The 281,631-nt window shown below is 45.4% G+C and overlaps 1 protein-coding gene across 1 annotated transcript; it reads right to left on the bottom strand.

Annotated features, from left to right (window-relative positions):
* Window positions 1-43,140: 43,140 nt before the first annotated feature.
* On the bottom strand, window positions 43,141-233,695 carry LOC144495277 (trans-2,3-enoyl-CoA reductase-like). The gene is made up of 12 exons (XM_078215349.1): window positions 233,483-233,695; window positions 182,184-182,235; window positions 168,981-169,025; window positions 129,735-129,838; window positions 124,476-124,591; window positions 113,051-113,156; window positions 102,132-102,204; window positions 76,457-76,500; window positions 58,627-58,684; window positions 44,369-44,454; window positions 43,373-43,418; window positions 43,141-43,268 (listed from the first exon to the last, which is right to left on the bottom strand). The coding sequence occupies exons 1-12, from the start codon at window positions 233,693-233,695 to the stop codon at window positions 43,141-43,143; spliced, it is 1,071 nt and encodes a 356-aa protein (XP_078071475.1).
* Window positions 233,696-281,631: the final 47,936 nt, after the last annotated feature.

The raw sequence follows: 281,631 nt of genomic DNA, 5'->3' as shown, positions 1-281,631 counted from the left end.
TTTCTAAGTATTGTCGAAGCAGTGTGATCCCCAGCAGGTGAGTCAATATGAGCCAGATTGTAATCTAATCACGTTTAGCCTTTTGTTTTGAACTTGGGGTGATTGTCGCCGGGAAAGAGACGTGCGGGACTGGAAGATGCTGGCATGGCTGGCTTCTCAGAAACTGGGGTCCCCTTTTTAATGGTGCCCTGATCCCCAAGCAACCGTAGAGTACCCACCCATCCCTCTTGCCCCCTCCCACTTACTGGTGTCTCCCCCAATCGCTGTTACCAGCACATCCCCGCCCCGCCAATGAGCAAAACCCCACTGTGGGATCGTCAAAGGCCCCCCTCATGTACCCACTTCATGTCCCCCCACCTCATGCTGCCCTTCAGACCCCACCTCTTAACAGGACCAAAAACTGCCAGGGTGTTGGTGGGGCAGTAGCCGGGCACAGCCCAGCCATGTCCCTAAGTACCTCAGGGCTCCAATGATCTCCAGGCCCCAGCATGGTCATCACGCCTGGACCAGAATTCTCTGACCTCGCCCACAGCTGGGATTCTCCAGTCTCGCTGCAGTGAATGAAGATTTGTCTAAGCGCCAAATTCTCCTGTTCTCACTGGCAGCAGTAGCGGGGCATGCGAGATCAGAGGTTTTTGGCCCCATTCTCTGTTGTGGAGACCAGTACAGATTACTGCTCTGGCGAGTGGGTGAATCCCGGGTGTTGGGTGAATCCAGCTTAAAGCTAAGGGTGTACATTTAAATTTGGATTTAAATATGCTAATCTAGTTCACGTCCTCACTGGGAGTGAAGCAGATTATATCAGTGGCTGGGGCTGGGGAGAACCTCAGAATGAGTTCTCCCCAGCGCAATCCCATTTGACCCCCCTCGCAAGAGTTTCGTCCTGCCTCCACTATCACCCCATAGACAGTAGATAAAACTTATAAACACTTGTCACATATATTAGTTTTAAATAGTTTTATCTATTCCTCAGACAAATTTAGACCAGGTATTAATCGCCTCTCCAAAACTGGGTTTTTGCAGCATTTTCTGGAAAGGTTGAGTAGGTGGTCCCTCTCTGGAAGTAATGGGTGATAGGTTCCCTGAGAATCTAGTAACACTGGAGAAGGAAGCTCTGTCATTAATGGTGCAGGTCCTGTGATTTTGGCTCATTGTGGAGAGATCTTGGAATTTGGAATATTTAGTGAGGGAGTGCTTATGGACACTGATAAAGTGAAGTAAGCATTCACTAGATTCTTGATTCCTTTGATGTACTGCTAGTGCATTTTATGACCTTTTTCATGGCCTTACTCTCCCTAATACTGAACCCTCTGCCAGCCCTACCTCCAACTTGTGTATCCTCTACCATCTCCCCGACTAGCAACAACTACACCATCAGCTACCAGGGCTCTAAGTTCTTAAATTTCTACTTTAAGCACCTCCATCTGAATCCACTTCACTCTCCCCTATCAAGACCCTTGTAAAAGTCTACATCTTTGCCCAAGCTTTTGATCCTTGTTCCTAGCACCTCATTTATGCAAATTTTTTCCTTTTTAAAAAACAATTGTTGTTTCCTGGGATGTGGGCATCACTGGCAAGGCCAACATTTGTTGCTCACGCCTAATTGCCCTGGAAGTGAATGGCTTGCGAGGTCGTTTTTAGAGGTTATAGAACATAGAACATAGAACAGTACAGCACAGAACAGGCCCTTCGGCCCACGATGTTGTGCTGAGCTTTATCTGAAACCAATGAAGGAGGAAATTTTCCAGAAAACCATATTTTGTATCATCAAACATATTTACTTATTGGACTAATTGGCACCACTCATAACGGGCCAACAATGCAGAGGGGCACCCCCGGATGGATATTCGATCGGGTCCCCCCCTGCACAGCTGAGAGACTCGCGAATTTCAAAGACTACGGAAGATCCCTAATCTGCCTAGCAACAGCGCGCAGCTGCATTTTAAACTGGCCAAGGACGATCAAGATCTCTACGAAACGAGACATAGAGTGGGTTATCAAAACCAAGCTATCACTGAAATATTACAAATTCGGCCAAGGCAGACATAAAAATCTGATAAACCAAGATATAAAAATAAAAGATTAGAATGAAATACTCCAGACATCCAACAGGACAGGATGACATTAACACTCAATCTCACAAGCAGGAAACACAGACACGAAACAATAAGATCAATTCAGATAAGAGGACACATAGAGAAGATAATGGGAAACGTATAGAGACACACCGGGGCAGGACCAAGTAATCCCATTAACACGAACACACACCATACAAATGCTAATCGATGAAACTTCCTGGGGACTTTTTAAACTGATAGACCATTTTAATACATAAGATAACACACATATAGCCAATGTTCCCGCTCAAATTAAATGTTCCCGCTCGAATTTGAAACTCTATAAAGATACACCGCTGATGTGATTTGATTGAGATCGAGCTGACCAGCCCACTGTTACAGAGCGGGTTATGTTGGATCTCCCTAGGATCCTAGCAATTGTACAATAAAGACACGCTTTGAACCTTGATTTGCGACTCAACTTCTATTCTGCACTGGTAAAGGGATATTTCCCTACAACAAAATGGCGTAGTCACGGCAGGATTTGATATCTGACTTCTGACTGATGGCCACAGTTTGAAAGTCGGGATCAAATTTAAACGAATCTGATACAAATCCAGAGCAGTCAAAGGCGAGTGCAGGTCTCCGTTCAAAGTGAGGTACCTTTAAGGGTTAGGGTTTGTCTGTTTTAAGTATTGTTGTCTTGTAGAACTGTATAATCTTGCCTAAGTTTTTAAATTGAAACAGAAGTCCGCACTAAAGAGGTACAGGTCAGAACGACCGCGTGGAAGAAGGTAAGTAACTTTTAACTTTAATAGGAGTAAAGGACCAGAGGTAAAGATAACAGGTTTTGGGCTATTTGATAACAGGAATTAAGACTAATATAAAGATAAGTACCGCATGCAGAACTAATTGGTGTAACTAACCCAGGATTGTAAATGAAACCGCTGTCTGTGCCAAGGCAATAGGACAAGGGAGTGCTTGACTCAAGGTGCCCTACCCTAAACTGGACGTTAAGAGGAGAAATCTCCCACGCTAAGGTTGGGTTTTGAAGCGGGCGCTAAGAGGCACAGGCACTCAGAGTGCAAGGCACGGACAGTGTAAATCGGGTAACAACACTGACTCTGAAGGGACGAACAACCTCAGAGTTGATATAGTTACTAACTATAACAGGGGCTTTGATAACAGATACATATGTGTAATTGTTGAGGAAAAGGGGACCCGATCCATCCTGACCAAGAGACACGACGACGGAGGATCCATTAGGGACCCGGGCGGAGTTTGATAACCTTGTTCGTCTGTAGGGAACACCACAGCCCATAGCAGGATACCCGGTTTTGGGGTAACGGATCAACCCTGCTAGTGGGGGTGGTGGCCAAGCGGGAGGCGTTGTACTTAGAGGGGCTGGGAACAGGGGCCGACAAACCCACTAAACAACCAGCACACTTCCCAATAAGACAACACAAAATAGACCAAGCGTGAGGTGTCAGGAATAGTTGGGGGAGCCCGGGGGAAAGAGACCCACTGGGACCCCACTACGAGGCCCTACAGCAATACAGACGGTGCTGGGGCAGTATCAGTGACAGGAGATAAGGGAGAGAGTTGAGGCACTTTTACTGTTGGAGCCAGCATACGGGGGTTGCAGGACTGCTAGACAGAAAAATGGCAGACCACGTTGTTAAGGGAGAAACTGCAGTAGCTCTCATTTTGAAGTATCTGTTAGCCAGAGAAGCGATTGTTGCAAAGATGAAACGGAACGGGTGGAACGCATCACAAACTTTAGAAGATCAAAGAAAGTGGGTAGACGGAGTTAAACGGGACAAAACAAAAGTAATGGGAGTAATATTAGTGACCCAGTTAGCTGGACTAATTGAGGAAGTAAATGCCTCAATGGAGGAGAGACACAAAGAGACAGGACAAATTAAAGTATTACAGGAGAGAGTGAGGGAATTAGAACACAGAAGCCACACTGCGGAGATAACGCAGAGATCAGAGGAAACGGACCCTCGGCGCCCTTACGAGTCAGTGCAGAAACATACAGCCACTCCAGCATCAGAAGAAAACATAGAAAATTATAATCTAGCGCCAGTCACGAGAGGAGGGACGTTAGCACAACCAAAGGCAACCTATAAGCCTTTTACGCCAGGGGAAAGGCAGCAGATTATGGCATCCCTGGGGAAGTTAAAACCCAGAAGCGCAAACCTGGAATTTTGGGGCGAATTAGATTCGCTCTGGGTAGGACACCAGTTACATTTAAGGGACATACACCAGCTGGTCAGGGCAGCCTGTCCAGCGGATAAATGGAGGTTGGTGGCAGGAGGGCCAGCGACCCAAGCAGCACAGGACTATAATGGAGGAAGGTGGACACATGCCGTTCCTACAACGGCTGAGATAGATGACCAACAGGCACCCTTCTTACAGTTTAAAGAAGAAATTCAGAGGGTCTTAGGGAATGCTCCCACTAACTGGAGCAGAATTACCACCACAAAGCAGCTAAAAGGAGAAGGAGCCTCTGAGTATGGGGAACGATTGTTCCGAATATACCAAGAGTGCTCAGGACATGGGAATCCAGGGCGAGGAGATCGAGCGTTCATCCAGGCTTTTAAGGATGGACTCTCTAGTTCTCACCAGGTCATCCTAAAAATGGGAGTGATTATGTCCCAAGATTACGATGAATTGGTAGAATGGGCTAGTGGCATACCTGCAGATGGATAGGAGAGACCTTAGTTTTTGTATTTCAGTGTGTTTGTGAGATCTGGTAGCTTGTCGAATGTAGGTGGTTGTTGTTGTAATTAGATTGAGAGCAGGGAGCTCTTTGTTCCTGTGGAATGTTTGCTACAGGCAGTGGGTGCAGTACATTGCACCTTGGTTTAGCCTCAGGGGGCTGGGAGAGTGTTAAAACTGTTAAAGATTAAAGTGATAGGATTTCTTGAATTTACTTCTGTTTTGAGTTAATTACAGTTTGGAAGAAAGAAGAATAAAAGCGATTGTCTTAATCAATGTTCTGTATTCTCTTTGAATGTTTTACACTCATCCCAGTCTGAAATGATAAGTTTGAATGAAAAAGGATGTACTGTGGAATGACTTTTGGAAGCTTCCATGTGTGTGTGTGTGTTTAAACAAAGTGGTTGCGTGGATGCTTTGTTGTTGTTTGTTTTAATGTTAAGAAAGGATTTAAACCTTGGAAGGAAGCATGTGCTCTTTCCTTTGTCTTGAAGTAGAAATTATAAGAGTTAGTTGAGGAGTTAAGAGAAGAAAATAAGTTATTTTGTGGAAAGGTAGAAAAGCAGGAACAAAAGACTGAGGTCTATGAATTAGTTTAAAGTATATCAAGTCAGTGAAATACAGTATTAATCGCAGAATATCGCGATTTGCGAACGTCAGATAGTTTAGTATTCTGAACTAGTTAAAATTATGTACTGCCGTCGGAATTTCATGAGCCATCAAGGTTCAAGGTTTGCCAAATATAAAAGCACTGCAAAGCTTAAAACCTAGCCAGTTAAGAAACCAAATGTTCCTAATCAAATAACTGGTATGTATTGTACCTGCTTTGATTTTGATTCGGCGCCTGTTACTTTTCCTAGAGTGCGGGGGTTTCGATCTGGAGCTCAGTTTAAAAATAGAAACGGCTTAAATTAAAAGGGTTTGGATATCACGGTTACGATGTGTAAAGTGGTATGATACAACTGCCGCTTGATTATTTTTATTATACAGTATAGCACTGCCATATAGACACAAGAATAACATCAAATCCTGAAAAGCCTTAACCAACTTTGTATGATATATTCATATACTATATTGGGTATTGATAAAGACATAATTATTTTGTGAAGTACTGTGGTGTAGCGCTTGCACGCAAACAAATGATCAAATTAGAGATAGTGTAAGAGTACTCATATAAAGATCGGAACTGTATGGCATGTGATTTTAATGGGGAAAGCGATGTCTTTTGATAAGATTACATACAAATGAATGGATGTCCAATTGCAGCCAAAAAAGGCCAGTACAAAGTGTTATTTAATTCACACTAAGCTTGCTATGGAAGGGGGATATATAGTTAAAATGTATAATGCACTAGCTAAAGACATATGAACATCAGGGAGAAGGTGGACAGAGGTATTGCCCACTAGTTTAAAGAAATTAAGAGCTACCACAAACCGGACAACCAGATTAACCCCTTATGAACTAATGACAGGACAGGCGATGCAGTTACCAGAAAGCATCATAACAGGTGGGACCGATGTCGGTCCACTAAAAGATAAAATCAAGAGATACGTTCTGGACCTTAGCACCCAATTGAAGGGGATGCGCCGGTCCGTAATTTCTAATCAGGCACAGGTCGACGCAGAGGGGGACTCAGAAATATTACCAGAAGTCCCAAAAGCCGGGAGCCGGGTATTAACAAAAGTGCTTCCTGCAAAACCAGGATTTGCCCCAAGATGGCACGGACCTTACGAGGTCATTATTAGCGGAGATACCTGTGCCTGTATAGATATAAGGGGACAGGGGGTCTGGAAACACTGGACCCAATTAAAACTATATGAGGACAAATGAACTAAAAAATACCGTTTTGCTCATTCAACTTCCACAGGAACCAGGACCAGATCTACTATCAAGACGTCGGAACCAACTACTTTTAATTTGATTGCCTGTTTATTTTCTGTATATACTGTAATTGTAAAATACTGTTGAAAAAAAAGGAGCGATATGGGAACAGGGACATATCTGATAATAACCCTGACCATTGTAAATACACTCCAACATATGGGGGTTAGGGGAGCAGAACCACCAATCATGGAAGGAAACCTATTCCTGAAAACACACATCCAGATCTATGGGAATAGGACCGCTTGTTACCCCTCAGCGCGATCAGTAAACTCCCTATTCATCGCAACACCAGGGTGGCTCCCACAAGAGTTATTCACTATTGACACATCGGGGGCACCCTGCAAAGAACATATTGGGTACTTTAAGCAAGGGATACAAGGAAGGTGTGTAGAGCTCACTGAGCCGGGAATTCTAAGGGGGACGGGACCCCAACCGGAGGAGACACATGGGAACTACCCACAATGTTTTAAGGGAGAGGGATGGGGGTGCGTGCATGCCTTTGTCCCTAAAAATGATTCGTGCGCTGAGGCACATTGTGCTCTCCAGGAGTGCCAGGTCCGGGAAGGACACTTCACTTGTGACTGCAAGCAACAAAAATGCATTGCAGTCACCGTGGGTAGGCAGCTTATGTGTGGCAAGTGCAACGGCACCCACGTAAGCTCAGCCTCAGGGACATACCCATTTGATTCTCACCAAGAGGTACAATCAAGTGGACAGTCCCGGGAGAGGGAAGGTCCCACAAGATGGGGCCATGCGGTCAAACGACCCCGGGGTAATGCATGTTATCGGGTTAAAGACGGGTACGTGTTTTTATTTAAAAATGTATATATGACGGCCACAGACAGGCCTCCAAGGTTCTTTTCCGTAGGGACAATCAGACCTCTCACGGTTCCATGCCCAAGCGAAGGGCATGTCCAGAAACGCATAGTGACCAGGGCCATCAGCGCAGAATTCTGCGCCGACTGGCAGGCCCCTGTCACACTAGGGTCTTATTTAGGATATGGATTTCTGGGGACACTATCCCTGGGAGGCACCGCAGGGGTGATCAGTGCCAGTAATAGGAATTTCTTCATATGTGGACTGACCATTTTAGGAAACAACACCCTACAAGCATTAGGCGCAATTGACCAAGAACTCGCAGAACTCAGACTATACACACAGCGAACGAGATATGCGGTGGACTATCAGCTAGCCAGACAAGGGGGGGTATGCACCATCATCAAGGAAAAATGCATCACATACGTACACGATGAGACACTAAACATAACAGCAGCCATGTCCGGGATACAAAAGCAATTGGATAGCTTTAAACAGGGGTTAACAGGGACTGATGGGTGGTTAGGATGGCTGTTTAACACAGTTTGGGGAGCATATATTATGAAGGGATTAATCCTAGTAGTAGCCATCCTGTTCACACTCTGCCTTGGCCTAACCTGTATTAAAGTGATATGTGCAAATATTACATCAAGAATGCTACCCACTGCCAGTATCCAGATGCAAGAACTTAACAACGACACAGAAGAAGAGGAACAACGGCAAGGACAACAGCTGTACAAATCACTGTTCCTCTGAAGGTCGTCCATGGGGGGTCAGCCATGAATGGGACCCCCTGGACGAGAGGAGGGACTGAAGGAGGAAATTTTCCAGAAAACCATATTTTGTATCATCAAACATATTTACTTATTGGACTAATTGGCACCACTCATAACGGGCCAACAATGCAGAGGGGCACCCCCGGATGGATATTCGATCGGGTCCCCCCCTGCACAGCTGAGAGACTCGCGAATTTCAAAGACTACGGAAGATCCCTAATCTGCCTAGCAACAGCGCGCAGCTGCATTTTAAACTGGCCAAGGACGATCAAGATCTCTACGAAACGAGACATAGAGTGGGTTATCAAAACCAAGCTATCACTGAAATATTACAAATTCGGCCAAGGCAGACATAAAAATCTGATAAACTAAGATATAAAAATAAAAGATTAGAATGAAATACTCCAGACATCCAACAGGACAGGATGACATTAACACTCAATCTCACAAGCAGGAAACACAGACACGAAACAATAAGATCAATTCAGATAAGAGGACACATAGAGAAGATAATGGGAAACGTATAGAGACACACCGGGGCAGGACCAAGTAATCCCATTAACACGAACACACACCATACAAATGCTAATCGATGAAACTTCCTGGGGACTTTTTAAACTGATAGACCATTTTAATACATAAGATAACACACATATAGCCAATGTTCCCGCTCAAATTAAATGTTCCCGCTCGAATTTGAAACTCTATAAAGATACACCGCTGATGTGATTTGATTGAGATCGAGCTGACCAGCCCACTGTTACGGAGCGGGTTATGTTGGATCTCCCTAGGATCCTAGCAATTGTACAATAAAGACACGCTTTGAACCTTGATTTGTGACTCAACTTCTATTCTGCACTGGTAAAGGGATATTTCCCTACAACAACAAGATCAAGCTATCCCACTCCCTATCATCTGGTGTGCTCCAGGTGCCTATCCAATAACCGCTTAAATGTTCCTAAAGTGTCTGACTCCACTATCACTGCAGGCAGTCCATTCCACACCCCAACCACTCTCTGCGTCAAGAACCTACCTCTGATATCCTTCCTGTATCTCCCACCACGAACCCTATAGTTATGCCCCCTTGTAATAGCTCCATCCACCCGAGGAAATAGTCTTTGAACGTTCACTCTATCTATCCCCTTCATCATTTTATAAACCTCTATTAAGTCTCCCCTCAGCCTCCTCCGCTCCAGAGAGAACAGCCCTAGCTCCCTCAACCTTTCCTCATAAGACCTACCCTCCAAACCAGGCAGCATCCTGGTAAATCTCCTCTGCACCCTTTCCAGCGCTTCCACATCCTTCTTATAGTGAGGTGACCAGAACTGCACACAATATTCCAAATGTGGTCTCACCAAGGTCCTGTACAGTTGCAGCATAACCCCACGGCTCTTAAACTCCAACCCCCTGTTAATAAATGCTAACACACTATAGGCCTTCTTCACAGCTCTATCCACTTGAGTGGCAACCTTTAGAGATCTGTGGATATGAACCCCAAGATCTCTCTGTTCCTCCACAGTCTTCAGAACCCTACCTTTGACCCTGTAATCCACATTTAAGTTAGTCCTACCAAAATGAATCACCTCACATCTATCAGGGTTAAACTCCATTTGCCATTTTTCAGCCCAGCTTTGCATCCTATCTATGTCTCTTTGCAGCCTACAACAGCCCTCCACCTCATCCACTACTCCACCAATCTTGGTGTCATCAGCAAATTTACTGATCCACCCTTCAGCCCCCTCCTCTAAGTCATTAATAAAAATCACAAAGAGCAGAGGACCAAGCACTGATCCCTGCGGCACTCCGCTAGCAACCTGCCTCCAATCCGAAAATTTTCCATCGACCACCACCCTCTGTCTTCGATCAGACAGCCAGTTACCTATCCAATCGGCCAACTTTCCCTCTATCCCACACCTCCTCAATTTTATCATAAGCCGACCCTGTGGGACCTTATCAAACGCATTACTAAAATCCATGTATATGACATCAACTGCCCTACCTTCATCAACACACTTAGTTACCTCCTCAAAAAATTCTATCAAATTTGTGAGGCACAACTTGCCCTTCACGAATCCCTGCTGACTATCCCGGATTAATCCGCACCTTACTAAATGGTCGTAAATCCCATCTCTAAGGACCTTTTCCATCAATTTACCAACCACCGAAGTAAGACTAACCGGTCTATAATTACCAGGGTCATTTCTATTCCCTTTCTTAAACAGTGGAACAACATTCGCCATTCTCCAGTCCTCTGGCACCATCCCCGTGGACAGTGAGGACCCAAAGACCAAAGCCAAAGGCTCTGCAATCTCATCCCTTGCCTCCCAAAGAATCCTAGGATACATTTCATCAGGCCCAGGGGACTTATCGACCTTCCGTTTATTCAAAACTGCCAAGACATCCTCCCTCCGAACATCTATTTCCTCTAGCCTATTAGCCTGTAACACCTTCTCTTCCTCAAAAACATGGCCCCTCTCCTTGGTGAACACTGAAGAAAAGTATTCATTCATCACCTCGCCTATCTCTACTGACTCCATACACAAGTTCCCACTACTGTCCTTGACCGGCCCTAACGTCACCCTGGTCATTCTTTTATTCCTCACATAAGAGTAAAAAGCCTTGGGGTTTTCCTTGATCCGACCCGCCAAGGACTTCTCGTGTCCCCTCTTAGCTCTCCTAAGCCCCTTTTTCAGCTCATTCCTTGCTAACTTGTAACCCTCAATTGAGCCATCTGAACCTTGTTTCCTCATCCCTACATAAGCTTCCCTCTTCCTTTTCACAAGACATTCCACCTCTTTCGTGAACCATGGTTCCCTCACTCGGCCATTTCCTCCCTGCCTTACATGGACAGTTATTTTATTTTTCTTCAAACTTCCCAGGATAGCATTCTTTTTATCACATCACTTTCAGCTCTGGAGCCGAGCAAATGAATTCTCCTTTAACCTCAAATTCTACAGAGAATCTCCCAGTGAGAACTCCTTCCTTATGGTTTGAAATGGTGAAAGATGGAGAAAGAGAAGGGATGAGAAGGGAAGAAACAGTTTTTTAAGTTTTTAAGTTTATTTATTAGTGTCACAAGTGGGCTTACATTAACATTGCAATGAAGTTACTGTGAAAACCCCCTTGTCGCCACACACTGGGGCCTCTTCGGGCACACTGGGGGTGAATTTAGCATGGCCAATCCACCGAACCAGCACATCTTTCGGACTGCAGAGAGATATCACAGATGACGCTTGTCCCAAGTTGCCTCCAGAGGGTTCGCAGATCTCAAAGGTTCCATCTTGTTCTTTTTCACAGCATGCTTCCACATCAATGCTTCATCAACATTAGTGGACAAAATGGAATATTTATTCTGCCTTTTTCTTTTGTCTCAGCCTTTTATCTTTGGGAAAAATTATTAAAATTAAGAGATTTGTTCAAAGAATCAAAAAAGATGATACCTTGTTCAGATTGTCATGATTAATCAATTGCAATTATCAGCATTTCAAATCTCAAACCTTTTATCAAGCTCCGTAAGATAATCATAGCTTGATTTACGGCCAGCATACTTCAACAATATCCTTTATGTATGGCACAGGCACTTGTTAGTTTTGCTAAATATGAGCTTGATGGTGACAGAGATGAAGCGTTGTACATCAATACTGTCGCTGATATTGAGGATGAATCTAAGGTGGAAACACTCACATATTAAAAACTAAGAATATAAACATAAGGGGGGAGCATTCTCCCATCCCGCTGAGCTGCTGTTTTAGCGAAGCGGGACTGGAGACTCTAGTGGCGGCCGATTCGTGCGATCCACGCTGGCCGTCCAGGCCTGAGTGCGTCTCCCAGTGCCAGATTTCCAGCACTCTCAGTTACTAATGTATGCAGCCTCTCATCATCATGTATCTTGAATCTCATTAGCGGGTCCAGAACTGAAGTCTCCAGGTCCGCTAGCCTCTCCCCCGTTCTTCGACAGGAGTGGTTCACTCTAGCGGGGTAAACTATAACCTGGCGGCCCGACCCCACTGGGGTGAAGGGGGGGCAATCGAGGTCTCCCAGAGGGTCGAGCGCTGGGGCATGGGACCCCCTTGGCATCAGCACCTTGGCAGTGCCAGCCTGGGCCTGCTGGCATTGTCCAAAGGGCAAAATGCAAATGCCCAGGGGGCATCTTAGCACTGCCCATTGAGCATCAGGCAGTGCCAAGGGGGCAGGGCCTAATGGGGATGGGGCCTGATGGGGGCGCAGCCTTTGGGAAGACAATTGGTGGGGGTGGGAGGTGCCGCTGCCACTCTGCAGTCTGCATCAGTGAGTGAGGGAGGGAGCCCAGCGATCGGGGCTGGCTGTTAGGGTGGGGGAGGGGTTTGGGACTGTCGGTGTGGGGAAGAAGGGGGAGCAGGGGGGGGTGGTGAGAGATCGGTGTTGCCGGGGGCAAGAGGAGGCGGGAGATTGAGGTGGGCTGGGAGCGGGTGGAGAGGTCCGGGGCTGTGGGGGGTTCGCACTGACAGCGACATGGGGGGGTCGCAAGGCTGGCCAGTGATTGAGTTGGCAAACAATTGGGAGGCTGGTAGACAGGAGCCACTGCGCATGCACCAATCTTGGCGCTGACAGATTGGCGCATGCGCAGTGGCCCACTCAGCTCTATGCTGCCGGCCTCCCCAGCGGGCATAGGCCCCACCCACTGAATTTTAACATGATTCTCGCAAGTGCACTCTGCAATGCACAGAGCGTGGGAGATTTTATTTTTTAACTCCAGCAGTACTTACTGCAGATTTTACGCAAATTCGACACTTGGAATTTTTTTGGGAGAATTGCGGCCAAGTTCCTTGAATAATGTGTCTGTTCATGAAGAGAATATCTTTTCAAATACATTGATTATTTAAGAGAAAATCCTTTTACATATTTTTGGCATACAATTGATTTTTATTGTCAAATACTTTTGCATGAACTAATTTAATAAGGTGGGCATTACAAGGCTCAGTTTGAATTTAGAAGGCTTTATGTTTATTATACATATTCTCCAATTTAATTCGTGCAATTTATTAATATCTTTCCAGTCGTGAAATTTTGCTAATGGATTAATCGAAAGTGCTTAATATTACACTCTTGGAATTGTGAACATGAAGTTTTAAGTTTTAAATTTTACAACTAATTAATTCACTCAACAATTTTTAATTATTAAATTCCACATTTGCAATGGTAAAGGCAGTTGAATCTAAGGGATTAGCTTGTAGGTCCCAATACATTTCACCAATGTTTGAAGAAATTTATCATCAGTGCAAATGATAATTATAATATTATAAATTATAAAATGTAACTCAGTGCCATTTAGTAGAATTACATTGAAGTACTATTCATAGAATTTTATTGAATAAGATTCAACAGACAATGCTTATTAAAATAGTGAATCTAGTTTATTTAAATAAAACAGTCCAGCGAGACCCAACAAGATTCCTTGCTGGATTATTTGAATATCTCAGGCAGCACAAATTAAGAAATGGTCTGCACTGCTTCTAAAAGGTTCCAAATGCCTTTACTTGGAATTTAACCCATTTGGCATTGAGAAGTGCCAAAGGAGGAATTTAATCCAGAAGGCAGGGGTCTAACTGTTTGAGTGGAGTGCCAGCGAGGGTCCCACGGCACTTTCATTGGGCAAGTTCTGGCATATTATGTGCCTATCAGGCATTTAAATGGCAAGTCTTCCCTAGGATCAATGATCCCAGGATTGGAAATCCATAGAATCCCTACTTTGCACAAGGAGAGGGAGGAAATTCATCCCCCATAACCACATACCTATGCTCCCCCCACCCCGTCCTGCCCCTGCTGCCGCCTCCCCTGCTGAGAGCTGCCAGTCTGTTGGAGGCAGCTCTCCTTTGCAGGCACTGTCACTGGGAGCAGCGGGCAATAATTCAGCATAGGATCCAAGGTGGAAATTGAGTGAGAAGGCGGGGGTTTGCAGAAGAGGAGAGGGAGAGAATTCTGATTCTGAACAGGGGCCATGTTGGAAGAGGCCCACAAGCAATCCTGACAAAGACAAGGGTTTTTCGGGCTTCCTGCTTGTTGACAACTGCTATCCCCCACCGCCCCCACTCAATGTTGGTTCAATACCAGCAGTGGTGGGATGAGGCCCTGAGGTGGACAATAATTACTCTCAATTAGAGTCCAGATGGGAAGGCCTTCGATGAGCCTTCCCACCACAGAGTTAATCGGGTGGAGGCAGGACCCCTTCAGTAACCTCTCCTTTGATTAAATACCCTCAACCCCACCTCCGAAATCATTGCTGGGTGGCATTAAATTCTACCTTCTGTTTAAATATCATTTTTGCACTGCTCACTAATAATTTAAGGTCAGATTAAGTTGCTCGCCTAACTACATTTGAAAAGCTGTTCCTTGATAATTACTTACTCAACATAGCTTAGTTATCAGTTATTAATAAGAAAGCAATCTTACGATATGAGAATGACAATTAATTCATGGTAAAAGCTGCTCTTCCAGTCCATATCACACCTGAGGGAGTGTCCTTCCTTAGAGGGAGCTGGCAAGAGGGTGGCAGGGACATAGCACTGCCATTTTCACACTTCACAGGGCTAAGGTGCCATGTGAACATACTGGTACCCCCAAGCTTGCTGTCATAAGCAGACAGGCAGGGGGCTCTGTGGATGAACAAAGTGAAATTTAATAACATACAATCAGAATGGTGACCTTACTGTGATAGTGCCTATGTTCACCCGTGCTCACTAAATGCCATCTGTTTCTTAATCTTCCTCATCCTCCCTTAATGACTTTTAAGGGGCATCAGGACAAATACATGAATAGGATGGAATAGAAATCATAGAAACCCTACAGTGCAGAAGGAGGCCATTCGGCCCATCAAGTCTGCACCGACCACAATCCCACCCAGGCCCTACCCCCACATATTTTACCCGCTAATCCCTCTAGCCTACGCATCCCAGGACTCTAAGGGGCAATTTTTTTAAACCTGGCCAATCAACCTAACCCGCACATCTTTGGACTGTGGGAGGAAACCGGAGCACCCGGAGGAAACCCACGCAGACACGGGGAGAATGTGCAAACTCCACACAGACAGTGACCCGAGCCGGGAATCGAACCCAGGACCCTGGAGCTGTGAAGCAGCAGTGCTACCGTGCCGCCCCAATAGAGGGATATGGTCCACGGAAGGGTAGGGGGTTTTAGTTCAGATGGACAGCATAGTCGGTGCAGGCTTGGAGGGCCGAAGGGCCTGTTCCTGTGCTGTAATTTTCTTTGTTCCTTTTTCTCCCACTACATCTCGATATCTCCCCAGGCTCCACAGATGAAGTTGAGGTGGCCTGCTGACTTCCACACCCTTTTGTCTGAAATGACTTTGGTGGGTGTCCCGTGGACCCTGTAGCAGATGCTTTGCCCACAGGCACCATGGAAGTGAGTGCTGAGCAGTACTCATCTCCTTATTCCACCTCAGGGCTAACAAGGCCAGAGGATCATCCCCTTAGTCTCAAAGTAGGAGAATTCTGCCCTACATTCACATTTCTTTCTGTTGTTAATGTTTGCAATTAATTCAAAAAATGCTGGAGAATCATTCTGCATGAGAATTTGTGTATAGAACAAAGGTGTCGCCTCATAATACGAATGGTTTGTTACATAATTCACATTGAATGGCATAAATACACTTATTATAATATTAGGTGTTAGAAAGGTTCGAGTGTTAGACCTTGAATGAAATAGTACTTTGGCTTTACATTACTGGTTATAGCCCAGTGAATATGAATATCTGTAATCATTTCAACTGTGGTGTGATGCACATATGTAAAGGCCCCATGTTGCTTTTATGTAAGTGTAGAAGACATTAAACTATTGTATTTGTTAGTGTTGTTTATGCTACTTTCTGCTAATGATTATTGAAGCAAATTATTTACTTCATTTAAATTGAGCTTTTTATTTTTAGGAACAGAATGTAAACGGCTCCAATGACTGACGTATTTATTTTAATGAGTTACACAGAAAATGAAACTACATCAACAACAACAGATAATGCTGGAAAATCTCAGCAGGTCTGACAACATCTCTGGAGGGAGAATGGAGCCAACCTTTTGAGTCAGGATGGCGCTTCTCTCCACTGACGCTGTCAGATCTGCTGAGACTTTCCAGGATTTTCTGTTTTTGCTTCAGATTCCAGCATCCCCAGAACTTTGCCTTTATTTAAATGAAACTACACACCTTGGAGATGGGCCTGAGTCCAAGATGGAAATCAGCGGATCTCTGACTCCCATCCCTGCCTTTTAAACATGGCACATTATACATTTTCCAGCCAATTAACCGCTGGGCAGGTTGCTGGCCAATAGTGTCAAAGGTGGGCTGCTTGCCCAATGGGCTGAGCGGGGTGGGGTCGAGCAGCCGAATACTGAGCTGATAAGCCAAGACCCAGAAAGAGGTCAAGCCATTTACTGAAAGAAGGTTTGTCCAACTTGCTCATTCCGGGGGGCACATTTGCACCTTTCTCTTACTCATGAACTGATGAGCAAATTTCAGAAAGGTAAGGTTTGACAAAACAAGAAACTGAATTTCAGAAAAAGCTGAGGTTTTAAGGAAAGATACAACTGCTGAGCAAATGTAAAGCAATGTTGTAGCAATAAATTGTTGGATTAAGAAAGAATAAGCAATAAAAATTACCAGGATGTTGGAGGATCAGTGCATGTGTTGGCGTGTGGTGGTGAAACGGAGTGAGAAAACAGACTGGGCCTAAGGCAGTCTTAGGTAAGTAGGCAGTCTCACTGGCCTAAGACACTCACCCCCCACGCACTCAGTCACTCAGTCAGCCATTCACTTCCACATCCATTCACATAGTCACTCACCCCCATGTCCCACCAACTCGGTCACTCTCACTATCTCACACACACAGTCGCTCACTCACTCTCTTTCTCCCTCGCGCACACAGAGTCACTCTCTCTCTCTCACACGCACACCATACACCAGTCATTCACTCACTTTCTCACAGACACACACTCACTCTCTCTCTCTCACACACACACTCACAGTCATTCATTCACTCTCTGTCTCTCATGCACATACATGCACATGCACACAATCATTCACCCACTCTCTCTCACACACAATCATTCACCCACTCTCTCACATCCACACAGTCACTCACTCACTCTCACACTTTATATTCACTCAATCACTATCATCACCCCAGTCCCACCAAAATGACAAAACTCATTTATCACTGGGCTCAATGCGACTTTGCCCTCCATAGCCTGCCAAGACCTTACCTTCCCGAGTCCTAACATACATGTCTCCCTGGACTCTGGCCCTCTCCTTTGCTTGGGTCTCTGGGCTCTGGCCTCCTCATTGCATGGGTTCCAGCCCTGTCATTGGTTGGCTCCAGGGGACCCAGCCATGCCATTGGTTTTTTCCAGGAATTAAGGTCCCAACTTATCTTGGCTTCTATCACCCATCAACCCTCAGCACATTCTTCACTGCTCAACCATTCAGAGACTGTGGCCGCGATTTTACCAGCTCGCCCTGCTCGATGGGTGGGGTAAGCCGGAAAAATTGCACGAGAGCTGAGAAATTAGGTTCATGCCCGATTTGTCGTTTCTCGCAATCTTAACAGCACCAGATATCTGGGCAATCAGCCTCCCTGATTTATTTAAATAATTTATTTAAACAGATTTAAAACAGAATTAACATTGATTTAATGGGCCCGGAATGAAATTGTCTCAGCTCAATTGCCTTTGTGGCCTCGCTGGGAGAGGTTCTTATTGCCAAGGAAAATACCTGGTCCCCATGAACGGGGAACAGTCATAATGGCGTCACCAGCAGAACCGGAGGCCATTGAGGCACCCGGGGAGGTCAAGGACAATGGTGGGTTGCACCTTGGGCACTGCTAGCCTGGCAACTTGGCACTGCCCACCAGCAGCGGGGCATGAAGGGGGTGAGGCCTATGGAGGCAGGACCTGAAGAGAGTGGGGCCTGAAGGGGCAGGGCCAAGTCAGGGCAGTCCAATCAGGTATGATGGGGTGCCCCATTGCCACTCTGCAAGCGATTGGTGGGGGATGGAGTGGGTGACTCCACCACTCTACAGGAAATCGGTGGGGGAGGGAGGGAGGGGGGCCTGCCTCAACTCTGCATTTCGATCAGTGCAGGAGGAGTGAGGGAGGGGGCCTGCTGCCACTCTGCATCGCAATCGGTGGTGGGGAGGCGGGTGGGACAATCGGTCTGGACGGCTCGGTGGGTGTGATATTTCCAGGTGATATGGGGGCTCACGATCGGCCGCAAGCCCCTGGGATAACTTGGGGGAGGAGGGTAGTGCTGGATTGAGGCTGGTTTCAGCAGCAGAGGCCTGACAGGTGTCTCTCTCACTCCTGTCAGGCCTCTGCTATTGCAATGGCACATATGCAGCCACAGAAGTTTGCACATGCGCAATAGCGCCCTCTGCTGCTACAGCAGGCTGGTTGGCAATTCAAGCCCCACCCCTTCCTTGACAGGTGACGAATGGTTTAGCCCATTTTTTCTTGCACTAAGTGCATAACATTCGGGATTTGAACTTACCCAAGAAACTTTCTGGTTTTCCCACCCGTCCTGGACTTCGAATCCTTTTTGTAAGCTTGCCCCCTGTCTCTCTGCCTCATTTCTGCTGAAAGGCAGAAACAACCTGTGATTGGAGGAGCAGCTCCAAGCAAAACCTTGCATTGGAACTCAACAGTTGATAGGAATTCTGAAAATTGCTGTGTGGAGGGTCTTCACAGGTGACTTCTGCCCCGCAGGGCCATACCTTAGACCTGCCTGGTCGAGAGGTGGACATTCAATTGACTGGCAACATGGCGGGAAGAGGTTCTGCATCTATAAATTATAACTTTCTGCTTGATCATGTTTTGTGCAGTTTCATGAGTTGCATTCATGTTCCAATGGGATTCACCTGGTTGATGAATGAAAGTTATATATGTAGTATAAATTCTACACGTAGCATAAAATAATGAGGTTGTTGTGTTGAATTGGTCCCTTGGTCAATGAGATATAGTCATTATAGGCACACTGGCATCTGTACAGCCAAACACATCACACTGTCAGCAACATACTCAAATCTAATAGATAGTGGAAAACAACTGAGGATTAACACTTACAGAAATCAATCCTCAATTGTCTGATGTTGACAACTTACACAGAACTCCTCTACTTTCTCAGAAGACTAAGGAAATTTGGCATGTCCTCTACAATTCTCACCAACTTTTACCAATGCACCATAGAAAGCATTCTTTTTGGTTGTATCACAGCTTGGTATGGCTATTGCTCTGCCCAAGATCACAATAAACTACAAAGTGCCATGAATGAAGCCCACTCCATCACGCAAACCAGCCTCCCATCCATTGACTCTGTCTACACTTCCTGCTGCTTCAGAAAAGCAGCCAGCATAATTAAGGACCCCACGCACCCTGGATATATTCTCTTCCACCTTCTTCTTTCAGGAAAAAGAGACAAAAGTCTGACCTCACGTACCAACTGACTCAAGAACAGCTTCTTCCCTGCTGCCATCAGACGTTTGAATGGACCTTCCTCGCATTAAGTTGATCTTTCTCTATACCCTAGCTATGACTGTAACAGTACATTCTGCAGTCTCTCCTTTCCTTTTTTATGAATGGTATGCTTTGTCTATATAGCTCAAAAGAAACAATACTTTTCATTGTATACTAACACATATTACAATAAAAAATCAAATTAAATCAAATCAAATAATTGGCACAACTAGGAATTACTACATTATAATATTTAAACAGTCATTTGCAATGGACAATTCACAGTTATGTTTGGAGTTAACACTTGGGAAACCAAAGTCCTCTTCCATAAAACTCCCACAGCACAATATGTTCCCTTGTTGATTAAGGTCAGTAATAAGATGGCGGAGAATGTGGGCCATTTTCCATATCTTGGGAGCCTTTCTCGATGAAGGCAGACATAGATGACCAAATTCATAATTGCCTCCAAAGTGCCAGCTCAGCCTTTGATCAACGCAGGAAAGGAATATTTGAGGACCAGGACCTCAAAGCCCAGAATAAGGTCAAGGTTTACAGGCAACAGTGATCCCTGTGCTAAAGATATACCCAGTAAGAAGTTTAACAACACCAGGTTAAAGTCCAACAGGTTTATTTGGTAGCAAAAGCCACACAATCTTTTGGAGCTCCAAGCCCCTTCATCAGGTGAGTGGGAATTCTGTTCACAAACAGGGCATATAAAGACACAGACTCAATTTACATGAATAATGGTTGGAATGCGAATACCTACAGCTAATCAAGGCTTTAAGAAACAAACAATGTGAGTGGAGAGAGCATCAAGACAGGCTAAAAAGATGTGTATTGTCTCCAGACAAGACAGCCAGTTAAACTCTTCAGGTCCAGGCAAACTGTGGGGGTTACAAATAGTGTGACATGAACCCAATATCCCGGTTGAGGCCGTCCTCGTGTGTGCGAAACTTGGCTATCAGTTTCTGCTCAGCAACTCTGCGCCGTCGTGTGTCGCGAAGGCCACCTTGGAGAACGCTTACCTGAATATCAGAGGCCGAATGCCCGTGACAGCTGAAGTGCTCCCCAACAGGAAGAGAACAGTCTTGCCTGGTGATTGTCGAGCGGTGTTCATTCATCCGTTGTCGCAGCATCTGCATAGTTTCCCCAACGTACCATGCCGCAGAGAAATCCTTTCCTGCAGTGTATCAGGTAGACAACGTTGGCCGAGTTGCAAGAGTATGTACCGTGTACCTGGTGGATGGTGTTCTCACGTGAGATGATGGCATCTGTGTCGATGATCCGGCACGACTTGCAGAGATTGCTGTGGCAGGGTTGTGTGGTGTCGTGGTCACTGTTCCCCAGATATACCAACAGCGGTGCCTTCATAAGATCTTCCAAATCCAGTAGCAGAAATACAAGCCCACAGCAGCATTCAAGCTAACTTGTTCAGCATTGAGGCGCGAATCACTTAAAACCAGCTCTGCTGGGCAGGACACATAATTTAGATGCCCGACACCAGATTACCAGAGCAAACCCAATCAGAGCAGGAGATTCGAAGAAGGACATCAACAATATTTTAGGAATGTCCTTGAAGCATATTTGAAAAGATCACACATGGAAGTCCCTTTTTCAATCATTTACAAGATGTGGGCGCCGCTGGCTAAACTAGCATTGATTGTCCATCCCTAACTCTTTTCAGCTGCGTGGCTTGCTAGGCCATTTCAGTGTCAACTACATTGCTGTGTGTCTGGATTCACATACAGCCAGACCATGTAAGGATATAATTCCCAAAAGGGCATTAGGTTTTTTTAATGGCAATCAACAATGATTTCACAGGCACCATTAGAGTTATAATTCCAGATTTTTCAAATTCAAATTCCATCTGGTGGTTGGGATTTGAACCTGGGTCCACAGAGCATTATACTGGCTCTCTGGACTAATAGTCCAGTGACAATATCACCTTTCTACTGCCTCCCCTGTCTTTTGGCAGAGGGCTCATTCAAAAGGTACCAAGCACATTGAGGCACTTCACCAGGGATATGCAGATGCAAATGCAGCGGATTAGACAGAGCATATAAACATCCAAACAATCCCATCTATCCAATCTTTCAAACCCACCACCTGCTCTTAAGGTGGCAGAATCTACACATCATGCATTGGATTTAGCAGGCAACTTAGAACTCAACAAAACGGAATTGCAGCAAAAGAACAAAGGACAAAGAACAATACAGCACAGGAACAGGCCCTTCGGCCCTCCAAGCCCGCGCCACTCCCCGGTCCAGGATTGAGTCCTGAATCCAGGATCCCCGCCCAATTTTCCAGCCTATCTACATACCAATATCCTATCCACCGAGCTGTCCCTCACAGCTACGATGCTTTGTTCATTACAACCTATTAACTCACCCCCACCCCCCCATTCCAGACCATGTGATCTCCAGGGAGAGGCGAAAACCCAGAGTGAAAAACCCCAGGGCCAATATGGGGAAAAAAAATCTGGGAAATTCCTCTCCGACCCCCTGAGGCAATCGAAACGAGTCCAGGAGATCACAATGGCCCCGATCGGAAAATGCTTCCCAACCCTAGTCATTTCCACTTCCACGAACACCATATGAATTCCCTGCCCCCGAGACAGGTTCCCAACTATCCGCAGTCTCACTCTGTACTGGCACCAGCAAGATGATCATAGAATGAAGCCTTGAAACGAGAAACCAGGAACAATTAGCCCGCGCCGCTCCCTGGTCCAAACTAGACCACTCTTTTGTATCCCTCCATTCCCACTCCGTTCATATAGCTGCCTAGATAAGTCTTAAACGTTCCCAGTGTGTCCGCCTCCACCACCTTGCCCGGCAACACATTCCAGGCCCCCACGACCCTCTGTGTGAAATATGTCCTTCTGATATCTGTGTTAAACCTCCCCCCCTTCACCTTGAACCTATGACCCCTCGTGAACGTCACCACCGACCCGGGGAAAAGCTTCCCACCGTTCACCCTATCTATGCCTTTCATAATTTTATACACCTCTATTAAGTCTCCCCTCATCCTCCGTCTTTCCAAGGAGAACAACCCCAGTTTCCCCAATCTCTCCTCATAACCAAGCCCCTCCATACCAGGCAACATCCTGGTAAACCTCCTCTGTACTCTCTCCAAAGCCTCCACGTCCTTCTGGTAGTGTGGCGACCAGAACTGGACGCAGTATTCCAAATGCGGCCGAACCAACGTTCTATACATCTGCAACATCAGACCCCAACTTTTATACTCTATGCCCCGTCCTATAAAGGCAAGCATGCCATATGCCTTCTTCACCACCTTCTCCACCTGTGACGTCACCTTCAAAGATCTGTGGACTTGCACACCCAGGTCCCTCTGCGTCTCTACACCCTTTATGGTTCTTCCATTTATCGTGTAGCTCCTCCCTACATTATTCCCACCAAAATGCATCACTTCGCATTTATCAGGATTGAACTCCATCTGCCATTTCCTTGCCCAAATTTCCAGCCTATCTATATCCTTCTGTAGCCTCTGACAATGTTCCTCACTATCTGCAAGTCCTGCCAGTTTTGTGTCGTCCGCAAACTTACTGATCACCCCAGTTACTCCTTCTTCCAGATCATTTATATAAATCACAAACAGCAGAGGTCCCAATACAGAGCCCTGCGGTACACCACTAGTCACAGGCCTCCAGCCGGAAAAAGACCCTTCCACTACCACCAGGTGATCCTCGATCCTGAGAGACCGCGTAACTTATGGATGCTGCCCCATTGTACTTCAGGGTGGAAGATGTGTTGTTGTCTCGCCTTCCTTCTGCTTCATTTGTGATCATATTCCCTGGCTCTCTCCTTCTGGTCTTCAATCAGATTCTGTCCTCATTCATTTCCTGTATACCTTTTCATTTTCCCTTTCCCTCGCTGCCTTTATTTCAGAAATGTTCCACAAATCCCCAACTGTCCCCTTTACTCTCAATGTTCCCTGCACACCCACGTGCAAAGTTTCATGACACTTGTATGACTCTAGCCAATAATTATCTTCGCGGGACTTTCCGGTCGTGCTCGCCCCAAAACTGAAAATCATGCCCGAGGTCAACGCACATTTGCATGGTCCGCTCCCCCACCTGCTATGCTTCCCATGGTGGGCGGAATGGGAAAATTCCCCACCCCACCCCCCCCCCCCCCCCCCCCCCCCGCCGCTCCACATGTGTCTGCAGCATTTGGTCAAAAAGCAATTAATCTAATTGAACACAGGTTCTAACAGAATTCTGGATCATTTCACACTTTCAACACCGAATAACTCTAAATGCCCTATGAAACCTATATTTCCTTGTACTCATGCAATATGTCTTCAAACCTAACCAAATTGTCAGGCATAAGCAACACATTTCTTTTATTTTCTCAGTTCATATACAATTTAAAGTTAAAGTTTATTCATTAGTCGCAAGTAGGCTTACATTAACACTGCAATGAAGTTGCTGTGAAAATCCCCTAGTCGCCACACACCTACGCCTGTTCGGGTACACTGAGGGAGACTGTGTTATGGTTAATGCACCTAACCAGCACGCCTTTCAGACTGTGGGAGGAAACCAGAGCATCCGGAGGAAACCCATGCAGACACGGGGAGAACGTGCAGACTCCGCACAGACAGTGACCCAAGCCGGGAATCAAATCCGGGTCCCTGGCACTGTGAGGCAGCAGTGCAAACCACTATGCCACCATGCCACCCACATAGTTGTCTCAATGTTCAGTATCTTGTGATGAAATGATCTCATTAAGTTTGGATTTTTATCAAATCTGCTTCAATCACCAGACTTAAAAAATCTCAAATCAATAAGGAACAGAGCAAAACAGTTACCAGTTTACATCGAAGCTGTCATTGTTTTAAAAACCCAGCTGGTTCACAAATGTTCTTGAGAAGAGGAAAGCTATCTCCTTATCCAATCTGGTTGGAATGTAAATCCAGTCTGACGCCGATGTGGCTTTTCACTGCCTTCTGAATTGTCTCAGCAAATTGTTCAACTGAAAAAAACAAAATAAAACTGCAACGTAGGCATTGAATCACAATCTAAAAGACTGAAACTCTGTCCTCATCCTTTCTGTCTCACCTCTCACTCCCCCTCTTTAAAGCCTTCTTCTTTGCCCAAGCTTTGGATTACCTATCTTGTTCTTAGGCTTGCTCTCACCCTGTGGTTACACTCCTGTGAAGTGCACTGACACATTTTGCATTGTTAAATCATGCACAAATATAAATGTCAGTTACACGTATTATTATTGAGGCTGCACGGAAGGTTTCACAGCTCCTGGCCTATTAAATTGCCTCTCTTCTCTCAATATTCCACAATTTTGTTGCTGTTCATAGAATCCTTACAGTACAGAAGGAGGCCATTCGGCCCATTGAATCTGCACCGACTACAATCCCACCCAGGCCCTATTCCCACAACCCCACACATTTACCCTACTAATCCCCTGACACCAGAGGCAATTTTAGCATGGCCAATCAACCTAGCCCGCAGACCTTTGGAATGTGGGAGGAAACCGGAGTACCCGGAGGAAACCCATGCAGACACAGGGAGAATGTGCATACTCCACACAGACAGTGACCCGAGGATAGAATTGAACCCGGGTCCCTGGCGCTGTGAGGCGGGGTGCCACCTTGCCGTTATGTTAACTGTGCTTAGGTTTTTTTCAGTCTACTTAACTGAACTGACTCCTGCTGGCTGGTTTCAACCCTGCAAACCTGTTGGAAACTGGAGCTTATTAAAAATGAGTAACTTATGTCCTTACATGGAAATCTAGCACACATTTCACCCAAATATGTTCTAAGTGCTGATGCCAGCGGGAAACCCGAAGTGTTCCCTGCCTCTGTTGGCAGGGCTGAACAGGCCTCATTCAGCCTATTTAGCCAGCACTCTCCCCACATGAATCATACTGATTGACAGACTCTAACAGCACCTGATTCGCTTGAGTTGGGAATCAGCTGTTAGCTCTCTACAAGTGAGAGCAGCATATAAGTGCTTCCTTCAGCACCCGCTCTCATTCCAGGCAGCAACATGGCTGCAAGAAGAGCTACTCCAAGGTTCCTGGACACAGATGTGGACTGGATGCCATGGTGGAGAGAGGGTTGGCAGGAAATTACGTGTGATGTGAAGGTGCCAGCGTTGGACTGGGGTAAACACAGTAAGAAGTCTCACAACACCAGGTTAAAATCCAACAGGTTTATTTGGTAGCACAAGCCACTAGCTTTCGGAGCACTGCTCCTTCATCAGGTAAGTGGGATTTCAGTTCACAAACAGGGCATTTAAAGACACAAACTCAATTTACAAAATAATGGTTGGAATGCAAGTCTTTACAGGTAATCAAGTCTTAAAGGTGCAGACAATGTGAGTGGAGAGAGGGTTAAGCACAGGTTAAAGAGATGTGTATTGTCTCCAGCCAGGACAGCTAGTGAGAAAGTGGCTTGTGCTAACAAATAAACCTGTTGGACGTTAAGCTGGTGTTGTGAGAATTCTTACAAGGAAATTACCTGCCAATGTGGTGCCGGAGGCCTGGGATGTGGTGGCAATGGCAGACAACTCCATCAGTATCACCAGGACCACTGGACTTTAATGTTGCAAGAAGGCAAATGACCTTCTACGAGCCACGAGGGTGAGAACCCACCTGTCTGCCCCGGCATCAGCCCCATCCCTAACTTCGAGCATCTCACACTGAACCCTTACACCCAAACTACCAGCAGTACCCTCATTTCCCCCCCAACCACCCCCCACCCCCCCCACCCAACAATCCCGATCAGAACACTCATAAGATAGGCACAGTTCTCACATGTGCCATTTGCTGTGAACACCCCCCACCCTCCCCCAACAGGAGGGAGCATGGGAAGACGGATGGGGGCATACCCAAGCTGCATGTCCTCACCCCCTTTGATGAGAGGGCACTGCAAATGACAGGGCAAGCCCTGGAGCGAGCGTCATCACCCTCCTGCCTGCCATAGTAACTCGCTAACACAGCGTGCCCAGTGCCGCCACTCTGGTGTTACAATGTTGCAGGAGATTGTTGAACTCCAAGGGGAGAGTGGGGGGAATGGAACCCATGTGTGGCAACATAGGCCCCTAGTGAGCAAAGCACCTGGTGATTAGGGCCTCCCTTGCATGCCTGATCTTTGCTGCCGCCAGCTCTCCAGCACCTGGGTGGTGTTGCTCATCGCCCTCCTCCTACTCCTCCTCCTCTTTCTCCTCCTCTTCATCTTCCTCCTCCTTCTGAGCAGCCACCTCCCCAGTGACACCTGGCTGGTTGGCCTCCACATCCTCCTTCTCCTCCAAAAGGTCTCTGTGCTAAGCAAGGTTGTGTAGGGCACAGCACCACCACAATGCATGACGATATCAGGGGGCTATATTGGAGGGCCCCATCAAAGTGGTCCAGGCACCTTAACCGCATTTTGAGGAGCCCTATTCACTTCTCCACTATTGAATGGGTGGCAATGTGGCCTCATTGTATCGTGTCTCCGCATCACTCTCAGGCCTCTGCACAGGCGTCATCAGCCAAGTCCAAAGCGGGCACCCCATCTCCCCCATGAGCCATCCCTGCACCCTGGGCTCTTCCTCAAAGTCCTCCGGGATATCAGAACTCCTCAATATGAAGCTGTCATGCACGCTGCCAAGGTGTTTGATGCAGATGTGCATGATGTTCAGCTGATGGTCACACACCAACTGCACATATATTGAATGGAAGCCCTTTCTGTTCATGAATCTTCCTGGATTCTTCACCAGGGCCTTGATGGCAACGTGGGTGCAGTTTATAGCCCCCTGCGCATTTGGCATCACCGCGATGGCCGTGAATCCTGCAGCCCGGGTTTCCTGCTGGGCCTGGTCCAGGTCAAATTTAATATACTGGCCAGCCCGGGCATACAGGGCATCCGTGACCCCCTTGATACACTTGTGGGCGGATGGTTGGGAAATGCCACAAAGGTCTCCACTGGCAGTCTGGAAGGACCCAGTGGGCGTAAATGTTTAAGGCGGCCATCACTTTCACAGCCACCAGGAGTTGGTGCCCCCCTCTCCCCCCTTCCCCTGTGCCCTGAGGTGCCAGGTCCTGCAACAAATAGCACAGGTGTCACACTGTCTCCTTTCAGAGCCGGAGCCGTTGGCGGCATGTGATGTCCGATAGTTGTTTGAAGGAACTGTGCGGAACTGCCGGGGTCTCTGCTTCCTCCTCCTCCTGCCCCCCACCTCGGGATGAATGGTAGCCATGTCCTACCTCTAGCAGTCAGGTCTCCCACTACTCCTGCAAATGGTAAGGCTTGGGCATCCTCAGCCCGCAATTCTTCCTCCAGCTCCTCCTCCTCAGCTCCAGCAGCAACCAAAAGAACAACAAGATGAATGGGTTGCAACGCAAAAGCCATCTCATCAATCTGAAGGTAGTGGGGGGAGGGGGTGGAATTTGGGGAAGGAGAGAGACAGATGGAGAGGTTACAGAACTCTGCTCGCCCCTCGGCCCAGCAACACACATGGTGAGAATGTGCAGCCTCCACATACTCAGCGACCCAAGGTGGGAATCAAACCCGGATCCCTGGTGCTGTGAGGCAGCAAGAGTAACCAGTGTGCCATCATGCCGCCCCAATGACTGCAAGGCGACACCATGTCTGATGCCATGCTGAATCTAGATGGATGATGAGCACCACCGCACCCTTGCCATGGGGGGCATAGAGAACATAAGGGTGCTGTGCAGATCCCCATTGGGAAGCCTTGAAGAATCACATGAGTGCAGCCATCTGGATGTGTGGTGCAGTGCCTTGCAGGAATGGCTAGCAGTTCATACGGACGGGGAAGGAGCAACCTCATGACCATAATGGAATGGGTTCCCATAGAGGGCAGCACTGCAACGTCCTTGCTGTGTGAGGAACCATGTCAATATCTGTGCTCCCTTGCTTGGAACAGCAGCTCTGAGACCTGCTCGTTGTTTCTGTTAGTGGGGTTACTGGGATGCAATATCAGCACTCAGCCACTGAGCCTTTGTAGCTGACACATGTAAGGGTGATATGATTACTGCAGTGGGCTTGATGTGCACACAGACAAACAGAGTCCTCGGCCAATCCCTCATCAGCCATGAGAGACACGCTCTTCACTAGCCAGTGCCGAGCCCAGAACTCTACTCCCCCACTACCCCCAAGCTCTGCTCCCATTCTCCCCCGAGCTCTGCTCCCCCTACCCCCGAGCTCTGCTCCACTCCACCCCCAAGCTCTGCTCCACCCCACCCTCGAGCTCTGCTCCACCCCACCCCCGAGCTCTGCTCCCCCCTACCCCCGGGCTCTGCTCCCCCTACCCCCGAGCTCTGCTCCCCCCTACCCCCGAGCTCTGCTCCCCCCTACCCCCGAGCTGTGCTCCCCCCTACCCCCGAGCTCTGCTCTCTGCCACCCCCGAGCTCTGCTTCCCCCCACCCCCGAGCTCTGCTCCCCCTACTCCCGAGCTCTGCTCCCCCCTACCCCCGAGTTGTGCTCCCCCCTACCCCCGAGCTGTGCTCTCCCCTACCCCGAGCTCTGCTCCCCCCCACCCCCGAGCTCTGCTCCCCCTCTCCCCAAGCTCTGCTTCCTCCACCCCCTGAGCTCTGTTCCCCCCTCCCCTGAGCTCTGCTCCCTCCCACCCCTGAGCTCTGTTCCGCCCCACTCTGAGCTCTGTTTCCCACCACCCCCGAGCTCTGCTCCCATTCTCCCCCGAGATCTGCTCTCCCCCACCCCAAGCTCATGCCCCCATACCCCTGAGCTCTGCTCCCCACTTTCCCGATCTCTGCTCCCCACAAGTGCTGCTCCCCCCACCACTGAGCTCTGCTCCCTCCTACCCCCGAGCTCTGCTCCCCCCTGACCCCGGAGGTCTGTTTCCCCCTATACTCCCCCCTGACCCCCTTGAGCTCTGCTCCCCCCCCTTGAGCTCTGCTCCTCCCCAACACCGAGCATTACCCCCCCCATCCCGCAAGCTTTGAACCCACAGGCAGCTGCTGGTTGTCACCAGCTCAAACCTGTACCTCCTCACTCCCCTTCTTTACTGCTGCGCCTGCAGCAGACTTTTATGCAGCAGGTGTTAAATAGGCAGTGCCTGCTGCTTCTCCCCCTCAATTGCTTCACTCTCTGTTGCTGCTTCTGTCTGTGATGTCCAGCTGCATGTTCCACCACAGCAGAGTTTTGGTGCTGCCAATGGTCATCTTGCTCCTTGTCTAAAGTCCAACCTAGGACAGCCCAGTGGCATTTATCCTGAATCCCAGTATACCCAATGGGCACAAATAAACCTTACAACCTTACACTGAAGCAACCCATTTTCCATGGTAAAAAAGCAACTGCAAGCAAGCACTGAGTATCTGTTGCTCTGTTTGTTCAACTTTGTGTGCTTGCCTTGGTTTCACTGCAGAGTTTTGGGAAGCATAGGAAACCTACGGATACACCATAAAACGTTAATGCAAGTTAAAATATCAAAGCGGCTGAGCACTTAACAAACAAGTGTTTCCAGTAAGCTGCAAAATCAGCCAAATCAACATAAAAGATCAAAGTAATTCAAGCGCAAATTACGTCCAGGGCAGCATTTATTTCAAGTCTTTGAGCCTTCATAGAAAACTAATAGTCTTGGAAATATCTTCAAATTCTTTGAAATTGTTTGTTTCCATTCAATTTCAAACCAGTCCTTTTAACTCCTTTGATTGACAGTTTAATGGATTTTACTCATCCTGCAGTCAGCTTGTTTATTTACCTTTGCATTCATGTTTGAATGCATCTCAAGCGCCCCCATTGTTCCAAACGACAATGTTTACACAAAGGATGAACTGAAAAACATTTAGCTGCTTTGAGGTTGCCTGCAGTTATAGCCACAAACAACCCCCAGGACCCTTGGGAGACCCTCCCTCTGCAGCCTGGCAGCAGCAGAGGGGCACATGGGCACTGCACCGACTTCCTTGATCCTACTCAGGGTTCAAGCTGCCTTGCCAAGGTTGTGTGCCCAGGTGCAAAGGGATGTGCACCGTTGGCATTGCCTGAAGGGGGCCTGGGGGGCGGGGGGGGGGGGGGGGGGTGGGGAGGAAGGCTAAAGGGACCTCTGAGGATGGTGGGAGGCTGTGGAGGGTTTGAAGGGGTAGGTAGGGGGCTGAAGGAGGTCTGAGATGGGAGGGAGATAAGAAGGTCTGAGGGGGAGGAGATTCAGGGGGGCTGAGGAGGATCTGAGGGTGGAGGGGAGCTGAGGGAGTCGGGTCAGGCCATCCTCAGGTCTCTGTTGTGTGGTGGGATGTGACCTGTTATTTCTAAGTTGGGGGGAGGATGCCCTCTTTGCTGAGGGATTGGTGGTGCTCCCCTTGTCAACTGGGGACAGTGTCAGCAGTGCTGACTGGCATGTTTCCTGAGATGCATTAATTTGCATCTATCAGGTGCGTGAATGTTACCTGACAGGCACTGTTAGTGCCAACAGGAAACACTCCAGTTCTTACCACTGACCTGGGCACTTAGAGCCAATTTGGGTGAATCACACCCAATGTTTTATGTCAATGAATTTCAACAAAACATCAGAAGTTGTTCTGTTACATGGTTTCTCTGACTAGTCCCTTCCCTTTCTTGACTTCTCAGTCCCTACAACCCACAGACTCCAGCAGCTACCTTAACACTTCCTCATATTCTGCTTTCTGTAAGGACTTTCCCATGCTATGTACCTCAAATGAGGATTTCCACCCAGCGTGTTCAGATCATTTGCTGTCCCTCTAGTTTCCATTGGGCTTCAATTGAATGTTGCAAAAGGCCTAGGACGGACATGTGGACAAAAGAGCAGGGCGCTGTGTTGAAATGGCAAGTGACAGGAAGGTCTAGTTCCTGCTTGTGAACGGACCGAAGATGTTCTGCAAAGCAGTCACCCAGTCTGCGTTTGGTCTCTCTGATGTAGAGTAGACCACATTGGGAGCAGCGAATGCAATAGATCAGATTAAAGGAGGTGCACGTGAAGTGATGCTTCATCTGAAAAAGTGTTTGGGCCCTGGGATGGTAAAGGGGCTGGTGTTGCACCTTCTATGATGGCATGGGAAGGTGCCATGGGCAGTGGGTGAGGCATGGGGTGTGATGGAGGAGTGAACCAGGGTGCCCTGGAGGGAATGGTCCCTGTGGAATGCTGACAAAGGAGTGAGAGGAAGATGTGTTTGGTGGTGGCATCATGCTGGAGTTAGTGGAAATGGCAGAGGATGATCCTTTGAATGCGGTGGCTGGTGGGATGAAAAGTGAGGACAAGGGGGACCCTATCCTGGTTTTGGCAGGGAGGGAAGGAGGTCAGAGCAGTGGTCTGGGGGATGGGTCGGATACAATTGAGAGCTCAGTCAACCCCAATAGGTGGAAAACCACGACCAAGGAGGAAGGAGGACAAAGCAGCGCTATTTTGAAATGTGGCAGTGGCAAAGGAACTGAGAGAATGGGATGGAGTCCTTACAGGATGTGGAGTGTGAAAAGATGTAGGTAGCTATGAGAGTTTGTAATAAATACTGATAGACAGTTCATCACCAGAAATAGAGACAGAGATGTCAAGGAAGGGAAGAGAAGTGTCAAAGATGGACCATGTAAAGGTGATAGAGATGTGGAAATTGGAAGCAAAGTCAATACATTTTTCCAGGTCCAGATGAGTGCATGAAGTGGCCCCGAGATAGTCGTTGCTGTACCGATGAAGGAGTTGTGGGAGGGGGCCGGAGTAGGACTGGAATAAGGAATGTTCCACATACCCTATAAAGTGACAGGCATAATTAGAACCCATGCAGCTGCCCATAGCCACACCTTTTGGAGGAAGTGAGACTTGTTAAAGGAGAAATTGTTAAATAAGAAAACAAGTTCAGACGGAGGAGAGCATTGGTGAATGGGAATTGTTCAGGCCTCTGTTCAAGGAAGAAGCGAAGAGTTCGGAGGCCATGGTGGTGGGGAATGGATGTAGAGATGGATTGGACATCCATGTGAGGAGGAAGGGATTTGGGCCAGGGAACTGGAAGTTGTTGATATGGCGTAGGGCATTGGAGGAATCATGGATGTAGGTGGGAATGGACTGGACTAGAGAAGAGAGGATGGATCAAGGTAGGAGGAAATGAGTTCAGTGGGGCAGGAACTGACTGACATGGTGGGCCTACCAGGAAGTCCTGTTTGTGGATTTTGGGAAGGAGGTAGAAGTAGGCTGTCCAAGGTTGGAAGACTAAGAGATTGGAATCTGTGGAAGGAAGATCTCCCGGGAGATGAGGTCATTAACAGTCCTGGAAACAGTGGCTTGAAGTTCTGTGTTGGGGTTATGATCCGGGGGAGGGAGGAGGAAGCATCTGAGAGTTGGCGCTCAGCCTCTACGAGGTAGAGGTCAGTATGCCCAAATGACAACAGCACCACCCTTGTCGGTGGAGTTGAAGACAAGTTCAGAGTTGGTTCTGAGGGAGTGAAGTGCAGCAAGTTCACAAGGAGACAGGTTAGAGTGGGTAAGAAAGGCAGAGAAGTTAAGACAGCCGATGTCACACCAACAGTTCTCAATGAAAAGGTCAAGACCAGGTTAGAGGCCAGAGGAAGGGGTCCAGATGGAGGGATCAACTGTACGAAGGAGGACTCCTGCCAAAGGAGTGATCATGGAAACGATTTGATTTGATTTGATTTGATTTGACTTATTATTGTCACATGTATTGGGAAACAATGAAAACTATTGTTTCTTGTGCGCTAAACAGACAAAATCAAATATACTGTTGCAGTCACAGTTAGGGTGTAGAGAAGGATCAGCTTAATATATGGTAGGTCCATTCAAATATCTGATAGAAGCAGGGAAGAAGCTGTTCTTGAGTCAGTTGGTATGTGATCTCAGACTTTTCTATCTTCTTCCCGACAGAAGAAGGTAGAAGAGAGTATGTCTGGAGTGTGTGGGGTCCTTGATTATGCTGACTGTTTTTCTGAGGCAGCGGGAAGTGTAAACAGAGTCAATGAATGGGAAACTGGTTTGTCATAGTCATAGAATCCTACAATGCAGAAGGAGGCCATTCGGCCCATCAAGTCTGCACCAACCACAATCCCACCCAGGCCCCATCCCCACAACCGCATACATTTATCCTAGCTAGTCCCCCTGACACTAAAGGGCAATTTAGCATGGCCAATACACCTAACCCACACATCTTTGGACTGTAGGAGGAAACCGGAGCACCTGGAGGAAACCCAAGCAGATGCGGGGAGAATGTGCAAACTCCACACAGTGACCCAAGCCGGGAATTGAACCTGGGTCCCTGGCACTATGAGGCAGCAGTACTAACCATTGTGCTACTGTGCCACCGTTTGTATGATGGACTGGGCTGTGTTCACAACCTGTTGTAGTTTCTTGCAGTCTTGGTCAGAGCAGGAGTCAGACCGAGCTGTGATACATCCGGAAAGGATGTTTTCTATGGTACATCTGTAAACATTGGTGAGAGTCGTAGCGGACATGCCAAATTTGCTGGAGCCCTGGCAGTGCCCACCAGGCAACGGACAGTGCCAAGGGAGTGATGCCTCATGGGGGGGCCCCATGGGGGCAGAGCCAGCTGGAGGGATGTAGGGGGTGGCACGGTGGCACACTGCTGTCTCACAGCACCAGGGACCAGGGTTCGATTCCCGGCTTGGGTCACTGTCTGTGTGGAGGCTGCACATTCTCCATGCGTCTGCATGGGTTTCCTCTGGGTGCTCTAGTTTCCTCCCACAGTCCGAAAGAGGTGCTGGTTAGGTGGATTGGCCGTACCAAATTCTCCCTCAGTGTATCCAAAACAGGTACTCCTTTGACCTCGGGCAGGATTTTACAATCTCGCCTGTGCAAGGCTGTAAAATCCCGCCCAAGGTGCCTAATTGACCCATAATTTATTTTGCAGGCACGAGCGACTCAAGACTGCTCAGTATATTTCTGACTTCCTGGCACTCCGTTTTTTAATCTGGAGACCATTGACTTGTTTTTTCATAAAAAGACTCCAACCATACAGCAAAGCATTCACACTTTTTTAATATGCTAGATATTGCTTGGAATCTGAACCCCTCTTTTAAAATAACATGTAACTTTTTTTTCAACTTGAGTCTTCCTTCAACAGCAGTTAAATCTTTAATCCTGTCGTTGCTTCTCCCTAGCCTGTGAAGCCTCACAATTTTTTTCTTCTTGGGATCTTTTCTCAATGTTCTCAGTGAAACAAAAGTCCTGTCTCGCCACCAATTTTCTTTCTGTATTGTCCTAACTATGTTAGGGATTGTGGGATTTACACAGAAAGAAAAGACTTGGTTTGCACATGTAGATTCAAACAAACTCACAACACATTTTATTGAAGAGCTGCTCTCTGCACTGCATCAAATGCAAGTAAAACAGCAGCCTAAGTACAAACCCTAATGACATCATCATCAAATCATTTGATCAGCTCTTAAAGCAACCTGCACCTTTTTTCTAATATATAACAGTGGCAGAGAGAGTCGATGAGGGTAAAGTGATTGATGAACATCCATAGGATATTTGATAAAGTGCCTTAGAACAGGCAGGTCAGCAAACTCATCCCATGGAGTCATTCATGGATACAAAGTTGGCTGAGTGACAGGGAACAGAGAGTTGTGAGAAAAGCTTGTTTAATAGGCATAGGAATGTATAGAACATAGAACACAGAACATAGAACAGTACAGCACAGAACAGGCCCTTCGGCCCACGATGTTGTGCCGAGCTACTATGCTGTTCCCCAGGGATCAGTACCAGGACTACTACTTTTCTTGATATGTATATTAATGACTTAGACCTGAATGTACAAGGCAACATTTCAAAATTTGCAGGTGTCACAAAACTTGTTGGTATTGTGAACTGTGAGAAGAAATGTGATAGACCTCATGGGAACATAGACACCCTATTGGAATAGTCAGACACATGACAGCTGAAATTAAAGGAAGAGAAGTATGAAGTCATTTATTTTGGTAGGAAACATGAGGAGAGGCCATATAAAATAAAGGATACAATGGTAAAACAGGTGCAAGAGCAAAGAGTACAACTCATTGAGAAACGTAATTAGGCATACAGGATCTTGAGATTAATAACTAAAAGTATGGGGTAAAATCTTCCCAAAAAAGTCTTAAAATGGGAGCGTTCCTGATCTGTTTTTTGGATGAGTTTAGCACTATATCTTCCCATGCTCTGTCAGTTTTTCTGACAGCCGGAAGATTTGAGCCAGTAGGGGTAGGGGTGGATCCTAAGCACGCTGGTGAAGCTAGCTTCAGACTGCTTGGGGCTTCATTGCGCAGGGCGTCTTGATCTCTCAGTGAACTGGCAGACTTCCTCCTATCCCCCCTAACCCCCAGTGGATGCCGGACCCACCCCCATCATCGGCAGGATGTTCTCCCTCCACATCAACTCAGATCACCAGCATTGGGACATCAGGACACTACCAATGAGCTCCCTGGTGGGCCCACTATGCTCCCCCTGCATGCCCCCCTTTACAGAGCCTCCCTTGCAGAGTGCCCCCCCCCACCCTTTGTAGAGTCCTCCCTGCATAAGCTCTCTATCTTTGTGCATACCCCCAGTCACACTCAGCCCCCACCCCCACAGGCCATACACCCTGGCACACATATGGTGCCCAAATAGGCATTGCCAGGGTGTCAGGTGGGCAATGACAGGTTGTCAGGTGGGCACTACCAATCCGGTACTGCCCAATAGGCACTGCCTGGCCATGCCCCGAACCACCCAGGGGCTTCAATGGATTGCACTGTATCTCTGAAAGAGCATCCCACCTAGTCTCTCACCTTTATCCTCGCAACCTCACACATTTTACCATGACTAATCCATCTAACCTACACATCTTAAGAAACTAAAGGGAAATTTAGCAATATCAATCCACCTAACCTGAACACCTTTGGACTGTGGGAGGAAACTAGGGCACCCAGAGAAATCCCATGCAGACACAGGGAGAATGGGCAAACTCGACACAGACATACACCCAAGGCTGGAATTGAACCCAGGTCCCTGGCACTGTGAGGCCGCAATGCTAGCCACTGTGCCACTGTGTGCCCTTTTTCACAAGGATGATTCCAGAGATGAGGAACTTCAGTCAAGTGGATAGATTGGAAAAGCTGTTTAAAGTTAAAGTTTTAAAGCTTATTTATTAGGGTCACAAGTAGATTTACATTAACACTGCAATGAAGTTACTGTGAAAATCCCCTAGTCGCCACACTCTGGTGCCTTTCGGGTACACTGAGGGAGAATTTAGTATGGCCAATGCACCTAACCCGCACGTCTTTCGGACTCTGGGAGGAAACCGGAGCACCTGGAGGAAACCCACACAGACACGGGGGAACATGCAGACTCGGCATAGACAGTGACCCAAGCTGGGAATTGAACCCGGGTCCCTGGCGCTGTGAGACAGCATTGCTAACCACTGTGCCACCGTGCTGCCCAACCCAGCTGGGTTGTTCTCTTCAGAAAAGAGTGAATAAAAAATGTTTCCAATTGTCAATAACTAGAGAACCCCAATTCAAGGTGATTGGAAAAAGAACTGAATGTGGCATGAGGAAGTTAGATAATTACCTGGACAGAAAAAAAAAATTGCAGGATGACAGGATAGGGCACGGGAGTGAGACTGAGTGGCTCTTGCAGAGAGCTAACATGGTAATGATTGTCTGAATAGCTTCCTTCTGTTCTGTAGCCATTTATGATTCTATGAATCAGAATAATTATGTGTAGCAAATAAGTGGTCTTGATATCGAGCAATTATGTGCCCAGAAATTTATCTTGGTGCCAAATATAGCAAAGTTAACTTATAAAAGTGTTTGTTTCTCCTTATTGGCTTTGGTAATTACTGCACAGTGAGCAATAAGGAAAAGAAAATGTTAAATCCAATGTACACAACCCTGATTCTGTCGGGAGAGTTGGTGCAGACTCGATGGGCCGAATGGCCTCCTTCTGTACTGTAGAATTTTTATGATTGTATGACAATGTCCAAGTGGTTTCAATCAATAGCATAGATTATAAAAATATGTTTAAAAAATTACCATTAGCTCCGACAGTAAAGTGAACAATACTTATTTCAAGCTCCTTTTCATTGAATAGCTCAAATATGTAAAAAAAACATTGATATCAAAATTTTCTCACAGTCAAGTAATTTTGCGTAATATTCTAATAGTTTGGTGCTGTTCTGCTTCAGCTATCAATTATTGAGATAGACGGGTTACAAAACTGTTAAAATGATCTCTTTGAAAGAAAATCTGCAGTCTCTCTCTCGAGGTCTGGTTATTGAGTTTCAAATAGCATACCATATTTTTTGATTCCAAGTCAATTGTCTTAACCTGTATTCATTGGGACTCCCAGACCAATTTAGAAAGTGATATAGTGCTGGGATGCAGGTTTGTTTGAGTTAGGCATCCAGGACTAACAGAAGCAAGCTTCTGCCTATTGTGAATTGGACAAGTATTAATTTACATGGTAATATATTTAAATGAAACCTTTCAGATTCAGAAGGAAAGCTGATATTACCATCATAAATATTCACTAATGCCCTGGCCTGGTTCACAAGTGTGACTTCAGTTCTAAAATAACATGTCCAATACCTTGGAAAAACAGGCCAGGGATCGTTTTGATTTTGTGCAATGGTGTAAAAAAATGAGTTATTGGCTCAGTATCTCGTTAAATGCTGCTCCCAATTTTTGTTTCCATTACAGCAAAACTAGTAATGTCATAAATGAGTGGCCAAGCCAATATTGCTCTTTGAAATTGCCATTGGAAAGTCAATATTATCTCTCTTGAGTGACTGAGTTATTGCCCCCTCTCCACTCTCCTTGTGCTTCTATCCCTTTTCAGTTCTGTAGAAGGGTCATGTGGACTCAAAGTGTTAAGTTTTAGTTTATTATTAGTGTCACAAGTAGGTTTACATCAACACCACAATGAAGTCACTGTGAAAATCCCGTAGTGCCTGTTTTGTAGACTGCGCGAGAATTTAGCATGGCCAATGCACCTAACCAGTATGTCTTTCAGACTGAGGGATGAAACTGGAGCACCTGGAGGAAACATGCGCAGACACGGGGAGAACATGCAAACTGCACACAGTGACTCAAGCCGGGAAACAAACCCATGTCCCTGGCGCTGTGAGGCAGCAGTGCTAACCACTGTGCCACCATGCCTCCCCACTCAGGGAAACTCTGTTTCTCTTTCCACAGATGCTGTGACTTTATCCAGCATTTTCTGTTTTTATTTCAGATTTCCAGCATCAGCAGTATTTTGCTTTTGTGAAGCATGCTTGGGAGGGGGGAAATGTGACTTTGGACCTGTTGGGTGGAATCTTGCTGAGGTGGTGATGTTTTGCTTGCTGGTTGGAGAGTGAGCGAGAGGCCCACACAACCTCATTATAAGAAAATTGTGGAACCAAAAGGCAATCTGGCAGTGGTAAGGCCAACAGCAGGCATTGCCCTGGAATCAAAACCCTGAGGGTGGAAGTCTTGCTGGCCACTCAGAGGTTGATGTGAAGATGCCGGCGTTGGACTGGGGTAAACACAGTAAGAAGTTTAACAACACCAGGTTAAAGTCCAACAGGTTTATTTGGTAGCAAAATCCAACCCACTCACCTGAAGAAGGGGCTTGCAGCTCCGAAAGCTTGTGTGGCTTTTGCTACCAAATAAACCTGTTGGACTTTAACCTGGTGTTGTTAAACTTCTCACTCAGAGGCTGACAGCTCAAGCTCAGCAGCACAATAAAGTGCTGTCACATCCTCACAGAGATGGCAGATGAATAGCTGACCTGTTCGCATAGAGGTTGCAATAGGTTTGGAGGAAGCAGTGCTGATGCATCAGAGTCTGCAACACAGCAGGGAGATGGAGCAGTAGCTGCATAAAAAATCAGCTCTGCACAGTGCCTTCTTCTAGGCTGGAGCCAGACGCCGTGCTCCTGAACAAGAAGCTGCCTGGCAACCAAGGTATGCATATCCATTCAGTGCCTTTGTGCATGTCACCCCACCAAGGTCTTAATTTGAGTCCTCTCGGCAAAGCAGCCAGCATAATTAAGGACCCCATGCACCCTGGACATTCTCTCGTCAACCTTCTTCCGTCAGGAAAAAGATACAAAAGTCTGAGGTCACATAACAACCGACTCAAGAACAGCTTCTTCCTTGCTGCATGTTAATACATGTGACAATAAATCAAATCAAATGAAATCAAAATCACTAGTTTCATTAAAACTGTAGCTATCATCTTTTCCCATCAAATTGAACAAAATCATTGTGTGAACATCTCTTCTTGAAATGTGTAAATAGATCTGGAGAATTAACTGGCTTTGACCGCTTCAGATAAGACACAAGCATGTTTGGAAGAATACTGAAATAAAAACAAGACACCAAGGATGCTGAAGATCTGAAATAAAAACAGAATGTGCTGGAGAAATTCAGCAGGCCTGACAGAAACTGTGGAGAACGAATCAGTTCACACGAGTCCAATGTGACTCTTCTTCAGAGCCGAAGAGATCAGTGTCCTGACTTTTCTTCAGTTCTGAAAAAAAGTGAGTGGTAGACCTGGTGGGTCTCCGAATTTATATGTTGCACTCACAAAGCTAAGGTCTGCACCCAGACCACCATTCTGACAAAATCACATGCCCACTTTGGAAAGGTAGAATGCAATGTCTTCTCTCCTCTCCTGACTTACTGAGCTTCAGTTACTTCCCTGAGTTGATGGCAACCTGAGTCAGCTTAGACGGGGCTCAACATGATGGCTGTCAGATTTATAGTGGTAGGTCTGGGAAATAATTTCTTTTGACAAGGGGGAAGCACAAAAAGGGCCATGAACCCAATTTTAACTGCCCCCACCTGATGCAAACTAGGCAGTTTGACCATAAACTAACAGGTGTCGCTGGCCTTGCCCAATCCCACTTTTCTCCTGTTATGTCCAAATATTAACACATTGGGCCCGATTTTACCAACAATTTGCACCCGTTTTCAGGTGCGAAAACCTGGTAAAGTCGGGTGTGAGGCCTTTATCGCGATCTGCACCCGCCTCCGCGCAGACCGCCACTTTACCGAGACCTGCGAATGGCGGGGATTCGTTCCGCGCCCAAATCAGGAGCAACGATGATTTAAATGCATTTGCATGCATTTAAATTGAATTAATGAACTGCTCACCCAACTCTATCAGCATTTCCCCCTTTACCACCCAATGGCTCTCTGACACAGATCAGTGGTGGGGGGGAAGAAGGAGGCGGGTCAGATGATTCTCTGGTTGGAGGGAGGAGGAGGGGAGTGAGATCAGATCATTGTCTGGTTGCGAGGGGGGAGAGGAGGAGGACGCGGGTCAGATGTATCTCTGGCGGGGGGGAGGGCCAATTGTTGTCTGGTGGTGGGGGGGGGGGCTGATCGTTGACTGGTGGTGGGGGGGAGGAGGCGGGTCAGATGTTCCTCTGGAGGGGCGGGAGAGTGAGGCCAGACCATTCTCTGGGGGGGTGGGGGGGAGGGAGTGAGGCAAGATTGTTGTCGGTGTGGGGGGAGAGTGAGGCCAGATCGTCGTCTGGTGGGGGAGTGAGCCGGACCGTTGTACAGTGGGTGGGGGGAGTGAGGCCAGACCATTTTCTGTGGGAGGGAGGGAGTGAGGCCAGATTGTTGTCTTGAGTGGGGGGTGGGGGAGGGAGTGAGGCCAGATCGTTGTCTTGGGTGATTTGGGGGAGGGAGTGAGGCCAGATCGTTGTCTTGGGGGGCAGGGAGGAGGGAGGCGGGTAAGATGTATCTTGGGGAGGGGGGGCAGATGGATCTCTGGTGGGGGGGGCAGATGGATCTCTGGTGGGGGGGCAGGAGGGTCCGCTGCCACTCTGCGGACGATCAGTGGGGTGGGAAGGGGGGCAGGGGTGGCGATCGGTCTGGGTAGTGGGGGAGGGTGAATAAGGGACACACACACACATCACTGTCCCCCTTATCCACCACCCCCCGCTACCCAGACTGATCGCCACCCCTGCCCCCTCCCCCCCACCGATCACCCACAGAGTGGCAGCGGACCCCCCTGCACCCCCAAACCCCTACCAGAGATCCATCTGCTCCCCCCCCACCAGAGATCCATGTGCACCCACCCCCCCGCCCCAAGATACACCCTCGCTCCCGCTTTTCGCTCCCGGGCCGCTTTCTTTTTGCGGCTTGGAAGTAAACCAAAACTGGCGTGCTTTTTCCATTTTTTTCTCACTGCGCATGCGCAGTTCAGAGCTCCTATCGTTCCGACAGCGCTAAGCCCCACCCACAGCGCGAATGGGACTGGAGATGGCTGAGAGCGTATGGGGGCGCCTGTAAGCGGATTTCTAAGTCGGATCTGTACCATGCCCAGATTCGACACTCAGAATGAAAATGGTAAAATCGGGCCCATTGTCTCGAATAACTTAGCTGAACACCGGCAGGAAGAAAGTGGCTTCCTGTTTTAAATTTTCACATCAAGGTGAATGATTATCTTCAAGGCTAAATCTGCAATTTCAAGCTCAGACCTTAGTGAGGGAACAACATCAGTTCCTTGCCCTGGAAAACCTGTCGCAACATGGATTTGGAACCAGAAGCATGGTTTAAAAGATAATTTCCAGGTTTTCTTATGAGCCAGGAGCAACATGCTGTCAAACAGACTGTGAGTGTATTTATTTTGATGGTTTCAAGATGAATTAAATGGATAATGGTTTTATAAAGTGGGTTCTGAATTATTTTATTTATTTTGAATTAGTGGGAAAAGTAACTCAAGTTCACACCAGTGCAATTATTTCAATGCTATGTCTATTCATGAGGATTGTTACAGATCACCCAATGGACGAGAATAAGGTCTCTCTAAAGTCAAAATGTCGGAAGTTGCTGCTACTTTTCTCTATAATAATACTGAGCATGGGTAACCTCACCACTGGTTTGTATTAATATTCACTTATGGGATGTGGGCATCACTGGCTAGACCAGCATTTATTGTCCATCCCTCATTACCCTTCAGAAGGAGGTAGTGAGCTGCCTTCTTAGACTACTGCAGTCCATGTGGTGTAGGTACACCCACGAGCGCTGATGGAGGCAGAATTCCAGGATTTTGACCCTGTGATAGAGAAGGAACGGGCTAAGTCAGGATGGTGAATGGATTGGAAGGGAAATTCCAGGTGCTTCTCCACAAAAAGTCCTGCCTAGTGTGTAAATCATTTGGCAAATTATGGCAAGGAAGACATACCCATGAACTGCAAATTTCCAGAAGTTCCTGAGAGAATTTGCTCCACTTTGCTATTATCTTGGCAAAAATGGCAGCGTTCTCAAATTCCTCGTGTTTCATGGAGTTTTTCCATTTGCACAATTTAAATGGTTCATTTTCCCAGCAATCTCTGGCCCCTCTTGTAGTTATTCCCCATTTTATTTGGATTGAAATCCACCTGGAAAGATGTAAAATTGGCTACTGATTTATAGTCACCAATTTGAACAATCACACAAAGTCAAGATCAGCACCACTGACTTCAAACTCTTACAATATAAATGGAATCATAGCTGTTCTGTAGCTGGGATAATTTTTAAAATCTTTCTGATATTTGCAATGCTTTCTCTGAGCCCAGAAAATCAGCTGGAGAGATACCATCAGGGCAAAGACCGCAACTAAAAGGAAAACAAAATTAAGATTATTGACATGTGCATCTCTTTCCAGCATGAAAATGTATTTTAATCCATTGATACTGTAAGTGAATAGTTTTGTGTTTTACCTGGAAGTGTTTGGCTCATTATGGTGAAGCTAATCCAAGTTCCCATCTGCAGCAAATATAAGAGCACGTATTAGATCATAAAGCTGATCTACTGATATTAATGTTTTTCAAATTTTCCAAGGAACACAGATACAACTTTTTCTGCTGCCGTACCTGATAAAGACAGAAGTCCAATTTTTCTACTTCTTGTCTCCCCAAACTAATTTTAAAGTGGATTGAGTAGGGCATTGAAGGAAAGCCATTTAAGGATGCATTATACTGAACATTCCTGCCCCGAAGGCATTTGTTCAGGTATTGGCAATATCATAGAGTCATAGGATCCCTACAGTGCCAAAGGCTGCCACCAGGCTCATTGACCCTGCATTGACTCTCTGACAACAATCCCACTCGAGCCCCATTCCCATAATCCCACATATTTACACCACTAATCCCCCTAATTTATACGTCTTGGGACACTAAGGGACAATTTAGCATGGTCAATCCACATAATCTGCACATCATTGTATTGTGGGAGGAAACCCATGCAGACACAAGAGAACGTGCAAACTTCACAGTCAGTCACCCAAGGCCAGAAATGAACCCGGGTCCCTGGCGTTGTGAGGTAGCAGTGCTAAGCACTGTGCCACCTTGCTGCCCTGTGTGGGTGAGATCATTTGTTGCTCACACCATTCTTCTCACATTTGCTCTGTTCAAATGTTGGATGTGAAATGTTTCTTTACAATCCCAGATCCAGAATTCAAAACTGTCTGCAAGGAGCAGTGGGACTTCAAGCTGTGCAATGTGTAACAGATAGATTTTCCTTGCTTTCAGGAGTTTGCCTCTGCCACTCTTTGGTGCTTTATGCTTCTCAGATTAATTTTGCATGGCAATTAGAATATTTTACAAATGTATATATTGTGAAGATATGCTGCATGGGTTTGTCATACAATGTTATTAAAGTCAGTCTGAAGCAGTCAGTCAAATTACTCGAAACACTGAAACAAAATAATTAATTACCTCATATGTGTAGTTGGGGCAGGAAACCAGTTTGAAAAGCCATGTGAAGGGATTATATGTAGGCCTCACAAAATGAGTCTTTGTACCTCAAGGAAAGCAAAATACAGATGTTACGACAATTAACACTAAATAAATTGCATATAAATAATATATTTCTTGTCTGAAATCACTTTAGAGCCAATGTTGTGATCTTGCAATCAAAATTGCAATGTAGCAACATGGCAGCCATGATGTACACAATAAGATCCTACAAACAGCTATGACATATAGAACAGATAAACTGATTTAATGACATTGGTTGAGTAATAAAATATAGGTCATGACTTCAACAAGACTGCTCTTCTTCAAAGTAATGTCAAGAACGAACTGGATCAGTTTTCTTTTATTCTTTCATGAAATGCGGATGTTGCTGGCTAGGTCAGCATTTCATGCCCAAATCCAATTGCGCTTATGAAGATGGTGGTAAACACCTGCAGTCCATGTGGCGTCGGTACGCCCTCAGTGCTGTTAAGAAGGGAATTTCGGCATGGTGGCCCAATTGCTGTCTCACAGCGCCAAGGATCTGGGTTCAATTCTGGCCTTGGGTGTCTGTCTGTGTGGAGTTTGCATGTTCTCTCTGTGCCTGTGTGGGTTTCCTCCGGGTGCATTGGTTCCCTCCCACAGCCCAAACATGTGCAGGTTAAGTGGATTGGTCATGCTAAATTGCCTCTTAGTGTCCCAAGATCTGTAGGTTAGATGGATCAGCCATAGGGCAGGGGAGAGAGCCTGGGTAAGATACTCTTGCCTTTATAGGATGGGGTATGGAGTATAAAAGCTGGAGTCTGATGTTGCAGCTGTATAGAACGCTGGTTAGGCCACATTTGGAGTACTGCGTCGAGTTCTGGTCGCCGCACTACCAGAAGGATGTGGAGGCTTTAGAGAGAGTGCAGAGAAGGTTTACCAGGATGTTGCCTGGTATGGAGGGTCTTAGCTATTAGGAGAGATTGGGTAAATTGGGCTTGTTCTCCCTTGAAAGACAGAGAATGAGAGGAGACCTAACAGAGGTGTACAAAATTATGAAGGGTGAACAGTGGGAAGCTTTTTCCCAGGTCGGAGGTGACGATCACGAGGGTTCACGGGCTCAAGGTGAGAGGGGCGAGGTATAACTCAGATATCAGAGGGACGTTTTTTACACAGAGAGTGGTGGGGGCCTGGAATGCGCTGCCAAGTAGGGTGGTGGAGGCAGACACGCTGGCATCGTTTAAGACTTACCTGGAAAGTCACATGAGCAGTCTGGGAATGGAGGGATACAAAAGAATGGTCTAGTTGGACCAAGGAGCGACACAGGCTTGGAGGGCCGAAGGGCCTGTTTCCTGTGCTGTACTGTTCTTTGTTCTTTGTTCTTTGTCAGAGAGTCGGTGCAGATTTGATGGGCTGAATGGCATCCTTCCACGCTGGAAGAATTCTATGATTTTGACCAGCAACAGTGAAGGAACAGCGATATCGATCCAAGTCATAATGGCTTGGAAGGAAATTCCAGATGGAGATGTTCTCACGTGCCTGTTGTCCTTCCTGACTGTGGTGGTCATGGGTTTGGAAGGTGCTGTCGAACTCGCCTTGGGGATATGCTGCAGTGCATCTTGCAGATGGTACACACGGCTGCCACTGCTTATGGCTGGTGGAGGGAGTGGACAATGAAGATGGTGGAAGGGGTGTCAGTCAAGCTGGATGCTTTGTCCTGGATGGTGCCAAGCTTCTTGATTGTTGGAGCTGCAGTCATCCAGGCAAGTGGAAAGTATTCCATCATGCTCCTGAATTGTACTTTGTAGATGGTGGACAGGCTTTGGGAAGGACTCAGGAACCATGGATGACAAGGGAAATTGTAAGCTTGGTTGAAAGGGAAAAGGAAGCTTACGATAGGTCTAGGCACCTAAGGACTGATGAAGCCCATGAGGAGTACAATGAAAGTAGGAAGGAACTTGAACGTGGAATTAGGAGGGCTAAAAGGGGCCATGAAAGTCTTTAGCAAACAGGGTCAAGGAGAATCCCAAGGTTGTTTATGCATATATTCGGAGTAAGAGAGTAGCAAGAGAAAGAGTAGGCCCACTCAAGGACAATGGAGGGAAGTTATGCTTCGAGCCACAGGAAGTGGGTGAGATCCTTAATGAGTACCTTGTATTGGTATTCACCAAGGAGAAGGATATGACGGTTGAGGTCAGGCATAGGTGTGTGAATGTGCTTGAGAATGTCAATATATCAAAGAAGGACGTGTTGAGTATCCTAAATTGCATTAAGGTAGACAAGTCCCCGGGCTGGATGAGATCTATCCCAGGTTACTGCAGGAGGCATGGGGAGAAATAGCTGGGGTCTTAACAGATATCTTCAAATCTTCTTTGACTACAGGTGAGGTTCCAGAGGACTGGAGAATAGCGAATGTTGTTCTCTTGTTTAAGAAAGGAAGCAGGATAATCATGAAATTGTCGGCTGGTGAACCTGACATCAGTGGTGGGGAAGCTTTTGGAGAAGATACTGAGAAACAGGATATATGCACATTTGGAGGAAAATGGACTAGTTAGTGACGGGCAGCATGGTTTTTTACATGTCTCACCAACTTGATTGAGTTTTTTGAAGAGGTGACAAAGATAATTGATGAGGGAAGGGCTGTGGATGTAGTTTATATGGACTTTAGTAAGGCGTTTGACAAGATCCCACATGGCAGACTGGTAGAAGAACTAAAATCACCTGGCTAGATGGATACAGAACAGGCTTGGTTAGAGAAGACAGAAAGTAGCGGTGGAAGGGTGTTTTTCAGAATGAAGATCAGTAATTAGTGGTGTTCTGCAGGGATCAGTGCCGGGACCTCTGTTGGTTGTAGTGTATATGAACGATCTGGAGGAAAATGTGGGTGGTCTGATTCGTAAATTCATGGATGACATGAAGATTGGTGGAGTTGCTGACTGTTCCAGGGATTGTCAGAGGATACAATAGGATATAAATAGATTGGAGACTTGGACACAGAAATGGCAGTTTAACCTGGACGAACGTGAGGTGATGCATTTTGGAGGATCAAATTGAAGTGTGAATTTTACTATCAATTGCAGAACCCTTAGGAATATTAAGATACAGAGTGATCTGGGCATGCAGATCCGCAGTTCCCTGAAAGTAGCAACACAGATGGCCAAGGCGATTAAGAAAGCATGTGGCATGCTTGCCTTCATCAGCCGGGGCATTGAGTACAGAGTTGGGAAATCATGTTGCAACTATATAAACCTTGGTTCGGCTGCATTTGGTGTATTGTGTGCAGTTCTGGTCACCACACTACCAGAAGGACGTGAAGGCTTTGGAGAGAGTGCAAAGGAGGTTCACCAGGATGTTGCCTGGTCTCGAGAGTGTTGACTGTAAGGAGAGGTTGAATAAACCAGGATTTTTTTACACTGGAAAGACAGAGATTGAGGGGAGACCTTATAGAGGTCTACAAAGTTATGAGAGGCATAGACAGGGTGGATAGTCAGAGACTTTTTCTAAGGATGGAAGTGTCAATTACAAGGGCACACAGATTCAAGATGAGAGGGGGAAAGTTAAAGGGAGATGTGCAGGGGAAGTTTTTCACACACAGAGTGATGGGTGCCTGCAACATGCTGCCAGAGGAGGTGGTGGAAGCAGGCACATTAGAAACATTTAAGAGGCATCTAGATGGGGATATGAATAGGGAAGGAATAGAGAGATATGGACTGAGTAAGGGCAGAAGGTTTTTTTTTAGTTTAGCTAGGGCATTATGATCAGCATGGGCTTGGAGGGCTGAAAAGCCTATTCCTGTGCTGCACGTTTCTTTATTCCTTGTTCTTTGAGTCAGTTGGTGAGTTACTCATCACAAAATTCCCAGTCTTTGGCCTGCTCTTGGAGCCACAGTATCAATATGGAATCGTAGAATCTCAACAATGCAGAAGGAGACCATTCATCTCATCATGTCTGCACTGACACTCTGACAGAGCATCCTATCCAGGCCCTATCGCCATAACCCCACGTATTTACCCCTCTAATCTCTCCCTAACTTATACATCCTAAGGTACTAAGGAACAATTTTGCATGGCCAACCCACCTAACCTGCACATCTTTGGACTGTTGGAGGAAACTGGAGCACCCGAAGGAAACCCATATAGACACGGAAGAACATGCAAACTTCACACAGACAATCACCCAAGGCCAGATTTGAACCCAGGTCCCTGTCACTGTGAGGCAGCAGTATTAATTACTGTGCCACCATGCTGCCCACCATGGCTTGTCTAGTTGAGTTTCTGACCAATGGTAACACTCAGGATGTTGATAATGGGGAATTCAGATATGGTCATGCCATTGAATCTCAAGGGGTGATGCTTAGATTCGCTTTTGTTGGAGATGGATATTATCTGCTACTTGTGTGGTGTTTATGTTACTTGCCATTATCAGCCCAAGTCTGAATGTTCTCTTTGTCCTGCTACATTTGGATATGGACTGCTTCAGTTTCTGAGGAGTCCCGAATGGTATTGAACATTATGACCTTATGAATGGAGGAACGATGTTGAAGCAGCTAAAGATGGTTAGGCCGAGGACACTACCCTGAGGCTATCTCTCAGTGATGTCCTGGCACTGAGATGACTGACCTCAAACAAACACAACCATCTTCTTTTGTGCTTGGTATGTCTCTAACCAGTGAAGAGTTTTCTCCTTGATTCCCATGAATCTCCAGTATGTTGGGGCTTGATGTGATACTCAATTAAATACCTTGATGTTAAGGTGTTAAGGGCAATCACTCTCACCTCACCTCTGGAGTTCAGCACATTTGTCTATGTTTGAAACAAAGCTGCAATGAGGACAAGAGCTGAGTGGCCCTGGCAGGATCCAAACTGAGCATCAGTGATCAGGTTATTTCTGAGCAAGTTCCGCGTGATTACACTGTTGACAACTCCTTCCATCAGTTTGTTGATGAGTGATAGCAGATTGATGGAGTGGCAATTGGCCAGTTTGGATTTGTCCTGCTTTTTCTGGGCAGTTTTTCACATTGCTGGGTAGAGGCCAGTGTTGTAACTATACTGGAACAGCTTGGCTAAAAGTGTAGTCAATTCTGGAGCACATGCCTTCAGTACTATATTGCCAGAATACTGGATGTGGCTGGTCTGCAGAGCTTAGATCTGATCCATCAGTTGTCGGATCATTTAGCTCTGTTTATCACATGCTACTTTCACAGTTTGGCGCACAAGTAGTCCTTTGTTGTAGCATCACCAAGTTGGCAAGTAATTAATTTTTAGGTATGTCTGGTGCTGCTCCTGGAGCACTCCTTCTGCACTCTTTATTGCACCAGGGTTGATCCCCTGGCTTGGTAGTAATGGTAGAATGGGGGACATGCCGGGCCATCAGGTTACAGATTGTGGTCATTAATAATTATTTTGCTGCAGATCACACACAGCACCTCTTGGACGCATTAGCGAACCATTAGTGACAATTGACTTATGATCACTATTAAGAGACGAGCTTTTTAATTGCAAATTTATTAACTGAATTTAAATTCTACCAACTGTTGTGGTGGGATTCAAACCTGTGTCTCCACAGCATTAGCCAGGGCCGTTGGATGACTAGTCTGGTGGAATTACCACTACTTTCCACAACTTAATGTTGTATCTGTGATGCGCGATTAATTCACTCGAGAGGCTAGATCACACTCGGGAAATAAAGGCTTTTCTTCGCAACAAGAATAGAGCACACTGCTTAACAATACTATCCCAGACTAAAGGGTCACTAGGAAGTGCAGTGACCTTTATACTCCTATAAGAAGGCGGAGCCAAACAGAGTGTACCACAGAACAATGCTAACAGGTGGAACACCCCAACCCTAACCCCAACAGTAACAAGAGTAACATATGTACAAGTACCCATAGTGGTAACCATCTATGGTTCACCACATTCACCCCTCCTTGAAAAACAAAGGCCGGTGGGGTAAAAAAAAAACAATACGAACTGTCCATATGTTCACAAGTTCAGTCGTATCGGAGGTCCGCACCGTCTCTGCGACCTCCGCAGCACTGGCGGCAGTGCCGGTTCTGGTGACCGTGGTGTCCCTCTCTCCAAGGTGGTGTCCAGTGACTCCTCCAGTTCCTCACGCACCTGTGGACCTCGAGGTGGCGACAATCTCCTGGACTCAGGCAAGCTGCACACGGGAGTAAGAGGATTAAGTGGAGGCCCCGATGCTGCCCGCGCCGTGTCAGGAGGGGAGAGAATGGGCAAAGGAATCATAACCAGGGGTGCGGGAGTGATGGGGGTTTCCAGGTCCCCTGCAGGCGCCAGATCTCTGATCGAGACCGTGTCCTCTCGCCCGTCAGGATATGCCACAGAGGCATATTGAGGGTTGGCGTGGAGGAGATGGACCTGTTCAACCAAAGGGTCGGACTTGCGGGCCCTAACATGCTGCCGCAGGAGGACAGGTCCTGAGTACGTCAACCAAGACAGCAGTGAGGTCCCAGAGGAAGACTTCCTAGGGAAGGTAAACATCCGCTCATGTGGGGTAGCATTGGTTGCCATACACAGGAGGGACCGGATTGAATGGAGCGCATCAGAAAGTACCTCTTGCCAACGGGAGACTGGAAGACCCCTAGACCTTAACGCCAGTAAGACAGCCTTCCAGACTGTAGCGTTTTCTCTTTTGACCTGCCCGTTACCCCTGGGGTTGTAACTCGTAGTCCTACTTGAGGCAATTCCTTTTGAGAGCAGGTATTGCCTCAAGTCGTCACTCATAAATGACGAACCCCTATCACTGTGGATATAACTGGGGTATCCGAACAGGGTAAAAAGACTCCGCAGGGCTTTGATGACCGTGGCAGCGGACATGTCATAACAGGGAATGGCAAAGGGGAATCGGGAGTACTCGTCAACCACGTTGAGGAAATACACAATCCGATCTGTCGAAGGAAGGGGGCCCTTGAAATCGACACTCAGTCGTTCAAAAGGGCGAGTGGCCTGAATGAGGTGTGCCCTGTCAGGCCGGTAGAAGTGCGGCTTGCACGCTGCACATACCTGGCAGCTCCGAGTTATCGACCTGACATCTTCTATGGAGTAGGGCAGATTCCGGGCCTTTATAAAATGGAAGAGCCAAGTGATCCCCGGATGGCAGAGATCATTGTGGAGGGCCTGTAGCCGGTCCTCCTGCACACTGGCACATGTTCCATGAGACAGGGCACCTGAGGGCTCATTGAGCTTCCCCGGACGGTACATGATATCATAGTTGTAGGTGGAGAGTTCGATTCTCCACCTCAAGATTTTATCATTCTTAATTTTTCCCCTTAACGTGTTGTTGAACATGAATGCCACGGACCGCTGGTCCGTGAGCAGGGTAAACCATTTACCAACCAAATAATGGCGCCAATGCCGTACGGCCTCCACAATGGCCTGAGCCTCTTTTTCCACAGAGGAGTGCCGAATTTCAGGGCCTTGGAGACTGCGAGAGAAAATGGCGACAGGCCTGCCCGCCTGGTTAAGTGTGGCGGCCAGGGCAAATTCAGATGCATCACTCTCCACCTGGAAGGGGATGGACTCATCGACAGCGTGCGTCGTGGCTTTCGCAATGTCAGCTTTTATCCCTTCAAAGGCTAGGCGAGCCTCTGCCGTCAGGGGAAAAGAGGTAGACTTTATGAGCGGACGGGCTTTGTCCGCGTAATTGGGAACCCACTGTGCATAGTACGAGAAGAAGCCTAAGCATCTTCTCAGTGCTTTGATGATAGTGGGTAGGGGAAGTTCAAGGAGGGGACGCATACGGTCTGGATCGGGGCCGATGACCCCGTTTTCCACCACGTATCTGAGGATTGCTGGGCGGTGCTTGCTGAATATGCACTTCTCCCTGTTATAGGTCAGGTTCAGGAGAGACGCAGTGCGTAAAAACTTCTGGAGGTTGGCGTCGTGGTCCTGCTGGTCATGGCCGCAGATAGTGACGTTGTCCAGGTACGGGAAGGTAGCCCGTAGCCCGTTTTGGTCCACCATTCGGTCCATCTCACACTGGAAGACCGAGACCCCATTAGTGACGCCGAAAGGGACTCTTAAGAAGTGGTAGAGACGGCCATCCGCCTCAAAGACCGTGTATTTTCGGTCTTAAAAACATAGAACATAGAACAGTACAGCACAGAACAGGCCCTTCGGCCCACGATGTTGTGCCGAGCTTTATCTGAAACCAAGATCAAGCTATCCCACTCCCTATCATCCTGGTGTGCTCCATGTGCCTATCCAATAACCGCTTAAATGTTTCTAAAGTGTCTGACTCCACTATCACTGCAGGCAGTCCATTCCACACCCCAACCACTCTCTGCGTAAAGAACCTACCTCTGATATCCGTCCTGTATCTCCCACCACGAACCCTATAGTTATGCCCCCTTGTAATAGCTCCATCCACCCGAGGAAATAGTCTTTGAACGTTCACTCTATCTATCCCCTTCATTATTTTATACACCTCTATCAAGTCTCCCCTCAGCCTCCTCCGCTCCAGAGAGAACAGCCCTAGCTCCCTCAACCTTTCCTCATATGACCTACCCTCCAAACCAGGCAGCATCCTGGTAAATCTCCTCTGCACTCTTTCCAGCGCTTCCACATCCTTCTTATAGTGAGGTGACCAGAACTGCACACAATATTCCAAATGTGGTCTCACCAAGGTCCTGTACAGTTGCAGCATAACCCCACGGCTCTTAAACTCCAACCCCCTGTTAATAAAAGCTAACACACTATAGGCCTTCTTCACAGCTCTATCCACTTGACTGGCAACCTTTAGAGATCTGTGGATATGGACCCCAAGATCTCTCTGTTCCTCCACAGTCTTCAGAACCCTACCTTTGACCCTGTAATCCACATTTAAATTTGTCCTACCAAAATGAATCACCTCACATTTATCAGGGTTAAACTCCATTTGCCATTTTTCAGCCCAGCTTTGCATCCTATCTATGTCTCTTTGCAGCCTACAACAGCCCTCCACCTCATCCACTACTCCACCAATCTTGGTGTCATCAGCAAATTTACTGATCCACCCTTCAGCCCCCTCCTCTAAGTCATTAATAAAAATCACAAAGAGCAGAGGACCAAGCACTGATCCCTGCGGCACACCGCTAGCAACCTGCCTCCAATCCGAAAATTTTCCATCGACCACCACCCTCTGTCTTCGGTCAGACAGCCAGTTACCTATCCAATCGGCCAACTTTCCCTCTATCCCACACCTCCTCACTTTCATCATAAGCCGACCATGGGGGACCTTATCAAACGCCTTACTAAAATCCATGTATATGACATCAACTGCCCTACCTTCATCAACACACTTAGTTACCTCCTCAAAAAATTCTATCAAATTTGTGAGGCACGACTTGCCCTTCACGAATCCGTGCTGACTATCTCGGATTAATCCGCATCTTTCTAAACGGTCGTAAATCCCATCCCTAAGGACCCTTTCCATCAATTTACCAACCACCGAAGTAAGACTAACCGGTCTATAATTACCAGGGTCATTTCTATTCCCTTTCTTAAACAGAGGAACAACATTCGCCATTCTCCAGTCCTCTGGCACCATCCCCGTGGACAGCGAGGACCCAAAGATCAACGCCAAAGGCTCTGCAATCTCATCCCTTGCCTCCCACAGAATCCTAGGATACATTTCATCAGGCCCAGGGGACTTATCGACCTTCAGTTTATTCAAAACTGCCAAGACATCCTCCCTCCGAACATCTATTTCCTCCAGCCTATTAGCCTGTAACACCTTCTCTTCCTCAAAAACATGGCCCCTCTCCTTGGTGAACACTGAAGAAAAGTATTCATTCAACACCTCGCCTATCTCTACTGACTCCATACACAAGTTCCCACTACTGTCCTTGACCGGCCCTAACCTCACCCTGGTCATTCTTTTATTCCTCACATAAGAGTAAAAAGCCTTGGGGTTTTCCTTGATCCGACCCGCCAAGGACTTCTCATGTCCCCTCCTAGCTCTCCTAAGCCCCTTTTTCAGCTCATTCCTTGCTAACTTGTAACCCTCAATCGAGCCATCTGAACCTTGTTTCCTCATCCCTACATAAGCTTCCCTCTTCCTTTTCACAAGACATTCCACCTCTTTTGTGAACCATGGTTCCCTCACTCGGCCATTTCCTCCTTGCCTGACAGGAACATACCTATCAAGGACATCCAGTATTTGTTCCTTGAAAAAGTTCCACTTTTCATTAGTTCCTTTCTCTGACAGTTTCTGTTCCCAACTTATGCCCCCTAATTCTTGCCTAATCGCATCATAATTACCCCTCCCCCCAATTGTAAACCTTGTCCTGCCGTACGGCCCTATCCCTCTCCATTGCAATAACAAAAGACACCGAATTGTGGTCACTATCTCCAAATTGCTCTCCCACAACCAAATCTAACACTTGGCCCGGTTCATTTCCCAGTACCAAATCCAATGTGGCCTCACCTCTAGTCGGCCCATCCACATATTGTGTCAGGAAACCCTCCCGCACACACTGCACAAAAACTGCCCCATCCAAACTATTTGACCTACAAAGGTTCCAATCAATATTTGGAAAGTTAAAGTCCCCCATGACAACTACCCTGTGACCCCCACACATATCCATAATCTGCTTAGCAATTTCTTCCTCCACATCTCTATTACTATTTGGGGGCCTATAGTAAACTCCTAGCAACGTGACCGCTCCTTTCCTATTTCTAACTTCAGCCCATATTACCTCAGTGTGCAGATCCCCCACGAAGTCCCTTTCCGCAGCCGTTAAACTATCCTTGATTAACAATGCCACTCCTCCACCTCTTTTACCAGCTTCCCTACACTTAGTGAAACATCTATACCCCGGAACGTCCAACAACCATTCCTGCCCTTGTTCTACCCACGTCTCCGTAATGGCCACAACATCGTAGTCCCAAGTACCAATCCACGCCCCAAGTTCATCTACCATGTTCCGGATGCTCCTTGCATTGAAGTAGACACACTTCAACCCACCTTCCTGTCTACCAGTACCCACCCTTGACCCTGATACCTTCCCCAATACCTCACCACCCTCACTGACTTCTGGACTACAACTCCCTTTCCCACTCCCCTGGGCAAATGGGGAGCAGGTGGTAGGCTGACTTCAAGTCGTTGGTGGAGAACACCCGGTACTGCGCAATCTGGTTGACCATGTCAGATATGCGCGGGAGAGGGTACGCGTCCAGCTGCGTGTACCTATTAATGGTCTGACTATAGTCTATGACCATCCGGGGCTTGTCTCCAGTCTTGACCACCACGACTTGTGCTCTCCATGGGCTAGTGCTAGGTTGAATGATCCCTTCCCTGAGGAGCCGCTGAACCTCAGATCGAATAAAGATCCGATCCTCAGCGCTGTAACGGCTGCTCTTAGTCGCGATGGGCTTGCAGCCTAGCACGAGATTTTTGAATAGGGAAGACGGGGTAATTTTGAGTGTCGAGAGACTGCATGTGGAGCACGCTGGACAATTTGGAGGCTGCTGTTCTCCCACTGAAAGTGAAGGGAGTGGCCCATCGTACTGCAGGGTCACACTCTTCAGGCGGACCAGAAAGTCTAGCCCCAGGAGTACCAGAGCGCAAAGGTGTGGTAACACGAGGAGCCTGAAGTTCTTGTAAACTGTGCCCCACACCGTTAAGGTTACCACACAGCTCCCAAGAACAATAACAGATCGGGACCTCGACGCCATAGAGATTGTCTGCCTGACAGTTTGCACGTGGAGAGCGCACCGTTTCACTGTATCCGGGTGGATGAAACTCTCCGTGCTCCCGCTGTCAAACAGACAATGTGTTAGGCGCCTGTTTACCTCTATGTCCATCATGGACTTGTCGAGTCTGTGAGGCTTGGCCTGGTCCAGGATGATTGACACCACTGTTGGATCCCGAGTGTAACTGCAGGCAGCTGAGATAGTCGACGACGAGGACCCCTGCTGGTCTTCTGCGGCCAGTGTTGATCAAAATGGCTGCGCCCACAGATCGCACGTGGTCGATGGCGTTGAAAACGGCGGCACCCGCAGGTCGCACGTGTCTTGCATCGTCGTCATCAGAAATGGCGGCGCCGGTGAATCACACGTGGTGGAAGACATCGATGAGGCCGGAGACGAGGAGACGGATCCTAGGGAGTCACACGCAGCCCTGCTTGGCTTGGAAGGGGGCTTTGCTCGGCACACTTTTGCATAGTGCCCTTTCTTCCCACAAGTGGAGCAAAATACCGTCCTGGCCGGACATCTCTGACGAGGGTGCTTTGCCAATCCACAGAAATAGCACCGTGGGCCTCCAGCAGCTGCCGCAGCCGTCAGGTCTGAAGTTGAGAGCATGATCGCGCAGTTCCGAGGAGCCACCGGGTACAGTTGAGGCAGTGGCTGTACTTGCCACGATGTTCCCACGTGGTCGGTGGGGTAGGTTTCAAGACTTCTGGAGGCCGTTTCCATCGCATCGGCCAATTCTACCGTCTTGGCCAGATCCAAGTTACCTTGCTCTAGCAGCCGCAGGCGAATATATGATGAGCCGATTCCCGCCAAGAACGCATCTCGGATCAGATCGTTGGTATATTGAGTAGCTGACACCGGCTTGCAATTGCAGGCTCTGGCTAGCTGTTGAAGTTCGCGCAGGTGCTGTGCCGTCATTTCGCCGGGCTGCCGCCGTCAAGTGGCTAATAGGTGACGAGCATGGATTTCGTTTGGCTGTTTATGGTACAGCTTCTTGAGTAATTCGATGGCCTCTGTAATCTTGGGAATCACGGATTGTTGCATACACAGTGTCGCTCACCCTTGTGTGGAGGACCCGCAATCTGTCGGCGACGGTCTGGACTGCTGTCGAGGCGTCGATGTAATCCTGGAAACACTTCAACCAATGGTCGAAAGTGTTCGACGCTCCCGTGGCACGCGGATCCAAGGTTAGCTGATCAGGTTTAAGCATCTGCTCCATTTTTTTTTCTCTGAACAAAAATTTGTTGCGAATAAAATTGATGCGCGATTAATTCACTCGAGAGGCTAGATCGTACTCGGGAATAAAGACTTTTATTCGCAACAAGAATAGAGCACACTGCTTAACAATACTATCCCAGACTGAGGATCACTAGGAAGTGCAGTGACCTTTCTACTCCTATAAGAAGGCGGAGCCAAACGGAGTGTACCACAGAACAATGCTAACAGGTGGAACACCCCAACCCTAACCCCAACAGTAACAAGAGTAACATATGTACAAGTACCCTTAGTGATAACCATCTATGGTTCAGTACCCATAGTGATAACCATCTATGGTTCACCACAATCTGAAATTGAGAAACTTTGGCAGTGCATCATTCTCACAGTACTGCACTGAATTATCAGCCTGGATCATATGCTCAAATCTTTGGAGTGGGAGTTGAACCCAAAGCCCTCTGACTCGGCTCAAAGACAAAAGAACTATCACTGAACCATCACTGAGACTGCCTGTCTTCAAGATCATTTGTAAAACACTCAATTCCAACCAGACAGAAAAAGACAAAGGGAGCAAAACTTCTGACTCGTGTCTAACAGTTGGCCTGCAGGAATTATCATAAATAAATATATCCTTATCTGCCCTTTACAATTATGCTGTTGCCTCTGATGGCTGGAACTGCCTGGGGTCTACATCAAAAGACTCCTCACATGCCCCAGTGGAGTCCAACTCCACCTGATTCAAGTGGTCATCCCTCAATTCTACTGCACCAGCTGCTGTAAAGCAGGCAGGTCTAAAGAGGCCTGTGAAATATAGGCCAGCGAGAAATTAAATGTCTGAGGTAAGTGGATATTATTTGGGTGTTTGGTTGTTGAGGGTTCAGAGGACAGGGACTGGGTGCTGGGGGTGGGGGGGGGGGGGAGGGGGCATGGTTGGAAGTTGTGGTGGGGCACTGGCGGTTGGGTTTGAATGTGGGGTCGGGTTGGTTGGGGTATAGGCCCGGCAGGGTGTTGGGGGGGGGGGAATCCTTAGGGGATCTGTTGGTGGGGGCCTGGCTGTTTAAAATAGTTACCCAAAAGTTAGAAGGGGTTTCATTAACATTCGTGGAACCATCTGAATTTTGCAATTTAATTCGCATTTACAAATGGTTCACAGTGCAGAGTAATTCTTTAGATGTGTTAGCAGTTGTGGACAATTGCTGGGCAAATGCTTACCTGGAAACTCCGAGTGGGATTCCCCAGCGCATTTCTAAAATAACCCAGAAATGGGCCAAAATGTGTGCTACTCAGTCATTACAAGCCAGTATAGTTTAATTACAGGGAGTAAAAGTTAAATGTGAACATTGCACTTACCTGTTTTATGCATCTGAACTACAGCAACATTTGCAAAGTAATTTCCAGTTCCACAGATCTAAACAGAAGGGGACAATTATTACTTGGTTTGAATAACTCATCAATTAATGAATAAAACCATATCCAATGCACTAGTGGAATTCAGTATCTTACACATTTGCAGGAGGCTTAACTGGGCTATGAGTTGAGAATTGAATTGAGAATTTATCCAGGTCAGGACTAAGATCTGATAAATGGCTCTGCCGACACTTCTGGGATCCCTTTCCCATAAGTTATGGTCCATTTCAAAGGCAGAAATATTTATCGTTCATTATTGCTGGCTTTGATCGTAACTTTCTCTTTAAAACAAATTATTGATTTAAATAAATGGCAAAACCAAGATTTTATTCATTCTGTATCATGGCAAAAGGAGCTTGCTCTGAAGCAAATTAATGAGCTAATTCTGTACTTTTGACTCACCCACTTTGTGATGATGCATTTCTTCTGGAATGTATGCCAAGGGTAAGAACCATAAATGTTCATCTTTTTTAATATGCTACACATATGAAAGCCAACTGCACCATATGGTGACACATATCTAAATTTAATATCAAAATAATCACTATTTTTTAATGCAAGGGTAAATAAACCTTGCCCTTTTACAGAAGCACAAAATCACTTTCATTCCTATGCAAATACACAAACTGTATGAACCTCCCTTGTGGAAACAAGACCTTGGATCAGAAACATCCCCACCTCACCCAGTTTTACACACCTTTAAATTCACCTTATGATTAGCAATATCGACATTGCAATGTTGGAAAAACAATCTTTTGAGGGGGTCAGAATTTCACATAAATCAGAATGAAATTCAAATCCAGTCATCAAATTTTGTTTTTCTTCCTTGCATCAAAACATTTTTTTTCAATGCAAGGAAGCAGCAAATATCATCAGTTATTCCTCAAAAGATTATTTCATCAATTGTCATTTTGGATCAAACAGGTTCTTCAAAAGCTATTTTTATCTATTTAACAGCAATTTATGAATACGTTACGACACTGTGGATTGTTTTTGTCATTTGGAAGTCTTTTTCACATTGAACCTGTAAAAGGAAGCATATAGTGGGACGGTGGCTCAGTGGTTAGCACTGCTGCCTCACAGCACCAGGTTCAATTCTGGCCTTGGGTCACTGTCTGTGTGGAGTTTGCATGTTCTCCTCTGAGTGCTCCAGCTTCCTCCCACAGTCCAAAGAACAAAGAACAAAGAAAATTACAGCACAGGAACAGGCCCTTCAGCCCTCCAAGCCTGCACCAACCATGCTGCCTGACTGAACAAAAACCCCTGACTCTTCCGGGGACCATATCTCTCTATTCCCATCCTATTCATGTACTTGTCAAGACACCCCTTAACAGTCACTACCGTATCCGCTTCCACTACCTCCCCCGGCAAGGAGTTCCAGGCACCCACTACTCTGTGTAAAAAATCTGCCTCGTACATCTCCTTTAAACCTTGCTCCTCGCACCTTAAACCTATGCCCCCTAGTAATTGACTCTTCCACCCTGGGAAAAAACTTCTGACTATCCACTCTGTCCATGCCTCTCATAATCTTGTAGACTTCTATCAGGTCTCCCCTCAACCTCGTCGCTCCAGTGAGAACAAACCAAGTTTCTCCAACCCCTCCTCATAGCTAATGCCCTCCATACCAGGCAACATCCTGGTAAATCTTTTCTGTACCCTCTCTAAAGCCTCCACATCCTTCTGGTAGTGTGGCGACCAGAATTGAATACTATATTCCAAGTGCGGCCTAAGGTTCTATAAAACAACATGACTTGCCAATTTTTAAACTCAAAACCCCGGCTGATGAAGGCAAGCATGGCGTATGCCTTCTTGACTACCTTCTCCACCTGCATTGCCACTTTCAGTGACCTGTACAGTTTCGGCGGATTGGCCATGTTAAATTGCCCCTTAGTGTCCCAAGATGTGTAGGTTAAGGGAATGAGGGGGGGTAAATACATGGGGTTACAAGAATAGGGCCAGGGTGGAATGCTCTGTCGAAGAGGCAGTGCCAACTCGATGGGCCAAATGGTCTGCTTCTACAGTGTCGGGGATTCAACGTTTTTGATTTTGGGGTGACAAGAATTTTTTTTTATTGTGGTCTGTCCAGTAGGAAGAATCATACATTAATAGTCCATGTTGCACAAATAGACATACAAATTGCTAACCTGCCCAAAACAAACTGTTTCACAGCAATAGCTACTTTGGAAGAGGTGAATTCCTCTTTTATTCATTCTTTCCTTCTGCAATATTAGAGATTCTACTCAAGTAGCAGCTTGTCAGCAACCAAGCGAGTCATCAAAATAGCAGGAGTGTCAGCTTTCCTCCAGAGCAGATGAATTGGAACTTTACTTCAATGGGCCCCTGCTCATAGAAACCCATTATAATAGTGAATAAAATATCTTCAAACCAGCAAGTGGCAGCAAGTATTATTCAAAATGCTTCTTACATTAGATATAGCTCTGGTTGATTCTTTTTAATTTAGATCAAAATGAATCACATAAACGGAGTTCAATGCACCTCTTTGATTAAAATTCAGGTCAGAAACCTTCTATCTCAAGAACGTTTTAATAAAGCTTAATTATTTTGGGAAATGTCTCTGTGTTATGAATTGAAATCAAATGTGAAATCTTGGTAATAAATGTGTGAATACATTTGTTCACAATACCTTTTTTCAGTATTTTAATGAAGGTGTTGCCCATTAATGTCTGACTTAAAATAGCAAACAACGGAACTCTAGTTTACTAAATGAATGCAATTATAACAAAGATAAATTAAAATCCACAATTCTAACTCATTCTAAATTATAATTTCCTCTTTTCTTCACTACTCTTTGTGAAAGGCCTTATTCCGCAGTTAAAAGTCTCAACATGATCATATTATTCTAGTGTCACAGGAACATAGGGGCAGGAGGTCATTCAGCCCACTGTGCCTTCTCCACCATTCACTTAGATAATGGCTGATTATCTATCTCAATGGCACTTTCCTGCACTGTCTCCATTTCTCTTGATGCCTTGGGTATCCAGAAACCTATTGATTTATGTCTTGAAGATGCTCAATGATTGAGATCCTGGAGAGTAGGAATTCCAAAGATTCACCACCCATTGAGTGAAGACATTCCTCCTCATCTCAGTCTTAAATGGCCTACCCCTTATTCTAAGAGTGTGCCCTTTGGTATCAGAGTCCCACAACACCAGGTTAAAGTCCAACAGGTTTATTTGGTAGCACAAGCCACTAGCTTTCGGAGCGCTGCCCCTTCATCAGGTGAGTGGGAGTTCTATTCACAAACAGGGCATATAAAGACACTAACTCAATTTACAAAATAATGGTTGGAATGCGAGTCTTTACAGGTAATCAAGTCTTAAAGGTACAGATAATGTGAGTGGAGAGAGGGATAAGCACAGGTTAAAGAGATGTGTATTGTCTCCAGCCAGGACAGTTAGTGAGATTTTGCAAGCCCAGGCAAGTCGTGGGGGTTACAGGTTACAGGTCGGGATGGGAGAATCGCGGCCTATGTTTCTATTGTGCTTAGAGAAGACAATGGTGTTAAGAGTAAATAAGCCAACAGAAGTTTGCTTCGTTAGCTCTAACGAAGGGTCATCCAGATTTGAAACATTGGCTCCATTCTCTTTCCACAGATGCTGTTGGACCTGCTGAGATTTTCCAGCATTTTCTGTTTTGGTTTCAGAAGTTTGCGAGCATTGCTTAGCAAGTGGAGGCCTTTTTAAGGAAGAAAGGTGTTTTGCTCTTAGTTTAAGCTCAATTTGTTAATGGTTGGAGACAGAATACTAGAGAGTGACCATCACTCAAGTATGCCCAGAGAAGCTGGACAGGAAAAGGGAGTGGCAAAGAGACAGGCTTTCTAGGAACCAATTACAGTCCAGATAACAAGGGAATTGGGGCAGAACAAGTTTCTTAAGGTGACTAAAGTTAAGAGAATAGAGACCATGGTATTATTCAGAAGAGTTCAAGGAGGAGTAAACAAAACATCCTGATTTAAAGAGACAATTGCAGTAAACAGATTTAAAGTTGAAAAGTAGACTTCAGAGGTAAATCAAAAGTTTGATGTCAGTTTAATAGAATGTGTTAAAGCAATTGTGAACAGTTTGTACAGCAGTCAAGACAAAGATATCCTAAAGGGGGTGGTGTAAAACCTGGATACTGGATTCACTGTTAGAAATGGAGCAAAGTTTTGTTTAAAGGAGTCATTTGGAAAACTGGACTGGATTTTGGAATGCAAACCACTAATGATAAGTATTATTGTGAAAGAGTGTTTAAAGTGTATTTTTGGGAGTGGAGTTTGGAAACTGTCATGGGGTGACGGAAAAGGGCCTGGGTGGGATCCTCTGTCGGAGAGTCAGTGCAGACTTGATGGGTTGAATGGCCTCGTTCTACACTGTAGGGATCCTATGCAAGTTAATGGCAATAAACATGATGGAAGACAATTGGGGAGGAAAGCAAAGAATAGCAGTAAAAATTAATAGAAGGCAATGGTGAAACCAAGAAATCCAGTGTGTTCAAATAAATAAGTCGGTGAAAATGGCAGCAATAACTACTGCCTGGTCAGATTTATTGAGTGCATTGATGTTACTGTGATTTGTCCATTGTACACAGTGAACAGCAAAAAAAAAAATCTAACATTCATACAGACTTGTTGCAGAATGCCTGAAGTGTGCTTGGCAACTGCCTTTACAACAAATCTTATTGCAAAAGTAATTGTGGTTCATCTTAAGATCAACCCTAGAAATCAGCAGAGCTTTCTAAATTGATAAATACATGGAGATTATTGAGTTGTAAATGTTTTATTGAGATACCCTAAACTTTTTACGAGCAATGCTTCTGCAATTGAGATAAAAGCAGAAAATGCTGGAAAAACTCAGCAGGTCTGGCAGCATCAGTGGAGAGAGAAACAGACATTTCTGACTCTTCTGCACAATCTCTTTATTTGGCTCCAATGCTAATGATCAGGGCAGTTTATCTGATAAATGGGCAGCTGCCCATGCTGAACATGGACAATGAAAACAGTGGCGACATCATTGCTACATCTGTAGAAAATATTAACTCAGTCACAATTAGAGCAGTGTGTGCAAATTTGGATATCTTTTACAAGAAGGACATTAAAGCAATAGACAGCGTGCAAGATTAATTCTTCAAGATTATGGTAAAAATAGGAAACTGCAATTGTGAGAAGAAACTTGAGATACTGAAGCTGGACTTCAAATGTCCTTGGGAGAGAGAATGGGAGTGGACATGCTTTGAACAGCAATGGCACATCAGATTTCCAGGAGTAGCTGGAATTTTCAAACCTAGGACTGGTCTTTGAGGGGAATCAAAAACCTGCTTCCTTCCAATAAATTGCACATCAAGTTCCTTGAGAAGTTTGTCAATGGGCCAGAGAGGGCCAGAAAGCAATTTTCAAATCGCAAATCACCAAATTCAAACATTCTGCTGCACATTAGTGCACAGCTGTTGAGTTCAATGTGGAAATAACTACATATTTTTTTAAATGATGAAAAAAAATGTCAATAGATGCTTTTGTTCTGATTTAGATGCTGTATCTTTTAGCTGGGTGTTTGGCCACACTGTGCAGTGACTGCTGGCCCTCTACTATCCTTCCTCCTCTCTTCTGTAAGGCAATGGCAGGCCCTGTCATGGTTGCTGCATGCCTTTGATGATCATGCTTAGCAGGCATCTCCTGTGTCCTGGTAATGCTTAGTGCTACTAATTGATTGCCAAATTTGCAGTTGACCTAATTAAGGCATCTACATTTGAAGATATGCTTGGGCACGGCAGATGTGGCATGAAGTCATGGCCAGGAAATTATCCAAATGTCAGATTCCTGACCCCATTGAAATTCAAACACTTCATTGCTGAAACAGAAAATGATGAAGTATAGATCTAATAAAGGTGTTTTAAATTAGAGAAAGATAGAGTGAATAGAGAAATATTTTTGTTTTGGTAGGGCAGTCAGTTATGAGAAGTTATCAGTTTTAAATTTATTGACACAGAAGGTGGTTGTAGCATGGAATACTTTGTCACAGATCAAGTTGAAGAACAGACCATTGCATCTTTTAAAGAGATAAATAGTTTGAAGTAGAAGATGATACAAGACAATGGAGCAAGTCGGGAATTACGATTAGTTTTGGATTACCCTAATGTACAGTTGACATACAGGACTGTTAAGCCTACCTTATAATGAACGTACCTTATATTAAGTTGATCTTTCTCTACACCCTATGACTGTAACACTACATTCTGCACCCTCTCCTTCCCTTCTTTATGTACGATATGCTTTGTCTATGGAGTGCAAGAAACAATACTCTTCACTGTATACTAATAATGTGACAATAATAAATCAATTCAAACTCATGTGGTCGCTTCTCATCTCTGATTGGCAGCTCACTTGATTCAGTAACTGTGCATAGAAAGTTCAGTCAATTAAAGTAAGCACCAGCACATTATCATTAACTGCAACAACATGCCAAATTCAGTGAAGTGATTTTCTAATCTATTTCACCCTTGTTCAATGTTATTTGCATGTTGTGCTTTTCAAGGTGAGAAATGTTCATGCTGAAGATCAGAATACTTTCCATTGTCAGGGCCAAATACATCCAGGTGATGCACAGTGTGGGTACATAAAGTTTGGGGTAATTTTATTTGAGGAAGATTACGTTCTCATTCACCATTTATAACCAGTGCATACCATGCTTATTTTTAAATTAATCTTAACCAGTAAAATCATGAAAATATGGTTTTATTTATGTTTCATGTGGAAGCATTAGATATGGTCTCTCTCTCATTCTCTCTTCCCACTGATGTCCAGAATATCACATAATACCTGCAGTGAATGGGTGCCTGCTGTTTGTGCTTGCAGTTCCTGATCTTTCAAACAGCATTTATTTTTGAAACTGAGGGATACTTTCATCTGTTTTCATTCATTTTAAAATTCAAGGAGTAAAATTGTCCAATGCCAGTCACACAAAACCGACTGAAAGTTAAGTGACAGCCCCTTTTCTAACATGGCAGTGTGTAAAATAGTCTGAAATGTAAAGCGAATTCATTATTATTCCCATTGTGTTCTTGTCATTGACTAATTTGACCCTGTGATTTTCTTTAAAAAAGATTAATATAAAAACTCAGTTAATACAGAGAGTGATCAAACTATATATATTTATAGGTTTATGAATACAATCCTTACTCATGTATGTTACAACTCTGTATTGTACAGCAACAATTTTTATTAATCTATGTAAATCCTGTATCATTATTTTTTAAATAAATATTTTGTTCCTAAAATTGGTGGATGAGTGTTTTTTCTCTGAGGTAATGAACTAATTTAACACAGGACTGAGAGATAGCAGCATCTGTCAACTAATAATTGCCTCTGGGACCTGCCCAAATGCTTAGTTCATAAAAGTAGCAAATCATATTTCTAGAGTGTTAGAAATTAACCTTGTGCATTCCATCATAAATTCAGATCTATTTCTGTAATTAATTCAATTTAATCTCCCTCAGCATTTTATAACATCTTAAAGTCGCCAACGTTCTCAGCGTTACAACAGTGCAAATGTAACAATCTTGTTATGTTTGGGGAATTGGGGAGAGGGATTTGAATCCATCCATTTATAAAAGATTCAGTAGAATCTTATTCTGGGATGAACATTTCAAAAGTATGGTCAAGGTTTCCCTCAGTTAGATCCCTGCACACCAATAGGTGACCTATGGTGTCTATGACACAAACTACCCTGGGTAATCAGGGTGACTTGCTGCAGTGACACTCGAGTGTAATCGATTCCAGAGATGGAATCTCTGAGCCATTGCACATGGTGAGTCTGGAAGTGGTTGGCTGAATCATCACTCACCAAGTCCATGGGTACATAAATGTAAGTGTGCAAAGAAGAAGGATGCTTTCACCTGCACTGGTATCCAGTTTTGCATATAGGTTATGCTGACCCTGCATCAGTGGGCTAATGGGCACAGACCCTCTGATCTCTCAATGGTTGTACCCAAGAGGCATCCCCCAAGATGCATTGGGAGACCCCTTGTAAGTCCCCATGCACTGACTACATGGGATTTGCCTGGAAAATATGGAATCCCAATGGGCAGTTCCCTTGCATCTGGAACCCTCTGAAACTCTTAGAGTCAAAGGCTTTGGATGATTCCGACTTACTTCCCAGAATAGTAATCCAGAAAAAGGTTAGAAGGCTTAAAACCAGTTCTAATTCCAAGATAGCTATATCTTTGATCCCTTACTACACCATTCTTCCCAACCATCCTACCACTCCCCACCTATCACATCGCCTCTTCACTCTCATATCTGATGCCCTACCTCTTCATCCATCTGCTACCCCACTGCCACACCCACTTACCTAGTGTCAGGGGGACTAGTTAGGTTAAATGCATGGAGTTTTGGGGATAGGGCCTGGGTAGGATTGTGGTCACTGCAGACCCGATGGGCCGAATGGCCTCTTTCTGCACTGTAGGATTCTATGATCCTGCACTATGAAGTTATGACTCCCAGAACAGGAATGCTCTGCATTTCCAAGGAAGTCCATTTCGGATATCTGGGTGTAAAATGTGGCACCCTGGTGCAAAGTAAGTAAATTGAGTGGTGTGGAATCTGATGATGATTGTCACTCCATGCAAGATTTGGAGGAGGCAAAAGTTTCATTTGGTACCATTGTGCCAAAACACTCTTTGATGTTCACTGTAAAATATGTCAGCTCACTTTGTGGGTGGAATTTTCCAGCTGCGCTCATCCTAAAGCCAGAAGATATTGTCCGAGGTCAATGGACCTTTGCATGGTCCGTGTCCAGCCCGTTACGATTCTCGTGGTTGGTGAGGTGGTAGAATTCCACCTTGTGTGTCAATAGTCTGGCTATCCTCATTTCTGAATATAAAGCTTGGCTAGACATTTCATAGATCTTGTTTCGATGATGGCTGTTATGTACCCTTAGTTTGTTGTGGCTTTTCATGATGTCAAACAATTTGTTTTGGTTGTTGCTTTATGCACTGGCAATTCTAGTGTCATCTCTTGCCTTATGCTTTGCAAACATTGTTCAAAGCTAAACATTTTCTAGGTACGCCTATGAGGTCACATCGCTTGCATTGGTTATCATACCAATGGTGGATGAATTACATAGTCTGTAGCCCTGTCTATCCAGTAGACTGGCTTCATATTTGCATCAGTTTTGCAGGAGAGCTTCCACACTCGCCTATGTGCTGGTCCAAGAGATCTCTTTGGAACACTTATATGGGGTACTGATTATTCTGTTCACCTGCTCTGTTGTCATTCAGTCACAACCATGACCCTTGTTTCTGCAACTATTTATTAATTGGTCAATAGTCTTTGTTGGTTGTTTCCTAAAATACACAGATTTAAGATGATGCAATTGTAAATCGAGCTTCATTCATAATTGATATTCAAGTGTTGATAATGCTTTATAGGGATTTTTAAGGTCACCATCCAACAGACCTAAAATGTTTCATTTGTGGAGGTCTTCATTGATGGTAGCACTTCTAACTTTTATGGTTTGCTTCTCTGTTTTGCATATATTAAGGTCCAGAAAACACAGCTGAATGTGTTGTTGGAACAAAATAAATTCAGACTGGATGTCTGCTACCTTTCACTTCAGTGCAGGAAATTGTGTGGTCATTGTGTGGCTTTGACAAAATTACCAAAATCTTATATGAAACAGGAAGGAGGTCTCGTCTCACAATGGTAGGGTCTTTGCCTCTGAGCCAGAAGCCTTTTGTTCGAGTCCCACTCTAGCAGGATGCATTCATAACATAGCCAAACAGGTTGAGTATCAATTTCTCAATTCTTTCAAAATATGCCAGAGGCAGGCAGAAAAAGTGGAGTGATCCCTGGCCATGTGAGGGAAATAAATTGGAGCCTTTATCATCACTATTAATAGCTCAAGGCTACAACATGCACACTGCAATATACATGTAAAAATCTGTTGCCTCAGCAACTCAGACTCCTTGCGGGACTGGTTAGCCCAATTGGTTGGATAGCCGGCATGGACCAGATTGATGCGAACAACATGGGGTTTGTTTCTCATTCTGACTGGAGCAGATTGGAAACCTGCCTCCTTAGCCTACCCATGCTAGAGAGTGTAGCACTATGAGTCGGACTTTCTTTCAGGCAGAGAACTAAAGAAGAAGATCTGAAACAGGACAGCTATTCAGGCTGTTTAACTCTTTGAATTGTAGTACCTAAGTATCTATTTTCTTAGCTAGTCATGGGTTGTTGCTTGACTGCAATGGTGGCACTGTTGACCTTTTTCTACTTTTCCCAGGCTAACTTAAGCTCCATCCAAAAAGCAGTGATTTAGACATTAATATGTACTGCAGGCTTCATGGGGAAAATTAAATAAAGAAAACATATATTTACAGGTTTTTTTCTGATTGTTAGGATCTATTGGGAACTGCTACTGGATGGACTCTTCTACTCTAGCCCAGTATCCTGTGTTTAATCTCCCCCCAATCCCAGCCTCCTGAGGAGATGGTCTACAGCAACAATGGATTCTCTCCTGTCTCTGGAGTTGTACTCAAAGTTAGACCTCCCAGAGAGGAACATTTAATGTCTGTCCTGCACAAACTTTACAGCAGTTAGTTGATATGAATTAGTCTCTCTCAGGTTTGGACAATCTTACGTGGATCCAGTCAGTGCCTGCTGGCTGGTGCAATGTTCTAGAATGAAGGTAGAGTGTGTAGGATTTATACAGTTCTGCAAAATCACTCATACAAGGTGAGTTATTTATAGTTTTTCACCTCCACGCCACTTCTTTTGCTGGATGTTAAAGGCCTGATAACTCTCAGTCAATTCCTCAAAAAAACACACTGCCACCATGTTACATGATTCCAGTCAATGTAAACATACCAATCGAGCAACAAGAATTGGCGAAATAGTAATGAGTTCTTTATTTGAAGATTTGATATTGTATACGTACAGTGTTGCCTGGAAGACTGTGGATAATATGCCTAACCTCGACTGCTGCTGCTATAGAGAGAGTTTGTGTCATGGAATTAATACACCTCACCCTGTGTTGAGGTAATAGTGATTGACAGCAGTTTAAGGGGATATGCTCTCTTAAACATACATGTGCATCATAACACAATAGTGAGTAGCTGGCCTATAGATCAGAAAGGTTTGTGTTGAGATAATTAACATAATCTGGGAAGACCCCAGACTAGCAGAAGGATTCTATAAATTGATCTTGATAATTTTGGTGTTTAGGGAGGAGGAAACATACTGTTCTGTTACCAATATAAATTAGAAAAGAGCTTGGGTGTGTAAGGTAAGTTTGAGCTTGGGTTAAGATGCTTCGCAGACTAAAAAAATTGTCATTAACATATTGGCAAGACCCTGAGATGAAGAATGACCATTTGGCTCGGCATCAAAGGCCAACTGTCCCTGTGGCCCCTTACCTCAGGAGAAGAGGAAGAAAAGAGATGAAACTAATAGAAAACAGAGGATGCTAGTAAAACACAGATGATGGATAGGAATTCAAGTTAATATAAACTTCTGCCTTGAGCTATGCTCTTGTGTGAGTAGAATAAAAAGAAAAACAATATCCGACACAGCAATGGGGTATCTGATTCCTGTAGTCTTGTGACAAAATACCAGATGGTCTTGTGAAAGTCTACCTGCGTATCAAGATAGTAGAAATTGTTTTCAGGTCCCCTTAGTACAAGTGATATAATTTCATAAGTTTATTGAGCATTTTTAACCAGAGTAAGAATTATGAATAATAACCATCATCATTATGACTTGTTTATGAATTGAATGAAAACATTTCCAATAATATGTCACTTACCTGGCACCAATCAAAGAACAAAGAACACAGAAAAGTGCAGCATAGGAACAGGCCCTTCAGCCCTCCAATGTGCCAATCATGATACCCTAACTAAACTGAAAAAAAACCTTCTGTGCTTACTCAGTTCACATCCCTCTATTCCCTCCCCATTCATGTACCCATCCAGATGTCTCTTAAATGTTGCTAATGTGCCTGCTTGCACCACCTCCTCTGGCATCACGTTCCAGGCACCCAGCACATCTCCCTTAAACTTTCCCCCTCTCACCTGGAACCTGTGCCTCCTTGTAATTGGCACATCCACACCTGGAAAAAGCCTCTGATTATCCACCCTGTCTATGCCTCTCATAATTTTGTAGACCTCAGTGGGACGTATCACTAAAACAACACTACCTGTATTTATATAGTGCCCTTAATGTAATAAAATATCTCAAGGCACTTCATAGGAGCATTTTAAGCAAAATTTGACAAGGTCCTTTGCCTTTCCCCATCCCTTCATCTAATTTACTTGCTGTTAATAGATGGATGTATTTGTACCTTGATCTCATACAGTCAGAGGTCATGTATAATTCTGGATAAATTCAAAGCGCATGACAATTGACATACCAAAAGCATATTACTGTGCTCATTGCATTCTAATTCAAACTTGCAGGTGTTGAATCTTTTGTGTGAAAACTGTTCTCAGGAACATGGAATGTACCAGCCCATACTGGTCCTATCACACATTAAGCTAATCTTTCTCTTCACCCCATTGGTAACCGAACACTAAATTCTGCCCTCTATCCTTTCCTTCTCCCCTATGTACTCTATGGACAGTATATTTTGTCTGCATAGCTCACAAGAACCAATACTTTTCACTGTATCCCGATACATGTGATAATAATAAATCAATCAATCACTCACTGGTACAAAAATTGTACAAAGCAGAATAAAATTCTCACTTGAATTCCAACTCAAATATAACTGGAACAAATGTTATCAAGGCTCCAACTGATGTTCTTGGATCACATGACTGTTATACATCAGACAACTTTCACTTTTTCACACCTCAGTACTTAATTACTTTACTGTCATGTGCTCACTGCCAATTAGCAACAATTCCCCATAAAATAATTTTCCTTAAGAACAAGTGGAGCATTAAACATATTAGTTGACTGACATTTGCAACTGACCAACCTCAAGGAATGGACATGTAACTACTGTGTGATCTGCACTGGATCATGACTCAATAAACTGTATGCAATTTAATAAAAATTTGCGTTAAAATGGGCATTTGGAGGTTCCACCTCCAGTTAACTCCGTTATTCAACGAACTCACTGTGCACCTACAAAATATTAGAGAGTTTCTAAACTAGTAAGACAAAGAAGGAGAGGCTGAATACTGAGGGCAATTCTCCCAGCCTGCTGTGCAGCTCTCGCAGCGCAGTGGGCTGGGAGACATCAGCGGAGGCCATTTCTCAGGCTTCCTGCTGGGCACCACGGCCTCCACGAGTCTCCCAGACTAAGCTTTCTGGCACAGAGCTGATTTCAGTATGGAAATCACAATTTCCATTTCATTAGTGTGCCCCCCCCTGCCAGGAATGGTTCCCTCCTGCTTTTTACTGGATTTACTCCTGCTCCCCACTAACGGGGAACAGGTGGTCTGACCCCAGTGGAGCGAACAGAGGTAATTGAGGCCCCTCTGGGAGGTCAGGGAGAAAGAGGGATGCCCTTTGGGCAGTGCCATCCTGGCAGTGCCATCCTGGCCCCCTGGCACTGCCAAAGGGGCAAGCTGGCAATGCTCAAGGGACACCTTGGCACTACCCACTGGGCATCAAGCAGTGCCAAGGCAGCACGGCCAAAGGGGGTGGGGCATATTGGGGGCAATCGGTGTGAGTGGGGGGACCCGCTGCTAGTCTGCACTTGGGATGACTGGGAGAGGAAGGGAGGAGGTGATCGGGGCTCGCCATCCGGATGGGGGGTTGGGGGCTATCGGGATTGTCAAGAGGGTGGGGGGTGGTAAGGGCTGCTCGTGGGGGAGGGGGATGGCTGGGGTCGGGGCTGTCAGGAGAGGGGGTGTCGGGACTATTGGTGGGGGTAATTGGGACATTGGGACTGCCCGGTAAGGTGGGAATTGGGAGATCGGGATTGGGAGGTCTGGGCTGGGGGGAGTGGGGGGGGGGGGGCATTGGGGGGTTGGGGGGACATTGGGTCAGCTGGGGAGGTCCAGGAGGCCAGCGATTGGAGTTGGGGGGTTAGAGGGCCAGCTATGGGGGGTTACGGGGCTGGCCAGCGATCAGAGGCCAGCGATCGGGAAGCCAGCAATACAGGGCCATTGCATATGCGTCGATCTCCGCTCTGACAGATCAGGGCATGCACAGTGGCCTGCTCAGCGCTATGCTGCTGACCTCCTCGGAGGGAATAGACCCCGCCCACAGGTTTCCAGAGTGAATTATGCTGAGGCACTCTGTGATGCACAGTTTTGGAGATTTGTTCTGGAAATCAGACTAAACAAAACTGCTGGGATTTACTATCATTTTCCTGCATGTTGGGAACTGAGAATTTTTTTGGGAGAGTCCTGATCATAGTTTAGGATCTGGAATGGAGTAAAGTTGGTTGCCTCAGATCTGTCCTTAAACCATGAAGAATTATTTGGTATGAAATAGTGAAGCTGCTTTGCATACATTTCATGATAACACGTGTCAAGAAGGGAAGATGTTCAAGGAAAGCTAGTTACTTTGTCCACATTGACAAAGAGTAATGAAGCAGGTTCACCTGGACAATGCCATTTTCTCCAAGGCTACGAATTTCATGATGATATGATATACTCATGCTGACAAAAGAAATGATGAGAGTTTTAAATGCAGAGCAGTAGTCTGGAGATAGTCATTCATGAGTGAAGTGTGGACAACTGGAACATCATCTGTGTAGTTTCCAGTCGAATCCACCATGAGAGTAAGTACTCAATGATCAGCTTCAGGGAGGTCCAGACTAATGTGCACCCCTTACTTGCCAAGCTGTGCTGTGTTGTGTTACTGGTGTTGAGACAAAAGCTATGGCCAAGTTTGCCAGCACCAAGTAAACCTCAACAATATAAAAGAAAAATACATTTCTTTCCATTACGCAGCTGATGGCTCTCATTGTCCTACCTCAATCCCTCACAACTGGGCGCCAGATACAGACATCCCAAATACACTATGCATGACCTAAACCCATCCAGATTTGTGGATTCAAGCCACTTGCATGACCTCAATATGCCCCTGCCTCCCAGTCGCAGGGGGCTTTATCCAGAGCCTGGAGTCAGAAAGTCAGCCAAGATCAAGAAAATAAAGACCATTTATCTGTTTGGGCTTTCTTCCCCTTGATGCCTGCTCCCCTCTGATTCTTTGACCTGGGACCCATTTGGGTGCAAAGCTTAATCAATGGTTGTTTCCGCTGGATTTCTTTCACTGGAAACTTCAAGAGAAAGGACTGGGCACATTCTTGTCCATTTTAATTCCATACCTGTTTACCTATTTTTGATCTGTGCCAGTTGCAGGTACAGTTGTGTCACCCCTTCCACCCCGCACCACCCCCCCCCCCCCCCCCCCCCCCCCTCGCCCACCCCGTGCTTATATTTGGGAGAAGTCCAGGTGGTAATATGGAAGATTTCACAGATTTGTGTCCATTTTCCTCTTCTTTGCATAAACTGGGCATAGGCTATTGGAAAGAAATACCAACAAACAACTTCCATTTGTACAGTACTTTTCTCTCTTTCTCATTATGTAGTGTTCTCAGGTTGATAACCATGGTTTATGCCATAATTACTATGGGAAGGTGAAGAGGCAGGCCCCAAGCTCTACCTCAGTTGGTACAGGGATTAAATCTGTGCTTTGCTTTATTCAAGATCATATCCAACGCAGGTAGTCAACTGGGCTAATTGGTCCCTATAGTATCTTTCACATTCTAAAAATGTCCCACAGCAGCTCACAGGAGTATTACCCAATAACATTTGACAACAAACCACAACGAAAGTATTAGGTCAAGTGAATAAGGCCGGTTTTCAGGAGCGTTTTAAAGGAGGCTAGAACAATGTAGACTAGCAGAAAAAGAAAGCAGACAGGATTGATTGAAGTGCTTTACTGCAGATGAAGTACTTTTGAAATGCAGTCATTGTTGTACTGTAGGAAACACAGGAGCCAATTTGCACAAAGCAAAGTCCCACAAACAGCAATGTGATAGTGTTGATGTTGATCAAGGGATAAATATTGGCCAAATTGGTGAAAACTCTATGTTTTATCTATGGACACATGGATTGTCAGTTTAATGTCTCGTCCAAAAGACTGGCTGGAATGTTATGGCCATTCATGCCGGTGGGATTTTTCCATCCCGCTGCAGTGAACAGGGGGTGGTTGGGTCATCTTGATGCCTGCGAGTGGTGGGGGGAGGTCAGATCTCTGTGTTTGAGAGTTGGAGCTGTTCCCCTAGTCTGCCAGGGGTCCTGATGTTCAGGGCTGGGAGGGTTGGCGGGGGGGTTGGGGGGGGGGGGGGGGGGGGGGGGGGGGAGAGGTGAAGTGGGTGGGCCTTTTATCTTTTCTTTGAGATCAAGGCACCGTTTAAAAATGGTGCCCCGATCTCTGCGAAGTGTCAGCTTAGATTTTTGAAGTCCCAGAGTGGAACTTCAAGTAGATCCAATTCAGGTGGGAGCTATAAAATAAATGGCAGAACCATCAGGAGCATAGACACACACACAGATCTGGGAGTGCAGATTCACAGATCCTTAAAAGTGGCAGTACATGGAAAAGGTGGTGAAGAAAGCATATGGCATGCTTGCCTTAATCGGACAGGGCATCAAGTATAAAATTTGACAAATTATGTTACAGTTGTATAAAACGTTGGTTAGGCCACATTTGGAATATTGTGTCCAATTCTGGTCACCACACTACCAGAAGGATGTGGAGGCTTTGGAGAGAGTACAGAAAGGGTTTACCAGGATGTTGCCTGGTATGGACGGTATTAGCTATGAGGAGAGATTAAATAAACTGGGATTGTTCTCCCTGGAAAGATGGAGGCTGAGGGGCGACTTCAGATAGAATTTTATAAAACTATGAGAGGTATAGATAGGGTGAACAGTTGGAAGCTTTTTCCCAGGACAGAAATGACAATTACAAGAGAGGACAAGTTCAAGATAAGGAGGGAAAGGTTCAGTGGAGATGAGTGGGGAAAGTGTTTTTACACAGAGGGTGGTGGGGGCCTGGAATATATTGCCAAGTGAGGTGGTTGAGGCAGTTACATTAGCCACATTTAAGACTGATCTTAATAGGCATATGAACAAACGGGGAATGGAGGGATATAAGCGGTTGGTCTAGATAGGACAACGTGATCAGCTCAGGCCGAAGGATCTGTTCCTGTGCTGGACTGTTCTTTGTTCTCTTTGTTCAATTCGCAACCCCCACAGGCAAAGAATAGAATTCCAGAGCTAAGCGCCTAGACAACGGATGGGTGGAGGAAATGTGGAATTGGATAAAATGCCAGGATTAGAGGAAAGCTGATCTCTCAGAGGATGACAGGGCTGGATGAGGTGATGGAGGGAGGGCAAGGCCATGAGGGATTTGATGAGGATTTTAAAATGGAAGCAAGAATTTCTGAAGTAACAACAGTGTGAATGGGTGCACCTGAAATGTTCTAAAGGCTTGTGCTAAATTCAACATCTGGCTCAGTCCTCACAGAAACACATCAACATCATCCCTGCAGGCCAAGGTGACCATTTTTTAAATTACCTCAAGGAACACCAGGTCACAGTGCAAGTTAAAACACCTTTGGATTCAAGGACCTAATTTGAATCTAGCTACAACTCATGAGATATAAGTCCTCTCTCTTTTTATGCTGTGCTGTCTCAAATATATATTACCCCTGTTTAAATTTCAGTCAAATAAATGAAGGAAAATCATAAGTAATGCAAAGTGAAATGATTAAAGCACAGGGCACTCATCTTGAATAGAAATTGGCTTTGTACTTACCAGAAAACACACCATGGCTGGAATAATTTGTCTATTACCGAAGCCTGGAAAATAAAGTAATAAAACATCGTAATCTTCCAAATCCATCATGTAACTGTAGGACACAAAACAAAATCAATTACATTTGCGAAATAAACTATGAAATGCAAAACAAAACTTTCCTGCTTCGAAGCAAGTTAATTACTTTTTAAATCCCAGTGGGGCCTTCTTCTTGATTGTATAAAAATACTTCAAACGGCAGTAAGATGGAGACATTGTGGTGACTTTGAAAGTGACGATACCAGATTCAATTATCCAGGCAGTGAACAGATCTAAAGAGGCATTTGTGTAATGTTGGATAATGAAACAGCATGTTCAGCAAGGAGCAGATGCATAGTTAAAGGCGGATATCCAGAAACTGTTGGTCACGCTATGCCACCCCATTATTAGCCTTGCAGAAATGGTATTTCCACAGTCTGGCTCCCTATTAAGATGCATCGATTGCTGTGAAATTGCTGTGTTTGCCTTTCCAGACTCAGCTTGTTCACCCATCAAACAAAGCACAGCAGATGATCTTATCCATCCTCAATAAAGTTCAGTGGCTGCATTCCCATCATCTGTCACAGATAGGATGATATCGACTAATCGCATGCTGGACATGAAAAAAACTCAACACAGAAAGTTAAGTTTTCTCAGTTCAAGTCTAAGTACCGTTTTAATGATGTGTTAAGTGTTAATTAATGCAAGCTAATCCCTTTGGCATTGAAAATTAATGTTGTAAGTGCCAAATCTCAGTCTTGCAGACTTTAAATGTATTTTCCTTTACTTTTCCTTCTTGTCACATTTTTGTCTCTTAATCCAAACTTTCTTTCCCTCAATTATTTCTCTTTCTGTACCTGTTTTGACATTAGCGATGAGCGCAAACGACGGTGTGGGCACAAAATCTCATGAAAATCGGAAAACTGGATTCTCGCCGGTGTGATCTCACTTCCTGATTTTCCCTGCCCCTCGCTGCTGACCTTGGAAGGTTGGGAACCTCATTTCAATAAATAGTGGGCTGGCCTGCTGTCACTTCCACTCTCATTGGATATTCCAACCTTGCCGACGTGACATCACGCCGTCCAGTTTAAAACAGCCCGATAAAAACATGAACCTGGTAAACTCACTCTGAGGAGGATATCACATGTGAGTGTGCAGGTCCCCATTACCCACCAGGGAATCGCATAGAAAGGGACCACAGGACAGCCTCCAGAACACAGATAAGTCATTCTTGGGACCGGGGGTTAAGTTTCAGGTGCGGGGTTTGGAGGGGGCAAAGTTGTTGGGTGCAGGGCCTGTACGGGCCTTCAGTCTCAGGTCCAGGGTGGAGGTACCTTGAGTACACCATTATTACCAGGATCACATCAGTAGCACTGCGCACGAGGGAAGGTCAACCAATCAGATAACATCCTCGCAGACAGGAGATGAAGGAGGCACCATCAGTGGGCATCAGCCTAGATGTGGAGGATGGTAGGGTATGGCAATAATCAAATGAGATATTCAATACATAATATGCTGGTTACATCAGTGCTTCCTATCTTAACATGCCTAACATCACCTTTGCCCACACTGTGACTATAATTCCATCACTTTCCTAATCCTACTGTCATGTCTAGGTGTTTCCCAGGATCCAGAGCTGAGGTGGAGGCACCCTGCTGTCTGCTACACCTGGTTGCCTGAGGTAACTTTGACGGATGTCCTCCGGAGGGCCAGCATCTGAGGGTCCAGGCCTATTTTTGGGCAGCACAGGTGTAATAGTGCTACCTTTCTTGGTATGCGGGGCTGGAGGTAAATTACTTCTAGGAATGGGGGAGTCAGATGGCCTGGACACCTATGAAGTCTCCTGGGTGGAAGGTCCCAGGCTCTGCACCAGCTGATCCTTCTCCCTAGGGGTGCCCAGGGGGCCCGAGGGTCCTCCATGGGATAGCAGGACAGGTGGAGTCAGATCCAGAACCCCATTATCCTCTGGAGTTGGAACTTGTGGATGCCCCAAAGTACCTGCACCATGCAGTTGATGTCTTGCACATTGCAGTTCATTCTCTCAACCATGGAGTGTATGCCCTGAACCATGTGTGTACATTCCCTGCCATAGAGTGCACGACCTGCATCAAGGTCTCCACTGTGAACGCCACCCCCACAGTGTTGACCTGGTTCCCTCAGAATTATGGCACCATTTCCTCGGACAGAAGGTATTGGAACTCCTCCATTTGGACTTGCAATTCAAGTAGGGATGCTGGCATCCCTTACTGACGTTTATGACTCTGCCGTTGTAGTTCCAGCAGCTGGAGGACGACAGTGTCCAGGGACACATCATTTGACCATGGCTGAGGAGAGTCCTGGGCTCTGGCATCCATCCAAGAGCAGGATCCCTGGAGCATCCTTGTCTCTGCCAGCTGTAAGGTGCTCATCAGTCAGTGACCCAGATGCCTGCCTGCTAATATGGTCAGCCAAGATGTGAGTATCTGCACTGGCAGAGGGTGCGGGTGACAGCTGTGATGCATTATCCATGCGAACACCTGAGAAATCTTCCTTGGAACTTCTGTCATCTGTGGTCTCCAGGACATGAGGATTTTCAGCAAGGGCATCACTCTGGCTAGCTGTGCCTGCTCATGCCAATTGTGCTCAAGCTTGACCTGCAAGGAGACAGATGTGGTTTGTGTAAACAGGATGCATGCTCGGTCAGATGATAATGATGCCTGGCATGTGTGGTTGGTGAGTGGGAGCTGAAATGTGATGAGGAGAGGAGCCGTGACAGGGAGAAGAAGGGTTGTGGGATGGCAAGTGGTGGGGCCTCATTAGGTGACAATGAGTGAGCTCCCAGTGGATGTGAGATGGGTGTGTTAATGGGAGCATGGTGACAATGAGCAAGGTGAGTTACCTTGGCCGCACAAAGAAAGTCATTCATCTTCTTCCCACACTCTATTGTCATCTGCCTGTGCAAAGAGCTGGCGCTTACTAGCGCTGCCACAACCTCCCATGCCAAAAGGAGGGAATAACGTTCACCTACCCCACCAGTTGGAAACATTTTTTTAAAATTCATTTTATGGGAAGTGAGCGTCACTGGCTGGGCCAACATTTCTTGCCCTCCCATGTGACCTTGTTGGCAGGCCTTCTGCCTGTCTGAGTGTAGAGGATATCCTGCCTTTGCTCCACCTCATTCAGCACCTTGGTGAGGACTCTCGCTGAGAAATGTGGGGCTACCTTCCTGGCTGTCATCATCCCCCCAATTGGATTTGGTGCTGGGGAGTGCTGGAGGTGTTTAAATTGTTCCACCCCCCCTCCCCCCCCAAATCGATTAGCTCATGTGATGTTTGGACGGGCAAATCAGTCAGACCAGCTCCGGTGCGGCATGAAACTTGCGCAAAAAAAAATTGTTTTTAAAAAGTACCTGAAAATATGACGTGGTTTCGAATTGATGATGCCAGCGGGCTACTCTCCAGTTTTCTCTCTGAAACCGGCACTTAGCCAGAATAACGAAAAATTCCATCCATTGAGTTCGGCCACTCTAACTTACACTTCCTACTCAGTCCTCGCACTGTTTGTTTTACAATCGCTCAACCCACTGGTTAAAGGAGTATTTCCTTGCCTGCCCATTTCACTCAAATTACGCACGCATTGGGAGCAATGCTAATCAATTTGTCAATGAAAAAGGTTATACCCAAATGTTAGTACCCACCCCATCAGCAGATGGTGAAATTTGAATTCAATAATGATAGTCATGAGTTGATTGTTGTGAAAAGCTATCTGGTTCACTAATGTTCTTTAAGGAAGGAAATCTGCTGTCCTTACCTGGTCTGACCTACATGAGACTACAGATCCACAAAAATGTGGTTGTCTCTCACATGTTCTGTGGAATGGAGGGAAGTTAGGGATGGGCAAGAAATGTTGGCCTAGCCAGTGATGCTCACTTCCCAAAAAATGAATTTTAAAAAATGTTTCCAACTGGTGGGGTAGGTGAACATTATCCCCCCTTTTGGCATAGGGTAAAATCAGCATCTGCTTGCTCCAGTAGCTGCCCCACCCATTGGTCAGGATTTTTATTAAGAGAAAATGCGGGGAACCCCCTTTTTTAAATCAGGCCTACTGCCTCCTGTAATCCTCCTCCTTCCTGCACTCAGTGCTGCTTATTGAACAGCAAAAGCAACTCTGGGACAATTCGAATGATAAAACCATAGAACCCCTACAGTGCAGAAAGAGCCCATCCAGCCCATCACGTCTGCACCAACTCTCCAGAGGACCATTCCACCCTGGTTCTACCCACCGCCCCATCCCTGTAATCCCACGCATTTACCATGGCTACACATCTTGGGACACTAAACATGGCCAATCGACTGAACCTGCACATCTTAGGACTGTGGGAAGAAACCAGAACACCCGGAGGAAACCCGTGCAGAGATGGGGAGAATGTGCAAATTCCACACAGATAGTCACCTAAGGCTGGAATCGAACCCAGGTCCCTGATACTGTGAGGGACAGTGTTAACGACTGTGCCACTGTGCCACCCATAATTGAGAATAATGTAAATTCTCACTTTATATAGCAATGCAGGTCAGTTGCTGGTGCTGATGCTGTGTGGGGTCGAGACCCAGAAATAATTATCATGTCGGGGTCCTGACCTTAGAACTAAAATCCCAACCAGTGAGTGGGGTTTAAAATTGCCCTCCTTGTTTCCACTGCAGCACTGCTAACAGCTCACACTTTCAGAAAAATTGTCATGTTACAATTGTAAAATCCTAAATGTGTAAAAGAAAGTCGAATGAATAGTACATGTGAATTGTTACCTTATTACAGAAAATTGTGGCCCATTATCTTAATCCTGGTGGATTTGTGTGACAATACAAAATTGATACTAAATTGCCTATGCCAATTTAAAAGAAATTGGAATCATAATAATTGACAAGAACAGATCTTGGTCTAATTACAACTTTCCTGATATATACCATTTTAAAATTCAGAAACTGAAATCTAATTGTTCATCCCAGAACAATTGGCTGAATTAAAATTTTAGCTCATAACCAGAAACTGCAATTAGCTCCTTGTTAAATCTGTATGTGAATTATGAACCTGGCATTAATTTAAAAATGAATTTCAGGGCTTTGCTTTCTGTTGCTGTTACACTTCTCTGTCAATCATTTGTCCATATGCTTCTCACATTTACATTAGTAATGGAACTACTTATATGAACTTGTCAGCTCCAGTTACATCCTTGACATGGCAGAGTGGGCACAGTCATTAACACTGCTGCCTCACAGCGCCAGCGACCCAGGTTCAATTCCGGCCTCAGATGACTCCCTGTGTGGAATTTGCACGTTCTCCCTGTGTCTGTGTGGGTTTCCTCCGGGCGCTCTGGTTTCCTCCCACAGTCCAACGATGTGCAGGTTAGGTTGATTGGCCATGCTAAATTGTCCCATATTTCCCAGGGGGAGTAGCAGGGTAAATACATGGGGATGCAGGGAAAAGGCCTGGCCGGGATTGTTGGTGGTGCAGGGTTAGAATCTGCGTAATTGAAGTCCATTATTTCTGTTATCAACTCTCTCCAAGGCCTTGGACCATGCCCAGAATTGGGTGACATGGTGTGGCCCAGTAAGTCCCATATTTCGGCACATCCTCACTCTTTATTCTGTACTGCAACAAAGCATACTTGCTGCATCCAAATCTATTCATTGATTTTCAAATCATTTGAGGTTTGCTACATATATTTCTCGTAATCAAGAGTTTCAGCCTCTCTAACCCAAACACCATTCCACCCCCCCGCCCCCCCCCCCCCCACCTCCGCACCTCCCCACCCCTGCCCCCACCCTTGTTGGGGTCTCCCAGCCATGCTTTCCCCAAATCCTTGTTCCTACCTGAAGGCCAGGGTAAATCTTCACTTCTTCATCGGCTCTGCTTATAGTTCCAGCAGTGGCCAATACTCTCCTTGGGCACTCCTGGGGCTTCAGAGTTGCCAGGTGGTCAGATTGGCCTGCAGCTCTCCAAGGCAAAACTTGTTGTCCCTGAGAGGCTGAAGTCCCACTCTGATCGAATTCAGTTTGTCCCCAGCATATTATAGCTGGCAGATTTGACGTTGACAAGGCACTGACTGACCTTTGGTCTGGGAAATGTATAAAATCCACTTCTCTTCTTCTTTGGCAGTCCCTCAGGGTTGAGGATGACTTTCTTCAGGTGGTGGGTTCTGCAGTGGTTGAATATTCCAATTCTGGAACCGCAGACTCTGCCACAGGTTTGGCAGCTGGTGTTTGATGAGGTGGGTGGGTGGGACACTCTGGATTCTGCGCTCTCTTTTAGCTGCTTACATTTGGCCTCTGCTTGATCCACCAGTTTCAAAGTTTCAAAGATTGTCAAAGTTTATTTATTAGTGTAACAAGTAGACTTACATTAACACCGCAATGAAGTTACTGTGAAAATTCCCTGGTCACCACACTCCGGCACCTGTTCGGGCACACTGAGGGAGAATTTAGCATGGCCAATGCACCTAACCAGCACGTCCTTCGGACTGTGGGAGGAAACCGGAGAACCTGGAGGAAACCAGGGAGACACAGGGAGAACATGCAAACTCCACACAGACAGTGACCCAAGCTGGGAATCACACCCAGGGCCCTGGTGCTGTGAGACAACAGTGCTAACCACTGTGCCACTGTGCCGCCCTTATCGGTGGCATTCGAGGTGATTGGTGGCTTTGCGGATGCTTCTTCTCCAGTTTGTGCATTTTAAGGCAAACAATTCCCATATGTCGATGGGGCTGTTGCATTTATTTAGAGAGGTTTTCAGAGCATTCTTGTAGCTTTCCCTCTGCCCTCCTAGTGCTTGCTTGCCATTACGGAGCTTGGGAATAGAGCACTTGTTTCGGGAGTCTTGTGTCAGACATGCGCACAATGTGGTCCGCCCATCACAGCTGGTCAAGTGTGACTGGTGCCTTGATACTGGGGCATTGGTCTGAGAGAGAGCTCTTATGTAGGTATGCCTATCCTGCCAGTGGATTTGCAGGATTTTGTGGAGATAACATTGGTGATATCTCTCCAGGGATTTGAGGTGTCTGCTGTACACTGTCCATGTTTCTGATGCATACAGGAAGACAGGGACCACAGCTGCTTTGTAACCATGAGCTTGGTGCTGGATTTGAAGTCTGAGTCTTCAAACATTCTGTTTCTCAGGCGTCGGAAGATTGCACTGGCACATTGAACTTAGAATAGAATAGAATAGAATCCCTACACTGCAGAAGGAGGCCATTTGTCCCATTGAGCTTGCACCAACAACAATCTCACCCAGGTCCTATCCCTGTAATCCCACGTATTTACGCTGCTAATCCTCCTGACACCAAGGGACAATTTAGCATGGCTAATCAACCTAACCTGCACTTCTTTGGACTGTGAGGGGAAATTGGACCACTTGGAGGAAACCCACACAGACAAGGGGAGAATGTGCAAACTCCACAAAGACAGTGACCGAAGGCCAGAATTGAATCTGGGTCGCTGGCACTGTGAGGCAGCAGTGCTAACCACTGTGCCATCATGTCACATAAGTTGATGTTAGATTTCATTGTCGATGTCTGCCCACACTGAGAGGAGGCTCCCGAGGTATGGAAAATGACCCATGGTGTCCAGAGGTTCAATATGGATCTTGGTGGTCAGAAAGGCGGTTTTGTGCGGCAAGTGCAGGCTGGTAGAGAATCTTCATTTTCTGGATGTTTAGTCTGAGGCCCATTCTCTCATATGCCTCGGTGAATGCGTCAATGGTGGTTTGTAGCTCAGTTTCTGAATGTGCGCAAACACGGGCATTGTCTGCGTACTGCGGCTCAATGTCAGAATTTGGGGTGGTCTTGGTTCTGGCCTGGTGGTGTCAGAGGTTGAAAAGTTTCCAGCTTGTCTGGTAGGTTCTCTCTACTCCAGTGGGGAGTTTCAGAGTGATGGGATGGAGTTTTGGTGCAAGGAAGATGGGGAAGAGCATTGGTGAAATGACACAGCCCTGTTTGACACCAGTTTGCACACATATTGGGTCTGTGAGGATCCTGAATTATTATGGAAATTTATTCCACAGCTGGTAACCCTGCTGAAACCTCTGCATGAGCTTCCGTATCAGTACAAAGCCTGGAAATGGACAGAAGCCTGTGATGCTGCATTCAAAAAGGCTAAAGCAGCGCTGACAGATTCCGAGGTACTGACTCATATTGATCCCTCCTTACCTCTGCAATTTGCATGCGATACATCACCTTATAGAGTTGGAGCCATTGTCTCACACATAATTCCCTCTGATGTGGCGAGGCCCATCGCGTTGTGTATTTTAAATAAAGCAGAGAGCCAATATGCTCAAATTAAATGCAAAGCACTGGCGATCGTTTTCCAAATCCAGAAATTTAACGAGGGCCTTTTTTGGATGGAAATTTGTGCTCGTGACTAATCATCGACCACTCACCTCAATACTCAGTCCACACACAGGTATCCCTTCTTCAGCTAACATTGAGTGCTCACACATTGTGGTGAACCAAAGTTGGTTACCACTATGAGTGCTGAGCCATGGATGGTCAGCACTACGGGCATTTGTAGATATGTTACTGTTGTCACTGTTGGGGTTAGGGTTGGGCTGTTTTACCTGTTGATATTGTTCTGTGGTACACTCCAGTTGGCTCCGCCTACCTGGGGAAGTATAAAGGTCACTGCACTGCCTGGAGACCCTTTAGTCTGGGATTGTATTGTATATAGTGTGCTCCTTTCTTGTTAGTAATAAAAGCCTTTATTTCCCGGGTACAATCTAGCCTCCCGAGTGATTTAATCGCGCATCAATTTTATTACCAACAAAATTTTGGTAAAAAAAAAACCATGGAGCAAATGTTGAAACCCGAGCGGCTTACTTTAGATCCACATGCGGCAGGAGCGTCGAACACTTTCGACCATTGGTTAAAGTGTTTTCAAGACTACATCGATGTCTCAACAGCCATTCAAAACAACGCCGATAGACTGCGGGTCCTCCACGTGAGGGTAAGCGACACCGTATACTCATCAATCCGCGATGCCCAAGACTACATAGGGGCCATCGAACTACTTAAGAAACGGTACAACAAACCGCCAAACGAGATCCATGCTCGACACCTTCTAGCCACTCGACGGCGGCAGCCCGGCGAAACGACAGAACAGTACCTGTGTGAACTTCAGCAGCTAGCCAGAGCCTGCAACTGCAAGCCAGTGTCGGCGGCCCAGTATACGAACGACTTGATCTGAGGTGCGTTCGTGGCGGGAATCGTCTCGTCGTATATTCGCCTTCGGCTGCTAGAGCAAGGTAATCGAGACCTCGCTAAGACAGTAGAATTGGCTGACACTATGGAAACGGCCTCCAGAAGTCTAGAAACGTACCCCACCGACCTCGTGGGAACATCGTGGCAAGTACAACCACCAACTCAACTTTACTCAGCGGCTCCGAAAAACTGCGCGATTGTGTTTCCAAACTCGGACCTGACGACGGCGGCAGCTCCAGGAGGCCCGCGGTGTTATTTCTGTGGATTGGCGAAACACCCTCAGCAGCGATGTCCAGCTAGAACGGTATTGTGCTCCGTGTGTGGAAAGAAAGGGCATTATGCCAAAGTCTGCAGGACCAAACCACCCTCCAAACATAGCAGCGCGGCGTGTGATTCTCCAGAGCCTGTCTCCTTGTCTCCAGCTTCTTCGAGGTCTTCCACCACGTGCGATTCCAGAGTGCCGCCATTCCTGACGACGGAGACGCAAGACACGTGCGACCTGCAGGGGCCGCCACTTTTAGCGCCACCGACCACGTGTGATCCATGGGCGCAGCCATTTTGGTCGGCACCGACCGCAGACGACCAGCAGGGGTCATCATCGTCAACCATCTCAGCTGCCTGCAGTTGCACCCAAGACCCAACGGTGGCGTCAATCATCCTGGACCAGGCCAAGCCTCACAGACTCGACAAGTCCATGATGGGCATAGAGGTAAATGGACGCCTAATTCATTGTTTGTTTGACAGCGGGAGCACGGAGAGCTTCATTCACCCTGACACCGTGAAACGGTGCGGTCTCCGAGTACGGACTGTCAGACAGACAATTTCGATGGCGTCGAGGTCCCGGTCTGTTACCGTGCTAGGGAGCTGCGTGGTCAATCTAACGGTGCAGGGCACAGTTTACGAGAACTTCAGGCTCCTTGTGTTACCGCACCTTTGCGCTCCGATATTCCTGGGACTAGACTTTATGGTCCACCTGAGGAGTGTAACCCTGCAATACGATGGGCCACTCCCTCCACTTTCAGTGGGAGCACAGCAGCCTCCAAACTGCCCAGCGTGCTCCACGTATAGCCTCTCGACACTCAGAATCACCCCACCATCTTTATTCGAGAATCTCGTGCCAGGCTGCAAGCCCATCGCAACCAAGATCAGGCGTTACAGCGCTGAGGGTCGGATCTTTATTCGATCTGAAGTTCAGCGGCTCCTCAGGGAAGGGATCATTCAACCTAGCTCTAGTCCATGGAGAGCGCAAGTCGTGGTGGTTAAAACTGGAAACAAACCCCGGATGGTCATAGACTATAGTCAGACCATTAGTAGATACACGCAGCTGGATGCGTATCCTCTCCCGCGCATATCTGACATGGTCAACCAGATTGCGCAGTACCGGGTGTTCTCCACCATTGACTTGAAGTCAGCTTACCACCAGCTCCCCATTCGCCCAGAGGACCGAAAATACACGGCCTTTGAGACGGATGGTCGTCTTTATCACTTTTTAAGGGTTGCCTTTGGCGTCACGAATGGGGTCTCGGTCTTCCAGCGTGCAATGGACCGAATGGTGGACCAGAACGGGCTGCGGGCTACCTTCCCGTACCTGGATAACGTCACTATCTGCGGCCATGACCAGCAGGACCACGATGCCAACCTCCTTAGATTTTTACGCACTGCGTCTCGCCTGAATCTGACCTACAACAGGGAGAAGTGCGTATTTCGCAAGCGCCGCCGAGCAATTCTCGGATACGTGGTGGAAAAGGGGTCCTTGGCCCTGATCCAGACCGTATGCGTTCTCTCCTTGAACTTCCCCTACCCACTAGTGTCAAAGCACTGAGAAGATGCTTAGGTTTCTTTTCATACTATGCACAGTGGGTTCCCAATTATGCGGACAGAGCCCTTCCGCTCATCAAGTCTACCTCCTTTCCCCTAGCAACAGAGGCTCGCTTAGCCTTTGAAGGGATAAAAGCCGACATTGCGAAAGCCACGATGCACGCTGTCGATGAGTCCATCCCCTTTCAGGTGGAGAGTGATGCATCTGATTTCGCCCTGGCCGCCACACTTAACCAGGCGGGCAGGCCCGTCGCCTTTTTCTCTCGCACCCTTCAAGGCCCTGAAATTCGGCACTCTGCAGTGGAAAAAGAGGCCCAGGCCATTGTGGAGGCCGTTCGGCATTGGCGCCATTACTTGGCGGGAAAACGATTCACCCTGCTCACGGACCAGCGGTCCGTGGCGTTCATGTTCAACAACACGTTACGGGGTAAGATCAAAAATGATAAAATCTTGAGGTGGAGAATCGAACTCTCCACCTACAACTATGATATCATGTACCGTCCAGGGAAGCTCAATGAGCCCTCAGACGCCCTGTCGCATGGAACATGTGCAAGTGTGCAGGAGAATCGATTACAGGCCCTCCACAATGATCTCTGCCATCCGGGGATCACTCGGCTCTTCCATTTCGTAAAGGCCCGGAATCTACCCTACTCTGTGGATGATGTCAGGTCCATAACCCGAAGCTGCCAGGTATGTGCTGAATGCAAACCGCACTTCTACCGACCTGACAGGGCACACCTCATTAAGGCCACTCGCCCTTTTGAAAGACTGAGTGTGGACTTCAAGGGCCCCCTCCCTTCGACAGATCGGAATGTGTACTTCCTCAATGTGATTGACGAGTACTCACGATTCCCTTTTGCCATTCCCTGTTCAGATACGACCGCTGCCACGGTTATCAAAGCATTACGGGATCTTTTCACCCTGTTCGGTTACCCCAGCTATATCCACAGTGATAGGGGCTCGTTATTTATGAGTGACGACTTGAGGCAATACCTGCTCTCAAAAGGGATTGCCTCAAGTAGAACTACGAGTTACAACCCCAGGGGTAACGGACAGGTGGAACGTGAAAATGCTACAGTCTGGAAGGCTGTCTTACTGGCGTTGAGGTCTAAAGGTCTTCCAGTCTCCCGTTGGCAAGAGGTACTCTCTGATGCGCTCCATTCCATCCGCTCACTCCTATGTTCGGCAACCAACGCTACTCCACATGAGAGGATGTTTTCCTTCCCTAGGAAGTCTTCCTCTGGGACTTCATTACCGTCTTGGTTGACGTACTCAGGACCTGTCCTCCTGCGGCGGCATGTTAGGACCCGCATGTCCGACCCTTTGGTTGAACAGGTCCATCTCCTCCACGCCAACCCTCAATATGCCTATGTGGCATATCCTGACGGGCGAGAGGACACGGTCTCTATTCAAGATCTGGCGCCTACAGGGGACTTGGAAACCCCAGTCGCTCCCACACCCCTAGTTAGGGACCCCCTGACCTTTATCTCCCCTCCTGACATGGCGCGGGCAGTATCGGGACCACCACTTAATCCTCTTACTCCCGTGTACAGCTTGCCTGAGTCCAGGAGATTGTCGCCACCTCGAGGCGTGCTCGAGTCCAGCAGATTGTCGCCACCTCGTGGTCCACCTGTCCGTGAGGAACTGGATGAGTCACTGGACACCGCCTTGGAGAGAAGGTCACCATGGTCACCAGAACCGGCGTTACCGCCAGTGTTGAGGAGGTCGCAGAGACGGTGCGGTCCTCCAATACGACTGAACTTGTGAATATATGACCAGTTGTTCTGTTTTTTGCCCCGCCGGCCTTTGTTTTAAAGGAGGGGTGAATGTGATGAACCATAGTTGGTTACCACGATGAGTACTGAACCATAGATGGTCAGCACTATGGGTACTTGTAGATATGTTACTGTTGTCACTGTTGGGATTAGGGTTGGGCTGTTTTACCTGTTGATATTGTTCTGTGGTACACTCCAGTTGGCTCCGCCTACCTGGGGAAGTATAAAGGTCACTGCACTGCCTGGTGACCCTTTAGTCTGGGATTGTATTGTATATAGTGTGCTCCTTTCTTGTTAGTAATAAAAGCCTTTATTTCCTGGGTACAATCTAGCCTCCCGAGTGATTTAATCGCGCATCACACATAAATACAGAATATCTACCTTTAATGGCAATGTGAAGTGACTTTCTAGGTTGCCCCTACCAGTCAGCTACAGGGACACTGCTCAAAAAGACATCTACTTTGAACACACGGAGAACATACCCATCATTTCAGTTCAAATCAAGATGGCCACTTGAGTGGACCCAACATTGTCCAAAGGCATGAACCTTGTGATAACAAAGAACAAAGAACAAAGAACAGTACAGCACAGGAAACAGGCCCTTCGGCCCTCCAAGCCAGTGCCGCTCCTTGGTCCAACTAGACCAATCAAGGCAACTCTTCCCTGGTTTGCCAAGCCTCACCTGACCTTCATCCTTACATTTCCAGGAGGATGGCATTATCAGCTGGCACAGGATGTTTGCTTTGGGACATGCAAATTATTATTCTGCCAACATTGAGGAAACTAGTGTTGGACCAACTGCATTCAGGACATTGCAGAATAGTTTGCATGAAAGAAGCTGCTTTTGGTGGCCTGACTCTGTTTAAGGTGAAAAACTTTGTTGGAGACATTACTGGCACGGAATGAAGACATCAAGGCAGATTTCAAGATATTTTGAATTGACATGCATGAAAACTTTCTGCTTGTTACATAACCAGTTGAACATTGATGGAGTGAAACCCATTTCAATTGGTGAATATTCCAAGATAATATGAAGGTACCTTGATTATCATGTGACTGCAGTTTGTGACCATGTGGGTCTTTGGGAATTTGGTCATTACAACAAATCTGAAGGACCTCTCATTCTGATTGCTCTCATCAGTAGCAAAGTAGGCATAAGTGGTGGCCCTGACAAACATTGCATCGGCCACCCGGGATATATGCACTTGTCTGCAGCAGTTTGTGAAATTCTGCAGATGTCACAAGAAAATCCCTGGAACAAGCTGGAGGCAAAGGAATTCAGGGCTGTGATGACCTTGAGAGCCACTGGCAATGCATGCCCAACTAGCTCACTTGGAAAGTATTGTTCCAGAAGACTGTCAAGGACAACTGAACTCCTAAGATACTGTTGCTCAGTCTTGCTCTGGGAGCAGATCTTCTGTCTGTACAATCCTGTGCTGATTGTATTTTCTCCTTTCAGCTGGAGCTCTGTGTCCATCACTGCTGCTCTGTGGAGGGGTATGTGGCTGAGGAAAAAATAGCTGCTGCTCCTGCCAGTGCTGTTGGTGTCAATGGTTCTCCTCCTCTTGCTCCTCGTCAAGGGTCCAAGGTAGAACAGCATAAGCTTCCCCCTGCTGCTGTGCAAGCTGATAGCTAAGAAGTGCAGGTCAAGGTGAGTAAAATCCAAGTACAAAATACCTTGTTTGAACATACCTCCAGTGAAAGAAAACTCTTAGATCTAGTGTTGTGAACAAACACTTAGACAAGAAAGCAAGATCAAAGTTCAGTATTTAAAGGCTTTCCAGCCGCCATTTCACCCACTGTACTCTTTAGACCCTGGGGAGCTTCAGACCATTCAGGAAATCCGTATGCCCAGTTAAAGCCAGAATATAGGCTTCAATCTTTAATTGATTGCTATGTTGCATATGATAATTGCTAACTCACTTGTCACATGGGTGCTTTCCTCTTCTCTCAAAATGTATGCCAGTTAAATCCAGAATTCAGTGTGGTTATGCTTGGTTTCCAACATGCCAGCATGTTTTCCATCTTTAATGCCCCGGCACACAACTCCCACCACCACCCACACCCATCTCCCTACCCTAACATGCAGGTCACAATTTGCCCCAATCCAAGTCTTAAATATGTCTACCCTTGGCTCAGCCCTTCAACCCTGCAACACCAGAATATTTCATTTGGTCAGGATGTTTGGCTCTACAAATTGGAAACATTCTGGGGGTAATCTTACCAAAAAAATTCAAAGTGCCAAATGAGCATGAAAGCAGGAGATTTTTGCACCATTTTATTGGGCAACTTAAAAATCGAATCTTACCCAACAGTCTAAAAAATGAGGCAAACTTCAAATCCGCCAGCAGGTGAGTGGGTGGAGCCGAAATCATCCGAAAACTGGCTGAAAGCAGCAGAGTGCGTAATTGTGCATGTGCAGATCTCTGTGCTCTGAGAGCACAGAAACATGTCAATGCCTCCACCAGCAATAGCCAGCACTGCCCCCCTCTCCGCTACCATGGGGCTCCATGGCTGTTTGCCACCCCCTCCCACCTGGAATGCTCGGCGGCTCCACTAACATCCCCACTGATTGCTGTTGCAGAGTGGCAGCGGTCCCCACCCCACCCAACTGATTGTTGTTGCAGAGTGACAGTGGTTCCACCCCCACCCCAAACCCTCCCCACCAATTGCTGTTGCAGAGTACACAGGGGTCCCCCCCGAACAGCCCGCCATGGTCTGGCCACAACCCCCCCCTCAGGCCTTGCTCCCTTCAGTGGGTAGTGCCAGGTTGCCCGGTGGCCTGCGCCAGGCTGGCAATGCCCAAGGGCATCCCTTCTCTGCTCCCAACCTCCCAGGTGGGCCTCAATGAAGTCTGGTTATTCCGGTGAGGCCATCATGTCTGGTCACTGTTGATGGGGACCATATATGATCCTCGCCGAGAGAACCTTCCCTGGCGAGGCCACAGAGGCAAGTGAACCCGGATGATGGCATCCCGGGCTCACTTGTAACATTTAAGATTTCTGAGCACAGGGCTGATCTCACCGGATATCCAGTGCTGGTAAGCTCACGAGAGACGAGAACCTGGGCGCGAATCTGATTTCTCAGCTCTCTTGCGGTCTTACCGGCTCGCCCTGCCCATCGGCCGCTGGGGCCCAATGGTAAGATCGCCTCCCCCCCCGCCTCTCTATGTTTCTATGTTTCATCGCAAACTGGATGTAGGAAATATTCCTGTGCTGTAACTCTAAACATCGAACTGGTGCACACCCAGTTTCTCCTTGTTTCCTCAGAAGTAACTCGTCAAATGTAGACAATAAAAATAGAACAAAACTTACTCCAATCAAAGAAAGGGTTTAATAAAGAAACATCATTACTCCAAACTTGGGGCCTTGCCCTGGGCCAATCCAAGTTCGACACAATTCTACACAGGTTCTTATTTATAATGAGTCAGCTGGTCAGCTAACTATTACATCACTATGTAATTGGCTCCATGGTTTACTGGATCAGCTGACCCTTACAGCTTGTTACCATTGGTCACATTATACCAATACAAAGTTGTCACCAGTTACATTCTAACACTCCTTCCATTATCATTGTGCATCTGTAGAACCCCCACCAACCTTAGAGGAGGGGGCTGAAGGGTGGGTCAGTAAATTTGCTGATGACACCAAGATTGGTGGAGTAGTGGATGAGGTGGAGGGATGTTGTAGGCTGCAAAGATACATTGATAGGATGCAGAGCTGGGCCGAAAATGGCAGATGGAGTTTAACCTTGATAAGTGCGAGGTAATTCATTTTGGTAGGACAAATTTGAATACGGATTACAGGATCAATGGCAGGGTTCTGAGGAATGTGGAGGAACAGAGAGATCTTGGAGTTCATATCCACTGATCTCTGGAGGTTGCCACTCAAGTGGATAGAGCCGTGAAGAAGGCCTATAGTGTGTGAGCATTTATTAACAGGGGGTTTGAGTTTAAGAGCCGTGGGGTTATGCTGCAACTGTGCAGGACCTTGATGAGACCACATTTAGAATATTGTGTGCAGTTCTGGTCACCTCACTATAAGAAGGATGTGGAAGCATTGGAGAGAGTGCAGAGGAGATTTACCAGGATGCTGCCTGGTTTGGAGGGTAGGTCTTATGAGGAAAGGTTGAGGGAGCTGGGGCTTTTCTCTTTAGAGTGGAGGAGGATGAGAGGTGACTTAATAGAGGTTTATAAGATGATGAGGGGATAGATAGAGTGGACGTTCAGAGACTATTTCCTCGGGTGGATGTAGCTTTTACTAGGGGGCATAACTATAAGGTTCATGGTGGGAGATATAAGAGGGATATCAGAGGTAGGTTCTTTACGCAGAGAGTGGTTGGGGTGTGGAATGGACTGCCTGCTGTGATAGTGGAGTCGGACACTTTAGGAACTTTCAAGCGGTTATTGTATCGGCACATGGAGCACACCAGAATGATAGGAAGTGGGATAGCTTGATCTTGGTTTCGGACAAAGCTCGGCACGACATCGAGGGCCGAAGGGCCTGTACTGTGCTGTACTGTTCTATGTTCTATGTTCTATAACCTCACTGTCTGTCCCGCTTGTTGCCTCACAATGGCAGAGAATCCATCACATTTCAACCTTTCTTCAGTTCTGAAGAAGTCATGTTGAGCCCAAAATGTTAACCCTCTTTCACTCTCCACAGATGGTACCAGACCTGCTGAGCATTTCCAGCTGTTTTTTAATGAAAACACAAGATGTTTGCCATCTGCAGCTGTAGTTCAACTTTAAATGATTAATTCATTGATTCATGATTATTGCTTATGTCAAAAATAACAAAAGGAGCTCTGCAAAACCTGTAAAAAGATTATTGTGAGGATGAACCTTGTGGTGTACTGCTTTGCTGTTCCATTTTCTTTTGTTAGCTTCAACACAGATGTCAATTATAACAACCACAGAATCAGATCTTTGTCTTTAACAAGCTCATGTTAGACAATCTAATGTGCCTAATCAGTCAAATCAAACAATATGATATTTAATTACATGATTCTTTGTTATTGAGTTTAAAATTCACTCCAAGAACTGTGCTAAGCTTTCCCATCCCAGATTGACTGAAGAAAACAACTCTCGCAATTATATCAATTCAGCCTCCCTTTTCCACATTCTATGCATACTAAAACTGAACTACAATAGATTAAAAGACAAATGAAGCATATTTTATAAGGTGGCACAGTGGTTAACACTTCTGCCTTGTAGCGCCAAGGACTCGGGTTCAATTCCGGCCTTGGGTGACTGTCTGTGTGGAGTTTCTACATTCTCCGTGTGTCTGCTTGGGTTTCCTCAGGGTGCTCCGGTTTCCTTCCACATTCCAAAGATGTGCGGGTTAGCTTGATTGGCCTTGCTAAATTGCCCCTTAGTGTTAGGGTGATTAGCAGTCTAAATATGTGGGGTTACGGGGATAGCTGGAATAATTGTTGGTGCAGGCTTGATGGGCCAAATGGCCTCCTTCTGCACTGCAGTGATTCTATGATTATAAAAACAGAAAATTCTGGGTAAGCTCAGCATGTTTGCCAGCATCTGTGAAGAGAGAAAACAGAGTTAATGTTTTGAGTCTAAATGACCCAGAAGGGTCATTTAGACCCTTCCTAAATGACCCTTCCAGAAGGGTCATTTAGGTTCTAGGGGCAGGATTTTATGGCCTTGCTCATCTTGAAACCATAAAATCCCGTCCGACATCAATGGACCTTTCCATTGTCCACTCCTTGCCTGCTCCGATTCCCGTGACAGGTGGGACAGTAAAATTCCGGCCTGAATGTTAACTCTGTTTTCTCTCTCCACAGAAATGCTGACTTGCTCCAGCATTTCCTGATTTTATTTGAGATTTCCAGCATCTGCACTATTTTGCTTTTATTTGCCATGGTTACATAGTCCACTTAAGCCCTTTAATAAGCTTATTATTAATAATGACCAAACAACATGCCCTAAACCATCAAGAAATGGAAGAGTGACCTTTTCATTTCATACACCCCTTCAATGTTTTTAAAGTACCCCTGCTGATCAGAATTGAAAACTGTTTTAACTCATCCAGTGCTGGTCCCACATACAGCCCAAAGCTTGGAGATCTGTGGTTCATGAGAATTCACAATCTCACATCACATAATAAGCAACACTTGTCATTGACAATCTGTCACTCTTTTTAATTACAAAATAATAAATATCCTCTTATTTATTCATTATTGCCTCTGATAACATTATTCACCTCCTACGCATTGGACAATGAGAGTCTATCACAGCAAATTCCTTTGGACCCTGACTTACTATCTTGCTATTGATTTCCTATCTTCAGGGAAAAGAGAGGGGAAACAATTACTGTACCACATAATAAATTCAAAAGTCCATAAAAAGGTCTGTACATTTCAAAAAATTTTCCAGTGCTTTACGAAACATACTCTATGCAAATTAGATTAACAGTGTGGTTATCTTTAATCTTGCAGATTCTCTATTATCCATAATGTAGGTGTTTCCATTAAAAACAGCTAAAGATTGTTAGGCAAGTCCTAACTTGCTTGAATAGTAATGAGCAAGTTCTAACTGACATGAGCATGGAAGTAATACAAAATGTTCTTAACACAGGCCAACTCTTGTGGGCATTATTTATAATTCACTCTGGGAAAGTGGATGTCACTCAAAAGCTCAGAATTTATTATCCATCCCTAGTCTCTTCTTGAGAAAATGGTGGTGTGCCATATTTTTAACCACGATACTCCAGTTGATGATGGTCCTCCCACAATGCTGGTGGGGAAGGAGTTTCAGGATTTTGAATAGCGTTGATGAAGAAACAGCAAAATATTTCCATGTTGGAATGGTTTATCTTCAAGGGGAACTTGGAGGTGATGATGTTCCCGTGCATCACCTGCCCCTCTCGTTCCAGCCAGCAGAGATCATGGTTTTGAGAGATTGTGTTGAAGTAGGTTTGATGATTATATTGTACACAATCTAGCCATGGTGTGACAGTGGACAGTCAAAGTTAAGGTAATGGGCCAATCAATTGGGCTCCTTTCTCTTGGATGGGGTGATGTTTCCAAGTGTTATTGTAGCTGTGCCCAACCAGGCAAGTGAAGAGCATTCCATTACACTCTTGACTCCTGTTTTGTAGGTGGTTGAAATGGTTTGGGATGTCTGGAAGTGAGTTGTTCACTGCAGAATTCCGAACATTTGACCTTCTCCAAAAGCCAGGGCACTCATTATGGCTGTCCCAGTTGAGTTTCTGATATCCATTATACCTATGATTTTATAAGTTGGCTTCACAGAGAGCAGCTACTTTAACATACCACCCTTTTCAATGCATGGCTGATGCAGCCAATTGCAAGACCAAGGATTGGTGTGGGAGGAATGGGTTCGAATTCATGGGGCATTGGCACCAGTATTTGGGCAGGTGGGACCTGTATAGATGGGATGGTCTCCGTTTGAACCGTGCTGGGACCAGAGTCCTTGCGAATCGTATCACTAGGGCTGTAGATAGGGCTTTAAACTAATTTATGGGGTGCAGAGGTAAGAGGAATTACGAAATCAATGGTAGAGGAGAGGGAGCGAGTGCAAGTGAATGAGGGCATTCAAGTAGTTAAAGGAGTAGAGGGCGAGGGAGAGGTTGATAGCGTTTCATCAAATCGGGTCCAGATGAAAGCTGGAATAAAGACACTTTGCCTGAATGCAGGAAGCATTCGGAACAAAGTTAATGAGTTGATGGTGCAAATCAGCACAAATGGGTATGATCGAGTGGCCATTACAGAAACGTGGCTGTAGGGAGACCAGGACTGGGAGATGAATATCCAGGGGTATCAGGCATTTAGGAAGAATAGACAGGAAGGAAAAGGTGGTGGGGTAGCTCTGTTAATAAAAGATAATATCAGGATAGTAGTGAGGGATGACATAGGCTCCAAGTAACAAAACGTGGAATCGTTATGGGTGGAGATAAGGAATAGTAGGGGGAGAAAGACACTAGTAGGCGTGGTCCATAGGCCCCCAAATAATAATGTTGAGGTGGGGAGGGCTATAAACAAGCAAATAATGGATGCGTGCAAAAACGGAACGGCAATAATCATGGGGGACTTCAACCTGCATATTGATTGGCTGACTCAAGTTGGAAGGGGTGGGATGGCGGAAGAGTTCTTAGAATGCTGTCGGGATAGTTACATTGGACAGTATGTTACAGAACCGACGAGGGAACGAGTTATCTTAGATCTGGTAATGTGTAACGAGGGAGGTAGAATTAAGGATGTTCTTGTGAAAGACCCTCTTGAGTCAAGTGATCACAATATGGTCGAATTTCTGATACAAATGGAAGAGGAGAAAGTAGGGTCCCATACCAGTGTCCTCTGTTTGAACAGAGGGAAGTACGATAGGATGAGGGCTGAATTGGCTAAGGTGGACTGGGAGAGCAGACTGGTAGGTAGGACAGCTGAGGAACAGTGGAGGATTTTTAAGGAGATCCTTTTCAGTACTCAGCAACAATATATTCCGGTGATAAAGAAGGACTGTAAGAAAAGGGATAACCAGCCGTGGATAACGAAGGAAATTAAGGAGAGTATTAAATTAAAGACCGATGCGTACAGAGTGGCCAAAACTAGTGGAGAATCGGAAGATTGGGAAAACTTTAAGAAACAACAAAGGACGACTAAGAAAGCAATAAAGAAAGGAAAGATAGGATATGAAACTAGGCTAGCTCTAAATATAAAAAATGATAGTAAAAGCTTTTACAAATATATAAAAAGGAATAGAGTGGCAAGAGTGAATGTTGGACCCTTGGAGGACGAGAGGGGGGATTTAATAGTGGGAAATGAGGAAATGGCTGAAACGTTAAATAAGTTTTTTGTGTCGGTCTTCACGGTGGAAGACACAAATAGTTTACCGAATATTAATGATAGAGGGTTGGTAGGAGGAGAGGTACTCAATACAATTAATGTTACCAGGGAGGCAGTGCTTGGTAGACTAATGGGACTGAAGGTGGACAAGTCCCCAGGCCCGGATGGAATGCATCCCAGGGTACTGAAAGAAATGTCAGAGGTAATAGCGGATGCGTTATTGGTTATTTATCAAAATTCGTTGGATTCTGGGGTAGTGCCGGTGGATTGGAAAACGGCTAATGTTACGCTGCTGTTTAAAAAAGGAAATAGACAAAAGGCAGGTAACTACAGGCCAGTTAGCTTAATGTCTGTAGTTGGGAAAATGCTGGAAGCCATCATTAAAGAAGAAATAGCAGGTCATCTGGATAAGAATAGTTCGATTAAGCAGACGCAGCATGGATTCATGAGGGGAAAGTCGTGCTTGACGAACTTGTTGGATTTTTATGAAGATGTGACTAGTGCGGTTGATGGAGGGGAACCGGTGGATGCGGTGTTTTTGGATTTCCAAAAGGCGTTTGATAAGGTGCCTCACAAAAGGTTGCTGAAGAAGATTGGGTCACACGGAGTTGGGGGTAGGGTGTTAGCGTGGATTGGGGATTGGCTATCTGACAGGAAGCAGAGAGTCGGAATAAATGGGTGCTTTTTTGGTTGGCATATGGTAACTAGTGGCGTGCCGCAGGGATCGGTACTGGGGCCTCAACTATTTACCATTTATATAGACGATCTGGAGGAGGGGACTGAGTGTAGGGTAACAAAGTTTGCAGACGACACATAGATAAGTGGAAAAGTGAATCGTGTGGAGGGCGTAGAAGGTCTGCAGAGAGATTTGGACAGGCTGAGTGAGTGGGCGAGGATCTGGCAGATGGAGTATCACGTTAACAAATGCGAGGTTATTCACTTTGGAGGAAATAATAGCAAATTGGATTATTATCTAAATGGAAAGAAATTACAACATGCTGCTGTGCAGAGGGACCTGGGGGTCCTTGTTCATGAGATGCAAATACCCAGTCTGCAGGTGCAACAGGTGATCAAGCAGGCAAATGGGATGTTGGCCTATATCTCAAGGGGGATAGAATATAAAAGCAGAGATGTCTTGCTGCATCTGCACAGGGCATTGGTGAGGCCGCAGCTGGAATACTGTGTGCAGTATTGGTTCCCTTATTTGTGGAAGGATATATTGGCCTTGGAGGGAGTGCAGAGAAGGTTTACCAGGTTGATACCAGAGATGAGCGGTGTTGATTATGAGGAGAGACTGAGCAGATTGGGTTTGTACTCGTTGGAATTTAGAAGGCTGAGGGGGGAATCTTATAGGGACCTATAAGATAATGAAGGGGCTGGATAGGGTAGAGTTGGAGAGATTCTTTCCACTTAGAAAGGAAGCTAGAACTAGAGGGCACAGCCTCAAAATAAAGGGGGGCCAGTTTAGGACAGAGTTGAGGAGGAACATCTTCTCTCAGAGGGTGGTGAATCTCTGGAATTCTCTGCCCACTGAAGTGGTGGAGGCTACCTCGTTGAATATGTTTAAATCATGGATAGATGGATTCCTGATCGGTAAGGGAATTAGGGGTTATAGGGATCAGGCGGATAAGTGGAACTGATCCACTTCAGATCAGCCATGATCTTATTGAATGGCGGGGCAGGCTCGAGGGGCTAGATGGCCTACTCCTGTTCCTATTTCTTATGTTCTTATGTTTATGCTCTTAAAACAGATTCCCATTAACAAGTTATATTGGGGAAAATTTGTTCTGTTTCTTCATGTAGCATAATAAATAAAGGTATTCCCTGAAAATACACTGGGGTAAATTTTGACTTTGTGTGATAGAATAGCATATGAGAGCAAATTTACAATCCTTTTTACAATCTGTTCTGATTTTCAATGGCCTTATTCACCAAAACCCATTTTAGATCAATGCATAAAGTCCGTTTACATTTTTGATAAAATAACACACTGTGGACATGTATTCAAGGAAACAAAGTTTCAATAATTCTTCTTGAGCGACCTTTTCCTGATTTGTTTTGTTTTTGTAAAACATTTCCTGTTTCATTTTGCAATTATTATTATTGTTTTTATTCATTCAAGGGCGGTGGGTGTCACTGATGAAGTCATCATTTATTGCTGATCCCTAATTGCCCTTGAGAAGGTGATGGTGAGCGAGCACTTGAACACCCGCAGGCCTTCTGGTGTAGCTAGACCCACAGTGCTGTTAGGGAGAGGGGTCCAAGATTTTGACAAAGCAACACAATCTGATTTGCTCTTGCAGCCATCATGTTTGTGACTGGTCTTGTGAACTTTCTGATCGATGGTGATTTGCAGGATGGTGAATGATGGATAATTCAGTGAGAGTATTTAGTGCCTTTGAATATCAGAAAGAGGTGGTTAATTCTCATTGGGGATGGTCATCATCTGGCACTTGCATGTCATTGATGTTACTTGCCACTAATGGGCTCAAGCCAGAATGTTATCCAGGTCTTACTGCATAAAGTCAGAAGGTTGTCTGACTTGAAGGGGAACTTGGCTGGTGGTGTGTTTCAATGCATCTGCTATCCTTGTTCTTCCAGATGGGTTCCAAAGATGTTGTTGAATGAGTCCCTGTGATGCACGCTGTGCATTAGTGGTGGAGGGAAGAGATGTTTAAGGTGGTGGATGAGATTACAATCAACTGGGTTGCTTTGTCATGGATGTTATTCAGTTTCATTTGTGTCAATGCAGCAGCACTCATCCAGGCAAGTAGAGAGTATTCAATCACACCCCTGCCTTCTGCCTTGTAGGTGATGGACAGGCTTTGGGTAGTCAGGAAGTTTCCTCCCTATTATCTCTTCAAAGAATTCAATGAAGTTGGTCAAAGGAAACTTTCCCTTTCAAAATCCATGGACACAATTCATTATTATATAGTTGATTTCCATCTGTTTTTCTATCTACTTCTTGAGTATAATTTCTGTGATATCCTGATCACCGATATTAAACTGTCTGATCTATCATCACCTGGACATCTATCTCCCTTCTTAAATTTAGGCATAATGATTGCAGTCTACTAGTCCTCTGCACTATACCTTTTTCGAATGAATTACAATGTAGGTGTACTAGCATTGCGCATTGTCTGAAATTGGCAGAACTGGTGGTGTACATTGTCTAAACTTAAAGATGTCTGAACATAAGCATGTCAGCATGGAGCTCAAAGGCTTCAACATTTCTTTTGCCAATTGATTCTACCTCTACCCTACCACAGACCTTCCTTTTTGTTCTTTCCTCCCTTCTGACCATCAGCCCCAACACACACTTTTCCTTCCCTCTGTACTGGCTTAAAACCTGTTGTTATTCATAATTTATTTATGTTCTGATGAAAAGTCATTGACCTGAAATGTTAACTCTATTTCTCTTTCCGCCGGTGATGCCTGACATATGACTAGTTTAAACATTTTCTGTGTTTCTTTGAAGGCTGCACTGCCTCCTTCTTGACTGGCACTGATTGTGTCCAAGTAAATATTGCAGTCAGAAAGCTAGGTGAGCGCTGCCCAATTCTACCTTCCACTTCCCTACATTGTCTGTATAGCTATCAACTGGTGAGCATGATATTTTCCCTAAATTTGTCTTTGCAATAAACTTTCTTGTCCAGAACAGGCCAAAATATGTCCCTGGGATAGAAGGGGCACTTAACCATAGTTGCATACTTCAATATAGTTCATGGGACCATCAAACACTATTCAAAGGCAATATAACGCTTTCAATAAGCTGGCAATAAACAAAGTCGATGTTAGAAAAAAAGAAAAAGAGAAAAAAATGCATAATGTTGCCAGATGTCCCAAAATACCTCACCATTGATGAATTACTTTTGAAGGGTAGTCATTGTATAATTTTCCCCTTATTCACTGAATTACTTATTGAATGAGTAAGTACAAAGTCTAAAATGAAACAAATAAATTAGAAAACAGTTCTTGACAGTTGAATTCTAAATCATGCAATAAATGCTGTACCTACTGGGAGGTGTGTATAGAGGGTGATTGATATAATAAGCCATCCAACTGGTGAATCCCCAATAAAAGACACAGCCCTGGAAATCAAAAAAAGCAATAATCTTAAATGCTATTCGTGGCTTTAAATTTGCTTTGAAACAAGTTGACCTTTGAGAAAATATCATCAGCTTTAACAATTAAAATCTGCAAAATTGGTTGATACAGTTGCTGAAAACAGATGTGATTTTTTTCAGTGTTCCCTCAAGTGTCTACATCTATCAATATAAAGAAATCATTGATCATTATATTTTGTGAGAAAATCCGTTTAAATTTTCTGCCCTTCATTGTCTGACCTTTCAATCTGCAATATTACTTGGTGCAATTGAAAACAGTTTAAGCTGAGTTATGTTCTTTTGTTGAGTACCCCTTCAGTTTCTTAAAACATAACATAAAAACAATCGGATATCTAATTAATATTTGCAACTCATGAAAATAATGATATTTCAATGCCTTCAAAGAATGTGGGTGGGGAATGAAAGCTGGTTCGAGATTAGTTTGCTGCAAGTATTACCTTCCCTTTAAATGTTCCACCTTCTCTGTTGGCGAGCATTGAGTGAACATTTATCTTTAAATCAAATCAGATTTTCCAAACTTTCCATTAGCAGTGATCATGTTTATTATCCTGACACTGTCAATATATTGATATCTATTATATGAATATTTCAGTTTGCCAGTTACCAATGGAAACACTTCCAAGGAGAGATAACTTACCTAGCTGATAGGGTCTTCCTGACACTTGGCATGTTGTACATTTTCAGGTACACCTTAATTTGAGGAATCTATATGCTAAACTCAGGTAAGGACATCTCATCAAGAACTGAAGATAACTAATATCAAACATGATTTCCATTGATTTTATTTAACCGAGACTATGGGGGCTTTGAGCCCACACTTTGAGCCCACACTCTCCATCCGCAGGGATAGCGGCACTTGTTCAAAATCTGGAAAGCGCATTCATGCCAGCGAGTTCCTCAGTTCTGATATTACTGATCCCTCGCCGGCAGAGTGGCCTACAACATGCTGCGGACTGCAGAAAGCTCATTTTAATACATTAACATGTCATTAGCGGGCACTCTCTCCGGGACTTCCCCCCTCCCTGGATATTCAGCAGGTGCCGGTGTGACGTCACGTCAGCGGCATTAATAACAGCTCTACAAGCATGAACCTGGTGCCTTCACTTCCGAGGAGGATTTTGGAGATGAGCACTCAGGCAGCTGGCACCCTCCACTGCTCAGGGGGCACCGGAGAGGACTTGGGGAACACAGATTGGAGGGAAGATGTGGGAAATCCATTTGCTCCTTTGTGGAACTAAGCTGGAATTTGCAGCTCAAAGGATGAGTTACAATCACAGGATGGGGGATATAGTAGCTGGGCCATTTGTGTTGCGCCTTCCAACACAAAAGGAAAAACTTATTTCTGCAGGTTCTGTGAATGATCTGCCACAGTCCTTTTAAGAAACATTGGTTAGGCCACTCAATGACTTGTCCCAATAGACAGAGTTTTGAGGGGCATTGATACCTAAACTTTTACCAGGGTCGTACGTGTCATTTACAGACCTCTAGTACAATGGGTGTTTGTGGATATTGTGTGGAAACAGGCTAATAAACATAGCACCAAACATTTCAGAATGGTGAAACCCCTGCTCAGTGAGAGCTGTGAAAAACAGCCACATTTTCTGAGCAGTGATTTCTTGGAATTCAAGATAACCCGCCTTAACTTTCCATGCAGCCAAAATTCCCTCAGATGAATGCTTGTGAGACTGTAGAATGTGTTGCTGTAGCAGATGATAGGTGTAATGTCCACTGATGTGAGTAAAAGGGAGGTGGAAACATCTTTATGAAAGCCTGCAATGTAGAAAAGGTGGCAAACTTTGAATTGAAAACTTACCAAATTGCTTCATGGTGAGCCACATAATATTTCCTGTTACTATAGGGTCAATTTTACATAGTGACAATATGTATGTGGGGTTAAAAATCATCCATGTCCAACCAAGGCTTTCTATAACTGTATATTGAGCTCTGAAGAAGGGTCATTGAGACTCAAAATGTGGGCTCTATTCTCTCTCCACAGATGTTGTCAGACCTGCTGAGATTTTTCAGCATTTTCTCTTTCTGTTTCAGATTCCAGCATCTGCAGAGTTCAGCTTTTATACAACTGTCACATAACATCCTTTGTATTCCAACAATCCGGAGATAAAGAGTAATGTTTCAGGAGTCCTTTTATTTCTTCTTCATGGCTGTCCACTAGTATTTAGTGATGGATACTTAAGTTTCTCTGCACCATTTCTACCCAGTGATACACTGATTTTGAAGTTAGCTTATGCTTTTACATTTAGCAGGCAAGGGGTCTGATTTCAATCTAAGCCTTGCAGCCTGATGACACCATCAACATTGAAAGTTCATATTAATTTGAAGATTCAGGAGGCCTGCACAGAGTCAACACAACTGCTCAATCCTGGAGGCTGTCTGTTGAATACCAGATGAGGCCCAAGGTGGCACGGTAGCACAATGGTTAGCACTGCTGCTTCACAGCTCCAGGGTCCCGGGTTTGATTCCCGGCTCGGGTCACTGTCTGTGTGGGGTTTGCACATTCTCCTCGTGTCTGCGTGGGTTTCCTCCGGGTGCTCCGGTTTCCTCCCACAGTCCAAAGATGTGCGGGTTAGGTTGATTGGCCAGGTTAAAAATTGCCCCTTAGAGTCCTGAGATGCGTAGGTTAGAGGGATTAGTGGGTAAATATGTGGGGGTAGGGCCTGGGTGGGATTGTGGTCGGTGCAGACTCGATGGGCCGAATGGCCTCCTTCTGCACTGTAGGGTTTCTATGATTTCTAAGGTAGGTTTAAAAAATGGTGACATTTATGTGGAATCCACGGGCCAGGGAAAGTTGGAATGCTTCCAACTCTGTCCTTGCCTCTCCCTCCTTGACTGGCATCTGAAGACCCTACCCCAGAACTCACCTTATGCTAAACTTTATCTTCTCAGTCCTCAGGATTTTCCAGCTGCGCTCGCCCCAAGGCCGGAAATTCCCACCCAAGGTCAACAGACCTTTGCATGGCCCGTCCCCACCCGTTACAATTCCCATGGTGGGCAGGACAGGAAAATTCCGCCCATTAAGCTTCCGATTAATTCCCACTCTTGCTTACGGCCCTGACAGCTTTGGCTAAGAGTATAATGGGCCTGGTCTCAGTTAGGTGGGACAGTAAGTAAAGTGGATGGTAACAGAAAGTTGCAAAGGGACTTCAATAAATTAAGTAAATGGGCAAAACTATGGCAAACAGAATTTAGTGTTGAGAAGTGTGAGATCACCTATATTGTACTTTAGAAAGGCAAAGCAGAAGACTTTCTAAATGGAACTAGGAACAAGGGATGAGCATAGTGATTTAGGGCTCTATACACAGAGATTAGAAAAAGTGATTGGGAAAGTACAAAAAAAAGGCTTAATGGAATGTTGGCCTTCATCCCAAGGGGATGGACAAAGAAGTAGAAGGTGTCATATTGTCTACTTATCACACATTAGAAATAATCACACTTTAGACGCAAAATGCTGGAACTTCAGAGAGTGTATTTTTTTTTAGGTTTCCATGTGGATGGTGGACTGACAGACTGATATGTTGTTACTTGGCACATGACTGCAGTGCAGTGAATGTAGCATCCTGGGATATATGTTTATCTTACAATTAGTTCTTGGCCCTTTACGAATAACTTAATGATATAACTTTCCTCTTTCTCTATCAATATAACTGTTCCAATCATGAACTTAATTTTCTAAAATAAAGATGATTAGCATTCTATTTTTCAGAAATGAACTGAGCCTCTCAAGAGCCTTTTATAGGTTGCTTTCTATTCTCAGAAAGAAACATTCATGGTTTTGTGTGGGTGGTATGATGTGTCTCCATCTTGTAGGTTTTGCATTCATTGCTCTCAGTGGTAAGTCGGTATGTTACACAGGCAATTGTTGTGCCAGGCATGATGTTGCTAATGTTGTGTCACTTGCTGGTGATGTTATCGATGTCATACTCTTTGTTGGTGTTGTTAGTGATGTTGCTGGTATTGTTGATGATCCTTATTATTCTTCCAATTCCAACTAGTTGAATATGGACTCTGTTTCTTCACATCTGTTTACCAGTTTTAGGTCTCAATAATGGAGTTTCAACTTCACCAACAATTTTTGCTGAATTCCACATTTTCATAATCGGCTCCTGTACATCTAAAGTTTGTTCTTTCAACAACATAGGCAGGAACTTAGCATGCTTGTTGAAATGCTGACTGCCTGTGATGTGTGCATTAATGACATGTCTTACTTCCTCCTGTCTGTTGGAGGGGTTACTTTGCTTGGCAGGATTTTAATTTGTTTCCATTCAATGCTTTGCAGGCTATTTCATCCCAAGCTTGACAGATGTAGATCGGAGTGACAATAAGGCAAGATTTGGATCTTCCTTTGTCTATCAGCATTCTCTTGGTGATCTGGGCTTATCTTTCGATAGTATGTCCGGGATGCATGGGGTCCTTGATTATGCTGGCTGCTTCTCCGAGGCAGCGGGAAGTGTAGATGGAGTCAATGGATGGGAGGCTGGTTTGTGTGATGGACTGGGCTATGTTCACATTTCTTTGTAGTTTCTTGTGGTCTTGGTCAGAGCAGGAGCCATACCAAGCTGTGATACATCGAAAAGGATGCTTTCTATGGTGCGTCTGTAAAAATTGGTGAGAGTTGTAGCAGACATGCTGAATCAGCTCCCACAGTATGCCATGACCTGGGTGATACTTCAGCCACTATGATCTGCTCTTTCTACAGTGTTTTTGCACTTCTGGCATACATTGCATATAAGCACCATTCTTTCAATAACTTTGTAGATGCCTTTCCAGTACACAGCTAACCTAGCTCTGAGTTTAAACTTCTTCATTCCCATGTTGCTTTCATGTAACTGCTGGAGAAATTCTTCCTGAATTGATCATGATTATTGTAGATCCAGCAAGCAGAACACCATCTTCGAGTCAGATGTCAGGGGCGATTCCTTCCAAAAATTCCTTCCAATTGACTAATTTGCGTAAAAACTGGAGTAAATTACACTTTTCTTTCAGCAGGAGTTTCAAAATGAATCTCCCACCTCTGTGCATTGCAGAGTGCCTCAGTGTGAATCACACAAAAAATAAGGGGGTGGGGCCTATTCCTGCTGGAGAGACTTGCGGTCCCTGGCACTGTGAGGCAACAGTGCTAACCACTGTGCCACCATGCTGCCCCAAACTATGACAAATTTGGCCTTTTGCATGCTACTTCTTTTGAAACTTCTATCATAAGACTCTTTAATAGCTCCTGTAGGTTTGCTGTGCAGTCTGATGTGAGGTGTGAAACAACCCATGTATGGATCAGAGGAAATTTCTCAACTCTTTCTTTTACCTTGGAACTTCCATCTCAGAGAAGGATGAGACCTTGTCTGCTCTCAGCTTGAATTAGTCAGGTGTGTGCACCATACTGAAAACTGGCATCCTGTCACCTTTACAAAGCACTTGATTGTGTTTAGCTTAGCCCCAAGCCTGGAGGTGTAGTGACAACGTCTCTCTGTCAGAAGCTCCTGGTTCAAATCTGACTCCAGGACTTGATGGCCAAGGAAGGTACGTTTTATAACATGGCAAAGCAGGTTGAGTATCAACTTGTAAATCCTTCCAATATACACGATTGGAAGCTAATAAGAACCAGAGATTCTTGGTTCAGCCATGTGATGGTAGGAAATTGGAGCCTCTACAATAATTATCCATCGCTCCAGGCTACAACATGCATGCAAAAGTGTATGTTGCCACAGCAAGTTGGACGCCTTGGAGAGCCGGTTGACTCAGTTGGCTGGATGGCTATTGTTGATCATAATGCATCAACAGCATGTCTGTTCTGACTGGGGTAGATTCAGGACCTGGCTCCTTGCCCTACCAGACTGAATATAGAGAGTTAAGAGGGGAAGTGAGAAAGAAAAGAAGAGAAACAAAGAGGGAGTATGAGAAGACACTGGTAAATAACAGAAAAACAAAATCTTTAAATGATACATAAATATTAAAAGGAGTAATAAGACTTTTTGGGGACCAACAAGGAGACTTGTGCATGGAGCCAGAGAGCATTGTCGATATACTAAATAAATGCTTTGAATTTTCAAAACAGGGTGTAAAGATAAGCCCAGCCCATTAAGGCCAGTCAGAAACTTAAAGTAACAATAATTAGGAACAAAATTAATGGTCATATGGACAAACGCGGGTTAATTAAGGAAAGCCAGCTTGGATTTCTTCAGGGAAAATCATGTTTTCTTGAATTGCTGAAGTTTTTTGAAGATGTGACAGAGAGGGTTAATGAGGACAATGCTGTTGATGTGGTGCACATGGACTTCCAAAATCTGGTACCACTTAAAAGACTTGTGAGTGAAGTTATAGCTAATAGAATAAAAGGGAAAGTAACAAATGGACACTAAATTGAAGACTGTCAGAATACAGCAGGATATAGATGGGCTGGAAAATTGGGCAGAGAAATGGCAGATGGAATTTAATCCAGACAAATGCATTTTGGTAAATCCAATTCAGGTAAGAGCTATAAAATAAATGACAGAACCATCAGGAGCATCGACACACAGAGAGATCTGGGTCTACAGGTCCACAAATCCTTAAAAGTGGCAGCACAGATGGAAAAGGTGGTGAAGAAAGCATACGGCATGCTTGCCTTCATCGGCCGGGGCACTGAGTTGGCAAATTATGTTACAGATATATAAAACTTTGGTTAGGCCACATTTGGAATACAGTATCCAATTCTGGTTGCCACACTACCTGAAGAATGTGGAGGCTTTGGAGAGAGTACAGAAAAGGTTCACCAGGATGTTGCCTGGTATGGAGGGCATTAGCTATGAGAAGAGATTGAATAAACTGGGATTGTTCTCCCTGGAAAGATGGAGCCTTAGGGGTGACTTGATAGAAGTTTATAACATTATGAGGGGCATAGATAAGTTGAACAGTTGGAAGCCTTTTACCAAGGCAAAATTGACAATTACAAAGGGGGAAATGTTCAGTTGAGATGTGCGGTGGATGTTTTTTACACAGAGAGTAGTGGGGGCCTAGAATGCACTGCCAAGTGAAGTGGTTGAGGAAGACATGTTAGTGACATTTTAGACTTATCTGGATAGACACATGAATAGGCCAGGAAGAGAGGGATACAGGTTGTTGGTCTAGATAGGACAACGTGATTGGTGCAGGCTTGGTGGGCCAAAGGGACTGTTTCTGTGCTATACTGTTCTTTGTTCTTTGTTCTAATATACGTTAATGACCTAGACATTGGTGTACAGGGCACAATTTCAAAATGTGTAGAAGATATGGAACTTGGAAGAGATCTGTGAGGAGGATATTGTCAAACTTCAAAGAGACCTAAATAAGTTGGTGAAATAGGTGGATAGATGGCAGATGAAGTTCAATATGGAGAAATGTGAAGTGGTTCATTTTTGTCATGGAGAGACAATATAAACTAAAGGGTAAAACTTTAAATGGGGTCCAGGAGCAGACGGGTCTGGGTGTATATGTGCATAATTCAATGAAGTGACATGAGGAAAGCATTGTTAAACAAACATATAGTTTCCTCGGCTTTATTAATAGGGGCATAGAGTGAAAGAGCAAGATGGTTAAGCTAAACTTGTGTAAAATATTAGTTCAGTCTTGATTAGCTGGAATATTGCATCCAGTTCTGGATGTGAGGCATTGGAAGGCGTACAGAAAATATTCACAAGAATGGCCCCTGGATGAGGTACTTCAGTTATGAAGATAGATTGGAGAAGCTAGGACAGATTTCCTCAGAGAGGGGAAAGCTGAGAGCAGATCTGACAGGGATATTCAGAATTATGAAGGGTGATAGGGAGAAAATGTTCGCACTCATGAAAGGATCGAGAACTCATGGGAACAGATTTGAAGTAATTTGCAGAAGAAGCAAAAGCAATATGACAAAAGCCTTTTTCATGCAGTGAGTGGTTAATGTCTGGAATACACTGCCTGAGAGTATGGCAGGTAGGTTCAATTGAGGCATTCAAGGAGAAATTACATTGTGTTTTGAAAAGGGACAATGCTCAGCGTTGTGAGCAGAAGGCGGGAGAGGGTTTGGAAGCAAATTATCCATTCGGAGAGCTGATGTAGACACAAACAATGGGCCAAATGGCGTCTTATGCTGTATAAATGCTATGATGCTCTTGGGGGTGGTCACGGCACTGTGGGTCAGACCTGTCTTCAGGCAGAGAATGCAAGAAGAGGAAGAAGGCTTGATCCATGTTTTCATGGTTCGACAAAGGGTCATCCAGATTTGAAATATTGGCTCTATTCCTTCTCCACAGGTGCAGTCAGACCTGCTGAGTTTCTCCAGCACTTTCTGTTTCTGTTTCAGATTCCAGCATCTACAGTATTTTACTTTTATTCTGCTTAATTAGGCTGTTCCCAACATGTTTTGCTAAGCAGTGGCCTTTTTTAAGTGGGTCAGTTTGGAAGTTACTTCTGCAATGGAATGGAGGGTTCAAGCAGTACACCACCAACTCACCCCCGCCCACACACATCCACTAATATGGTTACCCAGATCTTTTGCACATCTTTCTATCTGCAGCATTAATCCTGCTACTTTTCTCTTAACTTATCTGAAAGCTTGTCATTTTGGTAAATATCGTCATCTGTCTACTCGTGGCTTCATGTGCTCTGGCAGTGTCTGCAGGCTGGAATGGTGTAAAATTGTGAGTGTGTTCTTTCCAATCAATTATTTTTGTACATCAGGGCATGTAGAGCCCCAAATGAGCTGATCTAGCAGCCTTTCATCTGCGTCCTTGGATTTACATTTTATGGCAGCTTTCAATCTTGTGATGAAATTGTCAACAGGCTCACCTGATTCCTGTCTCAGGCTTTCAAGTTCATGCTGGTAGATCCACTGATTTGACATTGGCTGGGGATGTGTGCTGAATTTTTCAAATAATTCCCAGGGTTTTGCTGTTGTCTTCACTAAGCTCCCAGCTATTAAACAACTTTAACCCTTTCTCCTCTGCACAAAGAAATGATGTTGCTGACCCTTACTTCTTCACTGGTTCTTTCAGAAGACCAATGAATGTCAGTCCGCACTTATGTTTAAGCTTCTCAAATGCTTCTATTACATTATCAGCCTCCCAATTCACCATGGGCTGGAGCACAAAGCGCGATCTTACCGGCCGTCCACGCCACGCTCTCGCTGCAGCAAGGTCAGAGAATTTGGCGGCCAGCCAAATCTTCATTCATTGTGGCATGATGGGAAAATCCTTCTGGCATGAATGGTGGTAAGATTCCGGCCACAGTGTTTATTGCTGTGATAGCCATTTCATTTTTGCACAATTAATTCTGTTTACTGTCTCCCTGGCATCATTCAGATTGATTTTTCAACCTGATTCAGAATTAAATGTGACCTTTTACTCACTGATGCCCACCACTGCTATGTTAGTTATTTTTTAAATTCTTTCTTGGGAAAGCAACATATGCTGCCCATTCCTAATTGCCCTCGAACTGAGTGGCTTTGTCACACCATTTCAGAGGCCAGAACAGGTAACGATAGCAGATTTCCTTCCCTACACAGCATTAGTGAACTAGATGGGTCTTTACAACAATCGAGGATGGTTTGATGGTTACCATTACTGTGACTAGCTTTTCAATTCCAGGTTATTTATTGAATGTAAATTCCACCAGCTGCCGTGGTGGGACTTGAACCCAAATGCCCAGATCATAAGCCTGGGTCCTGGATTATTGGTCCAGTGACGTTACTTGGACACCACCATCTTCCCAATAAGTTCAAAATAATCACACTTTGGATTCAAAATGCATAATTTCATTGAGTGCATTTTTTCAGTTCTCCATATGGCTTTGGGCTGATAGGCTGACACATTGTTACTTGGCACATGACTGCAGTGCTAAAGTGAAAGTGGCACTCTTGGTCATGTACAATTAGTTCCTAGTTATTTATGAACAATATAACAACATAACAGAATGTATGCTACTGTTGTATAAAGCTCTGCTAAGGCTGCAGCTGAAATAGTACACGTTCTGGTCGCCACATCTCATGAATGATATATTGGAGTTGTAGGTGGGGGAGTGCAGGTCCACCAAAATGGTTAATTTATGGGTCTTGGTAACATAGACAAGGCTTGTAATCCTGCCAAATTTTCAGTCCAGGAGGGGCAGAAGAGCTATTTAATTGAGTAGTTTAAGATGATTGAAGGGTTTTTAGGGTAGACGAGGTGAAATTATTTCCTTGAGGAGGTGTCCAGAAAGAGAGGACATAACCTTAAAGATAGATGTTGTCTATAACCCATATATATTGCTTTATGTTTACTGCAGTTAAACCTGCAAAGAAAAAGAATTATTTGTGATATATATCCGTACATCATTATGTCAATTTTTGATTACAAAATGCACCAGACTTTTATTAAAAAGGCTCTAAACAGCTTACTTTTATTTATTAAAAAGAGCCTAACAGAAATATGTAACAAAAAATGGCTGTGCAGAGCAATATGCCTCTCATTTCTTTTGAGAATAAATGGGATAAATCCTATGGGAAATAAAAGACAGATTACATGCCAGTCTGAGCTCTGTATTATCCTTTACTCAGCATCAGTGCTGTCCTTCATGACATTGTGATGGCTCTCTGAAAAACAAAAGTTAAAGCTTCACCTCGCACAACTCAGATAAAGGTTTATTGAAACTACCTCCTGATGCCATTGGATTTTAATCCAATCTAGGAAATGAAACATTGAAGAAAGGAATAGTGTGAGAGAACACCGTGGTTGCACTATAAAACTGCTGCGGTGTGAAAAATGAAAGTGTAATATAGCATATGAAATTTGCTAATGACTGAGTACTGCGCTGAGCTAATGCTTACCTTCAGCATCTTCTTCAGAGCAGTGTTTCCATTGGAAAGGCTGTGCACAAAGAGTGTTTCAAGGATTTGCTTGATGTAGTGAAGAGAATGGCAGATGCAAGCCAAGCTTAAAGACAAAGTGGAGGAAGAGAAAATTCAAAAGTAATTTGGAAAGGAAGCATACATTAGTGAAGATTTTTGCACATTGCTATTGATTCAGAACTGAATATCCATTTCTTGCCACTTGAATTATTATATAAATACTTCTACCTGGGTTTCTGCTGTCCCTCTCACTATATTGATGTCTGGAAAGGGAATTTGATTCGAGAAATTGCCTCCAGTTGGCAAGCTAATGCATTTTACAGAATCCTAAACTTTATTGGAGCCAAAGGCATTAGTCACAGATGGCAATATAATCTCCCAAGATAAAGGAGAGATCTTTATCTGTCATAAAAGGATCCCACTGGAACACTGGAAAAGAATCTAATCATCCAATTTCTAACCTGCTCATTAACACAGTTCATAACACACACATCTGTCTAATAAGCAGTCATTCTCTCAGGTGGAAGTCTGCCTGTGGCTTAATGATTGTAGCCCTATCCCTGTCAGGCAATGCAGTGTTGAAATCCAGTTCTCGACTGCCCTGGCCAATGGAGATTGGAGCTCTGACACTGGATTCTGTGCTGGCATCAAGTGGCGAGTTGGGCATTGGGTGAGTGTGGGAACAATACCTCACAAAATGTACCTCACAGAAGGCTAAATCATAAGATAAGTGCTCATGGTGTTGGTAGTAGTATATCGGCATGGATAGAGAATTGGCTAATGGATAGAAAACAGCGAGTAGGAATAAGGGGTTCTTTTTCAGGTTGGCGATCTGTAACCAGTGGGGTTCCACAGGAATCAGTCCTGGGAATACAACTGTTTGCAATGGACGCAATTTCTCCCACAAAAATACTAAGCGTCATAACGGCAAGAATACCGGAGCAATCTGCAATAGTCTGTCAGACACAGTCTGGGCTGCAATCGCTCACATGCAACTACATTTTTTGGATTTTGGAAGGGGTGGGACCTAAACACGCTGGTGAGCCCACCTGCAAAGGGCTCGGGTGCCATAGCTCTCAGTGCACTGGGAGACCCCCGCCCTCCATGTCCCCAGGAGCATCAGGACACCCTCCACCCCCACAATCAGCAGCACGTTTCTCCACACCTCCTCGGCATGGATTGCCAGCATCAAGGCATTGGGGCACTCCCGATGGGTCCTCCTTCATAACCCCCAACATGTCTCCCTTTCATGTCCACCCCGCATGACCCTTGTTTCATGCTTCATCACTGCATGACTCCTCCTGCAAAATCACCCTTCATAGCGCCCCCCCCCCCCCCCCCCTTGCATAGACACCCCTGCATAGCCCAACTGTCATAACTCCCATTCAGGCCCCACCCCGTTGGCACTGACAGGGTGCCATGTAGGCAATGCCAGCGTTCCATCTGGGCACTGCCATGTAGACACTGCCCAGCCATGCCCCGACCACTTGGGGGGCTTCAATGGCTTCCAAGCTCTCCGACATGGCCATTGTGCCTAGTCTCTGCTAGTGGAGATCAGTAGTAATTCTCACTGGGTTCTTGCCATGGCCCTGAGAGCTGGGATAATCCAGCTTCAAACGGGCTATGCATATTTAAATGCTACTTTAAATATGCTATTCGGCGTCAGACCGTTATGAGCATTGTGAGCAATCTTCATATCATAGAATTCCTACAGTGCTGAAGGAGGCCATTCGACCTATCTGGACTGCACTGACTCTCTAACAGACTGTTTTACCCAGGCGTTCTCCCCGCCCTTTCCCCGTGACCCCACACGTTTACCGTGGCTAATCCATCTAACCTACATATCTGGGGATGGAAAAGGGCAATTTTACATGGCCAATCCATCTAACCTGCATTTTTTGGATTGTAGGAGGAAACCCAAATACCCAGAGGAAACTCACGCAGACAAGGGAGAACATGCAAACTCTGCACAGTCACCAGAGGTGGAATCAAACCCGGATCCTTTGCGCTGTGAGGCAGCAGTGCTAACTATTGTGCCACAGTACTGCCTTTTGGTCCCCTTTTTGCATCCTAAAAGGGGAGGGTAATCAGACAGGCATCATTGTCCACATTGGTACAAATGGCTTAGGCAGAAAGAGCAGGGAGGTCCTGAAAGAGCAATTTAGGGTGTTAGGTAGAAGGCTAAAAAGCAGGACCTCTAGGGTAGCAATCTCTGAATTACTCCCCATGCCATGTGCTCATGAGGCTCAGAACAGGGAGATTGTGCAGCTGAACATGTGCCTAAAGAACTGGTGCAGGAGGGGGGGGGGTTTCAGATTCGTGGATCACTGGGAAGTCTTCCGGGGAGGATGGGACCTGTACATGAAGGATGGGTTACACCTGAACTGGAGGGGCACCAATATCCTGGCTGGGAGGTTTGCTCGTGTGGTTCGGGTGGGTTTAAACTAAGGTGGCAGGGGGGTGGGGATCAGAACAATAGGTCAACAAGCATAGAGAGTGGGGACGAGCATGGGGCCAAGACAAGGCTACCTAAGAGGAAGAACAATCTGGGGGAGGATGAACTCAGTGGGCCTGGAGGTCTGGAGTGCATCTGCTTCAATGCAAGGAGCATAACGGGCAAGAAAGATGAACTTAGAGCCTTAATGCTTGCGCGGAACTTGAATGTGGTTGCAGTGACGGAGACTTGGTTAAAAGAAGGATAGGACTGGCAGCTGAATATTCTGGGGTATAAGTGTTTTAGGCAAGACAAAGAAGGGGCTAGAAGAGGTGGAGGAGTAGCAGTACTGGTTAGGGAGCATATTACAGCGGTACAGAGGGTGGACAATTTAGAAGGATCATGTAACGAGACACTGTGGGTAGAGCTCAGAAACAGGAAGGGTGCAGTCACTATGCTGGGGGTATACTACAGGCCTCCCAACAGCCCATGGGAAGTTGAGGAACGGATATGTCAGGAGATTCTGGACAGGTGCAGAAAAAATAGGGTTGTTGTCGTGGGAGACTTTAATTTCCCTTATATAGACTGGAAATCCCTTAGGGCTGGGGGTCCGGACAGGGAGGAATTTGTAAAATATGTCCAGGAAGGTTCTTTGGTACAATATGTTGATAGTCCAACTAGAGAGGGGGCTATACTGGACCTAGTACTGGGGAATGAGCCTGGTCAGGTCATCAAAGTTTCAGTGGGGGAACATGTGACGAACAGTGACCACAATTCTGAAAACTTTCGGATAGTCATGGAAAAGGATGAGTGTTGTCCTATGGGTAAGGTGCTGAATTGGGGGAAGGCTAACTGCAGCTGGATTAGGCAGGATTTGGTGGCTGTTGATTGGGAGAGGCTGTTCAAGGGTAAATCCACATCTGGCATGTGGGAGTCTTTTAAGGAGCAGTTGATAGGAGTGCAGGACAGGCATGTGCCTGTAAAAAGGAAGGACAGGAAAGGTAGGATTCGAGAGCCGTGGATAACCAGAGAAATTGTGCGTCTAATTAAAAAGAAAAAAGGGGCATACATAAGGTCCAGGCAGCTAAAAACAGATGAAGCACTGGAGGAATACAGAGAAAGTAGAAAATAACTCAAACAGGGAGTTAGAAGGGCAAAAGGGGTCACGAAATGTCCTTGGCAGACAGGATTAAGGAGAATCCCAAGGCATTTTATACATACGTTAGGAACAAGAGGGTTGTCAGAGAAAGAGTCGGACCTCTCAAGAACAAAGAAGGGGAATTATGCTTAGAACCCAAGGAAGTAAGTGAGATCCTAAATGAATACTTTGCATCAGTATTCACAAAGGAAAGGGACACATTGATTAGTAGTGTCTCGGAGGGATGTATAGACCCGTTAGAACAAATTGCAATTACAAGGGAGGAAGTGTCAGGTGTTTTAGGAAGCATTAAGGTAGACAAATCCCCAGGGCCAGATGGCATCTGTCCTAGATTACTGAAAGAGACAAGAGATGAAATTGCTGGGCCTCGAACAGAAATCTTTGTTTCTTCATTGGATACAGGTGAGGTCCCAGAGGATTGGAGGATAGCAAATGTGGTCCTGTTATTTAAGAAGGGTAGCAAGGATAACCCAGGTAATTATAGGCCAGTGAGCTTGATGTCCGTGGTAGGGAAATTGTTGGAGAAGATTCTTAGAGATAGGATCTATACACATTTAGAACTGAATAATCTCATTAGCGATAGACAACATGGTTTTGTACGAGGGAGGTCATGCCTCACAAATTTGGTTGAGTTTTTTGAGCAGGTGACAAAAATGATTGACGAGGGAAGGGCCATGGATGTCATCTACATGGATTTTAGTAAAGCATTTGACAAGGTCCCTCATGGCAGGCTGGTGCAAAAGGTTAAATCTCACGGGATCAAAGGTGAACTAGCTAGATGGGTACAGAACTGGCTTGGCCATAGAAGACAGAGGGTAGCAGTGGAGGGGTCTTTTTCTGATTGGCGGTCTGTAACTAGTGGTGTTCCGCAGGGCTCTGTACTGGGACCTCTGCTGTTTGTGATATATATAAATGATTTGGAAGAAGATGTAGCTGGTCTGATTAGTAAGTTTGCAGACGACACAAAGATTGCTGGAGTTGCGGACAGTGATGAACATTGTCAGAGAATACAGCAGGATATAGATGGGCTGGAAAATTGGGTGGAGAATTGGCAGATGGAATTTAATCCAGATAAATGCGAAGTGATGCATTTTGGCAGGGAGGAGCTATACAATAAATGGCAGAACCATCAGGAGTATAGACACACAGAGGGATCTGGGTGTGCAAGTCCACAGATCCTTAAAGGTGGCAGCACAGGTGGAAAAAGTGGTGAAGAAGGCATATGGCATGCTTGCCTTTAGTGGACGGGGCATAGAGTATAAAAGTTGGCGTATGATTTTGCAGTTATATAGAACGTTGGTTAGGCCACATTTGGAATACTGCGTCCAGTTCTGGTCGCCACACTACCAGAAGGACATGGAGGCTTTGGAGAGAGTGCAGAAAAGGTTTACCAGGATGTTGCCTGGTATGGAGGGTATTAGCTATGAGGAGAGATTGAGTAAACTAGGGCTGTTCTCCCTGGAAAGACGGAGGTTGAGGGGCAACCTAATAGAAGTTTATAAAATTATGAAGGGCATAGATAGGGTGAACAGTTGGAAGCTTTTTCCCAGGTCAGAAATGACAAACACAAGAGGTCACAAGGTCAAGGTAAGAGGGGCTTACAGATATGCGGGGGACATATTTTAAACAGAGGGTGGTACGGGCCTGGAATGCACTAACAAGCAAGGTGGTTGAGGCAGACATGCTAGGATCATTTAAGACTTATCTAGATAGCCACATGAACAGCCTGGAAATAGAGGGATACAAACAGATGGTCTAGTTAGGAACACATGATCGGTGCAGGCTTTGAGGGCCGAAGGGCCTGTTCCTGTGCTGTATTGTTGTTTGTTCTTTGTTCAACTAAAATTATTATTTCATTGGAGGCAATTCAGAGGAGGTTCACTAGGATGCTCCCTGGTATGGAGAGATTATCTTATGAGGAAAGTTTAAACATGCTGGGATCCTACTCATTGGAATTTAGAAGAATGAGAGATGATCTCATTGAAACATTAACCAAAATTCTCCCAAAAAAATTGTAAGGGTTGAATTTGTGTGAACACTGGAGTAATTCATGCTTTTTTTTCAGTGGGAGTTCAGAGAAGAATCTCCCACACTCTGTGCACTGCAGAGGTCACCAGTATGTATATCATTAAATATTAGTAGGCAGGGCCCATTCCCACTGGGGAGGCCAGCAGCATAGCGCCGAGTGGGTCATTGTGCATGTGCCGATCTGTCAGTGGCAAAACCAACGCGTACGGAGGAGCCCTGCACTGCCGGCTTCCCGATTGCTGGCCAGCCCTGTGATCCCTGCGTTGCCGACCCTCCTCTGCTCCACCCCCCCCCCCCCCCCCCCCACTCCCCACCCCTGCCCCCCTCACGGCCCAATAGCTTGCTCCTCGTCCACTTCCCAGGCCAGGTCCAAACCGCCACCCACCCTCCCCCTACAGTCCCAACCCCCTCCCCCACCCCCCCGCATGCCTGATGCCCTCTGAGCATTGGCACTTTGCCCCTTGGGCAGTGCCGGGGGCCCAGGCTGGCATTGCCACGGTGCCAAAACCCAGGCCGCCCGACCCTCTTTGGGGCTCCTATACCCCCGTTACTCCAGCTGGGTCGGGCCACTAGTTCCTAAAAAATTAGCGCAGCGTGTTGGGAGAATTGTCCCCATAGGATTCTTAAAGGGCTTGACAGGGAAAATGCTGAGAGGATGTTTCCCCCCATGGGAGAGTCTAGGACCAGGAGGCATTGTTTCAGATTAAAGGGTTGCCAATTTAAGTCTGAGATGAGAAATTTCTTCTCTCAGAGAGTTCTGAGTCTTTGAAACTCCTTGCCACAGAGAGTTATGGGGGATAGAGTCCTTATGTATATTTAAGGCTGAGATAGTTGCTTTTTGATCAGTCAGGGAATCAGTCAGGGTTACGAAGAAGGGGGCAGGAAAGTGGACATGAGGATTGTCATCGGATCAGCTAGCAAAGCAGGCTTGAGGGGCCGAATGGCTTAACTCCTGTTCCTATTTCTTATGGTCTTATGGTCTTATATTGGCTGTGTTAGCCCAGATAGCCCTCCAATCATATGTGTCTAAGCACCTTACTGGCTGATATAATGATGTTTGTCACCATGGAAGGATCGTTCACATCATATTCTGTCAGATTCCTAATCAACTTGCGAATCATTCCACTACTCTACACTCTTCTTTTTGGGAAGAGTGCAAGGACATGGAAATTAATAATTCTCTCAAAGTAAACTGCCGTCGGTGAATCTTGTCCCAGCAGTGGCAAAGGATCAGTTCAAAATTGTCATTGATTTGTTCTCTCTCTTAACTTTATATATTTGTTCTTTTCACAGAGTCACGTTCTGCATCCCCTACTTTGCTGAAGTTTTGTGATAGTCTACCAAAAGTGATGTTTGGCAATTTCAACTGATCTCGGGCAGTCAAACTTTGGGCTGTGTCCAAATCCCAAAGAGTGCCCAGGGCAGGAGATCTGAGCAATGGTCGCAAGCCCACGATGCAAATCAACAATGAAAGCATTGGTTAATCTGCTTGTAACCTATTGCCTGTCATCCCCCCAAAAAATCAAGAAATATGATAATGTTTTTAGAACTCTCACCAGATATGTTCTTCAGTGTCCAACAAGGCATGTTCTGCCAGCAATTACTCAAGGGTCATTAGTTAATTACCATTTATTTGTTTTGTACATGTCTGCAGAAATTATTTATGAAACTTGATAGGCCCCAATTATAGAATCACAGAATCATACAGTGCAGAAGGAGGCCATTTGGCCCATCGAGTCTGCACTGACCACAATCCCACCCAGGCCCTATATAATTGCATTGGTCCACAATATTCCGAAAAGCTTCTTTCGTAAAATCAGTCCACGTGCAGGAAAATTTTGCTTGTCAAGATTGACATGAGTGTTATTTGTTGGGCATGTAAACTGATTTTAAAAAAAGGCTTTTTTCAAATTTGAAACTGTTTGGCACCCAGTTTCAGGTGTCTGAATACATCCAACCCAAATTGCATGAGGCGATCTTGGGGTGTAGGATGATGTCTGAAACAGCTCAGTGTTACACCCATTTTTAGTCATTAAATGGATGAACAAAGTCTAATTTCAAAATCAAAATTGCTTCAACCGGTTGCCACAAAACAATGGTACTTTTTAGCCAGGTTAGAAAAGGAGGTGGAAGATAGAAACTCTTTGCTTTTAGATCCAAATCAGTCATGGCAGGAAGGGTTGGGTGGAAGAGTCGGCCACCATGTTGAGGATCTGTCTGCTCCTAAAGCCATACATTGGGGTTATTTTCCAAGTTCATGCTGTCAAGGAGCCTTGGCTAATGCACATGCTTTTCTAACAATTAATTGTTTCATGGGACATGCATGGCCAGTGTGCTAGGCTCGTTGCTGATAAGTTGAAGTGGTGAAATTGTCCCTTCTGTATGAACAGAAATTTTCAGCTAACAAGCACAGGGATTTGTGACATAAAGGTGACATAAAATAAATCATTTTACTGGTCTTCAATAGATCTAATCCCACAAGGTTTCAAATTCTCAGCGGCCTATCAATAACTAACGTTAGATGCAGGGAGGATGTTTTCCATGTTTGGGGAATCTAGAACCAGAGGGCACAGTCTCAGAATATGGGATAGACCATTTAGGACTGAGATGAGGAAACATTTCTTCATTCAAAGGGTAGTGAACCTATGGAATTCTCTACCACAGAGGGCTGTGGAGGCATTGTCACTGAATGTATTTAAGAAAGAGATAGATTCTTTTTAGATTTTAATGATATCAAGGGGTGTGGAGAGAAAGCAGGAATATGGCATTGAGATCAAGGATCAGCCATGAGCATTTTGAATGGCGGAGCAGGTTCAAAGGGCTGTATGGCCTACTCCTGCTCCTAGTTTCTATGTTTATAACTCATTTCTGTCTTTCCATAAACAGCTTATTGTTCAGGCAATATTTAATCAACAGGACCAATGCAATTGGCGCCTATCAAGTTTCATTAATAACATGCACTTCTCCAGACATGTACAAAACAAATAGAAGTTAATTAACTAATGACCCTTGGGTAATTGCTGCCAGAACATGCCTTGTTGGACGCTGAAGAACATATCTGCCAAAAGATGAAAGTTCTGAAAACACTACAGTGTTTCTTGATTTTGGGGGTTGAGAGGTAATGAGCTAATGCAGAAAGGTAGGTGGGAAAAGGACAGCATTGAAGATAGTGACACAGAAAACATTCATTCACATCCTCCTAACCTGATTATGTCAAGGAACTACAGTACATTATAATTCTTTTCTCAATTCTTAAATATGTGCTTTCCCACCTTAAATTTCAGAGTTACTTCTGTACACCGTTCCCTCAACCAAGTGTCCATAATTTGACCCCTAGAACACTCCAAATGTTAAAGCTTCCCGAAACACTTTGAAACAGTGGCTTAAAATTAAATTGTCCACACTTGGCAGATAGCATGTGGAGGGAAGCAAGTTAAAATGTTGCAAATTATTCATCCCCTCTAATCCTGTTGCCATTCTGCCATGTACCAACATTAACCTGTCGGCGAGCCTCTTTGAAGCCAGATTCTGGACCAGAAGAGACCCAGAAATAAAGTTTTCAAAGTTTTAATTGACGTACCCTTGGGGGCCAGCAGAAGCTTAAGTGCTCATATGTCTCACAAAGAAGCCTTGAGCCTCCCTTGTGCCAGGCTACCCATTGCAACTCTTGGGGCTGAATTTTATGGTCCCCTCCATTTTGCATAGTTTTGGTGGGGGGCTTGTAAAATATGATGGTGGGCAAGCCCACTGCCCTCACTTCCACCCCCTACACATTATCCAAAATATGGTGGGAGATAAGGTGCCTGCCTGCCCACCAAGCATTGAGTCTTTAACTGCCTAATTAACAAAAAGTTAAGGACCTAATCCCACCTCTGTTGCCATAATACAATTGGCGGTGGACAGACAAGAGTGGCCAGGCCACCTTTCACCAACTCTGGTGAAAATGTAGAAGGATGGGGAATACGTACTTTTGGGTACCTCTGTGCATGGGGGCACCCTTGCCCCCCCACCAAGACAAAACCACCATTTGTGAATCACTTGACCACCCCCCCTCATAGGCTTCCAAAACCTGAGCCCCCCAACACTCCTTCCTCACAACCTTAGTGTACCAGATCGCTTCCTGTCCAAAACTCTAAAATAGAAGCTACATGGCAACCAGCTGAGGTGATAAGGATCTGTTCGGAACCAAGGTCCTATGAAGTCATTACAAAAAAATGTGCAATGATGAAGCATGATGAGGCATAGCTGAGAACAAATCAGGTTCATTCCAGCTCTTCAAACTATTGCATCTAGAACAAGATCATGGAGAAGCACTGGCTTAGTGGTAGTGTCACTGGACTAATAATCCAGAGACCCAGGGCTGGATCTGGGTGCCCATATTCAAATCGCGCCATGGCAGATGGTGAAATATGAATTCAGTAAAAAATCTGATTGTCGTAAAAAAAATCTGTTAAGGGAGGAAATCTACTGTCTACATGTGAACCCAGATCCTCTGCAAGATGGTTGACTTTCAAATGCAACAAATGCTGGCCCTGCCAGTGATGTCCACATCCCATAAATGAATTTTTAAAAAATGCAAGGATGAAAATAACACAAATCACTGTGGACAATTAAAAAAACTCCCAGACAAAGATGGTGTGGGCACACCAGCAGATTATCTTCATGCTTTAGGAACTTATGGGTTCACGTGTATGGATATAATGATTACTAAGCATTAACATGTATTTTAAATAGTTATACTTCTTTGGAGGGGGGATAAAAGTATATATAAAGGCATATTCCCTCTTTCCTTTCAAATGGATATCAGCATGAAAAGGGCAGCACAGTGGCACAGTAGTTAGCACTGCTGTCTTACAGCGCCAGGGACCTGGGTTCAATTCCGGCCTCAGGTGACTGTGTGGAGTTTGCACATTCTCCCCTTGTCTGTGTGGGTTTTCTTTGGGTGCTTTGGTTTCCTCCAACAGTCCAAAGATTTGTGGGTTAGGTGGATTGGCCATGCTAAATTGCCTCTTAGTGTTAGGGGAGAGCAAGCAGGGTAAATATGTGGTGTTAAGGGAATAAGGCCTGAGTGGGATTGTTGTTGGTGTAGGCTTGATGGGCCGAATGGCCTCCTTTTGCACTGCAGGGGTTCTATGACATCACTAGAACTATAGATCCATAGAGTGCAGAAGGAGCCCATTCAGACCATCAAGTCTGCACCCCGACTCTCCTGAAAGCACCTTTCCTAAGCCCGCCCCAACAGTTGTATCTCTGTAACCCCTGTACTTTTACCATGGCTAATCCCCATAACCTAACCATCTTTGAACACTACAGCACAATTTAGCAATTAATCCACCTTAATCTGCACATCCTTGGACTGTGGAAGGAAACCAGAGCAGCTGGAGGAAACCCATGCAGACACGGAGAGAATGTGCAAATTCCCACAGACTGAGGCCAGAGGCCAGAATGGAACCCAAGTCCCTGGCACTGTGGGGCTGTCGTGCTAACCCCTATCCCACCATGCTGCCTGGAAGGAAAATGTATCATGTGATCCAGTCTTAGTTTCACTTTTGCTTTGGGCAGAGCACACACACAGCTCTGAAACTTTCAAGCTTTATACGTATGTATAACTGTTCTCAAGTGCCTAGTCTTAATAAATAAATCCACAACATGTTTATCCAATCCCTTATGATCAGTGGTTGATACCTTGTGTTTTGTACAGTAATTAAAGCCATTATAATAACACAACAAGAGGTACATCAGAAACCTCAGAGCAATAAAAGAAAATGGAAAAATCTACTTACTGCACCACGGGGTGGCGGCTGCGATGGTCTACAGCCTCCATATCATACAGGTTTAGTAAGCGAAAATAAAACAGCAGGTATATTAAGAGACACCCAGCATATTCTGTTAGAAACACCTAAAAAGAGAGGTAATGTATGCCTGGATTATTCATCATTGTGAGATTTCAGAAAGATATGCTTGAGAAAAATTGTATCAGGATTTTTATTAATCGGCAGGCAACAGTGAACCTGGACTGTTGACAAGAGTAAATCAGTACAATCCCTCTATGTTACTTCCATAACTCTGCAATTTATAATTATTTTTTACTTGGGGTTCCCAAGAAGAAGCTTGTGAACCAAGTCAGCATGTGATTTTAATTTTCTTTGGCCTGTGAAAACATTTGCCTATTTATTTCCTTCAAAGATGATTTATTTGTTTCGGCCTACCAGGACTAGAGAAGCGGAAAATAGTTGCCGTCTGATAAGTGTGCATGGACTAATCTGGGGATTACCAATCAGGGATCAGATTTAGACCTCTGGGCCTGGACCCTTTAAAGAACCAAAGCTTAAGCTTCCATGTTTCTGCGTTTGTGGAAGATGAAAGATTTAAGTGTTTTCGTTTATGAAGCAGGTGAGAATCCTTAACCTTGGTAAAATCTTGGTAATATTCTTATAAACCCCATCTGAACCTTTTCCTCTAGGAGAAGGCAGTCAGAAAATGCAAGAATAAAGTCAGCCGTTCAATCAGAAATCTGTTGATTGCAATTATTAAGTGTTAAGGAAATATTGAAACTGCCAACAAAACCTCATTCTATCTTTCTACATATAATTCTTCTGAGAAATGATAGTCTGCCAAAGATGCTCAGTGACAGTTATCAGTGCCATAACTGTTAGATTAGCATAAAATATTTAGAGAGAACAGATCTTCATGGCAGATGTCTGGATTTATGGGCAAAAATTCCCTAAGGTTGGAGTTTCTATTCTTGCTCCTCTGATGGGAATTGAAAATTGCACAAGAGCTGGATTGCTATGAGGGTGGAGGTGCACTGGCTTCACCCTGGGATCCAAGTCAGGCAAGTGGTATAGATCCATTTTCAATCTAAAAAATTTGCCTCAGATTGTCACCCATATCTTAATTGAGGAAAGTGTGAAGGGGGTTGGAGGGAGATGGATGGCTAGGAAACCACTTCTCGTTGTAAAACACCACAACTGGAGTTTCCATGAACATGGTACAGATATTGTGCATGAAAAAAGTGTGCACTGGACATGTGGTAGGTGAGCACTGAGAATGGGTACTGGGCATGGACAGCTAATTACTAAACATAGGTTAGATGAATGCTGGATATGGGCCTAGTGAGTGGGCCTAGTGGCTGCACAAATGACCATAATGGGGTTGGTACCTTTTTATTACATGGTATTGTGGTTCCCCCCCTATAAATCATCCACACTATAAAGACAGTTAGCACTGGAGGGCAGGTATGATCCGACTTGAGGAATTTCTGAGCTGATGGACTTTTGTTTCCATTCCTGAACCTGGAATATTAAGTCATAATAGACTTTAATCTAGAATCAACTTTCTGATTTGATGGTTAACTGTTTGAATGTGGCATTAGTCAAAATTTACTTCATTATCACATTGTGTTTATTTCTACAAAATGAGACAGATGTTGAGCGATCTGGGAGAGTTCTGGGAGTCAGAAAAGCAGGAATATTGCCCAAAGGATGAGCCTCTTGATGAATTAACATGCATGTCATATTAAGTCTGTCAATGCTGAATATTTTAGCAGAGCAGAAACAGCAAGAGTAGCAAACAATAGCCCGAAGGTTCCACACCATAGGATGTTAACTTCAGGGCTGACTATGATATGACATCTTCTTGGATTTGGGTGAAGAATAACATGTAAGGCCTTGTTAGTTCCTGTCACCAGTGCTGCAGCAACAGAGCAACATTCTGATTGCATTTGCAACTTCGATGCCACTGGCTTATTCCAGGTGCCAAGAGCAGGCATCACTTGGATCAGACAATATACTGTTCATTGGTGCATCATTGAGATGACAGATGGTCTATTCTGCCACTTGTCAGCATATATCAGGTTCATTTGTGGCTTCAGACACTAGCTGGAGTGGCAAAGCTAATTTAACCATTCGCGTAACATTGCCTTGAGCACGAGGCCATATTTACCACAGTCACACTTGGATTTGAGCTGCAGCAGCATGTCCCTCCATTTTATTAACAGATAAACTTACTACACCCTAATAATTCAAATGATATGCAATCATCATCAAAATATTATACAAAACCTCAGAATTCCATATCCCAATTACCAATGCTGTTGTTTATCCTTAAACATTTTTAATGGATGTATGAACCATTGAACTTTTTAATTTGTTTAACAGTTTGAGTTCCTTAGTCCAACAAAATACTACAGTTAACAGCATTTACTATCCATCCTATCTGGAGGCTGGTGAGAAACAAGCAGTTTTTTTACAGATCTGACCAAAGTAATGCTAAGTATGCAGGGGCTGTTCAAAACGCATTAATTTAAAAACAGAATCTAAAGTTAGTTTCTGGAAGATAGGAATTACCTATCTTTGATGTTTTTGACAGTACCTCTGTAGAGCTCCCTAAGCCCACAAGGAATGGCCTACAAACATTCATGAAACAAAACTATATCTCCAGCCTCTCATCCACGCAAAATTCAAATGAAGAAGTCCACTAAAGTCACAAAATATACATGGAATACATGGAATTTCTGCCATTTTTCTGGAGTTTCCACAGCTGTTCCAGTGTAGCACTTATGTTCAGGGGAGGTGGTGGTATAGTGGTATTATCACTGGGCTAATAATCCAGCAAATTTCTGGGGGCCTGCATTTAAATCCCAGATGGTAAAATTTCAATTCAATAAAAAAAGTCTGTCATAAAAACCCATCTGGTTCACTAATGCCCTTTAGGGTCCTTATCTGGTCAGGCGGACGTGTGACTCCAGATCCACAGAAATGTGATTGACTCTTAAATACCCCCTCACTCAGTTCAAGGACAATAAATGCTGACCCAGCCAATGATGCCCACATCCCATGAATGAAAAAAAATGATGGTCATCAACAAAATATTGCATTGATTCTTGCACCCAGCCCACCCGCCCACCACCGCCTTTCTCAAGTTAGGACAGAATGGCTGGAATTTTACCGCCTCACCCGCCCTGGAATCTGGGCAGGCAAGGCTCGCAGATTGGAATTCTCCATTGGCCTCGGGTAGGGTTTTACAACCCTCGTCCGAGCAAGGTTGTAAAATACCGGCATATGTCTATACATATAAAATACCTCAGGGATGGAATTCTCCCATCCTGCCCACCACTGGAATTCTAGTGGGCAGGGGGCAGGCCATGTAAAGGTCCAGTGCAGTCGGGTGGGAATCTCCGGTTTTCAGGCTACGTTGGATAGCTGTCTGACATTTTGTGTGTTTATATGTGTATTTTGCATGGATATTTCTTTTTGGATTTCTGGAGCATGTAATTCAAACACATTACCTGACCATCTGTGCAAACTGACTGGGTGGAAAGATAGCACGATCTTTACAAAAGCTGCTAGTTCTCTTGACTAAAATTGTTGACTGTCACCAGCCTCCAGCTTCAGAACTGGATGGATAGTTAACCCTGTTAACTGTAGTACATATGGATCATAACTACATTTTTTGATTTAATTTAATTTATTCTTGTCACATGTCTTGGGATACAGTGAAAAGTACTGTTGCTTGTGTGCTATAGAGGTAAAACATGCTGTTCATAGAGTACATAAGGGAGAAGGAAATGATGGGGTTCAGAATGTGGTGTTACAGTCACAGATATAGGGGGCGATTCTCCCATCCCGACGTGTTAATATTTTAGCGCATTGGACCAGGAGAATCGCGTGTGGGCCGATTCACGGGATTTGCACATGCGTTGCCGACGCGTGCGCATGTCCAAGTGTCGGATATCCAGCATGGTCGGGACCACGCTTGAAACTGGCAGGGACAGCAGACAAGTTATTTTAATCTTATTTTAATGTAATTTAAATGTCATTATTAGCATCTCCCACCCCGTCAGTGCAATTTCATTCTGGTGGGGTTCAGACTAGCTCCCCATTTTTGGGGAACTAGCGGGAGACCTCGCTGGAGTGAAGTGGGGGAAATCCGGGCCCACCAAGGGTCAGGCGGCGGGGGGTGTGCACCCTGGCAGTGCCAGCCTGTGCCCCCAGCACTCCCCAAGGGACAAAGTGCCCATGCCCAGGGGCATCTTGGCACTGCCCACTGGGGGTCCTGCTGCCACTCTTGGAATCAGTTGGGACTGGAGGGAGGTCAGCAATCCTGTGGGGGGAGAGGGGGGTCTGTCTCCTGGGCGGGTCTGCCTTGGTTGGGGGGGTCTGCCGGGGTGGGGAGAGCTTGGGGGAGTCTGCAGGAATGGGGGGATGGGGTGATTGTCACTGCTGAGGAGGCTGGAGATTGGGATGCTCTGTGACGGTGGGGGGGTCAGCAGGGCTGGCCTGGGAATGGTTGTGGGGGCCATCGAGCTGGCCAGCAAAGTTCAGTCTGACAGCTTGGGACCACTGCGCATACTGTCAGCCTCTGGCATGAATAGGCCCCATCCCCCCTGAGATTTTAATGATATTCACGATTGTGACCTCTGCATTGCACAGAGTGTGAGAGATTCAAGTCTGAACTCCCACTGAAGAAACAATCATGATTTACAGGAGTTTTCCCCTGAATTCAGCACTTAGAACTTTTTTGGGAGAATCGCTCCCATTGCCCCCATCCATCTTTTGGATTAGGAGCGTCATAGAATCATAGAAACTGGACAGTGCAGAAAGAGGCCATTTGGCCCATCGAGTCTGCACCGACCACAATCCCACCCAGGCCCTACTCCCTTATCCCTACATATTTACCTGCTAATCCCTCTAACCTACACATCTCAGGACACTAAGGGGCAATTTTTTTAGCATGGCCAATCAACCTAACCCGCACACCTTTGGACTGTGGGAGGAAACCAGAGCACCCGGAGGAAACCCACGCAGACACGAGGAGAATGTGCAAACTCCACACAGACAGTGACCCAAGCTGGGAATCGAACCCAGGTCCCTGGAGCTGTGAAGCAGCAGTGCTAACCACTGTGCTACCGTGCCGCCCCCTTGAACAACTTGAACAGAACATGTACAAATCTCGAGTACCGGTTAACATTTTCAGTGAGGGCAAGCATTCTGGGTTCTCCGTATGTGTGGCACTTGATGCGAAGTGCTATTAAAGCTTACCGTGATCCAGCTTATTTGTGTCCCAAGATCTCTGAAATATAATGTAATGATGGAGGATACTGCGAGGTTCTTAATGACTTTGGTTTCTTTCAGTAGAGGACCAGCTGTGAACAGGGAAGACCAGGAAGAACATTATATTTATGTCATCATTCAGTAAAGACAGAGCGAACACTGCAACCATTGCATTACCGCAACTGTCAAACTAAGCCAAGATTGGAAAAATGTCACTAATTTAAAAGCATAAATTGTGACCAGATGGAACACAAGGAATGTTTGAAGCCTTCAGATTTTTAACAGGAGGCTTAATGCAAACCTAAGAGAAGAGGGAATAGAAGAATGAAGGAGCAAGGTGGAAAGAGGTAGGGAGGGCTTGTGTGAAGTGTTAACATTGACATTAACCAGTTGGGCTGAGTAGTCTGTTTCTAAGTTGCATGTCCTATGTGAATTATTGAAAATAAAAATTTCTATGAATTCATAGAATCCCTACAGTACAGAAGGAGGCTATTTGGTCCATCAAGTCTGTACTGACCATAATCCCACCCAAGTCTTATTCCCATAACTCCACACATTTACCCTGCTAATCCCCCTGACACTAGGTCAATTTAGCATGGCCAATCCACCTAGCCTACCTATCTTTGGACTGTGGGAGGAAACCAAAGCACCCAGAGAAAACACACGCAGACACGGGGAGAAAGTACAAACTCTGCACAGACAGTGACCCGAGGCTGGAATTGAACCTGGTTCCCTGGCGCTGTGAGGCAGTAGTGCTAACCACTGTGCCAAATTACTGATGCATTCATCAAAATATCTATTTCACATGCCAGAGTTTGGAATCACCCATTAACCTCCTACTTTAAAGTACTATCCAATGAATTTGCTCCAAAAGTAAACATATGATATGAGGGTAAGCTACCTGTTTCTACGTTCCAGGTACATCAAAATACCAGTGAGATGGAGACTTTTTCCATGTGTGATCATGATATACATACAGTAGCAGAATATTTGCCTTCAGTATGACTGCTTGATGTAAAGAAGATGAATCTGACTCAGCAGGGGACCACACCAAGCTGAATTGCCAAGTATCTAAGCGCAGATTGGATGAGCCAATGGGTCTAAATGATTCCAAATGATTTGTGGACACCTACATTCGTCAAAACAAACTGCGTGCAAATGCACCGATAAATAACCACAATTTATTTATAACAGTAAATTAACTTTATTACAGGATAGGACTGGGTATTAATTATTCCTGGATACAAGCGGTTCAGGAAAGATGAGGAGGGAAAGGAAAGAGGTTGTGTGACAGTATTGATGAAAGAGTATTAAGGAGCGTGGCAGTATTGATGACACTGCTAGAGGGAAAGGATGTCCTGGAAGGGTCAATGACAGAATCTATTTGATTAGCATTAAGGAACAAATAGAGGTACAATTACACCATTGGTTTATTCAATACACAACCAACTAATAGGGAAGACATACAGAAGCAAATCATAAAATCCCCACAGTGCAGAAGGGGACCATTCAGCCCATCGAGTCTGCACGGACTCTCTGACAGAGGATCCCACCCAGGCCCTTTCCGTAACCCCACATATTTACCCTGCTTATCCCCATAACCTACACATCATAGAATCATGGAATCCCTACAGTGCAGAAAGAGGCCATTCAGCCCATCGAGTCTGCACCGACCACAATCCCACCCATGCCCTATCCCCATAACCCCATGTATTTACCCTACTAATTCCAGCTGACACGAAGTGGCAATGTAGCATGGTCAATCAACCTAACTCGCACATCTTTGGACTGTGGGAGGAAACCGGAGCACCCGAAGGAAACCCATGCACACATGTGGAGAATGTGCAAACTCCATACAGATAGTGACCCAAGTCAAGAGTCGAACCCGGGTCCTTGGCACTGTGAGGCAGCAGTGCTAACCACTGTGCCACCGTGCTGCTCCAAATCTTGGGACACTAAGGGGCAATTTAGCATGACTAATCTACCTAACCTGCACATCATTGGAGTATGTGAGGAAACTTGAGTAACTGAAGGAAACCAATGCAGATATGGGGAGAACATGCAAACTCTACACAGTCTCCCAATGCCAGAATTGAACCCGGGTCCCTGTCACTTTATGGCAGCAGTGTGTCACCATGCTGCTCCTAGTTGCTGGGAAATTACAGAGAGGTGCAAAAACTTTAGAATAGTGACAATGGGGAACTTTAATTATCCTAATATAGACTGGGATAGTAGTAACCTAATATGTAAAGGGCAGAACTTCTAAAGTTTGTTCAAGAGAATGTGCTTGCTCTGTTTCTGGTCCAATAAGAAAGGGTGTGAGATATATCATTTTAGAATTTGCAAAGACATCAAACCATGTATTCTAATTCTGAAGCTTTAACACATGTTTTATAATCCTAGTAACCAAAGTTTAGGTTCTAAGTGAACCTTTGCAACCTTGACATGCATTGCCTCTAAATGCATGAAACTTCAATGAACTAGTCAGAAATCCAGTACACAAATGTTAAGGTGCCTGGTTGTGAGAATTGTTTTATTTCGGAATGTTGTATTTTCGGAGCTAACATTTGATGACAGGGACCATTAAAGATAAATTACCTGCCCTGATAACTGGCCAGTTTTTTCAATGGTTTTTAAAGGAAGAGGCTCATTAACTTTTTAGGGTAAAGGAAAGTATTGGGATAGCATTGGTTACAGATTTTGTCTGTTCAGCAAGCCTTCGTAATCTTCTGTATGTTACTAGCAAGTCTTTAGTAATTACTTGTAATTGGATACAAATACACAGTAAAGGTACAAGCATGGAGCTATCTCCATCCTCGGCCTTCACATATCACTGGTCAATATCACATGATCCTAGGTCTAGGTCATTTGCCTTCTTGCATCACTGTGGGTGGTACTGTACTCAGGCCTGTCTGTATCAGACATTTCTACTACAAAAGGAGAGTGACACAATGTTCATTTTAGCAACGAGAAGATTGCCTCTGCTGCAGATCTGAGAATTACAGATGCCTGAATGGAATACTTAAATGTGAAGGAACTACAGTGATGCGCATCAATTGGACACGAGGCACAAAGCTTCGGTAAAAGAAGGCTTTTATTAACTAACAATGGAACTATCAGAACTTTAACACACTATCCCAGACTGAAGAGGTCCCGCCCGAGCAGGGGGTCTTAAACCTCTCCCAGGAGGCAGAGCCCGACTGGGATGTGCCACAACAGTTACAACCACAGGTGTATCAATCCCACCCTAGCCCAACAACAACATTAGAACAATCCCACAGTGGGAACCAACGATGGTTCACCACATTCACCCCTCCTTTGAGAACAAAGGCCGGCGGGGTACGAAAACAGACTAAAATGTCAACAGATTATAAGTTCAGACGGTCTGGAGGACCGCACCGTCGTTGTGACCTCAATACCAGCGGTGACACCGGAGTAGGTGCTTGCGGTGGCGTTCTCCCCAAAACAGCGTCCAGCTGTTCTCCCACGGACTCACAGGCCGGTTGACCCTGATGAAACGGTAGTGCAGGGGATCCTGATACATTCTGCGATGGCGACGATCTTCGGGGCTCAGGCAAGCTGTGCATTGGAGTAAAACTGTTAAGCATTGGTCCCGATGCTGTCCGCGCCACGTCCGGGGGAGAAATAAGGGATAAGGGATTCGTCACTGGGGGTATGGGAGCGACAGGAGTTGCTACGTCCCCTGCGGGCGCCAGGTCTCGGATCGAGACTGTGTCCTCTCGCCCGTCAGGATATGCCACATAGGCATACTGAGGGTTGGCGTGGAGGAGGTGGACCTGTTCGACCAAGGGGTCGGACTTGCGGGCCCTTACATGTCGCCGCAGAAGGACGGGTCCTGGGTACGTCAACCAGGCTGGTAAAGATATCCCCGAGGACGACTTCCGAGGGAATGAGAACATCCTCTCGTGGGGAGTAGCATTGGTTGCCGTACACAGGAGGGAGCGAATGGAGTGAAGCGCATCAGGGAGGACCTCCTGCCAACGGGAGACTGGAAGGCCTTTGGACTTCAGCGCCGATAGGACAGCCTTCCAGACTGTAGCATTCTCTCGTTCCACCTGTCCATTACCCCTAGGGTTGTAACTCGTGGTCCTACTAGAGGCAATCCCGTATGAGAGCAGGAATTGCCTCAAGTCATTACTCATGAACGACGAGCCCCTGTCGCTATGGATATAGCTGGGGTACCCGAACAGGGTAAAAAGATCACGGAATGCCTTGATCACCGTGGCAGCCGACGTGTCCGCGCAGGAGACAACAAACGGGAACCAGGAGTACTCATCTATTATGTTCAGAAAGTACACGTTCCGATCTGATGAGGGAAGGGGGCCCTTAAAATCCACACTCAGCCTCTCGAAGGGGCGAGTGGCCTTGACCAAATGTGCCCGGTCAGGTCGGTAAAAGTGCGGTTTGCATTCCGCGCAAATCCGACAGCTCCTTGTCACCGACCTGACGTCCTCCACCGAGTAAGGCAGGTTGCGGGCTTTGACAAAGTGGTAGAGCCGAGTGACCCCAGGATGGCACAGGTCATTATGGAGGGCGTTCAAGCGATCCTCCTGCATAGTAGCGCATGTTCCGCGCGAGAGGTCATCCGAGGGCTCATTGAGTTTCCCTGGACGATACATGATATCGTAGTTATAAGTGGAGAGTTCAATTCTCCACCACACGATCTTATCATTCTTGATCTTGCCCCTCTGCGTGTTGTTGAACATGAACGCCACGGACCGCTGGTCCGTGATCAGGGTGAACCGCTTTCCCGCCAGGTAATGGCGCCAGTGTCTGACGGCCTCCACAATGGCCTGGGCCTCCTTTTCCACCGCTGAATGCCGAATTTCGGGGCCTTGGAGGGTGCGGGAAAAAAACGCGACGGGCCTGCCCGCCTGGTTTAGTGTGGCGGCCAGGGCGAAATCAGATGCATCGCTTTCCACCTGAAAAGGGATGGATTCGTCTACCGCGTGCATCGTGGCTTTCGCGATGTCGTGTTTCAATTCCTTGAAGGCCAATTGGGCCTCTGGCGTGAGTGGAAAAGTCGTGGACTTAATAAGCGGACGGGCTTTATCCGCGTAGTTGGGGACCCACTGCGCATAATAGGAGAAGAAGCCTAGGCATCTTCTCAGTGCTTTTGCGCTAGCGGGCAAGGGAAGTTCAGCAAGGGGGCGCATACGGTCTGGATCAGGGCCAATGACCCCGTTTTCCACCACGTATCCCAGGATGGCTAACCGGCGCATACGGAATACACACTTCTCCCTGTTGTAGGTCAAATTCAGGCGAGATGCAGTGCGTAAAAAGTTCTGGAGATTTGTGTCATGGTCCTACTGATCACGGCCGCAGATGGTGACATTATCCAGGTACGGGAAGGTAGCCCGCAGCCTGTCCTGGTCCACCATTCGGTCCATAGCACGCGGGAAGACCGAGACCCCATTGGTGACACCAAATGGAACCCTAAGGAAATGATACAGACGACCATCCGCCTCAAAGGCCGTGTAGTGTCGGTCCTCTGGGCGAATGGGGAGTTGGTGGTAGGCGGACTTAAGGTCTATGGTGGAGAACACCCGGTACTGCGCAATCTGATTGACCATATCAGATATGCGCGGGAGCGGATACGCATCCAGCTGCGTATATCGATTAATGGTCTGACTGTAATCAATGACCATCCGGGGTTTGTTCCCGCTCTTGACCACCACAACCTGTGCTCTCCACGGACTAACACTGGGCTGTATGATCCCTTCTTTGAGGAGTCGCTGAACCTCAGATCTGATGAAGATCCGATCTTCAGTGCTGTAACGCCTACTTTTTGTAGCAATGGGCTTGCAGCCTGGTACCAGATTCTGAAATAAGGAGGGTGTGGTGATCTTTAACGTAGAAAGATTGCAGGCGGGGCGCTTTGGACAATTTGGAGACTGCAGCTGTTCCCCCACTGTCAGCGAAGGGAGTGGCTCACCGTACTGTAGGATCACACTCTTCATGTGGACCATAAAGTTTAGTCCGAGGAGAATTGGTGCGCATAGATGCGGCAACACAAGGAGCCTGAATCACTCGTAAATTGTGCCTTGCACTTTCAAAGTTACCACACAACGTCCTAGCACAACGACAGACCAGGACCTTGATGCCATAGAGATTATCTGTTTGGCAGGTTGAATCTGGAGTCCACATCTCTTCACAGTGTCAGCGTGAATAAAGCTCTCAGTGCTCCCGCTGTCAAACAGACAATAAATTGCACGACCATTTACCTGTATATCCATCATCGAACAATCAAGCCTGTGATGCTTAGCCTGGTCCAGGGTGATCGACGCCACCGTTGGTCCATGAACGTCACTGCAGGCAGCTGAGGTCGATGCTGAGGACCCCTGCTGGTCGCTCATGGTCATCGTCGACCAAAATGGCCGCCCCCATGAATCGCACATGGGTGAGGGCGCCAAACGTAGCGACTCCTGGTGGTCATCCTCCTCCGACTCCGTCGACCGCAATGGCGTCGTCCTGGACTCGCACGTGGACGAACCCCGTGAGTACTTCGACGACGATGGTGATGATCCCCGTTCCGAAGGGTCACAGGCCGCACTGCCGTTCTTGGGCTTCGATCTGCACACCTTCGCATAATGCCCCTTTTTACCGCATGAGGTACAGACTACCGCTTTAGCGGGACACTTTTGTCATGGATGTTTGGCTCCTCCGCAGAAGTAGCACCGCGGGCCGCATGGGGCTGCAGCCGTCGTCTGGTCCACATGGGAGCACGCCATAACACTGCACTTCGAGCCCGTGGGGCGAGGAGGGATTTGCGACTGCTCCTGCCACGTTGTCTCCACATGGTCCTCCGGATACAGGACCAAGCTCTTCGAAGCCGCCTCAAGCATTTCAGCTAATTCCATAGCTTGGGTCAGGTTGAGATTTCCCTTTTCTAGCAGCTTGAGACGGATGTATGAAGACCCGACCCCGGCCACAAACGCATCTCGGGCGAGGTCGTACATGTACTGCTCAGCCGACACAGCTTTGCAGTCACAGCCCCTGGCTAGCTGCAAGAGCTCATTGGCGTAGTCCTCCATGGTTTCGCCCGACTGCCGACGTCGTGTAGCGAGGAGGAAACGAGCGTGGATCTCATTAGGAGGTTTCGTATAGCGCTTTTTAAAAAGCTCGAGGGCCCTTGGGTAAGTGGTGGCCGCACGGATCGCGAGGTAGACTGTGTCGCTTACCCTCGCATGGAGGACCCGGAGTCTGTCATCATCTGTGGTGACCGCTGCGGAGGCTGCCAGGTAATCTTCAAAACACTTCAGCCAGTGGTCGAAGGTGTTAGAAGCACCCACCGCACGTGGATCTAGTGTCAGACGTTCTGGCTTTAGGATTTGCTCCATACTCTCCTTTCTTTTTTTTTCTTCCGTCGAGAGTTTAATGTTAGTTAATAAAATTGATGCGCATCAATTGGACACGAGGCACAAAGCTTCGGTAAAAGAAGGCTTTTATTAACTAACAATGGAACTATCAGAACTTTAACACACTATCCCAGACTGAAGAGGTCCCGCCCGAGCAGGGGGTCTTATACCTCTCCCAGGAGGCGGAGCCCGACTGGGATGTGCCACAACAGTTGCAACCACAGGTGTATCAATCCCACCCTAGCCCAACAACAACATTAGAACAACCCAACAACAACATTAGAACAATCCCACAGTGGGAACCAACGATGGTTCACCACATACAGAAGTATGAGAAGTCTACAAGACCAATCCAGTTCAAAATATTGATGTATTTACTCTGTTGTCCAAAGTCAAAATGCAAAGTATAACCTGTTAAGCTATGCTAATTATTGCAAAGTTTATTAGATCATATCTTATGCTCAATAAATCTTTCTACTTTGTTCCAATTTAACGGTTTAATGATTTTAATTTAATAATCTAGTTACTACAAAGAGATATTGCTGGGTCTGGTTCAAAGGAATGAGGTGGTTCAAATGAATTAAGTGTCAGTTGGGGAATATTTAGGGAGCGGTAGTCATCAGGCTTGTGTTAGCTATGGAAAAGTACAAAGCCTGGGCATTTTCTAGGTCTTGCTGCATTTGGACACAGATGGTGATAATATCGAAGGAACTCCTGCAGTGATGTCCTGAGACTGAGATCATTGACCTCCAACAACCACAACCATCTTCCTTTGTGCCAGGAATGACTCCATCCGGTGAAGAGATTTTCCCCTGATTCCCATTGACTCCAGTTTTGCTCGGGCTCACTGATGCCACGTTCGGTCAAATGCTGCCTTGATGTCACTCTCACCTCGCCTCTGGCATTCAGCTTTTTTGTCCATGTTTGAACCAGGGCTGTAATGAGATCAGGAGCTAAGTGATCCTGCAGGAACACAAATTGAGCATCAGTGAGCAGGCTGTTGCTAAGCAAGTACCACTTGATAGCACTGTTGATCCCTTCCATCACTTTACTGATGATCGTGAGAAAACTGATGGGGTGGCAATTGGCTGATATGGATTTCTCCTGCCTTTTGTGTACAGGACATACTTGGGAAATTTTCCACATTGCTGAGTAGTGCCAGTGTTGTAACTGCACTGGAAAACTTGGCTTGGGGCGCAGCAGTTCTGGAGCACAAACCTTCAATACTATTGCTGGGATATTGGCAGGGGCCATAGCCTTTGTAGAATCCATTGCTTTCAATCATCTCGTAATATCACACGGAGTGAATTGAACTGGCTAAAGATTGACCACCACCAATGGTGACTGGATCTGGCAGGACTGTTGGTTGTGGAATTCTTTAGCCTTGTCTTGTTGCTTATGCTATATGACATGCAAGTAGTCCTGTGTTGAAGCTTCACCAGATTGATACCTCACTTTTAGCCAAGCCTGGTGTTGCTCCTGGAATGCACCCCTGCACTCTGCATTGAACCTGGCTTGGTGGTAATGGTTGAGTGGGTGATATGCTGGGCCATGAAGTTACAGATTGTGGATGAGGCCAACTTTGCTGTTGTTGATGGCTCACAATGCCTCATGGATGCTCAGTCTTGAGTTGCTAGGTCTGTTTGAAATCTGTATCATTTAGCACTACGGTACAGCCTCACAACATGATGCAGCGTATCCTCAAAGTGAAGATGGAACTTCGACTCCACAAGGACTGTATGGTGGTTACTCCGACCGACACTGTGATGGACAGATGCATTTGCAGCAAGTAGGTTGCTGAGGATGAGGTTAACTGTTTCTTTCTCTTGTTGGTTTCCCCAACATCTGTTGCAGGCCCAGTTTAGCAGCTATGTCCTTTAGAACTTGATTATAGAATCATAGAATTCCTACAGCGCAGAAGGAGGCCATTCAGCCCTTCGAGTCTGCTCCGACCACAATCCTTGTAGCCCCTATCCTTGTAGTCCCATGTATTTACCCTGTTAGTCCTCCTGACACTAAGGGGCAATTTACCCCGGCCAATTAACCTAACCCGCACATATCATAGATTCATAGAATCCCGACAGTGCAGAAGGAGGCCATTCAACCCATTGAGTCTGCACCGAACACAATCCCACCCAGGCCCTATTCCTGTAACCCCACATATTTACCCTGCTAATCCTCCTGACACTAGGGTCAATTTAGCATGGCCAATCAATTTAACCCACACATCTTTGGACTGTGGGAGGAAACCGGAGTACCCAGAGGAAACTCACATTGACACGGGGAGAATGTGCAAAATCCACACAGACAGTGACCCGAGGCCGGAATTGAACCTGGGTCCCTGGCGTTGTGAGGCAGCAATGCTAACCACTGTGACACTGTGCTATCCTAAACATCTTTGGACTGTTTGGTCTGTGGTGGTGCCAACATGACTCTAGTTGGTGGACATTGAACTACATCACACAGAGTACATTCTGCATCCTTGCCACCCTCAGTGCTTTCTCCAGGCTGTTTTCAACATGGAGGAGTACTGATTCATTAGCTGGGGGGGGGAGGTTATGGTACATGGTAACGAACAGGAGGTTTCCTTGCCCATATTTAACTTCTGTTATGTGAATTCTTTGACAAGCTGGAATTGTTTTTTTATTCAATCATAGGACATGGGTGTCGTTGGCTGGCCAGCATTTATTGCCCATCCCTAGTTGCCCTTGAGAAGGTGGTGGTGAGCTGCCTTCTTGAATCGCTGTAGTCCATGTGCTGTGGGTTGACCCACAATGCCATTAGGGAAGGAGTTACAGGATTTTGACCTAGCAACTGCAAAGGAACGACGATATATTTCCAAGTCAGGATGGTGAGTGGCTTGGAGAGAACTTGCAGATGGTGGTGTTCCCATGTATCTGCAGCCCTTGCTCTTCTAGATGGAAGTGGTCGTGGGTTTGGAAGGTGCTGTCTAAGGATCTTTGGTGAATTTCTGCAGTGCATCTTGTAGAGAATACACACTGCTGCCACTGAGCGTCAGTGGTGGAGGGAATGGATGTTTGTGGATGTGGTGCCAATCAAGCGGGGTTGCTTTGTCCTGGATGGCATCAAGCTTCTTGAGTGTTGTTGGAGCTGCATCCATCCAACCATGTAGGAAATATTCCATCACAATCCTGACTTGTGCCTTGTCAACGGTTGACAGGCTTTGGGGAGTCAGGAGGTGAGTTTCTCGCTGCAGTATTCTTAGCCTCTGACCTGTAGCCACTTTGTTTATCTGGCGAGTCCAGTTGAGTTTCTAGTCAATGGTAACCCTTAGAAAAGAGAGGAGATTGATAGTGATATTCAAAATCCTAAGGTATCTGGACATAGAAGAGAGAGAAAATGTTCCCATTGGTGGAAGGATCATGAATGAAATAATACTTATTTAAAGTAATGAGTAAAAGAAACAGGAGGAACAGGAGGAAAAGTAGTTTTATGTATTGAATGGTTAGGATCTGGAATGCACTGCCTGAGAGTGTGGTGAAGGTTGTTTCTGTCATGGCATTAAAAAAGGAACTGGATTAACACCTGAAGAGAAATGATGTGCAGTGCTCAGGGGAAGGTGTGGGCAGGTTGAACAATGCGGATTGCTTTTGCAGAGTGCCAGCATGGACACAATGACCCAAATAGCTTCCTTCTGTATCCCTCTCCTTTTATCTTTTCTTTGTTTGTGTGTATAAACTTCTGGATTGTCCAAATCTGCAACCATATTGAACAAGATTCTGAGCTAACAGCATTACCTCATAAAATGTACCCTCTGCTGTTGCCAATTCCAATGCCATACTGCCTGGTATCCTGCACATCATTCAATATTTGATGCCAGGCATCAAGCTCTATGATACTGACAGTTTTAATTATCTACTTCACCGCAGTGATAGGAGCTAGATAACACCACACTAAACTGAAATAAGTCCTAATCATTTAAACAAATAATTTATTCAGAAGTGAGGGAAAAATGAAAAATGTTGACGTGCACAGTTGGACATAGGACAGCAAGGAATAGATTCAGCTGAATCCAAATCCTATTCAAACTAGCCAAAATTCTTCTGTGCAGCACATTTTCAGGCATCAATCTGGCATGCTGCTTTCCAAGTTAATTGCACAGCAGAAACAGCAGAGCTGGAAGGAAAATGCCCATTTAGGAGCGAAAAGAGCTTGGCTCACTATCAGCATTTTCAGTGATGTATGAAATTATTGGAAGCAGGTCTCAAGTCAGTAACCATTGGGGCAGGAAGTAAAGCAGCTTGTTCAACAAATTTTCCTTTCAGTCCAATTTGTTTGGAACAATATGTTTTTCTTTTTAAAAGGAATATTGATGGATTCGCCTTCCATGCAGGGGGCACGGTTATTTGACTGCTAAGTGCAGGGTAGCACATCCAATTAGAAAGGACAATCTAAAGCTATTTTGTATCTTGGTTTAAATCTCGAAGTCATCCTGTGGGACAGAAGCTGTAAGTCACTTGAATTAATCAGCTTAATAGCAGCGACAATGTGTAATTCCATCAGGATCAGGGAGGCGTAACATTATCAACAAAGGAGAAAGTCTGATGGATCTTCCACTGAACCATTTCATAAATGGAGGTGAATGGAGACACATATGCATTCAGGGTTATTTCCTCAACTGCTCCAATTCCACACCTTAAGATATCACCAGCCCCCAAGTTCAAGGAACCAGAAAAATGAAATTAATGCTGTACATCAGATCTTTGATCGCAAAACTCAGGAAATTACATTGCAATCACACCTCCTGGTGACCTCTGACACTTACCCCCTTCGAATACATTGGGTTATTTGGAATTAAAGCTAGTAAAAACTTTGCACAGTTACACACCTGCTCTGGATGATGTAAAATTTCCTCCTTCTCCCTCTCTCTCCATTCAAGCCATGTTCTGCATTAAGGAAATGAAGTCAATCATCCTCACCCAGAACTGCCAAGTGGATGATCCATCTTAGCTCCCTCTGAGATTCCCACAAGCACAAATGGCCATCTTTGGCCAACTGAATTCATTTCATGTCATATCAAGAAATGGCTGAACATACTGGACAGAACAAAACTATAGGGCACAATCTTTCTGCCCCACTGTGCTGGTTGAGAAACGACCAGGGGGAAGATGCAAACACAAGCCCCAAGCCAACAGCAAGCCCTGACCTGAGGACATTGAGGCGGCACGGTAGCACAGTGGTTAGCACTGCTGCTTCACAGCTCCAGGGTCCTGGGTTTGATTCCCGGCTCGGGTCACTGTCTGTGTGGAGTTTGCACATTCTCCTCGTGTCTGTGTGGGTTTCCACCGGGTGCTCCGGTTTCCTCCCACAGTCCAAAGATGTGCAGGTTAGGTTGATTGGCCATGCTAAAATTGCCCCTTAGTGTCGTGGGATGCGTAGGTTAGAGGGATTAGTGGGTAAATATGTGGAGGTAGGGCCTGGGTGGGATTGTGGTCGGTGCAGACTCGATGGGCCGAATGGCCTCCTTCTGCACTGTAGGGTTTCTATGTTTCTATGTTTCTATGACACCCAGACCGGCATGAGCCCCCCCCTCTCCTCCCAAACCCCAGCCCTTATGCAAGTCCCCACCCCATCCCACACCATGGCAGCGACAGGCAATCCCGCAAATTGGTGCTCAGTAGTACTCACTTCCTTGCTCTCCTTCACTACTGTTGCGTCGGAGCCACACTTTGAGACTTTTACTAATTGGTGCCAGTGTCTCTCTGGAGAGGTGGGATGTACCTGGGAAGAGCACATGCGGGCTGAATTCACTAATGACATTGAAATCCAGTCAATCTCATGCTAAAAAGCTTTGTGAACCTTCTGGGCGCAAAACGGTTCACGCCATTGGAAAGGGGCCGGGAACATAGCTGATCATTCAGCACCGGGCATGTACCAGATTTATAGTGTCACATGCTAGTTTTCCGGCTGTCCCACTGTTCATCGGGCATTCAAGGTGGCAAAAATCGCACCCTAGACTCTGTTAACATCCGAGGACCTGTGCTCCAGAATTAGCTGTTCCAGTGCAGTTACAACACTGGTATCTACCCAACAAAGTGAAAAATCCAATCTACCCGACAAAGAGACAAATCCAATCTGGCCAAATACTATTCCCTCAGCCTACTCTTGAGAGGACAACACTCCAACAACACTCAAGAAGCTTGATGCCATCCAGGACAAAGCAACCCCGCTTGATTGGCACCACATCCACAAACATCCATTCCCTCCACCTACTTGGGCGGCACGGTAGCACAGTGGTTAGCACTGCTGCTTCACAGCTCCAGGGTCCCGGGTTCGATTCTCGGCTCGGGTCACTGTCTGTGTGGAGTTTGCACATTCTCCTCGTGTCTGCATGGGTTTCCTCCGGGTGCTCCGGTTTCCTCCCACAGTCCAAAGATGTGCGGGTTAGGTTGATTGGCCAGGTTAAAAATTGCCCCTTAGAGTACTGTGATGCGTGGATTAGCGGGTAAATATGTGGGGGTGGGGCCTGGGTGGGATTGTGGTCGGTGCAGACTCGATGGGCCGAATGGCCTCCTTCTGCACTGTAGGGTTTCTATGATTACTCTCAATCATCGGAAACATAATGAAAGGTGACATTGATCGTGTTAACAAATAACATGTACTCAGCAATAACCTGCTCACTGTTGTTCAGTTTGGGTTCTGCCAAGACGATTCAGCTCCAGAACTCAGATCCAAACATGAGGGAATAGCTGAATTCAAGAGTTGAGGTGAGCATGAATACCCTTAACATTAAGACAACACTTGACCAAGTGGGTTGCCAAGAACCCCAGTAAACCTAAAGTCATTGGGAATCAGGAAAAAATGTGACCATTTCTTGCCACCTATCTGTCCAAGACTGATTGTTTTCCAGGCTTTGCTGCACATAAGCACAGACTACCTCTTATCTGAAGAGTGAATGGGGCTGAACACTGGATAATGACTGTGGAATCAACAATGAACATCACCACTATTAACCCAATGATGGAGATAACACTATTGTGAGAATGCTCTCTCCTCTAGGGAGTGATTATGAAGTTATTGTGAAGTTTGCAGGTCCTGTTGAAGGAGGTGACACATACCTGTAACCATCTCCTTTGGGAATCACAGACATTTTAGACATTTCTCCAAGGTGAGATGCAGGTAGGAGAAGTATGCTTGGAAATTCATGATTGGAAGAGTCTTCTGTGAAGAGCCCAACACTTCCTCCATCCAGATTTGTTCCAACTGTCAACCATGTTGTTCACCCAGCAGCACTGCAAATAGAGTCTCCACACCATTTGAAGTCTTTATGTGGACAGGCCACCAAATTTTCTACCCACCCAGTTTGGACTAGCAGCCAGGACTTGTCAAACCCAGTAACTAACCACAATACATCCAATACAATCCACAGTACTTGCCCATTTTTTTCCAACAGCAGAAGTAAGTCCAAAGCATCTCATAGAATATAGAATCCCTACAGTGCAGAAGGAGGCCATTTGGCCCACTGAGCTTGCATCAACAACAATCCCACCCAGACCCTATCCCTGTAACCCCAGGTATTTACCTGAGTAATGCCCCTAACCTACACATCTGGGTACAGCAAGGGGCAATTTAGCATGGCCAATCCACCTAACTCACACATCTTTGGACTGCGGGAGGAAACCGGAGCACCCAAAGGAAACCCATGCAGACATGGGAGAATGTGCAAACTCCACACAGAGGGTGGGATTTTCCGGCCGCGCTCCCCCAAAGTCGGAAAATCCTACCTGAGGTCAACGGACCTTTACATGATCTATGTCCTGCCTGCTACGATTCCTGTGGTGGGCGGGATGGGAAATTCCATCCTGAAGCTTTTAATCTATGAAGTGCATCATGAAATAAGATTTTTCCTCGATAATTAATTTGTTTACACTATAACTTGGAAGATTTATTAAATGAAGGTAACATATATGTTCGATAAAATGTTTTTCCTAAAAAGCTGTCAGATGCTGCTGTGCCCTGAGATTTTAGAATATCATACAAAATACAAGAATCTTTAGCAGACAGCTCTTAATTGGAGCAGAAGATTTGCTTTGTCCTGGGTAATTTATCAAATTGTAGATTTTTTCCCTAAACAATTCAATTGTGCAGGATTTTCATTACCCATGTAGCTAGTTCAAAAATAATGAATGCAACTTAAAAACCCCTAAAATTTCTCTGTGGTTAGGAGATTGTTATTGTCAATCCCAGGAGTGGAATACATATGTTAGCTTCATGACTTTTACCGGCAAGAGGAATTAAATCTGAATAGCACACATATTTAGTGCACACAGATATATGGACATTCGCTGCTGAACTCAATTTAGTCTATTCCACTCTTAATTTATTGGTTTAATCAGTCACTATCTGCTGTTTCAGAAATGATTAATAATTTATATTGATCTACTTTGTAATTCTACAGCAAAAGATCACAAAAAAAGCCAAAGTACATTTTTCACCCAAAGCATTATATCAAGCGGAGTCCTAAAAGTGTCCAGTGCCCAAGGTCAGGAATGAAAATCTCTGGGGATTGTGTTGATCTTTGTTTGGGGTGATGTCTCTCAGTTTATTAGCATTACCTCAGGGTGGATGTTGATGAGGAAGACAGTGGGGAGAGAGGCAGTGGCATAGAGTGGACAGATCTCCCAACCTGCAGTGTGAAGCCACTTCTTTTGAGGTAAGGATCAGGATGGTGGAGGGAAGGAATTGGCTAACCACCCCACACAAACAGGCATGGGATTGCAATGAAACTGCACCTGTTCATTTAGATACTGGCAGCTCATGAAGTTGTTACTGCATGTTATATTGAATGAATCCTGTGTGCAGCCAATTCTCCACATGCTGCTCAATGGCTGCACACATCAGTAGGGGGCTCAATAATGCAGTGGTTAGCATTACTTAAAGGCAGCCTGGATCTTATAAAGGGGTAGTGCCCTGTGACTGCAAGCAATCCTGGCATTATGTTTCGAAAGCCAATCTTGGTTGTGATTCTTTGAGCAATGACTTTGAGCAGGTGAGAGAGTGAGGCCCATGCTTTCGGACAATGCACTTTGCCTCCTCTGCATATACAATATATATCCAAAGATATGCGGGTTAGGTTGATTGGCCATGCTAAAATTGCCCCTTAGTGTCCTGAGATGCGTAGATGAGAGGGATTAGCGAGTAGATGTGTAGGGATATGGGGGTAGGGCCTGCGTGGGATTGTGGTCGGTGCAGACTCGATGGGCCAGATGGCCTCTTTCTGCACTGTAGGGTTTCTATGATTCTATGATATACTTAATTCATTCATGTGATGTGGACATATTTCTGTGGTGATTGTCCCTGAAAGGATCAATCTGCAGAATAAGGGTCACATGACCGGGGAACCAATCGGGGAGCAGGGTAAGGGATCATCCTGGTAAGTGCGGGCTTTTGTACACAGTCACCTTGGGAGTTGATTGCAGACGCAAGGCTACAAGCCTCTGTATATTGCATATAAATGATTTGTGTTTTCCCTAAACTGGTCAACAAAACAACCTTTACACTTTCGCAAGGCCAGTTTTTAATGCCCATCCGTAATTGCCCTCAAGATGGTGCTGATCCACTTTCTTGACCACTGAATAGTTTGCTCAGCCATTTCAGAGTGCAGTTAAAATTAACCACAGTGTTATGGATCCAGAGTCACATGAAGATCAGAAAATGGAGAGCATATTTCCTCTCCTGAAGATCATTGGGAAATTAGATGGGTTTGTTTTTTAACAACAATCTGGTGGTTACATGCTCACTATTATGAATAGCAGATTTTTATTACAGATTTATTTCATATAAAATCTCCAGGTGCTGTAATGAAATTTGAACCAATGTCTCCAAATCATTAATCTAGGTCTCTGAATTATTAATCCAGTAATATTACCACTATGCTGCCAGAAATCACTGTTTGTACACAACAATCTTTTATTAAGATGATACCCGATGCACTTCCTGTCAAAAGTGTTTTGCACTATCTCAGGCCCAATATTTGAGTGTTAGGAGGTCACATAGCAGGTAATAAGCAGATTTAACAGAGCTCAACATCTTCCCTGGCTATACAAACAAAATCTGAAACAAACATGTTTCAATTTTCCACTTATTTTTGAGCACTGTGGACAAACTTGGATAACAGGACACTATGAAGATTTTGGAAATACCCAAAACCTATCTGTCTGCAGTATCTCTGCAATTAGACATTAAAGTATGTTAAAAGTTCAACCAATTTTAGGTGCTTTGGCCTTGGTAAATTGCCTCTCAATGTCCCAAGATGTGTAGGTTTTGAATTAACCATGGTAAATGTGTGGGATTATGGAGAAAGGGAGGGGGAAAGCGCTCTGTCAGAGAATCAGTGCAGACTCGATGGGCCAAATAGCCTACTTCTGCACTGTAAGGATTCTATGATTCTAGTTTTGCTTCAAATATTCCATGTCTAGATAGAATTCTACTGTGTGGTCTTCGTACATAGGCATTATACAAGTTCATGCAAATTTCTTTGTATGCCAAGTTTTTGCAAAGATCACGGCCGCCGGAATTCTCCCCCAAAAATTCTCAGTGTCGAATTTGTGTGAACACTGGAGTAATTCATGCTGTTTTTTTCAGTGGGAGTTCAGAGAAGAATCTCACACACCCTGTGCACTGCAGAGGTCATTGGTGTGTATATCATTAAAAATCAGTGACTGCGATTCTCCCATTGCGATCCGTAACTTTTCTGGCGGGTCGGTATGGGAGATGTCGCTGGCCTTGTTCCGAGATTTGCGCAAGCGCCAGGAACGTATGCTCATCTCCCAGAGCCGACAAACAGTCGCCGGTCAGACCACGCTGGAAACCGGCAGGAAGGTAGGCAAGTAATTTGAATCTTTTTTTAATATGTTTTAAATGTCGCTTAAATCTAATTATCAGGAACTTACCGGTCCCGATTGAATCCCCCACGACGCCAGGAGTACTTCATTCAGGTGGGGTTTAAAGTAACTCCCCATGTTCGGGGAACTAGCGGGAGACTCCGGCGGAATGAAGGAGAGGCAATTGGGCCCCCAAGGGGGTTTGACGGCAGGGAGAGGGTGCCCCCAGCCATGGACACCCTGGGAGAGCCAGCCTGTGCTCCCAGCACTGCCCAAGGGGCAAAGAGCCCATGCCCAAGGGGGCATGTTGGCACTGCCAATGCCCAGGGGGCATCGGGCAGTGCCAAGCGGGCGGGGCCTATTGTGGGCGAGGCCTAGGGATGATTGGTGAGGAGGGGGGTTCCCGCTGCCACTCTGCAGACAGGATCATCTGGGATGGAGGGAGGGCAGCGATTGGGGCACGCTGCAGTGGGGGAGGGGTTGATCTGCCGGGGGGGCCTGACCTCGGGGGTTAGGGGTCAGCGGGGGCGGATCTGTCGAGGTGAGAAGGGTGGTGGCATCTGGAACAGTGGGGGGGCGGTCAGGGCTGGCCCGGGAATTGTTGTGGGGGCTGCGATCGGGCCGTGGGGGGGCTGGAGGGGCTGCCCCTGCGGGGGTCCCGGGCTGGCCAGCAAACGGAGAGTCTGGCAGATTGAGACTACTGCGCATGCGCAGAGTTCCAGAACTGTCAGACTCCGGCGCAAATAGGCCCCCCCCCCCCCCCCGGTTTTTAATGATATGCACGACTGGGACCTCTGCAGTGATGATGTGGAGATGCCGGCGTTGGACTGGGGTAAGCACAGTAAGAAGCACTCTGCAGTGCACAGAGTGGGGAGACTCAGGTGAGAAGCTGAACTGACAAAACTGTCGGGATCTCGAACAGTTTTACGGTCAATTCAGTGCTTTTGGGAGCATCGCGGCCAGTATTCCCGTTTGGGAGGTCGGCAGCATAGCGCCAATCTGTCAGCGCCGAGATCGACGCATGCGCAGTAACCCCGCACTGCCAGCACCCTGATTGCTGGCCAGCTCGATCACTGGCCAACCCCGAGATCCACACATCACCAGCCCTTTGCTTCCCCCCCCGCCCCCGCATGGCCTGATTGCTGGCCCCCCAACTGCTCCCTGGGCCAGCCCTGAAACCTCCCCCAATTTCCCTCCCCCCCACAGTCCTAACTCCCTCCCCTGCCCCCCACAGTCCCAACCCCACTCTCCCAGCCCACCCTGATAGCTGGCTTCCATCCTTCCCCCACAGGCATGTGCATGGGCCATCTCCAATACTAAATTGACCACTTCGGTGCCTTAGCTGCCTTGGAGACGATAGAACCAACCTCAGTCTTCACAGGCCTGAATTAATTGGGATGGGGGTGGGGCGGGATGGAGGCAGTTGTGTGGAAGCGAGGTGTCGGTGGTGTCGAGGTAGTAACAAGCCCTTTATCTGCGCCTTCTCACTGCCACCCACACCCCTAACATCTTCCAGCCTGCTTCCTGGGATTAAATTCCACCCCACATTTGAAATGCATGTTTGTGCTTTCTGGAGCATCATGTGCAGGACAATATTGGAATGAGTTTCCTTGAAGCAACATTTTCAGTTTTTGAGGAACAAGGCTGACGAATGGCAGATGGAGTTTAATTTAGACAAATGCGAGGTGATGCATTTTGGTAGATTGAACCAGGGCAGGACTTACTCAGTTAGTGGTAGGGCATTGGGGAGAGTTACAGAACAAAGAGATCTAGGGGTACATGTTCATAGCTCCTTGAAAGTGGAGTCACAGGTGGACAGAGTGGTGAAGAAGGCATTTGGCATGCTTGGTTTCATCAGTCAGGATGTGGAGATGCCGGCCTTGGACTGGGGTAAACACGGTAAGAAGTTTAACAACACCAGGTTAAAGTCCAACAGGTTTATTTGGTAGCAAAATCCACTAGTTTTCGGAGCGCTGCCCCTTCGTCAGATGAGTGGGAGTTCTATTCACAAACAGGGCATATAAAGACTCTCCACTCACATTGTCTGTACCTTTAATACTTGATTACCTGTAAAGACTCGCATTCCAGTCATTATTTTGTAAATTGAGTGTGTGTCTTTATATGCCCTGTTTGTGAACAGAATTCCCACTTACCTGACAAAGGAGCAGGGCTCCGAAAGCTAGTGGATTTTGCTACCAAATAAATCTGTTGGACTTTAACCTGGTGTTATGAGACTGCTTACTGTGTTCATCAGTCAGAACATTGAATAGAGGAGTTGGAATGTCTTGTTGAAGTTGTGCAAGACATTGGTAAGGCCACACTTGGAATACTGTGTACAGTTCTGGTCACCCTATTATAGAAAGGATATTATTAAACTAGAAAGAGTGCAGAAAAGATTTACGAGGATGCTACCGGGACTTGATGGATTGAGTTATGAGGAGAGACTGGATAGACTGGGACTTTTTTCTCTGGAGCATCGGAGGCTGAGGGGTGATCTTATACAGGTCTATAAAATGGCGAGGGGCACAGATCAGCTAGATAGTCAATATCTTTTCCCAAAGGTAGAGGAGTCTAACACTAGAGGGCATAGGTTTAAGATGAGAGGGGAGAGATATAAAAGTGTCCAGAGGGGCAATTTTTTCACACAGAGGGTGGTGAGTGTCTGGAACAAGCTGCCAGAGATAGTAGTCGAAATGGGTACAATTTTGTCTTTTAAAAAGCATTTAGATAGTTACATGGGTACGATGGGTACAGAGGGATATGGGCCAAATGCGGGCAATTGGGATTAGCTTAGGGGTATTAAAAAAAAAGGGTGGCATGGACAAGTTGGGCCGAAGGGCCTGTTTCCATGTTGTAAACCTCTCTGACCCTATGACTCGATAAGCTTGGAGAACTACTTGGCTCAGGGATTTAGTTAGTTTGTTTCACCTTTAACGTGATGACTTCAGCCAGGCTAATGAGATTGGCTTGCTAGAATATGAACTATCTGATGAATCTGCCTTGTGGAGTCCGTGGACCATGTCTACGTTCTGTGTTTTAGACTGCACACCTTTTTTGGTTTCCTGAAACACCTTTTACTCATGTTTTATTTGCACTTCAGTCCCACGCTCCTGATCTACGGGCACCTGGTGCGGAGAGGGGCTGGTCGGGATGCCAACCTCCTCGTCGGGCCTGGCGAGACGCACCATCAATAGGTCCAGGCAGCGGGCGATCGACGGGGCCGTCCATCCCGACTGTCTGCCCCTCTACCGCGGCTACATTCGCGGCCAGGTGTCTCTGGAGAGGGAGCATGCGGTGTCCACGGGCGCGGTTGACGCCTTCCGCGACCGCTGGGCGCCGCAGGGGCTGGGGTGTATTATCGACCCCGATAATCACCTTTTGGTTTGACGTTTTAAGTTTCCTTTCGACTTTGATTTTGGTTCGGGCTGTTCCCCCCTTCCTTTTGGGGAGCCGCCCCTTTTACTTTGTCCCTAAGTTAATTTGAGTTCGTTTACTTGATTGGTGCCGAAAGAGCTACCTGATGAGTCTTAATTAATGGTTAAGTCAGGGAGCCTCATGCTCCCTATTAAAAGCAGGTGTGTCAAACTCCCAGCCTGCATTCAGCAGGGAGCAACTGGAGAGCTGGCTGTGTACAGATGTATGGTGTAAATAAAGTAACTTGTGATGGGACTTCCGCCTCTGTGGAGCTATTACATTTAATTAGTCTGAGGTTTAATTTGTTCTTGAAATAAAGTGTAATTCATTTCCTGTGGTACAACAATGTGGGATCTCCCTGTACATTTTTCACATAAGAGGTGTGTTGGTACAGGGAAATTGTTGCTTCCATATGTGTTACAGGGTATGAATGAGACACTTCCCCACGCCCCCCCCCCCCCCGCCCCCCCATCCACTCCCACGCTCCATCCCACCCCCTCCCCCAACCCCACTCCCATAATCTTGCCGATGACTAATTGGGACAGCAGCGGATGATGCCAAGCACAGCAATGCAGCAATGATGACAGCCTTCGAACAAACAGCAAAGAAAATTACAGCACAGGCCCTTCAGCCCGTCTGCACCGACCATGCTGCCTGACTGAACTAAAACCCCCTACCCTTCCGGGGACCATATCATAAGAACATAAGAACTAGGAGTAGGAGTAGGCCATCTAGCCCCTCGAACCTGCTCCGCCATTCAATAAGATCATGGCTGATCTTTTCGTGGACTCAGCTCCACTTACTCGCCCGCTCACCATAATCCTTAATTCCTTTACTGTTCAAAAATTTATCTATCCTTGCCTTAAAAACATTCAATGAAGTAGCCTCAGCTGCTTCACTGGGCAGGGAATTCTACAGATTCACAACCCTTTGTGTGAAGAAGTTCCTCCTCAACTCAGTCCTAAATCTGCTTCCCCTTATTTTGAGGCCTTGCCCCCTAGTTCTAATTTCACCCGTTAGTGGAAACAACTTCTCTGCTTCTATCTTATCTATTCCCTTCATAATCTTATATGTTTCTATAAGATCTCCCCTCATTCTTCTGAATTCCAATGAGTGTAGCCCCAGTCTCTCCTCATAAACCAACCCTCTCAACTCTGGAATCAACCAGTGAATCTCCTCTGCACGCCCTCCAGTGCCAATATATCCTTTCTCAAGTAAGGAGACCAAAACTGCACACAGTACTCCAGGTGTGGCCTCACCAGCACCTTATACAGCTGCAACATAACCTCATTGTTTTTAAACTCCATCCCTCGAGCAATAAAGGACAAAATTCCATTTGCCTCCTTAATTACCTGCTGCATGTGCAGACCAACTCCTTGAGATTCCTGCACAAGGACACCCAGGTCCCTCTGCACAGCAGCATGCTGCAATTTTTTACCATTTAAATAATTGTCCATTTTGCTGTTATTCCTACCAAAATGGATGACCTCACATTTACCAACATTGTACTTCATGTACCAGACTCTCGCCCACTCACTTAGACTATCTTTATCCCTTGAGACTATCTATATCCCTCCATTCCCATCCTATTCATGTATTTGTCAAGACACCCCTTAAAAGTCACTATCGTACCTACCTCCACTCCCTCCGCCGGCAGTGAGTTCCAGGCACCCACCACCCTCTGTGTAAAAAACTTATTCATCCAGCTGTTTAGAATACAATTCAAATGGGAAGTTTAAACATAGATCGATTCATATTTGAATTCACCATGTGAATCCTAAGCATGAAGTAACGTCCACATATGACAAGACTAAGCTAGTGTTAGCAACAATTCAGCTCAGCAAATGAAACTATTTAAAGATCATTCAGTTCAAGTCACTTTTTGCATTGTATTTTTTTTGCCCACTGTTTGCCCACTGTTAATTACACAGGAACATTCACGTGATTATTTTATAAACTGCGTGGAATATAACATGACATGACTTCCACAAAAATATGGAAGACATTATACATTGAAACAATTTAAGAACTCCTTTAAAAAGTGAATTTTTCACTTTAAAAAAAATCTTTGGGCAATTTCTTTCTCTAGAGCATTTCTCACCATTTCTCACCAGTGATCAAATCTTAACACTTTCGAAAAGTATCTATCTCACATAGAGATGGTTAAAGGCAAAATAGTTTTTAGTTGAAACATTTCTTATCAGTGAGGCAGAGTATGAATTTACAAACACATTATTAAACAACTTTCCGAATGAGATGTTTCACTTTCCTTTTTCCACTGCCCATTTCTCATATTACTTTACTGGATGTTTAACCTATTATCACTGTCTCTCACTCCCTTATTACTGAAGCAGAAGGTGCGAAACTCGTCAGATCCATGCTGAGCCCCACTTCAGTTATGCGTATCTCAATCCCAGATGTTGTGTGAACATTGCTAGATCAGTTAAAGTCACCAAGCACCTGAAATATATAAACATTGGCAATGGGAGTAGATTTACCAGGATGTTGCCTGGTATGGTGGGAAGGTCTTGTGAGGAAAGGTTGAGTGACTTGAGGCTGTTTTCGTTAGAGAGAAGAAGGTTAAGAGCTGACTTAATAGAGGCATACAAGATGATCAGAGGATTAGATAGGGTGGACAGTGTGAGCCTTTTTCCTCGGATGGTGATGGCTAGCACGATGGGACATAGCTTTAAATTGAGGGGTGATAGATATAGGACAGATGTCAGAGGCAGGTTCTTTACTCAGAGAGTAGTAAGGGCGTGGAATGCCCTGCCTGCAACAGTAGTGGACTCGTCAACATTAAGGGCATTTAAATGGTCATTGGATAAACATATGGATGATATTGGAATAGTGTAGGTTAGATGGGATTTAGATTGGTTTCACAGGTCGGCGCAACATCGAGGGCCGAAGGGCCTGTACTGCACTGTAATGTTCTATGTTCTAAGTATTGTGGCAGGAATGGGAATGTGGAATATATCGCACTGCAGTAGGCGACGGGAAAACACACCAAATCTTCTGGCACTGACCTCATTAATTATGCACCTGAATAATTCACACCATCTTGAGTGGCGAGGTAAACCTGGATGGCATGTGGTCAGTTGTCGTGTTTGGGTGCCGTATTGAAAATGCAACCAACATCATTGACCCACCGTTGTTGAAAGAAAGTAGATCTGGTGAAAATGAAGGTAGATCTCTGGGAGCACTCTGAGACCAGAATATGGACTGCCTGAGAACAAAGATGAATCTCCAGGGACGTTCTGAACTGGAAGATGGGTCCTCTCCAGGACACCTGATCTGAAAGGTCCACCTGCAGATACTCCCCCAACCCACTGCTGTGGTGTTCCAGGGTCCAGGTTTGTGCGTGGCCTCCATCTTGAACTCTGGAGGCAGCCCTAGGCATAGTTCAGATGAATCCCAACATCTGCTCGCCACTTTGTGCAAACATGTTTTACACTGGCATGTGTCCCAATCCGACGTGGGATCTTCATCTGCATCCCATTAACAAGGTGCAATTGAGATTCATGCCGCCGCTAAGTGGGTTTTCTGACCTGCCATGGTGGGCACCAGCAGAAGACCCCGCGATAAATTCATGCCAGCGTGAAACCAATTTCTGGCCCTCCTATTGTATTCTCCTACCGTACCCATCATCGAACACACCATCATGAATCTTGGGAGAATTCCGCCCAAAATTATTCACCTGTACTTTAGTGGCTGTTATCAGTTGACAGCCTCTTTCTGTTTACTACAAAAAACATACACAGACGATTGATCTTGCTGGTTATCCAGCAATCTTGGGTTCTTTGTCATTTCCTTGGCTGAAAAGCAGGCCATAAGAAGCGGTTTTCAAGACACTTAAGTGACAGTTTTATCAATGCTGCTCCCACCTAGAGTGACACAAGCAGGCAGGAGAGAAAAAGAAATTGAAGTAGAAAATAATGGCTAAACGAGATACAACAGTGCCTGGTGGTTAGAAGGAGTAAAATGAAAGAAAGAAGGAAACAGAGAATAGGGAAATACATTACTTGAGGGAAAAACAATATATTTTGCCTGTTATTATGGCATTTAAAAGTTAACTCTGTACTAAATTCAGCTTTTTTTTGAAGTATGCACAACTTGATAATTGCATGATGATAATTTTAGTTCTGAAACGATGAAAATGTCTGGAACTGGTTCACCCAGAAAAACAGGGATTTTCCTGGATCTGGTGGCAATCTCAGGGTTAATAATGAGACAACATTGTATATTTCCCCACTTTCTGCATATGCAATGTCCCTAACTAATGTTTACTGAATAAAAATATTTTTAATTTTGAACTGTTTTACAATGATTCATCTTTGGGCTGCTTCTTGGGGATCTTCAGAATGTTGAGCAGCCACAACCGTGTTATAATGCATTTCAGTTGGACATGTGCGGAGTTTCTAATCTGTTTAGAACAGGTATTTGCTGCATGCTCCTTATGACCACAGAAATGCCAACTCCATTTATGATGGACTCTTACTGGCAGAGAGATTTGCTGGACATTCTCCATTATATGTTCTTTATTAACAGTTAAGTTCAAAATAAAGGAAGTTATGCTAAATTTCTATCGAGCACTAGCTGGGTCTTACCTAAAGTATTAGTTCCCCATTAGACTTTGTGGCAGATTTCAGAACCTCAGAAAGGATGCAGAGGAGATTTATTGGAAAGGTAACAGGGCAGAGGGATTTCAGAGATGAGATGAAATTAGAAAAGTGTGAATTGGAGATTTTGAAAGGTTTTAGCCGAGCAGATAGGGACAAACAGTTTTCTCCAGTGAGAGGTTCATTCGCCAAAAGACTAAAATAATTGACAAAAAAAGGTAGTGATGTGGAGGTGCTTGCCCTGTGAAACCACTCAGTTGCAACAGAAAAGTCAAAAAGAAATAAAACCTGATGGATCAACTAGCATCATGCAAGCATGAGAAATGAAAATGGCACATCCAGCCCTGCTGACCCTGCAAATTCCTTCTTACTAACATTTGCAGCCATGTGCCAGAATTGGGAGAGCTGTATCATGGAATGATCAAGCCACAGCCTGACCTAGTCACACTCACAGAATCATACCTTACAGCCAAAGGCCCAATTACCACCATCAGCATCCCTGACCTAACACTAGGGCAGAATCAGCAGAATTGGCAGCCCGGTTGTAAGTGTCAAGGTCAAGGAATCTTCCTGCTGATTATTAGCTATCACCATCCCTCAACAGGTGAATCTCTCCTCTCTCCATGTTTCACATTTGGGGCAGATTTTTCCCATCCCGCCCACCAAGGGAACCGTAGCAAGCGGGACACCGACCGTGCAAAGGTCCGATGATCTTAGGCTGAATTTTCTGACCTTGGAGTGAGCGCAGCCAGAAAATCACACCCTTGGAAGATGTACTAAGAGTGGCAAGGGACACAGAATGTACTCTGAGTTGGGAACTTCAATGTACATCACCAAGAATGGCTCAGTAGCACCATTACTGACTGAGTCCTAGAGGAAATAGCTGCTAGGTTGTGCCTGCGACAGCTGGTGAGGGAACCATAAGAGAGGAAAACCTAGTAGGCATGGTGGCACAGTGGTTAGCACTGCTGCCTCTCAGCGCCATGGACCTGAGTTCAATTCTGGCCTCAGGTCACTGTATGTGTGGAGTTTGCACATTCTCCCCGTGTCTGCATGAGTTTCCTCCGGGTGCCCCAGTTTCAAAGGATTAGCAGGGTAAATATGTGGGGTTACGGGAATAAGCCTGGGTGGGATTGCAGACTCAATGGGCCAAATGACCTCCTTCTGCACTGTAACAATTCTATGATTCTATTAAACCAGGTCCTCATCAATTTACCTTTGACATGCATCTATCCATTGCAGTATTGGTAGAAATGACCACCACACAGTCCTTGTGAAGAAGAAATCATAGAAATCATAGAAACCCTACAGTGCAGAAGGAGGCCATTCGGCCCATCGAGTCTGCACCAACCACAATCCCACCCAGGCCCTACCCCCACATATTTACCCGCTAATCCCTCTAACCTACACATCCCAGGACTCTAAGGGGCAATTTTTAACCTGGCCAATCAACCTAACCCGCACATCTTTGGACTGTGGGAGGAAACCGGAGCACCCGGAGGAAACCCACGCAGACACGAGGAGAATGTGCAAACTCCACACAGACAGTGACCCGAGCTGGGAATCGAACCCGGGACCCTGGAGCTGTGAAGCAGCAGTGCTAACCACTGTGCTACCGTGCCGCCCAACCACTGTGCTACCGTGCCATCATCAAAGTGAGCAGCCCACCATATTAAGGCTTACCAGTAGCATGAGAAAATGAGGATTCAACCTGGTGAAGGCACAGCACAAGACTGCTTGCAGACTAAAGAGCGGAAACAGCATTCTGCAGGCAGAGATAGGCGATCCCTCAACCGATAGATCAGGCCAAAGTTCTGAAATTCTGCTACTTCATTCATGAACAACAGGAGTCAATTAAACAAAGAGCAGGAGGAAGAGGATCCACAAATATCACCTTCCTTTCTGTAGGGGGAACCCAACGTATCAGTGCAAAAGATAGGCTGAAATATTTGCAGTAACATTTAGCCAGAAGTGCCCAGCAGATGATCCAACTCGTCCTCCTGTGGGCCCATCATCAAGATGCCAGTCTTTCACCAAATGGATTCACACCACATCATTTCATGAAATGGCTGAAGGTACTGGTTGCTGCAATGGTTAGAAACATAGAAACAAAGAAAAACTACAGCACAAACAGGCCCTTCGGCCCCACAAGTTGTGCCGAACACATCCCTACCTTCTAGACCTACCTATAACCCTCCATCCTATTAAGCTCCATGTACTCATCCAGGAGTCTCTTAAAAGACCCTATTGAGTTCGCCTCCACCACCACTGACGGCAGCCGATTCCACTCGCCCACCACCCTCTGTGTGAAAAACTTACCGCTAACATCTCCCCTGTACCTACCCCCCAGCACCTTAAACATGTGTCCTCTCGTAGCAGACATTTCCACCCTGGGAAAAAGCCTCTGAGAGTCCACCCGATCTATGCCTCTCAACATCTTATACACCTCTATTAGGTCTCCTCTCATCCTTCGTCTCTCCAAGGAGAAAAGACCGAGCTCTCTTGCCTATCCTCATAAGGCATGCCACTCAATCCAGGCAACATCCTTGTAAATCTCCTCTGCACCCTTTGAATCTTTTCCACATCCTTCCTATAGTGAGGCGACCAGAACTGAGCACAGTACTCCAAGTGGGGTCTGACGAGGGTCTTATATAGCTGCATCATTATCCCCGGACTCCTAAACTCAATCCCTCGATTGATAAAGGCCAGCACACCATGCGCCTTCTTAACCACCTCCTCCACCTGCGGGGCCGATTTTAGAGTCCTATGGACCCAGACCCCAAGGTCCTTCTGATCCTCTACAGTACTAAGAGTCTTTCCCTTTATATTGTACTCCTTCATCCCATTTGACCTACCAAAATGGACCACGACGCATTTATCTGGGTTGAAGTCCATCTGCCACTTGTCCGCCCAGTCTTGCATCCTATCTATGTCCCTCTGTAACTTCTTACATCCCTCCAGACTATCCACAACCCCACCAACCTTCGTGTCGTCGGCAAACTTACCAACCTATCCCTCCGCTTCCTCATCCATGGTTGTGGGCTCTGACAACACTCTGGCAATAGTACTGAAGACTCGTGCTGTCTAACTAGCCATGCCACTGGCCAAGCTGTCCCAGCATAGTTACAACACTGCCATCTACCCAAAGATTTCCCAGGTGTGTCAGGTCCACTAAAAGCAAGACAAATCCAAACCAGGCAGTTACTGCCCCATCAGCTTCCTCTCAACCATCAGCAAAGTGATGGAAGGTGCCATGACAATGCTATTACATGGCACTTACAAAGCAATAACCTGCTCACTGATGCTCAATATTGATTCTACCAGGCCCACTTGACACCTGACCTCATGACAACTTGGCCCAAGCATGGACAAAAGAGCTGAATTCTAGAGATGAAGTGAGAGTGACTACCCTTGGCATCAAGGTAGCATTTGGCCAAATGTCACATCAAGGAGCCATAGCAAAATTAAACTCAATGGGAATCAGGGGGAAAGCTCCCCATTAGTTGGAGTCACATTAGTTGGAGTCACACCTAGACAACACAAGATGGCTGTGGTCATTGGAGACAAATTATCTCAGTTCCAAAACATCACTGCAGGAGTTCCTAAAGGTTCCTAAGTTCTCAAGGCCCAACCATCTTTAGGTTCTTCATTAATGGCATTCTCTTCATCATGAGGTCAGAAGTGGAGATATTTGCACAATGTTCAGTACTATTCAGATACCGAAGTATTCCTTGTCCGTTTACAGCAAGACCTGGACAACATTCATGTTGAGCTGATAAGTGGCAAGTGACACTACTGTCACACAAGTATCAGGAAATTATCCATTTCCAATGGAAGTGAATTTAACCATATCCTCTTGACATTCAATATCATTGCCATCACTGAACCCCACACTATCAACATCCTGAGAGCTAACAATGAATAGAAATTGAACTGGACCAGCCATCTAAATGCTGTGGCTACAAAAGCAGGTCAGAGGCTGGAAAGTCTGTGGTGAGTAACTCAACACCTGACTCCCCAAAGTCTGTTCACAATCCATGCAGTTTCATTCAGGAGAGTAATGGAATGCTCTTCACATGCCCGGATGAGTGCATCACTAGCAGCACTCAAGAAGCTCAACACCATCCTGGACAAAGCAGCCTGTTTGATTGGCATCCCATCCACAAACATTCAGACCCTCCACGACTGGCGCACGGTGGCAGCAGTGTGTTCCATCTACAAGATGCAGTGCAGAAACTTACCAAGGCTCTTCAAACCCCGACCATCTAGAAGAACAAGGACAACAGACACATAGGAACACCACCACCTGGAAGTTTCCCTCCAAGTCACTCACCATCCTGACTTGGAAATATATTGCCGCTCCTTCCCTGCCACTGGGTCAAAATCCTGGAACTCCTTCACTAACAAAGGCTGTGGATGTACCTACACAACATAGACTGCAGCAGTTTAAGAATACATTACCTTCTCAAGAGCAATGAGGAATGGACAATAAATGCTGCCCTAGCCAGTGACACCCACTTCCCATGAAGTAATAAAAAAAGGAGAATTATTTCAAGCAGCAAGTTCCTCTGACCTGGAAAAGCACTTCCTGAACAAAGGACAAAGAACAATACAGTACAGGAATAGGCCCTTCAGCCCACCAAGCCTGCGCTGATCACATTGACGTATCTCGGCCAACCACCTGCATCCCTCTATTCCCCGCCTCTTCATGATAATCCAGAGAAGTCTTAAATGTTGCTAACGTGTCTGCCTCAAGCACCTCACTTGGCAGTGCATTCCAGGCTCCCAGCACCCTCTGTGTAAAAAAACTTCCCCGCGCATCTCTGAAGGATAATTGAAAGCAGACTCAGCAGTAATGCTGATTGGGAAATTGGATATATGGTTGAAAGGGAAAAAATGGCAGGGTTATCGGTAAAGAGTATTTGCATCGGACTAATTGGATAGCTCTTTCAAAGGCCTGTTAGAGACGCAAAAAGCTGACTGCCCCCTGAGCTTTGAGACTATATCTAAATCTGAGGAAAAGTAAAAGGACAAATAATGACAGACTATTAAATTCCACCAAAAACCAAAACTAATATTTCCAACTTTCTAAGTCGGTATCCTTAGTCTTTTTCAGTATCATTCAGATATTTTTTCAGAATGCTGTGATCAAATAAACTGGGCAAAATCTCTTTGTTCTTCAATAAAGCACATCAGATCTGCACTGACAATTGAAAAGCAACATGTATTATTCTTTGTCACAGAATGAATGAAAAAGGGAAACAGACTATGCTAAAAGGGGACATCAAGCAAAACAAAATATTTGATTGAAAAACAGGAAGAAAATCAGATTGGCATTAACATTCAGCTGCTAATAATAATCAGTTCATTATTATCCTTGGAATGCAACACACGCTGAAAATCTTTTGAGGATAAAGAAAAAAGTCATGGAGCCAAAGGCATTGATATATTTTTGGATTTCTTCCTTTTTTCACTTCAGAATTTATTCTGGCTTTCATGCCTTACAACAATTCAACTCTTTGAGCTCTAAATTCCTTGTTACAAATTTCACAAGCCTGCCTCGGTATTCTTTCATGCTTAGCATCACTGCTTAGTGCTGCAAGGGTACTTTAGAGGCTGTATGATCTTTACTACCTTGGGTAGTGCACCTTTACTACCTAATATCCAATTAACAGAAAGTGTAATTAAAAACCAGCATCCGCAGTATCTTGCTTTTATTTAACAGGTAGTTTAACTTGGCGATCTTAATAATAAGCCCCTTGTGTGTACGGAATACTGCGGCTTCACAGCTGCCTCTGCTAGCATTCTTGTACATTTTTAAAAGGCAGACTGAAAAGCAATTTAGAGAGATAAATTGCAAAGTAATGAATGGGATTAATTTACATGATTTATATGAATAAACAGAATACAGCTTCCTGGTTAGACATAAAGGGCTGAATATTCCCCCCTGGGCATTTTGGCTCCCAAACCCATCTCTGTTGGGAAACTGATTAAAGTCAAGATTTTCACATGAGGGAGCCTTTAATTGGCATGGAGACAGGTTCCCTATCCATTCAAGGATGGCTGATGGGATCTTAAAGCTGCTACTGGGGACATGCACGTAAGTCATACTGCAGCCTTAACTTTTTTTTAAATTCTTCCCATAAAGTCTCCGCTACCTACTTACCTCTAATTATATCCTCTCTTGTCATTGAAGTAATTTCATCCTCAATCAGGAAGGCTAGTCCCAGCCTCTATCAAAATGTTTAAAGTTTAAGTTTATTTATTAGTGTCACAAGAAGGTTTACATTAACACTGCAATGAAGTTACTGTGAAAATCCCCTAGTCGCCACACTCTGGCACCTGTTCGGTACACTGGGGGAGAATTTAGCATGGCCAATGCACTTAACCAGTACGTCTTTCAGACTGGGGGAAGAAACCAGAGCACCCATGACACAAAGGTTGGTGGAATTACGGATAGCGATGAGGACCGTCGGAGGATACAGCAGGATATAGACTGGTTGGAGACTTGGGCGGAGAGATGGCAGATGGAGTTTAATCCAGACAAATGTGAGGTAATGCACTTTGGAAGGTCTAATACAGATGGGAAATATACAGTAAATGGCAGAACCCTTAAGAGTATTAGGCAGAGGGATCTGGGTGTACAGGTACACAGGTCACTGAAAGTGTCAATACAGGTGGAGATGGTAGTCAAGAAGGCATGCTTGCCTTCATTGGCCGGGGCATTGAGTTTAAAAATTTGCAAATCATGGTGCAGTTTTATAGAACTTTAGTTAGACTGCACTTGGAATATAATGTTCAATTCTGGTCGCCACACTACCAGAAGGATGTGGAGGTTTTGGAGAGGGTACAGAAATGATTTACGAGGATGTTTCCTACTATAGAGGGCATTAGCTTTGAGGAGAGGTTGGAGAAACTTGGTTTGTTCTCACTGAAATGACGGAGGTTGAGGGGCGACCTGATAGAAGTCTACAAGATTATGAGGGACATGGACAGAGTGGACAGTCAGAAGCTTTTTCCCAGGGTGGAAGAATCAATTACGAGGGGGCATAGGTTTAAGGTGTGAGGGGCAAGGTTTAAAATAGATGTATGAGGCACGTTTTTTTACACACAGGATGGTGGGTGCCTGGATCTCGCTTCCGAGGGTGGTAGTGGAAGCAGATACGATAGTGACTTTTAAGGGGCATCTGGACAAATACATGAATAGGATGGGAATAGAGGGAAATGGTCCCCGGAAGGGTGGGGAGTTTTAGTTCAGATGGGCAGTATGGTCAGTGCAGACATGGAGGGCCGAAGGGCCTGTTCCTGTGCTGTAATTTTCTTTGTTCTTTGGTCACCTGGAGGAAACCCACACAGACATGGGGAGAATGTACAGACTCCACACAGACAGCGACCCAAGCCTGGAATTGAACCCGAGTCCCTGTTGCTGTGAGGTAACAGTGCTAACCACTGTGCCACCAATCATTTTCCTTCTCCTTCCTGTATTCCTCATAACTTGGTATATTTAACTCCTATTCTTGACCATAATAGTGATCATACCATACCCTTTGAATTGAATTTATCCCTGTTACTCATTCACTTTATTTCTATGTACTGGGCATTTATATAAAGAACACTTCTTTTGGCCACACTCCCTAACCAGTCTTCTGCTCCAATGTTTTTCTCATACATTTCTTATTTCTCTCTCCTGATTTAATTACTTCACATCTTTTCATTTTCCCTTCATCTGTTATGCCCAAAGCAATTCTCAGTTCTCTTCCCTTTCATTTTAGAATCATTATTTGTACCACCTTTTCGACCTGATAAAGTGTCATCATAAAGTAACTGGGAACAAGAAGGTCAAAATAATTGTTGACTAAGTTCAAAGCTGCCAATCAAGAACATTTTTTTAACAAACCCACAAGATGATGAACTGATTTGATTTCTCCCTTGAGTATTCAGCGCAAACAAACTGACTACAACTTGTAGCCGTTGAAGCAAATTAAGCTGGAACTTTTTTCTGCAGTTGTAACTAGTTTTTAACCCATTATGAATTAAAGCACAATGAAAGAAGCACTGTCATGCTACGTTTTCAGTGCTTTGTTTATGCCACACTAATATGCCACACTTCTGTTCTTCAGTAAGTGTTAATATATTTTTAAAATTCTTATTAAATCGGAGAATGTCAACACTTTACCAATGGGTTTAGATTTATTGGAAGACATTTGCAATAAATACATCAAAAAGAATGAAAATAGCAAAATAACGTGGTGGCACTAACGGGCAGCATGCTGGCACAGTGGTTAGCACGGCTGCCTCACAGTGCCAGGATCCGGGTTCAATTCTGGCCTCGGGTCACTGTCTGTGTAGAGTTTGCACGTTCTCTCCATGTCTGCGTGGATTTCCTCCAGGTGCTCTGGTTTCCTCCCACTTTCCAAAGATGTGTGGATTCAGTTGATTGACCATAGTAAATTGCCCCTTAGTATAAGGGCGACTAGCAGGGTAAGTAAGTGAGGTTACGGAGATAGGGCCTGGGTGGGATTGTGGTCGGTGCAGACTCGATGGCCTCCTTCTGCACTGCAGGGATTTTACAATTAAATGATTCTATGATATTTAATGGCAAAAAGACATGATATGCTTTCATCCACAATATTAATAGACACCGCTCTAACATCAAATAGGTGAATCTATTCATTTGAAGGGCATATTGCATTTGTTTACATGCAGGCGGTTAGTTTGTTAAGCAGACCATTTTTGAGCTTAACTTTAACCAATTGTTACAGATTTGGGGTTTGTCTTAAAGATCGACTTGGTTTCAACAGCTCTGATCATTCCAAGTGATCATTTAAGCTGACCCAAATGAGAGTGAACCTTCACTGGTCATTATCTAATTATAAAATGGCACATCCTGATTGATAAGAATAGGACCTTGTGATATGATCTTATCATAAATTTATGCAATAATTTTGCAGGCTGCATGGAAATACTTTGATGAAGACAGATGCAAACAATTTTGCTACTGTATGTTACAGCCAGCAAGTTAAAATTTAAAGTTCATTTACTTCACAAGTTAAAAATACATCATTGTAAATTTAAAAAAAGAAAATCCTTAAAAACTAGTCCTGGGTTACTTTACAGGCTCATACCAGCACACGCTTAAACAATGTCAACCTTAAAATAAAATTCTTATGTTTTTAATGGCCTCCACTTAACAGACTATCCTGACCTCCTCCTATCTGTGTTCCTTTAGATTTCATTCTCTTGGCATTCACAGGGAGCACTGTGTGGCATCTCTGTGACTTCTCTCCCAGTAAGAAGTCTCACAACACCAGGTTAAAGTCCAACAGGTTTATTTGGTAGCAAATACCATAAGCTTTCGGAGCGCTGCCCCTTCGTCAGATGGAGTGGATATCTGCTCTCAAACAGTGCAAACAGACACAGAAATCAAGTTACAGAATACTAATTAGAATGCGAATCTCTAAAGCCAGCCAGGTCTTAAAGGTACAGACAATGTGGGTGGAGGGAGCATTCAACACAGGTTAAAGAGATGTGTATTGTCTCCAGACAGAACAGCTGGTGAGATTCTACAAGCCCAGGAGGCAAGCTGTGGGGGGTTACTGATAATGTGACATAAATCCAACATCCCGGTTTAGGCTGTCCTCATGTGTGCGGAACTTGGCTATCAGTTTCTGCTCAGCGACTCTGCGCTGTCGTGTGTCGTGAAGGCTGCCTTGGAGAACGCTTACTTGAAGATCCAAGGCTGAATGCCCGTGACTGCTGAAGTGCTCCCCCACAGGAAGAGAACAGTCTTGCCTGGTGATTGTCGAGCGGTGTCGATGCCGCACACATGAGGACGGCCTAAACTGGGATGTTGGATTTATGTCACATTATCAGTAACCCCCACAGCTTGCCTCCTGGGCTTGTAGAATCTCACTAGCTGTTCTGTCTGGAGACAATACACATCTCTTTAACCTGTGTTGAATGCTCCCTCCACCCACATTGTCTGTACCTTTAAGACCTGGCTGGCTTTAGAGATTCGCATTCTAATTAGTATTCTGTAACTTGATTTCTGTGTCTGTGCACTGTTTGAGAGCAGATATCCACTCCATCTGACGAAGGGGCAGCGCTCCGAAAGCTTATGGTATTTGCTACCAAATAAACCTGTTGGACTTTAACCTGGTGTTGTGAGACTTCTTACTGTGCTTACCCCAGTCCAACGCCGGCATCTCCACATCATGACTTCTCTCCCAAGCAGAAGACAGGCAAGAGGGTTTTCAACTAAAATCTCTGTTTCTTCTTTGGATTCTTACCAGGCAACTAATGTCCCTTGAGCTCAATGAATGGAATCATGTCAATGATATTAAGTGGAAACACTTGCTGAGAGCTCTGATAAGAGATTAAAATATTTATTTTGTCCCTACTGGCAAATCTAGCCTGACTTCACAAATCTTCTTAAGCATCAAATTTCAGTTAGATTCGAGCACATTGTGGACTCACTTGGGTTCAAATGCAAAAACTTCTATGCACCCAATTCACAAATCATTTGCATAGAAAGATGATCAAAAAAACGTAGCCGTCAATGTTTTCAACAGGGACATCTGGGTTCAACAACACAGCTATACATGTCTTGCTCCAATGTGTTTTTTATTCTATTCCTTTCATATTGTCCTTTGTCAGCCAGTTCTTTCCTCCAATGCATAACCCCCAGGGGAGAGGGATATGGTCAGGCGTTGGCCTGGCAACACTCCTGACATAGACTGGCACTGCTAGATTTGCACTATGCCCATGCCAACCTAGCAGTACCAACCTGTGCTGGGGACAGTGCCGGGACAAACCCAGTGGGAGCCACATGGGGAGGGGGGGATTTATTTGTATGTAGTGGTGGGCAAGAGCAGATGTGTGAGCTAGTTTGGGGTGGTGGTTGCGAGGGATTGCTGGCGTTGGGTGTGTGGGTGGATGTGTTGGTGGGAAGGGGTCCAATGTTTTGGGGAGTCAGTGGTTGCTGGCACTGACAATGGGGGGGAAGGTGTATAATGTTTAGAGAAAAGGGGGGATGTTTTCCTGTACTGGATTTTGGTGGCGGTGGAGGAGCAGGGAGAGGAGAGAAATGCCGGCTCCAACCATGGAGGTGGGGGTTTTGGGGGGGGGGGGGGGGGGGGGGAATGTGAATGTCGGCTCTGATCATGGGGTAGGGGTGTGGTGGGGAACCCCTGAGGCTTTGGTGGTGTGTGGGGGAGGGGGGGGTGGCGGGGGGAGGTTACCTTTTGCTTTGATCAGGGCATTTTTTAAACATGGCACCCTGATCGTAATGCAGCTGGGCTCTGCTGGTGTGTTGGAGCCCCATCCTACATGACAGCATGCAACATGCATACCTGTTATTTTTTGACAGAATGTGGTACGAGCTGCGGAGAAAACTGACCTGTTTCTCTGGAGAGAAACACGCCATGCATTTCACTGGAACCAACATTCTGCAATTGTTTGGTTTTCTCGCCGGATCTTATAACACTCTAACTTAATAAATCAAGGCAGCGTGTTTCATGACATCATGAAGGAGGATGGGGCCTCAACACGTTGACAAAACCTGGCTGCACTGAGATTGGGGCGCCATCTTTAAAGGGCACCCCGATCAAAACAGGAATAAACCTCCCCCCAGCACACCACAAAGGTCTCGCGGATCTCCTTCTCACTCCTGATTGGAGACAGCACTTCTCTTCCCCACCTCTTCCCCTCGATCATTGGCCCATTCCACCCCACCCCGATCATTGGTCCTTCCCCCTGTCCCAACCTCTCCCCACCACCCCCACTCCCCTCCCTCCCTCCCCAACATACCCCCTCAGTCCACAGTCAGGGCTGGCATCCACCCACCAACGATCATCTCTGGACCCCAGGGAGACACCCATGACAGGTTCACGGTGAGGAGGGAATATCCCAGAGAGCATGGGCTGAAAATCACCCCCTATCTTTCTGTGTCATTTAATTTTTCAAGGCACTAATCCCTGAAAACAAATTTAATGCATTTTTTTCCCAGATAGTTCAGTCTGCTTCATATTTCCAAAGTACAGAACTGACTATACTTTTCCACATGCCAATGCACCAGGATTAGCTTTTCTTCTTTTATAGTTTGAGGGACATATTTATGCCTTCTATTCCAGGAGTCAAAAAGTTGTGTAGATGGAAATAGGAAATTGCAAATAATGGTGGATGATGGAGATTTGGAGGAACAGTGCAATCTTTGTTCCCTTGTACACAAGCCACGAAAATATGATATGCAAGGACAAAAGGTAATGGAAAAGGGTGATGGAATTTCAGTTTGTTCCAACATGAAGAATTGAAGCACTATCTGATAAATACTGCATTCAGGTCTGGGCCTTGAGAAGAATGTATTAGCCTTAAATAGATACAGGCAGATGGCCAGAATTATACAAAGACTTGAAGGGTTAAATTATAAGGACAAATTGCATAAACCTGCTTTGTATTCCCTTGAGTTAACAACCTCAATGGGGGGATCTAATCTAGGCATTTCAAATGTTGTAGAGATTTGGCAGGGTAGATACAAAGAAATTAATTATTCTGGTGGGCATCATCTTAAAATTAAAATTAAAGCCAGGGCATTTAAAAATGAAATTAGGAAGTAAATTGTTTCCAAAAAAAAGGTAGGGAAGAATCTTCCCTCCCCTCACCTCCTCCAAGGTACTGGGGATGCTGGATCAATGGATTCATGTTAGGTAAGGATATCAGGGGATGTAGATTAAATGCAAAACAATCATGATCTAAATGGATGGGAGAAAAAGCTCAAAGCAATAAATGGCCCATTCTTGTTTCCAGACCTCGATCTCAACATGGACCAAGAATTACACCAACTATTCAAACTTAAATAGCTATTATAGGAATTTGGTATCTAGTTCTCATTATTTTTATGGCATAAATGTCTGTCATCACATTCCCATCTTAAATTGTAATGAAGGAATTTTTATATCAAGCTGTTATACAAAAACTTACTGCATTCCAGGTGAAGGCCAACACGTGAAGGATACCACTGGGGACCTATAAAAAACACAAGGGTGACAAAAACAACATTTCATATTTCCTACTGTCAATTAAATCATTTGACTGATTTCAGACCAACAGCATTCACATTCAGGAATATTCAATCCATGCCTGCTTAAAAAAACAAAACACCAATGACCCTAATATATTAAAGCTTGTGATCAGGAAAATCTAGACTGATTTTTTTCTTGTCTAAAACATTTATTTATAATTGCATATCCGACAGTGGCAAATAATTAGTAAGGCATAATTAGTAATTTTCTCTGCTGAAAATAGTCAGTACTAATCCATGTAAACAACATTCCTGCAGCTCACTCAAATGGCCATTTTTAATAAGTTACCAAAGACAGTGGGGTGATTTTTACCGTGCCGCCTGCCACGGGAATCGGAGCGGGCGAGGGGCGGACTATCAGTAGCACGATTGACCTCGGGTGGGATTTTCTGGTTTTGGGGTGAGCGCAGCCAGACTATGCCACCCAGTGAGTGATAGCAGCTTACTGTTCCAAAAGGGAGAACATCTCCAAACTGAGCCTAATGTTGACCTCACCTGATATTGAAATACTCCCCTTTTCTGATGTCTGTCAATGTTTTTCTCCATCATGTCTGAGGATGCAGAAGCCAATTGAAAACCAGCTTCCCATGCCACTATCAAGATAGAGGGATCAGAAGAATGTACTACTTAACACGTAATAGCAGCTGTGTGATGCTCGTGTGTGAATGTTAGTTCATTCCCCCAAGATTCTGCATTGCTATTTTAGCAGACAGGCTTGCCGATCTGTTTTCAATGGGTTAACACTTCTGCTAATGCAATGGAAAATACATTTCAAATCAGGAATGGATTAATATTACACAGTGCACTTTTTAGGCTAATGTCTTCCAGTGCAAGAACCATTATTCCACAACCATCTATCATTAAACAAGAAATTGCTCAGTGTTGTCCCGAGTGGTGCGATTCAGTTCACAATTCAACCTTTGGAGCTTGGGGAAATTCTTACCGAATTCTCCAATACTAGAGTGTCACTATCAGGGTATCAGTGCCTGGGTATCACTGCCCGGGTGGCAGGGGTCAGTGCCAGTTTAGCACTGCGAAGGAGCGAGGCCTAAAGAGGGCCTGAATGGGTAGGGCCTTTGCTGGCCCCATGTCATTGTGTTTTCTTGCAGGGGATGAGAAGGGGTGAGGCCTCTGACGAAGGGATGGTGGGGGGGTGTCCGTAGGGGAGGATTTGACAGGAGGTGGTCCTCGGGCATCGTATTCTGAGATTGTGGTGCCCCAGTCTCTGTGAGCTTGCCGATGTATTTTGTGTGGAGGATTTCTTTTCAACCAAAGAGTAGATGAATCCCATCTGCTCAGAACTGCCAACATCTGGGGAGAGATACAGAACAAAGAGATCTAGGGGTACATGTTCATAGCTTCTTGAAAGTGGAGTCACAGGTGGACAGGGGGGTGAAGAAGGCATTCAGCATGCTTGGTTTCATTGGTCAGAACCATTGAATACAGGAGTTGGGACGTCTTGTTGAAGTTGTACAAGACATTGGTAAGGCCACACTTGGAATACTGTGTACAGCTCTGGTCACCCTATTATAGAAAGGATATTATTAAACTAGAAAGAGTGCAGAAAATATTTACTAGGATGATACCCGGACTTGATGGTTTGAGTTATAAGGAGAGGCTGGATAATTAGGACTTTTTTCTCTGGAGCGTAGAAGACTGAGGGGTGATCTTAAAGAGGTCTATAAAATAATGAAGGGCGCAGATCAGCTAAATAGTCAATATCTTTTCCCAGAGGTAGGGAAGTCTAAAACTAGAGAGCATAGGTTTATGGTGAGAGGGGAGAGATACAAAAGTGTTCAAAGGGGCAATTTTTTCACAGAGGGTGATGAGTGTCTGGAACAAGCTGCCAGAGGTAGTAGTAGAGGCAGGTACAAATTTGTCTTTTAAAAAGCATTTAGACAGTTACATGGGTAAGATGGGTATAGAGGGATATGGGCCAAATGTGGGCAATTGGGATTAGCTTAGGGATTTTAAAAAAAAAGTGCGGCATGGACAAATTGTGCCGAAGGGCCTGTTTCCATGCTGTAAACATCTATGACTCTATGACTCTAGGGGCAGCACAGTAGGACAGTGGTTAGCACTGCTGCTTCACAGCTCCAGGGTCCCGGGTTCGATTCCCGGCTCGGGTCACTGTCTGTGTGGAGTTTGCACATTCTCCTCGTGTCTGCGTGGGTTTCCTCCGGGTGCTCCGGTTTCCTCCCACAGTCCAAAGATGTGCGGGTTAGGTTGATTGGCCAGGTTAAAAAAATTGCCCCTTAGAGTCCTGGGATGCGTAGGTTAGAGGGATTAGCGGGTAAATATGTGGGGGTAGGGCCTGGGTGGGATTGTGGTCGGTGCAGACTCGATGGGCCGAATGGCCTCCTTCTGCACTGTAGGGTTTCTATGATTCTATGATTCTATGACAGTGGATAATGCTTCAGTTTCCCCACTGGTGGTCGCACTTTAACTTTTTTCAGGAGAATCACGCCCTTTATTTCCTTTTTAAATTTATATACTGAGGTTTAACATGAAGGAAAACACAAATGTAGAAAGAAAGACTTGCTTTACACAGCAACTTCCATGATCCCAGAACCAATAAAGTACTTTTGAAGTTTAGTGACTGTTAGCAGTCAACTTGTGCAGAACAAAGTCCCATAAACAATAAGGAAATAAAGACCAAGTAATCTATTTTAGTGATTTTGGTTGAAGAATAAATATGAGTTAGGACAGCAGGAAGATTTCTCCTGCTCTGTTTTATTTACAATAATGCCATGGAATCTTTTACATACACCTGCGAGGGAAGGTATCATTTATCATCTCATCCAAAAGATGGCACCACTGACAGCAAAAGTAACAAGCAATGTTACATACACAAGTCTCTGAATAAGACATGAACCTGTAACTTACTGACTCAGCGGAGAGAGTACTCCCACTGAACCACAGCTGACCCCTTGCATGAGAGGAATATTGAATCAGTCAATATGTACAAAACAAATAAAAACAGAAAATGCTGGAAATACCCAGCATCTTATGGCAACATCCATGGAGAGGAACAGAGTTAACATTTCACATCTGTGACTTTTCATCAGAACTGGGAAAAGTTAATAATGCTTTGAAAAAGGAGTGTGCGGGACAAGAACAAAAGAAAGTTTGTTGATAGGGTGAAAGACAGAGATTGGCGAACAGAAGAGTTAGATTTCCAGGGCCCAAAGGCATGATGGTGGGGCAAGACAAGAAACTGAGGAAAGAATTCTCCCATTTTGAGACTAAATGCAGTGGCTGGCGGTGCCTGACTCGCCGACTGAAATGGTAGGATTCTGCAAGAGATGCAATGCTTGGAACCTCATTAATTTGCTGAGGTGAATTCCCCTCAAACAGCTGATTTGTAAGCCTGCCCTAAGCTGGTGGGTTTGAAGATCCTGGCACCACATTTAAACACCAGTCCAGCACACTCACATCACTTTCTCCAACCCACCTGCCTACACCAGACTATGCAGGATGTCAGCAACCCAGAGGGAAAAGGCCAACAGCCTTAAGAAGCCTGTTCCTTTGATTCAACCACCTTCCCCTGATTCCATCACCTGTGAGGCACCCATGTCCCATTTGCACTTCTACCCATCACCCCTGGAGTCCTTGTGCATCCCCTTACAGTAAACAATGTGATATCCCTTTGACCTCAGAATTTCATGCAGGCTTGTTGGGGTCCAGCTTCCCTCCCCTCGATCTTTCCTCTTCCATTATTCAGCATCTTCACCTACCTCCTTGCCCCTCTGCCTGCCAGGGGACAAGCTTTGCTGCGGACAGTGTCTGGGCATGACCTTTCACCCTACCTCTCCCCCCACACTCACCTGAGCACTCCTGAGAGGTTCACTTGCCAGATGCACATATTGGGAGAAAAGTCATGATTCATGCCGTTCTCCTGTCATGCCATCATGGATGGATTTTCTGACTGGGATGGGGAGGGCAGGAAAAGAGTGCAGAGGGATGTTTCAGGTGTAGGGGCCTGATAATGAAATAGTAATGCAATCAAATGATGTTCCCGATGTTGAATATTGGGAAGTGCATCCCATCACTGATGGGGCAGGCGGGGACAATTGTATCACGTGTTCACGCCAACATAAAATGCAACTTTGCAGTCCTCATGAAATTTTCTGCTCCTGTTGCCGGACTCGCCTAACATGAACAGGAGCAAAAAACCTGCCCGAAGGAGTCTCACGAAACATTCACCTGACAACATGCATACCTTAATTTGTCAACACTTTCCACAAGCAAGTGAAGAAAGATCTTCATTTATAATTAGATCAAAACTCTATGATTTGTTCAAGCAATCATTTACAAAGGGATAGAAGATCCCCATCGTGATAGTGCTGTTTAGTAATGATCGCTACATTTAATTCAGTACATTTACCATGACAGTGTGAAGCGCAAAGGCAGTGAGATGAAATGATCACACTGCTTCACGCTCATCAAACCAGAGCGTGTCTCTACCAAATTACATTGCTGAGCATTGCACTGCTTCAATAAAGCATCATAAAACTCTTAAACCAACTGATTCAGAGACACTGCCCACTGATTCTGGTCTTTAAATCGCACATCAAATAAAAGTGAGAAAGAAAAACAAAAGTTCACAGAGAGAAAGTGAATAGACCCACTACAATTTTGTAGATTAAATAAACCATCTCATGATGAAGATATATTAATAATATATGAAACAGACAAACAAAAGAGTCTACAGCTTTCTTAATGAGATCAGTTGAGTGAATGTTCTAGATCTTTCACAGCTGCAGAGCAATTTCAATTACATTTCATGGTCAGGAACAAGAAATCATCAAAAAGGCTTTTGCGATGTTGGCTTTTGTATCGGGAGGACTAGAAAACAAGGGAGTCGAAGTTATGCTTCTGCTATACAAAGTCCTGGTTGGAACTTTGTGAAGGACTGTGAGTGCTTCCGGGCATCACTTGTTAGGAAGAATATATTGGCATGGTGGAAGTGCAGCATAGAGTTACCAGATTGTTACGAGAGGTTAAATTACACAAACCAGAATTTTTATTGTTGGAATTCAGAAGGGCGAAGGATGATTTAACTTAAGTTTTCGCTTTAATAAAGGAGATAGGGAGAAAGTGGTGGGGAGTTTACCAGGCCTTGGAGAGTGGTATGATGGCAAATGTACAAGCAAATTCAGGGAAAAATGTTTCATGCTAGTTCCCCAGCATCTTCCCGCCTATTTCCCACACTCAGCTTTTGTATGGTGACAGCAACCTGTGGCAGGAAGCAAATTCAGTTTGTTAAATAGCAATTAGCAACAATTTTCCAAGAGCAATGCTATTTTGTAGCATTGCAGTAGATTGTGTCAGAACATCAGTGACTCAAAAGAGGCTGCAGTGCAGCGGAGGACAAAGTGACAGGAACATTTGACAAAATCTGACCAAGCCAGAGGACAACCACAGGCAGAGAATTGGCAACGCAATGGTCTTGTGGTAATGCCATTGGATTAGTAATCCACAGGCCCAAGCTAATGCTCTAGGACACATATTCAAATCCCAACATGGCAGCTGGTGGACTTTAGATTCAATGAATAAATCTGGAAATAAAAACCGCTCCAACGGTGACACAAAGCTACTGTCAATTGTATTGTAAATCCAGCTGATTCACTAATGTCCTTTAGAGAAGGAAATCTGCTGTCCTTACCTGGCCTGACCTTACATGTGACTCCAGACGAGAGCCATGTTGTTGACTCTTAAATGCCCTGTGAAATGACTGAGCAAGCTACTCAGTTATGTCAAACTGCAACAAAGCCGATAAAAAGGAATGAAACCAGAAAGACCACCTGATATTGACCTAGGCATCGCTATATAGAAATCATAGAAACCCTACAGTACAGAAAGAGGCCATGCGGCCCATCGAGTCTGCACCGACCGCAATCCCACCCAGGCCCTACCCCCATATCCTTACATATTTTACCCGCTAATCCCTCTAACCTACGCATCTCAGGACACTAAGGGGCAATTTTAGAATGGCCAATCAACCTAACCCGCACATCTTTGGACTGTGGGAGGAAACCGGTGCACCCGGAGGAAACCCATGCAGACACGAGGAGAATGTGCAAACTCCACACAGGCAGTGACCCAAGCCGGGAATCGAACCCAGGTCCCTGGAGCTGTGAAACAGCAGTGCTAACCACTATGCTACCGTGCCGCCCTATACTAATAGGATTAGTATAGATGGCCATATGATGGTTGGAATAGACATAGTCTATAGTGGGCCAAAGGGCCTATTTCTGTGCTGTATGACTCTATGCACTAAGACTGACAAGGGCAAACCCAACCCTGTTGACACTACAAAGTCCTCCTTACCAACAATTTGGGTTTTTGTGCTAAAATTTGGAGAACTGTCCCACAGGCTAGTTGAGCAACAGCCTGACACAGTCATTGTAACTGAATCATAACTTACAGACAATGTCCCAGACATCATCATCACCAACCCTGGATATGTCCTGTCCCACTGGCAGGACAGTTCTATCAGACATATCAGATAAGTGACAAGGAACATTCATACCACAAAGTGCTCGGTAATAACTATCCTCAACAAGAGAGAATCTAACTATCGCCACTCGACATTCATCAGCATTACCATCTCAGAATCCTCCACTATCAGCATCCTGGGAGTTACCATTGACAAGAAACTGAACTGGCCTAGCCATATAAATACTGTGGCTACACGAGCAAGTCAGAGGCTGGGAGAGACAGATTTAAGATTGTTGGCAAGAGACATTGGAGGGTTGTGAGCAAGAGTGTTTAATGCTGCGAGTGGTAATGATTGGAATTCACTGCCTAGGAGGATGGTTGAAGCAGAGATTAATCATTTAAAAACAAAATTGGATAGGCATTCGATGGAAATAAGCTGGCAGGGCTTTTGGGATAAGTGCAGACTGGGACTCAACAGAGGACCAGTATGGATTCAATGGTTTTTTTCTGTGTTGTATTGATTCCACGGTCAGAATTTTCTCTCTGGGGATGGGAATCAGAGGTCTGAACTGTTTCCTGGATTTTACAGCACCTCCAGAGGGGGTAAGGAGGGAGGGAGAGTCACCACCTCCTTAATTGGCTTGGAGACAGCTTCTCAAAGTTGGATGGCCAAACAGGCCTTTCAGCTTGAAAAGAGAAGGCTGAAATAAAGTTTAAGTAAGGGAGAGAGCACTTCAAGAGTGTGATGCCCTCTCTCCAATTTTTATGTCTTATGTTAAATAATGGAATAATGGATCTTAAAAGCCATCACTTTGGGTGGGTCCAGGCAGCTGTTTCCTAAACTAGTATCTAAGCTGACCACCACTTTTTACAGGACCCTGCAGACACACTTTCCAGCTGTTCATGCCAGCAGGATCTTCCGGGTCCGCCAACAGTGCACCCCTGCCACAAGTCTCACAGTGGCGAGAGGTGCATTCAACAGGAAACCCCATTGATAATGGCGGGACCAGAAGGTCTAGCTGCTGATCAATGACGGGCCGCTTCCCCCTGCCACGAATCCACAAAGTCGTGTGGCAAATCCTGCCTCTGGACTTTGGAAAGTTCCAGTCAGCCTATTTTAATTGACTTCTGCATGGTCTTCATGAGCTGTGACAGCAAACAGCCATATATGGGTAGGTGGTCCAGCCTTCTCACGCATCCCACCTCCATCAGGGTGCTTGGTGGGCAGTGCCAGGATGCCAGGTGGGCAGTGCCAGGGTGCCAGGCTGGCAATGCCCAAGTGACACTGCCCAACCCTGCTCCAAACCACCTGGGGAGCTTCAATGGTCTCTGTTCCCACTGGCAAGGCCATCACATCCGGTCTCTGTTGGTGGCAACCGGAAGTGATCCTCGCCGGTGAGGACCCCGACCGGTGAGTAGGTAGGGTCAAATGAGCCCAAATGATAGCATCCAGGACATGGTAATGATGTCATAAATATTGAAATATTTATAAATTTATAAATATCCATAAACTAACAAAATGCCACAAGTGAAATGGCCATTTCACTATCAACCAACTCTAATGAAAACAAAATCTTTAAAGACAACTTACCAATTTAAATTGAAATGAGAACTCCCCTTCCCTCCCTCCCTCCCCCCTCCCTCCATGACCTAACAGTTGTGGAAAGCCTCAAGCATACTGGCGGACACCGTATTCTCCCTCTGCCGAGATACACAGGCATGGATGTAGCTGCAGAAGAGAAGCAGGCAGTCAGGCTAAATAACCTCATGACTGTCCACTGCCTGGGCCTGTTACTGGTCAGGCACATGAGCAACCCAAGGAGGAGGTCCTCTGACCTGTCCACCACTTTCCAACCTCCACCCCACCCCACAACAACTCGCTACATCAGGTTCTGAGGGCATTTACAATGGCACAAGTGAATGTCCAGTCAATGCCCACCACCTACCTACAATTACAATGCCGTTGATTAATCATTGTCTCTGTCTGTTTGCGTAGAAATTAGAGTTAATATGGACAGGCAAAATTTCACCATGAATTACATTGAAACCCTCTATATTCTGTACAAAGCATTTCATTGTGAGATGCCCCTCCTCTTTAATGTTAACAATTACTTCATAAAAGTGCATTTAGTTTTGTAAAATGATCAGACATTTGATGGATGACAGGCATCCACCCATTTACTTTTTAAGATGTCGATTCTCTCCAGCATTTGTTTCTAGCCAGCAAGGTCAATCTGTCCATTTCCCTCGCTCACACTTTTGATGGAGTGTAAATTATCCCACAATGAAGGATTGTTTATTGTTGTGGGAAAATCACCATTTGGAGTCAGATTTAAAGATTCAACATGCAGTTTATCGGACAAAGCTTTGAGAGAAGCGCTGGGCTCTCTGCAGTGCTCGCAGTCACCTTCTCAATTTTAAAATGGCAGCTGAGCTTCTTTTATACTTCCCAAAGAATCAACAAGTACAGACATTAGCAGATATCACATCGTTATACATTTCGAAGAGTCGGCAAGTACAGACATTAGCAGTTATCATATCGTTAGCCGATTATGCCCCCCTATCAACGACTGATCTCGTTAACAAAACTCATTGTTTCGGTTCTGCTTTATCTTAGGCTAAGGTGATCCTCTGGACCTCAAGGTCTGGTTTATTTCCTGTAGTAATCAGACAATAACGGGATTTAGCTCGTTGTGCAATGTCTATGCCTAAGTCAGCACATCTTAATGTCTTTCCACAGAGTCAATTTTGCACCAGGTAACATAGAAATATAGAAACATAGAAAAACTACAGCACAAACAGGCCCTTCGGCCCACAAGTTGTGCCGAACAGATCCCTACCTTCTAGACCTACCTACAACCCTCCATCCTATTAAGCTCCATGTACTCATCCAGGAGTCTCTTAAAAGACCCTATTGAGTTCGCCTCCACCACCACTGATGGCAGCCGATTCCACTCGCCCACCACCCTCTGTGTGAAAAACTTACCCCTAACATCTCCCCTGTACCTACCCCCCAGCACCTTAAACCTGTGTCCTCTCGTAGCAGACATTTCCACCCTGGGATACCCGATCTATGCCTCTCAACATCTTATACACCTTTATTAGGTCTCCTCTCATCTTTCATCTCTCCAAGGAGAAAAGACCGAGCTCCCTCAGCCTATCCTCATAAGGCATGCCACTCAATCCAGGCAACATTCTTTTAAATCTCCTCTGCACCCTTTCAATCTTTTCCACATCCTTCCTATAGTGAGGCGACCAGAACTGAGCACAGTACTCCAAGTGGGGTCTGATGAGGGTTTTATATAGCTGCATCATTATCCCCGGACTCCTAAACTCAATCCCTCGATTGATAAAGGCCAGCACACCATACGCCTTCTTAACCACCTCCTCCACCTGCGGGGCCGATTTCAGAGTCCTATGGACCCGGACCCCAAGGTCCTTCTGATCCTCTACAGTACTAAGAGTCTTTCCCTTTATATTGTACTCCTTCATCCCATTTGACCTACCAAAATGGACCACGACGCATTTATCTGGGTTGAAGTCCATCTGCCACTTGTCCGCCCAGTCTTGTATCCTATCTATGTCCCTCTGTAACTTCTGACATCCCTCCACAACCCCACCAACCTTCGTGTCGTCGGCAAACTTACCAACCCATCCCTCTGCTTCCTCATCCAGGTCATTTATGAAAATGACAAACAGCAAGGGTCCCAGAACAGATCCCTGGGGCACACCACTGGTGACCGACCTCCATTTAGAAAAAGACCCATCTATACCCACTCTCTGCCTCCTTTGGACAAGCCAGTTCTGGATCCACCGGGCAGCAGCCCCTTGGATCCCATGCCCTCTCACTTTTTCCAGAAGCCTTGCATGGGGGACCTTATCGAACGCCTTGCTAAAATCCATATAAACCACATCTACCGCCTTCCCTTCGTCAATGTGTTTAGTCACATTTTCTGAGAACTCCACCAGGCTCGTAAGGCACGATCTGCCCTTGACAAAGCCATGCTGAGTATTCTTGAGCATACTAAACCTCTCTAAATGCTCATATCTCCTGTCCCTCAGGATCTTCTCCATCAGTTTACCAACCACTGAGGTTAGACTCACCAGTCGGTAATTACCTGGGCTATCCCTATTCCCCTTCTTGAAAATAGGAACCACATCCGCAATCCTCCAATCCTCGGGCACCTCTCCTGTCTCCATCGACGACGCAAAGATCATCGCCAGAGGCTCTGCAATCTCTCTCATCATGTATTTTTAAATTTCGGGATTCCCTCTGGCAGCGTCTCACTTTTACTCCAACACTATATAATATTCAAGGCTATAACTGCCTTCGGTGCTCCCTTGTATAGAGTGCCAACTCAAATATTTGCCAAATATCCATTGTCTTCAAAAGAGCCAGTGTTTCGGAGCCCAAGTATGTTTAACAACTTTCTGTATTTTATTAGCTTCCCCAGCTGAAGGATATTTCCCATTCTCACCCATAAGAAGAATTATGAAATCAGCTTCACAAAATATGCACCAGAGCGATTTATATGTTCTTTGGATCACCTAAGGATGAAATCTTATGCATACCTTACTCCAGATTTAATTGTTAAATTTGCTCTTAAAATATAGTCTACTTTAGAGTGTTGCGCTATAGTATACAACTTCAATGTATCAAAACTAGCACCTGGTCTAGCCTGAGTGTCCGAACAGTTCAACCAACCAATCCAACTTTGCATTGCTCTGTTTCTTCTTTCAATATGATATTATCTTTCTAGGGTGATCTACAATTAATCAGTGTAACACTCTCACTAGAATTTAAAGTTATTCCAGACCTACACTACTTCATATCTAAACTTACATTTTTAAATCCCCAAAGGTCTGATGCCAAACGTTCAGTTTTATTATAATTTTATGAAGAGCACATTTCTCACGTTCCACAATACTAACTCATGAGAAGTCATCAAGCTGCATCATATTGAGATTTTCCTTTCTGATAGCAATAAAAAAATTGCAGGATAGACTTTTAGTTGAACACAACCTCTTTTCAGCAACAACGATCTCACCGGCAATTGTCACATCCTAGAAACATCATTTAGGCCATGGACACATTTTATAGAATCCGTACAATACAGAAGAGGCTATTTGGCCCCTCAAATGTGCACCAGTTCTTTGACAGAGTATTGTATCTAGATCCTCTCCAAACCCTCCTCCCACCTTTCCTCCGAATTCCTTGAATAACACACATTTACCATGGCTAATCCCATGTAACCTACGCATCTGGAGACACTAAGCGGCAATTTTTCTTTTTTTAGCATGTCCAACCCACCTAACCTGCACATTTCTTTGATTCATTCGTGGGACATGAGCATCACTGGCTGGCCAGCATTTATTGCTTATCCCTGGTTGCCCTTGAGAAGGTGGTGGTGAGCCGTCTTCTTGAATCGCTACAGTCCATGTGCGGTGGGTTGACCTACATGCCATTAGGGAAGGAATTCCAGGATTCTGAACCAGAGACAGCTCTCCCAATTTTGGCATTAGCCACCAGATGTTATTAAGGAGGACTCTGCAGCATTGACAGGGCTGTTTGTTTTGCTGTTGTCTTTTCCGGTGCCTAGGTTGGTGCCAGGTGGTCCGTCCGGTTTCATTTCTTTGTTGAGACTTTGTAGCGATTGATACAATTGAGTGGCTTGCTAGACCAGTCCAGAGGGCAGTTGAGAGTCAACCACATTGCTGAGGGTCTGGAGTCACATGTAGGCCAGACCAGGTAAGGATGGCAGATTTCCTTCCCCAAAGAACATTAGTGAACCAGATGGGTTTTTCTGACAATCGACAATGGTTTCATGGTCATGAGTAGACACTTAATTCTAGATATTTTTTATTGAATTCAAATTCCACCAACTGCCAAGGCAGGATTTGAACCCGGGTCCCCAGGACATTAGCTGAGTTTCTGGACTAATAGTCTAGCAATAGTACCACTAGACCATCGCCTCCCCCTTTCGAACGTAAGAGGAAATCGGAGAATGAGAAGGAAACCTACACAGACATGGGGAGAATGTGCAAACTCCACACAGGCAGTTACCCAAGGCTGGAATTGAACCCGGGTCCCTGGAGCTGTGAGGCAGCAGTGCTAACCACTGTGCCAATATGCCACCCAGTCTAGCTATTCATTTTTCTATGATCCGCTGCCTCTTTGAATGGTTTTAGAAACACTAAAAAGTATTACTTTACAGCAACATGGGTTTCATGTCAATTGATATGCACTCCCATGGCTACATGGTGAAAGATCTAAAAAGATTTCCAAGATTACATTTCTAGCTATGGCAGAATCTGTTCTTAAACCTGGGCTTCCAGTTGGTCTTCAAAATCCCTGGCAACTAGCTTTATTTTAGCCCTGTAAGTGTAACCTGCAGGGACCCTTCTCTGTACAAATTCACCTGGGAAAAATCTGGTTGTTCTTTACCTGGAAAATAAACTCTCAAACTTTTATTAGTTTGTCCTCAACTGTATTGGCCGCCATCAATCAAATGAACTTCTTCTTCTAGTTCTGCTCCAAAACCATTCTATGGACTTAATTTTATTATGCAAACTATACAAGCTATTTGCAATTTTATATTTATCACCACTATAACTGCACAATCACCCTTTAATTATCAGAGAGCTGAAATGTTACTTACAGACTTTGTGAAACTTGTGCTTTACATCTGCAATTGTAAACGAAGGGAGGACCTGTAAAATATGAAGCAAGATTCAGCTTTATTTCCTACAAAACCTCTTCATTCTCAGCTTCATTAATATATTCATCTGCTTTCAAAATCTATTGATGCTTTGGCAGCTGTCAGGGACCTGCCTACTAACAGCGGTAACAAGAATTTAACAAGGCCCGATCGGATGTAATGTGCATAAATAGAAATCTGCCTAGCAACTGCAGTAGTCAGCATTCAAAAGATGAAATTTTCCCAATAAGAGATTAGCAGGCATCTACCAGAACCAGGTGCAAATTGCCTTATTAGTACAAAACAGCTTACCTAGATGACTGAGAGATCAGTGGAGATATACTCATGCAAATATTTGAAGTCACAGATTTTGAGAGATGAACCATCCAAATCCACAGAATGAATAATCAGAGAGGAAAAATGGTATTATTGCCAGCACCCTGACAAACAGGCAGGCCAGTTCACATCTAACAGCCAAGAGGTCAGTCCACAATTCACAGCCAGGAAGCTAAGTCTTAGAGCGAAGGCACTGCAGAAATCTTTGTGAAGGGAGTTTAAATATCTTCACTGGACCAGGATAAGACATTTCCCAGACTTGATCATTAACTTTGTATTGTGCGCAAAGGATAAACTGGATTTGATTTACAGATTTATTTAATTTGGACGTTGTTTGGGAAGGAGGAAGTCTTAAGGAGTTCAGGGATTGTAGATATATTTTGGGACAAGGGAGTCATTGTGTGTCTGTTTAATGATTAGAACAAAGAACAAAGAAAGTGGGCGGCACGGTATCTAGCACTGCTGCCTCATAGCGCCAGGGACCTGCATTCAATTCCCGACTTGGATCACTGTCTGGTGTGGAGTCTGCATAGTCTCCCTGTGTCTGCATGGGTTTCCTCTGTGTGCTCCAGTTTCCTTCCAGAGTCCAAAGATATGCGGGTTAGGTGGATTGACCATGCTAAATTGTCCCTTGGGGTCAGGGGGACTGGCTAGAGTAAATGCATGGGTTAATGGGGATCAGGCCTGGGTGAGATTATGGTCGGTGCAGACCCGATGGGCCAAATGACCTCTTTATGCACTGTAGGATTCTATGATGCTATAACAAGAAAATTACAGCACAGGGACAGGCCCTTCGACCATCTAAGCTGCCCATCTGAACTAAAACCCCAAGTATTAAGTAGTCAACTACTTAATTTTCTTAGAGTACTGTAGTTTGTGGTATTTATTTTTTCTTTAATTTAATAAACAGTCTTTAATAATTGCTACACGACAACTGAGGTTTCACATGACGTCTGACACCATTTTCAAATCAAACCTATACGTCACCCTGAACCGGTTCACAAGTTGGAACACCCTCGCAGATAACATCGTCTGGTTTGTGACCCCACTGGGACTGTTAAACTCACGCTGAGGTAGTGAAAACAGTTCATTTTTGTAGCTGTGACCATCAGCTGTTTTTGGGTGGAGGAATAGCTTCACTCCAGCTCTCACTTGTTACTATGCAGGCAGTTTTCAACACGTTGGTTCATTCAGAAAATCTTTTACCCGAGTGTTCCTCCAGGCCCTCCTGCTTTGATGAAATCCTCGATAGTTTGACACATGGACTTTTCTAGATGAAGCTGGCTATCCCTACTGTTTGTAGTACTAAGGTTGGTGAGGATTTCAAGGGCTTCAAGGAGCCTCTCAAGCAATTCTGTGTCAAGTGGCTTCCTTTGAATGTAGTGCTCATGGATTCAAAATTGTCATCTCAACAGATAAATCATTATAGCTTTTAATTTTATTGCAGGAATGGAAGTTTCACAAATAACGTTAGTTGGATGACATATGAAGCTAATAATGAGTGTGATGACTTTATTGAAGGTTTGCGGTAAATCAGATCGTATGGTGAAACAGATAACCAGTAACTGTCAAAACTATTGATCACCTCATGATTTGAAATCATATTTTTGTTATGAGATACGCAAAGACATTTTAATTTTTATGTGTTCTATCCTTCACCCTCCACAAACCTCAGCTCATCCAAAGCTAAACTACTGATATCCTATTCTGCAATGAGTGCCACTAAGGCATAACTGCTCTTCTCACTGATCTACACTTGCTTTGATACCTCAATGTTTCTACTTTAAAGCTCTCAATGCTACGCTTCTGTTTAAATCACCTCATGTTCTCCCTATCTCTGCAACGTCCAACTACGCTCCACCACCTCCACCTCTCACCCCAACAAATGCCCTGTTCCCAATTCAGACTTTGGCCTTTTTGCACTTCCCAAACACCCGGCCATTGCCGTCTGGTCCCACATTCGGGAATTCTCCACCTTCTCACCCCTTAAAACCGTCCTTGAAACCTGCATCTTCAATCAATCTTTTGTCCACATCTCCGAATGTTTCCTTCTTCAGCTCAGTGACTGATATTTTCAATTTAGACCTCAATGGAAACACCTTAGGATGTTTTTTGATGAATGCAAGTTATTGCTTTATTGGAATTTATTGTTAGCTCTGAGCCTTTGTGCTCTTAACTTTCATGCGGAGGCCAGGTGGAGAATAAGGAAAGGCACTGAATACTGCAATAAACCAAGAACGTCAGATGCTTTGCAATAACTCGGGTGGCACGGTGGCACAGTGGTTGACACTGCTGCCTCACAGCACCAGGGACCCAGGTTCAATTCTAGCCTCAGGTGACTGTCGGTATGGAGTCTGCACATTCTCCCCTTGTCTGCGTGGGTTTCCTCTGGGTGCTCCGGTTTCCTCCCACAATCCAAAGATGTGCAGGTTAGGTTGATTGGCCATGCAAAATTGTCCCTTAGTGTCAGGGGGATTAGCATGGTAGATGCGCATGGTTATGGGGATAGGGCCTGGGTGAGAATGTTGTTGGTGCATGCTCGATGGGCTGAATGGCCTCCTTCTGCATGTAGTGATTCTATGAACTTGACTCGCCCATGTTTCCAGGTTCAGGGATACATTTCCTGAAATCATTTGCTACTTAAAATAAATAAAAGTAAAAACTGACTAAATCATAGAATCAATACAATGCGGAAGAGGCCATTCAGCCCATCAAGTCTGCATCACTCTCTGACAGACTCAGGCCCATCCTCCCTGCCCTCTTCCACACACATTTACCATGGCTGATTCCCCGAACCTACACATCTTGGGACATTAAGGGGAAATTTAGCATGGCCAACCCACCTAACCTGCACATCGTTGGACTCTGGGAGAAAACCGGAGCACCTGGGGTAAACCCACGCAGACACGGGGAGAATGTGCAAACTCCACACAGACAGTCACCCAAGGCTTGAATTGAACACGGGTCCCTGGAGCTGCGAGGCAGCAGTGATAACCACTGTGCCACCGTGCATGCTATCTGATTTTTAAAAGGGCTCCCAATCGTGGCCCTGACTTTAAGAGCTCCCTTTTCATGGAATTGTTATTCCTCCAGTGACAATAAACTTCTGCCTCTTTATTGAATGTCAGTGATAAATTTCATTTTAAATGCTGCAGCAAAGAATAACCTTCATTTCTTCACATACTTTCTTTCATCATTATTCATAATTACTCATTCGATGTCCAGCCAATGAATATTTCACAGGCTGGACAGGTTTCTCTTCCTCAAATAAAAACATGCCATAATCAAATTAAAATGGACTGACGATGAACTTTGATAAGTAAACAACTAGAGGAATGGGAATTATTAACGATGACTGAACTTCACACTGCCCTATTTAATATTCATTTCCCAGTTTAAAACACCCAGTGTTAGGGGAGAGTTTAGCATTTAATTGCAAAAAAAACCACCTTACTCACCTGTTAGAAACAAGCAGCTTCAGGGCCATTTTGGGATATGATTTTTATTTCCACTTATGTGAGGTGTATTATAGCGTTGTTTCACTTTGGGAATAAACGCATCAAAACACAGAGCTCAGTGAAGTATTAATCATGCATTATCCTACCTCAGTTCACCCAAAGCAATCTAAATTAATCATGTTTATGAGTCATTCTTGTTCTGCCTGCACCATTAATTACTAATGCTCTGACTAATGATGCTTATGACCAGGTACGAATAAATGATTTTTCCTTTGTCGATTTACAGTGAAGCCATATGTATCATTTTAGTCACTCTAAAGCGTGAGAAATTATTTGTCACTTTCCATTATCAACAATATACATACAGTAGTTTATAAATGCAGATGAGCTTTGCAATGTTATCAATTGTACCACGGTAGCTTTACACGTCAATCTTTTGATTATCGCAAATAACGCTAATGCTTTTTCATAAAAAGTTATACTTCCATTGATTCATTCCCATCTATACACTCCAACTAATGGTAATCCTTTTAATTTAGTTAGATAATTATCAATAATGTGAATGTGGGGCAGAGAAATTCTAATGATGTTCTGATATCTGATGTTAGAAACAAAAATTTGCTTAAACTCAATATTTGCACAAGTTGTACTCCCATTTTGTGTTCATGGAAGTTGATTTTAGATGACCGCTCGACAAATTGTGGCAGGATGATATCTGAAATGCACAGTTAAACATATCAGGAAATTATTGGTAGGCTGGGACCCTTCTCTCTTGAAAAGGTTAGATCAGGGAGTAACTTAATATAGGTCTATAAAATTCTGAAAGATTTTGATACAGTGGAAATAGAGAGAAGAGCCTATATTTATACTCGAGATGGGTCAAGGTAAATTCCCAGCTCAGCCCACCCGCCTTGGGGAAAGTGTCCACTAAGGTGGGATTTTCATTGCTGGAGGCCGGGCCTGGGTTGGAGTCAAGCCTGGGAAGAAGTGCAGAAGCAGCCATGGGGGCTGCCAGGTGTGGAGACAGGCTCATTAAAAGGCTCATCTCGGTACCATGTAACTATGCCCAATTGAAGGAAGAACAAAAGGCCGCCAGCCTTCACACACTCCTCATTGTCCAAGTATTCCCAATTCTCTATCCATGCCAACTCATGCCCTCACCTAGCCCTGCAGGCTTCTCATTCCCCATGCCATGCCCTGCCCTTCCACATACTGCCTATATACCCGCATGCCCCCTATACCAAGCTCTGCCCTTCCACCCATCACCTTAGGCCCCCACATTGCCCATGTGTCAGGCTCTGACATTTCCATGCCCATTGATCCACTATACATTCTACAATCAAATTGTAAACTAGGATGTGTAAAAACAATTGAAAAAATGTAGTCATTCAATCACTTTCCCTAGTGCTTGAAAAAGTTTTTAAAAATTCATTTATGGGAAAGCCAATAAAAATGTCGCGGGCGATTCTCCCAACCCGCTGTGCTGCTCTAGCCTGAGATCAATAGACATTTACGTTGTCCACTCCTCGCCCGCTCCAATTCCATGGCGGGCGAGGCAGTAGAATTCCGGCAAATGGGCTGAATTTTCCTTTTTGTTTTGGCTTTGTGGCATCTCGGGTGAGAAAAGCGGAGAACAGCTCACTGCCGGCATTGGCAAGTTGTTGTGCCATATTTTTAGCTGTTTGAAAAATAAACCTCTTGTGGCAGCCTGACTCTGATTCGCTCATCCAACCATCAGCTGTCACCCGCACTCTCCAGAGGCTCAGAGACTCACACCTTGGTGGGATAGAGTAGTTGACAGGCTCCCAGCTCACCAACTGATGAGTATCTCCAGGGACCTAGCTCTTGGAGAACTGCTGGACACCAGGAGTCTAAGCCCCACTCCAATGATGTGCTGTTGGACTCGATCGTCTTTCAGCTACTAGAGCTGCAAAGGCAGAGTCGGATTAATCAGTAAGTTATGTCCACCACACTCCTCAGATTGCGAAGCCGAATGGAGAAGTCCCAATGCCTTTTGTCTGAGGAGATAGTGGCAGCACTCTAAGGCAACTAGGCTAATACTGCAAGGGTGGTGCCCACAATGGCGGCACGGTAGCACAGTGGTTAGCACTGCTGCTTCACAGCTCCAGGGACCTGGGTTCGATTCCCGGCTTGGGTCATTGTCTGTGTGGAGTTTGCACATTCTCCTCGTGTCTGCGTGGGGTTCCTCTGGGTGCTCCGGTTTCCTCCCACAGTCCAAAGATCTGCGGGTTAGGTTGATTGGCCATGCTAAACATTGCCCTTAGTGTCCTGAGATGTGTAGGTTAGAGGGATTAGTGGGAAATATGTAGGGATATGGGGGTAGGGCCTGGGTGGGATTGTGGTCGGTGCAGACTCGATGGGTCGAATGGCCTCTTTTTGTACTGTAGGTTTTCTATGATTTCTATGATTTCTATGACTTGGTGCAGGACATGCACTCCATGGCAGGAGATGTTCACTGCATGGCTTAGACCATGATGCAACCGTTAGAGGGCATGACCTCCATCGTTGAGGGCATTAACATCATGGTACAGGCACTTGTGGGAATCTTGAGTGAAAGTGCCAGAGATGACAGGGCTTCTGGATCTCAGTCCAGCTGCCCCTCTATCCCAAGGAGGAGCTCAGAGGCCCCGAGCATCCATAGGAAGGAAGATCAGCTGCTGCATTGCCCGATGACTTCTACCCAGGAGATTCTGGGGATGTCCAACCCATCTAACTCCCCTCTTCCTGTAACTGAAGCAGCTCTAGCCCCACAGACCAAAGACAGTGGCACCACTACACCCATGCAGCCTGAAAGCAGGCTGGGGTCCTCCAGGTCTTGGCCCTCTCGGGGTCGCCCACCAAGGTCATTTGAGACAACAGAATGTGGCAGACAGCAGGCTGCCTCCACCTCAGCTCTGAATCCTAGGGATACATTAAACATAGTAGCAGGGTTGGGAAGGTTAAGAAGTTGTAGTTACACAGTCTGGGCAGGAGTGTTGTTAGCCACTTTTACATAGTGAACACTTGTGTAAATATATCACCTCGTTTAGGTGTTAAACCTAAATTTCTGCACCATTTTCATGCCTGCTCTTATTCTATGGCTCCATAACCTGCCGCCTACACAGTGGCACCCATCTTACATGTAAAGACTGGATGCAGACAAATGGCACGATCTCCACCTCCCGCCTGCAAGGATGTCAGCTCAGTGGTTGGCATTCCCTCACACTGACAGGGCACAGTCATGCAAGTGTCACATTTGTAATGAGGAGTCTCTCTTAATGATCAAGCCCACCACTTAACCCAGTCACTGGGAAAACCTGATCTCAGCACAAGGAACTCAACACTACACCCTTGTGTGAGCCATTCCTCTGGAACCAGTGACAAATTCCTTAGGGGCAGCCCTAACTAAGGAAGAGCCTGCATCAGGAGAAATTAGCACATCATCACCCTGATATTATGCTGGTCACAGGGAGTCTGTGAGCTGCCTTCAGCCAGACAGGAATCAAACATGCACATTAGCTCTTTGAGGATCAACGCATTGTCCTCACTGCAAGTTATCATCATCCTCCTGCATCGTTTGGATGAGGGCCAACTACACCCTTCACATGACAGGAGTAATTTCAGGGTTGGATTAATGCTGCCACCAATCAGTGAGGAAGGGCAATTTCCCATGAAGCGAATTCCATGTTTAACCTAGTCCTGGTCATCAGTGAAGTGCGAGGCTACTAGGGTATCCTGGGCTCTCCTCCTCATTTGGGGACTCACCATTACCTGATGACCTTCTTCTCTGCCTCCTCCAGAGGATCCCTCTCCACGTTGTCCTCGATGTCCTCCTCATCAGAGGATATGTGCTGCTCATCCATCTCCACCTTCCCAGCTCCTCAGCCAGCTGCCATGCCAGATTGTGGAGGTGTAGCACACAACAGCGATGTGAGACACTCTCTGGGGGTTGGACTGGGGGTCTTCCCTACTCATAACATAACTCCCATAGCTGTCTTCCCCCCCTCTAGTGCTCACCAGTGCCTCTCTCCCCATGGAACCCATAGTGGATAGTTGCAACCTATGCGCCCACCTCTGATATCTCCCTCGGAGGTAAGGTCACCAGATTTCCATTTTGAAAGACATGCTTATGAACCATGAGGTAACATCTTTGCAGGTGGGCATTGCAATGAGGGGCAGCTTACAATAGCGTGATTATAATGTATTACAATGTGTTTCCAGACCTTCCTGAGTATGAACTGCATTACGCCAATGGCAGAGGGTGGGGGTATTTTCATTGCGAGACTTTGCCAGCGAGATTCGCATTTGTGGTCTCGTGAAATTTTACGCCTACATCGCCATTTGCACCCTCTGCAAACATGGGCACAAAATCCCAGCTAGTTTGTTTCCAGTTGACTATTTCTTTAGTGTGAACAATCCAACAACTAAGTAATTTATAGAAAATCAGCAGAACATATTATTTCAGTAAAATATTAAATGTGAATAACAGCCTAAATACTTGTATTTTTCACTTTTGTTAGTATGTAATATTGCTAATTAAATTCTGGAAGAGGAGTAAAGGCACACAGAGGTATTTTTCTTTATTCATAGGATGTGAGCATCATTGGCAAGGCCAGTATACATTACATAACCCTAATTGCCTTTGAGAAGGTTGTTATGAACCAACTTCCTGAACCACTGTAATCCATGTTGACTATAGTTTATGGTAGCAGAGTATGATACAACTGAGTGACTTGTTAGGCTAATGCATCCATCATTGTGGCATTTAGCCAGCTTGGGGAAGGGGTGGGACTGTCCATCTGTCCAGAGGCCAGTTGTGCCATTTGAGTGCCCAATTCAGGGTCTCTTCCAAACCACCGCTAGCATTTTACCAATGGTGGGTAGGTCCTCTACATACGGGTAGACCACCTGCTAAAGTCTGGTTGCCTTCCTGTGGGCTTAGTAGGGACACTCTTATTTATGCACTCTATAGACAACAGAGGGATCCCCTGAGGCAATTGTCCTGCCCTCACCCACCATTGTGCTGCCCTTTGCTGTGAGATGACATCTCTTGGCTGTGTGCTGTCTCAGAAGTGAGACTGAAGGGGGCCAGCGCCATGCCCAGTTGCTCTCATCTTTTAAAAGAATGGGAGCCTGATGGCAGCTGATTAGCTTCTGATTAGATAAGCATCTGATGTGCTGGGGTACCCCAAGCAGCTGAAACAGGTTTGCCCCCAGTTTTCTGGCCTGACATTGGGGTCTCGATCACTTGGACAAAATCCAGCCCACTGTTACATTGGAAAACTGATCATCCAGTTTGCTTGCTGAAGCAGCTCATAAACTGCAGCGAGATGAATGACACATATAATCTTTTTTGACAGTATAGGCTACACAATATCTACAGTGAGAGGATTGAGTCTCCCTGCTCTTCTGTAAATAATGTCAGTGAATCACCCAAAAGGTGAACCTTCATTTTAACACCCATTCTGGATTGCATTGCAGTATCAGCCCAGAGTGTGTGTTCAAATTCTTCTGTGGAATGTATATTTAATATCCGCTGAAGCCTCACCTTGCCACTGTGTCACCATCTCCACTTGCCTGGTTGAGAGAAGCTAGACATCAACCAGAACAAAGCAGCCCACTTGTCCTGCACCACACGTATCACTGTAAACATCCACCCCCTCCACCATCAGTTTACTGTTGCCATATAAAAGATGCTCTGCAGCAAATTGTTAAGCCTTCTGTGACAACACCTTCCAAACCTGCAACCTCTCCCATCTAGCAGGACAAAAGCAACAGATACAACATGGGAGCACCACCATCTCCAAAACCTGTCCACGCCACACACCATCCTGATTTGGAACTGTATCGTCATTCCTTTACTGTAGCTAGGTCAAAAGCGTAGAACTCCCTTCCTAACAGCACTGTAGGTGTAGCTATACATGAACTTCAATGGTTCAAGAAAGTGGCTCACCAACACCTTCTCAAGGGCAATTAGGGATGACCAAAGAGTGCTGGCCTTGCCAGCGACATCAACACCCCATGAAATGATTTTAAAAAGATGCTCAAAGATAATTTTCCAAATGACCCGTTCAATTTACTGCAATGATCTTAATACACTTGCTGATACTTGATTAAAACAGTAGCTACTCAGCTTATAACTCAGATTAAGGAAATAAACCAAGTGCTTTTTTGGTTCTGACTGTTGTTAAGAATCCTTAAGTGTAGCTTTATCAGTCCTTTCTCAAAAGATACCTATCCATTATGCATTGTTAAAGAAATTTACTAAAAAAAGTCCATAAATGTTGGTTAGTGCCTAAGTGCATCAGCCTTGTACAACAGAGGGTTTCTCCTGATAGTTAGGTAAAGCACATTCATTAGGGTAATGAGGTGATTTATACCTTGCATCTAATTCAGATTATATTTAACAAAAGTAACACACATTGGCCCAAATCATCTGTTCTCTGAATCATCAGCTGAATGTCAGGGCCCTATGGAGAAAAGGCAAAACATTCTCTCTCAGAGTGTCATAAGTCTTTGGAACTCTCTTCCTGAAAAGGCAGTGGAAGCAGGGTCTATGAATATTTTAAGGCAGAGGTGGATAGATTCTTGGTAAGCAAAGGGGTGAAAGGTTATCAGGAAGGGCAGAGTGCAGATCTGATGTTATGATCAGGTAAGCTATAATCTTATTAAATGGCAGAGCAGGCTTGAGGGGCCAAAGGATACTGTTCCTTGATGGTATGTTTGTATGACCCTCATTGAATGTCTCTGACTCTTAGAGTCAGAGACTTTGGGCAGTTCACGTTTTCTTACCTGAACAGTTACTCAGGAAATGTGAGACAGATTAAAATCTAGCCTAATCCCTGGATAATTACAGAACTAACGCCCCCAATGGCACACTGACCCTCAACTATAATCCTGATCCACCCCGACTAATTCTTCTGAGCTCCCTGACCACATGATTACCATCCCCACCATCTGACTAGACCTCACTTACCTGCTACCACCCTTACCTATCACCTCATCCACCTGCCACCTAATCCACCCACCATCTGGGCCACCAACTGACTCACCCACTAATCCCCTATCCATTTATCCAACTCAGCCCCCTATCCACTTACCCACTTACCGTCCCCACCTCATCACCACACCCATTCACTTCTTCACCCACTCACCCATTCACTAACCTTCAAACTGGAACTTCAAACCTACCAACTGACAACAAATGTCATGAAAAGTGGGTTATGAACTCTCTTCCCCACAACTCTATTCCATTGCAACAGAGCTCTCTGAGGGATACCACATTATGCATTTCTGGCAAAAAAAAACAAGCTCAGAAGGTCTTGGAGGAAATGCAGAGAAGCATCAACTGGCAGGATGTTCGAGCAGAGCGGCGGTCCGACAATGATTGCCACTTCTTCAAAAATGTGGGCTTCAGTTTAGACCGGCTTGTCAGAACTCTTCCGATCAAAGCTGAGCAACAGGAGGCTGTGTTGTCTTTAAAAAAAATCAAAGTATTTGCGTAAAGAATTATAGCTAGTTTAGAGACATATCTGGGAAGAATCTGATGTCTGTAACTAAAAAAAAATGTATTTTATTAATAAATGAATTGCCACCCACGTTCCGGTGAGCAGAACATGTACATGGTGTAAGATTGCCACCTACTGGTGTAGCAGCATCTGAAATATAAGGATCGTCGGATAAGAATCTCAGAATGAAAAGATTCAGAGAAAGCCATCTGATAATGTCAATCTAGGTGGACAAACATTATCACTTTCAGTAATTTGTTGATATTCTGTGGTTGGTTAATTGTATTACAGATAGATATCCTACTTGTAAGGATATAGATAAAAAATCTGCTTGTATTTTCTCTTGCTGTCGATGAAACCATCAAGTTGCATTATATTTTGTGTTCAAAACCATACCATTCAGCTAAAATTATTGAATTGATGTAAAAATTTTGATTTTGCTTTTGATAAACTTCCCCAATCATTATGCACACAGATCTGATTAGTTCTGAACCTCACCTGTGAAACAGCTTGGAACATTTTGGCCTGTGAAATATGCTATGTAAATATATATTTTTTAACTTTTATATTTATGCAGTGCTTTCAGCATTAAAACTGCTTCAAGTTACTTAGAAAGGTATGGACAGAAACCAAACAGTTATAGAACATACAGGAGGCAGAGAGTGTGATAGACACTGGTTACAGGGAGGTTGTCAAACCACAGGTTCAGACAGGTAGATGGGTGACCGCCAGGAGAGGCAGGCAGGTAGTGCAGGAGTCTCCTGTGGCTATTCCCCTCTCAAACAGGTATATCGTTTTGGAGACTGTTGAGGGGGATAGCCTGTCAGGGGGAGATACCAGCAGCAGCCAGGCCTGTGACACCACAGCTGGTTCTGATGTAGGACAGGGTCGGGCAAAGAGCAAGCGAGCAGTAGTAATAGGGGACTCGCTAGTTAGAGGCACAGACAGGCGTTTCTGTGGCCGCAATCGAGACTCCAGGATGGTGTGTTGCCTTCCTGGTGCCAGGGTCAATGATGTCTCTGAGCAATTGCAGGATATTCTTAAGGGGGAGGGTGAGCAGCCAGAGGTCGTTGTACATATTGGTACCAACAACATAGGTAGGAAAAGGGATGAGGTCATGAAATGTGAATATAGAGAGTTAGGCAGAAGGCTAAAGTGCAGGACCTCGAAGGTAGTAATTTCAGGACTACTACCGCTGCCACATGCAAGTGAGAGTATGAATAGGAGGATTAGGCAGATGAATGCCTGGCTTGAGAGCTGGTGCAGGGGGGCCAGGATTTAGATTTTTGGATCATTGGGATCTTTTCTGGGGAAGGGTGACCTGTTCAAGAGGATGGGTTACATCTGAACTGGAGGGGGACTAACATCCTGGTGGGGAGGTTTGCTAGAGCCACTTGGGAGGGTTTAAACTAGTTTGGCAGGGGGGTGGGATCCAAAGCAGTAGGGAGACAGAAGAGAAGTTTGAGGACAGCACAGAAGTTAAAGAGGGCACATTAAGTAGTAAAGGCAGTGTCCGTAATCCTAGTACCAGACAGATCAGGCAAAAGCAAGACAGAGAGCAAGGGAAGTCCAGATTAAACTGCATTTATTTCAATGTAAGAGGCCTGATGGGCAAGGCAGATAAACTCAGGGCATGGAAGGGTACGTGGGACTGGGATATTATAGCAATTACTGAAACATGGCTAAGGGAGAGACAGGACTGGCAGCTCAATGTTCCAGGGTACAGGTGCTATAGGAAAGATAGAGCAGGAGGTAAGAGAGTAGGGGGAGTTGCACTTTTGATTAGGGAAAGCATCATGGCTGTACTGAAAGGGGATATATCCGAGGGTTCGGCCACTGAGTCCATATGGGTAGAACTGAGAAATAAGAAGGAGGGAATCACTTTGATAGGGTTGTACTATAGGCCCCCAAATAGTGGAAAATTGAGGAACAAATATGTAAGGAGATTACAGAAAGCTCCAAGAAAAATAGGGTGGTAATAGTCGGGGATTTTAACTTTCCCAATATTGACTGGGACAGCCATAGTATTAGAGGATTGGATGGAGAGAAATTTGTTGAGTGTATTCAGGAGGAATTTCTCATTCAGTATGTGGATAGCCCGACGGGAGAGGGGGCAAAACGTGACCTCCTCTTGGGAAATAAGGAAGGGCAGGTGACAGAAGTGTTAGTGAGGGATCACTTTGGGACCAGTGACCATAATTCTATTAGTTTTAAGATAGCTCTGGAGAATGATAGGTCTGGCCCAAAAGTTAAAATTCTAAATTGGGGCAAGGCCAATTTTGATGGTATCAGGCAGGAACTTTCAAAAGTTAATTGGGGGAGTCTGTGGGAAGGCAAAGGGATATCTGGTAAGTGGCACGCTTTCAAAAGTGTGTTAACCAGGGTTCAGGGTAAACACATTCCTCTTAGAGTGAAGGGCAAGGCTGGCAGAATTCGGGAACCCTGGATGACTCGGGATATTGAGGCCCTGGTCAAGAAGAAGAAAGAGGCACATGAAATGTATAAGCAGCTGGGATCAAGTGAATCCCTTGAAGAGGATAGGGGGTGCAGGAGTAGAGCTAAGAGAGAAATCAGTAGGGCAAGAAGGGGACATGAGATTATTTTGGCAGATAAGGCAAAGGAGAATCCAAAGAGCTTCTACAAATACATAAAGGGCGAAAGAGTAACAAGGAAGAGAGTACGGCTTCTTAAGGATCAACAAGGTCATCTATGTGCAGATCCACAAGAGATGGATGAGATCCTAAATGAATATTTCTCATCAGTAGTTACTGTTGAGAAAAGCATGGATGTTAGGGAACTTGGGGAAATAAATAGTGATGTCTTGAGGCGTGTACATATTACAGAGAAGGAGGTGCTGGGAGTCTTAAAGCGCATCAAGGTAGATAAATCCCTGGGACCTGATGAAGTGTATCCCAGGACATTGTGGGAGTCTAGGGAGGAAATTGCGGGTCCCCTCGCTGAGATATTTGAATCATCGATAGTCATGGGAGAGGTGCCTGAAGATTGGAGAGTGGCGAATGTTGTGCCTTTGTTTAAAAAGGGCTGCAGGGAAAAGCCTGGGAACTACAGGCCAGTGAGCCTCACATCTGTGGTGGGTAAATTGTTGGAATATACTTTGAGAGACAGGATCTACAGGCATTTAGAGACACAAGGACTGATTAGGAACAGTAAGCATGGCTTTGTGAGTGGAAAATCATGTCTCACAAATTTGATTGAGTTTTTTGAAGGGGTAACCAATAAGGTGGATGAGGGCAGTGCAGTTGATGTTGTCTACATGGACTTTAGCAAGGCCTTTGACAAGGTACCGCATGGTAGGTTGTTGCATAAGGTTAAATCTCACGGGATTCAGGGTGAGGTATCTGAGTGGATACAAAATTTGCTTCTTGACAGAATGTGGAGATGCCGGCGTTGGACTGGGGTGAACACAGTAATAAGTCTCACAACACCAGGTTAAAGTCCAACAGGTTTATTTGGTTGCAAAAACCATAAGCTTTCGGAGCGCTGCTCCTTCGTCAGATGTATCTGACGAAGGAGCAGCGCTCCGAAAGCTTATGGTATTTGCTACCAAATAAACCTGTTGGACTTTGACCTGGTGTTGTGAGACTTCTTACTGTTTTCTTGACAGAAGCCAGAGGGTGGGTGTAGAGAGTTGTTTTTCAAACTGGAGGCCTGTGACCAGCGGTGTGCCTCAGGGATCAGTGCTGGGTCCACTGTGATTTGTCATTTATATTAATGATTTGGATGAGAATAGAGGAGGTATGGTTAGTAAGGTTGCAGATGACACTAAGATTGGTGACATAGTGGACAGTGAAGAAAGTTATCTCCAATTGCAACGGGATCTTGATCAATTGGGCCAGTGGACTGATGAATGGCAGATGGAGTTTAATTTAGACAAATGCGAGGTGATGCATTTTGGTAGATTGAATCAGGGCAGGACTTACTCAGTTAATGGTAGGGCGTTGGGGAGAGATACAGAACAAAGACATCTAGGGATACATGTTCATAGCTCCTTGAAAGTGGAGTCACAGGTGGACAGAGTGGTGAAGAAGGCATGCTTGGTTTCATCGGTCAGAACATTGAACGCAGGAGTTGGAACTTCTTGTTGAAGTTGTACAAGACATTGGTAAGTCCACACTTGGAATACTGTGTGCAATTCTGGTCACCTTATTTTAGAAAGGATATTATTAAACTAGAAAGAGTGCAGAAAAGATTTACTAGGATGCTACCGGGACTTGATGGATTGAGTTATCAGGAGAGGCTGGGACTTTTTTCTCTGGAGCGTAGAAGGCTGAGGGGTGATCTTATAGAGGTCTATAAAATAATGAGGGGCACAGATCAGCTCGATAGTCAATATCTTTTCCCAAAGGTAGGGGAGTCTAAAACTAGAGGGCATATGTTTAAGGTGAGAGGGGAGAGATACAAAAGTGTCTAGAGGGACAATTGTTTCACACAGAGGGTGGTGAGTGTCTGGAACAATCTGCCAGAGGTAGTAGTAGAGGCGGGTACAATTTTGTCTTTTAAAAAGCATTTAGATAGTTACATGGGTAAGATGGGTACAGAGGGATATGGGGCAAATGGGGGCAATTGGGATTAGCTTCGGGGTTTAAACAAAAAAGGCAGCATGGACAAGTTGGACCAAAGGGCCTGTTTCCATGCTGGAACCTCTATGACTCTATAACAGAAATGTTTATGTTGTGGCATTCTAGTGTGGTCAAGCAATTTCAGATTTGTTAGGGACAAAAGGTTTTTGTTGATAAAGAGAAACTATGGTTTTGCAGCATGAGGTTGTTTCGAGCAACAGTTCCAGTTTTACGTGCCCATTACATGAGTCCGAAAGTAAAACTGTCGGACAGAGAGAGCTCCACCCTCTGGAGTGATCACTAACTCTCGGTTCCCATTTGTCCCTCAAGTCAGGTGACCCTCTGCTGCTGCACGTCTTACAGAAAGAAAACATCACATTCCCAGCGTCTCTCCCTCTTTAACTTCCTTATACAATCTTTAGAATTGATTTCCTCAACCCACATTCTAAATAATATTATACACACAAGTTAGATATGTAAATCGATGCAGTGATTGATCAATGAAGGTATCTTGAAGCCTGCATTTAATATAACACTTCTAGTCAGCTTCAACTCGGTACAGTTCCAATTATCGGGCTAAGAGGGCGATCTTAGCGTCTCGTCCCACTTGTCGATCGGTGTCGCAAGCCGGGTAAGATCACGAGAGAGGTGGAAAAAACTGGCATCGTGCCTGGTTTCCCAGCTCTCGTGATACGACTGGCACTGTGAAGCCGGCATACTCAGCCTCACAACCAGGAAGGGTGCAAGGCTGATTATGATATATAAATCTAAATTTAAATATTACGAGTGAGCCCGGGATGGAACCGTTAACAGCCTTGCCGGGGGGAAGACCTCATGGGCGAGGATCAGGTATGGCCCCCAGCGACGGGGACTGGACGTGATAGCCTTGCTGGGGAGACCGGAGGCCATTGATGCACCCTGGATGGTCGGGGACAGTGAGGGGCATTGCCTCTGCCTGGGACCCTGTCAGTGCCAGGGGCAGGGCCTAAGTGAGGGGCCTAAGAGAAGGTGGGCATCAACTGGGGGGAGATGGGGGGGGAGGTATCAAGGCAGTGGTTGTTTGGGGAAGCCGGCGATCAGCCAGTGAGGCGAGTGATCGGTCGGGAAGGTCAGCTATCGGGGAGGAGGGGTGTGATGTCTGGGGGGAGGTGGGGTGAGGGGGCAATATCTGGGGGGACAGGAGTGGGGGGAGTGGGATGGCGGGAGTGACAGATCTCTGAGAGATCAAGACGCGTGCACAATAGCGCACCTTGCAGTCAGCAGGCTGTCTCCAGGCAAGAATAGACTTCGCCCACTCATCCTACTGGGATGAATCACACTTTCCCTGAAATTTCCTCCAGGTGGCATAAGATCATGTTTGAGAGCTCGCCCAGAAATTGGGCATGATTTTCTCCTATTTTCACACTGGTTTGGCACTTAGAACCTTTTTGGTAAGATCGTAAGATCGCTCCCCTGAGTGTAAATCCTCCAGTTTTCTCACCCATTTTTCCAGCGAGGTAACTTGTGGTAATTTATGGTATTCTCTGTAAAAAAGAGGCCATGATGTGGAGATGCCGGCGTTGGACTGGGATAAACACAGCAAGAGTTTTAACAACGCCTGGTTAAAGTCCAACAGGTTTATTTGGTAGCAAATGCCATTAGCTTTCGGAGCGCTGCTCCTTCGTCAGATGGAGAGGAAATCTGCTCTCAAAATGAGGCCATCAGGGAGCTGGGACATCTGTCCCTCCTGTCACAGATATCAACCCCACCCTCTCCCAGAGACATTGTTATCCACCCCTCCATGGACCCCACATCCCTCAAACATCCCCCCTGATCGTCACCCACCCCGATTGCCACCTACTCCCCTGATCACTGCCCACTCCCCGATCACCACCCACTCTGCGATCGTCACTCCACCCATTGGCCTCCACTTCCCAGTGCACAGTTACCCACACTCTGCTCCTACAGACTTCTCCCCCATCAGGTTCTGCCCCATCAGACACCACTCTCCTCCGGCTCTATCCCCTCTGACCTTGCCCCATCAGGCTCTGCCCCTTGGCACTGCCAGGCTGCAAAGCTGGCAGTGCCAGCGTGTCAGCCTGGCACTGCCAAGGTCCCAAGCTGGCTGTGTCAAGCTGACACCACACAAGGGTCATTGCCCAGCCCTGACCCCAACCAGCAGGGGGCTTCAGTGGCCTCCGATCCCACTGACAAGGCTATCACTGTGTTGTATTGCAATGACGATAGGGCATTGTGAGGCCACACCTGGAGTATTGTGTGCAGTTTTGGTGTCCTTATCTGAGGAAGGATGTATTTGCTTTAGAGGGAGTTCAGCGAAGGTTTACCAGGCTGATTCCTGGGATGGCAAGTCTGTCATATGAGGAGAGATTAAGTCAGTTAGGATTATATTCACTGGAGTTTTGAAGAGTGAGAGGGGATCTCACAGAAACATTGTCTGATTTCAAGAAAAATATTGATATAGCTCTTGGGGCTAAAGGGATCAATGGATATGGGGGGAAGGGGAGGAATCAGGATATTTAATTTGATGATTAGCCATGATCAAAATGAATGGCGGAGCAGGCTCGAAGGGCCGAATGGCCTACTCCTGCTTCCAGTTTCTATGTTCCTATTAAGTTTTGTCCTCATGGTGGGGACCATCTGTGATCCTTGCCGGTGAGGTTTTTCACGGGCAAGGTCGTTAAGATAAGTAAGCCCAGACTATTGCACCCCGGGCTCATTAATAACATGCGTAGTGTGTCATTAATATTTAAATCAGCCACACGTCCTTCCCAGGGATGGCAAGACCAGGGGAGGTGAGGAATTGGGCATGAACCCGATTTTCGCCTCTCGCTCATATTTCCTGCCCTGCTATGCTACTTGTCCAGTAGAGAGGGACAGAAATCTTATCCATAGTCTTGCGTGGGATTCTTCCAGACAGGCTTGCTGCTTTCCGAGTTCTGTCATCAACTGTGTGCTGACCCCGGACTACATATCTCACTCTGCAGATGGTTTCACCCTTCAATCCTGAGGGCCCGATTTTACCATTGCATCATGCCCGTTTTCGGGCCCGAAAATTTGGTAAAGTTGGGCGTGAGGCGATTAGCGCGATCCGCACCCGCGTCCGTGCAGATGCCCACTTTACCAAGGCCCCAAAATGGCCGTGATCCGAACCGCATCCTAAATGGGCGCAACGACAATTTAAATGCATTTGCTTGTATTTAAGTTGAATTAATTGGCTGCACGTCCAACTTTACCAGCATTTTCCCCTTTACCATCGCGTTCACGCGTCCAGATTCGGCGTGAAACGGATATGCTCGGCAAAGGTATGTTTCGGGCGCTCCAGCTTCTGAAAAGGTAGGTTCAGAGCTTCCAACAGCTCTCTGACTCAGATCGGTGGTGGGGGGAAGGGGGGGGGAGGGAGGGAGGCAGGCTAGATTATTCTCTGGTGGGGGGGAGGGAAGCCAGATCATTCTCTGGTGAGGATGGGGTGGAGGAGGGAGGCCCAATCATTCTCTGGTGGGGGAGGGGGAGGAGGGAGGGCCAGATCATTCTCTGGTGGGGGGGGAGGGTGAGGAGGGAGGCCCGAGCATTCTCTGGTGGGGGCAGGGGGAGGAGGGAGGTCAGATCATTCTCTGGTGGGTGGAGGAGCAGGGGGGATCCGCTGCCATCCTGATAAATCTCCTCTGCACCATTTCCAATGCTTCCACATCCTTCCTATAATGTGGTGACCAGAACTGTACACAATACCCAAAGTGCGGCCGCACCAGAGTTTTGTACAGCTGCAACATGACCTCCTGGCTCCGAAACTCAATCCCTCTGCCAATAAAAGCGAACACTCCATACGCCTTCTTAACAACCCTATCAACCTGGGTGCCAATTTTCAGGGATCTATGCACATGGATACCGAGATCCCTCTGTTCATCCACACTACCAAGTATCTTACCATTAGCCCAGTACTCTGTAATCCTGTTACTCCTTCCAAAGTGAATCATCTCACACTTTTCCGCATGAACTCCATTTGCCACCTCTCAGCCCAGCACTGCAGCTTATCTATGTCCCTCTGTCACCTGCAACAATCTTCCGCACTGTCCACAACTCCACCGACTTTAGCGTCATCCGCAAATTTACTAACCCATCCTTCTACGCCCTCATCCAGGTCATTTATAAAAATGACTAGCCAGATTGCCACTTTGTTCCTGTATACTTACCTTGCAGTGGAGCTCCATATTTCTCAGCTGGACCTTCGAACTGGGCATCTTAAGAAATATGGAGTGTAGCGTCCTCCTTCTTAGAGTAGAGGCATTGGACGAATCCAAGCCATGTCCCCATTTCCAGCACTAGCTGCTATATCCTGGGGAGCTTAAATATCCCAACTACTTTGAGAAGCTAGAAGAAGTAAATGTGTCAGGTAAGTGAGTGAGGAGATACGGTGCGTCGGGGGAATCAAGAGGGTAGCCAGACGGTTGGGGGCTTGTCAGGGGTGGAGTGGTAGTCGGGGTTAGCCAGAGACGTAGTCGAAGGGGTTAGTTAGGTGCTGTTGGGTGGTCTGGGGGATAGTTATAGTCAGGGATCAGTTGAGGATGAGGAATAGTTGGAGGCGGTTAGAGGCTAATCTGGAGATCAGGAGGAGCAAATATGGGTGTCTAGTAGGTACAGTAGCACAATGGTTAGCACTGCTGCCTCACAGCGCCAGGGACCTAGGTACGATTTCCGACTTGGGTCACTGTCTATGTGGAGTTTGCACGTCCTCCCCGTGTCTGCATGGGCTTCCTCTGGGTGCTCCGGTTTCCTCCCACATTAGAAACCCTACAGTGCAGAAGGAGGCCAATCGGCCCATCGAGTCTGCACCAACCACAATCCCACCCAGGCCCAACCCCCACATATTTTACTCACTAATCCCTCTAACCTACACATCCCAGGACTCTAAGGGGCAATTTTTTAACCTGGCCAATCAACCTAACCCGCACATCTTTGGACTGTGGGAGGAAACCGGAGCACCCGGAGGAAACCCACGCAGACACGGGGAGAATGTGCAAACTCCACACAGACAGTGACCCGAGCCGGGAATCGAACCCGGGACCCTGGAGCTGTGAAGCAGCAGTGCTAACCACTGTGCTACCGTGCCGCTCACATTCTGAAAGATGTGCTGGTTCGATGGATTGGCCATGCCAAATTCTCCCTCAGTGTACCTGAACAGGTGCTGGAATGTGGCGACTGGGGGAATTTCACAGTAACTTCATTGCACATATAATGTAAGCCTTACTTGTGGCTAATAAATAAACTTTACTTTACTTTAGGTAGTCAGAGGGGGCAGTAATATAGGTAGAACTGGTTTTAATACTTCTAACTTTTCCAACTATTCTGGTAAGTGGTTTCCAACTATTCTGGAAAGCGAACTGTCCAAAGTCTCCGACTTTAACTCAAAGTTTCGAAGGGTTACAGGCACAAAAGAATTAAGCTCTTCGAGGACATAACCAGCAAGGTGGATAGTGAGGAACCTGTGGATGTGGTATATCTGGACTTCCAGAAGGCATTTGACAAGATGCCACATAAAAGACTGATCCTAAAGGTGACCACAGGGCATGGGGGGGGGTAGAGTACTGGATTGGATTGAGGATTGGCTGACTGACAAAAAGCAGAGGGTCGGGATAGATGGGTCTTCTTTGGCTGACAAAATATAATTAGGGCGGCACGGTAGCCCAGTGGTTAGCATTACTGCTTCACAGCTCCAGGGACCTGGGTTCGATTCCTGGCTTGGGTCACTGCCTGTGTGGAGTTTGCACATTCTCCTTGTGTCTGCGTGAGTTTCCTCCCGGTGCTCCGGTTTCCTCCCACAGTCCAAAGATGTGCAGGTTAGGTTGATTGGCCATGCTAAAATTGCCCCTTACTGTCCTGAGATGCGTAGGTTAGAGGGATTAGCGGGTAAATACAGCATGCAAATGCATTTAAATTGACGTCACGCCCGTTTCAGGCGCGGTGCTGATCGTGGCCATTTTCGGGTATTGGTGAAGTGGGAATCTGTGTAGATGCAGGCGTGGATCGCGCTATTCGCCCCACGCCCGACTTTACCAAGGTTTCGCGCCCGAAAACAGACGCAACGCGATGGTAAAATCGCCCCCAGAGTGTAACATAGCAAAATTTGCAGATGATACTAAAATAGGTGGGAAAGCAGGCAGTGAAAAAGATATAAGATTCTACAGATGGATATAGGCAGGCTAATAGAATGGCCCAAAATTTGGCAGATAGAATTTCATGTGCGTAAGTGTGAAGTAGTCTATTTTGGCAGAAATGATGGAAAGGCAAATTATTACCTAGATGGAAAGCAGATTCAAAATGCATCCAGGCAGAGGGATCTGTGTGTCTATGTTCATGAATCACAAAGTCAGTATGCAGGTGTAGCATGTAATAGAGAAGGCAAATGGATGTTGGCATTTATTGCAAAGGGACTGGAGTATAAAAGTAGAGAAATGTTGTTTAATTTTTAGATTTGATTTATTATTCACATGTATTAGTATCCAATGAAAAGCATTGTTTCTTGTGCGCTATACAGACAAAGCATACTGTTCATAGAGAAGGAAATGAGAGAGTGCAGAATGTAGAATTACAGTCATAGCTAGGGTGTAGAGAAAGATCAACTTAATGCGAGGTAAGTCCATTCAAAAGATGATGGCAGCTGTTCTTGAGTTGATTGGTACGTGATCTCAGACTTTTGTATCTTTTTCCTGATGGAAGAGAGAATGTCCAGGGTATGTGGGGTCCTTAATTAAGCTGGCTGCTTTGCTGAGGCAGTAGGAAGTGTGGACAGAGTCAATGGATGGGAGGCTGATTATAGTTTCTTGCAGTCTTGGAATAGGGTGTTGGTGAGACCACATCTGGAGTATTGTGTCCAGTTTTGGTCTCCTTATTTGAGGTGGCATTGGAGGCAATTCAGAGGAAGTTCACCAGATTGATTCCAGAGATGAAAGGGTTGATGTATGAGGAGAGATTAAATAGTTTGGGCTTATACTTGCTGGGGTTTAGAAATATGAGGGGGGATCTGATTGGAGTATATAAAATTTTTAAAGGAATTGGTAAAGTAAACGTAGACCAAATAGGAGGCGGTAGATCTAAAACTGAGATAAGGAGGAACTACTTCCCGCAGAGGGTAGTGAATTTCTGGAAATCGCTGCCCCATAGCGCGGTGGACTCTGAATCGTTGAATGGCTTCAAGAAGGAGATAGATAAATTTCTGATAAAAAAGGGATATGAGGAAAAGGTGGGGAGGTGGATTTGAGACCAGGGAGAGACTAGGGAGAGATCAGCCATGATCTGATTGAATGGCAGAGCAGGCTCGAAGGGCTGAATTGTCTACTTCTGCTCCTAATTTCTATGTTCTGATGACCATCATAAATTGTAACTTCCCAGGCAATTCCCATGGTGCCCTTCCATTGGGTCCTCTGAGGGATCTTTGAAGGCGTGACCATCCAGAGACTGGAAGATCTGGACCACTATGTTTGACTGAAAGCACAGAAACAGATTGGTTGGCTCACTGATCTCTCCTGGCATTTTTGCTGCACAGAAAGCTCCCCCTATCTTTAAAACCATAAGACCACAAGACATAGGAGCAGATGTAGGCCATTTAGCCCATCAAGTCTACTCCACCATTCAATGAGATCATGACCGATCTGAATGCGATAATCTTCAGCTCCATTTTCTTAACTTATCCCCATAACCCTCGATCACCTTACTGATTAAAAATCTGTCTACCTCAGCCTTGAACACATTTAATATACTCGAGAGGCCTCTGTGGTTTAAAAAACCCTACAGATTCACTACCCTCAGAGAAGAAATTCATCCTCATCTCTGTCTTAAATGGGTGACCTCTTTCTCTGAGATTATGCCCTGTGGTCCTAGACTCCCCAAAGTGAAACAACCTCTCAGTATCTACACTATCAAGCCACCTGAGAATCCTATATTTCTCAATAAGGTTGCTTCTCATTCTTCGGAACTCCAATGAGTACAGGCTCAACCAACTCAACCTCTCCTCATAAGAAAATCGTTCCATACCCGGGATCAACCGAGTAAACCTTCTCTGGACAGCCTCCAATGCTAGAATATCTTTCCTTAGATAAAAACTGTTCAAAACTGTTCAGTATTCCAGGTATGGTCTAACCAGTGCCTTGTATACTTTTAGTAAGGCTTCCCTATTTTTATATTCTATTCCCTTTGAAATAAAGGCCAATGTTCCATTTGCCTTCCCTATTACCTATGGAACTTGCATGCTAGCTTTTTGCGATTTATGCATGAGAACTCCCAAATCCATCTATGCTGCTGCAGCTTTCTGCAGTCTTTCTCCATTTAAAGAATATTCAGCTCATTTATTCTTCCTACTAAAAGGCATAACTTCACATTTTCATGTAATATATTTCAGCTGTCAAGTTTTAGCCCATCCACTTCACCTGTTTACATAGCTCTGTAGATTCTTTGTGTCATCCTCACCACTTGCTTTCCCACCTGTTTTGTGTCATCTGCAAACTTAGTAAGAGTACATTCACTTCCTTTGACCAAGTCATTAATAGATATTGTAAATAATTGTGGCCTCGGCACTAATTCATGTGGCACTCCACTTTACATTTACAGATTGCCATCCTGAAAATGTCCCTCTTATCAGAACGCTGTTTTTTATCTTTCTCCATTATTCCTCTCAGCATACCTTTTCTCTCCCTTATTCAGACATGTGATCATCTAGCTTACACTTAAATGCTATGCTATTCATTTCAATTATCTTTATGCTAATAGGTAAAGTCAACTCACCATAGTCCCAGACGACCATAGGTTGCTCTCCTCTTTCAGCACCAGAGCTGACTACTGGTGATTTAATCTGAGGATCACTACACTTCAGAGGGGAAAGGTTGAAAAGGATTTAACCCACGCTGTTGGCGTTGCTCTGCATTACTAACCAACTGTCCAGCCAACTGAACTAAACTGACCTCCTTTATGCTAACGTATTATATATGTATGATTAGTCATTTTGTTCAATACTTACATGCCATAATCCATATCCAGCACAACACGTGCAATTCAGGTGAAAGAGGGTCTACAGAGTCATTGATCACCTACATCTACATTCATCTTAGGTTTATCAATTGCTGTCTGAGGTGCTTTAGCATTGATCGCTCCTCAATTCTTTTTCAAATCGACAAAGTTCTCTGATTCTGGGTTTGACATATTAACACTTAACTGAGGCAACACAGTTTATTTTTATTAAACATCTGAACCCATTCAGCAACAAGCCAAAAGGCATTTGATTTCTTGGCAAATTTTGTTGAGAAATTTACTCTTGTCATTATTTAATTTTGGAACAGAAGATGTTGAAAATACGATTGATCCTGGTACTAACGAAGGTTTCCAATTAAAATGCCCACCGTTCTTTTCACTTTCATTAATTGAGAGACCTGATGTGCTTTTTGGGCATTTTCAGATTCCAAACATTTGGAACTTTCCAAATAATTATTTCACTTGTTCTTTAATGGCCATTTAGTAATAATAAAACAGATTAATACAACACAACCAGCAGACAATCTATAATAAATGACAAACTGTGAACTATTCCTTTTAATATTAAGAAGGATTTTGCATTAAAATAGAACCTTACATTACCTCAGGATGTTTCAAAGTGCTTTACAGCCAATCAGTATAGTCACTGTTGTAGTGTAGGAAATGCACCAACCAATTAGCATACAGTAAGACAATGAGATAAATAACACATTTTTAGTGCTGTTGGCTGAGAACCCCACTGTGCTGTTAATAGTGTCATGGGGTTTTTCAATCAACCTGAAAGTGCAGATGAAGCCTTGCTTTAATGTCTTATCCAGAACATGGTATCTCTGACAGTGGTACTGCACTGAAGTATGCACTCAATGAATTCATTGTATGTTAACAATCATATTAAGCATCTTATCAGGCTTTTTTTTGAATATTTTGGAAAATAAACTGCAAAGGAATAAAGGATGGATAGGTTATTGGGGGTAGGCAGAATGTGAAGTTGAGACCTCCATCAGATCAGGCATGATCTTATTGAATGGCAGAGCAGACTTGAGGGGCCGAATGGCCTACTTTGGCTTCTAATTTGTACGTTTGTATGCAGGTACTACTAAACAGTAGGTCTTTAAAATATTAGTATAGCATCAAAATTCAGCCCAACTGATCCTGCTAGTGATTATGCTCGAACAAACCTCTTCACCTGCCACTTCATCTCACCTGAACAGAATAACCTCTTATTCCTATCTGTCTTATGTGTTCATTTACCTTTCCATTGAACAGCACCATGCTACTTTACTCAACTGTTTCTTTTGCCATCCAGTTCCATATTTTACACAGTCTCTGGATAATGAACTTACTGCTGCATTCACTGTTAGATTTCTTATTATCCTATACTAATGGCCCTTCCTTTTAATCTGCCACACAGTGGAAACATCTTCTCTGGTCTGGGCTACCCAACTGTTTCATAAACCTAAAGTCCCCATCAGGTCATTTCTAGTGAATAGCACCACAGCTTGTTTAATCTTTCCTGATTGGTCTACTTTGATATTTCTGGTACCAAACCTTTAATTTTAATTTTACATCTAGACCAGTTTTTCAGATGCTTTAAAGGTATTTTGCATTAGAAGAGTAAGAGGCAACATGATTGAAACATGTAAGATCCTAGGGCTCGAGACAGAGTAGATATGGAGAGGATAGGCCCGATTTTACCATTTTGATTCTAAGTGCTGAATCATAGAAACCCATAGAAACCCTACAGTGCAGAAGGAGGCCATTCGGCCCATCGAGTCTGCACCAACCACAATCCCACCCAGGCCCCACCCCCACATATTTACCCACTAATCCCTCTAACCTACGCATCTCGGGACTCTAAGGGACAATTTTTAACCTGGCCAATCAACCTAACCCGCACATCTTTGGACTGTGGGAGGAAACCGGAGCACCCGGAGGAAACCCACGCAGACACGAGGAGAATGTGCAAACTGGGTGCAATTCAGATCAGACTTGGAAACCCGCTTTCAGGCACCACCATACGCACTTAGCCTGAAAGAAAAATTGCGAGTCTGAATCGTGCTGTGGGGGGGCTTATCGAGCCCAAAACGCTGCTGCTCCGATCGGAGCCTTCAACTGCGCATGCGCAGTTAGAAAAAAATGAAAAGTGCACTCCTGCAACATCGCGCCCGAGCTGGTTAATGCCTCCCCCACAGACATTGCCCCACCCCCAGAACATAACAGACCCACTTATCTCCCCACCCACCCGCCACCCAGACCGATCGCAGCCCCCTCCCCCCTTCCCCTCCACCGATCTCAGGCGGAGTGACAGCGGACCCCCCCTTCCCCCTCACTCATCTCAGGCAGAGTGATCCCCCTCACCCCCATCCCGTCCCCTCCCCCACAAGGCCCCCATCTCCTCTGGAATCCGATGGCTGTGTGACACCTCCCTCTCTCTCCCCTGTCCCCAATCATTGAGACTCATCCACCAACACCCCCCACCCCCCTCCCCAGCAGCACACCTGCAAGTGCTCACTTGCTTTCCCCTAATGCTAACAAGCAAACATCTTAGAACTTGCTGGAATGATCTGCCAAACTGCCTGCAGCTGATCTGCCCCAACGAGGGGCAGCTCCATTAAAAACACAAGAATGGACAGGCAGGCAGGGAGAAAATGAGCTCACGACCAGCTCCCCGATTTTCTGAGGGTGACCTCACGACACTGCTGGATGCAGTAGAGGTGCGGCGGGACACCCTCTTCGTCCCAGGAGGACACAGACCCAGGGGCGCTGATGGAAATGCGGCCTGGGAGGAAGTCGCTGCCTTGGTCAGTGCCAGGTCAGTGGCCCCACGAACCGCGAAGCAGTGCCGGAAAAAACTCAATGACCTCATCTGTGCAGCAATGGTGAGTGCTGAACCCCATTTAGCATGTTCCTCCACATCTCCCCCAGATCCTCCCATTCCCAGCACCCTGCATGCTTCCAGCTCCTGACCCCCAAGCACGTCCTTCCTTTCCCCCCAATGAGCCCCACTGTGTTTGCCCTCTAAGGGCCACCACCTGATTCTCTGCAGGAGTCACGTCTCCATTTCTTTCATTGATCTTATTGTCTCTACAGAAGAAGACAAGCACAACACCCGTGAGAGGGCGAAGACAGGGGGTGGTGAGCCAGACCTCCGGGTCCTCACCCCCTTTGAGGAGCGGGTACTGGAGCTCTTCAGAGAAGGGGAGACACGGGCTGTCAGTGACAGCATGCTTGGGCTGCCGTCCAGACGTAGCACCTGTCATTCCTCCACTCACTTTGAGGCAACGTCTTGGGGGCATGAGTTTCGGGTGCGAGGGGCAAGGTGTAAAGGAGATGTACGAAGCATGTTTATTTGCATAGAGAGGGTAGTGGGTCCTTGGAACTTATTGCCGGGGGAGATCGTGGATGCAGAAATGATAGGGACCTTTAAGGGACATCTCTACAGCTGTGTGAATGGGATGAGAATAGAGGCATATGGCCAAAGGGCCTGTTCCTGTGATGTAATTTTCTGGGTCCTTTGTTTTATGTTCAATGGAGATATATGATTCATGTGTTTGGCATCCCGGATTCCTCTCCCTCCGTTGCATTTAACCTTGTGTCCTGTGTTGCAGGGACCGATCCGGACACCCCGGGGCCTTCTGGACTGCAGGCCCTGGCTACAGCCCCCACCCATTCTGATAACGATAGCTCAGACGAGTCCTCAGAGCATATGGATGAAGGGATCTCCAAGGGTGGCACCGTTTAATCCGTCAGCTTGCACCTTCCAACTCATTATTCCAGAAACTGACACGTCGGTGGGTCCAGTTAGTGTTGAGGCTTCTGGGTCATTCTCTGGTGAGCACGACACATCTGCTGAGGTACATCAGGAGGAGGAGGGAATGTCCGAGGCCTCTGGCATGCAGGGGCCTGCCGGAGGCGAGGACTCAGCTGGCCCCAGGCTACATGCTGGTCCTCTGAGATTACTTCTCCCTCAGCTGCTGGAGATGCAGCAACAGAGCCAGGGATTGCAGGAGGGGCTGTCGGCCACACTGGACCAACTGTGAGGCTGCTGGGAGGAGTCCCAAAGCTTTCAGGTGGACCAGCTACTGCCTGTCTTGCATGCTTCCCAGGCCAACACTGCAAGGGTGTCATCTGCAGTGAAAAGCCTGGTAAGAAGTCTCACAACACCAGGTGTTGTGAGACTTCTTACTGTGTTTACCCCTGTCCAACGCCGGCATCTCCATATCATGAAAAGCCTGAGGCAGGGGATCCTCACCATGAGTGACAGGCTCCAAGCGATGGCTGAGTCACAGCAGGCCACAGCGGAGGTACTGAACAGGCTTCTCGAGATTCTGCGACCCATGGCTGAGAGGCTCGACAGCTTGCAGGAGACCCAACGGGACAGCACTGAGACACAGCGGGCTATGGCAGCAATCCTTGAGAACGTGGCCCAGTCTCAGAGGGCCATTGCTGAGGGCTTGCAGAGCATGGCCCAGTCTTAGCAGGCCTCAGCTAAGGGCTTGCAGAATGTGGCCCAGTCTCAGAAGGCACTTGCTGCGGCCATTGAGAGATGGCCCATGACTCAAGTGGCTATCGCAGAGGGGTTGACCACCATGGGTAGGGCGCAGGTAGTCCTCCAAAACTGCCAGTGCCAGGTGAGGCCAGATCTTCTGGAGCTCACTGCAGAAGCACTAGTGTCCCATGGAGTGACTCAGGGGCAACAGGGACCCCAAGGGAGGAGGAAGGGCTCGAGCCCACGCCAGGGCCTTCCAGGCAGGAGTATGTGGCTGAGGCGGCATCTTCTGACTTCCCCTTTCCTGACACCGGGGCATCTCAGGGGCAGCGGGATGAAGAGAGCATTATGGAAACATCCCAGACATCTGGAAGCCGGCCAGGGCCCTCAAGGTCCAGGACCTCCAGAGGACGCCCGCCATGCGCATCACAAGACACGGGGTGAGATAGGCAGCTGGCCCCCTCCACCTCTGATGTACATTCTAGGGAGTCTCTGAGACATAGTGCTGGGCCACGTAAGGTTAGGAAGTTGTAGTTGCACTGAGATGGCACGGGTGAAGGGCTGCACTAGTTAGAAAGAAATGTAAGCACCTTAACGCTTTCTGTTCACAAGTTTTTATCTAAATGCCTTTATTGTAAATAAATATATTTTCAACACCCACCTGCGAATAAATTGTCTCGATTATGATTCCTGCCCCATTGACGATCACCCGACGGATGCCTGATGCTGATGTTAGTTGGGGTGGCCCCTCAAAGCAGTGACCCTGAGAAAAGGAAGCCATTGGTCTCTCATACCCCACAAGCGATTCCTTCCCATCCTCCACCTCGCCTGCCCCAGGGGCCTATATGGGGGTTTCAGATCCCTTATCCACTACACAGACGTGGGCCCAGGTGCCAGCGTGCAGGCGGAGCTCAGGTAGGAGTCAGACTAGTTTGCACCAGGGCAACATCAGAATGGTGCTTAGCGAGTCGTCATCACCCTCCTGCCTGCCAAAAAACTCGCTAATACAGAGTACCCAGGCCCACCACTCTGGTGTGACAATGTGCAGGATAAATGGAAGGTATTTTGTGTGGGAGTGGGGGGGGGAATGGAACCCACAATCACCATCCCCTGGTGACTGATCCGCCTGGTTATCAGAGCCTCCCATGCTGCCCTCGCATGCCTCAGTTGAGATGTCAGCCCTCCACTGCCTGGCTGGTGTTTCAAGGCGTTCTCTTCCTCCTCTTCCTCCTCCTCTTCTTCCTCCTCCTCCTGCTGGTCATCCTCCCCAGTGACGCCCGGCTGGTCATCCTCCACGTCCTCTTCCTCCTCCAGGAGGTCACCTCGCTGCAGAGCCAGGTTGTGCAAGGCACAGCACACCACCACTATGCGGGAGGAGACCAGGGGGCTGTACTGGAGGGCCCCACCAGATCAGTCCAGGCCCCTGGAATCGCATCTTGAGGAGCCCAATGCACCTCTTCACTGTCACGCGGGTGGCTACATGGGCCTCATTATAGCCTCCGTCACAGGCCTTCGCACAGGCGTCATCAGCCATGTCCAAAGCGGGTAACCCATATCACCCAGGAGCCACCTCCGCAGCCTGGACTCCTCCTCAAATGCCTCCGGGATGTCCAAGCTCCTGACTATGAAGCTGTCATGCACGCTGCCTGGATGTCTGGTGCAGACGTGCATGATGGTCATACTGTGGTCACACACGATTTGTACATTCAGGGAGTGGAACCCCTTCCTATTAACAAATCTTCGTGGATTCTGTAGGGGGGCCTAGAGGGTCATGTGTGTGCAGTCGACCGCCCCCTGCGCATTCGGCATCCCCGCAATTGCAGCGAACCCTGCAGCCTGGGCTCCCTGATGGGCCTGGTCCAGGTTGAATTTGATGTACTGCCCAGCCCGGGCATACAGGGTTTCTGTGACCTGCTTGACACAGGTGTGGACTGCAGACTGGGAGATGCCACAGACATCTCCGCTCGTGGTCTGGAAGGAGCCAGTCGCATGGAAGTTCAGTGCGGCCGTCAATCTGACAGCCACCGAGAGTGGGTGCCCCCTCTGCCTCTAAGTGCCAGGTCCTGCAACAGGTTGCACAAGTGTCGCATGGTCTCCTTTCAGAGTTGGAGACGTTGGTGGCACACGGTGTCTGACATCTGCTCAAAGGACACTCATGCATGGAACTGCTGGGGTCTCTACTCCCTCTTTCCCCTATTCCCCCCCTCTGGGTGAATGACGGCCATCTCCTGCCTCTGGTGGTTATCTCCCTCTGGTCTTGCAAGTGGTACGGCCTGGGCCTCCTGTGCCCGCAATTCATCCTCCAGCTCCTCCTCCTCAGCTCCAGCAGCGACCAAAAGAAGAGCAAGATTGATTGCTTGTATTGCAAAAGCCATCTCGTCACTCTGAAGGAAGGGGGTGGGGGGCAGAGATGGAGAGCAACAAATGTGGAGGTTATGCAAAGCTGCTTATCCCTAGCACATCCACAATCACAGCTCCTCCCTGTCCCCCAATTCCCCCTGCCACATGCTCCCCACAATCACAGCCCCCTGCCCCCCAATTCCCCCAGCCACATGCTCCCCACAATCACAGCCCCCCTGCCCCCCAATTCCCCCAGCCACATGCTCCCCACAATCACAGTTCCCTGCAAAGTTGAGAGGCTGCAGCAGTGCTATCTGCAAGGGTTTTGTGCACATCCTTCAGCTGGAAGTGAGCTGAGTGTGCTAGGACCCAGCAGCACTGCAAGGTCAGTGCTGAGACCCGGATCCGTGCTGCAAGACAAACATCGGAGAGCCTGCAGAACAACAGCCCCCCACCCCCCCACCCCCCTACCCCCCTACACACTCGCAGAGCCACCACCGACCCAAGACAGAAAATGGCCGCAACAACAGGACACCCGTGAGTAGCAGAGAGCCGTCGGACGCTATGCACTTACCTCCTCGCTAACCTTCACTGATGAAGCACCCCATTCGGACTTATATTGAGCATGTGCGTTTTCGCGCCGATTCAGGATTGGCGAACGTGGCGGTAAAGGAGGAAGTGCTGGTAAAGTTGGGCGGGCAGCCCATTAATTAAATTTAAATGCATGCAAATGCATTTAAATCACTGTTGCGCCCGTTTCAGGCGCAGTTCAGATTGCGGCCTTTTTCGGGCCTTGCTAAAGTGGGCATCTGTGCGGACGCGGGCGCAGATCGCACTAGTCGCCTCACGCCCGACTTTATCCAGTTTTCGCGCCCATTTGGAATGGTAAAATCGGGCCTGATGTTTCACCTTGTGGGAGAATCTAGAAATGGGGGGTCATGGTTTAAAAACAAGGGGTCACTCATTTAAGACAGAGATGAGATTTTCTTTCTCTCGAAGGGTCATGAGATTTTGGAACTCTCGTCCTCAAAAAGCAGTGAAAGGAACGTCTTTGAATATTTTTATGGCAATGCTTGATAGAATGTTAATAATTCTTTTTTTTAAAGTGGGTTAAATGCTATTGGGGGTAGTCAGGAATCTAGAGTTGAGGTTACAACCAAATCAACCATGATCTTAATGAATGATGGAGCAGCCTTGAGACCTACTTCTGCTCCTAATTCATATGTTTATATGTTTCCCTAATGATACCTGTACAACAATACCGAGTCACCTTCGACATAAGGCAAGTGATTATTCCATTTCAGTTACCTGAAGTCTTCTTAGCCCCTGTGATGATCAAAAGGTCTTAAGGTTGTTCACACCTTACAGTGGCTTATCAGTTAGTGTATTTGTATTCGGAGGAAAAGTCATCAAGTCAATGGGTTTCTATTATTCCTTTGGAATACTCATTGAACCTTAAATCTATATGTCTGAGGAAATGCAGTCTGATATCCTTGGCTGGCTGGAGCTATTTTTAAAACAACATTTAAACTAATCCCAATTATTTTTTAATATGGCCTTCAAAACAGTTTTTCTAAAACAAAACTGTGCTATCATGACTGCATACCATAATATGGAGATGCCGGCGTTGGACTGGGGTAAACACAAGTAAGGCGGCTAACAACACCAGGTTAAAGTCCAAATAAACCTGTTGGACTTTAACCTGATGTTGTTAGACTTCTTACTGTGCATATCATAATGCCAGTGTCCCGACATAATTTTCACATATGAAGGTCAGAACTGTACTGACTACTCCAGGTGCAGTCTCATCAAGGTTATTTACATTGTTCTGTTCCCAAGTCTGTTGAAGGATCATTTTGGTCTGAAATGTTAACTCTGCTTCTCTCCACAGATGCTGCCAGACCTGCTGAGTTTATCCAGCACCTTCTTTTTATTATTAATAAGTTACACTTGCCTGCCTCTGCCCGAGCATGCTGATCCACTTGACACTCACCAAAAAAAAATGTTTTCTAAAATTAAAGAGTGCTTTATGGAGCGGACTTAAAGAGTGTTGAGTACAAAGATGTACAGGTTAGGTGGATTGGCCATGCTAAATTGTCCCTTAGTGCCCCAAGATGTATAGAGTAGGGGAATTAGTGGGGTATGTGGGATCACAGGGATAGGGCCTGGGTCAGATGCTCTGTTGGAGGGTTGGTGCAAACCTGATGGGCCAAAATGGCTTCATTCTGCACTGTAGGGATTCAATGATTATATGGTTCTGTGAACTCACCACCTACCTCTTGCTGTTTGGCAGCATTGAACCTTTGGGTCCACGATCCATGGTAAAAGGCAAACCAGTGTGTCGTAGGGCCTGCTGATTCCAGACAACTGCAGCGGAATTTTCCCCTCTCGCCTGCCATGGAAATTGTAGTAGGTGAGGGCAGACCATGCAAAGGTCCGTTGACGTCAGGCAGGATTTTCTGTGTGTGGTGAACCATCGTTGGTTCCCACTGGATAGTACTGAGCCAGGGGCTGGCCAGTACTACAAGGATGTACATATGTTACTGTTGGATTGTGCTATTGTTGCTGTTGGGTTAGGGTGGGGTTGTTACACCTGTGTTTGTTACTGTTGTGGCACATCCCAGTCGGGCTCCGCCTCCTGGGAGAGGTATAAGAGTCCCTGCTCTGGCCGGGACCCCTTCAGTCTGGGATAGTGTACATAAGTTCTGATAGCTTCATTAATAGTAAATAAAAGCCTTCATTTACTGAAGCCTCGAGCCGCGTGTCTAAATTGATGTGCATCAATTTTATTTACTATTATTAAACTCTCGACGGAAGAAAAAAAGAAAGGAGAGTATGGAGCAAATTCTCAAGCCAGAACGTCTGACGCTAGATCCACGTGCGGTGGGCGCTTCTAACACCTTCGACCACTGGCTGAAGTGTTTCGAAGATTACCTGGCAGCCTCCGCAGCGGTCACCACAGATAATGACAGACTCCGGGTCCTCCATGCGAGGGTAAGCGACACAGTCTACCTCGCGATCCGTGCGGCCACTAATTACCCTAAGGCCCTCGAGCTTCTAAAGAAGCGCTATACAAAACCACCTAACGAGATACACGCTCGTTACCTCCTCGCCACACGACGTCGGCAGTCGGGCGAAACGATGGAGGACTATGCCAATGAGCTCTTACAGCTAGCCAGGGGCTGTGACGGCAAAGCTGTGTCGGCTGAGCAGAGCATGTACGACCTCGCCCGAGATGCGTTTGTGGCCGGGGTCGGATCATCATACATCCGTCTCAAACTGCTGAAAAAGGGTAATCTCAATCTTACCCAGGCCATCGAATTAGCTGAAATGCTCGAGTCGGCTTCAAAGAGCTTAGTCTTATATCCAGAGGACCACGTGGAGACAACATGGCAGGAGCAGTCGCAAATCCCTCCTCGCCCCTCGGGCTCGAAGTGCTGTGTTATGGCGTGCTCCCATTTGGGCCAGACGACGGCTGCAGCCCCATGCGGCCCGCGGTGCTACTTCTGCGGAGGAGCAAAACATACCCGACAAAAGTGTCCCGCTAAAGCGGTAATCTGCACCGCATGCGGTAAAAAAGGGCATTATGCAAAGGTGTGCAGATCGAAACCCAGGAACGGCAGTGCGGCCTGCGATTCTTCAGAGCGTGGATCATCACGATCATCGTCGAAGTCGTCGCGGGGTTCGTCCACGTGCGAGTCCAGGACGACGCCATTACGGTCGACGGAGTCGGAGGAGTATGACCACCAGGTGTCGCTGAGTTTGGCGCCCTCACCCACGTGCGATTCATGGGGCGGGCAGCCATGTTGGTCGACACTGACCACGAATGACCAGCAGGGGTCCTCCGCATCGATTTCAGCTGCCTGCAGTGGCGTTCATGAACCAACGGTGGCGTCGATCATCCTGGACCAGGCCAAGCCTCAGAGGCTCGATCGTTCAATGATGGATATCCAGGTAAACAATCATGTGCTTTATTGTCTGTTTGACAGCGGGAGCACTGAGAGCTTTATCCACCCTGACACTGTGAAGAGGTGTGGACTCCAGATTCAACCTGCCAAACAGACAATCTCTATGGCATCAAGGTCCCGGTCTGTTGCCGTGCTAGGGAGTTGCATGGTAACCTTGAAAGTACAAGGCACAGTTTACGAGCGCTTCAAGCTCCTTGTGTTGCCGTATCTTTGCGCGCCAATACTTCTCGGACTAAATTTCATGGTCCACTTGAGGAGTGTAATCCTACAGTACAGTGGGCCACTCCCTTCACTGGCAGTGGGAGAACAGCTGCAGTCTCCAAATTGCCCAACAGGCCCCGCCTGCAATCTCTCTACGTTAAAGATCACCACACCCTCCTTATTTCAGAATCTGGTACCAGGCTGCAAGCCCATCGCTACTAAAAGTAGGCGTTACAGCACTGAGGATCGGATCTTCATTAGATCTGAGGTTCAGCGACTCCTCAAAGAAGGGATCATACAGCCCAGTGTTAGTCCATGGAGGGCACAGGTTGTTGTGTTCAAGAGCGGGAACAAACCCCGGATGGTCATTGATTACAGTCAGACCATTAACCGATATACGCAGCTGGATGCGTATCCTCTCCCGCGCATATCTGACATGGTCAATCAGATTGCGCAGTACCGGGTGTTCTCCACCATAGACCTCAAGTCCGCCTACCACCAACTCCCCATTCGCCCAGAGGACCGACAATACACGGCTTTTGAGGCGGATGGTCACTTGTATCATTTTCTTAGGGTTCCCTTTGGTGTCACCAATGGGGTCTCGGTCTTCCAGCGTGCTATGGACCGAATGGTGGACCAGAACAGGCTGCGGGCTACCTTCCCGTACCTGGATAATGTCACCATCTGCGGCCATGATCAGCAGGACCATGACACAAACCTCCAAAACTTCTTACGCACTGCATCTCGCCTGAATTTGACCTACAACAGGGAGAAGTGTGTGTTCCGTACGCGCCGTTTAGCCATCCTGGGGTACGTGGTGGAAAACGGCGTCATTGGCCCTGATCCAGACCGTATGCGCCCCCTTGCTGAACTTCCCTTGCCCGCTAGCGCAAAAGCACTGAGAAGGTGCCTAGGCTTCTTCTCCTATTATGCGCAGTGGGTCCCCAACTACGCAGACAAAGCCTGTCCGCTTATTAAGTCCACGACTTTTCCCCTAACGCCAGAGGCCCAATTGGCCTTCAAGAAATTGAAAGACGACATCGCGAAAGCCACGATGCACGCGGTAGACGAATCCATCCCCTTTCAGGTGGAAAGCGATGCATCTGATTTCGCCCTGGCCGCCACACTTAACCAGGCGGGCAGGCCCGTCGCATTTTTTTCCCGCACCCTCCAAGGCCCCGAAATTCGGCATTCAGCGGTGGAAAAGGAGGCCCAGGCCATTGTGGAGGCCGTCAGACACTGGCGCCATTACTTGGCGGGAAAACGGTTCACCCTGATCACGGACCAGCGGTCCGTGGCGTTCATGTTTAACAACACGCAGAGGGGCAAGATCAAGAATGACAAGATCTTGCGGTGGAGAATTGAACTCTCCACCTATAACTACGATATCATGTATCATCCAGGGAAACTCAATGAGCCCTCGGATGCCCTCTCGCGTGGAACATGCGCTAGTATTCAGGAGGATCGTTTGAACGCCCTCCATAATGGTCTGTGCCATCCTGGGGTCACTCGGCTCTACCACTTTGTAAAAGCCCGCAACCTGCCTTACTCGGTGGAGGACGTCAGGTCGGTAACAAGGAGCTGTTGGATTTGCGCGGAATGCAAACCGCTCTTTTACCGACCTGACCGGCCACATTTGGTCAAGGCCACTCGTCCCTTCGAGAGGCTGAGTGTTGATTTTAAGGGCCCCCTTCCCTCAACAGATCGGAACGTGTACTTTCTAAACATCATCGATGAGTACTCCTGGTTCCCGTTTGTTGTCCCCTGTTCGGATACATCCGCTGCCACGGTGATCAAGGCATTCCGTGATCTTTTTACCCTGTTCGGGTACCCCAGCTATATCCATAGCGACAGGGGCTCGTCGTTCATGAGCGATGACTTGAGGCAATTCCTGCTCTCATACGGGATTGCCTCTAGTAGGACCACGAGTTACAACCCTAGGGGTAATGGACAGGTGGAACGAGAGAATGCTACAGTCTGGAAGGCTGTCCTACTGGCGTTGAAATCCAAAGTTCTTCCAGTCTCCCGTTGGCAGGAGGTCCTCCCTGATGCGCTTCACTCTATTCGCTCCCTCCTGTGTACGGCAACCAATGCTACTCCCCACGAGAGGATGTTCTCATTCCCTCGGAAGTCTTCCTCGGGGATATCTTTACCAGCTTGGTTGACGTACCCAGGACCCGTCCTCCTGCGGCGACATGCAAGGGCCCGCAAGTCCGACCCCTTGGTCGAACAGGTCCACCTCCTCCACGCCAACCCTCAGTATGCCTATGTGGCATATCCTGACAGGCGAGAGGACACGGTCTCGATCCGAGATCTGACGCCTGCAGGGGATGTAGCAACTCCTGTTGCTCCCATACCCCCAGTAACAAATCCATTATCTCTCATTTCTTCCCCGGACACGGCGCGGGCAGCATCGGGACCATTGCTTAACAATTTTACTCCCATGCACAGCTTGCCTGAGCCCCGAAGATGGTCGCCACCGCAGGGCGTGTCAGGATCCCCTGCACTACCGTCTCCTCAGGGTCAACCGGCCTGTGAGTCCGTGGAAGAACAGCTGGACGCCGTTTTGGGGAGAACGCCACCGCAAGTGCCTACTCCGGTGCCACCGCCGGTATTGAGGAGGTCACAACGACGGTGCGGTCCCCCTGACCGTCTGAACTTATAGACTGCTGACACTTTATTCTGTTTTTCGTACCCCGCCGGCCTTTGTTCTCAAAGGAGGCGTGAATGTGGTGAACCATCATTGGTTCCCACTGGATAGTACTGAGCCAGGGGCTGGCCAGTACTACAAGGATGTACATATGTTACTGTTGGATTGTGCTATTGTTGCTGTTGGGTTAGGGTGGGGTTGTTACACCTGTGTTTGTTACTGTTGTGGCACATCCCAGTCGGGCTCCGCCTCCTGGGAGAGGCATAAGAGTCCCTGCTCTGGCCGGGACACCTTCAGTCTGGGATAGTGTACATAAGTTCTGATAGCTTCATTAATAGTAAATAAAAGCCTTCATTTACTGAAGCCTCGAGCCTCATGTCTAAATTGATGTGCATCACTGTGCACGGTGGAAAATCCCGCCCCTGGTGTTCAAAGCTCAGAGTACTGGACTGGAAAAGGCACCATGTACAAGTTAAATATTTCTGCTTTTCAATTCTATTCTTCTAAAAATAGACCCAAGTACTTTGCCTACCTTTTATAGAATCTCTACAGTACAAAAGGAGGCCATTTAGCCCATTGAATCTGCACCAACCTTCTGACAGAGCATCTTACCCAGGAACACTTCCCCACCTTATCCCCATAACCCCACACATTTACTCCACTAATCCCGTAACCTACCCATCCTGGGACACCAAGGGGCAATTTACTATGGCCAATCCACCGAACCTACAAATCTTTGGACTGTGGGAGGAAACTGGAACATCCAGAGAAAATGCATACAGACACAGGGAGAATGTGCAAACTCCACACAGTCACCCAAGGCTGGAATCGAACCCAGGTCCTGGTGTTGTCAGTGCCAAGCATTGCATTACCACGTGTTACGTATATGGCCTTAAGTATGGCCTTACTAGCTAATTTATGTGATTAGTGTATCAGGACTTTTCTTCTCAAACTCTTTCAGCCTCTTATTTCCCAAGAAGAGAGTAATATATGTAGTTATACTTCCTACCAAAATACAGCATCTTCATATTTATGTCATTAAAATAATTTGCCAGTGAAAGAATCATTCTGCTAATGTATGAATGTCTCCTCATATTTTGTCACAGTCCTCCTTAGTATCAACAATATCCTCCAGGTTGATAACTTCAGCAAATAGCGAAATTGTAAAAATGCATTTTTTCTTGGGATAGGCCAGCATTTATTGTCCATCCCTCATTGCCCTTGAGAAGGTGCTGGTGAACTGCTTTCTTGAACTGCTGCAGTCTATGGGGTGTAGGTACAAATGGAGTTCCAGGATTTTGATCCAACGACTGTGAAGGGCCTTCAACACATTTCCAAGTCAGGATGTTATGTGGCTTGAGGAGAATTTGCAGGTTGCCTGGGAATTTGCCAAGGGAGGTAGTGGGAGCAGTTACGATAGCAACATTTACGGGGCACCGAGATGAATACATGACTAGGATGGGGATGGAAGGATACGGACTTTGTAAGTGCATATGGTTTTAGTTCAGGCAGGCATCATGATCGGTGCAGGCTTGGAGGGCTGAAGGGCCTGTTCCTGTGCTGTATTGTTCTTAGTTCTTTGTTGTTCCTTGGTGTTCCCATGCATCTGCTGCCCTTGTCCAAATGGATTATAGAGGTTAAAAACAAATTACCGTGGATGCTGGATCTTTTGGATTATAGAGGTAGGAGGTTTGGAAGGTGCTTTCTAAGGAGCTTTTATGGGTTCCTGCAGTGTACCTTGTAGAAGGTACACACTGTTGAGACCGGTGGAAAGAACATAAGAACATAAGAAATAGGAGCAGGAGTAGGCCATCTAGCCCCTCGAGCCTGCCCCACCATTCAATAAGATCATGGCTGATCTGAAGTGGATCAGTTCCACTTACCCGCCTGATCCCTATAACCCCTAATTCCCTTACCAATCAAGAATCCATCTATCCGTGATTTAAACATATTCAACAAGGTAGCCTCCACCACTTCAGTGGGCAGAGAATTCCAGAGATTCACCACCCTCTGAGAGAAGAAGTTCCTCCTCAACTCTGTCCTAAACTGACCCCCCTTTATTTTGAGGCTGTGCCCTCTAGCTCTAGCTTCCTTTCTAAGTGGAAAGAATCTCTCCACCTCTACCCTATCAAGCCCCTTCATTATCTTATAGGTCTCTATAAGATCCCCCCTCAGCCTTCTAAATTCCAACGAGTACAAACCCAATCTGCTCATTCTCTCCTCATAATCAACACCCCTCATCTCTGGTATCAACCTGGTGAACCTTCTCTGCACTCCCTCCAAGGCCAGTATATCCTTCCGCAAATAAGGGGACCAATACTGCACACAGTATTCCAGCTGCGGCCTCACCAATGCCCTGTACATATGCAGCAAGACATCTCTGCTTTTATATTCTATCCCCCTTGTGATATAGGCCAACATCCCATTTGCCTTCTTGATCACCTGTTGCACCTGCAGACTGGGTTATTGCGTCTCATGCACAAGGACCCCCAGGTCCCTTTGCACAGTAGCATGTTGTAATTTCTTTCCATTTAGATAATAATCCAATTTGCTATTATTTCCTCCAAAGTGAAAAACCTCGCATTTGTCAACGTTATACTCCATCTCGCCCACTCATTCAGCCTGTCCAAATCTCTCTGCAGACCTTCTACGCCCCCCCACACGATTCACTTTTCCACTTATCTTTGTGTCGTCTGCAAACTTTGTTACCCTACCCTCAGTCTCCTCCTCCAGATCATCTATATAAATGGTAAATAGTTGAGGCCCCAGGACCGATCCCTGCGGCACACCACTAGTTACCATCTGCCAACCAGAAAAGCACCCATTTATTCCGACTCTCTGCTTCCTGTCGGATAGCCAATCCCCAATCCATGCTAGCACCCTACCCCCCAACTCCGTGTGACCCAATCTTCTTCAGCAACCTTTTGTGAGGCACCTTATCAAACGCCTTTTGGAAATCCAAAAACACCACATCCACCGGTTCCCCTCCATCAAACGCATTAGTCACATCTTCATAAAAGTCCAACAAGTTCGTCAAGCACGACTTTTCCCTCATGAATCCATGCTGCGTCTGCTTAATCGAACCATTCTTATCCAGATGGCCTGCTATTTCTTCTTTAATGATGGATTCCAGCATTTTCCCAACTACGGACGTTAAGTTAACCGACCTGTAGTTACCCGCCTTTTGACTATTTCCTTTTTTAAACAGCGGCGTAACATTAGCCGTTTTCCAATCCGCCGGCACTACCCCAGTATCCAACTAATTTTGATAAATAACCACTAACGCATCTGCTATTACCTCGAACATTTCTTTCAGTACCCTGGGATGCATTCCATCCGGGCCCGGGGACTTGTCCACCTTCAGTCCTGTTAGTCTACCAAGCACTGCCTCCCTGGTAACATTAATTGTATTGAGTACCTCTCCTCCTACCAACCCTCTATCGTTAATATTCGGTAAACTATTTGTGTCTTCCACTGTGAAGACCGACACAAAAAACTTATTTAAAGTTTCAGCCATTTCCTCATTTCCCACTATTAAATCCCTCCTCTCGTCCTCCAAGGGTCAAACATTCACTCTTGCCACTCTATTCCTTTTCATATATTTCTAAAAGCTTTTACTATCATTTTTTATATTTAGAGCTAGCCTAGCTTCATAACCTATCTTTCCTTTCTTTATCGCTTCCTTAGTCGTTCTTTGTTGTTTCTTAAAGTTTTCCCAATCTTCCGATTCTCCACTATTTTTGGCCACTCTGTACGCATCGGTCTTTAATTTAATACTCTCCTTAATTTCCTTCGTTATCCACAGCTGGTTATCCCTTTTCTTACAGTCCTTCTTTATCACCGGAATATATTGTTGCTGAGTACTGAAAAGGATCTCCTTAAAAATCCTCCACTGTTCCTCAGCTGTCCTACCTACCAGTGTGCTCTCCCAGTCCATCTTAGCCAATTCAGCCCTCATCCTATCATACTTCCCTCTGTTCAAACAGAGGACACTGGTATGGGACCCTACTTTCTCCTCTTCCATTTGTATCAGAAATTCGACCATGTTGTGATCAATTGACCCAAGAGGGTCCTTCACAAGAACATCCTTAATTCTACCTACTTCGTTACACATTACCAGATCTAAGATAACTCGTTCCCTCGTCAGTTCTGTAACATACTGTTCAATGTAACTATCCCGACAGCATTCTAAGAACTCTTCCTCCATCCCACCCCTTCCAACTTGAGTCAGCCAATCAATATGCAGGTTGAAGTCCCCCATGATTATTGCCGTTCCGTTTTTGCACGCATCCATTATTTGCTTGTTTATAGCCCTCCCCACCTCAACATTATTATTTGGGGGCCTATAGACCACGCCTACTAGTGTCTTTCTCCCCCTACTATTCCTTATCTCTACCCATAACGATTCCACGTTTTGTTCCTTCGAGCCTATGTCATCCCTCACTACTACCCTGATATTATCTTTTATTAACAGAGCTACCCCACCACCTTTTCCTTCCTGTCCATTCTTCCTAAATGCCTGATACCCCTGGATATTCATCTCCCAGTCCTGGTCTCCCTGCAGCCATGTTTCTGTAATGGCCACTAGATCATACCCATTTGTGCTGATTTGCACCATCAACTTATTAACTTTGTTCCGAATGCTTCGTAGAGGGAGTGAATAGAGGGAGTGGTAGAGCGCGTGAATAGTGTATGTATGTGTTATAAATCAAGTGAGTTGCTTTATCCGGTATGGTGTCAAGTTCCTTGATGATGGTGGTGCTGCTCTCATCCAGGCAGTGGAGATTGTTCCATAACACTCATGATCTGTGTCTTGTAGATGGTGGACAGAATTTGGGGAGTCAGGAGGGGAGTAATTCACTGTAGAATTCCCAGCCTCTGACATGCTTTTGTAGGCACAGTATTTATTTATGTTTGGTCCAATTCAGTTTCTGGTTAATAGCAACCCCAGGATGTTGATAATGAGGGATTCAGTGATGGCAATGTCATTGAATGTATAGAGGAGATAGTTAGATTCTCTCTTGTTGGAGATGGTCATTGCCTGGAACTTGTGTGACATTAATGTTACTTGCCACATATCAGCCTAAGTCTGAATGTTGTCGGGGTTTTGCTGCACATGGATATGGACTACTTCAGTATCTGAGGGATCACAAATGGTGCTGAAAGTGCATTCATGATGAAGCTTCCTCCCTTCTGATCTAATGATGCAGGGAAGGTCATTGATGATGCAGATGAAGATGGTTGGGCTTAGGTCACTATCCTGAGGAACTCCTGCAGAGATGTCCTGAGGCTGAGATGATTGACCTCTACAACCCCAACTTTGTGTTGGGTATGACTCCACCCAGTGCAGGGTTTTCCTCCGATTCCCATGGCGGCATGGTGGTACAGTGGTTTGCACTGCTGCTTCACAGTGCTAAGGACCGGGGTTCGATTCCCAGCTTGGAAACTTGTCTGTTTCGAATCTTCATGTTCTCCCCGTGTCTGCATGGGTTTCCTCCGGGTGCTCCGGTTTCCTCCTACAGTCCGAAAGACTTGCTGGTTAGGTGCATTGGTCATGCTAAATTCTCCCTTAGTGTACCCGAACAGGCGCTGGAGACTGGTGACTAGGGGGTTTTCACAGTAACGTCATTGCAGTGTTAATGTAAATCTACTCGTGACACTAATAAATAAACTTAATATTGACTGCAGTTTTGATGCCACAGTCAGTCAAATGTTGCCCTAATGTCATAGGCAGTCACTCAATTTCACCTCTTGAGTTCATTTCATCGCCCTGGCAGAACCCGACTGAACCTCAGTGAACAGATTAATGCTGATTCGGTGCCTCTTGATAGCAGTCATTGAAAACTTTTATCACTTTACTGATGATCAAGAGTAGACCGATGGGGCAGTAATTTGTTACTTAGATTTGTCCTGTGTTTTGTGGACAGGACACACCTAGACAATTTTCCCTTTGGCCAGGTAGATGATAGTATTGTAGCTGTACTGGAACAGCTTGGCTAGGGTCTTGGCTAGTTCTGTAGCACAAGTATTCAGTAGCACTGTCAGAATATTGTCAGGGCTCACAAACTTTGCAGTATTCAGTGCCTTCAGTCATTTCTTAATGTCATGTGGAGTGACTCAAATTGACTGAAGACTGGCATCAGTGATTGGGACCTCAGGAGAATTTCTGATTCCTAAGTCCAAATTATTGACGTAAGTAGTGAATAATATTCTTCCGGTGGAGCGGGCAGAGAGAGGAGTGATTTTTGGAGGGCAGAACTGGAAGAAAAGATAAGCTGAATTTTTTTTTACTTACTTTTTTCGGAGTTGTTTCTTAAAAAAAATTTTCCTGAGCAACAGGAAACAGGAAACAGGAAACCGGAAATAGGTCGCAGGGGATGGTTTTTTGCCCAATAAATTCGAACAGGGAGGTAACCCGAGACTGCATGTGTAGAGTCTCCCACCCTTTCTCCTCCTCCAACCTAAAAAAAAGACTCTACACGTAAGGGTCTCCCACCCTTCCCCCTCCTCTAACTTTAAAAAAAAGACTCGGTGTGAGAACAGGTGAGCTTTTTTTTTTCTTTTTCTTTTCTCTTTAGTTTCTTAGGAAGGGAAGTTAGCAAGGATGTCAGTGCAGGCAGTGCAATGTTCCTCCTGTGGGATGTTTGAGGTGAGGGACACCATTAGCGTCCCAGCTGAGTACACCTGTAGGAAGTGCACCCAATTCCAGCTCCTTGAAGACCATGTTAGGGATCTGGAGCTGGAACTGGATGAACTCAGGATCATTCGGGAGGCAGAGACAGTTATAGGTAAAAGCTACAGGGAGGTTCATACTCCTAGGAATGAGGATACTTGGGTGACTGTTAGAAGGGATAAGAAGTAGTCAGTGCAGCGATCCCCTGTGGCCGTTCCTCTGTATAACAAGTATACCGTTTTGGATACTGTTGGGGAGGACGACTTACCAGGGGTAAGCCATGGGGTACAGGTCTCTGGCACAGAGTCTGTCTCTGTTGCTCAGAAAGGAAAGAGGGGGAGGAGTAGAGCATTAGTCATTGGGGACTCCATAGTTAGGGGGACAGATAGGAGATTCTGTGGGAGCGAGAGAGACTCGCGGTTGGTGTGTTGCCTCCCAGGAGCCAGAGTTCATGATATCTCGGATCGTGTTTTCGAGATCCTTAAAGGGGAAGGGGACCAGCCCCAAGTTGTGGTCCACATAGGCACCAATGACATAGGTAGGAAAAGGGATGGGGATGTAAGGCAGAAACTCAGGGAGTTAGGGTGGAAGCTTAGAGCTAGAATAAACAGAGTTGTTATCTCTGGTTTGTTACCCGTGCCACATGCTAGCGAGGAGAGGAATAGGGAGAGAGAACAGTTGAACACGTGGTGACAGGAATGGTGCAGGAGGGAAGGATTCAGATACCTGGATAATTGGGGCTCATTCTGGGGTAGGTGGAACCTCTACAAACGGGATGGTCTTCACCTGGACCAGAGGGGTATCAATATTCTGGGGGGGAAATTTGCGAATGCTCTCTGGGAGGTTTTAAACTAATTTGGCAGGAGAATGGGAACCTGAATTGTTGCTCCAGTGTACAGGAGGATGTGAGTGGTGAAGTCATGAATAAGGTTTCAAAGTCGCAGGAGTGTACCAGCAGGCAGCAAGGTGGTTTGAAGTGTGTCTACTTCAACGCCAGGAGCATCCGGAATAAGGTGGGTGAACTTGCAGCATGGGTTGGTACCCGGGACTTCGATGTTGTGGCCACCTCGGAGACATGGATAGAGCAGGGACAGGAATGGTTGTTGCAGGTTCCGGGGTTTCGATGTTTCAGCAAAATCAGGGAAGGTAGTAAAAGAGGAGGAGGTGTGGCATTGTTAGTCAAGGACAGTATTACCGTGGCAGAAAGGACGTTTGATGAGGACTCGTCTACTGAGGTACTATGGGCTGAGGTTAGAAACAGGAAAGGAGAGGTCACCCTGTTGGGAGTTTTCTATAGGTCTCTGAAAAGTTCCAGAGATGTAGAGGAAAGGATTGCAAAGATAATTCTGGATAGGAGCGAAAGTAACAGGGTAGTTGTTATGGGGGACTTTAACTTTACAAATATTGACTGGAAACGCTATAGTTCAAGTACTTTAGATGGGTCGGTTTTTGTCCAATGTGTGCAGGAGGGTTTCCTGACACAGTATGTAGATAGGCCAACAAGAGGCGACGCCAGGTGGGATTTGGTACTGGGAAATGAACCAGGCCAGGTGTTAGATTTGGAGGTAGGTGAGCACTTTGGTGATAGTGACCACAATTCGGTTATGTTTACTTTAGCGATGGAAAGGGATAGGTATATACCGCAGGGCAAGTGTTATAGCTGGGGGAAAGGAAATTATGATGCAATTAGGTGAGATTTAGGATGCATAGGATGGGGAAGAAATCTGCAGGGGATGGGCACAATTGAAATGTGGAGCTTGTTCAAGGAACAGCTACTGCGTGTCCTTGATAAGTATGTACCTGTCAGGCAGGGAGGAAGTGGTCGAGCAAGGGAACCGTGGTTTACTAAAGAAGTTGAATCTCTTGTGAAGAGGAAGAAGGAGACTTATGTAAAGATGAGACATGAAGGCTCAGTTAAGGCACTTGAGAGTTACAAGTTAGCCAGGAAGGACCTGAAGGGAGAGCAAAGAAGAGCCAGGAGGGGACATGAAAAGTCTTTGGCAGGTAGGATCAAGGAAAACCCTAAAGCTTTCTATAGGTATCTCAGGAATAAAAAAATGACTAGGGTAAGATTAGGGCCAGCCAAGGGCAGTAGTGGGAAGTTGTGCGTGGAGTCCGAAGAGATGGGAGAGGTGCTAAATGAATATTTTTCATCAGTATTCACACAGGAAAAAGACAATGTTGTCGAAGAGAATACTGAGGTACAGGCTATTAGACTAGACAGGATTGAGGTTCATAAGGAGGAGGTGTTAGCAATTCTGGAAAGTGTGAAAATAGATAAGTCCCCTGGGCCAAATGGGATTTATCCTAGGATTCTCTGGGAAGCTAGGGAGGAGATTGCAGAGCCTTTGGCTTTGATCTTTATGTCGTCATTGTCTCCAGGAATAGTGCCAGAAGACTGGAGGATAGCAAATGTTGTCCCGTTGTTCAAGAAGGGGAGTAGAGACAACCCTGGTAATTATAGACCAGTGACCCTTACTTCTGTCGTGGGCAAAGTTTTGGAAAGGATTATAAGAGATAGGATATGTAATCATCCAGAAAGGAACAATTTGATTCGGGATAGTCAATACGGTTTTGTGAAAGGTAGGCCGTGTCTCACAAACCTTATTGAGTTCTTTGAGAAGGTGACCAAAGAGCTGGATGAGGGTAAAGCAGTTGATGTGGTGTATATGGATTTCAGTAAAGCGTATGATAAGGTTCCCCATGGTAGGCTATTGCAGAAAATACGGAGGCATGGGATTGAGGGTGATTTTGCGGTTTGGATCAAAAATTGGCTAGCTGTAAGAAGACAGAGGGTGGTGGTTGATGGGAAATGTTCATCCTGGAGTTCAATTACTACTGGTGGACCGCAAGGATCTGTTTTGGGGCCACTGCTGTATGTCATTTTTGTAAATGACCTGGTTGAGGGCAGGGAAGGCTGGGTAAGTAAATTTGCGGATGACACTAAAGTCGGTGGAGTTGTGGACAGTGCGGAAGGATGTTGCAGGTTACAGAGGGACATAGATAAGCTGCAGAGCTGGGCTGAGAGGTGGCAAATGGAGTTTAATGCGGAAAAGTGTGAGGTGATTCACTTTGGAAGGAGTAACAGAAATACAGAGTACTGGGCTAATGGTAAGATACTTGGTAGTGTGGATGAGCAGAGATCTCGGTGTCCATGTGCATAGATCCCTGAAAGTTGGCACCCAGGTTGATAGGGTTGTTAAGAAGGCCTACAGTGTGTTAGTTTTTATTGGTAGAGGGATTGAGTTTCAGAGCCATGATGTCATGTTGCAGCTGTACAAAACTCTGGTGCGGCCGCACTTGGAGTATTGCGTACAGTTCTGGTCGCCGCATTATAGGAAGGATGTGGAAGCATTGGAAAGGGTGCAGAGGAGATTTACCAGGATGTTGCCTGGTATGGTGGAAAGGTCTTATGAGGAAAGGCTTGAGTGACTTGAGGCTGTTTTCGTTAGAGAGAAGAAGGTTAAGAGGTGACTTAATAGAGGCATACAAGATGATCAGAGGATTAGATAGCGTGGACAGTGAGAGGCTTTTTCCTCAGATGGTGATGGCTAGCACGAGGGGACATAGCTTTAAATTGAGGGGTAATAGATATAGGACAGATGTCAGAGGTAGGTTTTTTACTCAGAGAGTAGTAAGGGCGTGGAATGCCCTGCCTGCAGCAGTCGTGGACTCGTCAACATTAAGGGCATTTAAAGGGTCATTGGATAAACATATGGATGATATTGGAATAGTGTAGGTGAGATGGGCTTTAGATTGGTTTCACAGGTCGGTGCAACATTGAGGCCGAAGGGCCTGTATTGCGCTGTAATGTTCTATGTTCTATAACAGTGGACAAAGCACTGAGTCTTATGCAACACCAGTATCATCTTTTGCCAGTTTGGGTAACTCCATTTAATCCTCACTTTTTGAGGCTTGACCAGGAAAATTGCATCCATTGCACAGTCTCACACTATCTGCCCTCACCCAGATCACTTTTTCATAAGTATTACTCGTGTGTCCCCTGATGACTCAGCAAATTTAGTCAGCGATTAGATAGAATTCATAGAATCACTACAGTATAGAATGACCCCATTCAGCTCATTGAGTCTGCATCGACTCTCCAATAGAGTAACTACCTGGACCCTATTCCTGTATTCCATGTATTTATCCCATTGATTCCCCTACACATCTGGGGACACTAAGGGGCAATTTGCCTGCAGCAGGATCGTCCGGTCCCACCACTGTCAGCAGGTTTTCCATTTTTCGCAGCCTCTGTCGCCAGGGAAGGGGATCACCATTGATAGGACAAGAGGATTCCACTGGCAGGAATGGCCAGAAAATTCCAGCAAGAAGTCTCACAACACCAGGTTAAAGTCCAACAGGTTTATTTGGCAGCACAGACTTTCGGGGTCTCGCTCCTTCATCAGGTGAGTGAGGAGTTGTGTTCACAAACAGGGCATATACAGACACAAACTCAATTTACAAGATAAATTGAGCTCTTGTAAATAACTCTTGTAAATTGAGTTTGTGTCTGTATATGCCTTGTTTGTGAACACAACTCCTCGCTCACCTGATGAAGGAGCGAGACTCCGAAAGCTTGTGCTATCAAATAAACCCGTTGGACTTCAACCTGGTGTTGTGAGACTTCTTACTGTGCTTACCCCAGTCCAACGCCGGCATCTCCATATCAGAAAATTCCACCCAGTGAGTTGTTTAATAAAAACAGATTGCATCTATAAGCAGGGGAGCTCCAGAGTTGGAGCGTGAATTAATATTGGACTCATGTATGAAGTAAGAGTGTAAGTCATACAAGCTTGCTGATCTTTAACATAACTCCACTTTCCTGCCTAATCCCGATTTCCCCTCGAGACCCAGTCTTGAATAGATGAAACGATGGAGCATCCACAACTCTCCAGGGTAGAGACTTCCAAAGATTCACAACTCTGAATTAAAAAGTTCCTCCTTATTTCAGTCTTAAATCATCAACCTGTTCTGGACTCTCCAGCCAGTCATTGCTCATGCAATAAATTAAAGCACTGCTTCAATATTTGAATTACCAATGTTTTCAAATCAGGAGAATTTCACTGTGTAATATTTGCACTATTCATTTTCCAGCCTTTTGTAAAAGTTCCAAACAACCAGAAAAAAATCTGATCTTTGTTTCTATATATTCTGACAACTTAAGTAATTAAAAATGTGCCATTAAAAGTTTAATACTTAATACGTATCTGTCCATTACACTTTTAATTTGTGTAATTCTAGATACATGTGAAACTGATTATGCCCAAATAAAACAGTACAAAATGTAACTTAAAGGTTGGCTTACTACACCGTGTTATATCACCTAATCAATGCTCAGATATTTAGCTGAAATTTCTTCCTTCCTAACTTTGTAGACGAAATACATTATCACCTTCGCTCAAATAGCCGGCTGTGGAATTTCAGAGATTGGGTTAAGTGTTCATATGCTGGGGTCCCAGCGTGTCTTTTAGGCTGCATATAGTGCTGACTGAGTTTCATGCCAATTAACAATTAAAGGTTGAAGAAGAAAATCAATAGTTTACATTTGTTTGGAGCCATAGACCATAAACAAGCTGAACTCCTTCTCCATTAACAAAGCCAGAAGCTAGGCTAGAACTAGGTTTTTGTTGGGACTCCCGAGTCAGATGCAAACAATTGTGTATGTACTGCACCTTCTATGCTCTCTTCCACAGATTCACTTTTGTGATATTAGGTCATTTTATTGGCTTTCAGCCAATACAACTTCTTGCCTCATTATCTTTTATCTCCACCATGGGCAAAGTCAAAAATAAATACTATTATCATTACTTCATTATCGATGAGTATTCTTGTCTGTTTGCAAACTATTCTTTAACATCCACTGTTATTTCTATCAAGTCCGAATGCTTCTTAATCCTGACAATGCTCGTTAACATCCAAGGTGGTGCTTGTATCACCCAATGTCATATCAGCACACTAATTCACTGACAGACAGGACCAGTAAGGTAATGCCTTACTGCCATACCTTAGCCCAGACAATTAAAAAAGGCAATCACTTACTTTCTCCAGCACACAAATCTGCTTCTTTGTTTGAGCATCAAGAATTTCCACTTCAACATAAGAAATCTTTGAGTGTTTTTGTGTCTCATACTGCCCATGTTGACCCGTAGTCAACACAAACTGAGATAGAGAAAGGAATGATTTCATCTCACTTGGTTTACCAGGTACCACATCCTCTTTTACAGCAGCTCTTCCTTTATAAAGTGCATGCATCTCTTCCTACTTAATTTGCTGAAAGCAGCACAGATTGTCAATAAGAAGTCAATTGTCTAACATTTAAATAGAAACAGAGGCGAACAATGCACCAAAAGGTCATGCAACATTCCATTTCAAGTGTATAATCTTATTCGACATGACTGAAAACAGTGGCCCTCTAATCCTCTTCTATATTTAACTTGTCATTGTGAGATGTGTCAAGAGTGTTCCTTTTTAATGGCAGAATAGCTTTCAGGGAGGCTGACTACTTCCTATCCCTATCACCATGACTTCAAAATGACAGCTCAATGCTGCATTATTCAGATATTTGAGGTAGACAGAATTCAGAGCTGAGATTAACCAAATTCCACTGGTATCATTAGAAGTTGATGGGTTGAGAACAAAACCTTATTTGGTAAAATATTCTGAAAATGAATAATTTGGATCCCTAAAATATTAATTAAATGTATACGTAAATAGATGAGATGATATAACTTGCCTAACATCCTGGGCTGTAAAAATAAACAGGAGCCCTAACGGCTCACTAAGTTATCTATTGGGTAACTGAGCTATGCAGAAAAATAAAAGTTTCACATTCAGTTCCAGTTTGTGCTACAATGATGTCAGCTGTGGTGATTTTAGGGTCAGTGCCATTGACTTTAGTGTCTATATTGGCCAGAGTTAACATTCCTGATTACTGTACAGTGTGTACGTGATTGGACATCAGGTACACAGGATAAACTTTTGCCAGCTGTCCTTCTGTTCCATTTAAAATCATCTGCCAAGATTCATTGACAGGGATCAAGCATGAACAATGGATATTTGGGGAAGAACTAGAAATTTCCAACATGTGTTCAGCTATACCCCAGCAAGAAGTCTGTACCTTCAGCAATGAGGAAATTGGCAGGGATTGTTTTTCTTTAAAAAAGGACAGTTCTCCAGCTGACTTTTGATTTTGGTAATTATTTAACATTCAGAGGCTGGAATTCTTTGGTCCCACTGTAATGAATGGAGATTTGGCCGAGCGCCAAATTCGCCATTCTCACTGATAGCCGTGGTGGGGTGTATAAGATTGAAGAATTCTGGCTGAAGTTTTTGTTATGATGTGGAGATGCCGGTGTTGGACTGGGGTAAAAATGGTAAGAAGTCTTACAACACCAGGTTGGACTTTAACCTGGTGTTTTGTAAGACTTCTTACTGAAGTTTTTGTCAGCAGTTTAATTTTGCATTTATATCATGCACATTTTGAGTTGACAAACTGTAAATTATTCCTGTTATATTTAAAGCTGTATAGCGAACCTGACTTTTACAGTTCATTTGAAGAATTCCGGTTCCTCAATTTCAGTTCATAGAATCCTAAAATCCCGACAGTGCAGAAAGAGGCCATTCAGCCCACCGAGCTTGTCCCAACAACAAACCCACCCAGGCCCTATCCTGGTAACCCCACATATTTACCTTGCAAATCCCCTTGACACCAAGGGTCAATTTAGCATGGCCAATCCACCTAGCGTGCACATCATTGGACTGTGGGAGGAACCCGGAGCACCTGAAGGAAACTCACACAGACACAGGGAGAACGTGCAAACTCCACACAGTCACCCAAGGTTGGAATTGAACTGGGTGCCTGGTACTGTGAGGCAATAGTGCTGCCCTTAGTTAGGTATTACTTTTGATTTAATGCTGGAAATCTTGCATCTGAATCAGGAAGCTTTGGGTTTACACCCTAATCCTAAGACTTGAGCCTGAAAGCTGACAGACAAACGCAGTACAGTACTGAGGGAGTGCTACATTGCCAGCAGTGTCATCTTACAGGCAACATTTAAACAAAGGTGCCATCTACCCTCTTCAGTGGATGTTAGAGATCCTAGTATTCAATGAAGAGCAAAGGAAATCACCTGCTCTCCTGGCCCACATACCAATCCCTCAATCAACAGCTAAAAACAGATTATTATGTCATTGATTCCATTGCAGTTTGTGGAACCTTGCTGAGTGCAAATTGTCTGACACATTTTCTACATTACAACAGTGACTACATTTGAAGATCATTTTAATTGTCTGTGAAGTGCTTTAGGGTGTTCTGAAAACATGAAAAATGTTAGATAAATGCAAGCTGTTTCTTCCAGGATAAAGAGGTACAAGTTGGAATTCATGAATAACCAAAAGAATCCAGAACTTGGCAAAGGAAACGAGGCAGGATAAAATCTGCACTAAAGTAAACATAAGCCAGCAACAAAGTAAAACTAAATTGTCAATTATTTCCTGAAAATAATATGTTTCAAAAAAAAGCAAAGACTCACTGTGGATCTGCCAGCACTCATGTTGATTTTGACATCTAGCTGTGTAAGTAACATTATTTCAAGTGTCAGGATCAGTACTTGCTCAGGTAACAATGAGTCTACACCCCCACTAAAATGTTTCCCATGGTTAAGGCAAATCAGGATTGAAAAAGTAAGACAGCATTACAAAACAATTAAATCTTTGAGCTAACACCTCACTTATCAAGGGTGGCACAGTGGTCAGCACTGCTGCCTCACACCGCCAGGGACCTAGGTTCAATTCCCGGCTTGGGTCACTGTCTGTGTGGAGTTTGCACGTTCTCCCCGTGTCTGTGTGGGTTTCCTCCAGGTGCTCCAGTTTCCTCCCACAGTCCAAAGATGTGCGGGTTAGGTGGATTGGCCATGCTAAATTGTCCCTTAATGTCACGGGGACTAGCTAGGGTAAACACGTGGGGTTATGGGGATAGGGCCTGGGTGGGATTGTGGGTGGTGCAGACTTGATGGGTCAAATGGCCTCCTTCTGTATTGTAGAGATTCTATGATTTTCAATTTAAGGAATAGCCAGGAGAATTTGATATGCATTTATTGAAGATTATCGTGATTTCCAAGCATAATTTCATATAAACTGTATGACCATAATTTTTATTTGTGGATTTATGGTTACTTGAATAAAGTAACTAGATGCCCAGTTATTATATTTTGAAAAATCAAGAAACAAGAGAGATATCTAAGCCCTAAAAGTAGTTCAGAAGCTGACCCTGAAAGTCAGGAGTCTTGTTGTCATCGGGTGTCGTCAGCCTTGGCTCAAGCTTAACATACTTGTCTGAATCAAAACATAGGAAGAAGTTTAACAACACCAGGTTAAAGTCCAACAGGTTTATTTGGTAGCAAAAGCCACACAAGCTTTCAGAGCTCCAAGCCCCTTCTTCAGGTGTTCAGCTCCTTCCCAGGTGTATCTTCTAACTTCGGGCTGTACTGGGCCAGGGATTCCAGGTATCGGTGGGGATGTTGTACCTTTACAAAGGAGGCTTTGAGGGTGTCCTTGAAATGTTTTCTCTGCCTTCCTGGGGTTGCCAGCCATGTTGAAGATCTGAGTAGAGCGCTTATTTTGGAAGTCTCCATGTCAGAGATGTCAAAGATGTGGCCTGCCCAGCAGAGCTGATCGAATGTGGTCGATGCTTCAATGTTGGGGATGTTGGCTTGAGCCAGAACATTAACATTGGTACCCTTATCCTGCCAATGGATTTGCAAGATCTTGTGGAGGCAGCACTGCTGGTACTTCTGCAGGCTTTTGAAGTGCCTGCTGGACATAATATACATCTCGGAGCCATAGAGAAGAATGGGAATCACTACTGCAATGTGCACCATGAGCTTGTTGGTGGGTCTGAGGTCCCACCCCAGGCTGCGCTGGTACACTGAAGGTGGTGTTGAACCTCGATGTCTGCCCTTGTTGACAATAGGCTGCCAAGATAAGGAAAATTGTTCACGTTGTCCAAAGCCTCATCATGGATTTTGATAAACGGGGAATGGTGGTGTACGACACGGGCAGATTGGTAGAGGACCTATGTTTTACAGATGTTTAGTGAAAGGCCTGTGCTCTCAACATTCAGTTAAATCAAGGCTGACCTGTACCTTAATTCCATTTACCCACACTGGTTGCTATAAGTCTCAAATTAAGAAAGCCTAACGATAATCTCAATTTAGTAAATTAAGTTAGTGAATGGAGGGTCCCTGATTATCTTGTCTGGATAGATGGAGGATGCTACAAAATAGGACAGGCAGACGCACCAAATTTATCCATTCTGGTAGAGTCCATTATCCTCTCTGTTAATAATAACTGCGCATTTAAAAGACAGTGTACAAACGGGAAACATCCAAAATTCTATTCCAGAAGATGGAGCAGGGTCCAAGTTCATGTTAGGCAGTGGGAAATTGGCCAGGGTGTGCTACCACTGATGCAAGGCTGCTACATAAGTAACAAATGTAGCTAAAAAGAATGAGAACCTTCACAAAATCTCTTTATTAACCTACAGCTCTCAGCAGCAGTAACACCCTTTAAGGATTTATCTACTGATAAAGGAGCTCACATTCCTTCTTAACTCAGAAGAACAAAAGTCCTGTACTCCAGTGAATGATGTAATGAATCTAATGAGCTTCATCCTCTACAGTCTCAAAATGATACACTGAGCTCTAATTCTGAAGAAAGCTTTGTTTGAGGCAAAATCAAGAGAATAACTGATGCTTAATTCACAGGAATCAAAGGCCAATCTCAATGGCATCTTCACATTTTAAAAAAGACGTGATGGACTATTATTACCCAGATTCCAAATACTACTTTTTTCTGCTTTTGGTTTTCACTCATATTTGAACCTATAGCAATCTTGTGGCCTTGTATGCAGAAATTCAAGAACTACTTACAACACTATAACATTTTTTTCACATCTCTCAATAATATTTCAAAATTTCCCAAAAAATGAGTCACTTTGAACTATGAATCCACAGGGAAACAGTGTGCACCAACTACTACACAAAATGTCATGAAATTGTTATGGACAGGAGGAAGGTTCATTTAAACAGTTTTGATTACCTGTTTGTAAACAGAAAGGTGTGTTTTCGATTTCTTCCTTTTATATGGTGGTCTATTTTCAGTAACCCCTAAATTTGAAGTGTTCCCAACCTTCTATGAATAACTTGCACATCCAACTCAAGGCAAGATAAAATAAAAAGGGTTGCTTTATTTTATGATGTGGCGATGCAGGTGTTGGACTGGGATGGGCACAGTAAGAAGTCTCACAACACCAGGTTAAAGTCCAACAGGTTTATTTGGAATCACGAACTTTTGGAGACTCACCTGATGAAGGAGCAGCGCTCCAAAAGCTTGTAATTCCAAATGAACCTGTGGATTTTAACCTGGCGTTGTGAGACTTCTTACTGTGCTTTATTTTACGCACACAGCATGTGGAAATGGGGTTTTGCAACTTCGGCCCACTTTTCTGCACACATACAATGAAAGAGTGATAATAGAAAGAACAGAATACAGAGTCATACCACAATAAAAATACAAGTGATGGTTTATGTGAGCCCAGAATCCAGAAGGAAAAGGCTTATGGAAGGTTTCTTCCGAGGGTAAGCTGGTTAACTGCTGCAGGTGATTCATCTTTCCAGAACTGAAACTTCCACGAGGCATGAAGCATGTAGAGTTGAATTAGGCTTCGGGCACCAGTTTCAATGTTCCAGTATGTCACTGTGTAGAGATGAGGGTCAGGCAATTGTACATGGACAGAGCACTTTCCGCTGCTACGTGTTCATGGGAGACAGTGCTGCTGCCTAGAGTCCTTTTCCCTTCAGATGTCAAACAGTAACTGAAATTAACTTACAACAGTTTATTAATTAAAGGAATTCAGACACCTCAAGTTTTGGTCAGGTTACACTGCTTTCAGGTTGACTAAATGACGCCTCTGGTTGAAATCCTATTGTGTTTTGGAGCAGGTAACAGTTACACGATTGACTTCACTTTGGACTCGTAGGGGTCACAAATAATTGCCTTTGTCCATTGTTGACAGGAACAGACACACTGGGGGGTGATCTTACTGGCTCATCATGTTGGTCAATTGATGTGATGAGCTGGTAAGATCGGGCGAGAGGTGAAAAATCAGGTTCACACCGTTTTTTTTGTCTCTTGTGATGTTACTACCTTCATTGGTTTGAGTTATAAGGAGAGGCTTGATAGACTGGGACTTTTTTCTCTGGAGCGTAGAAGGCTGAGGGGTGATCTTATAGAGGTCTATAAAATAATGAAGGGCACAGATCAGCTAGGTAGTCAATGTCTTTTCCCAGAGGTAGGGGAGTCTAAAACTAGAGGGCATAGGTTTAAGGTGAGAGGGGAGAGATACAAAAGGGTTCAGAGGGGCAATTATTTTCACACAGAGGGTGGTGAGTGTCTGGAACAAGCTGCCAGAGGTAGTAGTAGAGGTAGGTACGATTTTATCTTTTGAAATGTGTTTAGACAGTTCCATGGGTAAGATGGGTATAGAGGGATATGGGCCAAATGCAGGCAATTGGGATGAGCTTGGGAGTTTAAAAAAAAGGGCGGCATGGACACGTTGGGCTGAAGGGCCTATTTCCATGCTGTAAATCTCTATGACTCTGTCCTGCTGGCGAAATTGGCTTTGCGCCATAAAGGGCATGAAGCTGATTTCAATATGCCTGAGGTAATTTAGATATCATTAGTGAGTCACGGCGCTATTATCTAGTCTCACTTGAATTTACCCCTCGCTGGCGAGGATCATGTGCGGCCCCCAACAATGGGGACAGACGTGATTGGCCTCTGGTCCTACCAGCAAGACTTTGAAGTCCCCCAAGTGTTCAGGGGCAGGGTCAGGCAGTTCCCCTTGGGCAGTACTAACCTGGCACTGCCAGCCTGGTATCCTGACAGTGCCCACTGGGCACTGGGCAGTGCCAAGGGTGTGAGGCATGAAGGAGAGGGGCAAGGCCTGAAGGTGGCAGGACCTGAAGGGTTGGGGCCATGATGGGGGTATGGCTATGATGTTGAGGCAGGAGGGGAGGGAAGGCAGTATTCTGCATTGGGGGGGGACAGCCATCATGGATGGCAGTGATCAGGGACGTGGGTGCGGCAAGCGGCAGCCCTAGAGCTCAGCAGCCAGTTTCCCAGTGTGAATAGGTTCTGCCCATTTGGTGGTGAGAATCACATTTGGTTTCCTTTTTTTTCCTAAGTGCAGTACAATGGCAGTTGATGTCATATACATGGATTTTAGTAAGGCGTTTGATAAGGTCCCCCATGGTCGGCTTATGATGAAAGTGAGGAGGTGTGGGATAGAGGGGAAGTTGGCCGATTGGATAGGTAACTGGCTGTCTGATCGAAGACAGAGGGTGGTGGTCGATGGAAAATTTTCGGATTGGAGGCAGGTTGCTAGCGGAGTGCCGCAGTGATCAGTGCTTGGTCCTCTGCTCTTTGTGATTTTTATTAATGACTTAGAGGAGGGGGCTGAAGGGTGGATCAGTAAATTTGCTGATGACACCAAGATTGGTGGAGTAATGGATGAGGTGGAGGGCTGTTGTAGGCTGCAAAGAGACATAGATAGGATGCAAAGCTGGGCTGAAAAATGGCAAATGGAGTTTAACCCTGATAAATGTGAGGTGATTGATTTTGGTAGGACTAATTTAAATGTGGATTACAGGGTCAAAGGTAGGGTTCTGAAGACTGTGGAGGAACAGAGAGATCTTGGAGTCCATATCCACAGATCTCTAAAGGTTGCCACTCAAGTGGATAGAGCTGTGAAGAAGGCCTATAGTGTGTTAGCTTTTATTAACAGGGGGTTGGAGTTTAAGAGCCGTGGGGTTATGCTGCAACTGTACAGGACCTTGGTGAGACCACATTTGGAATATTGTGTGCAGTTCTGGTCACCTCACTATAAGAAGGATGTGGAAGCGCTGGAAAGAGTGCAGAGGAGATTTACCAGGATGCTGCCTGGTTTGGAGGGTAGGTCTTATGAGGAAAGGTTGAGGGAGCTAGGGCTGTTCTCTCTGGAGCGGAGGAGGCTGAGGGGAGACTTAATAGAGGTTTATAAAATGATGAAGGGGATAGATAGAGTGAACGTTGAAAGACTATTTCCTCGGGTGGATGGAGCTATTACAAGGAGGCATAACTACAGGGTTCGTGGTGGGAGATATAGGAAGGATATCAGAGGTAGGTTCTTGACGCAGAGAGTGGTTGGGGTGTGGAATGGACTGCCTGCAGCGATAGTGGAGTCAGACACTTTAGGAACATTTAAGCGGTTATTGGATAGGCACATGGAGCACACCAGGATGATAGGGAGTGGGATAGCTTGATCTTGGTTTCAGATAAAGCTCGGCACAACATCGTGGGCCGAAGGGCCTGTTCTGTGCTGTACTGTTCTATGTTCTATGTTCTAATTGCGTCTGGGATTCTCTCCTATTTTCACATTCATTAGGCACTTAGAATATTTTTGGCAAGATCGTTCCCCCCTGCCCCCAGTCTCCAGTACTAAAATTCTGCCTTAGAAATGCAAAAAGTGTTAATGTATTTCTCTGGAATTTGATTGTCTTGAGGGCATTACCATCTTCTTGGAGATAGCCTCGGATGATTTGAAACTCCTCTACTATGGGGAGTCAAAGAAAGTCTTGTCCATTTTTTTTAAAACTGAGAATTTTTACAGAGTAGTCCAGGTGATGTAAATATGTCTTTATTTTCCATTCTGTTTGAACTGAGACAAAATATATGATAAATTAATATTTGATGCTGTTTTGTTCATTGCAGGAAGAATTTTGTTCAATATCCTATGAGAACCTACCATGGGATCTTTAACATCCACCTGGAGCACACTTTAACATCTCATCCTGACAATAACAAATCAGAAAACTCAGCCATTCTTCAGAATAACAGTGGAGACTGAAACTAGTCCATGCGTACACATCTTGCCATGGTTAACCATTATCTGCTGAACAAGATCGAATTGCCCGGGTCACCTCAGTTTCTCCAGGACTTTCCTAGAATCCCCAAGTTTAACTTTGTGAGATAACTCACCTCCTTCTAGTTGCCTCCATTTTCCAATTACCACCGCACTCCCACCATCACTCCAACCCCATCCACCACTCTCCAACACACAAGCGTGCTCTGTAGTTGGAGGTTTGCTGTTTTGAGTTGCTGAGATGGAAGGTTGAATTAGTGTAAACAAGTAAGAACAAAGCTAAGCCTGAGTGTAGAACACAAGTGGAACTGAACGTGGAATATTGATGGATATGTGTATGGAACTCTTTAAATTGAATCCAAGGAACAAATATCTACCGCATTGCACGGCACATGGAGATGCTGATTTATGCAGGTAATCTTGCAATGGTTGTATCGCTCAAGCTGTATTTTGCTGCAATAAGAACGGATCCCTTTTAAATGGGAATGGGATTCGAGAGAAAATTAAGTATGTAGGAAGCTCTTGAATAATTAGATGGCTTATTGTCTCTAATTAATGAATTGTGAAATAGAAAAACAGAGAGACCAACGAGGAAGGAGAAACTTGACTGAAAATTCATGTCAAGGGCAGGTACAAAGGAGAGAAACAATGCAAGGAGGTAGGAATAGTGTATGATTTACCCACAGCCATTCATAATGTCACAGGCAGCGCAAAGGGAACATTAATTTTGTGCTGCCTGCTGTTTAAATAATTTCTGTATGCACTCAGTACTACCTGCACTATTCATTGGCTGCATGCACCAGTATAGGGGCTGATTTCACGAGTGTCGAGCGGTAGTTAAAGTCAACCTACACTCTAAAAGGGAAGGTACATCAAGGCTGCAACTATTTCCATGTTCTTGAGGCAGTGAGAAGAAATAGAGGGAGTGGTCAATGTCTGGAATGTGGCTTATTGAACATGGATACAATGGAAAAGGAAGTTTAATATTTCTCAAAAGGTGGCAAGGTGAGCAATCTCATCTTCAAATGCCACATCCTACATCACTAGCCTGATTCACTACACCCCCATTACACATCTGCCAACAATCTCTACCAACCAAGACTTAACTCTGCTATTCAATACTTTATCTCACCCTCACACACTTAACACTGTTGCATGTTTTGCAATCAGTGCTTACAGCTTATACAGACAGGCAGCTTCTTGCAAGAGAAAGTGGTACATAATAACAGACAGCAGCAAAGAACAGATGGAGTAAAAGCACATCTGCTCTGCTTGTTTTATTATCCATTGTGGAAACAGTGCTACTCATCATGAGAAAAGATATTTCTGAGATTATGGCCACTGGCGCTGAAGCAATTAATAATGAGGGTATTCATATATTAATCCTCCATCTCTCAGCAATGGATATGCTGACAGTCAGAGGCAATGGGGATCTTGCCCTGCTTTGTGCTTTCAACTGTGACTGCAAGTTGGCAGATTGGAGACATGAGTTCATCGATAAAGTATAGCTACCTCAAGCATTGTTCCTGACTGATGATCAGGTAAATCAATTACTCCCTTAAAATATGCCTCTTGTTTCTCCTGCTTATCCTCCTCCCTCATCTAGCAGCTTTTTCTATTCCATTTCATTCTCCCAGTCGCACCCAATTCCAAGAGGAAGGCCTTCCAGGGACCAACTTGGTTCAGCATAAGCCTTCAAACTAAGAAACACAGAAGCAGCCAGAAAACTTCCAGGAGACTATTGAAACTGTAGTCAAGAATGGAAATTCTTCCAATATATTGTTGAATTGCAACATCAGCCAATAGAAATCATTCAGCAACTCGCCTGCATGTAGTTCATGATTCCTTCAAATAACATGGGTGGGAGGATCCTTCATGCTGTTGAACTCTCGATGAAGAGAGCACATTAGCTGGAACATGGCTTTTGAATTTGGTGGTCCAAGTGTCAACTCAACATTGCACCATCATCAATGTTATAATCTCTCTGCCAGCCATTGTTAGATGCACACATGTAACCTATCATACATACAAGGTAGGATTTTCATCACAACAGAGAACTTATCCCAGCCCTGAACATAACACTTCCCGATTACACAGGAGCAGGAATGAGGGTTTTGCACATAAAGTTAAAGTTAAAGTTTATTTATTAGTCACAAGTAGGCTTACATTAACACTGCAATGAAGTCAGTGTGAAAATCCCCTAGTCGCTACATTCCGGTGCCTGCTCGGGTACACTGAGGGAGAATTTAGCACGGTCAATGCACCTAACCAGCACATCTTTTGGACTGTGGGAGGAAACCAGAGCATTCGAAGGAAACCCACGCAGACACGGGGAGAACATGCAGACTCCACACAGTCAGTGACCCAAGTCGGGAATTGGACCTGGGTCCCTGGCGCTGTGAGGCAGCAGTGCTGACAACTGTGCCACCATGCCGCCCATATGCATATTTAATGGAGGCAGCTGGATATTTATATCATCAACTGTCTCCATTCTAGTCTGATTTTGGTAGACTAGGGGTGGGGTTTTCTGGCCATGCTTGCCCCCAGAACGGAACATCCGGCCCGAGGCCAATGGACCTTTGCATGGTCCTGTCCCGCCCGTTACGATTCCCGTGGCGGGCAGGACAGAAAAATTGCACCCAAGAAGTATGAAAGCTGAAATATGTAAAGTATATTGGTAAGAGCAGCTCTGAACTTGGCATATTTCTTTGGATAGTCAAAGGACCCTTTGGAGAGGTAGAGTATCTCTATGGAATTTGCTTTAAAATTTTGCTCGCAGCCCCCAAAGTCACACAAAACAAATTCCATCATCAAGAGAGTAGGAGAGTGGGGCTCCTGGTCTCACAGGGCAATTACTGATTTGTGCACCCAGGTACCATGTGCTGGAGAAAGGTGCATAGTGCTTCAAGTGAAGGAACATAGAAGATGAGCATGGTACCCTTGCACAGAAACCATCAAAGCCAGTCACCAAGAACAGCCAAAGGCCAACGGGAGGGCAGAAGGTCAGGAAGAAGAGGCTGCTGCACATGCATCAGGAATGAGGACGGGGAAGAGGGGCAGCACAAGCAGGTATTATCTTGTTGGATGGTTGTAAAGACCAAGGACATCTACCGCAATATAATGGAGAATAAGTGCAAAAGGTAACCAAGGAAAGATTGTGAAAGACATGTCACATGGTCCAACAAAAACTCAAGCCACAATCAATAAACTCCCATGCTCAACCTGTGGCTGTGAAGGTAACTGTCGCTTTCATCATCTGCGCCTCAGAATCTTTCCAGGGATAATCCAAAGACCGATCTGGTATAGCCCAGTCAGCAGCACACAACTGCATTAAGGCTCTAACTGCCTAACAGCCCTGTTTGCTCATGTCAGGGAATCACATTAATTTCCCAATAGATTGGGTGTCTCGGACATAGAGATCCACAGTCTTTACCCAATGAACAGGCTTTGCTGAGATCTACCCACACAAAATAAGGCAACTCACACATGAGGAACGCATAACTGTGCAACAACAGCTCTTTGAATGAACTTGCGCTACATTGGTTCCAGCCAATGGCCCAGTTTCTGACATGGGTGCCTCATGCAACATTCCTGATTTCCATATACCTCAGCTTACTACACAGAGCACATCCTGTGACACCTGGAATTCAAATACAGCCCAAGTAGTGGGAATAGCAGTTGACAAATGTTACCTGCACGATACTAAAGCTGCAATGTCGACCCCCAGGACAATGTGTAACAATCCAATGCAGATCAATACCTTACATCCAGTACTCATGCTTCAGATATATCTGCTGCCCAACATCAATTCATGGTGACTGATCATTGAACCTCCCTTAAAGTCTGGCTTGGATGGACAATGGAAAGTACATGGAGCATCCTGGTGCTTAAGCTTTTGATCTCTGGAATCTCCTGTGACACAACAGAGAAAGAAGAAGTCCTCCGGGACCTGATGAAATGTATCCCAGGATGTTGTGGGAGGCTAGAAAGGAAATTGCTGGTTCCCTAGCAGAAGTATTTGAACCATTGACAGCCACAAATTGGAGGGTGACAAATGTTGTGCCTTTGTTTAAGAAGGGCTGCATGGAAAAGCCTGGGAACTATAGGCCAGTGAGCTTAATGACTGTCGTGGGTAAGTTGTTAGAAGGTATTCTGAGAGACAGGATCTACAGGCATTTGGAGAGGTAGGGGCTGCTTAGGGACAGTCAGCATGGCTTTGTAGTGGAAAATCATGTCTCACGAATTTGATTGAGTTTTTGAAGGGGTAACCAAGAAAATATAGAATCATACAGTTAAGAAGGAGGCCCATCGAGTCTGCACTGACCACAATCCCATCCCAGGCCCTATCTTCATAACCCGACTTATTTAGTGCACTACTAACCCCCTGACATTAAGAGGCAATTTAGCATGGCTATTCAACCTAACCCGCACATTTTTGGAGTGTGGGAGAAAACCGGAGCACTTGGAGGAAACCCATGCAGACATGGGGAGAATGTTCAAACTTCGCACAGAAAGTGACCCAAGCCAGGAATCGAACCCGAGTCCCTGGCGCTGTGAGGCAGCGGTGCTAACCACCGTGCCACCCTAAAGAAGATGAGGACAATGCAGTGATGTTGCCTACAAGGACTTTAGCAATGCCTTTGACAAGGCACCACATGGTAGGTTGTTGCATAAGTTTAAATCATATGGGATCTGGGGTAAGGTAGAAAATTGGATACAAAATTGGCTTGACGGCAGAAGACAAAGGGTGGTTGCAAAGGGTTGTTTTTCAAACTGAGGCCTGTGACCATTGGTGTGCCTCAGGGATCAGTGCTGGATCCAGTGCTGTTATCTGTCATTTATATTAATGATTTGGATGAGAATTTGGGAGGCAAGGTTAGTAAGTTTGCAGATTAGTGGCATAGTGGAGAGCAAAGGAGGTTATCTAGGATTACAACGGTATTTTGATCAATTGGGCCAGAGGGCTGATGAATGGCATATGGAGTTTAATTTAGCTAAATGTGAGGTGATGCATTTTGGTAGATTAAACCAGGGCAGGACTTACTCAGTTAATGGTAGGGCGTTGGGGAGAGTTGTAGAACAAAGAGATCTAGCGGTACAGGTTCATAGCTCGTTGAAAGTGGAGTCACAGGTGGTTAGGGTGTTGAAGAAGGCATTCGGCACGCTTGGTTTCATTGATCAGAACATTGAATACAGGAGTTGGGACATCTTGTTGAAGTTGTACAAGACATTGTTAAGGCCACACTTGGAATACTGGTCACCCTATTATAGAAGGATATTGTTAAACTAGAAAGAGTGCAGAAAAGATTTACTAGGATGCCACCGAGACTTGATGGTTTGAGTTATAAGGAGAGACTGGATAGAATGGGACTTTTCTTTCCCTGGAACGTAGGAGGCTTAGGGATGATCTTATTGTGGGCTATAAAATAATGAGGGGCATAGATAAGCTAGATAGTTAACATCTTTTCCCAAAGGTAGGATAGTCTAAACCTCGAGGGCATATATTTAAGGTGAGAGGGGAGAGATACACAAGGGCCCAGGGGGGCAGTTTTTCCACACAGAGGGTAGTGAGAGTCTGGAACAAGCTGCCAGAGGTAGTAGTAGAGGTGGGTACAATTTTGTCTTTTAAAAAGCATTTAGACAGTTACATGGGTAAGATGGGTATAGAGGGAAATGGGCCAAATGCGGGCAATTGGGACTAGCTTAATGGTAAAAACTGGGCAGCATGGACAAGTTGGACCAAATGGCCTGTTTCCATGCTGTAAACCTCTCTGAATCTGTGACACCGATGCATCAAAAATCAGAAGACAACTTTGATCCTGTTGAATGCACATTGAGATGGACCTCAGCACGCCACCCTCATTGTTACCAGTAAGAACCATCTTTATAATGTTACCATTCTTCTTGAGCTCTCTGGTGCACTGAGCCAGACTGAGTCATATACAAGCATAAGTAAGTAAATATATTCAAATTTGCAACATACAATGTGAAAAGTGTAACATTAGTGAATCCATTGGTACTCTAGGTGAGGCAGTGTCCTTCACTCTGACACACTCCCACAAAGTGGCCCCCATTCCTTCTCATGTTGCCTCAGGAAAGCTGGAGGCAAGCAGCTCACTCCTCTCTCTAAACTCAGTGAAGAGTGGGTGGCCTGCCTTGTCACACTGGCACCCATTGGGATCTTCATTTGACTTTGGCCTCTGATTCAGTACATGGGCAGCCATGGCATTGGCAGAGGAGCTAGGGAGGTAGAGGAAGATGAGGGTGCTGAGGAGCTTTCAGTACTTCACACTCCACAGTGGCCTCCATAATCCTGTGTTGCCTCTCAGGTAGGGTTGATGGGGCTGGCATACTGGTGCATAGCAGTTTCCATTCCAACAACTGCTGTGCCAACAGTGTGACTGTTCTGTTAAGGATATGCGGGTTTTCATTTATTCCATTGATTTCAGTGCTCATCATCAGGCATTGAGGGTGGCGTGCAACCATCCCTGGTTGAGACACTGCTCTTGAATTTACTCCAAGTGTTTTGTGTGTGTCTCTCCATGAGGTTGGCCAGTTTATCATGGTCAGAGTTTATGTAATTGAGCACTTGGATAATATGGAGATCATGATGGTGATGGACTCCTCCAATCACAGTCCTGGAGCTCCCACTATCTCAGCAAACTCCACCAGATGTTGGTAAATCTGCTACTGGTTGGACAAATGCTTTTCTCCAAAGGTGACTCTGGAGGCACCACATTCCTACCCATTGGAGCATCAGCATGACTTTTCTCCCTCTTCTGAAGAGGACTATGCACAAATATCTCCTCCTGCCCTCTGGTGCTGTGCCTTTCACCCTATGCCATGCATGCTATATCCTCTGAAATGCTTGTATCTGAGTTGGTGGTGCGAGTGCTGGTATGATGTGGTGTTTCCTCCTTCAACAATTTTTCCTTCTCTAGGTGCATGAGAAATGATCTGTCATCGGGTGGAGTGAGACAGAGGGAACGGTTAGTGAGGGAGCACAGCAACAGCCTGTATGACACAGTTAAGGAGTTATTTCGGTGTTGTCCTTTTCATTGTGAAACCACACTCTGCACACTACTGCTTTCAGCATGCCTAGCTGCCCTTTGATTCACAATCATTGTACTGCTTCTCATGCCAACGTCCTCCACTTGTGCTCAGTGAAATGTCATCCTGACCTCCATTACTACCACCATGTGCCAAGGTGATTTTAACACAGCCTTTATCACAAGTAGCTGTTTAGACACCCAAGCAATCAGCATGGCCCATCTGTTCCAGGAACAGATGTGTCTCAGCTAGATTGACTCACCACCAGTCTGACCCATTTCCACTTTCTGCACCTTTTCAATCTGTAGCAACAACATGAATTCATTTTAGCCTGATATCTAGTGCATACAGGGATACTACTCTTCACTGTGTCAGTGCATCACAATGCTCATTCATGTGTTCTGTGTGCATGAGCTTATACGTTCATAAGATATAGAAGCAGAATTAGGCCATTCAGCCCATCGAGTCTGCTCCGCCATTCGATCATGGCTGATATATTCCTCATCCCCATTTTCCTGCCTTCTCCCCATAATCTTTCAACCTATTATCAATTTAAAAATCCGTCTAACTCGTCCCTAAATTTATTCACTGTCCCAGCATCCAGCGCATTTTGGGACAGTGAATTCCACAGATTCACAAGCTGCATGCACCTTCCAGCCTCAATACTGAAGCAGTGGGGATATATGTCAGATTTCTCACCTGAGCTGCAGCATGCAGTATGACCCTCCCTTTGTACCTGTGTGTGGATGAGGCAAGCTACTTACCTTGCCAGAATCCAGCAGGTCATTAAACCCTTTCCTGCACTGAATCCATGAGTGCTGTGGATCTCCTGCTGCACTCACCATAGATGTTATTTGAATTCAGGTCTTTCTGTTGCTGCAGAGTCATTAAAGGAATCAGCACAGTAGAGGACAGCTCTCCTCTCCTGAGCCTCTCCAACAAAAACTAGAAGGTCCTGGTCAGAAGATTGTGGGGGAGCCAGACCCACCCCTTCCCTGAATGTCCACTGTGATGCGCTATCAATTAGGCAAAAGACTACTTGTGTGCCAATACAAGTGTAGGCTTTTATTCATAACAGAATCAGGAGCACATCCCAACAGGTAACCGACCTGGACTGAACAAGGGGGAGGAGACAGCCACCTTTATACTAGGTGACGAGGGGAGGAGCCGAGCCGGCAGGGGATGTGTCCAGGCATAACAAACACACAACGGTGGTCCATGTAGGACAAAGGCACAACTGAAGTCCATCACATTCACCCCTCCTTTAAAAAAAACAACACGGGGTGAAGCGGAAACAATATCACAAGTTCAGACGAACCGGTGGCTTGATCCGCCGTCGCGATCGCCGTCGTGCAGGTCGCAGGGTCGTCCGAGCAGGGAGCGATGTCAGCCCAGGCTCATTGCCGTGAGTGTCGAGAGGAGGCGCCGGGTGGTGTGAGGCGGACCGATCTGTCGTCCCGTCCAGTAGTCGGGTACTGCGTGGCGACGGCTCCGGCGACTCAAGCGAGCTGGACATAGGGGCGAGAGGAGTGAGCTGTGGCCCTGGTGGTGTTTGGAGAACAGTGGGAATTCGAAGCCGTGGAGATAGTCTGGCTCCAGGGCCACACGGGAAGGGCATATTGACACACTGTACGAGGGTGTATAAAACTTTCTGTGCTCCCGCAGTCGAACAGGCAGTTTTCTGCATGGTCATTTACCTTGATTTCCATTATTGACTTGGAGAGTTGGTGAGGCTGCGACTGGTCCAGGCAAATCGATGCCACCGTCGAATCCAGGAAGAATCCATCTTCGTCCGCGCCTGATGACGTCACGGATAAAGTTTCCTGCTCGGCGCGTCTTGATGACAGCATCCAAGATGGTGGCTCCCGCATATCCGGTGACCGCATCAAAGATGGCGACTCCCGCACATCCGGTGACCGCATCAAAGATAGCGACTCCCGCACTTCCGGTGACCGCATTAAAGATGGCGATTTGCGCGCAGCCGCCAACTGCATTAAAGATGGGTGCGCCCGCGGAACACACGTGGCGCCACGAGACTTCGGGATCGGCTTCACCCAGCAGACTTTAACGAAGTGGCCTAGCTTACCGCATCCAGAGCAGATCGCATCCTTCGCCGGGCAGCGACGCCGAGGGTGCTTGGATAGGCCAAAAAAGTAGCATTTGGGCCCCGCTGGAACAGCCGTCGCGGTGGAACCGTCGATGGAACGGGATGCGGGGTAGGCCCCGAGGTTGCGAGAGGCCGCTTCTAGCGATTCAGCCATCGTGGCCGTTTTTTGGAGATCCAGGCCATTCTGTTCAAGCAGACGCTGCCGAATGTAAGTAGACTCAACACCCGCAATGTAGGCGTCCCAGATCAGGTCCTCCGTGTTCTGAGCTGCTGAAACAGCCTTACAGGCGCAAGCTTGAGCTGGGACCCGCAGGGCGCGCAGAAATTGGGCGCACGATTCTCCTGGCTGCTGCTTGCAGGTAGCCAGGAGATGTCTGGCGTAGACCACGTTAGGGCTCTTTCGAAACTGCCCTTTTAAGAGTTCTATAGCATCCGCATATGTAGTAGCGTCCCGGAAGATACCGTAGACTGCTTCGCTTACCCGGGCGCGGAGCACGTGGAGCTTAGCAACGTCAGAGTCGACGGCCGTAGCGGCGTCGATGAATGCTTCAAAGCAGTCCAGCCAATGGTCAAATTTATCAGAGACTCTGACCTCTTGAGGGTCTAATGTTAACTTGTCAGGTTTTAAAAGCTGCTCCATGTCGGTCAAATGTTATGAATAAAATTGATGCGCTATCAATTAGGCAAAAGACTACTTGTGTGCCAATACAACTGTAGGCTTTTATTCATAACAGAATCAGGAGCACATCCCAACAGGTAACCGACCTGGACTGAACAAGGGGGAGGAGACAGCCACCTTTATACTAGGTGACGAGGGGAGGAGCCGAGCCGGCAGGGGATGTGTCCAGGCATAACAAACACACAACGGTGGTCCATGTAGGACAAAGGCATAACTGAAGTCCACCACACACTGTGTGACATTTTATCAATAAAAATGAAAGGGGAAAAGGATCATGAGCCATTTGGATTACAATGCTAGCATTCACCTTTGTGTGCTTATATGCAGAAACAATTTTTATTATAGCATCAATGATTACTCGTAAAGTACGGTGGCGAAAATGGCTCTGCGTAAATGTTTGGTGCCATGTATGTTGCAGCTATGACTCCAAAGTAGCATGCTGCACACCGCGACCACTGACAGTCCTACTGGTGTTTTGCCACTAAGTCACAATGTTATGACATGACAGTATGCAGCTGTGAGGGAGCTAGTTAAGGGTCAATAGTGTGGGCACATTTTGGTAGATGGGTGGCAAAAGGACAAATGGGTGGAATAATGAGAATGGCGCTGTTCATCATTCATCGGCAGAGTGGCACAGTGGTTAGTACTGCTGCCTCATAGCACCAGGGACCCAAGTTCAATTCCAGCCTTGGGTGACTGTGTGGAATTTGAACATTCTCCCCATGTCTACATGGGTTTCCTTCGGGTGCTCCAGTTTCCTCCACACTCCAAAGATATGCAGGTTAGGTGGATTGGCCATGCTAAACAGCCTACAGTGTCCCAAGATATGTAGGTTATTGGGATTAGTTTGGTAAATACTTGGGGTTATGGGGATAGGGCCTGGGTAAGATGCTCTGTTTGAGAGTTGGTGCAGACTCAATGGACTGAATGGCCTCCTTTTGCGCTGAAGGGATTCTATGTCACCCACCCACTGAGTCTTGGCAGTTAACTATATGACTAAATAACATCTGTACTAGGTAGTGGTAGCAAGACAATACAATCTCCATAGCTGTGTCTTGAGGAGCTACTCCATGCTTCGAGTGGCTCAGTAGAATACACTGTGCACTTGCCTTCACAAGTGTGCACATACATTGAGGACCTAATTTTTAACTTTAGGAGCCAATTAGTGACAAAGAAATTCTCTCCAAAAACATATCAGTGCAAAGAAATGACAACTTTTATAGGATTTTAAAGAAGCAAGACATCCTAAAATATTTCAAAGTGCATTGCCATGCAAACACTCGATCTGATAGACATATAAGAAAGATGATGGTCAAAGAGATCAGTTTTAAGACCATAAGATATAGAAGCAGAATTAGGCCATTCAGTCCGTCAAGTCTGCTCCGCCATTCAATCATGGCTGATAAGTTTCTCAACCCGTTCTCCTGCTATAAGATATAACTTGATGTTGTGTCTCTGTGCACTGTTTGAGAGCACATTTCCACTCCATCTGACGAAGGAGCAACACTCTGAAAGCTTATGGTATTTGCTACCAAATAAACCTGTTGGACTTTAACCTGGTGTTGTGAGACTTCTTACTGTGTTCACCCCAGTCCAACGCCGGCATCTCCACATCATAAGATATAGGAGCAGAATTAGGCCATCTTAAATGAGGGGAGAGCAAAGAAGATGTTTCAGGAAGTGAATTCCACCATTTCAGCCCGATGCCACTGAAAACATGATTGTTAGGAGTGGAAAACTGGGATTGTGTCAAAGACCAGAATTGGGAGGATGTAGAAACCTTGGAGGGATGGAGGAGATTAAGATGGGAAGAAGCAGGGCCATCAAAGGCTTTGAAAATAAGGATGAGAATTTTTAAGTCAGAATTTTTCTCGAGCTAGAATTAATGATTTTCATTTAACTTAACTGCCAATTATGACTCTCAATGTTTACACCAACAGTCAAAACGTATTGACAATCCATGATGACATCTACATTTACAAATTAGTGCTCTTGGGTAGAAATACTTTGGTTTAAGCAGCTTGCAATTGATTGGTAGAAAATAGTGTTTTTAGTAAATCACAATGATTTTCTACTTTTTGTTAAGGATTGACAAATGCTTGTTAAGAATATATTTACTTTGAGAATAATAAGCAGAATGTTTACATTTACTCGGAAGATATTGTGTAGGGAGGAGCCATAGTTTAAACCATTTCTGTCATGTTATCAGTGATAAATCACACAGCTCTTAACTTGTCATTGTGCCACCAAGCAGAGAAGACAGCTTGGAACGATTAATGAGGCACAGGTGCTGGTATCTTGCTGTTTGTAAGTGTGTTTATTGCCTACAGTGGCTATCTCTAATCCAATGCCAATTGCTTTATTATTGCAATGCATTCATTGCTCATTGCACACTGGGTCTAGGTGATATGGAACATCCATTTCAGAAATGTGTGTCTAGTTGTAATGCTTATTGTGCTGGATATTGCCAGCAGCTGCAAGCTTTAAATAAATCATACAATCCAGCTTGAATCTAAGATAAAGTACATTTACTGGCAAATGCACTGCAGAATATATCACCAAGCATAAAACAGCAGTTGGTCCTCAGTTAAAAAGCTCTAATATATCAACAGTTTATAGAATATTCAAGCAGTGGAGCTGTTGTTTGCTTATACTATGATAATAGTTGGAATACGTTCCTAGTCAAGAAAGTTTTAATGGCAAGATTTTCCAAGGTCTAATTACATTTCTTGAAACTTTACAAAATGTCCTACAGCAGTACCGAGAAGGATACAACAGAATACATTTAATTAAGGGGTGGCACAGTGGTTAGCACTGCTACCTCACAGCGCCAATACCTGGGTTCAACTCCGGCCTCGGGTGACTGTCTATGCAAACAAATTTTAAAGTTTATTTATTAGTGTCACAAGTAGGCTTGTATTAACATTACTGTGAAAATGCCCTAGTCGCCACACTCAGGTGCCTGCTTGGGTACACCGAAGGAGAATTTAGCATGGAGAATGCACCTAACCATCACGTCTTTCAGACTGTGGGAGGAAACCAGAGCACCTGGAGAAAACCCACACAGACACGAGGAGAACATGCAGACTCCCAAAGCTGGGAATTGAACCCGGGTCCCTGGCACTGTGAGATAGCAGTGCTAACCATTGTGCCACCATTTGTTTCCTCCGGGTGCTCTGGTTTCCTCCCACATGATGTGGAGATGCCGGCGTTGGACTGGGGTAAACACAGTAAGAAGTTTAACAACACCAGGTTAAAGTCCAACAGGTTTATTTGGTAGCAAAAGCCACACAAGCTTTCGGAGCTCTAAGCCCCTTCTTCAGGTGAGTGGGAATTCTGTTCACAAACAGAGCATATAAAGACACAGACTCAAATTACATGAATAATGGTTGGAATGCGAATACTTACAACTAATCAAGTCTTTAAGAAACAAAACAATGTGAATGGAGAGAGCATCAAGACAGGCTAAATGGCACAGTGGTTAGCACTGCTACACATCTTTTTAGCCTGTCTTGATGCTCTCTCCATTCACATTGTTTTGTTTCTTAAAGACTTGATTAGTTGTAAGTATTCGCATTCCAACCATTATTCATGTAAATTGAGTCTGTGTCTTTATATGCTCTGTTTGTGAACAGAATTCCCACTCACCTGAAGAAGGGGCTTAGAGCTCCGAAAGCTTGTGTGGCTTTTGCTACCAAATAAACCTGTTGGACTTTAACCTGGTGTTGTTAAACTTCTTACTGTGTTCCTCCCACATGTGCAGGTAAGATGGATTAGCCAGGGTAAATTGCCCCTTAGTATCCCAAGATGTGTAAATTTGATGGATTAGCCATGATAAATGCGTGGGGTTATGGGATGGGGCAGAGGAGAGGACTTGGATAAAATACTCTGTAGAAAGTCGGTGCAGACGCGATAGGCTGAATGGCACTGAAGGGATTCTACGCTTCTATGGTATAAGATATTTTGGTTGGAGTCTTTCTGATAATGTTGTTGAGCAAATAGAAATATAAGGTCCAGATTTTCACTCCAGGAAATGGGAGAATTCCCAGCTCTGTGAATCCGAATTTTTAAAATGGCTGCCTGCAGTTCGAGTTAATTCTAGGTGGGCTGGGTTAGAGCCTGCCTCTCTTGGAATGGGTGTGAGGCTGCACGATGTAGAAACAGGTGGGATGCAAGGCCTGCTCCCGCGCTCTGCCACTTCATTGAAATTAATTTAAAAATAAATTGAAAAATAATCGACCAGCCCTCACTCCTCAGTCTTCTCACCACCCTCTCTCAGCACACTTCCCACACCTCACCCATGCCACCTCATGCTCCCACCCACTCCCCATGGCCTTCATGCCAATCCTTGTCATTCTACCCAATCCCATAGCCCTCATAACCCCAATGTCTCACACATCCCCATAGTTCTTTATCCCCCCAAGCCCAAAGTGCCAACTCATGTCTCCCCATACCCCCACTCACCACCCTCTTCCCTTACTCCCACCTTGCCAACTCATCTAGTATGCACATGGGCAAACCTCAGGAGCCATGCTGACATGAAATATAGTTATGTGTCTACTGATGAGTCACTATTTTAAATAAGAAACACTCTTGTTGTTTAAAAAAAAACATTCAATACAATGAAATTCATTCAATTAATCTCTTATGAAAACTAACAATTCTATTCTGTAAGCACTTGGTGTTGTCAATCAAACTGCTTACTCAACAGTACCCCATTATGATAATGTTACTTTGTGAAAAAAAAAGTAATTACAGCACAAATCCTATAATGGCAACCCACAGCTTTATGTCAACAGACATAATAAAATAGAATTAAATATCAAGCACTGATTTTTTTTGAACTCTAGATTTTTTTTAAAATTTAAAAGCCAGCAGAATTAAATCAATTGATTTTATGCATCTTTAAGCAAAATGAGGTTTACTTCTAACAATCTCAAAGGGTGCCTTACCTCTCCCAAATGTGTCCCAGAATCATGGCCAAAGATTTACTTTATTTCTTCAAAGAGGTAGCCTGGTTATCCAAATGAGTTCACCAAGTTCAGACCAACTCTGATTTGTTCTAACCTGCACACACATGGTTTCACACTCCTGGCCAACCAAAATCCCACTTCAATGGAGGTAGTGATGATTTAAACTGTAAAATGCAAATGTGCGAACCCCGGCCTAATCCCAGTCCCACTCAGTGAAAATAGGGAATGTCATGTTCAGAAGTGGGATTTTCGGCATTTTCTGCTCATTTTGCTGTAACGAAAAGTTTCTCCATGTGGCAAAAGTTTGGGTGTCAGTATATCCTGTTCTGGAGAGGGAAGAGATGTCTCCCCTTTTGTAGCCTCTCAGCTGACCGCAGATAGATGTGTTTTGGAAAGCAAGTGTTTTAACCCTTTAGGTTTTGACCTCCAGAACAGATAGGCAGGTTTTATCATCAGTTTTTTTAAAGTAAATGTTTATTTCTCAACACCTAAATGTAGTTGCAATAAATCCCACATTGATATGCACACAGATACACACACAGCTGAAAAGGCGATTATGAAAGAGATGGCACTTAAGTCTCTTAGAAGATTTACTCTTACATTTAATTCCCTCTCGATGGAAGCTTGAAATGTTGCAGGTCTGATGATTCATTTGTGGCTCTCTGAAGAAATGGAGGCTGAAAGTTTATGATGATGGACTTGCTGTGACTTACTGCTTGTAACAGCAGGTTTCGCTGTATTCAACATGCAGCTGAACTCCTGTCAGTGAAGATTTGGTTTGGTTCTTCAAATCGCTAGGCAAAAGATTAATCCCATTACTCCGCTGGTGGATTTTAAGCAGTGTCCTTCCTTTACTGGGCTAGGTCTGTTCCCTCTGAGTCTTCTTGACTCTCAGACTTACTGATTGAAGCTCCTCCTGGTATGGGTGTTAATCAATGTTAAAACAACTTGTTTTCTGTCAGGCTATTGTATCTGTTTTCATTGTTCACCTAATGGTCACTGCTGACTTGACCATTGACACGCAATAGTTTGTGAGTTTAATCCTTGTGATCCAATGGATTTCTCTTCACACCCACTCAGTGGAATTGCATTCCACAGCCAAGATATCTGTAGGGCCATTGTACAGTTATTTGGACAAACGTTGCCATTAAATCCACTGGAAAGATCCATTACATTCTGAGGCCTTCACATTGGAATGTTCCAAAAAGTATTTTGCACTTTAATGTCCTATCCAGATGAGCAGGCTAACTTCCAGTCTCATGTGGTTCCACGTCTATTGGCAGAGAAGAAAGACAGTCACCTGATCTATCAACCCCCATCTTGATTCAAATTAGATTGCCCATTCTTCATTTTGTTTTTTTTTAAAGTAAAGTGTCTATTTTCCATAGATTCATGGGTATAACTGCATAAGCATTTCAGTTCCAACACCATGGCTGCCACTATTGTGACACCTGTGAAAGGTTAGCTATTCTCAAAATGTTGCATTAAGATATAAGAGTAACAGATGTTAGGAATCATGAACAGAAAAAATGTTCTCCTGAAACTACATCACCAATTTAGCAACTGAAATTATGATATTATTTTTTTCTGTAATGAAACAATCTGTTATTTAGATGCACAGAACCACCCAAAAAGTCTCCTAAAGTGGCTTGGTGCTGAAGAGAAATATTTAGTTAAAAAAAGATTGCTTTTATCCATTTTTATTTCTGTAAATAAATATATTTGCAGTATCAATATTTCTCGATGCCACCAATTGACAAGTTCATTGAATTCAATTTCATAATAAAAATAATTGAATGTCTAAACTGAGGAGACAACAATTAAGGATGGATGAAATGCAATCCAGGTTGTCAGACACAATTTTCCATATCAACTAGCCACAACTGCTGGAAACACACTGGAATTTTAGCACTTTAGAAACTAGATGGAAGGGGAGTTATTATCAGGTGGCTCTATTTGACTCTGTATTCCTACCCCTGCTACAGGTTTCAACCAGATGTTTCTGAAGATGGCTGAGTTGCTGTTGCAGGCTTTGATGTTCAGCTTTTAAATTGGTCACAACTTTACCCTTCAATTAACCTGACCAAGTCACAGAGTTCTCTTAAACAGTTGTTTTAATGCAAGCTATGTAGTGAGGACCCTGGAAAGTTAGTCAGCACTGGTAACTAGCCAGAGTACTGAATTCAGAAATACACAAGCAATTATAGTTTCAAATTCAATTGCAAGTAATTAGCATATACCAATCAAAGAATAAGAGTTATCTCTATCCACTCACAGTTATTAATTATGATGTGGAGATGCCGGCATTGGACTGGGCTGGGCACAGTAAGAAGTCTCACAACACCAGGTTAAAGTCCAACAGGTTTATTTGGAATCACGAGCTTTTGGAGCACTGCTCCTTCACCAGGTGAGACTTCATCAGTTATTAATTAAGCTTATGTCATACATACATAAGAGTATAGTGTCCAATTGTAACTTGTGCATGTGTTCCTAATTGTATTATCAAGCAATGACAGCTATATCTCTGACCAATGGTATTTCAAACTCCCTTTCCATAGTTCCTTGCTCTAATGGGCAAACATGAGCTGCAACTGCACATAGTTCAATTAAATGGTCATTGACTCTTATCTGGGTCTGTGTTAATCAAGCCTTGTGGTTTTCACAGAGCTTTCCCTGTGTGACTAAGGTATAGCTCGCAGCTTATGTGATATTTAAATATGTGTGATCAATCACCTTTTCAGGTGCCTGCCTGACTCAGCTGTTAGACTCATTAATGACATACAAATGGGGGTCCTGTGGCAGACAAAGAACACCAACAGCATTTTAACAGCAGAATGAAGAGGGTTATTGCATCAGATACACCCTCGGCAAAACCTGTTGGGGAAATACAGAGTCCCTGAAAGATAGGTTTACATTGTTAGGGTTAGGAGTTCAGGCCGCTTACTGGTGGGATGTTAAAAAACCTGGGCCGGAATTCTCTGGCCATTCATGCCAGTCGGTTTCACATGTCTGGCTGCAGTGAATGGAGATTTGGCTGCTTGCCAAACTCTTCATCCTGTCTGGCATCAGCAGCGGGACATGAACAGCCGGACAATTCCAGCCCTGAGAGTCAATCTCAATCTGGTCACCCATAGAGACTCCTGGGTCAGCAAGTGCTGATGTGGAGATGCCGGCATTGGACTGGGGTAAGCACAGTAAGAAGTCTCACAACACCAGGTTAAAGTCCAACAGGTTTATTTGGTAGCACAAGCTTTCGGAGTGTCGCTCCTTCTTCAGGTGAGTAAGGAGTTGTGTTCACAAATAGGGCATACACAGATACAAACTCAATTTACTAGATAATGATTGGAATGCGAGTCTTTACAGGTAATCAAGTCTTAAAGGTACAGACAATGTGAGTGGAGAGAGGGTTAAGCACAGGTTAAAGAGATGTGTATTGTCTCCAGTCAAGACAGTGAGTGAGATTTTGCTAGCCCAGACAAGTCATGGGGTTACAGATGGTGTGACATGAACCCAAGATCCCGGTTAAGGCCGTCCTCATGTGTGCGGAACTTGGCTATCAGTTTCTGCTCAGCGATTCTGCGTTGTTGTGTGCCGTGAAGGCCACCTTGGAGCAGTCTGAAGATCAGAGGCTGAATGCCCGTGACTGCTGAAGTGTTCCCTGACAGGAAGAGAATACTCCTGCCTGGTGATTGTCGAGCGGTGTTCATTCATCCGTTGTCATAGTGTCTGCAAATCTCACTAACTGTCCTGGCTGGAGACAATACACATCTCTTTAACCTGTGCTTAACCCTCTCTCCACTCGCATTGTCTGTACCTTTAAGACTTGATTACCTGTAAAGACTCGCATTCCAACTATTATCTTGTAAATTGAATTTGTGTCTGTACATGCCCTGTTTGTGAACACAACTCCTCACTCACCTGAAGAAGGAGCGACACTCCGAAAGCTTGTGCTACCAAATAAACCTGTTGGACTTTAACCTGGTGTTGTGAGACTTCTTACTCAGCATATGCTGTCTGCTTCCTAACCTGGAGATGAAATCCTTCTCGATGCATCAGCGTGACAATTCAGTCCTTACCCTGCAATACAATTCAATGTTTTATATGCACCTTTCACCATACTGTAAATCTGCACCACATTATTTAAATGAGTGTGCAACATGAAAAATCTTTGTGATTATGCAACTGCCCGATAAATTCACCAAACCTTATTTGACAAGGAGACAAAACAACCAATCAAGAATCGGTCTTCCAAATCCTACAAGTTTTTGTCAAAACTAACAGCCTGGAATAAATAAATGACAGAAACCTAATACATCTGCATCACTTAAAACATTTTTCCAACTTGTTTAAGAAAGGAAGCAATGATAATCCAGGAAATTATAGGCCGGTGAGCCTGACGTCAGTGGTGGGGAAACTGTTGCAAAAGATACTGAGGGACAGGACATATGCGCATTTGGAAGAAAATGGACTAGTTAGTGACAGACAGCATGGTTTTGTATGGGGAAGGCCATGTCTCACTAACTTGATTGAGCTTTTTGAAGAGGTGACAAAGATAATTGAGGAGGGAAGGGCTGTAGATATAGTTTATGTGGACTTTAGTAAGGCTTTTGCCAAATTCCCACATGGCAGACTGGTACAAAAACTAAAATCACGTGGGATTCGGGGTGGGCTGGCTGGATGGATAAAGAATTGGCTTGGTTATAGATTTCCACTCCATCTGACGAAGGAGCAGTGCTCCGAAAGCTAATGGCATTTGCTACCAAATAAACCTGTTTGACTTTAATCTGGTGTTGTTAAAACTCTTACTTGGTTATAGAAGACAGAGAGTAGCAGTGGAAAGGTATTTTTCAGAACGGAGATCTGCAGCTATTGGTATTCCACAGGGATCAGTGCTGGGACCTCCGTTGTTTGTAGTATATATAAATGATCTGGAATAAAATATGAGTCTTCAGCAACACCATGGAGAAGGACACTGGGGCCTTCCCCCAGGTGTTTCTTACATGCAACTTGTTGCCATGTAAGATAACTGCAGGAACTCTAGGTGACAGAAAGTCTGGCTTGATCTGGACTTCTAACAATAGGCCGGTGCATTTCAATGGGGTGCGATGATCTCTTGCTGGGTCTTAGTAGAGTGCAATGATCTTTGATGGGTGATTGATGGGTCAAGCCCAGACATGTTCCTGTGTCTTTGTATATTTGACTTTCGTCAAGTTTGGCCTGCCCGGGGTTTGACTGTGTTTGATTTTAATATGTCCAATTCTTTAATTTAGGATATCCAATTTAATCACCCTTAAAACTAGGCCTTGATTATATTGCCACACTCCCTCCTCTTGATCCAGTGAGTGTCAGCGAACTGGATCACACAATCCTTACTAAACCAACTCAACGAGCAAGTACCCTAAATCCGGGATTGACGGTATCATCCCTAACCCACAATAGTAACAACAAATTTAAATGAAGTAAAATAATAAAAGAAGCAAGAAAGAAATAATACATCAATAGGGCATATACAAAACAAAGCAATAACCAGTACAAAATGACAAGTGACTATACATATTGCAAATATAGATGGGAAAGTATCAAGGTTCTTGATTGTAGAGCCTTTCCCGATGTCAGATGGCCCTTGCCGAGTCCAAGTGTTGCAGAAATTCCTTCTTCCATCAGGCGAATTTAAACACGAGGATGGTTAGGTACACGGACATAAGTAGGATTCCTATTACAGCCAAGTGTGACAGAATGCAGACACATGGGTAGATTTGGACATTTGAACCCCAGCCCCAGAAGTCCTCCCACCATGTAGTGACTCTAATTTCACTAATGTTCTTTTTTTATTTCCCCTCTTTGTTGTACCACTTTGACAAAGGTCTTGTGTGCTGTGATCAATTGTGTCTGAATTCGTTGAAGTTTCTCGGGTAGAAGTCTTATCCCAGTATCAAATTTATCAAAATAGTCCCCCAAGCTTTGTCTCAATTCCTCGCTAGTGTTTATTAGTGTTTTCTCTCTTCTGTGTATGTCTACCATCTCAATTAATCCTATCCTAGCGGAATGTGTGGTTTAATGCAAAATGTAGTGTTGTGGATGTTACATGTGGCTGCCCCATACTGGTAATTTTCTTGTGAGGTTGTAATACAACATTCTCCCTCCCCGCAGTAAGCTACCCAGGTGACATCCCTTTCCAAATTTCGAATTTCCAGTTTACAATTTAGGTCAGTGATTGTTCTGAATCCACACAGAGCATGTTCATTTTCATACACCGGGTATGGACACATGACCGTTTTGTCTGCGTGTTCACATTTCTCCAGATTGGTGCTATGAGCTTCCCCCCTTTCTTAACCACATATGGTAGAGTCCCCTGGTATCCCATCCATATCCCTCCTTTAATGATCCCTATATTTTCGGCTTCAAAAAGTCTCAACCCGACCTTAAATTTTAATATTACTGGGATCCCCAACACCATTCCTCGTGCGGTCCCTGTGGTTCCTCTACAACTATCGTTAGACCAGACCTTGGTCAGTTGCTGCCAATGGCAGTTAGTGACATTGGGATGTCTTTTTCCCCTGGTACAGGTGTTCAATCTGTTCATCACTGAACCAGGACGGAACTTTCCCCTTGCTTGAGGTTCCCCTTGGTTGAGGTTCTCTCTTAACTGCTCAACCATCCATTGCCCATAGATGCTACACAGGGTTTGGTTCTGTTCCCTGGCATCATCTTCTACCCTCCCTCAGATGATCTGATTAATAGTTTGGGCATGTCCTTCTAGTACAGATAGTGTGGCATGAACCCAAGATCCCAGTTGAGGCCGTACTCGTGTGCAGAACCTGGCTATCAGTCTCTGCTCAGCGACTCTGCGCTGTCGTGTGTCGTGAAGGCCGCCTTGGAGAATGCTTACCTGAATATCAGAGGCCGAATGCCCGTGATTGCTGAAGTGCTCCCCCACAGAAAGAGAACAGTCTTGCCTGGTGATTGTCGAGCAGTGTTCATTCATCCATTGTCGTAGCATCTGCATGGTTTCCCCAATGTGCCATGCCTCGGGACATCCTTTCCTGCAACGTATCAGGTAGACAATGTTGGCCGAGTTGCAAGAGTATGTACCGTGTACCTGGTGGATGGTGTTCTCACGTGAGATGATGGCATCCGTGTCGATGATCCGGCACATCTTGCAGCGGTTGCTGTGGCAGGGTTGTGTGGTGTCGTGGTCACGGTTCTCCTGAAGGCTGGGTAGTTTGCTGGGGACAATGGTCTGTTTGAGGTTGTGCGTTTGTTTGAAGGCAAGAAGTGGGGGTGTGGGGATGGCCTTGGTGAGATGTTCGTCTTCATCAATGACATGTTGAAGGCTCCAGAGGAGATGTCGTAGCTTCTCCACTCCGGGGAAGTACTGGACGACGAAGGTTACTCTGTCCACTGTGTCCCGTGTTTGTCTTCTGAGGAGGTTGGTGCGGTTTTTCGCTGTAGCGCGTCAGAACTGTCGATCGATGAGTCGAGTGCCATATCCTGTTCTTATGAGGGCATCTTTCAGTGTCTGGAGGTGTCTGTTGCGATCCTCCTCATCCGAGCAGATCCTGTGTATACGGAGGGCTTGTCCGTAAGGGATGGCTTCTTTAATGTGTTTAGGGTGGAAGCTGGAGAAGTGGAGCATCGTGAGGTTATCCGTGGGCTTGCGGTACAGTGAAGTGCTGAGGTGACCGTACTTAATGAAGATGTGTGTGTCCAAGAATGCAACCGATTCCGGAGAGTAGTCCATGGTGAGTCTGATGGTGGGATGGAACTTGTTGATTTCATCATATCGTTGTTTCAGTGATTGTTCGTCATGAGTCCAAAGGAAGAAAATGTCATCGATGTATCTAGTGTATAGCATCGGTTGAAGGTCCTTCACCGCACAGGACCTGATGCATCAGTTGCTTGGAAAAGGGCAACCGTGGAAGTGGACAAAGGAATGTGAGGAGGCCTACCTGGTGGTAAAGCAGGCTTTGAAGAGGTCGGAAGTGGCGGTTCATTTCAACCGAATGCCTCGCCCTATGGAGTTGGGGCTGTTCTTTCTCATATTATGCCAAACGGGATGAGCCGGTAAGATCGCCCCCTTCATGTTTGAAAATCTAGCCTTTGAATTCTCTCAAAGGCTGCTCAATGTCGCTCAGCTCCTGATAGTTTAAGCTCTTCTCTTGAGACTATGTTCCACTCTCTTTCCTAGGCTGCATTACAGAACTAATATAATGGCACAATTACAGCTCTTCAGCCATGCTGAGCAGAACATCACTGCTCTGTAGGCTTTTCTTTGCCTCAACAGCCCACAACAAGGAGTCTTTCAATTCTCCAGGGCTTCCCTTAGCCCTGCCTGTATGGAGCCAGCACACAGCCACTGGAATCTCTTCCTTTGTGCCTCCCTTAGTGATTTCTCTTCCCGATGGATAGAACCAGTTGTCTCCGCTTAGTGGTCTCCTCCTCACAGTCTGGGTAATTGTGGATAGTATTAACAAAATTTGATCATCGTGGCCAAATCTGTTTTTGGATAACAAATTGGGTGGCATGGTAGCACAGTGGTTAGCATTGCTGCCTCACAACGCCAGGGACCCGGGTTCAATTCTTGGCTTGGATCCATGTCTGAGGGGAGTCTGCAGGTTCTTCCCGTGTCTATGTAGGTTTTCTTCGGGTGCTCCAGTTTCCTCCCACAGTCTAAAAGATGAGCGGGTTAGGTGCATTGGACATGCTAAATTCTCCCTCAGTACCTGAACAGGCACTGGAGTATGGCAACTCAGAGATTTTCACAATAACTTCATTGTCTCCTTATGACACAAATAAATAAATTGTACTAATCCCATGACCAAAGGAAATCTCAGTCCATCTACACAGGCTACCAGCTACAAGATATCAACAGTAGATAAGGCAGCAGACACACACTTTTTAAAAAAACTTGAAGACTTACATTAAAATAATATTTCCCTACCTAATTCCTATTCTGAAACCGTCTGTAAAGAAACTTAATTTCCTGATAAGAAGAAATTAGAAGTGACTAACTTCGCGATCTTCACGTCCATCTCATTGAGGAAATCCTACAACAATCCCTGATACACAACTGCAGTTATTGAAACTACCTAACTTACACTTTCAGAGTGAAAAAAATCATGTTGGCCAGGCCTACAATGATCGTTTTACCCAGGACAAGCTAAACAAGTGGATTGTGAAATTTACTTTTGTTTATAATTTGCAAAGGGACACTATTATCTTGAACTGTATATTTCTTGTGTTCATGCAGCGTTTAGACTTTCAGGGTGAATGCAGAAAAAAATAATCCTCTTTACTTATATCCACCAAAGCTTGCTGCTGTTATTTAAATTGACCATGCATGCTCTAGGAATAAGAAACACACACATCTTGCTTTCTAAAATCACACTAATTATGGACAATAAGGGAAAGTATATGAAGATTTCAGTTCTCTCCTGACCCTGTCCGTAACAGTTCCCAATCAATATCCCCTATCTTCTTCTCCTCTACCCGTTCTTCCTGACCTTTTTTTGTCATCTTCTTCAAACCTGCTTTTTTCTGTGATTGCATACAGAACACTATGAATATACTTGCAACTCAGAAGCATATTATGATTGGCATAATATGGAGGGCCAAACTTCCTGTTCCCGTGCTGTACTTTTATTTGTTCTTTGTTCTTATATTACAGGTCAACTCCAATATTGCCCAGTTGAAAACATTGTATGACGGGGGGGGGGGGGGGGGGGGGGGGGGGGAGGGGTAGATAGGCAGGGAAACTACGAAGGTTACATTGTGATTTAATGCACAATGCATGGTCTAACAGCCACCCAATTTTGTTCTCTTCAGAATAAGTGGGATATCCTAATTTTTTCTTAAAAAGGGGTGCCCAATTCATGGAATTAGACAGGAAGAAGGAAAGCATGTAAAATTATGTGCTTTTACCTTGATTGATGTGCAACAATCTTTAACTGTGTCAAGAAAATATGAATGCCAGATGCATGTGGTGGCATGCAATATTTCTTGTTAATTGCCAACAAGAATTTTGTAATATGATTAAAAATGTGATAATGTTCTGTTAATCCGAATAAGCCAAAAGACAAAAAATTTCTGTGCATTAGCTCAGATTCACAGAACTCGATTACACCTCCTTTGAAGGGCAAAATTTAATCCAATTGAATAATTGCCCTTGACAGTTCTATCGTCAGACACCACTCTTTGTAGCTCTAACATCTTGGTAGAATTCAAGGAATTCTTCCAGCAAACTATATATGAAAAATTACCCAAGGCATAGTATTGAAATTGAAAGAGTATGTAAGAGCTACGACAAGAGAAACCCCATTTCAATATTATCTCTTAATAATCCTTACAAGTACCACCCTGGAGAACTGAATGGCCCATTAATAATATGAAAATACCTAATCAGAAACCTTGCATCCTTCCATCGTGTAAATGCATTCTTTAGCACGTTCTGTGAATTTCAGGGGATTGCAATGTAAATGCTGGTGCAATGCATTTCATCCACACAACACTGTACACTGTCTCAAAGATATTTGCTAGCTTTATTATCATACATACCAGCCCTGTCTGGTTGAACAGATAGAGCAGGAACTACCCAAATGTCCTACCAAACTATTTGGTGCAGTAATTAAAAGGATGAACCTTTTGGTCAATAGTTCTGAAAAATAATTTTTCTGTAAGTTGGATGTTGACTTCCCACCGCATCTCCACCCAAAGAGGTTAGAATAACACTCAGTTTGTAGATACAAAGTTAGAAACTACTTATATAACTGATCCTAAATTTAGTAGTGGAGCCACAAATTGAGGTTAGAAAATAAGTTTTATGGCATGATTACTTATTGAGCAATTAAGTGTGGTTTACAGCGGGTTTTTAGTTTCAAACTGCTTGCCAGCAGTATGTCCTGAAATCACTGAAGCTTATTTTACAATTAGCATGTTAGGAAGCTAGAGTCAGATTAAATAACAAGCAGGGAAAGGGATCTGTTGATGGCAGGATGGCATTACAGTCGGTGTTGTTATTGCATCTGTGTGACATTTTCAAAGTTACTGTCTTTGCTTCAAAAATAATTTTGTGTTTGGTGTTTTGTTTATCAAGACAAGGAAATCTCACACTCAGAAATTAGACACTTATTCATTGCTGGCACCCAGCATAATTACGAACCGTACGCATCCCATACATACTCTCTTCCACCTTCATCCAGCAGGAAAAAGATACAAAAGTCTGAAAACATGTACCAACTGACTCAAGAACAGCTTCTTCCTTGCTGCCATCAGACCTTTGAATGAACCAACCATATATTAAGCTGATCTTTCTCTTCACCCTATCTGTAACTGTAACACTATATTCTGCATCCTATCCATTCCTTTTCCCCTATGTACTCTATGAACGGTATGTTTTGTCTGTATAGCACGCAAGAAACAATATTTTTCACTGTATCCCAATACATGTGACAATAATAAATCAAATCAAATAAAGTTCCTTTTTCAAGATCTTGAATCATGAAGGCCCCTCAGTGTTGCTGCTCATACATACATTGCGTGAGGTCAAGGTTTTCTCTGTACCTTAGGTTTAATAAATCATAAACCTTTTTCTAATGACATGATAGCAGTGTGCAGTGATATGATGCAAGTTACAGTGTGAAAACAAAACTTTAACTTCTTTTTTCTCACTCTTTCTCAATTCTTTCCTGTCATCTTGTTCAAATCCAAAGGGAATCTCCAATGAAAGCTTTGGAATCATCATTTAGTCTAATGGCTTGTATGTGTGTTTGTGATTACGATAATTACAGGAATTTGAAAAGGCTTAAAATCACTTCAAAAAGAAACAACATAATTATACTGTAGCAAAGATTGTAATTGGCTGTCCCAGAACAAGCTGATTATTCACAATCATTTTACTTCTCTCTTTCTCTCTGCTGCATCATTTACTCATTTCAGTGTGTAAAAATTTTTTTAATGTATTCATGTGATAATTTGATTTCAGAGATAACATAAGGATGGTACAACTAAGAAGGTTCGAATGATTCCAGCTCACTGAAGCAATAATATGGTAAACAGATCAGATATCTGACATGAATACAACAGTAAAGTTAAAGGAAACAGCAAGAAAAACAACTTATAATTATATCGTGTTGTTCAAAGAAATTTTACAGAAGTGTTGTCGGCCAAAAATGAACATTGAGGCAATGAGGAATATGGTATGAGAGCTAATCAAACATTTGGGCAAAAGTCTGAGGTTTACAGGAGGCAGATGGGAAAGCAGAGAGAAAAAAAAGAAAGTGGTGTTTTAGATAGTGACTCTTATCACCTCGGGACATCCTAAAGTGTTTGTCAATGCAGTACAATTGAAAGGTAGTTACTGGGGGGATTTTCTGGTCTCCCCATGGCCCTCCCCCTCACTCCCTTCACAATGCTGCCCCCACACACTCACTTTCTTCACAAAGCTGCCCCCTCCTCCCCGCTCCCTTCAGAACTCTGCCCCCGACTCCCTTTGCTATGCTTCTCCCCCGACCACCACTTTGGCATTGATATAAGTGCTTTCAATGCATTGTCACAAAGCACTTTATAGAACATAGAACATGACAGCACAGTACAGGCCCTTCGGCCCTCGATGTTGCGCTGACCAGTGAAACCAATCTAAAGCCCACCTAACCTACACTATTCCAATATCATCCATCTGTTTATCCAATGACCATTTAAATGCCCTTAATGTTGGCGAGTCCACTACTGCTGCAGGCAGGGCATTCCATGCCCTTACCACTCTCTGAGTGAAGAACCTACCTCTGGCATCTGTCCTATATCTATCACCCCTCAATTTAAAGCTATGTCCCCTTGTGCTAGCTATCACCATCCGAGGAAAAAGGCTCTCACTATCCACCCTATCTAATCCTCTGATCATCTTGTATGCCTCTATTAAGTCACCTCTTAACCTTCATCTCTCCAACGAAAACAACCTCAAGTCCCTCAGCCTTTCCTCATAAGACCTTCCCACCATACCAGGCAACATCCTATTAAATCTCCTCTGCACCCTTTCCAATGCATCTACATCCTTCCTATAATGCGGTGACCAGAACTGTATGCAGTACTCCAAGTGCGGCCACACCAGAGTTTTATACAGCTGCAACATGACATCATGGCTCCGAAACTCAATCGCTCTGCCAATAAAAGCTAACACTTCGTATGCCTTCTTAACAACCCTATCAACCTGGGTGCCAACTTTCAGGGATCTATGCACATGGACACTGAGATCTCTCTGTTCATCCACACTACCAAGTACCTTACCATTAGCCCAGTACTCTGTAATCCTGTTACTCCTTCCAAAGTGAATCACCTCACACTTTTCCGCATTGAACTCCATTTGCCATCTCTCAGCCTAGCACTGCAGCTTATCTATGTCCCTCTGTAACCTGTAACAACCTTCCGCACTGTCCAGAACTCCACCGAGTTTAGTGTCATCCGCAAATTGACTAAACCCTCCTTCTACGCCCTCATCCAGCTCATTTATAAAAATGACAAACAGCAGTGCCCCAAAACAGATCCTTGCGGTACGCCACTCGTAACTGAACTCCAGGATGAACATTTCCCATCAACCACCGCCCTCTGTCATCTTACAGCTAGCCAATTCCTGATCCAAACCACTAAATCACCCTCAATCCCATGCCTCCATATCTTCTGCAATAGCTTACCGTGGGGAACCTTATCAAACGCTTTACTGAAATCCATATACAACACATCAACTGCTTTACCCTCATCCACCTCTTTGGTCACCTTCTCAAAGAACTCAATAAGGTTTGTGAGGCATAACCTACCCTTCACAAAACCGTGTTGACTATCCCTAATCAAATTATTCCTTTCTAGATGATTATAAATCCTATCTCTTATAATCCTTTCCAAAACTTTGCCCACACAGAAGTAAGGCTCACTGGCCTATAACTACCAGGGTTGTCTCTACTCCCCTTCTTGAACAGGGGGACAACATTTGCTATCCTCCAGTCATCTGGCACTATTCCTGTAGACAATGATGACCTAAAGATCAAAGCCAAAGGCTCTGCAATCTCCTCCCTAGCCTCCCAGAGAATCCTGGTATAAATCCCATCCGGCCCAGGGGACTTATCTATTTTCACACTTTCCAGAATTGCTAACACCTCCTCCTTATTAACCTCAACCCCGTCTAGTCCAATAGCCTGTATCTCAGTATTCTCCTCGACAACATTGTCTTTTTCCTGCGTGAATACTGGCGAAAAATATTCATTTAGCGCCTCTCCTATCTCTTCAGGTTCCACGCACAACTTCCCACTACTGTCCTTGACTGGCCCTAATCTTACCCTCATCATTCTTTTATTCCTGATATACCTATAGAAAGCTTTAGGGCTTTCCTTGATCCTACCTGCCAAAGGCTTCTCATGTCCCCTCCTGGCTCTTCTTAACTCTCTCTTTAGGTCCTTCCTGGCTAACTTGTAATTCTCAAGCACCCTAATGGAGCCTTCACGCCTCATCTTTACATAAGTCTCCTTCTTCCTCTTCACAAGAGATTCAACTTCTTTAGTAAACACTTTAAATTAAGTGTAGTCTTTCTGAGGTATAAAATTCAGTGTCCACTATGTGTGCATCAAATTCCCCAAATCAGCAATGTGATAATGACCGAATGATTTTCCTTTTATAGACATTGATAGACAATTATTAACCAGTACACCAGGGATTTTATTCTTCATGATATTGCCATGGGATCTTTCACAGCCAGCCAAGCAGCAGGCAGAACCTAGGTTTAATCTGTCATCTCACTCCCTTAGTACTGGAGCATCAGCATCGATATTTGTGCTCAGGCCTTAGAGTGAGCCTTGAAGCCAGAACATTGTGACTGAGTTGAGAGAGCTCCCAACTGAGTCACAGATGAAACATAGCTGCATTTAATTTGTATTATGGCTTCTGCAGGAGTAAGTAACTTGTTGACTATCTTCTTGGCATGTTGCCACATGGCATTAGACTTCTCTAGCCAAGCTAACATCAGGCACTGAATGTGTTAAAATCTAGCCAGTGTCCATTTGATCAAATTGAACCCTATTTTAAAAAATTGCAAGGCCCTAACCTGCTTGTGACAAGGACCTCTCATGCCTCCTGAAACTCTGTAGTTAAAATTATAACCTGTGAGAGTGCAGTTGTGAGCAATAGGGCTGCAAGCTGCTCTTAGTTTAATCTCCCATCCTTTTTCATGGGTCACAGAGTTGAAATACAATCTGAGTGATTTAGGTCTGGAGAAACATCAGTGCATCTGATTGTATTCGAGCAACATCGGGAGACGTGATATGAATGGCATGAACCTGTTGTTGTGCTTCGTCAGATAGAACCAGTGATTGTACTCTTAACATTGCACCATTGTTCAGAACTGGCAGCACCAGTCTCATGTACTGCTTCTTCAACTGAATCCTTTTGAAACTGATAATGTGTGACTAAATCAGATTTTTCAATTGCAGTGTGCTGAATAAACGACTGCCATAGCCTTGTCTGATGTATGCTGGAGTCCACACCATCTGTAACATAATATAAAATACACCATCAAAGCTTTTTGTTTTCAGAAATTGTGACCAGTCACACACAAAGTAGGTTTTTACTTAAGGAATCAAAACTCCAGCAGGGTGAAACACTGGTCGCAAATCTGCACTTGATGAAAGCGTAATGGCCTCTGCAATTTACCACACACAGCCTCCTAACTGACTATCTGGAGGCCTACCATCCTCCTGATTCTGCTGGCCAACCAGAGGGTATGCTGTTCTGAAGCCTTAACTCCTCCTCTGGGAAAGGTGCCGCTGCTGAGGAATAAAGGAGACCTTGGGAGTTCATCGGGTCGCGGGGGGGGGCGGTGCGGGGGGGAGGTGGAGCAGATGTTGGCTTAATTGTAGGATGATTGGGCCTTCAGCAAACACACCTGCACCTCCTGGCCCTCAAACAGTGCTGTAAAGCCACTTACTTCATGGATTCAATCCCTTTCAAGTCCTTTCACTTGCCAAACTTCCTGAGTAAGAAGTCTCATGACGTCAGATTAAAGTCCAACAGGTTTATTTGGTAGCACAAGCCACAAGCTTTCAGAGCGCTGCCCCTTCATCAGGTGAGTGGAAGTTCTGTTCACAAACAGGGCATCTATAGACACAAACTCAATTTACAAGATAATGGTTGGAATGCGAGTCTTTACAGGTAATCAAGTCTTAAAGGTACAGACAATGTGAGTGGAGAGAGGGTTAAGCACAGGTTAAAGAGATGTGTATTGTCTCCAGCCAGGACAGTTAGTGAGATTTTGCAAGCCCAGGCAAGTCGTGGGGTTTACAGATGGTGTGACATGAACCCCAGATTCCGGCTGAGGCCGTCCTCATATGTGCAGAACTTGGCTATCAGTTTCTGCTCGGTGATTCTGCGCTGTTGTGTGTCGTGAAGGCCACCTTGGAGAACACTTACTCGAAGATCAGAGGCTGAATGCCCGTGACTGCTGAAGTGTTTCCCAACAGGAAGACTTAGATTACCTGTAAAGACTTGCATTCAAACCATTATCTTGTAAATTGAGTTTGTGTCTACATGTGCCCTTTTGTGAACACAACTCCTACTCACCTGATGAAGGGGCAGTGCTCCGAAAGCTTGTGGCTTGTGCTACCAAATAAACCTGTTGGACTTTTGATGCGCGATAAATCACACGGGTGGCAGGTTGTACTCGGGAAATAAAGGCTTTTATTGCCAACAATAACGGAGCTACTATATACAATATACAATCCCAGACTAAAGGGTCACCAGGCAGAGCAGTGACCTTTATACCTCTCCCAGGAGGCGGAGCCAACTGGGGTGTACCATAGGACTATATTAACAGGTAGAACAGCCCAACCCTAACCCCAACAGTAACATATCTACAGACTCATAGTACTGGCCAGACCATGGCTCAGCACTCCTGGTGGTAACCAACAATGGTTCACCACAACTTTAACCTGGTGTTGTGAGACTTCTTACTGTGCTTACCCCAGTTCAACGCTGGCATCTCCACCTCAAAGCTTCCTGAGGCCAGAGGGACCAGCCAACTGTGCTTAACAATAAAATCACTGTAAAAATAAACAATCAACTTGTCTCCTCATTGTTGATTGGTCACTGGCCTTTTTCCCAACTGAAAATGTATGGGTTTGAAGTGAGTTAGGTTCCTGTTTTGGATTGTTAGATTTTTATATTCCCACCTTAACCAAAACTAAGTATTTTCAGGGTTGAAAATTACCCCTAAGCACCATATGTGCAAAAGAATTGTTTTTTATATAGTTGTTAGCCTTCAGCAGTAAGCCAAAATTATTGGTAGCATAAATTATAATTAGTTTTAAGTATAATTTGAAACTGTATGGAAGTAGGAAATTACTCCTAGTTGCCACTAATGCACAAATCCATTTGAAGTTCTGATTATACAGTTAAATTCCCTATCACATATATGGCTGCACATACACAATTAGCTTCCTAATCAATTCTATTCCTCACCCTAAAGAGCTGGTTAATACTGTTTCAGTTCACCCCTGACTAAAGACTTTATACTGAAAGGCTGTCTTGATGTATGTAACATTATTTTGTGGTAACTAAGTATTGGCTGCTTTACTTCTGCAGTCATTGGTCTCAGACATATGTTACAGATTGCTAAGTGTTTGTTGAATTCCCTCAGTACACTTTGTACTTCAACAACATCGATTTAAAGATTTCGAGAACCAGGATTTCTGCCTCCAATAATCTTGGCTGGAATTTGCTGATCAAGATCGTCTGGTCCCGTTGAAAATCAGTGGACATTGACAGGCCTGCCACATGCCTTGCGGCGGGTCCTACGACAGCAGAGATCTGAAAATCCCAGTTCGAGTGAGAGTTTTTCCCCAGATAGGTTAGATGCTGCTAGAGGAAATTAATGAATATGGTTTAATACAACTATGTCTTCAGGGCAGATAGAGAGTATGGGTAATTTAGGGATCTCTTTAAAGGTGAGATGTCTCATCAGAAGGGACTGGAGAAGCTATACAAAACTATTAGAAAGTTTAAGTAAAATTCCACAATCGGGGAAAAGAACGTGTTGATATAAAGAGACTGCTTAGTGGGTGAACAATTAGTGAGTATGCCTAGTGACCCCGGTACCGCCTCAAAGCTGGCAGTGCAAGGCCAAGGCTGGTAACAAAAAGAGATTAGGAAGACAGATAATTCTTGGAGCAACAAACTGGGTGGGATTTCCTCGCCCCCAAAACCAGAAAATCCCACCTGAGGTCAACAGACCTTTGCATGGTCTGTGTCCCACCTGCTACAATACCCGTGGCGGATGAGACGGGAAAATTCCGCCCCTACCTCGATTGTCTGTAAATTCTTTAATGTGAATCTAAAATAAGACAGGATGTCTTGATGCTCTCTCCACTCACATTGTTTGTATCTTAAAGACTTGATTAGCTGTAAGTATTCGCATTCCAACCATGATTCATGTAAATTGAGTTTGTGTCTTTATATGCCCTGTTTGTGAACAGAATCCCCACTCACCTGATGAAGGGGCTTGGAGCTCCGAAAGCTTGTGTGGCTTTTGCTACCAAATAAACCTGTTGGACTTTAACCTGGTGTTGTTAAACTTCTTACTGTGTTTACCCCAGTCCAACACCGGCATCTCCACGTCATGTGATTTGCTGCCAGTGACCAGCAATGGATCTCCTGGTTTGACCATTGGCAATGGGCCTTCCGTTAGGTGCACCCCTTGCCACCAAGAAACCTGTGCTGGGGGTGCACCATTGGCAGGACCAGAAGATCCCACCAGAGTGAACAGCCAGAAAATTCCAGTCAAGGCTTAGTCTCTGTTTACCCCAAATTGTGATCTTGATAAAGCAGTTGAAGCTTATACACGGAAAAGCTGTCCAAAGGATCAATAAAGGTCTCATCACCACTTAAGCTGCCTGCCAGAGCTCACAAATAGGCGACATGGCATTTCTGTGGCCAGTGCTTCACCTCGTAACAGTGACCACCTGATTGGGAATAAACAAGTTGCAGAAGGTCACAAATACTTCTTAAAGTTAGATCAATCTTTATTGTTCACTTGCTGCTGAACTTTTCAAACATATCAGGAAACATTTCTGGGACACAGTTTCAGTACTTCACCAAGACTCTTTGGATGATTATTCTGGAATTTTTCTGATGACTTCATCTGAAAAGGGCGAGTGTTATCTTATTAGAAACCTCATAGGAGTCACCAGGAGAAAATAAAGTACTTGATCAGTGATATTTTATTAAGTATCATCGTCGATCTGCAGGAGCAATGGGAAAGGACATATGATTCGGCAGAATAATACCAATTCCTAAAGGGAAAAATGACATGATGGTGAGATGGGCCCTTACCACCCTGTGATCACAGGACATCTCTCCTTCCCTGGATCCCCTCCACCACAACAGCCAGTGCCATTTCTCTGAGTCTGTACACTCTCTCCCTCAATCCCTGAGCTGTAAACTGCCTTTGTATGTCAACCAGCACAGACCCATGTTTGTATTGAGCTAACATATTGCTCCATGAAAATTGCTTCTAATTAGCACTTGGATTCTTGTTTATTTTAGCACCTACAGGCAAATTAAAATTATGATAATCAGCAATTAGGATTAAAATTGGATACTAAAACCAAACTGCCTTATGAGCACAGCCTATTTTCACCATTTAACTACAACAGCCCCTCTAAATTCTAACTGCTGGGAGAGGAGTTCCTGATGTGTGTGTATTAATTCTCCCTATTAAACAAGAGATTTGGGGAAGCTAAATTGTATAGTATCCACAAATAGGCACTTGGATTTTGATTACGCAATTATCTTGTGTGAATTTGATGAAGTGCAGGCAGTGCAGCATCTTTATATTGACTGCTCCATTTCTGCACTCAACCAATACTAAGCACCAGCTGCATACTCTGTTACTGTTGAACATTTGGCCAGTCATCGAGTCAGGACCTGTTCCAACACATGGATTGTATTATCAAGAGTGTCCCTGGCTGTGTTTGCATCACAGATAACATGGCAGTCATGAGAAATACCAAGGAAGAGCATGACAAGAATCTTCACATTATACCGGAGATGGCTAGAAAAGAAGTTCTCATGTTTAACAGTAAATAAATGTAACATTAATGTGGCCCATATTAATTTATTTGGTTCAATCTATTATGACACTGGAATATAACCAGATGCCAGTGAGGTGGAGGATAAACTATCAAAGACTACTTAGAATCACTGAATCCATACAGTGCAGAAGGAGGCCATTCGGACCATCAAGTCTGCACTGACAACAATCCCACCCAGGTCCTATCCCTGTAACCCCACATATTTACCCACTAATCCCTCTAACCTACGCATCCCGGGACACTAAGGGACAATTTAACATGGCCAATCAACCTGACCCGCACATCTTTGGACTGTGGGAGGAAATCTCTTCACCCAGAGAGTACCAGAGAAAGTAATTGAGGCAAAATAATTTTGTGATTTCAAGATGAAATTAGATATAGACAGCGCAGAGTCGCTGAGCAGAAACTGATAGCCAAGTTCCGCACACATGAGGACGGCCTAAACCGGGATGTTGGATTTATGTCACATTATCAGTAACCCCCACAGCTTGCCTCCTGGACTTGCAGAATTTCACTAGCTGTTCTGTCTGGAGACAATACACATCTCTTTAACCTGTGTTGAATTCTCCCTCCACCCACATTGTCTGTACATTTAAGACCTGGCTGGCTGTAGAGATTTGCATTCTAATCAGTATTCTGTAATTTGATTTCTGTGTCTGTTTGCACTGTTTGAGAACAGATATCCACTCCATCTGACGAAGGAGCTGTGCTCCGAAAGCTTATGGTATTTGCTACCAAATAAACCTGTTGGACTTTAACCTGGTGTTGTGAGACTTCTTACTGTGCTTACCCCAGTCCAACACCGGCATCTCCACATCAAGGTAGAATAGTGACAGCTGGCACCACTTCCCTGTTCAATATCATGTTGGGCACTATTTTGGATGTGTCCATCAGGATGCAGACCCTGCTATCATGCATTTTCTCCATTGCACTTCAGTACAATGTATAGTCGGGACTTATATTCTTTGGCTGGGATGGGCTGTGGTAATATAATCAGGGCCTAGTTTTAAGGCTGATTAAATTGGATATCCTAAATTAAAGAATTGGGCATATTAAAATCAAACACAGCCAAACCTCGGGCAGGCCAATTGTACAAATACACAAACATGTCTGGGCCTGGCCCATCAATCACCCGTCAAAGATCATTGCACTCTACTGAGACCCAGCAGGAGATCATCGCACCCCATTGAAATGCACCGGCCTATTGTTAGAAGCCTCGATCGGGCCAGACTTTCTGTCACCTAGAGTTCCTGCAGTTACCTTATCGAGTAAGAGTTTTATCAACACCAGGTTAAAGTCCAACAGGTTTATTTGGTAGCAAATGCCATTAGCTTTCAGAGCGCTTTTGCTGTGTTTACCCCAGTCCAACGCCGGCATCTCCACATCATGGTTACCTTATCTGGCAACAGGCTACATGTAAGCAACAGCCTGGAGATGGACACCTGGGGGTGGGCCCCAGTGTCCTGTCAGGCAGACATCAAGAAACCCACTGGGTATTGGAACCCCCTCCTGGGACCTCATTGGCCGGAAGCCAGAGAAGTTTCTGGAAAGGCAAGCAGGCAGGAGGATAAAGGGACACATCTCAGATACACCAGTAGCAAAGACGCGAAGAGCGAGGTGACCTTGACCATTCGGAAGACTGACCAGAGAAGAAAGGAAGGAAGAAGCTGCCATCGAGACTCACCTTCATGACGACAGACCAGAGGGACTCAGAGAATCGGGCCTGCAGTTCAACCAAACCATCTTTGCAGGTAGTATACTTGAATCTGGGGTATCCTCTTGTTTTATGTGGGTAATTTAAGGCCTAATAGTGTTATTATTAATAAACTTATTGAACCTTTACTTGTGTTTGTCCTTTGTCCATCTTGCAAATAAGGACACTGAGGTAAAACAGTGGAGTAAGCAAACTGGTCGAAAGTATCTGAGAATTAACAGGTACAACAGGGCGGAAGAGGGATTGTGGTGTAGAATATGAGACAAAAGAGGCTCAACACTATTCATCCTGCTGGAGTACAGGGGAAGCTAGATGGGGATGTGGCTGGAGTGTCAGAGGGGGTGATGTGAGGGAGAGCAGAAATCCACAAATGTAATGGGAAGCACTAGGGTGGAAGTCACAGATGCATGAAGTGATGAGGGTCAGTTCCTTGTTAAAACTACTCAGCGTTCAACGTGATGTTCTTACACTTTCAGTGCATGCTTCATCAGAATTATGATGCCTCTTGAGCTGGCCTTTCTACTGATCAGGATTGACCAACAGCAGAGACAATGACATGCTGCCACACATTAGCACGGTAGCACAGTGGTTAGCACTGCTGCTTCACAGCTCCAGGGTCCCGGGTTCAATTCCCGGCTCGGGTCACTGTCTGTGTGGAGTTTGCACATTCTCCTCGTGTCTGCATGGGTTTCCTCCGGGTGCTCCGGTTTCCTCCCACAGTCCAAAGATGTGCAGGTTAGGTTGATTGGCCAGGTTAAAAATTGCCCCTTAGAGTCCTGTGATGCGTAGGTTAGTGGGATTAGCGGGTAAATATGTGGGGGTAGGGCATGGGTGGGATTGTGGTCGGTGCAGACTCGATGGGCCGAATGGCCTCCTTCTGCACTGTAGGGTTTCTATGATTTCTATGACATGGCCAGGGCCAGTGACCTGCAGCCACTCAGGGAGCAGGACCACACAGGAGGAGCAACGTTGGAGACAGTGGAGGCCAAGAATCTTCCGGCGTCGATGTTCCTACCTTCAGTTGTCCGAACTGTAGTGCTGGAGAAGACTGTGTCTGTCCCGGGGGACAGTGGACCACGTCTGCCACGTACTGCATGAGCTGATACCTCATGGAACTGGAGGACACCCAATGCTTGTGACCCTTAATGTTGCAGTCACTCTGAACTTTCATGCTAGTGATTCATTCCAAGGCAGCATTGGGGACATTGGGCCCTACAATACAGCCCCCAGAGGGTCTACTGTATTATTGTGGTCTGCTGCACTCTCTACACCCTAGTGCTGCAGAGGAGAGACAACCTAGACCTGGAGGAGATGGGTGAGTGCCAGATCTCTTCGGATGAGGAAGATGTTGAAGAGGGCGGTGTGTCTGAATATATGGAGGAGGAACGCTGGACAGTGGACAGGGCCAGAATTGACCATCGAACAAGGGATGCTCTGATTGCCTCTCGTTTCGGAGATGAGCTGGAGTAACAGGTAGTGAGGTCTCCCACAATGGACGTAATGTCAAGCTAATGATGTTGTGCCACCATGATCTAACCATTTAGTTGCACATTATGAATGGCAGAGGGCTGAAGCCATTGGAAAATGATGATGACTTGCAGCGAGAACAAAGCAATGCTTCTCTCATCCTCAGAGAGATGTCTGACTCCTGCCTAACAGAGAGCTGCATGTGCCCTGCCAATGAACGGGCACATCATGGGGTTCACCAAAGCTGGAACAAATCATCTTCGGCACTGCAGAACTTCTAAACACTTCCATCTTACACCGGAGGTGGGCAGGCAATCAATACCTAAACAGCCCCGTGGCCTCTGCCATTCAGTTAAAGAGATGCAAAATTGAACTGCTCTTGTCCTGCTAGATGGGTGGGAGGGGTTTGCTCCTTCCCTGAATGCAGCCTCGGGAAGGGTGACCAGGTGTGGGGGGGGCGGTCTGGGATTGTGTTGAGCAGGGCTTCTTTACACTGTCCTCAGTGTCGGAGCAACATAGCACAGCCATTCTCACACACCCCAGGAATTAAGAGCTGGGCGTGTGCATGAGTTTGTCGAGCTTGGCAGCATAAAATGACAGGGTGAGAGCTCTGTGAGCGAACGGAGTAATTTAATATATGCAGTGATGACCTCTCTACACTTGTGCTTACTTCCACCTGTGCAAACTAGATGCCTATCACTTCTTAATTTTCCTTAACCCCACCCCCCCTCCCTGCCCCCACTGCGTCTAGGTGCTTCTCCAGGATCAGCAGCTGAGGTTGAGGTGGCCTGCTGACTTCTGCGCACTGTGGACTGAGATGACCTTCGCGGGCATCCCCTGGGCACTTGTACCTTGAGGACCCTGGCCTTCTTTCAGGCAGCACGGGTATTGCAGCACTGCCGTTATCAATGTGTGGGGTTGGAGGTGTGTCATTCACAGGAAGGGGGGACTCAGATAGGCTGGTCACCCCCAGGTCTGCTGGGTGGAAGGCCCTGGGCTGTGCTCCAGACGATCCTCATCTTTTTGGGTGGCTGATGAACCTTCTGGTCCTGCATGGGACAGAGGAGCAGCTGGAGTGAGGTCCAGAAGATCCACCATCCTTTAGCAAAGACATTCGTG

This window comes from Mustelus asterias, chromosome 6, assembly GCF_964213995.1.
Source record: "Mustelus asterias chromosome 6, sMusAst1.hap1.1, whole genome shotgun sequence".
NCBI classification, from domain to species: Eukaryota; Metazoa; Chordata; class Chondrichthyes; order Carcharhiniformes; family Triakidae; genus Mustelus; species Mustelus asterias.
This window is presented reverse-complemented; position numbering and strand designations above follow the sequence as displayed.

Bases quoted from the DNA above. Each gene is read 5' to 3' on its own strand.
- LOC144495277 (XM_078215349.1), bottom strand. From the start codon at position 233,695: ATGCATGCACTTTATAAAGGAAGAGCTGCTGTAAAAGAGGATGTGGTA. The intron at 169,026-182,183 runs GTAAGTAACATT...TGTTTTTTATAG, and splicing joins GCACAAGTTTCACAAAGTCT to GTCCCCAGTGGTATCCTTCA. The intron at 129,839-168,980 runs GTAAGTTTTTGT...CCCTGTTCACAG, and splicing joins TGGCCTTCACCTGGAATGCA to CTGGTCCTCTACTGAAAGAA.